General features: G+C 42.4%; 1 protein-coding gene and 1 pseudogene across 1 annotated transcript; one reads left to right on the top strand and one right to left on the bottom strand.

The window, feature by feature from the left end:
- The first annotated feature begins 136,715 nt into the window (after positions 1 to 136,715).
- On the top strand, positions 136,716 to 245,775 carry xpnpep2 (X-prolyl aminopeptidase (aminopeptidase P) 2, membrane-bound). Its single transcript, XM_063060746.1, has 21 exons — positions 136,716 to 136,818; positions 166,587 to 166,672; positions 168,484 to 168,594; positions 169,842 to 169,905; positions 173,591 to 173,698; positions 173,787 to 173,864; positions 178,888 to 179,034; positions 190,575 to 190,676; positions 193,495 to 193,576; positions 197,527 to 197,722; positions 199,421 to 199,510; positions 203,572 to 203,681; positions 204,765 to 204,842; positions 211,501 to 211,572; positions 214,483 to 214,543; positions 224,066 to 224,135; positions 227,226 to 227,330; positions 229,842 to 229,904; positions 235,640 to 235,716; positions 242,665 to 242,763; positions 244,771 to 245,775. The coding sequence occupies exons 1-21, from the start codon at positions 136,770 to 136,772 to the stop codon at positions 244,954 to 244,956; spliced, it is 2,034 nt and encodes a 677-aa protein (XP_062916816.1). The 5' UTR covers positions 136,716 to 136,769; the 3' UTR covers positions 244,957 to 245,775.
- On the bottom strand, positions 199,520 to 202,672 carry LOC134352578 (large ribosomal subunit protein eL13-like; annotated as a pseudogene).
- Positions 245,776 to 288,358: the final 42,583 nt, after the last annotated feature.

Genomic DNA, 288,358 nt, shown 5'->3' with positions numbered 1-288,358 from the left:
GTTTTCTTAGCAAATAGATTCTAGCAAACCTAGTATCCAGCAACGGTGGTTTGCTATTGCCTTCGGTTGGGCGAACTAAAGAAATCGCCATTTCTCTTCCCAGATGTTCATCCGCCTGTACTATAGCCTTTGACATTTGAGGTCCTATCTCATCCACCTTCTCCATCATAAGTTCAGTTACTGAACCAGTCGAATCTGCCGTTGGCCTTCGCTCGTATCCTGAGCAGGAACCCTGGCAGGTGCTACCGTTCCAGGTCAGAGTGGCCCTGGGAGCAATGAATGACTAAGGGGTAATTCCACTTTCCCCAAAGCTCTGAAAGTCCCCAGTCAGAGTCTCATCACTGGTTGCAGTTTAGAGTCATACCCAGGACTACCCATGTGCATAGATGAATGGAAGATCTGAAAAGACAATGAGAGTGTTAAGAGAATAAAATAGGGCTGGTCAGGGGTGTAAAAATGGCTGCTGGATAGTTGGGGGCATTGGGTGGGCCAAAGGAACTGTTTTCATGCTGTTGCATCTCTCTGTTACTCTATGATCAACAGCTGATTTACCAGGTCAGATACATCTCTCTGTTACTCTATGATCAACAGCTGATTTACCAGGTCAGATATGAATGTTGCATCTCTCTGTTACTCTATGATCAACAGCTGATTTACCAGGTCAGATATGAATGCTAAGTGAAAATGAGAGAATATTGGAGGTAGGAGCTGAACATTAGCAGACATCCGGCACCAATGTACTGCCCTCAGGGAGAAACAGGCATTGGGTCAATAGGAAATGACGTTGATGTTACTTTCTGCCATGAATGGGCCAGTTGCAGAGCTTGAAGAGACAGTCTAATGAACAAATGACCACAAATGTTTGGTTCATCAGAAAGCCAAACAGTAGCCTTGGATTTAATCTCAATGAGTAGAAAAGTCTAGCTCCAACCTGGCACAAGACTTTAGAAACAACTCTGAATCCATTCTTTCCAACATAAAACAAATTTGACTAACTTTGAAATGCATGCAACAGTGGAAACTGGAAGCACCACTGAATCTCAGCTTCGTGTAATCTGATTAAAGTGACTTTCAGGATATAATGGCAATCCAACCATCAGCTCCAACAGATAAATTTTATTAACAAGGCTTTAGTTGAACTGCTAACTCGCTGTCCCCCTACAGAGTGACTGCGTACAATTCCCACTACTGTTACTCCACCTGTGCCCGAATTCTCCACTGACAACCAGTCAGTCGAGACTCAGGCAACACAATCTACAGCCGGTTCATTAAGGCAGAGTGACAGGTGATACCCCTCCCTGTCAGCTGTATGTTTTTTTTCCTGTAGAAAGTCATCTGGCTAGCCATGCTTGAGGCAAGACTGGCAATGGATGCCATTCTACATGATTCCCACACCTACCACCACTACTGGTCCTAGATCTTCATCTCAATATCTCATCTGACTGAGAACCTGCCTGTGGGGTAAGCTGCTGGTCTTTACTTTTCCTTGCTGCACATCATTCTACACAATCCCCCTCCTCCTTTTCAGCCTGTAACATCCTCAGAACAGAACAATAAGGTTATTCTGAAGGGTGCCTTCAGACCTCTCTTAAGTACTCAAAGCATTTACTCAACAGCACCCGAGGAATCTGCACACACATCTACATCACGATTTTCATGCTGCTGCAGATCAGATATGTGTTGATGGAACAGCATCCTTTGTGTTTAATTAATATTTCCTTGCTGTTGTGGTGGTATGGAATCTAGGGCACCCACATTCTCTGGGAATCCAGACGGAATTGAATGAGGGTTCCACTCTTTCAGCAATTGTTGTCAATTCAACAGCACAAAGCTTTGCTTACACCGGAACCAGATCTGGCAGTGTTTCCCACTTGCAGAAATGGAACTATGGAACTCACTTGTTTGACTGGCAAAAGCATGCAGCAAGCAATTCATCTGTAAAGTTGGTGCCTGTCTTTTCAAATGGACAATCAGACAGATCTACTTCCCAACTCTTGCCCTAAACTATTATTTGCCAAATGAACAGGGCATCCATGTTGACATAAATGAAAATACATACTAAGATTGTTAAAACAGGCATTTATGAACAGTTGGTTACAGCCCAGCTGCGGAACTGTGTCTGCATTTTATTACAGCGTAGAGAGAGAGAGAGCGAGAGAGAGAGAGAGAGAGAGAGATAGAGATAGAGAGAGGGAGAGGGAGAGGGAGAGGGAGAGGGAGAGAGAGAGAGAGAGAGAGAGAGAGAGAGAATGTGTGTGTGTAAAAAGCAAATGTGTTTTCAGTTGTGGTGTATGGAGGTTTGTAGGTGTGTATATGGGTACAGCTGTGTTCATGGATATTTAAGGGAGCACAATTCTTGAAGGACTATATGGTGGTAGTAAGATCAGCCATATTAAGGATTTGGATAATAATGTGGTAAACTGAATCAGCAAGTTTGCAGATGACACCAAGATTAGAGATGTAGTTGACAGCAAGGAAGGCTATCAAATCTTGCAGCAGGATCTGAACAAGCTGGAAAAATAGGCTGAAAAATGGCAGGTGGAATTTAATGTGTCACGCAGGTGAGAAACTGTTAGAAAGTCCAGCAGTCTAATGAACAAGGAGGCAATTAAAAGAGAGAGAGAATACGGCGCGAGCTGGGAAATCACCATGGTAACGGCTCAGAGCGGTTGAACTAACGGACGCTGGAAGTTTGGATGGATTATAAAAAGCGGATCCTTTGGTCTGATAACGGCAGAGGAGACATGACACGAGAGAACTGCGGAAGCTACCCGAGAAACTACTGGTGGAGTTTAAGACCACCACGAGGGTGGAGGCGACGGACTGATTAATTTCAACCCGTGATTACCAGAGCGGGTAAGAGCTTGCCTGTGGGGGTCTGCTTGTGGTGAACCCGTGCCGTGGGTTAGTAGACCATTCCCTAGAAGGGGCTCTGTCCATCTGTGTCTGTGTGGGGGTCACACCAAGTGACTCTGACGACTTCGGAAGCAAGAACAACTAAAGCTGCCAACTCAAACATCAACTCAATTAACCCCCTCTCCCTCCCTCAATTCAACTCGATGCAACACAAAGTGAACTGAACTGCTTAAACTTACCTGATACTGTAAGACTAATATCTACTTCCTGGACTATTATTTTTTTTTGTATCCACACACACATTTACGGATATATATATATATACACACACATTTGTATATGTATATAATAGTTTATAACTTGTATTGTATTATTCAGTTTAATGATATTAATTCGTAGTAGTAATAAATATAGTCTTAACTTATAGTAAACCAGACTCCAGGTGTGTTCCATTTCTGCTGGTCCTTTTCAACCCGTCACGGGGTTCGTGACAAATGCAGGTGTGAGTTTTTGCACTTTGAGAGGACAAACCAGATTAGAAGTGAGCAGTAAGACACTGATGAGTGTGGTAGAATAGAGAGATCTGAGAATACAGATTGATAATTCCTTGAAAGTGACATCATAGGTAGATAGGGTCGTAAAAAGGGCTTTTGGCACATTGACCTTCTTAAATCAAAGTGTTGAATACTGGTGTTGGGATGTTCAGTTGAATTCATATAAGCTGTTGGTGAGACCTAATTTGGTGTACTGTGTGCAGATCTGATCACTTACCTACAGGAAAAATATCAATAAGATTGAAAGAGTACAGAGAAAATTTGCAAGTGTAATGGCTTCTTTGCAATGTTTCACTGCTAAGGCTACTGTCATGGCTTCCCTGTAATGTTCACTGCTGAGCTAGCGGTTTCTCTGTAGCAGCAGTGTTTCGCTTATGGCTAGAGATAACAGGACTGTAGTATGCATGTTAGCCAATCGGAGATTGTTGCTTTGTCTTGTGTATCTGGAAGGATGTTTCTTCGCGGTCTTTTGTCGAGGAGAGATGAAGAGGGAAGATGCGTGTGGAGAGAGCTGGTAGACCAACAGACGGAGTGGACTGGGATCCGAGGGTCCGAAGTTCGGCGACGCTCGGAGGAGATCGATGGTGGAAGAATGACTACTGACTGAGCTCCAACGTGAATTTTTGACTTGAATTGGGCTCTTTTTTAATTTTCATTACAAATCCTATATTCAGATTAAGATTCATAAAGTTTAATCATTTAATTGCATATGGTGTACCGTCTGATATTTTGCGTTGTGGGTTTGTAAGTGGGGGTACGTTACACAGCATCCACACAGTGTGATTACCTAGTTTGGCGGGGCCAAAGGCTTTCTCCCCTAGACAAACACGAGCTGGGCAAGCCGGAGGGTTACACAAGGATTTTGCTTGGACTTGAGGACCTGAGATATAGGGATAGGTTGAATAAGTTAGGACTTTATTCACTGGACTGTAAGAGAATGAGGGAAGATTATTTAGAGGTATACAAAATTATGAAAGGGTACAGATAGGGTAAATGTAAGCAGCACTGAATTTGGGTAGGACTAGAACTAGAGGTTATAGTTTAAGGGTGAAAGATGAAATAGTTTAGAGGAATCTGAGGAGGAAGTGGTGGATGTGGGTTTGATTAAGAGAATATATTGGATAAGAATATGGAGGGGAGGTGTTTGGAGGGTTATGTTCCAGGTGCGGAACAATAGGACTAGACAGAACAACAATTCATCAGGGATTGGATGGACGAAAGGGCCTGTTTCTCTGCTATAGTGCTCTATGTGTCATGGCCTGGTCCATGAAGTCCGCTTTCTGGTTCACGGTCCAGTCCATCATTCCTTATTCCAGGTTTTCTGGTTTTCCCTTGTTCTGTTGGGTGCTCTAATTGAGGCACCTGATTCTCATTTTGGGCTGGCTACATAAATATCTCCTGGGTTCAGCTTCATTTGCTGGACTGTTGCTTTCCTTTCCCCTTCCTTCTAAAGCCTTGCCTGTGTCCTCGCCTGTATCGCTGGCAAATTCTACTACCGGAGCAAGACTGGAGCCTTGTTGTGTCTAGATAAGGAACTGTCTTTCATTGTTTGGAACTGTTTCTTTGTGTCCTTGCCTTTGCTAGGTAGGTCTGGCCGTTTGCTGCTACCTTGAGTTTGGAACTATCTCTGAGTCCATGCATTTGCTAGGTAGGTCCAGCCGTTTGCTACTACCTTGAGTTGGGAACAGTCTCTGTGTCCACGTCCTTGCTAGGTAGGTCTGGCCGTTTGCTGCTACCTTGAGTTGGGAACTGTCTCTGTGTCCACGCCTTCACAAGGTAGGTCTGGCTGTTTGCTGCTACATTGTGTTGGAAACCATCTCTTTGTGCCCTCACCTTTGCTGGGTAGGTCCGGCTGTTTGCCACTACCTTGAGTGGAGAGCTGTCTCTCAGTGTTCTGTGTATGAGTCCCGGCCCTATGTCCTGTTCCCGAGGAGGGGTCCTGGCTCTATGTTCCATGACTCTGTGTCCCTATTCTGCCAAGACCAAGACTAGGCTTCGGGTTCTCGTCCTGTCCATGTGCCTTGAACTGTGCAGGAGTTCTACACCCAGTCCTGTAGCCGTGTCTTGTCCTCGCCTAGATCTGGGGTCTGAGCGAGAGTCAAGAGCCAGGTTCTGGGTCCCTGTCCAGTCTCTGGCTTGAAGTCCTAGCCCAGGCTCCTAGTTCCTGGTTCCACTTTCCTAGTCAAGTCCTAGCCCAGGCCTTGTATCCTAGTCTCATCCACGGCTTGTGTCAATGTCCAGCGTCATTTCTTCCCCCCTTCCTTTGCTTTCTTGACAAACCTAGTCCTGTTCCTTGTACTTCAGTGTCTGTGTCTTGCATTTGGGTCCATCATCAGTGCCCCCTTTATGACACTATCTCTCTGAGTGAGAGGAAAAAAGAGATTGGATAGGCTTGAGTTTATTTTCACTGGAAAGTAGGAAGCTAAAAGGTAACCTTATAAAGATTCATAACATTTGATGGGCACAGATGGGTTAGTGTTGGGTCCTCTACTCTTCATGTTATACTGTATGTCAATAATTTGGCTGATGGAATTAATGGCTTTATGGCCAAGTTTGCAGGTGATAGGAATATAAGTGGAAGGGCAGATAGTGTTGAGGAAACAGGGGAAGCCTGCTGAAAGAGACTAAGAAAATGGACAAAAAAGTGGCAGATGGAATATAGTGTAAGGAAGAGTATGGTCATGCATTTTGGTAGAAAGAATAAAGGCATGGACTATTTTCTAAATGGTGAGAAAATTTAGAAATCAGAATTGCAAAGGGACTCTTGTGCAAGATTTCCTAAAGTTCAACTTGCAAATTAAGTTGGTGGGAAGAAAGGCAAATGCAGTGTTAGCATTAATTTCAAGAGGACGAGAATATAAAAACAAGCATGTAATGCTAAGGCTTTATAAGGCATTAGTCAGCCTGCACTTGGAACATTGTGAGCTGTTTTGAGCCCCTTATCTAAGTCAGAATTTTCTGGCATTGGAAAGGTCCAGAGGAGGTTCACAACAGTAATCCCATGAATGAAACTGTTAACATATGAGGAGTGTTTGAAGGCACAGGGATTTAGAAGAATGAGGGGGTATCTCATTAAAAGCTATTGAATATTGAAAAGCCTACTGTAGATAGAGTGGATGTGAAGAGGATGTTTCCTGTATTGGGGGAAATCTAAGACCAGAGAGCACAGCCTCAGTATAGGCGCATGTCCCTTTAAAACAGAGGTGAGGAGGAATTTCTTCAGCCAGATGATAGTGAATCTGTAGAATTCATCGACACAGACAGCTGTGGAGGCCAAGTTATTGGATAGATTTAAAGCAGAGGTTGATATTTTCTTGATTAGTAAGGGCATCAAAGGTTATGTGGTAAAGGCAGAAGAATGGAGTTGAGAGGGATAATAAATCAGCCATGATGGAATGGCAGAGAAGACTTGATGGACCAAATTACCTTAATCTGCTCTTATGACTTATGATCTATGATGGACTCTTGGCCTAACCATCTACCTCGTTAAGACCTTGCAACATGCTGTCTACCTGCACAGCACTTTCTCTGTAATAGTAACATTCTATTCTGCATTCTGTTATTGTTATCCTTTGTTGTATATCAATCCACTGATATAATGAGTTGATCTGTATGAACAGTATGTGTGACAAGTTTTATACTCTATCCTTAGTACATGCAACAATAACACACCCTAGACAGAGTCAGAAGCAAAAGAAGTTGCTGGGCATGGTGACTTTCAAAGCTACCACTAATAATGCTGTGCGGTCTAACAGTGATACACTGATTTTTAGGTGGATGGCAGGGTCAGATGAGGGGAAGCTGGGTGGCCTTATTTGTAATGAGGATTGGACCTCAAGCTGCAGTGTCACCTGTTTGCAGCCACTCAGGTGTCATAGTTGGTGTGCTCCACTGGAGGCCATATGGAACGGTGTCTAAGCTGGATTCGGTGCTGCCCCCAGTGTTCATTCAGCAGAAGACATGCTGCATTGTATTCAACTGCAGACTGCTGCAACATTCATGGACTCAGGGTCTTGGACTATATTCTTCGTGTGACTGTATTTTACTGATATCTTATACAATAAGTGCTTGCTATTTTATGTGCCCCGTGCTGTGTGTGACTATTGGTACTGTGTTTTGCACCTTGGCCCTGGGGTAACGCTATTTCGTTTGGCTGTATTCATGGGCGTTCATGTATGACCAAGTGACAATTAAATACGGAATGACCATTGGGTTCAACATGCATTAGGGTAATTTCTAGGAGGCTGCAGATAGCTGGCATGCTATCCTCATCCCAGGAAGTGACTGCCATTTTGAGAGGGCAAGAGAGGTGAGCCTCTGCCAGTGTATTTGCTTACCCGGGTTCTGCCTCCAGGAATCCCAGCCTTTCTGTAATACATCACTGCATTACATACAGTTCTCTTGAAGAAGAGGAACATTCCCACTAACACATGGGGAATTTTAGGCCAAATCTACTTTGTGGATAAGGATTCCTCAGGATGTTATTGAGAACCTAAAGACCATGAATCAGGAACACAGAGAAACCCTGTGTAAGCAGGGGGTGGAGTACTGTATCTCACACCCCATCAGTCACCTCCTGCTCCATCATGGAAGAATCAATAGTTCCTATGTTGGCCTCATCAACCACTTCGCACCCAACAGAACTGAAATGGAAGCAAGTTCTCCATGATTCCGAGGGACTGCAAAAGAAGAAGATCATAAGTGAAACTGAACAATTTCTCAAAACCAAAAAATACCTGTGCCATTGACATCAAGTCTGAAGAAAGGCTGAACTCTCGGAAAGGTCCTTATTTGCATTCAGTTATCAGCTCATTGATGCCTTTATCGTTCATCTGTCTCCTTTAATGGCTGGACTGACTCCAGTGGGTGACACATTCCAGAGAAACCTGGAAATCAGTATATTGGAGCAGGGTCATTATTATATCTTTTTTTTGTTGAATATAACCAACCACCCATTCTTATCAATAAGAATTCCCCTGATAGTATCAGTACAGCAATTCCCCTGATAGTATCAGTACAGCATAACCCAGGCACTTAATCTTTGTGAATGTCATTGTTGAATCATGGCAGACCAAACATATTCTGCAATTTTTTTTAATTGCACAAGACAATAATGTCACCCATAATATGATTGCACTGTGAGATTGAGTTCTTTTGTAACAAGGTGAAAAAGACTCTCTGAATGCCTGTTTTGGAAACACCTTGCAAACATCTTCAGGAGACTTGATAAGAAATAGATGACAATGGCTCCATCCACATGACTGACAAAAACCCTAAACAGTATTGAATTGGTTGGTGCCGATTAGGCAGAATGCCAGCTTTTGTTGTTGGCTGGCTTTCGGTCTTGTCTGTGGTTTTTAGCATTAATCACAACACTGGCAGTTTACCAATTAGGAAGGTGTGAGATATGGCTGGAATGCCTTTTGCCTGAAGGGAAAGGGTGCAAGATTCAGTGCTGGCTCCTGGATATCCATACTCTGATCTGCTGGCAAGTTTACCTTGTGCAGGATGCCAGAGCTGCAGAAGGATATTTGCTTCTTTACAGAGAAATGTTAAACACATAGGCAAAAGTTGCAAACCTTGAAAAGTGGTGGGAGATCACATTGATGTCCATGAAAGTGTATAAGCAAAGACATAGGAAGAAAGTTAATGTGACCACCAGGATTGTTAAAGTTACCTTTCCTTTCATAACTCCAACTTTTCTCTATCCTGCGCAAAATGTTTGCATCAAATCACCCAAAATACTTCCTTTTGCATGTCACCTGTGCTTCTCCCTAAATAACACATCACAATTCACTGAACCTCCTTCTACTTGACAATTAACTCCTGCTACTGCCCCATAGCTGTGACTTTGCTGAGAGTATTCTTATCTTTGAGTAAAAGGTTTATGGGTTTAGGTTAAAAGCAGTCCATATAATGTTGTAGGAATACTGCACTGTGAATGTTGTCATTTTTCAGATGAGATGCATCTGCTCTCATGTAGCTACAAAAGATACCATAATCCTATTTGGAAGAAACGTATTTCAGTTGTCTTCCTTTCCCCAGACAATCTTTGTCACCAAAGCAGAATACCTGTTTACGCAAACATGAGAAAATCTGCAGACGCTGGAAATCCAAAGCAATACGCACAAAATGCTGGAGGACCTCAGCAGGCCAGGCAGCATCTATGAAAAAGAGTAAACAGTCGACTTTTTGGGCTGAGACCCTTTTACTCTTTCCCGTAGAAGCCACCCGACCTACTGAGTTCCTCCAGCGTTTTATGTACATATATCTGTTTACAAGCTGGTGGCTTTACTTCTATTACAGCACTGACTGGATTTTAAAAGTACTTTCACAAACAAGGGAAAATCTGCAGATGCTGGAACTCCAAGCAACACACACAAAATGCTGGAGGAACTTAGCGGGCCAGGCAGCATCTATGGAAAAAAGTACAGTCGAAGGTTCAGGCCAAGATCCTTCTGTTGCTGTAAAGTACGTTGGGCCATTTTGAAAGCAACATGACATGGGTCAAAGGAATGCATTTTATTCCTTTAATCTTATTCATATTTTGTCTTACAATTAAGTACACTAAAACCAAAAACTTCAACTACCATCAGAATATTTCAACAGAAGATAAGTTCAAGCTCCAGCACAGCTGAAGAGGACAGGAATGAGAATTTAAAAGAAAATTGCTCTTTGAAATGTGCAAATTGTTTAATATATTGACTCCTTGCTCTTTTGAAATTAAATCATTACTCAGCATTAGGAACTCCTGTGGCTTCATAATCCTGCAACATCTACCTGCCAGATATTTTACAAACTAACATATTGCAACTCTAAAATCTTAAGAAAATGTATACAGTTGCACCTGATCCATTAAGGCAGAATTGTTTTCCTGATGTTTCTATTCACATACCCTATTAACACTATTGCTTGAGGCATTTCTTTAAGATTGATTCCAGCACGGAATTCAAAATAAACCACGTTTTCAGACAGCAGCCTATCACTCATTCCCTGCAGCAATACAAATCTAGGTCAGGTATCATTGATCATTAAAGTTAAATATAGACTAACAGTTGCTTGAAGCACATACCAGATCATTAGTACAATCCCAGACTTCCGAAAAGTGAGTGCAGTCATCAGGACCAGGAGATTGTATAATACGCTCCCTAGCAACTGCTGTTTAACATAGCACCACCCGAGGCAGGTGGACATTTCCTTGATCTCCAGTGGTGTTGTTTTTGAGCCAGTCATACTGTTCAGATTGGCATTCATTGCAATTCTGAAGCAGATGTAACATAGATTATCACACTTTGATCTTGGAGAATGCCACTGGTTTTAAAATGGATGGCAAAAGAAATGGGAGAAGATCCTCATGGGGCAATGGGTGTGTGGTATTAGGGGGGAATGTGGAGGTGGTGGCTTGGTGGGGGTCGGGAGGACTTGGACAGAGAACTTCAACCTTTCTAGGGGTTCCCAAGGACTACTGTCACATGAGTGCAATTTATGAATGCCTGCTCCTTGGAGCTTGCAATATGACCAATATCTTTGCCCCTTATGCCTGTTCCTGTGCACTGAAGAAACAGTACATGAAGTCTCTTCACCTTGGCAGTGAGGAGGAATTTCTAGATCTCTACCATTTTATTCACCTTGTATCCAGGGATATCAACCTTTTTGTAATCCACCTTTTAGTTATATTGTCACTGATATCTAGCATCTGCTTGATATTTTTTATATACAGTACTGTGCAAAAGTCTTAGGCACATGTATGTATCGCTAGGGTGCTTTAGACTTTTGCATTATATTGTAGTAATTTTATGTATTGCATTGTACTGCTGCCGCGAAAACCAAATTTCATGACTGACACATGTGACCAATGATAAACCATAGGTCTCTATTGCAGACTGAGTGGGAAGGGGGCAGGGAGCGGGAAATCATGGCTGGTAAAAAGGGGAAGGGAGAGGGGAGGGAGTGGGAAACACTTGAGAGCCATTCTGTAATGATCAATAAGCCAAATGTTTGGAATCAAATGACCTTGCCTGGTGTCTCAGTGCTGGGTGTGTCTGCAGCCAAGCCACAGCCCGCCCCTGACACTCCTCTGCCACCTGTCCCTCACCCCTTCCTCGACACTCCACCCTCACCATTCCCAAAATCCTTTGCTCCCACCAGATTTACAAACTCGCTCTCTGTTCCACAATGACAAATACAGTACCGTGTAACAGTCTTAGGTACCCTAGCTATATATATGTGCCTAAATTCTTGCACAGCACAGTACATTTAATATTTTATATCCTTAATATTCGGCCATCATTGAGAGTCTTGTGACCACCTCTATCACAGTTAGAACGTTCTTATGTTCACGTTTATTTAAGTTTGTTTATTGACATCTACACATGTGACTGTTCTGCTAATTGTTGATTGCTCATAGCTGTTTGCACTATTGTATTGTTGGTTCCTATTGCATTGTCTGTTATGGTGTTGTCCTGTGTTTTATGCTTGGCATCAAACCACAATCAATTCCGGTATGTCTTACATACTGGCAATAAAGTGATTCTGATTCTGACTTGGATATTATTAACACTTGGTTTGTCCAAGAACTACAAGAAAGGATGCAGTTCTTGGATATATTAATTTTGACAGAGATGATCTCCAACAATGGTGAGATGGTCTGCAGAGAGGAGGTGCAAGAGCTCGAGGTCTGTTGCAAGGCAAATAACTTCTTCCTCAAATGTCAACAAGACAAAGGAGATGGTTATAAACCTCAGCAGAACTCACATCACTCACAGCCCTCTTTCCATCAGTGGCACAGCGATGGAGAGCCTGCGGGTTCAGACTTCTGGGAGTGCACATCTTGCAGATCCTTGGTCCCAGAAACACATCCTACACAATCAGGAAAGCTCAGCAGCCCCTCTACATTCTGAGGAGAGGAGGCTGAGGAGAGCTGTCTATGCACACCTATACTCCTGTCCTTTTACAGCTGTGTAATAGACAGCAGCCTAACAAGCTGCATCACTGCATAGTTCAGAAACTGCACTGGGGCGGACAGGAAGCCTTTACAACAGGTGGTCAAAACTGCTCAATGCATGTGTCACTGGCTCCAACCTACCCACTATCAAGGACATACACAGAAAGCTGCTGGGAAAGGACCCCTACCCACCCTATTCATCGACTGTTTGTCCACCACCAGCAGAGAAGGGGCTATGTACTATCCATGCCAGGACCAGCAAAGTCAAAGACAATTACTTTCCCCAAGGAGTAAGGCTGATCAACATCACCACCCACTAACCCACCTTTCTGCTCTTCCCACCACCACTACTTTATCATTTCCCATCAGAGTACCTAATGTAGAGACACTCTGGTGCCTAGCATCACTTAATGGACATACAGTACAATTAATCTATGTATACAAGCTATCTTTATATATTTATGTTTATTATGTTTTTTATTATTGTGTTCTTTATCTAATTGGGTTTTTACTTGTGTCGCATAAGAGTGATTCAGTTATTTCATTCTCCTCTACACATGTCGACAGGAAATGACATTAAGCAATCTTGATGTTTCCTCCCCTCCTCCCACCTTTGAAATCTACTCTTCATCCCGTTTTCTACAGCCTTGATGAGGGGTCTTGATCCAAAATGTTGACTGTACTCTTTTCCATTGATGCTGCCTAGCCTGCTGAGTTCCTCCAGCAGTTTATGTGTGTTGCTTGATATTTCCAGAGATTTCTTTTCTTGTAGTTTTGGCTTCTCATTGGTCTCAGTAAAACATTGACCAATTAAAATCAAAGTCAAATCCAAAATCTTTAATTTTAGATTTTGGCTGATTTATAGTCTGGCATTGAGAGCATTGCTGCAAGTTAGTTGGCAAGAAAATATAGTTTGTGTACAAGGTCTCCAAGATCAAAACCTAGAATTTATTAAATGAATACCTTATAATAATTGACTAAATTGGAGTTTGAGCTCATTTTCAGTAATCACTTCCAACTGCGTTAAACACGTTATCATACAATGTGGGACAGTATTAAGATCCCAGAAATTGTTTAAAAATTGAGCTGTAAAGTTTTGTTTGATAATCAGGAACCAGTAAATATTTCCACTCTGATTATCAGAAGATGCTACATATCTCTATAACATAATGTTATACATGAAGTGAGTATTTATCTGGAACCCAGTAATGAGCTAAATTGAAGAATATCTGCAACGACTCAGTCTTAAGCCAAAATCAGCAGATGTTTTTTGCAACAAGAAGTGCAAAGGCTTCTTGCCAAGAATAGCAGCTGTTTGGAATTCATACTGTAAAAAGAGTATACGCATTTATGATCTAAGGGATTGTGTTAGATTATATCTTGTCTGACCTTGATCAGCTCCTAACTAAGCTGCTCCCTGAGGTGCATTTGGTAATAATTTATCTAATAGAATTAAAGGTGGAAGTGTGCAGGACTGAGTCATGATCCACACCAGTGCAGGCATAACAGACCCTTATCACTTAAATTGGCAGCAACACAATTTTCAACTCCCCTCCAGATGCACAAAATAAATACTGGTGTTTTCAAATTTCTTTCTTTATGCAGATCTTTCAATCAAAACTATTTTTTGTTGATAAAAATATCACAGGCAAAGTTTTCTTCAACAAGCTAACTGCCATAATTGTTACTTGAATTTAACATCTTGAATATAAATACTTAAATACAATAAGCAAATCAATTTTAATTTTAGAAAATATAATTCATATAAAATACTTTAAAATCTGTAAGAAGTCATCTCAGTCAGATGGAATTAGATTAGTTTTAACATAAAGGTCTTTTTTATTTGATTTAATCATATCCTCTATTTCTAATCATTAAGCTGAGAGGCCTCAGATAGGTCAGGTTTATTTGAAAAAATTAAACTGGGTAACTGACACATCTGGAATTTGACTATAGGACAAATTAAGTTGGCCTTTTATATTCCTTAATAGGATTTGTACACAAAACGAGTCCCTAATGGCTCTTGACAAACTGGCCTTGTTGAACTATTGAGATCTGTGTGGTGAAAGTACTCCCACACTGTGTGGAGTTCTAAAATTTTGACCTGGTGGCAGTGAAAAGATGGGAGTGAATTTCAGATCACTTGGTGATATTTGATGTTCTCACATGTCAGCTAGTTTGTTTCTTCCGGAAACTCAAAAGGCAGCAGGGAATCTGAAGTGAGTGACTTGCTGCAGGATATCTAACCTCAGACCTTCTCTGGCAGTTGGGTGGTCTAGTTATACTTCTGGTATTGTCATGGTCCAGTCCATGAAGTTCACGTTCCAGTTCATGGTCCAGTCCGTGGATTCCGGACTCCAGGTCTTCCAGCTGTCCCTTGTTTCAGTTGGGCTTAATCACAGGCACCCAATGCTCGTTTTGAGGCTGGGAATATAAGTGGCCCTGGGTTCAAGTGTGGTTGCTGGTTTGTCTTGTCAGAATCCTGACCTTGCCTCTGTGGGGTAAGTCAGGCCATCTTTGCTGTTACCCTGCAGTTGGATCTGTCCCTTCCCGGAAACTGTACATATTGAAAAGGAGGAGGTCCTTGCTGTCTGGAGGAAAATTAAAGTGGATAAATCCCCAGGACCTGACAGGGTGTTCCCTCGGACCTTGAAGGAGCCTAGTGTTGAAGTTGCAGGGGCCCTGGCTGAAATATTTAAAATGTCACTGTCTACAAGTGAGGGGCTGGAGGATTGGAGAGTGGCTCATGTTGTTCTGTTGTTTAAAAAAGGATTGAAAAGTAATCTGGGAAATTATAGGCCAGTAAGTTTAATGTCGGTAGTAGGTAAGTTATTGGAGGGAGTACTAAAAGACAGAATCTACAAGCATTTGGATAGACTGGGACTTATTAGGGAGAGTCAACATGGCTTTGTGCGTGGTAGGTCATGTTTGACCAATCTATTGGAGTTTTTCAAGGAGGTTACCAGGAAAGTGGATGAAGGGAAGGCAGTGGATATTGGAGGTTAGTTAGGAAAATTCAGTCGCTAGGTATACATGGAGAGCTGGTAAATTGGATTAGACATTGGCTCGATGGAAGAAGCCAGAGAGTGGTGGTAGAGAATTGCTTCTCTGAGTGGAGGCCTGTGACTAGTGGTGTGCCACAGGGATCAGTGCTGGGTCCATTGTTATTTGTCATCTATATCAATGATCTGGATGATAATGTGGTAAAGTGGATCAGCAAGTTTGCTGATGATACAAAGATTGGAGGTGTAGTAGACAGTGAGGAAGGTTTTCAGAGCCTGCAGAGGGACTTGGACCAGCTGGAAAAATGGGCTAAAAAATGGCAGCTGGAGTTTAATACTGACAAGTGTGAGGTATTGCATGTTGGAAGGACAAACCAAGGTAGAACATACAGGGTTAATGGTAAGGCACTGAGGAGTGCAGTGGAACAGAGGGATCTGGGAATACAGATACAAAATTCCCTAAAAGTGGCGTCACAGGTAGATAGGGTCGTAAAGCGAGCTTTTGGTACATTGGCCTTTATTAAACAAAGTATTGAGTATAAGAGCTGGAATGTTATGATGAGGTTGTATAAGGCATTGGTGAGGCTGAATCTGGAGTATTGTGTTCAGTTTTGGTCACCAAATTACAGGAGATATATTAATAAGGTTGAAAGAGTGCAGAGAAGGTTTAAAGGATGTTGCCGGGACTTGAGAAGAATAGGTTGGGACTTTATTCCCTGGAGCATAGAAGAATGAGGGGAGATTTGATAGAGGTATATAAAATTATGATGGGTATAGATAGAGTGAATGCAAGCAGGCTTTTTCCACTGAGGCAAGGGGAGAAAAAAAACCAGAGGACATGGGTTTAGGGTGAGGGGGGAAAAGTTTAAAGGCAACATTGGGGGGGGGGGCTTCTTCACACAGTGGTGGGAGTATGGAATGAGCTGCCAGACGAGGTGGTAAATGTGGGTTCTTTTTTAACATTTAAGAATAAATTGGACAGATACATGGATGGGAGGTGTATGGAGGGATATGGTCTGTGTGCAGGTTAATGGGACTAGGCAGAAAATGGTTTGGCACAGCCAAGAAGGGCCAAAAGGCCTGTTTCTGTGCTGTAGTTTCTATCTATGGTTTCCTATCCTTGCCTCTGTTGGGTAAGCCAGGCTGTCTTTGCCATTACCCTGAGGCTGGATTGTTCCTGTCAAAACCCCCTGTCTGAATCCCTTCTCTGCCCCTTCCTCCTGAAGCCTTGCCCTGCAGCCCTAGCTGCAACCTTGCCTATTCTTGCCGTCAAGTTCTACTGCTGAAGCAAGACCAGAGCCTTGCTGTGTCTAGACAGGAACTGTCTTTTGTTGTTTGCAACTGTCTCCGTGTCCACGCCTTCGCTAGGTAGGTCTGGTCGTTTGCCGCTACCTTGTGTCGGGAAATACCTCGTCGTGCTCAGCATTCTGCGTATGAGTCCTCGCCCTATGTCCTGTTCCCAAGGAGGGGTCCTGGTTCTGTGTTTCGTGTACGAGTCCTGGCCCTAAGTCCTGTTCCCTAGGAGGCTCTGTTTTCCTGTCCTCCCCAAGACCAAGGCTCTGTGGTCTGCATTCCTGTCGTCCCAAGTCCAAGGCTCAGCTGTTCCTGAGTACCAACCCAAAGCTTTGTGAACTCGTCCTGTGCTGGAGTTCCCTGGTCCTGTCCTGTAGCCTCACCTAGTCCTGTCTCCTAAGACCACGTCTTGTCTTCACCTAATTCCGAAGTCTGAGCCCGAGTCAAACCCAGGTTCTGGGTCCTTGTCCAGTCTCTGGCTCGGAGTCCAAGCTCAAGCCTCATCAATAGACAATAGGTGCAGGAGTAGGCCATTCAGCCCTTTGAGTCAGCACCACCATTCACTGTGATCATGGCTGGTCATCCACAATTAGTACCCTTTTCCTGCCTTCTCCCCATATCCCTATCATTAAGAGCTCAATTTAACTCTTTCTTGAAAGAATCCAGAGAATTGGCCTCCACTGCCTTCTGAGGCAGAGCATTCCACAGAACCACAACCCTCTGTGGAATAAGTTTTTCCTCAACTCCGTTCTAAAAGGTCTACCCTTTATTCTTAAACTGTGGCCTCTGGTTCTGGAATCCCCCAACATCGGGAACATGTTTCCTGCCTCTAGCCTGTCCAATCCCTTAATAATCTTGTGTTTCAATCAGATCCCCTCTCATCCTTCTAAATTCCAGTGTATACAACCCCAGTCGCTCTAATCTTTCAACATATGACAGTCTCGCCATCCTGGGAATTAACTTCGTGAACCTACGCACTCCCTCAATAGCAAGAATGTCCTTCATGGGTCTGAGTCATTGTCCAGTCTCCAGCTCAACGTCCAAGCCCAGGCTCCTAGTTCCCAGTCCCACTTGCCTAGCCATGTCCTAGCCCAAGTCTGTGTTCTTGTCCCAGCTCTCTAGTCAAGTCCTGTTCCTAGTACTTCAGTGTCTGTGTCTTGCATTTGGGTCCACCTCATCAATGCCCACCTTGTGACAGGTATAAGATAACCCCAGGGTATTTATGATGGGAATTTGGTGATAATATGGTTGAATATCAAGTGGAGGTGGTTAATTTTTTTCTTATTGCAGGTGGTCATATAACTATCTGTTGGGTGGTTACTTTGTTCTTTTCAGCTGAATACTTTATGCTGATCAGTTGTGGCTTCTGCTGCTTCATCATCTGAGGAGGTACCTATGGAACTGAGCATTTCGCATTCCTCAACAAGAATTTCAAACTTCTGAATTAGAAAAAGCAACTGGAGATGATTGTGACTTGGATACTTCCTAAAAGAATTCCCATGACATTGTCTGAATGGTGGTCGATTAGGAAAAGGGGAGGTGCAACGAGACCTGGGTGTCATTGTACACCAGTCATTGAAAGTGGGCATGCAGGTACAGAAGGCGGTGAAAAAGACGAATGGTATGCTGGCATTCATAGCAAGAGGATTCGAATACAGGAGCAGGGAGGTACTACTGCAGTTGTACAAGGCCTTGGTGAGACAAACCTGGAGTATTGTGTGCAGTTTTGGTCCCCTAATCTGAGGAAAGACATTCTTGCCATAGAGGGGGTACAAAGAAGGTTTACCAGATTGATTCCTGGGATGGCAGGACTTTCATATGATGAAAGACTGGATTGACTAGGCTTATACTCTCTGGAATTTAGAAAATTCGGGGGGGATTTGATTGAAACACATAAAATTCTAAAGGGATTGGACAGGCTAGATGCAGGAAGATTGTTCCTGATGTTGGAGAAGTCCAGAACGAGGGATCAGTTTGAGGATGAAGGGGAAGCCTTTTAGGACTGAGATGAGGAAAAACTTCTTCACACAGAGTGGTGAATCTGTGGAATTCTCTGCCACAGGAAACAGTTGAGGCCAGTTCATTCTCTATATTTAAGAGGGAGTTAGATATGGCCCTTGTGGCTAAAAGGATCAGGGGGTATGGAGAGAAGGCAGGCATAGGGTTCTGAGTTGGATGATCAGCCATGATGGTACTGAATGGCGGTGCAGGCTCAAAGGGCCGAATGGCCTACTCCTGCACCTATTTTCTATGTTTCTGTCCAGAATGGCTGGCTTCCACTAACTACAACTAGTATGGAGGTAGGAACCCCAGCTGTAAGCCACTTACTCCATAATTCCCAGTTGTCTGATAGAAGCTTTGATATCAATTTATCATAAATAAAGATTATCAAAGAGATATGCCTGAAGTGTCACTTTTGTGAACCCTTTGCCCTTCATTGTGCTTTGATTTTGTACAAAAAAGCAGTTAGTTTGCGATTGGGAAGTTCACTTTTTGCGTGATTCACTGCACAGGAAGTATGTGTAATGGTAATCTCATGCCTGTCTTGTGAATACTCTATGCCTTTTAGAACTATAAAACATCAAAAGCTCATATATCAAACATTGAACCTTGAAACAATCCAAACTTGTGTCATGTAAGCTTGATGTATTCATAAAATTGCTCCGTATTCAGATCACTCAGTATTAATAAAACGCAGATCAGCTGAAATAATTGCTGACCAAAAATGAGTTTTTGATGTATCAAACTTCCTAGCATGGTTGTCTTATTAAATATATGAACTTACTATGTGCAAGAGGAAGAAGAAGAGATGTAGTTTTTGAAATTCAGGGGCATTGCCCCTGACGTTTTGGAGCTCACCATTCAGTGACCCTGTGGTGTGCATTTAACTGTGTTACTAAATGTCTATGCTATTGTAAGCCCACATTAGCAATACAACAAGGATAGATAGATTTATTATAGAGAGATACCAGGAACAAGAATGTTTCAACATACCTCAAAGTCCAAATTCTTAAGGATCAGTACGGGTTGAAAATCTTGTGAAACCCCTTGGGTTCTTTGGCTGGGGAAGACACTCTCCAGTCCCGCCATACTCATGAGATTGAGATGGCTCTCCCATCCTAAACCCTGGTTTGTGTAGATACTGTGTAATTTGCTACCCTGTTACAAATTAGTGCAACGAAGTAACAGATAGTACACTGCATACGATTAATGGAATTACATTTATGAATCTTAACTAAAGGTTTAGTAAAGAAAAAGAAAAGTGCCCATTTTAATTAGTCAAATGTACTCAAGTTGGAGCTCATCTTGAACTTCTGTCACTCATGTACTGGGCCCTTGGTCTGCGTGAAAGCACACACCGCCTTCTGAACATCGATTGCAATCTGTCTTGAACAAGTGGGTCTCCCACTGGGTCATATCTTACGACTGGTTCTCTCCAGCGTCTTTTCTCCATCTCCTGCCAAACCAAAGCCCCAAGACCAACCTAATTGGATAGCACACATTCCTCATCATCCCTTATCTTCAACAGTAACCCAAACAGATTGAAAGCAGAACAAACAGCTCTTACAGAACTGCTAAATGAAATACCTATAGCATAACAGAAAAGGTGTGAACCAGGGCATTACATTTGTAAAATTCACTACTTTTTATCATCTTGCAGTATTAATATAAGGATCAACATTTACCAATCTACAGCTTACTGTTCATGTGATGTGAATTTGGGCTAGCTTTTAGGCCCAAACAAAATAGTAAATATTCTTGAGCTGAGTTTCAGAAGTATATGCACTTTTCCAGTGATGGATGCAAGATTTACAAACTATGGAAAACAGTGGAAGCATGTAGACAGAAACACAGGAAGAAAGTTAATGCAACTAACAGGATTGTAAGCGTTACCTTTCCTTATATAATTTTTACTTTTATCTATCCTGTATAAAATGTTTGTACCCAATCACCCAAGATATTTTCCTTCCCATATCACCTCTGCCTTTCCTCCAATTAACACATCACAATTCAATGAACTCCTACTGGCACAATGAACTCCCGGTACTGTCCTCATAGCTGTGATAGCATTGTTATCTATGAGTTAGAAGTTTGTGGGTTTAGGTCAAAGGCAGTCTATATTATGTTGTTGAAATAATGCACTGTGAAAATTGCCGTTTTTCAGATGAGATGCATCATCTGTCAGGTAAATATAAAAGATACCATAATCCAGCTTTGAAGAAGAGTATTTCAGTTGTCTCCCTTTCCCCAGACAATGCTTGACACCAAAACAAAACCTGTCTACAAGCTGATGGTTTCCTTTCTTCTATTACATCCCTGACTAGATTTCAAAAGTACTTTGAAAAAATCTCTCCTCATTTTCACAGTTTATCCTTATTCTACCTGCTGCCTATGTCCCTGGGACAGAATGTGAGAAATGGCATAGACAATTTGAATTTGTGCCCTGCAGAGCCTGGAAGAATCCATGGTGATATTAACTGCCCGGGGATGCTGCAGATCAATTGTTGGCTGAAGATGTTCACAAATGTTTTGGCCATCAGAAAATAGTGGGAAGGGATGCCATTGTAGGAGGGAAGGGAGGAAGAATCTTAGAGCAAGGAGTCTGCAACTTTTCTTGTGGCATACAGATGAATGCCTCTGTTTTCCCTGAATCACAAAATAAAATCTAAATCTACTGCAAATTCTCTGGAACAGCTCCAGAACAGCATCTGCCAAACAATAACTTTTCTGCGCAAGGTTAAGCGAGCATTGCTTTGGGATTTTACTGGCTTAATAGGACTCTGACGCAAAATATATTGTTGATAAATTCATCATTGTTTCAAAACTCTCCAATGTCCTTTGATTTTATCAAAACTATTTCGGTAATTTCCAGAATTGTGCTGACTAACTTGTATCAGTTTGGGATTCGTATTGTCTTTCAATTCGCAACAATTCCCCATCCAGGAAAGTTAACAATTGTAAACTTCAGAATGCTATTAATCTTAATTAAGTCATTGTAGACATTCAGTTTATTTGAATTCCAGCAATATTCCAAAATAATTTGACTCATACCATCTTTTTCTAAACTCAGCAAGTTTTTGACCTTTGAAATAGAACATAAACCATACCTTAAAGTGAATGTTAATTTAAATTTTAATGATCAGCTTTTTAAACATTTTTTCTACAATCTTAAGATCATTTAGTGTTAATCTGAAATAATAAACCGGCCAAGGATATCCTGAACTGTGCAATGTGTTAAAACAGGGGTTTGGAAATTTGAGCTTCCACTCTTGTGGGAAATAATGCTAAAGCATTAGTACAGGACAAGAAAGGCCACCTGAACTTTTGTTTAATATACTCAGAAATGCATGAGGGCATACATGCAATGTTGGCATCAGAGGCGTGACGACATTTTGCGGGATGCTCCCAGCACATCCTCGCTGTTTTAGTGGTTGATGCAGACACCACATTTCACCATATCTTTTGACTTTTCAGTGTATATGTGAGAAATAAAGCTAATCTTTATCTTTAAATCAGGGAATATCCAAGGAAAGAAATAGAGTCAACGTTTCGAGCCAAGGACTGGAAAAGAAGGGTGAAGAAGCCAGAACAAGAAGGTGGTGGGAGGGGATGAAGTACAAGCTGGAAGGTGATTGGTGAAGCCAGGTAGTGAGGGAGGAAAGTGGGGGTGGGGGAGGGATAAAGTAAGGAGGTGATGGGGAAAAGGTAAAGGGCTAAAGAAGAAGGAATCTGATAGGAGAAGAGCATTGGAGAAAGGGAAGGAGGAGGAGCACCAGAAGGAGGTGATAAAAGAGGTGAGGAGGGGAGCCAGAATGGGGAATGGAAAAGCTAAAAGGGGAGGAGAGAGAAATTACCCAGTTAGAGAGATCGATGTTCATGCCTCAGCTTGGAGGCTCCCAGACGGAATATGAGGTGTTGCTCTTCCAAACAGAGAATGGTTTCATTGGAATGGTAGAAGAGGCCATGGACCAACATGTCAGAATGGAAATGGCCACTGGGAAATTCTGCTTAGTACAGCATGGCTTTGTGAGAGGCAGGTCATGACTCACGAACCTGATTGAATTCTTTGAGGATGTGACAAAGTACATTGAGGATAGAGTACTGGATGTGGTGTATGTGGATTTTAGTAAGGAGTTTGATAAAGTTCCCTATGGGAGGCTCATCCCATTTGCAGCAGACATGGAATTCTTGGAAACACAGCTTCATGGATTCAGAATTGGCTTGCCCACAGAAGGCAGAGGGTGGTAGGAGATGGAGCATATTCTGCATGGCATGGTATTCTACAGGGATCTGTTCTGGGACTCTTGCTCAATGTAATTTTCATAAATAACCTGGATGCAGAAGTGAAAAAGTGGGTCAGTAAGCTTGAAGATTGCATGAAGTTGGTGGAGTTGTGGATAATGTGGAGTGTTGTAATAGGTTGCAAAAGATTATTGACAGGATGTGGATCTGGGTTGAGAAATTCCAGATGTGGTTCAACCCAGAAAAATGTGAAGTCATTCATTTTGGAAGGTCAACATAATAGTAGAATACAGGATTAATGGCAGGATTCTTCACAATGTGGAGGAAGGGAGGGATCTTAGGGTCCATGATCGCAGATCCCTCAATTTCGTTGCTAAAGTTGATAGGGTTGTTAGGAAGGTGTGTTGGCCTTCATTAATTGGTGGACTGATTTCAAGAGCCATGAGGGTTTTTATAAAACCTTGGTGAGACACACTGGGAATATTGTGTTCAGTTCTGGTCACTTCATTGTAGGAAAGATGTAGAAGCTTTAGAGGGTGCAAAGGATATTTACCAGGATGCTGCCTAGACTAGAGGGGATGCCTTATGAAGATAGGTTGATCAAGTCAGGGCTTTTCTCTTTGGAGTGAAGGAGGATGTAAGGTGACTTGATAGAAGTGTACAGTACAAGATGACAAGAGGCATGGATCAGGATGAAATAAGTCAATAAACTAATTGCTAAATTACAATTTCATTCAGTTACTGCTGCGGAATAAAATTATTAATAATTTAAATGAATTTACATGAATCAAAATTCAGATGAAAATTATTGATGATAGACTCTCAACCGGGTATGACACCCGCAACAGGGAGTCGGGACCCACCCTGAGGGCCACAAATGGCAGCACGATTCGGACCTATGGCACCCGCACAGTGCAGCTGCAGTTCGGCGCCAACTGGTTCACATGGAACTTCAAACTGGTCGCCATGACCCAACAACTCCTGGGGGCGGACTTCTTGCGAGCTCACAGCCTGCTGGTCGACTTGCAAGGGAAAAAACTGGTCCATGCCAAGACTTTCCAGACGTTCTCCCTGGGTGAAGCCAAGTTGCCGGCCCAACACCTGGACTCCATCATGCTGTCTGATAATGAATTCACCAGAATCCTGACGGACTTTCCATCGGTTCTGGCACCGCAGTTCACGGCAGCCATGCCCAGACACGGAGTACAGCACCACATCCCGACCCAAGCACCACCCCTCCACGCCCGCGCATGAAGGCTCCCTCTGGACAAGCTCCGCGTGGCGAAGGAGGAGTTCAAGAGGATGGAGGAATTGGGGATTGTGCGGCGGTCCGACAGCCCATGGGCCTCCCCCTTGCACATGGTGCCCAAAGCAGCCGGGGTCTGGAAACCATGCGGCGACTACTGCAAACTGAACGAGGCTACAACTCCAGACCGCTACCCCATGCCGCACATACAGGACTTAGCAGCAAACCTGCACGGGGCAAGCATCTTTTCCAAAGTAGACCTCGTCCGGGGGTACCATCAAATCCCGGTACACCCTGAAGACATCCCCAAAACAGCACTCATCACCCTGTTCGGCCTGTTCAAATTCCTCCGAATGCCGTTTGGCCTGAAGAATGCCGCACAGACGTTCCAGCGACTAATGGATGCGGTGGGACGTGACCTGGACTTTGTGTTCATCTATTTGGACGACATCCTCATAGCCAGCAGTAGTCGTCAGGAGCATCTGTTCCACCTCCAGACCAGCTATCCGGGCCCTGTCCCAGCGGGTGGACTATGCAGCACTGGTGGAGGCACAGCCGGCAGATGATGGAGCAACACCTCTGCCCGCCAAGGTAGATGCGATCCGCCACTTCGCCCGGCCCAACACAGTCAAAGGCCTGCAGGAGTTTGTTGGTATGGTGAACTTCTACCACCGCTTCCTCCCCTCAGCAGCCCGTATCATGCGCCCTTTGTTCATCCTGATGTCGGGTAAAGGCAAGGAGATTACTTGGGACGAAGAGGCTGCAGCCGCTTTCGATAAAGCCAAGGAAGCCTTGGCAGATGCCGCAATGCTGGTGCACCCCAGAACGGACGTTCCAACCGCCCTCACAATGGACGCATCCAACACAGCAGTCGGTAGGGTGCTGGAACAACTCATCGAGGGGCATTGGCCACCCCTGGTGTTCTTCAGCAGGCACCTACGGCCACCTGAACCCAAGTACTGTGCCTTCGACCGGGAGCTGTTGGCACTATATCTGGCAATCCGGCATTTCAGGAACTTCTTAGAAGGCAGGCTGTTCACCGCGTTCACAGACCACAAACCGTTGACCTTCGCATTCACATAGGTGTCCAATCCCCAGCAGCAACATTTGTCCTACATCTCCGAGTTCATGACAGATATCCAGCAAGTCTCGGGAAAGGACAACGTCGTGGCGGACGCACTCTCCATACCAGCTATCCAAGCCCTGTCCCAGGGGGTAGAGTATGCAGCACTGGCGGAGGTGCAGCAGGCAGACGACGAGATGCCCAGATGCAGGACCGCAGCCTCGGGTTTGCAGCTGCAAGACTTCCTCATAGGCCCAGGTAAGAGGACCCTCCTGTGTGACGTGGCTACCGGCCAACCTCGCCCCATTGTCCCGGCAGCCTGGCAGCGGTGAGTTTTTGACTCCATACACGGCTTGGTGCACCCAACTATCAGGACAACTGTCCGGATGGTCTCCAGCAAGTTGGTGTGGTATGGACTTTGCAAATAGGTCAGTGCACTCAGTGCCAAACAGCCAAGGTGCAGCGGCACACCAAAGCCCCGCCGCAGCAGTTTGAACCCACCCGCCGGAGGTTCGACTACATTCATGTGAATATCGTGGGGCCCCTGCCAGTGTCGCGAGGAGTTTCCTAACTATGGTAGACCGGTTCACAAGATGGCCAGAGGCGGTCCAGCTCACCGACACCACCGCCGATTCCTGCGCCTGAGTGCTGATTGCAAGCTGGGTAGCACGCTTCAGAATACCGGCCCACATTACCTCTGACAGAGGCACCCAGTTCACCTCCAGCCCGTGGTCGGCTATGGCCAGCCTGTTGGGAACACAGCTACACCACACAACTGCCTACCACCCACAGTCGAACGGACTAGTGGAACGCTTTCACCGTCACTTGAAGTCAGCTCTCATGGCCCATCTGAAAGGGCCTAACTAGGTGGACAAGCTTCCCTGGGTCCTGCTTGGAATCCGCACAGCACCCAAAGAGGATCTGCACACTTCGTTGGCTGAGCTGGTGGTACGGCACACCCCTGGTCATCCCAGGAGAGTTCATACCAGCCCCAAGGGGGCAAGAGGAAGAACCCACAGCAGTCCTGGACAGAGTACGTGAAAGGCTCGGCAACCTGGCCCCCGTACCGACTTCACAGCACGGACAGATCCCAACCTGCGTACCCAAAGCTACAGAACTGTAAGTTTGTATTTGTACGAAGGGGCGCACACCGGGTACCGCTACAGCGGCCATACGAGGGGCCGTTCAAGGTGATCAGGAACAACAGGTCCACCTACATTCTGGATATTGTGGGGGGGGGGGCGGGAAAAGGAGGTTTTCACGGTGGACCGACTCAAACCAGCCCATGTGGACTTGGCGCAGCCGGTCGAGGTTCAGGCACCACGGCGCAGAGGTAGACCGCCTAAACAGAGACTGTTCCAGACTGTGGACATTAGGGGTGTATCGCCGGTTCTGGTGGGGGGGGGGGGGTTATGTGTTGACCCACATTCTACGCAGGTGAACCGGCTCACAAAATGGCGCGCACATCGGCAGAGAGGCAGCCCCAAAATGGCGCTGGGCCTTCTTCACCAGCAAGGGGAGAAAGCCCGTGCGCGGTAAGAGACTTTTGTAATGCACCTCTGACGTCATTTCCGCCTGGAGAGGGCGGGAACGGAACTGCGTTAAATCTAGTGCCGTGAAGTTTGAATAAACTAGTCTCCAGTGCAATTTACAGACTGCATGTCGTTATTTCTAGCTCTGTGTGTAGCACATCGCTACAATATATACTTCATTGTCAATGTAACTTTCTAATACTATTCATTTGACCCTCAAATTGTTATGAAATATTTGAGAAAACAATTGGTAATGAGACAGTTACATATCTGAATAGGCATTTTCCAAGATCAGAAATGACTTGATTCTAGTCCATTTCTGTAGGTTTTGAGCCTACTAATGAGGCTAATCAATTTTGAGGTATTTGTCAAGGTATGTGAGTGGGTATTTTGGGAAGGGGAGCATTCCCTCTGCAATTTAAAATGACTTTATGGGCAGATTGATGCATAGGCTCAAGGTTCTCAAAAACCATCATGGAAGTTCCTTGTTCTTTGTGCAGTCACAGCACTGAGATTCTCGGGCATTGATGGGGATATTGCACCTCTTCAAGGAGACTTTCAGAACATTTTAATTTTTTTTATTTTAGCAATACTTTATGGAATAGGCCCTTCTGACTCTTCAAGCCACACCACCCCAGAAACCCTCAACAAACTCAATTAACCCCAATCTATTCATGGAACAATTTACAATGATCAATTAACCTACCCGGTATGTCTTTGGGCTGTGGAAGGAAACTGGAGAACCTGAGGAAACCCACGCATTCCACAGGCAGGAGGCACAGAGACATCTTACAGAGTAGCGCCAGGATTGAACTCCAAACTCCAGAACACCCTGCGCTGTAATAGCCTCGTGATAACCACTACATTACCGTAGCACCCTTGAAGAAGAGCAGTATTGTATTTGTAGCTTGGTACGAGGTCTGGAGAGAATATGCTCCCCTATTTGGGCCAGATTAATGAATTACTCAGTGCTGTTGATGTTAATGGATGGGAGAGGTTTCTGCTGGTGGTACGTTCAATCAAGACAATGAACTGAGTGAGTTCTATGGCAATAACAGTGGGATAATCTCCGCAGTACTTTGCAGTGCCTGCAGAAGGTAGTCTTAATCTAAGAACTACAGTATACGAGTTGGCAGGGATCGTTGCATGATAGAGTGTGAGTTCTGAACTGTGTTTGATGTCTTGATCCAATGGTTGCGTAGGCAGTGGAGGGAAATGAATTTCATCATCACTGCCTGTCTTTACTGAGTGGAGGTCACAGAGACATGATGTGGTTCATATTTTCAAAGTTCTTGTCATGGACCTTCATGCCAAAAGGGAGTATTGTACAGCACAGATTGGAAGACCTTTTTTCTGACCTTGATTGTAAACAGCATCCTCCCTTTTGCTTCAATGAGCAAATTAATAATGACATTGGCCAATGATAATGCAGGGAGGAAAGATTGTGTGGTTATTTCCAGACAGAGACAGGAGTAAGAGATAGGTACAAGGAACACAGAGGTATTCACAGACACTTAGCATTGATATGAAGATCATAGTGTCATAAGGTGGGTGTTGATGGCGGACCCAGATACAAGACACAAACAATGAAGTACTGGGAACTGGACTGGACTAGAGTTAGGGACGGGACTGGACACAGACTAGGAGCTGGGACAGGAACACAGACTTGGGCTAGGAAAGTGGGATTCAGGACAAGGAACTGGGAACTAGGATCCTGGGCTTGGACTGCAAGCCAGAGACTGGACAAGGACCCAGAACCTGGGTCTTGACTCGGGCTCGGACCCCTGAACTAGGCGAGGACATGACGTGGCTACAGGACTGGATGCAGGCTCAGGTTCTTTGAGGCCAGGAGCGAGGACGGAGCCAGGACTTCTTAGAGCACAGGGCCGGGACCGTCCCTTGGATGTAGGGTGGGGATGCTTTTGCAGGACCGGGTCTGTTCCTTGGATGCCGGACCAGGATGACTGCCGAGGTAAACCGCTGAGGAAACTGTCAGGGATTCAGACGGAGGGGGGAAGGGAACCGTCCAGCCTCAGGGTAACAGCAAAGACGGCCTGACTTACCCCACGGAGGCTAGGACAGGAAATGACAGATCCCACTGTAGGGCAATGGCAAAGATGGCCTGGCTTACCCAACAGAGGCGAAGACGGGAAGGGACAGATCCAACCTTAGGGTAACGACAAGGACGGCCTGACTTACCCCACGGAGACTAGGACAGGAAGAGAGCTCAATCCGGGGTGGTTCTGAGTCTCGTGGTGGCCAGCAACCTTTGCTGGCCATGGAAACGGCCAAATCCATATCCAGCTGGGAGTGGCAGACGGCCACTCAGCTGGCCCTGGAAACTGCCAAATCCATACTCCAATGACTACTCCGACTAGAGACAACAAGGCTTCATGAAATGGTGGTCCTCCAACCAGGCCTAGAGATCACGAATGGCTGCTCTAGCCTTCCACCAGCAGGTTGCTCCAAGGGGATACTGACAAGACAAACCAGCAACCACACTTGACTCCAGGGTCATTTATATTCCCAGCCCCAAGACGAGAATCAGGTGCCTATGATTAAGCCCAACTGAAGCAAGGGACAGCCAGAAGACCCAGAGTGTACGGACTGGATCGTGAACCAGAATGCGGGCTTCACGGACCGGACCATGACAGTACCACCCCCACCCACCCCCCTCTATGGGAGTTCCGGGGCGACAGAACAGGCTCTCCAGGACTAAGGATGACCCAGGTGGGTGGGGTGGGGGGGGGTGTTATTCAATCAGGAGGGAACCCAGGATGACGGGAGTTAGATGATAGTGTCTGTGTTGCTGGGTCCATGTATGGCTGGTTTGTTCTGTCATAAAGTGGGTATTGAAGGTGGACCCATATGCAAGACACAGACACTGAAGTACTGGGAAATGGACTGGACTAGAGTTAGGGATGGGTCTGGACACAGACTAGGGGCTGGGATAGGAACACAGACTTGGGCTAGGACTTCGGCTAAGAAAGCGTGAGCAGGACAAGGAACTGGGAACTAGGAGCCTGGGCTTGGACTCCAAGCCAGAGACTGGATAAGGACCTAGAACCTGGGTCTTGACTTGGGCTCGGACCCCAGAACTAGGCGAGGACATGACGTGGCTACAGGACTGGATGCAGGCTCGTGTTCCTCAAGGCTCCAAGGGCTGGGATGCTTACTAGGATGTGGGGCCGGGATGACTGCTGAGGAAACTGTCAGGGATTCAGATGGAGAGGGGAAGGGAACAGTCCAGCCTCAGAGTAACAGCAAAGACGGCCTGGCTTACCCAACAGAGGCAAGGACAGGAAGGGACAGATCCAACCATAGGGTAACAGCAAGGATGGCCTGACTTACCTCACAGAGGCGAGGACGGGATAGGACAGATCCAACCATAGTGTAATAGCAAAGGCAGCCTCACTAACCCCACAGAGGCTAGGACAGGAAGGGAGCTCAATCCAGGGTGGCTCCCAGTCTCGGGGCAGCCAGCAACCTTTGCTGGCCATGGAAACAGCCAAATCCATATCTAGCTCAGAGTGGCAGAAGGCTACTCAGCTGGCCCCAGAAACGACCAAATCCATACCACAATGACTGCTCCAATGAGCAACAACAGGGCTCCATGAAGCAGTGGTCCTCCAACCAGACCTAGGGATCACAAATGGCTGCTCTAGCCTTCCACCAGCAGGTTGCTCCAAGGGGATACTGACAAGACAACCCAGCAACCACATTCGACCCCAGGGCCACTTATACTCCCAGCCCCAAGATGAGAATCAGGTGCCTCTGATTAAGCCCAACTGACGCAAGGGACAGTCTGAAGACCCGGAGTCCAGAGTCCATGGACTAGACCGTGAACCGGAATGCAGACTTTATGGACCAGACCATGACACGTAGATCATAAAGACATCCAGAATAGCTGATAAAAATACATTGAGTTCTCTCAGGTGGTCAACAAACCTTCATGACCACGGTAGAATTACTACTCCAGTCACAGAGGCATTGTGCGATATATTGGCTGTGAAACGCTGGTGGAGAAGTTGCTTTGTCCTGGATGATGTTGAACTTCCAGAGGAACGTTGCACATTCACTCATCTGAGAATTGGAAAATATTCCATTCTGCTATCAGTGCTGCCAGAGACAGAATCATCTGCAACACGTGGGGATGAGTTAGTAGGTTTACCTCTCAGTGTTCTGCTCACCATCTGCTACAAAACTCAGCCTGGCAGCTACATCCCTCTGGACTTGGCTATCTCAGTAAATTTTGGCACTATCCAGCCATTGTTTGTGATGGATGTTGAATTTCCCAACACAGTAAATTCTGTGACATTATTACTTTCGGCATGTCTTCCAAAAGTCACTTAACATGACAGGGCAGGCATTCATCAGTCATGGTAGGTCATAATCAGGGGCAAATTTATATGTCCATATTTAACCTGATGTTATGAGTCTTCATGCAAGCTGCGGTCAATTCTGTGTGCTCCAGGGACAATATCCTGTTTGCCATTACACTGCCATCTCTGATTGGCTATCCTATCAGTGGGACAGGACATACTCACAGATTGTCACAGAGACTGTAAGGTATGCTTCTTTGCTAAAGAAGTTATTGATTGACTATCACATGGACAGTTGTCCAATTTAGACACCTAGTCCCCAGATTTTTGTGAAAGATTGAGATCAACTTTGCTGTTCAGAAGGACCATAGGTGTTATTTTGAATGCACATAGATTACAGAATAAGGTAGATGATGTTGCAGTGCAATTAGAAATTGGCAAGTATGACATTTTGGGCATCACTGAGTCGTGGCTGAAAAAAGATCATAATTGCAAGCTTAATATCCAAGAATACACCCTGTATCAAAAGGACAGGCAAGTAAGCAGAGGGGGTGGGGTGTCTTTGTTATCAGGAAAGATGTTATCCCACTAGAGTAAGAGAGCCTCCATAGTGGATAAATCTTTTGGATGAAAGGGATGATTTAAAATTTATCATGATGTAGATGTCTATATAGTAGTTGTATTATATAGTATACTGTATATGTACTGCTTATATACAAGTTCCTTAAGGTTGTTATAACTGAGGGTGGTAATGGGAACAAGCTCCTACCACCTGTTAAATGCTCCCAATGGTGTACACTTCAAATAGCCTCTGACAACCGGGTCCAGCTCCTGGCCATCACATGTGGCTTAGCTACTAAGCCCCGCAGAACCATTTCTACTGACAGGAGAAGGGGCAAAGATGGATTACTAGCACCTTAAAACCAGTCGCTTCAAATAGATGGAGCTCATCAGCCATAGTTGGCAGCTCATCTAGGAGAAGAAAAACTCTGATCTCAAACTGCCACAGCCTTGCAGCCATACCCAGTCATGGGAAAGGCTTTGGGAGTAAACCCCAAGAGAAAAATGCAAGGCTGGAGTCCCTAAGGCAGAACTACATTGAGTTCAATGCTGCCTGGCGACTCCTGTGGTGCTGCTGGTACCAAACTGTATCAGTCTCTGTCATTCCTTTGGTTTCATCAGATACATGGAGTGGAGAAGCTTGCTACATGGGTAACAACTTGCTCTCCATATTATACTGCCCAGATTTACCTATCTAGACAACTAGGAAGCAATATCCATGGTTAAGTCGGACTGACGGAGGCCCTCACCTCATCATTATGTTGGAGTTTATTACTAAGCAGGGAGAAATGTTGTGTTTTTAATATTTCAGTAATATTTGAATAATATTATAAATATATTGTTTGATTAAGCATTTGTGTTTTTTTCATAATGCATTATGGGTTATATGTAAAAGTACACAAATGGCATATGTCAGCATGCCACCATGTTATACGTGCATGCCTCACTTAACGTAAAATTGAACATACGTGAGTTATCTCCTGGCTCCCTTGTTCTCCTTTCAATTAGTTTTTATGTTCTAGAGTCACAAAACCTAACATAAATAACATGCAGGGTAGACAAAGGAGACTAAGTGGATGTTGTATACTTGAATTTTCAGAAGGCCTTTGAGAAGGAGCTGCATCTAAGACTGCTAAACAAGATAAATGCCCATGATATTACAGGAAATATACCATCATGGATAGAAGATTAACTGACAAAAAGTGTAAATAAAGCAGGCCTTTTCTGGTTGGCTACTGGTGACTCATAGTGCTCCGACGTGGTCAGTGTTGGGAATGCTTCTTTTCACATACATGTCAATGATTTGAATGATGAAATTGATGGCCTTATGGTCAAATTTGCAGATGATATAAAGATAAGTGGAGGGGCAGGTAGTGTTGAGGAAGCAGGGAGTCTGCAGAAGAACTTTGACAGATTGGGAGAATGGGCAAAGAAGTGGCAGATGGAATAGGAAAGTGTATGATCATGCACTTTGGTAGAAGGAAAAAAGGCACGGACTATTTGCTAAGTAGGGAGAAAATTCAAAGTTCAGAGTTGCAAAGATACTTGGGAATCCTCATGCAGGATTCCTTAAAGGTTAACTTGCAGGCTGGGTTGATAGTGAGGAAGGTAAATCAACGTTAGCTTCAAAAGGACTAGAATATAAAAGCAAAGGTGTAATGCTGGTCATTTATCAGGTATTGGTCAGATTGCACTGGAAGTATACTGAGCAGCTCTGGGCCCCTTATCTAAAAGATGTGCTGGCATTGGAAAGGGTCCAGAGGAGACTCACAACAAAGTTTCCAGGAATGAAAGGCTGACGTATGAAGTATGTTTGATGGCTGGAGTTTAGAAGAATGAAGAGGTAGCTCATTGAAACCTATTGAATATTGAAAGCCTAGAGAGTGGATGTGGTAAGTATTCCTGTAGTGGGGGAGTCTGGGACCAGACGGCACAGCCTCAGAATAGAGGAGTGTCCATTTAGAACAGAGATGAGGATATTATCACAGATGACTGTCGAGACCAAGTTATAGGGTATATTTTAATACAGAGGGTTTTGATTATTCAGGGCATCAAAGGTTACAAGGAGTTGGCTGGAGAATCGGGTTGACGTGGATAATGGATCAGCCAATGCAAAATGGTGGCGTAGACTCAATGGGCTGCATGGCCTAAATGTGCTCCTTTGCTACTTTCAAATTTGATGCATACTTCGATGTCAGTTTGTCTGTTCTGTTTTCTCTTCAGAAAATTGGATACTGATGGCACACCTCCTTTCTTGAAGCTCAGTAGTAAACCAAATGTGTTTGTATAGCATGACAATCCAATGGTTTGCTGCCATCATTACTAAGACTACTCACTGGTTCATCACAGTCCATATGTTGCAAATCTCATTATTGAACCTAAAGAAGACTGTCTACTAGCATTAAATGCTCTCTCTACCTTTGATTTCACTTTTTGTTCTGATGTTACCTATAGGCAATAAGCACAGAAAATATCGGGAACTTTGAACAAGTCAGACAGCATCTGTGGAAAAGAAAAAGAGTTAGTTTTCCAAGTCAAAGAATTTCAGTCACTATGATTTTGGGTGCAATTAAAAACCAAGTTGCACTTCACAGTGGTTTTTACAAGAGCAATAGTTCATAAATAGTCAAAGTTTTTATCAGATCAGTATTTCATAAAGGATCCTGTTGTGTATATAATATTTCAGTGATATTTGAGAAATCTTCTAAATATGTTATCTGATTATGCATTCCTTGTTATTTATATAATTCATTATGGTTATATGAAAAAATATGTGAGTTGCATACACCATGACACTACCATGTGATACACACGTGCCTCACTTAAAGTAAAGAATGAAGTCAGACTTGCATTTCCAACTCTCTTGTTTTTCTTCTAATTAGCTTAAAGTTTGGGTTACTAAAGATAATAGATACCATTTGTTATGGTTTCGATGGTATACCCTGTGGAAGAGTAGAACGTTGCTGAGGTTTCACCAACTTGAATTTCTTCAATTAGTTGCCCAATAACCAATGCCAAAAGTTGCTGCAAGTATCATGGTATAATGATAAAATATTGACAGTTTCCTCACCATTACAACTGTCAAATTTGAGCCCATTGCACAACTTGATATTAGCACTGACTTGAGTTCAACTCATCAGGTAATAATGTAGCAAACAATTCCATCTAGATTGTCAGCAAGAACTTCAACTTTGTTTGGTATGGCAGTGCTAAAATTCATCTCTGGCACATTCTTAAAACAGGTAGCAATAGGTCAACTCCCTGTCATACGTACCATTCAAGCTGCCTATCCATATACATTAAAGAGAAAGATTTCTGACAATGGGTCCAGATTTAGCATTGCCTTCTCTGTATCAATAACTCCTTCTACAAGAAGTTGAAGAGAATAGATTGATAATCAGCTTGTTTTAAGATCTGATTTTCAACTACTTTTCTATCTTTAATAACAAATCTAAGAATTAGTCTGTGAAAACTTTGTAATAAAACCAGCATGAATTGTAGCCATCAACTTGAAGGTTATAAACAGTGAATGGAAAAAGCATAGAATTTCAGTGGAAATAAAGTCGGCAATGGAATAAACCATTTATATAAATTAATGTGTGCATTGATGGATGCCACAGCCTGCTTGTTTTAGTTGCTGTCAACACAATGGTTATTAGATATTTTGCCAAATATCTGACAACAATAACACTCATACAATAAAATACTTTAGTTCCAAACAGCAAAGTAGCAGATGGAATTAAGTTTCCTGCATGCCAAACCTCTGTTTAAACCTTGAACAATCACTCGGTGGGCTGTGAGGTGTTGAGGAAATGATGTTGTCTCCTTGGAAGTTTCTGTGTTTACTGGGGTTTATCTTTCCAGGATCTTCAAACTATCAGGTGGAACAGTATAAATGGATGGAGATTAAATTCCTAACCCATTGTTGTTCAGTTTGTGAGAAGAGGATGTGAAGAAAAACATACCTTCATTAGGAATTGTGCTGGATTTATTATCAGTGGGTGAAATGCATAGTAAAGACACAATTATTGATGATAGACTCTCAACGGGGTATGACACCCGCAACAGGGAGTCGGGACCCACCCTGAGGGCCACAAATGGCAGCATGATTCGGACCTATGGCACCCGCACAGTGCAGCTGCAGTTCGGCGCCAGCTGGTTCACATGGAACTTCAAACTGGTCGCCATGACCCAACAACTCCTGGGGGCAGACTTCTTGCGAGCTCACAGCCATACTCCGGTGTTGACCAAGAAGCGGCGTCCCAACTGTTTGTCCCAGGTGTATAGGAGGCTGTCCTGGTGGCCAGCCACCATAGCCATTAGCGGCGGCTGGCCCTGGCATTTCCCAGGAACTTGCAGGGTGGGCGACAACAGCGGACATCTGTGCCCCACCGCTGGTGGTAGAAACACCACTGTTCATTGGCCTCCTCACTCCTGCCTCTGGGTTGTGTGCGCTCCATTGCCGGGCCTGGTCAGGCCTGCTGTTGGGCACTTGGCTTAGTAATCTGTCCGACTGATGCCCCATTCTCCCTCTTGGCTTTCCACAGCATGTCTGCCCGGTCCGCCACCTTCTGGGGGTCACTGAAATCTGCATCGGCCAGCAGCAGGTGTATGTCCTCAGGCAGTTGCTCTAGGAACGCCTGCTCAAACATGAGGCAGGGCTTGTGTCCTTCAGCCAGGGTCAGCATCTCGTTCATTAATGCTGACGGCAGCCTGTCTCCCAAACCATCCAGGTGCAACAAGCAGGCACCTCGCTCACACCATGAGAGGCCAAAGGACCTTATGAGCAGCACTTTGAATGCTGCATATTTGCCTTCTTCCGGGTGTGACTGTATGAAATCCTCAACTTGGGCAGTTGTTTCCTGGTCAAGGGAGATCACCACGTAATAGTAATGCGTGGAATCAGAAGATATCTGCTGAATCTGGAACTGGGCTTCTGCTTGGTCAAACCACACGCGTAGTCACAGCGTCCAGAAAGTTGGCAGTTTTAGCGAAACTGCGTGAACAGATGACGAGTCGATCATCTTTGGTCCAAATCCCATTTGGACCGTCGGGGTCACCAATGTAGCGATGTGCTAAACACAGAGCTAGAAATAACGACATGCAGTCTGTAAGTTGCACTCGAGACTAGTTTATTCAAACTTCACGACACTGGCTTTTACACAGTTCCGTTCCTGCCCTCTTTGGGTGGAAATGACGCCAGAGGTGAATTACAAAAGTCTCTTCCCCTGCGCAGGCTTTCTCCCCTTGCTAGTGAAGAAGAAGACTCAGCACCATTTTGGGGCTGGCCTCTCTGCCGATGCACACGCCATCTCGTGAGCCGGTTCGCCTGCGTAGAAAGTGGATAACCACAATATTAATTTAAGCAAAATAATTTTAAACCTTTCGATGATTAAGAAATAGTATCCTATTCACTCCTGCAATATCTAATCAAGCTCAATTCTGATGTTTTATATTCTGTTGGCTTCAGATTCTACAACTTTATTTTGAAAATATAGTGCTAATATTTTATTAAGGTTAATATTTAATATTTAAGGTTAGTTCCAGAGAATATTGTTCTTTATGCACAGTTCCTCTTGTCCTTATATTTTAGCAGTTTGCCTTGGTTTCAGTGAGATAGCATTAATCATAAATAAAAGCCCACGTTTCTCATGATATATTCTGAAATTTTATACCTTGAGATTGTAGAAGGAAGAAAATGCTGACTGAATATCTGTTGTGGTTTAGTCAATGGCAAATTATGAAACTATCTGGTGTTCAACATTGCTAATCTGATCTGTTTATTGTTGAAGAGAGAAGTTTTAATCTCATTATCAAATCTGATCACCCATTATGACCACAAGACTCTTCCTCAAAGCCTGGTAAGTTTAGCAGTGGGGATTGCATCTTTCTTTATTTAGGTACTCAGCATCAGTACCAAACTGTCTTAAGTCTAATGCAGTAAGATTGTTGCCTTTAAAATGTTTTCTCTGATTTACAATTTTGGTAACTGAAGGAAAATTTATATTTAGCCCATGACGAAGAGAAAGGATGTAGAGGTGTTTCCTCTTGTCAGAGATTCTTGAATTAGGGGTCAATGTTTGAGGCTAAGGGGTCACACAGTTAAAGCACAGGTGAAGCAAAATTCATTCTCTCAGTTAGTCGTGAGTGTTTGGAACTCTATCCCTCAATTTATTATCAGGAAAAAAAGTACTTGATAAGAATAAAAGTGAGAGATTACTGTGGGAATGTGGAGTTGGTAGTCACAATCAAATCAGTTGTAATCTTATTAAATGGTGGAGCAAGTTAAATGCCTGATTCTGTTAAGATAATCTGGTAGAAATTGTGTATTTAGATTTTCAGAAGGCTTTTGATAAAATCCTACATAGAGTATGTGGAATTGAACGATTGGCATGCAATAAGAATTGGTCGACAAACAAAAAGTTTAAAAATTGAGGTAAATGAGTCTTCCTCAGGTTGGTAGACTGTGATGTGGATAAGTACAGGGGATGACAAGACACAGAAGATGTCACGGTCATCCACTGCAACCAAGGAAGACCTCAGTGTGTGACACTTGTTTGTACCACTGAAGCCAGACTTCTGAGGTGAGAAAGTGGAACTGACCCAGTGCAACGGCTTTTCTGCTTTGAAAACTCTCCTGCACAGTTTCCTGTCATCATCAGGCCCGAGGAACAACTATCATATTGTTACGTACCCCGTAACTGGGTTGCCAAACCAGCAGAAATGGATCACTCAGTTGGAGTCTGGATTACTAGAACTAAGGAAGGTTTATTAAAGAAACAAGCAACACAGTACTCTAATCAAAAGGATAATGAATGCAGCAGTTCAGCAATGATACACATACATATACACAGAATTCAGATAACAGGATCAATCAAGCTCTATCATTGTCTAGGGGTAAATGACCAGTTTCAAAGTGACGCAAAGTTCAGTTCAATTTAGTTCATTTCAGTTCGCAGTAATCGCTGCCGTGGGAGATGAACAGTGTGGGGGAAGGAGAGAGAGAGAGCAAAAACAAATGAATATTCAAGGCTTCCACACAGACCTTCGCAGTCAGCTTTCAGGCGAGTCCTTTGTGATGTCATCTGAGGTCACCGACCGTGACCCCTCCGTTTCCAGATATGATCGTTTCCCTGCGGTGAACCTGGCACCCAGGCAAGGGTGGACACACACCAGGTTCCTGCCGATCGTGCTTTTCCACCCTGTGCGTCTATGGCCTGGTACTTCCCACCGACTTGTGAGAGACGCACCGCTTCCAGGGTCTTGTTACCTCGGGGGTCATGTGTGTGTCTTAGCGAACCTGTCCCTTTTTATCCCCCTGCTGGGGTATCGCCTGTCCATCACTTCAAACAGTTCAGGGTTCAAAGGGGGAGCCGATCTTGACAGCTCTCCTTCCTTCATTAACATCTCCAAATGCTGCTCCATTGTTTTCCTTATCTCTCTCTCTCTCCTGAAGACAAGTGGCAGACCAACTGCTGATTCCACTGGTGCCAGCCCAGGCCAGCTACATCTTAATCTATGTGTATTCTTGTCACACTTCCCCCCCTTTAAGGATTTTTACCGGGGGGTAAAAATTACAAACATGAATACATTATTTGATACACACACAAATATACATCTTTATCAGCTATTTGGCTAATACAGCGAGTTTGAAGTTGTCAACACCTGACAGACAGTCAGCCATCACATTTTCTGTTCCTTTTATATGTGTTATTAATAACCCCTTAGACCAGGCTCCAACTTAGCAAACTTCATAGTGGCCAAAAACACTGATGAATTGCGATCAATGTAACCTCTCATTGGGTTTCGTCCCGGACCACAATAACAAGGGTCGTCCCATTCCAACTTAGTTTTCTCTCGCAAGGGCTTAGTAGGAGGGGGAGGGGTGGTAACCGCAGAGTTATTGCAAAACTTCCTACAGTACCCCACCATCTCCAAGAGCCTTCTGAGGGCCCTCTTGTCTGTCGGGGTTGGGATGTCAGAGATGGCCTGCACTTTAGCTTGCATCGCTGCCAGCTGCCCCTGTGTCACCACAATTCCCAGGTAAGTGACCTTCGTGTGGCCGAACTCATTTTTTTCAAGGTTCCCTATCAAGCTGGCTTCAGACAGCCGTATTACATTGCCAATACACACCTCTGTGTTGGTCAGCCCTTTTGTCACTGAATTACTCATTCTATAAGGGTGTTGCTCACTAAGCTGACCTAGTGTAGCAAACACCACCCAACGTCCCAGTTCTTTGCATCGCCTCGGGACAATCAAACACATGTGTGCGAGTCATTTAATTACTTCTCCTAAAGAGTTGCTTTGTTCGGGGAATAAGGGAGAGACCTTATCAGCAGAGCTGGCCAAAACAATAGCCTTCTCCCATCTGGTCGATACCATACTCATCTTTTCAAAATGGTTTTTTTCTCTTATCGGGGGGACCCTAGCTTCATTGATTTCTGCGCTAACACCAACTAGGTTTGTTAGCACATCAGAAACCTGTGACCGTCTCAGTTCACGTCGGCCATAATCAATAACATCCTGCCTCCTGGGCAGCCGGTAAACCTCTTTCATGATTCCACCAACTGTTTCCTCCAGCACCGCAAAATGTCCACTGAGGGGTACCTTGTGGGCCAGGTTAAAAACCTCATCCCCATAACTCTTTTGCACCACCCCCCATTCCTCATCTGCGGGTACGGTACTTGGTTTCCCTTTCTTCCTTAGCACTTCCTCCTCCACCAAAACCATCAGCCCCTCGTCTCACTCCTACGCCTGCACAAATTCTTTCCTGGCTAATGCTAAGTCTGTCTCAGCTCCCTCACTACCTCTTGTTTCACTACACTCCTTTTCACTTTCTACCCCCTTCTCCAACAAGGCCGGCAGAAACGTCTCTGCTAAATTTACTACCGCAGTCCCGTGATGAACCTGTGAGTCCATGGGCGGGGCCTCAATGCTGGCAGGCTGACCTGTCAATCTCACTGCTTCGAACACGATTCCCCCTGCGAGGTCATTACCAAGCAAGACTTCCATGCCTTTCATCGGTAATTCGGACCTCACCCCGATCGTGACTAGTCCAGAGACCAGGTTGCTTTGTAAGTGTACCTGGTGCAAAGGGACTGTCTCTGTCCCTTCTCCAATACCTTTGACCTTGACCTCCCCAGTCTGGGTCTCTGAGCTAAACTCTAATACACTCTTCAGTATTAGTGACTGACACGCTCCCGTGTCTCTCCAGGTCCGCACTGGAACTGGTTTTAACCCCTCCTTCACTGACACCAATCTGGCCGAGATAAACCTCTTGCGCCCTTCCTGAACTTTGGCAGACCTGTCCTGTCCTAGCGGTTCGTTTATTACCAGCTCGATACAGCCAGTCAAAATCGCCGTTTTTCCTTTTCCCATCTCCTTCTTTGGGGTAAAGCACCTGGACGCAAAGTGTCCGACTTTCCCGCAATTATAACAGACGACCCCAGGAGACTTCCTACCAGACTGCTCCCGGTCTACCTTAACCTTCTCACTAGTCCCCGGCTTACTTTCTATCTTTTCTGGCGGACTCTCCCCGCCGTCCTGACTACCCTTCTGGTAGCCTTTACTCGGGGCAAACTTCATTTTATGCGTCAACGCGTACTCATCCACTAACTTAGCAGTTGTGGCTAACTTGGCGGCCTCTTTCTCATCTAGGTAGGGTCTCATACCCTCAGGGACACAACCTTTAAACTGCTCAATCAGGATCAGCTGTAGCAGTCTGTCATAATCCCCCTCTACCCCCTTCGAGGCGCACCAACGTTCACAATATGTCTGCATCTCATGGGCAAACTCTAAATACGTGCGGTCCCACTGCTTCCTCGCATTCCGGAACCTCTGCCGGTATGCCTCCGGGACCAACTCATAAATCCTGAGGATGGCCTCTTTCACCACCTCATACCTCTGGGCATCTTCCGCGGACAAAGCTGAGTAAGCTTCTTGGGCTTTCCCTTTCAGTACACTCTGAAGCAAAACAGCCCACTTATCCCTCAGCCAGTCCTGACTTATAGCCACTTTTTCGAAATGGAGAAAGTACCGATCCACATCGGTATCGTCAAATGGGGGAACCAGCCTATCCTCCTGGGTCGCCCGGAACCCTCCGCCTTGGTTCGGCACAAGCCCCTGCTCTGCCCTTATCTTTAACTTCTCCAGCTCGAATTCCCTTTCCCTCTGTTTCTCCTCTCGCTCCAGCTGTCTCTCTCTCTCTCTCTCTCTCTCCTGCCTTTCTAACTCTCTCTCCTGCCTTTCTAACTGTTTCTCTTTCTCCCGCCTTTCTAACTCTCTCTCTTTCTCCTGCCTTTCTAACTGCTTCTCTTCATGTTCTAACTGCCATACCCGGAACTCGTGCTCGAGTCTCAGTTTTTCAAGCTGTATCTGTACCGCGTCTCCAGCAGGTTTTTCAATAGACACCACCTCCAGCTCGCCTTGGGGAAACACACCTTTAGATACATAGTGCTCTACGAAGCCCTGTGTATCTCCTATCTCCTCATTGTCGACTTCCCCTTAGCAAGATTCAACCGTTTGGCCACAGCTACCAATTCCGATTTCCTGGCATCCTCTAATGCCTCCAAGGTCAGCGCCTTTATAATTTCCTCAGCCTCCATTTCTGCTGTTTGTCTTTTCTTTCTTTCGGGAATTTTGACCCAATCAATTTACTCCGTCCCAAATTTAGCGTTCAAAATCCCAGACAAGCCCCCACTTATGTTACGTACCCTGTAACTGGGTTGCCAAACCAGCAGAAATGGATCACTCAGTTGGATTCTGGATTACTAGAACTAAGAAAGTTTTATTAAAGAAACAAGCAACACAGTACTCTAATCAAAGGTATAATGAATGCAACAGTTCAGCAATGATAAACATACATGTACACAGAATTCAGAACAGGATCAATCAAGCTCTATCGTTGTCTAGGGGTAAATGACCAGTTTCAAAGTGACGCAAAGTTCAGTTCAATTTAGTTCATTTCAGTTCGCAGTAATCGCTGCCGTGGGAGATGGACAGTGTGGGGGAAGGAGAGAGAGAGCAAAAACGAATGAATATTCAAGGCTTCCACACAGACCTTCGCAGTCAGCTTTCGGGTGAGTCCTTTGTAATGTCATCTGAGGTCACCGACCGTGACCCCTCCGTTTCCAGATACGATCGTTTCCCTGCGGTGAACCTGGCACCCCAGGCAAGGGTGGACACACACCAGGTTCCTGCCGATCGTGCCTTTCCACCCTGTGCGTCTATGGCCCGATACTTCCCACCGACTTGTGAGAGATGCACCGCTTCCAAGGTCTTGTTACCTCGGGTGTCGTGTGTGTCCTGCCTTAGCGAACCTGTCCCTTTTTATCCCCCTGCTGGGGTATTGCCTGTCCATCACTTCAAACAGTTCAGGGTTCAAAGGGGGAGCCGATCTTGACAGCTCTCCTTCCTTCATTAACATCTCCAAATGCTGCTCCACTGTTTTCCTTATCTCTCTCTCTCTCCTGAAGACAAGTGGCAGACCAACTGCTGATTCCACTGGTGCCAGCCCAGGCCAGCTACATCTTAATCTATGTGTATTCTTGTCACAATATAAATAAGGATAGTAAGTCCAAAGAAAATTCACCAGATGATCTCTGGAATATTATGTTTGCTTTTTGAGGAAAAATTAAGTAAACTAGTCCTCAATTCACTGCTATTTAGAAAAGTAAGTGATGTTTTTTCATAGAAACTTACAACATTTTTCCAGGGCTCAAAAGGATCAATTTTCGGAGAACATTTCCTCTGGCTCTATCCTCCCCAAGGATAAGGGATAGACCATTAAGGACTATAATGCAAAGGGAGAGGTGAATCTTTGGCTCTCTCCTCACCTGGCTCTCAGGAGGTTTTGAAGGTTCCATTATTGCATTCATTCAAAATAGAGTTCAATACATTTCTTGAAAGAAGGGATACAGGGATAATGCTTTTATATGGGTCTGAGGCAGAAGATCAGTGATGATCTAGATGAATGGGGGAACAAGCTTGAAGAGCCAGATGGTCCACTTTGCTCAAAATCTTACAACTCTTACATGTGCAAACTGCGAGACTTCAATTCCTATGAAATCTGGCCTGGACATATTCAATACAATGTGATACTTATAACTAAATCTTTGGTCAGACTACCATTGGAGTACTATGAGTAGTTTTGGGCCCTTTATCTAAGAAAAGCTGTGCTGGCATTTGAGAGGAACCAGAGGAGGTGCCCACAGATTATTCTGGGAATGAAAGGGTTAACATAGAAGCATTTGATAGCGCTGGGCCTGTAATCATTGGAGTTCAGAAGAATGAGGGAGGGGGGGTCTCATTGTAACCTACTGAATATTGTAAGACCTGGATAGAATAGATGTGAATCGGATGGCATCTATAGTCGAGGAGCCTAGGACCAGAGGGCACAGCCTCAGAATGGAGGGACGTACATTTAGAACAGAGACGAGAAGGAAATTATTTAGCCAGAGGGTGGTGAATTTGTGGAATTCGTTGCCATGCACTGTTGTGGAGTCCATGTCACTGGGTATATTTAAAGTGGAGGTTGATAGTTTCTTTGTAAGTCAGGGCATCAAAGGTCAGGGTAGAAGGCAATAGAATGGGATTGAAAGAAATAGTAAATCATCCATGATGGAATAGTGGAGCAGGTCAATGGGCCAAGTGGCCTAACTCTGCTTCTATGTCTTATCATCTTATGGTCATTTGCAAGAACACTGAAGCAAAGAATGTTGGTGTGTTATTCATCAACATCATTGACTACATTTGTCAACTGGGGAATTTCAAAGCTTAGACTTTTTAATATTTGTTCTTACTTGACCAGCAAAGCTATATAGCAGGACATCATTGCACAAATTTCTTTTTCCTCCAATTGAGATGAGCAATTCTGTTTCACGATTCAGCATCTGCCCTTAATATTTCACTGTCTTCAACTGAGGTCATAGCCCAAAGCTGGAAGACAGGCAACGAGTGTCCCTTTCTCACTGAAGGTCCATGTCATTGCAGAAAGAAGGGCATTCATCTCTTTTATACACAATTTGGACTCAGCTTTCCACTTACCAGAGTTTGCTATAGATACAAAGCCATTGTAAATACTGATTATATCTGAGCTTGAGCTTTCAACTCATAAGCACATTCTACTTTGTAAAATGTCCTTGCCAAAAACATTCATTTGAGTTTGTCAATTTATAAAGTCAGCTTAGCAGTAAGTGTTGTTATCACTACTCAAGCAACATGACTGGTTGGCAAAGTGCATTTTATATTTGCACCTAATAGAATTAAATTTGTTAATCATAACTTATCAAATTAAGCAAATTAAATGTTATCACTCATCAAGTAACAAATAGATATTAAAAACACGAAACAATGAACTTGAATACTTATTAATAGAACGTTGTCGATGATGACGGGTATGTTCCTTTGGTATGTACAGTCTGGAAAATGCACAACAGCAGCTTGCCAAGAACACATTGACAACACCTAATCCCTTACCTCAACCTCAAAAACAGCAATGAGGATAACATCAACAATCATAAAAAAAATCACTGTCATGTTTCCCTCCAAGGCGCGCACATTGTGAAATTACTGAATATTGCCTTATCCAGGTCAACGCACGAAATTCCCTGCCTAACATCAAAAGGGGAATTTCACAAACAAAAAGACTTAGTAAAATCAAAGAAAAGGGCTCTATCATCATCTGAGAACAACTAAATTTGAGGAACAAACATGCATTTTTCCTTTATATTGTGAGGAATCTGATTGTTCAAAACCTATTTTAAAGGTCCTTTCGGATATGTCTGAAGTTTATATTTGTGAAGTCCATTTGACTAAACCTCAGTATTCCTAATTCAATTAATTTTGCATTTGAATGATATTCCAGAGTTCCAGCTGATGACATTACTCAGGGGAAAGCTTAAGATGGCACCATCTGTTCCTCTGCTATCTGATTCTGCCTGCACTTAGTCATGATGGATATAAGAAGCAAGACATGCTACAATCAAACTAATGTACTTCAATGCATAAAATCCTTGTTCACAACATCATTAATGGCTACAATGATGAGAGTTAGCCACTTTGCTGAGTGCGTTGCTATTAGCAACCATTGCAGCAACACCCTTGATTAAGTGGGATAGATCAGTGATATGGAAGAGAAACAAAGCGGATCCAGGCATTCATCCTAGAGTCAGTGTAATTAAAAATTTAAGTATATTTATTAAGCTCTGATATTTACAACAATTTAATAAATTGCTTACTCATTGTCAACCTCATTATTTGGAGAACACTTTCTCATTGCATGTAGAGTCAAGAATAAGCTCCTTGTTACCTTGAGATTTTTCCCACATTTAATGAGGAGTGATTTATAATCTAAGCTCACATACTGATTTTTTTTTCTCCAGATCTCTAATTACCTGCGGTCCACTGAAGTACGTCAATCACATAATTATGACTAAAACTTGATCCAGGATCAGATGCTGGTTGCAGAAATTTCTAGCATAGCCAGTGTGAAGAACGGTTTCTAAATTTTGCTTCTGAAAATTATTTTTCTAATTTACTTTTCCCTATTTCTACTCTTTCATAGCAAGTTCCACTTAGCAGTTTACTTCTATAGCTTTGAATCTTTTAACAAATAATCACTTAAATCTTTTTAAATCACTTTTATCCTCTAGGGAGTATAACATTTTTTGCAAACTGATTGCAGACTTTGAAATCCAGTTAATATTCTGGTGAATATATGAGCTACTGCCTCCAATATATATTTTTAGGTGTCCAGAACAGAATACCATCCAGCTGTGGGCTAGCCAAGATTTTGGACACCTGTACCTAGCTAACAAACAGCTAGTACATGCTGTTTGTCTTTTTAATTGCTGTATCTGTAAGTTAACTCTGAGTTGTTGGCAAGGATATCCAAGCACCTTTGACTAACACCTTACAATCACTCGTTGTTGAAAAATTACTCTGTGTTCTCATTTTATGTCATCCCACTGAAATCAAGCTAACCTAAATTGAGCACCTTAATGGCATTTCACGTTTCCCTTTTCAAATACACTGAAATAAACTCTAACAATGGGCCTTGGCCCAAAAAATCAACTGTTTATTCCTTTCCACAGATACTGTCTGACCTGCTGAGTTTCTCCAACATTTTATGTGTGTTACTCTGGTGTCCAAGCATCTGCATAATTTCTTCCATTACTGAAATAAATTGCACTATGTTTGCTATTCAATAAATGATACTAATTCCTCTGTTTTTTTTTACAATCTGACTGATTACTCTTTATTAAATTTAACTTGGTCCATATTCAAGCTAATGATGCTTGCAAACATAATTGCCTTCTTATCAGGAAAGTAAAAATCAAAATCAATGTTAAGCAAAAATAATGCCATTAGCTGGAATGCTGGATCTAGAATACAGTTCAATGCAAAGTTAATTAAATCAATGTGCTCTTCCTATGTTTTTGCCTAGGTTTGTTCTGGCTTCTACTTCATAGTTCATAGCAGATACAAGCATGATGGTGGTGATGTTGAGGTAGAAATGGTGTTTATTATATTGTCTAATTCCTTTTACCTCATTGTTAATTCTATTCATAAAGGCTCCGCAACTGGCAAATCTAATAACATTGAAGTAATTTTACCTTCAATCTTTAATGCTATACTCCATCTTTCCCACACCTACACCCCATTAGATTATCCTTCCTGTAGACTACCTAGCCTGATAGATTCACCTCCCAGTCTTTGTCTGAGTAATGACTGCCATGTAAATTTTGGCCCAATAGCTCATTTAGTTTGTTCCTCATACTCCATGTATATGTCTAAGACATGGGGGAAGATTTAAGCTATTTGGGCCATTGAATCTGCTCCGCCATTTGATCATGGCTGATTTAATTTTCCTCTTAACCCCATTCTCTTACCTTCTCACTTTAACCTCTGATGCCCTTACTAATCAAGAACCTATCAACCACCGCTGTAAATGTACCCAATGCCCTGTTGTCCTAGCGTGATCATTGACTGAAAGAAGTGAGTGCAATTTTGAAGCGCTGGTCTCATTTTTATTGCCCAGCAAACTGAACCAGGTTGACAAATTGGTGCTTTAACTCACCTCACTAAATCAATCATGATTGTCCGACTGTTGTCAAAAGCCAAGTCAGAATAGGATGAGATGCTTGTAAATATTTGTGCAGAATTGGGATGGTTGTGGGGAGCCTGGTAGAGAGCAACAGCCCAAATGAGCAATCAATATTCTTTCTTTCTGAAACTTAAAAGAACATAATTGTTTAAAATATATTATTCTCTACTTTAGTTCTATTTTAAATTTCTGTATGACATATAAAAGAACCATTCATCCCTTTGAGACTATGCCAGTAATCAGAGCGTTTATATTCTTGAGTCCCATTTCCCCACTTATTGTCCTATGATCTATTCCTTATCACATTGTCACTGGCATTTTATGATCCCCAGTCCTCCTACCACCCATCTACAATAGGGGAAATTTATTGAGGCCAATTAACCTAATAACGACATATCTCTGTGATGTAGAATAAAATCAGAGCACTTGATGTAAACTTGCATTGTTAATGAGAGGACACCGACAACTCCAGAGGTCATAGTTGAATCCAGGTCACAGGAGCCTTGAGAGGATTAGTCAATATGTAACTTAATCTAATTTTTGATTTAATTTAGATGTAACTCACTAATTTAATAGGAACTTGGGGGCAACTTCCTTACACAAGTAACTCAGAATGAGGTTTAATAACATTGGCATATTTCATGAAATTTGTTGTTCTGTGGTAGTAGTATATTGCAATACATAATTTAAAAAACTATAAATTACAATAAGAAATATGCATTAAAAGGATTAAATTAACTAAGTAGTGTAAAAAGAGCAAAAAAAAGAAAAAATAATGAGATAGTGTTCATGGGTTCATTGTCCATTCAGAAATCTGCTAGTGGAGGGGAAGAAGCTGTTCCTAAAACATTGAGTGTGTGTCTTCAGACTCCTGTACCTTTTCTTCAATGGTAACAATGAGAAGAGGACATCTTCTGGGTGATGGGAGTCCTTAATGACAGATACTTTCTTCTGAAGATGTCCTCAATTCTGGGGAGGCTAAAGCCCCTGACTGAGTTTGCAACTTACTGCAGCATTTTCTGATCCTGTGCAGTGGCCCCTCCATACCAGCCGGTGATGCAACCAATTAGAATGCTCTCCATGGTACATCTGTAGAAATTGAGTGTCTGGTGACATAACAAGTCTCCACAAACTCCCAATGAAATATAGCCGTAGTCATACTTTCTTTGTAATTGCATCACTATTTTGGGTCCAGAATAGATCTTTAGAGATACTGACACCCAGGAACTTGAAACTGCTGACAATTTCCACTGCTGATCCCTCGATGAGCACTGGTGATGTGTATATGGAATGAGCTGCCCGAGGAAGTGGCTGAGGCAGGTAAAATAACAACTTATAAATAGTATTTGGATTAGTACATGAAATGGAAAGCTTTTTCAGTTTATGGGACAGCCACTGTCAAATGGGACTAACTTGGGTGGCACGCCTTAGTCAGTATGGACCAAACAGGCTGAGGAGCCAGATTCTGTGTTGTGTAACTTCACAAACCCTATATGCAGCGTGACCATACCACTTAGGGAGTTTACCATAAGCCTTTCTGTTTATATTAGTCTCCAACTGGCAATTCTCCATTTGGACCTTTTAACTTTGTTTCTGTTCAACCATATTTTAAATAAGCTTTCATAAAATTGTCAGGAGAAAAACTTATCTGGATTTCTCAAGGTCTGTCCTGTTCTTTTATGGTGCACAGTTATTTTTCAATTAAAATAGGCAGCAATGGTTGATAAGAATGCTTGAAAAATGTTAATTAGAACGGCGACAAGCTCCTTGGCCTTTTGCTTCGGCTTCCATTTCTGGAAGCATAATCCAAAAACAATTAATTAAAAGAAAGGCTCTGTGGCTGTAGAATGTATAATCAACAGGATGCACTGAGACAACTCTTCGAGTATGTTTTGGCAGCATCTGTATCCCCTGTGTCCAGAAGAATGTTGTAGATAATAGTTGGCAGGTTTAAAGACAAGGTGCAGCTAAAAGTAGCTAAGACTGGAAATTCCAGCTGAAATTCTAGCTTTCATGTTTTGGATCTGCACATGGTGATAAATAGTCAGCGTTCCTCAAACTATTCCTCTCACTCTTCCCAAGATGTTAGTGTTATGTAGTAGAACACACATGCTCTCAAACTTTTTCTTCAGCAGCACCAACTCTTCTTGTTTGAAACTGTCCACTTTACAGTTCCATTACATCCTTGGCCTCTGCTGCATACGTTTTCTTCTTTTCAGATATCAGGAATTGCAAACGTCAGTAACCTTCACTTTCCTTTAGCCTTACCTGTCTTCATCAGAGCTCTCACCATCACCCAGCCACAACTGTCCCCAAATCAAGTTGAAGTTTAATTGTCATCTAATCTAACACGTGAACACATCCAAATGAAACAATGTTCCTCTGGAGCCAAGGTGCAAAACACAGAAGTAATAGTCACACACAGCACACAGCATGTTACTATGATAGCAAAAAAAACATACAGTTGCAAAACAAATATTTAAAAAATGACAATATAGCCAAGTCCCTGAGTATCATGGCCTGTAGATTTATGGTGCATAGGATGATTGTCCTGGGGCCATGTTTCTTCAGAATAAGCCCGTAGCAGTTCCTCATCATGCGTTAGTGCAGCCACAGACAAATGCAATCCAGCTTGTCTTCCACCGAGTGAAAACTGGAGGGCAGCACTGATGGGAGGGACCAGCGTCCAACCCAGTGCTGAATCCAGCGGCCCACTGCCATCTCCAGTGCTGAATCCAGCGGCCCAGTGCCATCTCCAGTGCTGAATCCAGTGGCCCACTGCCATCTCCAGTGCTGAATCCAGCGGCCCACTGCCATCTCCAGCATTTCTTTCCTCGAAGTCCACAACAGGAAACTCTGAGGGATGAACAAGGCCTGGACTTGCCACAACAGAGGCCACCTAGCTCCTCCGGTGTCAGTCTCACCAATGAACCTTTGAATTGGGCTCTCAGTATTCTACATTACCAATGTCCAACAGGTTCTTGCAATCACAACAAAAACAAAAACAAACAGTCTGTCAGATTGTGCACTGCCTGGCACCTCCTTCCCTGGGTGGCTGAAACAGGACGTAACCCGATGTGCAACCCGGTGATAGCTCCATTGCTATCGGAAAGGTTTAGAAGTATATGGGCCAGCCGCTTGGTGTTCTTAATAATCTCCCTATACATTATTTCAATGAATTCAGAGATTGGCATAATGAGAAGATCATCTATTGCCTTTATCTCTTCAACTTCATCCTCACATAATTGGCTAGGAGTCTCCCATTTGCAATGGACCCTTTTTCACATCAGCAGAATTTTAGTCTATCAGGACCCTTCTGTGACCTACTGTCCTCAGCAGAGATTTTTCATTGCAAAACTTAATTGCAAAGTCCAATGGAACATTTAAGAAATCAGGCAGGCCAAAAGAAGGCATGAAAAGTTGCTCTAGTAGACAAAGTGAAGGAGAATCCTAAGGGATTGTACAGATATGTTAAGAGCAAAAGGATTGCAAGGGACAAATTTGGTCCCCTGGAAGACCAGAATGGTAATCCATGTGTGGAGCCAAAACAGATGGGGCGGGGGTGGGATCTGAAATACATTCTTTGCATCTATATTTACTCAGGAGACGGATACAGAATCTTTAGAAGTGAGGCAAAGTGACAGCAACTTCATGGACCCTGTACAGATTACAGAGGAGGAGATGTTTGCTATGCTGAGGCACATCAGGCTGGATAAATCCCCAGGCCTGACAAAGTGTTCCCTCGGACCCCACAGGAGGCAAGTGTAGAAATTGCCAGGGCCCCAGCAGAGATACTTAAAGCATCCTTAGCAACAGGAGAGGGACCAGAGGATTGGAGGATAACCAAAAAAGGCTCTAAACAGAAACCAGGAAATTATAGACCAGTGAATCTGACATCAGTTGTGGGAGTTATTGGAAGGTATTCTTGTGGACTGGATGTATAAGCATTTGGACAGATGTGGACTGATTGTCAGCATGGATTTGTGCATGGTAGGTCACGTCTAACCAATGATACAGAGTTTTTCAAGGAATTTACCAGGAAAGTGGATGAAGGCAAGGCAGCGGATGTTGACTTCATGAACTCTGGTAAGGCATTTGACACAATCCCGCATGGGAGGCTGGCCAAGAAAGTGCATTAAGGATGAGGTAGTAAATTAGACATCGTCTTTGTGGGAGAAGCCAGAGAGTGGGAGCAGATGGTTGCCTCTCTCTGACTGAAGGACTGTGACTAGTGGTGTGCCACAGGGATCGGTGCTGGGTCCTTTGTTGTTTGCCATCTATATCAATGACCTAGATGATAATGTAGTTAAATGGATCAGTAGATCTGCGGATGACATCAAGAATGGTGGTGTAGTGGACAGTGAGGAAGGTTATAATGGTTATCAGAGGGATCCGCATCAGCTGGAGAAATGGGCTGAAAAATGACAGATTTAATTTAATGTAGACAAGTGCGAGGTGTTGCACTTCGGCAGGACCAACCAGGGTAGGTCTTGCATAGTTAATGGTAGGGCACTGAGGAGTGTGGTAGAACAAAGGTATCTTAGAAAACAGATACATAATTCATTGAAAGTGATGCCACAGGTTGGTGGGGTCATAAATAAAGCTTTTGGCATGTTGACCTTCATAAATCAATGTAGTGAGTGCAGGAGATGGGATGTTAAGTTGAAGTTGTATAAGACGTGCTGAGGCCTAATTTGGAGTATTGTGTGCTGTTTTGGTCACCTACCTACAGGAAAGAAGTAACACACATAAAAGTTGCTGGTGAACGCAGCAGGGTCTCGGCCTGAAACGTCGACTGCACCTCTTCCTATAGATGCTGCCTGGCCTGCTGCGTTCACCAGCAACTTTGATGTGTGTTGCTTGAATTTCCAGCATCTGCAGAATTCCTGTTGTTTGAGGAAAGAAGTAAACAAGGTTGAAAGAGCGCACAGAAAATTTACAAGGATGTTGCTGGGTCTGGAGGTCCTGAGTTATAAGGAAAGATTGAATAGGTTAGGACTGTATTCTATAGAATGTAGAAAATTGAGAGGGGTATAGATAGGGTAAAGGCAAGTAGGCTTTTACCACTGAGGTTGGGTGGAACTACAGCCAAAGTTCATGGGTTAAGGGTGAAAGGCGAGAAGTTTAAGGGGAGTATGAGGGGAAATATCGTCACTCAGAGGGTTATGAGAGTGTGGAATGAGCTGCCAGTAAAAGTGGTGCATGTGAGCTCGATATCAACTTTTAAGAGAAATTTGGATAGTACCTGGATATTAGTGAAATGGAGGGCTATGGTCCAGGTGCAGGCCAGTGGGAGTAAGCAGTTGAAATGGTTTCAGTATGGACTAGATGGGTTGATGGGCCTGTTTCTTTGCAGTAGTTCTCTATGACTCTAATTGACATTAAAACTTTCAACTCTAGTTGCCAACACTAAGCTACTATAATTTGTTTCACTAGGACCAGTCCCAAGTTGTCATTAAACCTGCCGACAAGGGTAGCTTTGCTTGGTGAACTGACCTCAAACATAATACATGGGCACTCTACTTTCCTCTCCCTGTTCCTCCCTCCAGACTATGAAATAACCATAGAATATCACCTCCCAAGCTCTCACTGACGAAAGATCATGGACAACAGATGGTAACTCCCTCTGTGTGTTATTCCTGACCTGCTGAAAAGTATTAGCATTTATTTCTAATCTCCAGATTCTCCTGTATTTATCACCAGTTTCATCTTACTGTAGTTTCAGAATTCATAGACCCATCATCTTGGAAAGGCAGTAAAGTTTGCTGATCCTTCCTTGAATGGATTCAAAACCTGTCAGTATCCACCACCTCCCTCCCATAGCCTGTCTGAACTTGCTCTGGAATTGAACAAAATTTCCTTTAATGGCTCTCCAGATATAAACTGTTGCTATGGAAACTGTATGGATCCAACTCAAGCCTGCTTCTTTGTGAATATAAGGAATATTCTTTTTCTCATGTCCTGCTAGTTCCTGACCCAATAAATCATTGACTGTATCATTAGTGCTTTCTGTTATAACCCTGAATTAGGAACTAGAATTAACCTTCACATATTCCATCTCCAACTCTTCCCTTGCTCTCCTCAACAACTTTATAACTATTTCAGAATATCGACCAAGACTGAATCTCAGTCCTTTAGTTCCCGCAATTACCCTGACAATATTTCCTCCTGTCTCATTTTTAGCAAAGACTCTATTTAATTCCCTCCCACTCTCCTCCTCTTCTATTCTCCACTCTGGCATATTACTTCCCACCTGCCTATCACCTGGGTCCACTCTTCCTTCCCTTTCTCCTTTGGTCTACTCTCCTCTCCCATCAGATTCCTTCCTCTCCAGCTCATGACCTTACCCACCCACCTGGCTTCACCTATCACCTTCTAGTTGGTCTCCTTCCCCTCTCCCCACCTTTTTATTCTGGAGTTTTCCACCTTCCTTTTCAGTCCTGATGGAGGATCTCAGCCCGAAATATTGACTGTTTATTCATTTCCATAAATGCTGCCTGACATGCTGAGTTCCTCCAGAATTTTGTGTATGTTGCTTTAGATTTCCAGCATCTGCAGACTTTCTTTGTGTTTGTTCCATTCTCTCATGTTTTCCATCTTGTTTGGATTTGTTCTGACAATGCCATGATCTGTACCAGTGCCTCCACAGTATCATACCCTTTCTTCACAAGATTTCCCTTTACCAAGGCTGCCAGAGCCTTGATCATTTGGGCGCCATTCACTGTAACTCTGCTATCACACTTCCAACACAATCCAATTCCCATTGCCCTCAACGTTTACCTTGCCAGCTCTCATGTTCTGTGAGTGATTCCTTCAGACTGTTTCCTTTACAACAGCTCATTCCTATTCATGGTCCCCTTTCTCTCCCATGCAAGAAAAGGAGGCACTTCACTTGCATCCTTACCTCCTTAAGCACTCTCTGGCTGAAACAATAATTAACTTGCACGCTTCAGTTTAGATAAAAACGAAAACACTAAAGACAATAAGGTTTCTGCGAAAGTGAGTAAACAAAACACAACCTGGAGTTGGGCCATATTTATTGTATCTGATCTTTTCCTGGTGCTAAGCCAGCAACTAATGATGTAAGTGATTGCATCGCACACATTTCCTTCTGAACTACAACCAATAGGAAGTGTTCTTGCAGCACTTAGCTGTAGAGATATCCAACCAATAGGGTACCTCAAGATAACACAGCAGCCACCATGACCTATCAGAACACAGAACAGTGCAGCACGGCAATAGGTCCTTCAGCCCACATTGTTTCATCAAACTCGTTTCTTTTTATATTTTTTTTCTGTCAATTTCTAATCACCAGCAACTGGTTACATGATTAGATGCCATTTCACTATCCATCTTGCTGCTGGTTCACCAGACATGGTCTGACAGGCCACCTCTCTTTCAGTTCTGCTCAGTCATTGTCCACTTCAGTGAAAGCCTGATGTATCCCTTTCTGGTCCATTTGAGCTCCAATCTTCTTGGCCTGCTTTAGCGCCACACTGGCATTTCACTTTCAGGTCCACCTGCTTTATCTGGATGCGTTTGAAGAGAAACATATTTAGGTGCTCAGGTTTTTCAAATCTGCAGGAAGACCTTTGACCTTGGTACTGAATTGCTCACAGCTTGGAGTCAAGGAGTTACTGATTCTCTGCTTCCTGGCCACTGGAGTATTCAAAAATGCCACAGGGCAAATATGTCACATTTCTTAATTTTCTGTTTGTTGCAGTGTCAGTAAGGTTCCTTACTCAAAGATTTCAACTTTTTTTGATTTCACTGAGGAGAGTGTAGAACTTCAGAACTTGATGTACAGCTGTTTGCCAGTGTTGTTTGTTTCCTCTGTGTACAAGCAGCCATCATCTCCAATCAATAACCAAGACACATCAACAGGAAAGCACTCAATTTCCTAAATGTCATTGAACTTGAGAAGACTTTCACAGTGGTGAATGAACAGTTGTTGGCAGGACCAACAACTCTTTCATCCCGTGTGAGTCCACACTGCTGCACACTTTCAACAGTATGAACTGCCCTGCAAATCCTCTGGAAGTTGAGAACTTTGGCTGTTGTTCAAAGATAATGGTCAATATTCATTAATGAGAGTAATGCAGCTGAGTGCAATCAGAAAGATGTGTAATGGATAGGGAGATGCATCAGAGATTATTATCTTGAAATATTCATAGTCAAAATTCATTGAATGATCAAAAAATCACTTGTGGTACTTGTGTTGAAAAAGAGTGATTCCTTTTCAGTCATAATGCCAATTGGCTATTTTATTCAAACCACATAATCCTTACTTCAACCTTAACATCTGGGTCAGAGATGGTTGGCAGACTCAACTCACAAGAATCTGGTCCCTGTTGAATACACTCTTCCCTTCAGAGTCAGAAATCTGCTTAGTCTAAGCTGTTTCTGCCAGCTATGAAGACATTTGTGAGTGTGCGGTCATATTTTGTTCCAGTAGTTCACCCCAGGTTGACTTATGAAAAAATATGTGAGCAGGCTAGGCTTATCCTCAATGGCTTCTAGAAAACTGCAGTTGTCTCCACCAGCACTGTCAGACTGTCAGACAGGAGGACCCTGCTCCTGGGTGGTTGGCCTTATTCCCATTCCCAGGAGCTGAAATACATTATGTCTCCCATTTGTTGACTTGTCTTGAAAATCCCAAAATGATTATGTTCCATTGCTGCACCCGTTGTCGCACCAGTATTCCATTGCTATTTAGTCTCTTCTACCTTTCATTCTTTCCTTTACTCCCACTCCATGCTTTCTCTTCACTGTAAAATAGTTTAATTTCCAAGTTTCTCCAATTCTGATGAAAGGTAATAATTTGAAACACTAAAACTATTACCTCTCCACAGACACCACTTGACCTGCTGAGTATATGCAGCATTTCCTATTTTTCTGAGATTAGAGAATATCCATATTATGCCAGCAATGCTTCCTGATCCAACTCTTCCTTTAACCCAATATTTTGTTTGATTTCTACTTCCTTTCTCCACTTTTCCAGTTCTGCCTCTTTCTGTCTCTGAGGCCTACAAACTCATGTTAAATTAGATCAAATTTTATTTTCCACCCAGGTTACCTGCATTTTAAAAAATCACTCACATGCCTTTCCAACCATTGTTATTCTCAAATCACATCAAGTTTAATTATCATTCAAACCATACCTGAGTGCAGTTGACACAAACACGAGGAATTCTGTAGATGCTGGAAATTCAAGCAACACACATCAAAGTTGCTGGTGAACGCCGCAGGCCAGGCAGCATTTCTAGGAAGAGATCTCTTACTATCTCTTCCTTCAGTTAGTCCTGACGAAGGGTCTTGGCCCGAAACGTCGACTGTACCTCTTCCTAGAGATGCTGCTTGGCCTGCTGTGTTCACCAGTAACTTTGATGATGGATGTAGTTGAACAATGCAGAGTTCCTCTGGGGCCAAGGTAAATAACATACATTCAAAATAGCAAGAGAGAGAGAGAAAGAAAGAAAACACACACACACACACACACACACACACACACACACACACACATTATCTCGCAAGAAAATATATGTATAGTCCAAGTCCCTGAGCGTCATGCAAATTAATGGTACAGCTCCTGGCAATCCAGTCCGTTATTCCACAAGTTAAACACTGGGAGGCAGCACCGATTGGAGAATCCAGCCCCCAACTGAGCACAGGCACCATGCTACACTACCTCCAGCATCTTCTAACCTGGACTGCAACCACAGGCAAGCCCACGGCTTGAGACCTAGTCCTCGCTATAAGCAAGGCCACACTGCTGCTTTGTCGCCTGACTTTCCACCAAACAAGGGAAAACAAGCCTGCAGCATCTTACATTATCAATATCCAATGAGGTCTTGCAATTGCTAAAGAAACATTCAAGACAGTCACTCACAGTTACACTGCACGCTGCTTTCGCACACCATCGGCAATGCCTTAGAGTAGAAGACAGTAACATGGTCTGCACCTAGGTCAGCTCCTCAGAACCATCTCTGGCCCACCCGCTGGCTTCACCTTCTCTGACCGGACCACTGATTTCCCCTTCTCCAACCCAACTACGGGCTTCTTCAACACCCCAGCCAGCTGCTCCAAACAACGAACAGATCGCCGATGTGGTAGATCTGCTGTATCTGCAGTCCTTGGAGTCCAGTAGTCTTACAATCATAACAAACATACTTTAAATCCCTTCATTTGTTCAGTAACTGTCTCTGCTTGAGGCATAGGCTTAAGCCCTGGGCCCTGTTTAGCCTGCCCTTTATTATTTGTTTCATGAAATTTGTTTGTTTACTTTTATCACTCATGTCAGGGAAGTGTATGAAGTGATCACGTTTAATACAATCATGGATGCACCAGCAAGTTCTGTTGCATTAATGTAGATCAGTTGGTTTTTAACATATCACTGCAAACAAATACAAATTGAACAAAATTGTCCTGTTAGGATAATATTCCAACCTTTATTTTGAATCTGGCCTTCAGATAGATGAAGAGGAATTGGATATATGGAAGTAGGTACACTTCAGGAATATGAACAGCTGGTTTAGAAACTGAAGGACACATGAAGATCTGACCAGAGTTTAAAGAAAAGCAGAGAACAAAAGAGGGTAGAAAGTAAAGAGATAAATAATGCAGAGGGAAAATAACTGGATCTACATTCAAATGAGAAATGGAATGACAAGAACATACATTTTGAGTATTATGAGCAGTTTTGGGCCCCTTATCGTAAAAGGATGTGCTGAAACTGGAGAGGGTTCAAAGGAAGCTCATTAAAATGATTTCAGAATGGAACAGCTTGTCATATGAAGAGCGTTTAATGGCTCTGGGCCAGGCCTGTATTCACTGGGATTCAGAAGACAGGGGTGACCACATTGAAACCTATCGAATGGTGAAAGGGCTTGATAGAGTGGATGTGGAGAGGATGCTTCCTACGGTGGGAGAGTCTAAGACCAGAGGACAGAGCTCAGAATAGAGGTGCTTCCTTTTAGAATGGAGATAAAGAGGAATTTCTTCAGCCAGAGAGTGGTGAATCTGTGGAATTCTTTGCCACAAGCAGTTGTGGAGGCCATTTCTTTATGTATGTAAATACAAAATACTCTGCAGATGCTGAGGTCAAAGAAACACTGGAGGACAGCAGATCGGGCAGCATCCGTGGAAACGATCAGTCAACGTTTCGGGCCGGAACCCTTCGTCAGGACTGAAGAGGGAAGGGGCAGAGGCCCTATAAAGAAGGTGGGGGGAGGGTTGGAAGGAGAGGGCTGGTAGGTTCCAGGTGGAAAAGCCAGTTGGGGGAAAGATAAAGGGGTGGGGGAGGGGAGGCAGGGAGGTGATAGGCAGGAAGGGTGAAGAAGGAATAGGGGAAAACACAATGGGTAGTAGAAAGAGGCGGAACCATGAGGGAAGTGATAGGTAGCTGGGGAGAGGGCAGAGTGACAAAAGGGATAGAGGAAGGGAGGTGGAGGGAATTACTGGAAGTTGGAGAATTCTATGTTCATACCAAGGGGCTGGAGGCTACCTAGACAGTATATGAGGTGTTGCTCCTCCAACCTGAGTTTAGCCTCATCATGGCAGTAGAGGAGGCCATGTATGGACATATCTGAATGGGAATGGGAAACAAAGTTGAAGTGAGTGGCTACTGGGAGATCCTGTCTGTTGTGGCGGACGGAGCAGAGGTGCTCGACGAAGCGGTCCCCCAATCTGCGTCAGGTTTCACCGATGTAGAGGAGGCCACACCGAGAGCAGCGGATGCAATAGATGACCCCCAACAGATTCACAAGTGAAGTGTTTCCTCACCTGGAAGGACTGTTTAGGGCCCTGAATGGTGGCAAGAGAGGAGGTGTAGGGACAGGTGTAGCACTTAGGCTTACAGGGATAAGTGCCGGGTGGGAGGTCCGTGGGGAGGGACGTGTGGATCAGGGAGTCGCAGAGGGACCGATCCCTGCGGAAAGCAGAGAGGGGTGGAGAGGGAAAGATGTGCTTAGTGGTGGAGTCCTGTTAAAGGTGGCGGAATTTGCGGAGGATAATGTGCTGGATCCGGAGGGTGGTGGGGTGGTAGGTGAGGACAAGGGGAACTCTGAACCTGTTGTGGTGGCGGGAGGATGGAGTGAGGGCCGAAGTGTGGGAAGTGGAGGAGATGCGAGTGAGGGCATCATTGATGATGGCAGAAGGGAAACCACAATCCTTAAAGAAAGAGGACATTTGAGATGTCCTGGAACGGAAAGCCTCATCCTGGGAGCAGATGCAGCAGAGACGGAGGAACTGGGAATAGGGAATGGCATTTTTGCATGTGGCGGGGTGGGATGAGGTATAGTTGAGGTAGTTATGAGAGTCAATGGGCTTGCAGAGGATGTCAGAGGACAGTCTGTCTCCAGAGATGGAGACCGAGAGATCGAGAAAGGGGAGAGAAGTGGGAACCTACCAGCCTTCTCCTTCCCACCCTCCCCCACCTTCTTTATAGGGCCTCTGCCCCTTCCCTCTACAGTCCTGACGAAGGGTTCTGGCCCGAAACGTCGACTCATCATTCCCACGGATGCTGCCCGATCTGCTGATTTCCTCTTTATGTATGTTTAAGGCAGAGGTTGATAGGTTCTGGATTGATCGGGGCATGAAGGGATATGGGGAGAAGGCAGGAGATTGGGGCTGAAAGGAAAATTGGATGGGCCAAGGTGAAATTGCAGAGCAGACTCAATGGGCCAAATGGTCTAATTCTGCTCCTATCTCTTATGGTCTTATGGTAATAGAAATAAATACATAAACTACAGGGAGATAAACAAATTGAGAACTTTTTTGAAAGTTAATAATAAGTGGTGTCTGGAAACAAGTGGAAATATATAGTGCAGGAATATTATAATGTTCTAAACAAAACAATTAAACAATTAAAATCAGCAGCATTATGACTTTTCCTAATATAATTCCTAATCATTAGTATCAAACACTAAAGCAGTAAGCAAAAATAAACATGAGTGTGCACTAATGAGAACAAGTTCAACTCCACAATGCAAATAAAATCTACAAAATGTATGATCTACAAATTCTTGAAGGGTTAAATAATTTTTCTCCTGAAGGTTGCTATTGCAGTTCAGCTAACAGTGTGTGAAAGATGAACTTCTAGTCAAGTTCAGCATGCAACTCCATTCAAATATTGCACAATTAAATTGCTTACAGAGATTGGGCTCAGAGTTACATAAACACTGCCCAAAACCAAGATAATGCTTGGAGCTGTCAGTTAGCGCAAATAGAAAATTGAATAACACTTGCAAAGGCTGTAAAAGTGTGTTGTAATGAAGAGCATTGATATGATGGCTTCTTTTAAAGCACAAATAGACTGCAGTTACATTATTCACAGATTGCATGCAGATGGAAACTGTCTAATTAAGTCCAACATGAAAATTGCTGAATTCCATTAATCATTATTGTGATGGTATTGAGGGTGGGTCCTTTAGTGCCACATTGGAGTGACAAACTTTAAAAATACCATGAAAACTGCTTCCATCAGTAATTGCTGCCTAGCTATCCCCTCCAAAGAATTTGACGTAATGTTACAGCAAACAGCAGATTGACAGGTGTTGTTAAGTTTATGCTACACAGATAAATGTTTATGTTAATAAATTCTGAAGCTATTTATTTGCACCATTATTCAATCAGCTTCTCAGCTCTGATGATAAATATGGAAAATTTTAAGATGATAAATTTTGAAGTTCCTCAAGAATGACTTGCTGCTTTTCTTTTGTATTAAAAATATTATTCCAAATTAACAGAAACCATTTCTATAAAAGAAATGGTTAAATTTAGAGTTGAGTTAGGCCATGGAAGGAAAGGGAAGAAAATTATCAACATTTAGTTCCTGGCCTGTGGTAATTCACTAGAATAACATATTTGATGATCAACCACCAAAACTGTTAATAATTTCAGTAATTTATTTAAAATCCCCACTATCACTCAAAGCAGATGAGTTCACATGTTTGCAAAAGAAAACTCCTAGTCAAAATGGTTCAAAAAGCAATTATGTAATGGGACTACGGTAATGGTAGATAACTTCAGTAGGAGCATGCAACAAGGAATATGAAGCATGAGTAGGAAAGTAATGCAATTTTATACAATCAGTAGGAACACACCAAAGTATAAATTAGAGCTTTCAAAAACCTAATTCACTGAGAGTTAAACTTATTAAAGTGATTAAAAAGTACAATGAAACTTTGTTTTCTTCCAACCGGTATACGTAAAGATGTGAATATGAACAACACACACATAAATGCTGGAGGAACTCAGCATGCCAGGCAGTATCTATGGAAAAAGTATAGTCAATGTTTTGGACCGAGACCCTTCGGCAGGACTGGAGAAGAATAGATGAGGAGTAGATTTAAAAGGTAGGGTGAGGGGAGAGAGGGGTTGTGAAAATGACATAGATCTGTTGGAAATAGACAAACATTAATCTCAAAGAAAGCTGTCCCCAAATAGTCTGTGTTTCTCTGTGGGATAGACTTCCACACTAATAGTTTTTACAAAGCATTTCACAAACCCAGAATTCCTAACATTGAGGAATAACAATAACATGGGAATATGCTATCTCCAGTTATAATGCCACCATGACATTATAGAAAAGATCTTCTAAGAGAGGATAGAAGTGAACATAAGGGTAAAGTATTCATTGTGATATGGATACTGAGAACAAATACAAGAACATTTGAGGTGAATTTTGTCTTTTCCCTTCGGCAGACTTCTTCCTTATTTGGATTCAGCTCTAGTGTAAATGGCCAAAATGCGAAGGATAAACTGTGGCCTCTTAGAACTTTACTTTATTTACAGCTGTGTTTTCCTTTATTAATAATGTAGGTGGCATGATTTGTAAATTTGTGAATGACATCAAAATTGGTGGTATAATGGACAATGAAGAAGGATGCTTAAGAAAACAATAGGATCTAGATCAACCAGTAAAGTGGGCAAATGCATGGCTCATGGAATTCAACTCAGACATGTGCAAAGTGGTGCATTTTAGAAAGATAAACCGGGGAAGGAGTTACACAGTCAATGGGAAGGAGTTGGGGAGTGAAGTAGGGAGGAGACCTTGGTAGTGGGTATACGGAACAGGCTGTCAGAGGAAGAGGTAAAGACAGGTTACAACGTCTATGGTTAGGAAAGATTTAGTGAGATATGGGCCAAATGAAGGTGCTCAAGAAGTAGCTCAAGAAGGCAGCTTGTTCAGCATGGATGGGTTGGGCTGAAGGGCCTGTTTCATGACTCTAATTGTTGCTATTTCCAATTCAGCTATCTCCCAGCAATAGATCCAGTCCAGGCTTGAAGATCGTAATGAATATAATTAGGTTAAGTTCTAGTGGAGTTTACCATTCGTAAAAAATGAATAGAAAATTCACAGGCTGAAAGTTCACAGAATGAGTATTTGAACTTCGAATATCACTCTGATAAAGCTTTTATGATTGAAACTACTTAAATGGCCAAATGGAATGTGTTGACCTACCTTAGCATGTCAGCAATCTTATTTATAAGTTTCAATGGTAGGCCTTGGGGAGTTCTATAGCACTCTGATGATGTTAACTTTTTTGATGAATAGAAATGTCTTTATTCCCTCATGTAATATTGCAGCTGTCATCAAAGACATATACAATGGAATAATTCACTAAATTTCTGAGGAATGCATTCTTTTGAAGGAATTTAAGTCAATGATGCGTTTTTAAAAATAATTCTGTCTTTTGACAGCTGCCAATTCCTTTCTAAATTATTCATTTAATACTCAGTTAAATCATAGAAAACAAATTCCTGGGGACAAGCAGAATTTGCAGGAAGTGATACCACATCCTCCATAGCTTCCAGGAAGTTGTGTAACAGATTATAGAGACGGCTAGTTCCAGGTGTCATAAACTGACTTTAGTCCTTGGGACACAGACTTTTCCGATTTTTATTTGCACGTGCTACATTGGAAGCTGTTGAATTCCTCAAAGGAAATCCTTAAGAAAATGCTTCAGTACATGGCGCAATGTTTCCAAAAGAATCACCAATCAAGAATGTCATCCTGCTATGTGCTATGCTGCAGATGTTGTCACTGTCGGCACACTCTGATGCCCAGATGTTTCTTAAATTTACATCTCAAAGCACCTCAAAGCATCTCTTCTGCCCTTTACTTTTCTTTTAAATTATGTTACTTATTCACCAAATTAAAGTGTCAAAGATGGTACTTAGTGCTGAGGCTAATACATCCAGACACAAGATCTTGCAAATTACCTTGCCCTACCAAGATATGACACAGTACATTATTTAATTAGGTGATTTTATAAAAGTTTTATGTTACATAAGTTTTCTTTCTTCTCTTGGAGAGATTTTAACCGAAGTACATTAACGATATCCAAAAATTAGCAACAAGCAGAGAGACGTAAGAGCTTGCATGCTCTTTCTTCAACTTTGCCTTTTGGAAAGTAGTCAACATTTCAGATTGAGATGCTGTCTCAGGACCTAAATTGCTGACAATTCCTCTTGCCGCACAGATTTTGCTAAGCCTGCTCAACAGCAATTTGTTTCTTCACTCCAGATTCCAGGATCTGCAGTATTTTATATCTCCACAGCCAAATTCGTGTTGCTATGTCCCCCAGCAAGCCAAGGAATTGGCGACAAGTTCCAGTGCCACTTCTTTCCTGGTGGAGTAAGATGAATGCTGGAATACTCTTGAGTCTGCTTTCCCTCCCTTTAGCACCAGCCAAGTGCATTTGCAATCTGAGTGTGTGTAGTTATGTCATCTTCTTCATACAATAACCAGCTCTCCATGCATACATAATTAAGTGATCTTAAATCTCTGCATGTGGAACACAAGAAAGACTAAGATATACAGTCAGATTATTGGAAAAATGAACGAAAGGGTCACGAGATATTCCTCTTATTGATGTATTCTGGAATGTCGCTGAGTGAAGGCTGAACTCTCTCTTTAAAGCTTGTGCAGGTATTTCCAATGGACCTCAGCTGACATTTTACCTGGACTTAGTAATTGCACAAATCAGATTCCAATAAGCACACCCAGAAACTTGTGCAAAATGCTCTTCACAGCCATGTCAATTTCGTATTGATGGCAACACTATTTTGAAGAAATTCCTGAAACTCTGCCTGTTTCAAACAATAACATGTCTAAACTATTTTCAGAAACTACATAACAGGCCAGAATTTCTGCTTTGCCTGAAATCAACTAAGTCAGGCCAAAAACTAAGGAAGCTTTAAGGCAGAATTATATCAACTTGTGTCACAATGATCTATTGAAATAATTTAAATAGCATTACATAGGATCCTGGCCCACCAGAACTGGCCATGACCCCAGATTGAATTTGACTGTTTTGTAGGGCTTCATCGAAGCTCTTAAATTTTTACCATTTTATTAAGCATTAATGGAACCAGCAAATAGCACTAACTAACTAAAAACCTGACTAACTAGCTAATAACTATATTTCTACATAGTTTTTAAAAAAATTATTTTCATATGTTTAAAATTGGGTTACTTACATCTGGTGAACTGGATACTCAATTTAAAATTGTTTATTTTGTTTCAATCAAACCAATAATCACAAGGTTATTACTCTTAAATGTGTCAAGGAGTAATTGAAACGTATCAGCTAAAAATGATTTGAGATGAGTAACTAGACTATTAAGTTGAAATTCACAATGGATATGTCTTTGATTTATTATTGTTTCATTGATGCTAAATGTCTTAACCTACAGTATTAATTTAGTTTTATGTTTATTTATTTAGTGTGCAACACAGAGTAGACCTTGCCGGCCTTTTGAGCCATGCTGCCCCAGCAATCCTTGACATAGCCAATTAACCCTAACCTAATCAGGGGACAATTTCACGATGACCAGCTTACCTACCCAGTTCATCCTTGGACTGTGACAAAAACCAGAACATCCAGGGAAAACCCACACATTCAGCAGGGAGGACGCACAGACACCTTACTGACAGTGCCAGAATTGAACTCTGAACTCCAGAACGCCACGAGTTGTAATAGCATGGCACGAACCACTCTGCTCTGCCAGTGGCGTAGCAGCATCCTCACCGGTCTTCAAGGCGAGTGGTGCCAGGTTCGAATCTGGCCAGCTCCTTGCATATTTTCCATCCATGCTGGGTTGAGCATCAAGCTAACAACTCAGCGTCATTAAAAAAATAGACAACTCCTAAAGAAAAGGCAGGGCTGCTGCCTGATGTGCCACAAGGCGTGGAGTGGAACAACAATGGCAATGCTCCCGTGGCTAATATCCTAAGCTCAGTCTTGTGATCAGCAGCCCTTGTTCTGTGCAAGCCAGGATGTACTGCGTTTGGTTTATGATCTTTGCTAGGCCAATGAATAAATTAAAAACATAACAATTGACCTCAGTGCACTTGAAGCACAGAAGAAATTAAAATCACCAGATGTTCCTCCTCTTCATCACTCTGCTGTTTTAATGTGCTCCTGGTGTCGGCCAAGGACAGGAATTTTACTCGGTCTATAGCTGAACAATGTTGTTTTTCCCTCCTGACCAAGGCCAAGGTCACACATTAAATATACCAAAATTAAGATACATAGAGGACCAAGTCCGGCACAAATCCATAGCTCAAGGAAAAGATGGGAATACTGAAATCAATAAAGTTTTAATGAAATTCTAATCATCAGAATTGAAAATAAAAACAGAGTTAGATATTTGAACCGTGAAGAATAATTTTTGTCTGGGAAGTTGCTGCTAGTAATTGAGTACATTTATTGCCAGGCCATCATTTCAATTCATAGTGTATCAGCTTACTACATGAAATCACTCAGCTGAAAGAGTCATATTTACTTTTTAAACTTACAGTGAGTCATTTAATATTTCAAATTGCAGTGACTTGTTACACTGGTAGTGTGAAAGAGCAATGAGTGGCCAGCTTTTATAAACCCTTTATGTTAACAGTGCACTAGGTTCAAATAGGCTTCACTTCCACTAAAATAACAGTTAGCCATATCAGGCTTATTCAATTCCAAAAGTTGACAAAACATTTAAAGTGATGTAAAGTGCAACCTACTCTCTGAAAGGTATCAGCAACAAAGAATATGTGCCTAAATTTAAAACCGTGCACAATAAAGAATATACTCAAGGGACAAAATGTGCCATATGGTGATGAAAGAGGAAGGAAGACAAGCACAGGAAAAAAGTCTTTCAACCCTCTACATTTACTTTGATGTTTTATTGGAACTGAATCTTAGTTCTTTTCCCAAAATCTTTTCAATGGTGTACAATTGGAATAAATGTAATGTTGTTAGAAAGTATTATGAACATTGTTATGACACTAATTCTCATCAGAGGTTTAAGAATATTGAAGAGATTTTTGAAATTTTCACGTAATTTCTGTAAATGCTAATTCTGTTCAAATGTGTTCATGATATGTAATAATCAGTTCAAGCCAATGGTCAACACTATATAAAGAGCAGATTCAATTCAGAATAAAGATAAGTGAATACATTCTGTGCGGCACCTTTCACTTGGAAATGTTGGATTACATAGCAGAAGAGAGGTTTTTAAAAGAAGTGAGTGGGAGCGATCAGGACATTGTGTGTGCCACTTGGAGACTTTGACTTGGCAAGGGCCAATAAAAAGAAGTTACATTTAAATGGAGTGGCCATTGTGGGGGTGGGCCAGTGTTAGAGTGAGAAGTTCAGGCTTTGGCATACATCAGCTTCAGCAAGGGAAGGCAAAGGCTTTAAGTAGCTCTTTTTCATTTAATATTTTCTTCCTTCCTTTCTTTCTTATTTCAAGGTAGAGCATTAGGGATGCCACGAAGGATAGAGAAATACTCCTCCTTCGGGAAGTGGGAAGGTAATGAGACCTCCAGTGTCCCTGACAACTGCACCTGCAAGAAGTGGAAGGTATTACAGAAAAGGTGCTAGCATGGACAGAAGATTGACTGACTGGCAAGAGGCAAAGAGTTGGAACAATGGGGGCCTTTTCTGGTGAGCTGCCAGTGCCTAGTGATGTTTCATGCAGGTTACTGTTGGGACCATTTCTTTTCACATTATATGTCAATGATTTGGATGACAGAATTGATGGCTTTGTAGCCAAGTTTGCAGATGATAAGATAGGTGGAGGGGCAGGTAGCATTGAGAAAGCAATGAGTCTGCAGAGGAACTTAGAGGGATACAGAGAATGGGCAAAGAAGTGGTAGATAGAATATAATGTAAGTCATACACTTTGGTAGTTGGAATAACAGCATGAACCTTTATTCCAGCTACCAAAAATCAAAAATCAGAGGCCCAAATGGACTTGAGATTTCTTGCGCTGAATTCTCTAAAGTTAACTGATAAGTTGAGTTGATGGTAAACGAGGCAATGCAATGTTAGCAGTCATTTTGAGGGGACTAGAATATAAAAGCAAGGATGTATTGCTGAGGATTATAAGGCATTGGTCAGACTGCATTTGGAGTAATATGAGCAGTGTTAGGCATCTTATGTAAGAAAAGATGTGCTGGCACTGGAGAGGGTCCAGAGAAGGTTCACACGAATGATCCCAGGAATGAAGGGGTTAACATATGATAAATGTTTGATGGCTCTGCGCATGTGCTCACTGAAGTTTTGAAGAATGAGGGAGGTTGTCATTGAAACTATCGAATATTAAAAGTCCTAGATCAGTGGATGTGGAGAGGATGTTTCCTATAGTGGGGGAGTTTAAGAATAGAGGGCACTTTCTCAAAAAAGAGGGATATCCATTTAGAACAGAGATGTGGAGGCATTCCTTTAACCATTCCTTCCTACCGACGGTGATAAGCCAAGTCATTGAGTATATTTAATTTGGAGATTAATAAGTTCTTGATTAGTCAGGGCTTCAAAGATTACAGGAGAATGCAAGAGAATAGGGTTGACAAGGATAATAAATCAGCCACGATGGAATGGCAGAACAGGCATGATGTTCCTAAGTCTTATGGTCTTATGTTCTTATACAGCTGCAGCTTCTTTCAGACCGTGTTAAGGAATTGGAACAGGAGCTGGATAAACTCCAGATCAGTCAGGAGGTTGGGGATTGCTCAACAGGTGATACAGAGAGGAAGTTACACCTAGGGTGCAGGACACATGTAACTGTGTGATGGTCAAGAGGGGGAAAGGGGATAGGCAACCAGTGCGGACTACCCCTGCGAATGTTCCCCTCAATAACAGGTATATCACTTTGGATACCACTGGGGGGTGGGGGGTGGGGGGTGGCAGAAAACCTCGCAGAAGAAAACAGAAAACCACTGTGGTCAGCGGTATCACTTTGGATACTGCTGAGGTGTACTATCCACAAAAAGTGGAATTTCCCAGTGGCCAAACATTTCAATTCCTATCCCCATTCCCATTTTGACATGTTGGTCCATGGCCTCCTCTTCTGCCACAGTGAGGCCTGTGACGAGAATACACATAAAATTAAGATGTTTGCTGGCCTAGGCTAGCATCAGTGGCATCAGCAGTTGGTCTGCCACCTGCCCTCAGGGGAAGGAGAGATAAGGAACAATGGAGCAGCGTCTGGAGATGTGTAATGAAGGGACGTGGGAGAGAGAGCAGTCTGGAGCGGCTCCCCCTTTGTACCCTGAACTGTTTGAAGTGATGGACAGGCGATGCCCCAGCAGGGGGATAAAAAGGGACCGGTTCGCTAAGGCAAGACACACGCCACCCGAGGTAACGAGTCCCTGGAAGCGGTGCGCCTCTCACGAGTGGGTGAGAAGTACCAGACAACGACCAGGGTGGAAAGGTACGACCAGCGGGAACCCGGTGTGTGTCCGTCCTTGCCTGGGTGCCGGGTTCACTGCAGAGGATCGACCGCATCTGGAGGAGGGGTCACAGTCGGTGACCTCAGGTGACATCACCAAGGACCCGCCCAAAAGTTGCTTGTGAGCAATCTCGCCGGTCTGTGAGTGAAGCCGTTCTGAATGATCAGTTGTTCCTGTTCTATCTCTCTCTTCCCCCCACGTTGTCCATCGCCATGGCAACGATTACTGCGAACTGAACTTTGAGTCACTTTGAAATTTGGTCATTTACCCCTAGACAACGATAGAGCTTGATTGATGCTGTTATCTTAATTCTGTGCACATGTGTGTTTATCATCGCTGAACTGTTGCATTTATTATCCTTTCGATTACTGTGTTGCTTGTTTCTTTAATAAAACTTTCTTAGTTCTAGTACTCCAGACTCCAACTGAGTGATCCATTTCTGCTGGTTTGGCAACCCAGTTATGGGGTACGTAACAGGCCTCTCTCAGGTTGGTTGAGCAGCACTTCATATTCTGTTTGAGTAGCCTCCAGCCTGAAGGCATAAACGTCGATTTTTCCAACTTCTGGTAATTTTTCCCATTGCCCTTTGCTCTTCCTCACCCTGGCCTCTTACCTCTTTTCCTCACCTGCCTATCACCTCTGCCTGGTGCTCCTTCTCTTTTCCTTTTTCCTCACGGTCCACTTTCTTCTCCTGTCAGATTCATTCTTCTCCAGTCCTTTGCCCTTTCCACTTATCACCTCCTTGCTGCTTACTTCACCCAACTGGCTTCACCTATCTCCTTCCAGCTTGACCTCCTCCCCTCCCCCCACCTTCTTTTGCTGGATTCTTCCCTCTTCCTTTCCAGTCTTGATGAAGGCTCTTGGCCTGAAATGCTGTATCTTTATTTGGTTCCATTGATGCTGCCTAACCTGCTGAGTTTTGTCAGCATTTTGTGTGTGTTCCTTTGGCATTGAGCCTGGCTCTGTGGCTCAGAAGGGAAGAGGATGAGAAGAGGTAAGCTGAAGTGAATTGCACCTTAAGCTCCCTAACCAAATCAGGTTCATGACACAACACCCAATCTAGAACAGCTGATCTCCTAGTGGGCTCAACCACAAGCTGCTCTAAAAAGCCATTTTGTAGGCATTCCACAAATTCAAATAGATTAGGACTTTATTTCCTAGAGTGTAGTAGGTTTTTCTCACTGAGGTTGTGTGAGACTAGAGCTGGAGGTCATGGGTAAGGTTGAAGGGTGAAATATTTCAGGGGAACATGAGGCGGAACATCTTTACTCAGAGGGTGGTAAGAGTGTGGAATGAGCTGGCAGAGGAAGTGGTAAATACAGATTCAGTTTCAACATTTAAGAGAAATTTGGATAGGTGCATGGATGGAAGGTTTATGGAGAGGTATGCAGGTCAATGGGACTAGGTAGATTAACAGTTGGTACAGTCTAGATGGCCTGAAGGGCCTGTTTCTTTGACAATATGACTCTATGACTCTATGAAGCCTTGAAGCTTTTAAGAAAATAAATGATGTTAAAAGTTCAAGCAAAACCGCAAATAGAAAGGTTGTGAGTGGTGGTAAAGATCTTCTGAGGTGTATATATTTCAATGCTCGGAGTATTGCAGGGAAGGTGGACAAGTTGAGGGCATGGATTGAAACGTGGAATTATGACGTTATAGCAATTAGTGAAACTTGGCTACAGGAGGGGCAGGTCTGGCAGCTTAATATTCCAGGGTTCTGATGTTTCAGATGTGATAGAGGCGGAGGAATGAAAGGTGGGGGGGGGGGGGCGGGGGATAGCATTGCTTGTCAGGGAAAATGTTACAGCAGTGCTCAGGCAGGACAGATTAGAAGTCTTGTCTACTGAGTCCTTATGGGTGGAGCTGAGAAACAGGAAAGGTATGGCCACATTAGTGGGGTTGTATTATAGACCACCCAATAGTCAGCGAGAATTGGAGGAGCAAATCTGCAGAGAGATAGCAGGCAACTGCAGGAAACATAAAGTTGTGGTGGTAGGGGATTTTAATTTTCCATATATTGATTGGGACTCCCATACTGTTAGGGGTCTAGATGGTTTAGAGTTTGTAAAATGGGTTCAGGAAAGATTTCTAAGTCAATATATAGAGGTACCAACTCGAGGGGATGCAATATTGGATCTCCTGTTAGGAAACGAGTTAGGAAACGTGTGTGTAGGGGAGCACTTTGGTTCCAGTGATCATTAGTTTCAACTTGATCATGGTCAAGGATAGATCTGGTCCTAGGGTTGAGGTTCTGAACTGGAAGAAGGCCAAATTTGAAGAAATGAGAAAGGATCTAAAAAGCGTGGATTGGGACAGGTTGTTCTCTGGCAAGGATGTGATCGGTAAGTGGGAAGCCTTCAAAGGAGAAATTTTGAGAGTGCAGAGCTTGTATGTTCCTGTCAGGATTAAAGGCAAAGTGAATAGGAATAAGGAACCTTGGTTCTCAAGGGATATTGTAACTCTGATAAAGAAGAAGAGAGAGTTGTATGACATGGATAGGAAACAAGGAGTAAATAAGGTGCTTGAGGAGTATAAAAAGTGCAAGAAAATACTTAAGAAAGAAATCAGGAGGGCTAAAAGAAGACATGAGGTTGCCTTGGCAGTCAAAGTGAAGGATAATCCAAAGAGCTTTTACAGGTATATTAAGAGTAAAAGGATTGTAAGGAATAAAATTGGTCCTCTTGAAGATCAGAGTGGTTGGCTATGTGCGGAAACAAAAGAAATGGGGGAGATCTTAAATGGGTTTTTTGCACCTGTATTTACTAAGGAAACTGGCATGAAGTCTATGGAATTAAGGGAAACAAGTAGTGAGATCATGGAAACTGTACAGATTGAAAAGGAAGAGGTGCTTGCTATCTTGAGGCAAATTAAAGTGGATAAATCCCCAGGACCTGACAGGGTATTCCCTCGGACCCTGAAGGAAACTAGTGTTGAAATTGCAGGGGCCCTGGCAAATATATTTAAAATGTCGGTGTCTACAGGTGAGGTGCCAGAGGATTGGAGATTAGCTCATGTTGTTCCATTGTTTAAAAAAGGATCAAAAAGTAATCCGGGAAATTATAGGCCGGTAAGTTTGACGTCGGTAGTGGGTAAGTTATTGGAGGTGTTACGTACCCCGTAACTGGGTTGCCAAACCAGCAGAAATGGATCACTCAGTTGGAGTCTGGAGTACTAGGACTAAGAAAGTTTTATTAAAGAAACAAGCAACACAGTAATCGAAAGGATAATAAATGCAACAGTTCAGTGATGATAAACACACATGTGCACAGAATTAAGATAGCAGCATCAATCAAGCTCTATCATTGTCTAGGGGTAAATGACCAAATTTCAAAATGACTCAAAGTTCAGTTCGCAGTAATCGTTGCCATGGCGATGGACAACGTGGGGGAAGAGACAGAGAGAACAGGAACAACTGATCATTCAGAACACTGCTTCACTCACAGACCAGCGAGATGGCTCACAAACAGCTTTTGGGCGGGTCCTTGGTGATGTCACCTGAGGTCACCGACTGTGACCCCTCCTCCAGATGCAGTCGATCCTCTGCAGTGAACCCGGCACCCAGGCAAGGGCGGACACACACCGGGTTCCCGCTGATCATACCTTTCCACCCTTGTCGTTGTCTGGTACTTCTCACCCACTCGTGAGAGGCGCACCGCTTCCAGGGTCTCGTTACCTCGGGTGGCGTGTGTGTCCTGTCTTAGCGGACCTGTCCCTTTTTATCCCCCTGCTGGGGCATCGCCTGTCCATCACTTCAAACAGTTCAGGGTTCAAAGGGGGGGAGCCGCTCCAGACAGCTCTCTCTCCCACATCCCTTCATTACACATCTCCAGACGCTGCTCCATTGTTCCTTATCTCTCCTTCCCCTGAGGGCAGGTGGCAGACCAACTGCTGATGCCACTGATGCCACCCAGGCCAGCAAACATCTTAATTTTATGTGTATTCTCGTAACACTTCCCCCCTTTTAAGGATTTTTACCGGGAGGTAAAAATTACAAACATGACTACATTATTGGATACACACACAAATATGCATCTTTATCAGTTATTTGGCTAATACAGAGAATTTGAAGCTGTCAACACCTTGACAGACAGTCATCACATTTTCTGTTCCTTTTACACGTGTTATTAATAATCCCTTAGACCAGGCTCCAACTCAGCAAACTTCATAGTGGCCAAAAACACTGATGAATTGCGACCAATGTAACCTCTCATTTGGTTTTGTCCCGGACCACAATAACAAGGGTCGTCCCATTCCGACTCAATTTTCTCTCGCAAGGGCTTAGTAGGAGGGGGACGGGTATTGACCGCAGAGTTATTGCAAAACTTCCTGCAGTACCCCACCATCTCCAAGAGCCTTCTGAGGGCCCTCTTGTCTGTCGGGGTTGGGAGGTCAGCGATAGCCTGCACTGTAGCTTGCATCACTGCCAGCTGCCCCTGTGTCACCACAATTCCCAGGTAAGTGACCCTCGCGTGGCCGAATTCATTTTTTTCAAGGTTCACTATCAAACTGGCTTCAGACAGCCGTATTAAATTGCCAATACACACCTCTGTGTTGGTCAGCCCTTTAGTCACTGAATTACTCAAAAAATATGGGTGTTGTTTACTTGGCCGCCCTATTGTAACCACAATCACCCAACGTCCCAGTTCTTTGCATTTCCTCAGGACAATCAAACACATAGGTGCGAGTCGTTTAATTACTCCTTCTAAAGATTCGCTTTGTTCGGGGATTAAGGGAGAGACCTTATCAGTAGACCTGGCCAAAACAATAGCCTTCTCCCATCTGACCGATCCCATCCTAATCTTTTCAAAATGGTTCTTTTCTCTTATCAGGGGGCCCCTAGCTTCATTGATTTCCACGCTAACACCGACTAGGTTTGTTAGCATATCAAAAGCCGGTGACCGTCTCAGTTCGCGTCGGTCATGATCAATAACATTTTTCCCCCTGGGCAGCCGGTAAATCTCTTTCATGATTCCACCAACTGTTTCCTCCAGCACCGCAAAATGTCCACCGGGGGGTACCTCGTGGGCCATGTTAAAAACCTCATCCCCATAACTCTTTTGCACCACCCCCCATTCCTCATCTGCGGGTACTGTACTTGATTTCCCTTTCTTCCTTAGCACTTCCTCATCCGCACAATAGCTTGTCAAGGCTGTGTCAGAGAGAGCTGTCTCTGCAAAAACCATCAGCCCCTCGTCTCGCTCCTGCGTCTGCACAAATTCTTTCCCGGCTACTGCTACGTCTGTCCCAGCTCCCTCACTACCACTTGTCTCACTACCCTCTTTCTTTCCATTTTCTACCCCCTTCTCGTACAAGGTTGGCAAAAATGTTTCAGCTAAATTCACTATCGCGGGCGGGGCCTCAATGCTGGCAGGCTGACCTGTCAATCTCCCGACTGGGAACACGATTCCTCCGGCGATGTCATTACCGAGCAAGACTTCCACGTCTTTCATCGGTAATTCGGACCTCACCCCGATCGTGACTAGTCCAGAGACCAGGTTGCTCTGTAAGTGTATCTGGTGCAAAGGGACTGACTCTGTCCCTTCCCCAACACCTTTGACCTCTACCTCCCCAGTCTGGGTCTCTGAGCTAAACTCTAATACACTCTTCAGTATTAGTGACTGACACGCTCCCGTGTCTCTCCAGATCCGCACTGGAACTGGTTTTAACCCCTCCTTCACTGACACCAGTCCGGCCGAGATAAACCTCTCGCGCCCTTCCTGGACTTTTTCAGACCTGTCCTTCCCTAGCGGTTCGCTTAACAGCTCGATACAGCCATTCCAAATTTCCGCTTTTCCTTTCCCCGTCTCCTTCCTTGGGGCAAAGCACCTGGACGCAAAGTGTCCGACTTTCCCACAATTATAACAGACGACCCCAGGAGACTTCCTACCAGACTGCTCCCGGTCTACCCTATCCTTTTCACTAGTCCCCGGCTTACTTTCTGACTTTTCCGGCGGACTCTCCCCTCCGTCCTGACTACCCGTCTGGTAGCCTTTACTCGGGGCAAACTTCATTTTATGCGTCAACGCATACTCATCCGCTAACTTAGCAGTTGCGGCTAACGTGGCTGCCTCTTTCTCATCGAGGTAGGGTCTCATACCCTCAGGGACACAACCTTTAAACTGCTCAATCAGAATCAGTTGCAGCAGTCTGTCATAATCCCCCTCTACCCCTTTCGAGGCGCACCAACGCTCACAATATGTTCGCATCTCACGAGCAAACTCCAAATACGTGCGGTCCCACCGCTTCCTCGCATTCCGGAACCTCTGCCGGTATGCCTCCGGGACCAACTCATAAATCCTGAAGATGGCCTCTTTCACCACCTCATACCTCTGGGCATCTTCCGCGGACAAAGCTGAGTAAGCTTCTTGGGCCTTCCCTTTCAGTACACTCTGAAGTAAAACAACCCACTTATCCCTTGGCTAGTCCTGACTTATAGCCACTTTTTCGAAGTGGAGAAAGTACCGATCCACGTCGGTATCGTCAAAAGGGGGAACCAGCCTAACCTCCTGGGTCGCCCGGAACCCTCCACTTTGGTTCGGCACAAGCCCCTGCTCGGCCCTTATCCTTAACTTTTCCAACTCGAATTCCCTTTCCCTCTGTTTCTCCTCTCTCTCCAACTGTCTCTCTCTCTCTTTCCTTTCCATCTCTTTCTCTTTCTCCCGCCTTTCTAACTCTCTCTCCTGCCTTTCTAACTGCTTCTCTTCGTGTTCTAACTGCCGTACCCGGAACTCGTGCTCGAGTCTCAATTTTTCAAGCTGTACCTGTACCGCGTCTCCAGCAGGTTTTTCAATAGACACCTCCCCCAGCTCACCTTGGGGAAACACACCTTTAGATACATAGTGCTCTACAATAGCTCTGTGTATCTCCTCTCTCCTCATTGTCGACTTCACCTTAGCAAGATTCACCCGTTTGGCCACAGCTATCAATTCCGATTTCCTGGCATCCTCTAATGCCTCCAAGGTCGGCGCCTTTATAAATTCCTCAACCTCCATTTCTGCTGTTTGTCTTTTCTTTCTTTCAGGAATTTTAACCCAATCAATTTACTCCGTCCCAAATTTAGCGTTCAAAATCGCGGATGAGAACCCCACTTATGTTACGTACCCCGTAACTGGGTTGCCAAACCAGCAGAAATGGATCACTCAGTTGGAGTCTGGAGTACTAGAACTAAGAAAGTTTTATTAAAGAAACAAGCAACACAGTAATCGAAAGGATAATAAATGCAACAGTTCAGTGATGATAAACACACATGTGCACAGAATTAAGATAACAGCATCAATCAAGCTCTATCATTGTCTAGGGGTAAATGACCAAATTTCAAAATGACTCAAAGTTCAGTTCGCAGTAATCGTTGCCATGGCGATGGACAACGTGGGGGAAGAGACAGAGAGAACAGGAACAACTGATCATTCAGAACAGCTTCACTCACAGACCAGCGAGATGGCTCACAAACAGCTTTTGGGCGGGTCCTTGGTGATGTCACCTGAGGTCACCGACTGTGACCCCTCCTCCAGATGCGGTCGATCCTCTGCAGTGAACCCGGCACCCAGGCAAGGGCGGACACACACCGGGTTCCCGCTGATCGTACCTTTCCACCCTTGTCGTTGTCTGGTACTTCTCACCCACTCGTGAGAGGCGCACCGCTTCCAGGGTCTCGTTACCTCGGGTGGCGTGTGTGTCCTGTCTTAGTGGACCTGTCCCTTTTTATCCCCCTGCTGGGGCATCGCCTGTCCATCACTTCAAACAGATCAGGGTTCAAAGGGGGGGAGCCGCTCCAGACAGCTCTCTCTCCCACATCCCTTCATTACACATCTCCAGACGCTGCTCCATTGTTCCTTATCTCTCCTTCCCCTGAGGGCAGGTGGCAGACCAACTGCTGATGCCACTGATGCTAGCCTAGGCCAGCAAACATCTTAATTTTATGTGTATTCTCGTAACAGAGGGAGTACTAAGAGACAGAATCTACAAGCATTTGGATAGACAGGGACTTATTAGGGAGAGTCAACATGGCTTTGTGCGTGGTAGGTCATGTTTGACCAATCTATTGGAGTTTTTCAAGGAGGTTACCAGGAAAGTAGATGAAGGGAAGGCAGTGGATGTTGTCTACATGGACTTCAGTAAGGCCTTTGACAAGGTCCCACATGGGAGGTTAGTTAGGAAAATTCAGTCGCTAGGTATACATGGAGAGGTGGTAAATTGGATTGGACATTGGCTCAATGGAAGAAGCCAAAGAGTGGTAGTAGAGAATTGCTTCTCAGAATGGAAGCCTGTGACTAGTGGTGTGCCACAGGGATCAGTGCTGGGTCCATTGTTATTTGTCATCTATATCAATGATCTGGACGATAATGTGGTAAATTGGATCAGCAAATTTGCCAATGATACAAAGATTGGAGGTGTAGTGGACAGTGAGGAAGGTTTTCAGAGCCTGCAGAGGGATTTAGACCAGCTGGAAAAATGGGCTGAAAAATGGCAGATGGAGTTTAATACAGACAAGTGTGAGGTATTGCACTTTGGAAGGACAAACCAAGGTAGAACATACAGGGTAAATGGTAAGGCACTGAGGAGTGCAGTAGAACAGAGGGATCTGGGAATACAGATACAAAATTCCCTAAAAGTGGCGTCACAGGTAGATAGGGTCGTAAAGAGAGCTTTTGGTACATTGGCCTTTATTAATCAAAGTATTGAGTATAAGAGCTGGAATGTTATGATGAGGTTGTATAAAGCATAGGTGAGGCCGAATCTGGAGTGTTGTGTTCAGTTTTGGTCACCAAATTACAGGAAGGATATTAATAAGGTTGAAAGAGTGCAGAGAAGGTTTACAAGGATGTTGCCGGGACTTGAGAAACTCAGTTACAGAGAAAGGTTGAATAGGTTAGGACTTTATTCCCTGGAGCATAGAAGAATGAGGGGAGATTTGATAGAGGTATATAAAATTATGATGGGTATAGATAGAGTGAATGCAAGCAGGCTTTTTCCACTGAGGCAAGGGGAGAAAAAAACCAGAGGACATGGGTTAAGGGTGAAGGGGGAAAAGTTTAAAGGGAACATGGGGGGGGGGGCTTCTTCACACAGAGAGTGATGGGAGTATGGAATGAGCTGCCAGATGAAGTGGTAAATGGGGGTTCTTTTTTAACATTTAAGAATAAATTGGACAGATACATGGACGGGAGGTATATGGAGGGATATGGTCTGTGTGCAGGTCAGTGGGACGAGGCAGAAAATAGTTCGGCACAAGAAGGGCCAAAAGGCCTGTTTCTGTGCTGTAGTTTTTCTATGGTTTCTATGGTTTCTAAGAGATTACTTTATTGAAACATATGAGACAATTTGATAGGGTAAATGCTGAGAGAATTTTTCCTCTGAGAAGAGAATCTAGATTGGAGGACGCCTATTTAAGACTGAGATAAGGAGGAATTTCTTCTCTCAAGAGATAATGAATGTTTGAAATACTCTATCTCAAACATTGTGTAGGGTGAAACACTTAGTATATTCAATGCTGAGAGAAATATTTACACTTGAAGTAAATAAAGACTTATGAGGACCAGAGTGGAAGGTGGAGCTGAGCCCAAGATCAGATCAAACGCTGCCTGGAGTATGGTGCACTCCTGCTCATCTCACGTTCTTATATTCTTTTTGGCTTTTTGTTTGGTATCAGCTTTTAAGTTGAAAGAAGTGGAAAATATAAAAATCTACCATTAAAACTTATTCTGAATTGAATTTAAATTTTCAGCATAGTGTTGGTAATTATTCATACTACAAGATAAGTAGCTACAATTACATGCCACACCAGAAAGTGGAGAGGAAAACTGAGCAGAATTTGGGAGCTCTGCATTTCTGAGACCCCGAGAATGAGAAATAATAGAAGACCCTGTGATTCTTGGTCATTTCAATGCAGTAGAACGGCAACAGTAATATGGACTGTCATCATAAATATGAACTATCCTCATTGAGAGAAACAAATATATTCTCACTGACTCTTGAAGTATTTCCACATTCCTGATTATGATTGATAGAGCAGACATAAAAGAAGACGCCTAGATACTGATTTTACCTGGCTAGGGAGACAATGATTATGGAATTCACTATGGTAGCACCCATTGTCCTGTGGTGCAGGTACCACACTGATTCCAATATGCTGACTAATGTGGGCCTGCGTGTTTGTAATGTGAACCATGCCAGCTGCCATGCTTGGAAGAGTGTTTGTGCCTGCATGACCAACCCTGCCAGAACTATGTAAAATAAATGAGGAGTTGAATGATTTCCACTGGCAATTGCTATTACTTGACAAGAATTTCATGTTTATTTAAAATTATTTATGTAGATTAAGTCTACAGGGAGTGGTGTGGTAGGTACTGATGGGTGTTGTCTCAGTTTCAAATCAGTTACTCCCTAGCATGTAGATATTGCCTTGGAGAATAGCAAGTCTGTGAGAGAGAGCAGGACATGCGATAGAAGGAAAGCTACAGGATAAAGAGGAGTGGGAGAAGCACTTTAAGCAGGAAGGTATGGTTATCCAAGATACCAACAGAGCAATGTTTCAACCTGCATTCATTAAAGACATCCACATTGAAATGTGCTAGGTCACTTGGCACTCTATTTTTAGGCACCAGAATCCTTTCAGGTTGCAAAAGGAAATATTAGCAACACCTCAGGATTTGGTGCCTACAGAAGGTCTGCGAATCACAGTATTTCAAGACAAAAGTACATTGTTTTCTGTCTTAAGTCTTGCAGATGGAGGAACTTTATGCCTTCTGAAAGATTGTCATTTTGCAGGATGCCATTGGCAGCACATGCAGGCTGACATACATTATCTGATGGTCAACTGTAAGCAGAAGGCTTTCCTCTCTCTCTCAGCATTCATCTGATGTATGATCAAAGGTACTACATCATACAGCTGACTCCCAGTTTGCTGACAGAACTCATGATGTCTTCATTGTGGAGCTGTCTGCTATGTCTGACTCATTTCAGCAGGTGTGGTAAACCAGACATTGGCCACTAGGTGACACACATCTGCTGACAAGTTTCCTTTTAATTTTTCTACATGTCATATAGGCAGCATTCACAGAAAAAGGGAGAAAAACATAATCTATTCTGAATTGCAGTGGCATTTTGCAAGCACCTCTGTACAGTGGGAATCCATAACTGTGTTGGCTGCATTATTTCCTTGTATAACAAAAATCATAGCTTCAACTGTGGAATAAAGATGCTGGATGATTTCATCTTGTGCTACAATTGATCTGAGATATTGGTCATTATGGCTGGCTGCTACTTTCGTTCTGGGAATGATAGTCCCCAATCTCCATGCAAAGCCTGTGTAAGGTTTTAGCTGGAGATCCCCATAATTATTGACATTACCTGTAGATTTGTCTGGCAAGCTTGGCAATTATCTTGTAGGTATTTCATCACATAGGTGAAATCTTCAATGTGCAGTTGTTGGAGTTTCCCTCTGGGAGTGTTCACGTTTATATAGCCCCCTGTTCACTTGCCTCCGTCCTGATTGGTTATCTCTTCAGCTGACCTTTCAATTTTATTAGTGTGTGTTTCTTTGGCTCTCAGGGTAGATGCTGTCAATTTTGATATGTTTTTAAGAGTTATCAGAAGAGGACCACACTTCTAAAAATTCTCATGTGTGCCTTGTGTTTGCCTGCACCAGAACCTCCATGGTGTCCCAGTTAAAGTGGAGTCCTTCTTGGTCTTCATGTACTGAGATCAGTGACATTGGATCACATCATATCACCTGATCTAGGTACATGAAAACCCAGCAGGACACCACTTTAACTGGAACAGCATGGAGGTTCTGGTGCAGGCAAACATTAGAATTATAAGCGTGAGCACTCCCAGAGAGAAACACCAACAACTGCACAGTGAGGATGCCACCTTGACTGGTGATGAAACGTCTGCAGGCTAATTGCCAACCTCGGTGAACACCATAACCAATTAGCGGCAGTTTTCCAGGAGATTTGTGCTAGGCTTTACATTGTGCGCACACAATAGTTTTCTTTTGTCAGCTTCTCTTGTCAAATGCAGAATGCTTTGGCAAAAACATCTTTAATCCAAACCTTATGCAGAACTCGTTTTGTAATCTTGTCCAACAACAAACTTGCACTTCTACTAAACTTTCCCTAGTATTGTCTTCAATGAATAAAATCTATCATCGTATCACATCAGACCTTACCTCCAATCTAGTAAGTAGATGGCAATCAGTTTTAGTCTATAAGTTGGTGCCTCAGTCTTCACTGTGGAAGACGCTAGCAGTGTGCCGGAGGTCCGTAAGTATCAGGGAGCGGGAGTGAGTGCCGTTGCTATTACAAAGCAAAAAGTGCTAGAAAAGTCACCTGGACCTGATGGACTACAGCCCAGTGTCCTGAGAGAGGTTGCTGAAGAGATAATGAATGCATTGGTCATGATCTTTCAACTGTGGCTGACAAGAGAAGTCAAAGCTAACATATAAGCAAAAGAGAGGGCATGCAACTAAGCAAAAATTAGTGGGAAGATAGAGGATTGGGAAGCTTTTAAAACCCTACAGAGAGCAACTAAAAGAATCATTAGAAGAGTAAAGATGAAATATGAAAGCAAACTAGCAAACAATATCAAGGTGGATAGTGTTGGTCCATCATCGATGCCATTATGATGGTGTCGAGACTAGTGCATGATTTACATTTAAGTGAGGGAGAGTTGCGCAGCGTCAGCCTTACTCTCTCTTCCCAATTCCCATCTGGATCCAGTGGCAAGACAGAGTTGAGACAGCTGGAGATGGGGCTAGGCGCAGTGGATGACCAGGACGTCTTCTGTGTCTTGTCCTGCTCTACACGTTCCACGACGCTTGCCGAGATCGTCCTTGATCGTTGGACCTTCCATAGGTCTCATCCGCTCAATCCGCTGGAGTCTGTCTTCACATGATGGGATAGACAGCTCCCTATCTCACCGAGGGTTTGAGACCCGTCAGCTACCCTCACCTGGTTTAGCCGGCTCGTCGAAGCCGTTGCCCGGGGTGTGGCTGCTGTCGCATGCGAACAGCTACGGGGAGCCACAGGTGAGAGCTGAGTGCCAGTTGGGGACCAAAGCTGGACTAACCGCCTTGAAAAGGACGCGACATGTTCCCCCACCAGAGGTGCTACCCCTCCCTGACACCCCATACACCCCAAGGTGGATGGTAAAAACTTGTTCAGGTATGTATAAAATAAAAGAGTGATAAGAGCAGATATAGGACCACTAGAAAATGAGGCCAGAGAAATAATAATGGGGACCAAGGAAATGGCAGATTAAATAAATGACTATTTTGCATCATTCTTCACTGTGTGCCAGATGTTGAAGGGTGTGAAGGAGGAAAAGTGGGTTCAGTTACTATTATAAGGGAGAAAGTGATCAAAAAGTTGAAAAGACCTTCATGGTTGGGGAGATGTTGGAGTCAATTGTTAAGGATGAGGTTATGGAGTACTTAGTGATACAGGACAAGGTAGGTCAAAGTCGACATAGTTTCCTTAAGGGAAAATCTTGTCCAATGAACCTGTTGGAATTCCTTGAGGAGATTACACATAGGATAGATAAAGGGGATGCAGTAGATCAGGGGTAGACAACCTATGGCTCGCGAGCAAATATTGGGATACTATGCTTATCCGGCCCACAAGCAATTTTTCCTTATTCTGAGTGTTTCACATGACCACACAGATGGACAAGCATGACGTCTTGTTACACTGGCCCCAGGTTCTGTTTTGTTCCAAATCAAACACTGGTATTTACGAATGACGGGAAGGCAGACTACCTTATTAATATATATTAGATACTCTCCGTGCACGCACAGGTTTTCAGATGGGATTGTTCAAATTTGTAAACAGAAACAGCGTCACTGTGTTTTAACAAGAAATCCATGTTAAATATCCATGTTAAATATCAAGTGATACGATACTTGTTGAATAACTCACATTTCGAAATGAAATCAAAGAAAAAAATTCCAATGACAATGAATGCAAAACGCAGGATGGTAGACGCTGAGTGCCAATTAAGCAGTGAAAATGAAGGAAATACCCGTGCCAGCTACGAAGTCTCAAAACATACTGTGGAAAAGATGAAGCCTTTTACAGATGGAGAGTTTGTCAAAGAATGTTTACTGGCAGTGGTGGATATTGTTTGGCCTGAAAAGAAATCTTTATTTGCATCAATCAGCCTGTCAGCAAGAACGATCACACGGTGAGTTGAAGAAATGTCAGCAGATGGTAAAAGTTATTTATGGGATACCTGCAACAAATTGCATTTTTTTTCAATTGCGCTTGATGAGAGTACAGACTTGAGAGACACTGCTCAACTTGCAGTGTTTGTGTGAGGAGTGACCTCAACTTTTCAAATTTTTGACGAGGTTATTCAATTAATTCCTATGAAGAACATGGTTACTGGAGCAGACACTTCTTTGAAGCTTTGCTGAAAATGATGTCAGAAATGAAACTTAAAGTGTTGAAGCTAATTGGCATCACAACTGATGGGGCACCAGCAATGGTGGGACAGAAAAACTAAACTGAGTTCTTTGGTTACTAATTGGTATCCTTGGTTAAGCACAAATGATTTTCTAGCATGTGTTATTCATTAATTTGAGGCAAAACATAACTAGATGTATTTAAATGGATAATTCCCATATTTCAAGTTTTTTATGGCATTTATCTGGCCCACCGTCCGTTCATTAGTACGCGATCCGGCCCACAGAGACAAAAAAAGTTGCCCACCCCTGTAGTAGATGTTATATATTTGTACTTTTTGAAGGCCTTTGACAAGGTGTCATACATGAGGCTGCTTACCGAGTTAATAGCCCATGGTATTACAGGAATGTTACTGGCATGGTTAGAGCATTGGCTGATTGGTAGGAGGCAAAGAATGGGAATAATAAGATCCTTTTCTGGTTGGCTGCCAGTAGCTAGCGGTGTTCTGCAGGGGTCGGTGTTGGGAATGGTTCTTTTTATGGTGTATATCAATGACTTAGATATTGGAATAGACGCTTTGTTGCCAAGTTTGGAGAAGAGGCTGGAGCTTAGTTATGATGGCGCTAAATGATGACTCCTTTCCTTGCATCTTTGGAAACAGCTCTATTTCAATCTTTAATATCTCTATTTTTCCCTTTCAGGGTTCTTTTGAAGACCTTGACCTGGAGTTACGTACTGACTTCAGTTCTTTGCGGGCATAGGACCCGCTCTCAGGGTTTCAAGACTGGCTGTTATTCGACACGCCAAAGATGTGGCCTAAAAGTTTATCTCGCCTTTGGAGGTCTGGGATCTCGTGGCTCTGGAGATGGGCGGATCGAAGGTCAGTGTCCTAGGAGGAAATCGGTGTGTCATCGGAGTTAGAAGATCTCTGGCCGTGTGCCCAGAGAGCCAAGATCTTTGGGCACAGAGTTCAGAAAAAGTGACGCAATGGACTTTTAACATTGTAAACCAGCGAGTTGCTTGTTATGTCTCCCCTTTCTCTGTGAAACAAAGACAACTCTTTCTCCCTTATTAGAAGGAGACAGAGCCTGTGATATGTCAAATACCAGGTGAACGAGTAGTCTTCAGGGTACTGCAAATCTGCATGCTTGAGTGCTCAGTGGTGGGTGACGATGCTCTTTTTTTGCTGGTGGAGGGAGGGGGGATCGTTGCTTTTCTGCTGCTTACGTGCAGGAGGGAGGGGAGCTGGGGGGACTTTGAGGTTCTAAGATTTAACTGTCATTCATTCTTTGGGGGCACTCCTCTGTTTTCGTGGATGGTTGTGAAGAAAAAACAATTCAGGATGTATATTGTATACATTTCTCTGACACTAAATGTACCTTTGAAACCTTTGATACAAAAATTGGTGGAGGGGCAGGAAGTGTTGAGGAAACAGGTAAGCTATAGAAGGACTTACACAATAGATAATAGGTGCCAGAGTAGGCCATTCGGCCTATCGAGCCAGTACCACTATTCACTATGATCATGGCCGATCATCCTGTTCCTGCCTTCTCCCCATATCCCTTGGCTCCGCTATCTTTAAGAGCTCTATCTAACTCTTTCTGAAAGAATCCAGAGAATTGGCCTCCACTGCCTTCTGAGACAGAGCATTCTACAGATCCACAGCCCTCTATGTGAAAAAGTTTTTCCTCAACTCCATTCTAAATGGTCAACCCCTTATTCTTAAACTGTGGCCTCTGGTTCTGGACTCACCCAACATCAGGAACATATTTCCTGCCTCTAGATTGTCCAATCCCTTAATAATCTTATATGTTTCAATCAGATCCCCTCTCATCCTTCTAAATTCCAGTGTAGACAAGCCCAGTGGCTCCAATCTTTCAACATATGACATTCCTGCCATCCCTGGAATTAACCCAATGAACCTATGCTGCACTCCCTCCATAGCAAGAATGTCCTTCCTCAAATTCGGAGACCAAAACTGCACACAATACACCAGGTATGGTCTCACCAGGGCCCTGTACAACTGCAGAAGGACCTCTTTGCTCCTATACACAATTCTCTAGATTAGGAGAATGGGCAAGAAAGTGGCAAATGAAATACAATGTTGGAAAATGCATGATCATTCACTTTGGTAGTAGAAATAATTGTGCAGACTAGTTTCTAAATGGGGAGAAAATCCAAAAATATGAGATGCAAATGGACTTGGGTGTCCTTGTGCAGAACACTCTAAAGATTAACTTGCAGGTAGACATGGTGGTAAGAAAGGCAAATGCAATGTTAGTGCTCATTTCAAGTGGTCTAGAATTCTCACTGGTGAGGCCTCACCTTGAGTATTGTGAGCGGTTTTGGGCCCCTCATCTAAGAAAAGATGTGCTGGCATTGGAGGGGTTCAGAGGAGGTTTACAAGGATGATTCCGGGAATGAAAACGTTATCATACAAGGAGCATTTGATAGCTCCGAATCTGTACTTGCTGGAATTTAGATGGAAGGGGGGATGTCATTGAAACTTTTTTAATGTTGAAAGGCCTAAACAGTAGATGTGGAAGGGATGTTTCCCATGGTGGGGGAATCTAGGACAAGAGGGCACAGCTTCAGGATAGAGGGGCATCCATTTCAAACAGAGATGCTAAGAAATTTCTTTCACTAAAAGATGGTGAATTTGTGGAATTTATTACCATAGACAGCTGTGGAGGCCAGGTTGTTGGGTGTATTTAAGGCTGGGCTTGATAGGTTCTTGATTGGACACAGCATCAAAGGTTACAGGGAGAAGGCTGGGGAGTGGGACTGAGGAGGAGAGTAAAGGACTAGACATGATTGAATGGTGGAGCAGGCTCGATGGGCCAAATAGCCTAATTCTGCTCCTATGTCTTATGGTCTTATAGTTAGCCTAACCTCAGTGGTTGGGAAAGTGTTGGAATCTATTACTTAGGATGAGATTTCGGGGTTCTTGGAGATGAATAATAACATAAGTCAAAGTCAACGTGGTTTCTGTAAAAGGAAATCTTGTTTGACAAATCTGTTAGAGTTCTTCAACGAAGTAACAAGCGGAGAGACAAGAGATGCAGTGGGCAATAAAGTGGCAGATGGAATAGTGTTGGGAAATGTACAATAATATATTTTGGTAAAAGGAACAATAGTGCCTATTTATTATCGAAATGGGGAGAAGGTACAAACATCAGAGGTGCAGGGGTACTTGGGAGTCCTTGTGCAAGAAACCCAGAAGTTTAATTGACAGATTGAGTCTGTGATAAAGAAAGCAAATGCAATGTTGGCATTTATCTCAAGGGGAATAGAATATAAAAGCAAAGGGATAATGCTGAGTCTTTATCAGACACTAGTCAGGCTGCACTTGGAATTTTGTCAACATATCCCAGAAAGGATGAATTGTCATTGGAAAGAGTCCAGAGGAGGTTCACAAGGATGATTCTGGGAATAAAGAAGTTAAAATATGGGGAGCGTTTGGCAGTTTTGTGCCTGAAATCACTGGAATTTAGAAGAATGTAGGGGGATCTTATTAAAACTTATCAAATGTTAAAAGGACTAGATAGGCTGGATGTGGAGAGGATGTTTCCTATCGTGGGGGTATCCAGAACTAGAGGGCACAGCCTTAAAATTGAGGGGTGACCTTTTAGAACAGAGACCAGAAGGAAATTTTTTTAGTTAGAGAGTAGTGAATCTGTAGAATGCTCTGCCACAGACTGCGGTGGAAATCAAGCGCATTGTTATATTTAAGGCAGAAGCTGATAGCTTCCTGATCAGTCAGGGCAACAAATGATAGGGCGAGAAGGCAGGTGTATGGGTTTGAGTGGGATTCGGGATCAGTCATGATGGAACTGGGCTAATTCTGCTCCTGTGCCTTGTGGTTTATAGTCCTATGGCCTGAGAGTATAGAGCTGATATGAGCAAGGATCCTTCGTCGTTTCTACTCCCCCCCTTGTCAGGCCATGGTTCTCGTTTATGTGAAAGGAGTAGGGCTGGTGTAAGATCTATGGGGAAAAGGGAGAGCTGGAGCTGAGTCCTTGTAAGATGAAGAAATTGTAGTTTATGCCAGAGGTTGATGTCAGAATAAAGATTGGTTCATATTCCATTGATTTAGCTGGTCAAACATTATCAGGCTGTTATCAGACTCTGCAATGGACTTTAGTATGATGTAATGGACACCTGACCTTACAATCTACCTTGTTATAATCTTGCAATTTATTGTTTCCCTGTACTACACTTTCTCGGTAGCTTTAATATATAAACCAATACCGATAGAGGGCATTCTGTTGCAATCATGGGTTTCTCTCTTATGGGGGAAAGGTATAACTCTAGCCATTCCACAAGAAAGAATAAAACCTGTTGATGAGTAGCACATATAGAGTCATAGACTCATGAAATACCACAGCAGAGAAACAGGCCCTTCAGCCCTTGTAGTTCATGCCAAACTATTATTCTGTCTAATGCACCCAGACCATAGCCCTCCAACCCCCTCCCATCTACGTATCTATCCCAATGTCTCTTAAATGTTGAAATCGAACCAGCATCCACTACTTCTACTAGCAAGTTGTTCCACACTCTCACCACCTTCTGAGTGAAGAAGTTCCCCCTCATGTTCCTCTTAAACATTTTACCTTTCATCCTTAACCCATGACCTGTAGTTCTAGTCTCTCCCAACCTCTATCTCTACCTGTCAGTAATTTTGTATACCTCTATAAACTGTCCCTTCATTCTTCTAAGCTCTAGGAAATAAAGTACTAACCTATTCAACCTTTCCTTATCATTCAGGTATTCAAACCATGACAACATCTTTGTAAATTTTCTCTACTCCCTTTACCCTTATATCTTTTCTTTTGGTAGGTGTCAAGTCTTGCACACAAAGCTGCAAATTGGGCCTCACCAATGTTCTAAACAACTTCAACATAACATCCCAACTACAGTACTCAATTCTTTGATTTATGAAGACCAATGTGCCAAAAGTTCTCCTTACCATCCAATCAACCTGTGATGCCACTTGCAGAGAATTATGGATGTATATTCCAAGATCTCTCTGTTCTACCATGCTCCATAGTGCCCTATCGTTCATTGTGGAAGTCCTACTCTGGTTTGGCCGCCCACAGTGCAACACTTCATACTTGTCTATATTGTATGGGTCTACCTTTTTTTTCAGCCTATTTTTCCATCTTGTCCAGATCCTTTGAAAAATTTGACAGCCTTCATTGCTGTCCATTGCACCCCTAATCTTGGTGTCATCTGCAAATTTGCTGATCTAATTTACCACATTGTCATCCAGATTGTTGATATAGATGCCAAACAACAATGGACCTAGCACCAATATCTGTGACTCTAGTCACAGGCCTTCAGTCAAAGAAGCAAACATATGCTACCACTCTCTGATTTCAATTGCAAAGCCAATGTCTTTCTTTTTACAATTTATCCAATTTACTACTTCATCCTGCATGTCAAGTGACTGAAGCTTCTTGATCAACCACTCATGCAGGACCTTGTCAAAAGCCTTGAAAAAGTCTATGTAGACAACATCCACAAAATTCCCTTCATGAACTTTCCTGGTAACTTCCTCGAATAACTCTGAGATGGGTTAGACATGACCTACCACACACAAAGCCATGCTGACTATCCCTAATCAGTCCCTGTCTATCCAAGCACTAACAAACCTGGTCCCTTAGCATAACTTACCCTCTACTGATGTCACTCTCACCTGCCTATAATTTCCCAGCTTATTCTTAAAGCCTTTCATAAACAATGGAACAATATTAGCGATCTTCCAATCCTTCGGCACCTCACCCCTGGCTAAGGACTTTTTAATTAACTCTCTTAGGGCCCCTGCTATTTCTGCATTAGCCTCCTATAAGTTCCAAAGGAAATCCCTAGGTCTGGGGATTTATCTACCCTAATTTGCCTCAAGACAGCAAACACATCCTCCTCGGTTATCTGCCTACAGTCCACATGCTCAGTGATGTTTTTGCCTCAGTTCTGCAGATCATGTATCCATCTCCTGAGTAAATATAGATACAATAATCCATTTAATATCTTCCTCATCTTTTTCTGCTCTATCAATAGATGACCACCCTGAGCTTCAAAAGGACAAACCTCGTCCCTTGTTATTCTTTTGCTCTTAATATATCTGCAGAGCTCTTGGGATTCTTCTTCACCTTCTGTGCTAGAGAAGCCTCATGCTTTCTTTTAGCCCTCCTGATTTCCTTCTTAAGTGTTCTCTTGCACTTAATCAAGGCTCAATATCTCTGGAAAACCAAAGTTTCCTAAGCCTGTTAACCTTGCCTTTTAATTTGGCAGGAGCATACCAACTCAACGCTCTCAAAATTTCAGTTTTGAAATCCTCCCACTTCCCTAGCAGATCATTACCAGAAAGCAACCTGACCCAATCCACACTCACCAGATCCTTTCGGATTCCATCAAAATTAATCTTTCTCCAATTGATTATCTCAACAAAAAGACCAGACCTATCCTTCTCTGTAATTATCTTCAAACTAAAAGCTTGAGATCACTAGATTGAAATTGTTCCCTTCACTCACTTCTACCTCCTGCCCTATCTCATTCCCTAATAGGAGACCCAGTATCACACTCTCTCTTGTTAGTACCTCTAGTTATTGATTAAGGAAACTTTCCTGAACACAATTGACAAACTCTATCCCATCTAGCTCTTTTATGGTGTAGAACATAGAACATAGAATAACACAGCACAATTCAGGCCCTTCGGCCCACAATGTTGTGCCAACCCTTAAAACCTGCCTCCCATATAACCCTCCACCTTAAATTCCTCAATATACCTGTCTAGTAGTCTCTTAAATTTCACTAGTGTATCTGTCTCCACCACTGACTCAGGCAGTGCATTCCACACACCAACCACTCTCTGAGTAAAAAACCTTCCTCTAATATCCCCCTTGAACTTCCCACCGCTTACCTTAAAGCCATGTCCTCTTGTATTGAGCAGTGGTGTCTTAGGGAAGATGCACTGGCTGTCTACTCTATCTATTCCTCTTAATATCTTGTATACCTCTATCATGTCTCCTCTCATCCTCCTTCTCTCCAAGAGTAAAGCCCTAGCTCCCTTAATCTCTGATTATAATGCATACTCTCTAAACCAGGCAGCATCCTGGTAAATCTCCTCTGTACCCTTTCCAATGCTTCCACATCCTTCCTATAGTGAGGCAACCAGAACTGGACACAGTACTCCAAGTGTGGCCTAACCAGATTATGGGAGTCTGAATCAATATGTAGAAAGTTAAAATTGCCTACTATCACAAACTTATGTTTCTTGCAACTGTCTGTGATCTCTCTACAAATTTACTCCATTAAATCTCACTGACTATCAAGTTGGTCTATAATATAATACCATTAATGTGGTCAGCCCCTTCTTATTCCTTAGTTCCACACGTATAGCCTCCATAGACGAGCTCTCCAGTCTATCCAGTTTGAACACACCCATGACACTTTCCCTGACTAGTAATGCCAATGGTTTCCTTTTAATTTCTCCCTCTCTATCATGTTTAAATATCAGAACACCCTAACACTGAGCTGACGGTCCTGCTCTTCCTGCAACAAGTCTCGCTATTGGCTGCAATATCGTAAATCCATGTTCTGATCCATGCCTTAAACTCATCCACTTTCCTACAATAGATGCACTCAGGACAATAGCCGCACCATGCTCAAGCTTTTGATTCCTGATTTTGTATGTAGGCTTAATAACACCTTTTCCCACAATCACTCCACTATCCTCTATGGTGCTCTGTTTCCCATCACCCTGCAACTGTAGTTTAACACCCCACCTCCCGTGCGATACTAACACACCTTCCTCCAAGGATATTAGGTCTCCCTCCAGTTCAGGTGCGGACCATCGTGCCTATACAGGTCCTCCCTTCCCTGGAAGAGAGTACAGCGATGCAAAACTCTGAAGCCCTCCCTCCTGCTCCGTCTCCTTAGTCATGTATTAAACTGTATGATCTTCCTCTTTCTGGCCTCACTAGCGAGTGGCACCAGTAGCAATCCTGAGATCACAACCCTGGAGGTCCTGCCCTTTAACTTAGCACATAACCCTCTGAGATCACTTTGCAGGACCTCATCACCCTTCCTACTATGAGTGCTAGTCGCATGACCAACAGTGATCGCATGCTGTGAGTACAAGGGAGGAATGTGTGAGGGTGGAGTGTGTAAGATCAGGCATATCCTTGCTGAGTCATGAATGCTGCCGATGTGGTTCATTGAGCATAGTCCAAAACAAACGGCGTCCTTCGGTGGGATCTTCCTTTGATGTGTAAATCAATTGGATGGTTTTCCACAAATGTATTTGCTCAATTGAATGAAGCCCTTCCTATGACTTAGTCCTTATTCTGACGTTCTTCCACTTGCTCAAAGTACAGTCTTGTTTGTTTCCTGGGTTCCACCTCACCATAATCCTGTAAACTCAATAAGGAAATTTCCACGACCAATGTGCTTTAACTGTTTTAAGCCAGCTCTGTGGTTACGATACTGCCATTAGCCTTGGAGCCCCAGAGGTTAAGCAGAGGTTAAGCTCGGGGCACGACTGTGCAGGCGTGTGGACATCAGCCAATGAGAACAGCGAGAAGAGATTAAAAGGAGACAGCTTTATAGAGAGGGCATTAGAGTAGAGGGAGACAGAGTAAGAAGGCTTTGGCTCAACGAGGCTTCGGCAATAATGGGTCGAGATGAGGTAGGTTATGTGTGTAGAATACAGACAGGAAGTATGTGTGTGAGGCCGGTTTTCTGTGCTCAGTGTCAGATGTGGGAGGTCCTGGAGACTCCCAGCCTCCTGGACGGTCACATCTGCAGCAGGTGTGTCGAGTTGCAACTCCTTAGGGACCACGTTAGGGAACTGGAGATGCAGCTCGATGACCTTCATCTGGTGAGGGAGAGTGAGGAGGTGATAGAGAGGAGTTATAGGCAGGTAGTCACACCAGGGCCTCGGGAGACAGGTAAGTGGGTAACAGTCAGGAGAGGAAAGGGCAGGAGTCAGATATTAGAGAGCACCCCTGTGGCTGAACCGCTTAACAATAAGTACTCCTGCTTGAGTATTGTTGGGAGGGGGGGATGGCCTACCTGGGGGAAGCAACAGTGGCTGTGCCTCTGGCACAGAGTCTGGCCCTGTGGCTCAGAAGGGTAGGGAAAGGAAGAGGATGGCAGCAGTGATAGGGAACTCTATAGTTAGGGGGTCAGACAGGCAATTCTGTTATCGCAGGAAAGAAGCACGGATAGTAGTTTGCCTCCCAGGTGCCAGGGTCAGGGATGTTTCTGATCGCATCCACGACATTCTGAAGTGGGAAAGAGAGTAGCCAGAGGTTGTGGTACATATTGGTACCAATGACATAGGCAGGAAAAGGGAGGAGGTCCTGAATACAGACGACAGGGAGTTAGGAAGGAGGTTGAGATGCAGGACCAAAATTGGGAATACTGCCTATGCCATACGACAGTGAGTAGAAGAATAGAGTGAGGGGGAGGATAAATGTGTGGCTGAGGGATTGGAGCAGGGAGCAGGGATTCAGATTTCTGGGTCATTGGGACCTCTTTTGGGGCAGGAGTGACCTGTAGAAAAAGGATGGGTTGCACTTGAATCCCAGGGGGACCAATATCCTGGTGGTGAGACTACTGGGGAGAGTTTAAACTAAGATTGCTGGCGGCTGGGAACCGAACTGAAGAGACAGAGGAAGAAGTGGTTGGCTCACGAATAGAGAAAGCTTGGAGACAGTGCGAGAGGGAGGATAGGCAGGGGATAGAGAAGGGACGTGCTCAGACCGACGGTTTAAGATGTGTCTATTTTAATGTAAGGAGTATTATGAACAAAGCTTAGAGCGTGGATCAGTACTTGGAGCTATGATGTTGTGGCCATTACAGAGACTTGGATGGCTCAGTGGTAGGAATGGTTATTTCAAGTGCCAGGCTTTAGATGTTTCAGAAAGGACAGGGAGGGAGGTAAAAGGGGTGGGGGTGTGGCATTGTTGATCAGAGATAGTGTCATGGCTGCAGAAAAGGAGGAAGACATGGAGGGATTGTCTATGGAGTCTCTGTGGCTGGAAGTTAGGGACAGGAAGGGGTCAATAACTCTGCTGGGTGTTTTTTGTAGACCACCCAATTGTAACAGAGACATAGAGGAGCAGATAGGGAGGAAGTGGGTTAGTAAGTTTGCAGATAACATGAAGGTTGGTGGAGTTATGGATAGTGTGGAGGGTTGTTGTAGATTGCAGCGGGATACTGACAGGATGCAGAGCTGTGCGGGAAAGTGGCAGATGAAATTTATTCCAGAAAAGTGTAAAGTGATTCATTTTGGCTGCTCAAATATGAAGACAGAGATTAGGGTTAATGGCAGGATTGGTAGCTGTGTGAAAGAACAGAGGATCCACATACATAGATCCATCAAAGTTACAGCGCGAGTTGATAGGGTGGTTAAGAAGGTGTATTGAGCTTCATTGGGATTGAGTTCAAGAGATGCAAGGTGATATTGCAGCTCTATAAAACTCTGGTTAGATCACACTTGGAATATTGTGTTCAGATCTGGTCACTGGGAGGGTATGGAAGCTTTAGAGAGAGTGCAGAGGAGATTTATCAAGATGCTGCCTGGACTTGAGGGGATGTCTTATAAAGATAGGTTGAAGGAGCTAAGACTTTTCTCTTTGGAGTGAAGAAGGATGAGAGATGATTTGACAGAGGTATACACGAAAAGAGGCATAGATTGAACGGATAGCCAGAGGTTTTTTCCCAGGTTGGAAATGACTAATACAAAGGAACATAATTTTGATATGATTGGAGGAAAGTATAGGGGGTATGTCAGAGAAAAGTTCTTTACACAGAGAATGGTGGGTGCGTGGAAAGCCCTGCCAGGGGTGGTGGTAGAGTCAGATACATTAGGAGCATTTACAAAACTCAGAGGATAGAAAACTGGAGAGCTATACAGGAAAGAAGGGTTAGATTGATCGTAGAGCAGGTTAATAAGTCGGCTGAAGGGACTGTACTGTGATGTTCTGTGTTCTAACTATAAGGCCAGGTTACATAACCTTCTTCTATAATTTTGTCTTGCATTCCTTTGAGTTTAAAAGACTGAAGGTTTACCTCATTGCTGTTATTAAAATTGTAGAAGGATTCAAGAGGGTACCTATAGAGAAGCTACCACTTCTTATGTACGAATCCAAAACAAGAGAATTCTATCATAAAATTAAGAAGAATTGGGCCACTTGGGCTGTATCAGATATTTTAGTTAGGTGGACATTTCAAACAACATGAAACATCAGTGAATTAGGCTTGAGATACAGATCAGCCATTCATTATCTGATTATATGGGATAACAGACACAAGCAACCTGCTCATATTCCTAGAAAGCTTGCCTTTATTAAAAAAGATTGACGTCTTTCACTACCATATTGAAAAAACTTCTGAAGTAAATTTCTTTTGCTACTGTAAAGATGCATACACCTAGATCGTAGATTTAAGGCATGGAATGTGACTAGATCTCACCATTTTTGGAAGTCGGTGTGCTACTTACTGAAACAACTCCAGATAAATGGGGGAAAATATGGAAGAGCGAAAAGGAGTAACACTGGAATTCCAGTATAGCACTAACTTCAGGCCCGGTGCACTACAGAAACAATATCACACACAGTATCACTTATTCTGAAGATGTAAACCACCCTCTTCAGAACCAAATTTTTGCCAGGACTCTGGAGGTAGTAGGTCCAATAGAGACAGAGAGTCTGACTAGTGATCAGATAAATTGTCAGGGATTGGGGAATCAGTGAGTAAGATAGAGTATCAACGAATAATACTACCTTAAGACACAGGAGCAGAAGTAGGCCATTCAGCCCATCGAGTTCTCTCTGCCATTCCATCATGGCTGATCCTGGATCCCACTCAAGTCCATACACCTGCCTTCTTGCCATATCGTTTGATGTCCTGACAGATCAGGAAATGATCAACTTCTGCCTTAAATATACGCATGGACTTGGCCTCCACTGCAGTCTGTGGCAGATCATTCCAAAGATTTACTACTCTCTGGCTTAAACAATTCCTCTTTACTTCTGTTCTAAAGGGTTGCTCCTTAATTTTGAGGCTGTGCCCTCTAGTTCTGGATACTCCCACCACAGGAAACATCCTCTCCACATCCACCCTATCTAGTCCTTTCAACATTCCACAGGTTTCAATGAGATCCCCTGCCCCGCATTGTTCTAAATTCCAGTGAGTACAGGCTCAAAGCTGCCAAACGCTCCTCGTATGTTAACCCCTTCATTCCCAGAATCATCCTCGTGAACCTCCCCTGGACCCTCTCCAATGACAGCACATCCTTTCTGAGATATGGTGCCCAAAACTGTTGACAAGACTCCAAGTGTGACCTGACTAGCGTCTTATAAAGCTTCAGCATTATCTCCTTGCTTTTATATTCTATTCCCCTTGAAATAAATGCCAACATTGCATTTGCCTTCTTTACCACAGACTCAACCTGTAAATTAACCTTCTGGGAGTCTTGGACGAGGACTCCTAAGTCCCTCTGCACCTCTGATGTTTGAACTTTCTCCCCATTTAGATAATAGTCTACACTTTTGTTCCTCTTACCAAAATGCATTATCATACATTTCCCAACACTGTATTCCATCTGTCACTTTTTTGCCCATTCTTCCAATTTGTCTAAGTCCTGCTGCAATCACATTGCTTCCTCAGCACTACCAACTCCTCCACCTATCTTCGTATCAGCTGCAAAATTTGCCACAAAGCCATCAATTCCATTACCCAAATCATTGACCAACAATGTGATAAGTAGCGGTCCCAATACTAACCTCTGAGGAACACCACTAGTCACTGGCAGCCAACCAAAAAAGGCCCCCTTTATTCCCACTCACTGCCTCCTGCCTGTCAGCCATTCCTCTATCCATGCCAGTATCCTTCCTGTAATGCCATAAGATTTTATCTTGTTAAGCAGCCTCACGTATGGCACCTTATCAAACGCCTTCTGAAAATCCAAGTAAGTGATATCCACTGCCTCTCCATGTCCACCCTGCTTGTTACTTCATTGAACAATTCCAACAGATTTGTCAGGCAAGATTTCCGTTTACAGAAAATATGCTGACTTTGACTTCTTCTTGATGTAATACTGGTGCTATTGTGGGATTTAAGAACTAGATTATTTACAATTGGTGGAATAGTTCGAATTCAGGTCATAGGGTGGGGTGGAGAAATATTGTGGATATCATCTCTTTCATCAAGGTCATAGGGGGTCATGGATGTCAACCAATTTAGGATTAGAGACCAAATCCTACAGAAGGTCAAGGGTTCAGGCCAGAGGTTATTATCAGTAACCAGTTGAAGGGTCAGTGGGGAGACGGGCAGATAAGAATTAGTATGTGTTGGGAGGGGAGGTTTAAAAGGATAACATGCAATATAGGACTTACTTTTGTGAGAACTCAGTCCAGCACCTCTTTAGGAAGCTCTCTTTGTCCCAGAAATATTCACTGATGGCCACTCCTGATAAAGCTTGGTCTACATTCTCCATATTGATGAGACTTAATGCTATGTCTGGTGCATTGCTCAGATTTCTGGACTGACTTGACTGTTGTTATTATGTTTCATTCTATGTTCAGTCACTTGGCACTGAAATAATCTCTAGATACATGTGAGTGAAAAATAGAAAAATGCATTAAATAGAAAAAGGAAGATGACTATTTGGCTGCTGCGTGAACTTTGGAGAAATCTGCATCACAAATTGCAGATGTTATTTGTTTTTGATATTTTAAAAAGAAACTCCATTTTTAGGAACAATTGCTGGCATGTGAATGGAATGTAAGTAATTAAAGCTTTGATGAGGTTTCAGTGTTTCAAACCTACTGAGAGTTTTGGCAGCGATGAAAGAAGGAATTCGGACACAATGCAGTCAGTTTTGTCTGCTTAACAGAAAAATAATAATTAAACCTGAACCTGTATATAATTGTTCAGGCCTTGAAATTCTACTCAATGTCATTGTGGACTTCTGTTTACCTCATGAGCAATGACTTCTTAGAATTCGTAGTGGGTCCTTCGTGCTTGTGATGTACACATGCAGACAGACCAGTGGGCACGCTGAGTGACATTAAATGATGTGCAATACAACTTTGCACATCATGCAATTCTTTTATTTTCATATGAGGGCAACGAAAAGTCACGGAACTTGCACACTAAAGAGAAACTTCACCGGAATGTTGAAACTTCCTTTAGTGTTAGCTAAAGAGGGTTGATCTTACTTTGACCATTTTCATCAAGTCAGAGTTCTACACACCTTTCAAGTTGGTTTGCCTTTTAGTGCTTTCCCTATTGTTCAATAATTCAATAAGTTTGATTTAATGTCAGAGAAATGTATACAATATGCATCCTGAAATTTTTTTTCTATACAAACATCCATGAAAACAGAGGAGTGCCCCAAAGAATGAATGACAGTTAAATGTTAGAACCCCAAAGCCCCCCCAGCTTCCCCCCGCATAAGCAGCAGCAAAGTAACGACCCCTCACCCCCACCAGCAAAAAAGCATCTGCACCCTCCACTGAGCACTCAAGCGTGCAGCAAAGCATCAATAAAGACACAGACTTACAGTACCCCAAAGACTACTCATTCACTCGGTAATTCGACATGCCACAGGCTCACTCTCTCTCTCCCTAATAAGGGAAAAAGAGTTGTCCCCATTTCACAGCGAGAGGGGAGTCAGAACAAAACAACTTGCCGAGTTACGATGTTAAAAGTCTGTTGCGTCACTTTTTCTGAGCTCTGTGCCCAAAGAACTTGGGTCTCTGGGCACACAGCCAGCAGCCAGCTCATTGCTTACTATCTTCCATCTCCCACAACACACTAGTTTTCTGCAGCGGCACCAACCTCAAATCTTTCCACCTCCAGACCCTGGAAAATCCGGCACCCTAAAAGTGCATCCTTGACTTATCGAAAAACAGCCAGTCATGAGGCCTTGAGAGTGGATCCCATTTCCGCAAAGAATCGAAGTTTGCTGCCATCAATACATGAATGCATTCTCTTACTGTCAATGACCTGCTTCATCCATTGACCAACTTCACAGGCACTATGCAATTAGACCAAGTCGTTCCATGTTTCTCTTCAATTACCTTTTTCTCCAATTAAGTAGTGTTTTTTTTTAACTTTGCATTGGTATCTACTACAGTTATAGTACATACAAAATTCATTTGTAATGCAGAGACTAATTAACCATCTATTTAAATAGATAAAAATTGGACACCATCAGCTTCAGGAACAGTTATTACTCATCAACCATCAGGTTCTTGAACCAGAAGGAATAACTTCAGTCAACTTCACTCACCCCAACATTGAACTGCTCCCACAACCTATGGACTCACTTTCAAGGACTCTTCATCTCATGTTCTTGATATTTATTCCTCATTTAATTATGATTAATTTGTTTGTTTTTTTTTAATTACTCTTTTTGTATTTGCTCAGTTTGTTATCTTTTTCACACTGGATGTTTGTCCATCTTGTTATGTGAGGGTTTTCATTGATTCTTTTGTGTATCTTTATATTTACAGTGAATGCCTGCAAGAAAATAAATGTCAGAGACGTATATGGTGACATATGTACTTCGATAATAAATTCACTTTAAAACTTTGAACATTAAGAATGTGTGATTTTCTTTGCCCATCCTTCCAGTATATAGTTCACCTGAAACCAGCATGCTAAAGAACAAAGCTGCCCAAGTGTTTCTGCACAGAAACTAGAGGGATTTAACTTGCATTTGAAAATAGAATTACCAATGAACAACTATTGTATTTGTAAATATTAGTTCTGTGATCTGAGATTTGCAGGGGTAGCATTTCCAAAGTTGGACTGTTATTTCTGATTCGTATTGATACAGCTACTTAGCACCAATGCTTTTTATTTGCACATTTACTTATCAGCTGTCGATCAGTGATTAACATCAAACATAAAACTAACTCAGTGTCAATACATTAACTGCACTGGAGGAGTAGCATGGTTCTGCCAGACAGCAGAGCAAATGTTATTAAAAGCTATATTCTAGGAATTGAATCCCTTTTCCCGCTTGCACATATTTTAATATTTAATCACATATAAGAGTGGTATTGCACCAGATCATAATCATTTGAAAATCACAAGCATGAAGGACCAATAATTCCATGCACAATTCGCCGTGGCATTGAAATTCTTCCAGTGTCTCAGTGTTTTTGTGGACTTTAATTCATCATTGCCAGCTTCAGTCATGCACTTAATGACATCAAAGCCCACGCCACATATGTTTGCTTCAATGTCAGCAGAAGTTAATGTCTTGAAGGCTACCTAAAATGTTTTTGTTCACTGATTGCAAAAGCTAGGAGCACACGTACAGAGATCAGGAAGACCACAGGGATGGTACTGTGGTCCACACATAGCATCCATCAGCCTCGGTTTCCAAATGTCACCAGCAAGTCTGTGGTGGTCCATTCACTGAGCAGCGCCTCTTTCTGCAGGTCAATCCTGAGTAACACACAGCAAACCAGGCTCCCACATCAGTCCAAAGCTGACAGCCATTTGCAGGATAGGAATTGATCAGGGCAGTCAATTACATGATGGATGGCCAGATACAAAGGAGATCACTGCACACCTACACCCTTCCCTTGTGTTTTCCATTACCTCTGTGGCAGTCTTTTCTGCAGCTGTTAAGTGAATGTCATGAGGAGAGTTCTTAAAGGCCTGACAGCTGGCATGGCAATGACAGGGAAGCTGTTTGCCCTGAAGGGATCTTAAAATTGAAACCATGCAGGTCCTGTGTCAGTGTGTGATTCTCTGCAAACCATCAAAGTAGAGCTTTTGGTGAATCTTTATCTAATTTTGCATCTTTTTCAGGGAATTTACAAACAACGTAGTGATGGGATCAGATCAGCATTTTAGGCGCAACTTTCTGGAAAACCAAAGTGCATCCAAGGTTGCATTGGATTGTGATCCACAGCTTGAATTGCAAGAGGGGGAGACGTGATGAGTGATGCTTTGCCATGTGCCTGCCTGGGGGCTCCTCCTTGTGACTGTAATGCAAGTCAGATCCCTCATTGCCTGCGTCGCTCACTCTGCAGAAAAGGTCCGGCCATCCCATAAAAAGAGAAGTAGAGAAAAATATTTACGTTTCATCATGTCATCGTGTCCTTGAAACACTTTAGAGTGTGACTTGCCTTTAGATTTTAGCCCAGTAGCTGTTAATCCTCCACCAGCTGTGAAGAGAACAAATTTCAGGTTGTATACTGTATATATTACACTGTATACCTTGAAACCATTGAAACGAGCTCTACACTCCAAACCACTGGCCAGTGGATGAGCAGTCACACAAAAGGAGAGAGAATTGCTAGTCCACAGAACTCTGCTAGTCCACAGAACTCGACTAGTCAAGAAATATGATTTGATCCAACAAGCCAGCTCATTCTTCAGCTAGTGTATCTTCTTTATTATCTAGAACCATTCTCTCTTTGTTAACCATCTATTCTTCTGTTAAGTACCTTGTCTGAGTCTGCATCTACAACCTACTGGCTTGATTAATTCCAGTCTACAACTCTTTATGTAAAGAACTGCTGTTCTGGATTTAAATGACTTTGATCTAATTTTCATATAACATGCAATTGCTATTCATCATTTATTTTGGAGAAATAATTCCTCTCTACCTTCTCCATTCTCTTAATCATTTTAATCAGATAATCGCTGAATTTCAGGGAATATTATACAAATTTACCCAGTGCTTTATCCCCAATAAAACCCCTTATTCAAGAAATCATCTTGGTTGGTGGCTTATGTTAGAAAATGGGTTTCATTTGACATCTGCTGGTGTTTTATGGCACAGTGACACAAGTTCAAACCTATCCTCTCTTGCAAGGAAAATATACAATGTGTTCTCTATTGCCTCAGGGTGCCACCATGTGCTTTACAGCTAATGAACTTATTTTGAATGAAAGTTACTGTTGCAATGCTGGATTTTTTTTCCAAAATAATGAAAAATATATACACAGGAAAAAACATTGCAAAAAAAACCTAAACACCAGGAAATCTGCAGATGCTGAAATTTCAAGCAACACACATAAAAGTTGCTGGTGAACGCAGCAGGCCAAGCAGCATCTCTAGGAAGAGGTACTGTTGACGTTTCGGGCCGAGACCCTTCGTCAGGACTAACTGAAAGAAGAGCTTTTAAAAGATTTGAAAGTGGGAAGGGGAGGGGGAGATCCAAAATGATAGGAGAAGACAGGAGGGGGAGGAATGGAGCCAAGAGCTGGACAGTTGATAGGCAAAAGGGATATGAGAGGATCATGGGACAGGAGGCCTAGGGAGAAAGAAAAGGGGGAGGGGGGGAAACCAGAGGATGGGCAAGGGGTATAGTGAGGGGACAGAGGGAGAAAAAGAATGTGTGTAGAAAAATAAATAACGGACAGGGTTCGAGAGGGATCGGGTATCTTCTGCCACCTCCAACGGGGTCCCACCGCTAAGCACATCTTTCCCTCCCCCCCCACCCGCTTTCTGCAGGGTTCGCTCCCTACGCGACTACCTTGTCCATTCGTTCCCCCCATCCCTCCCCACCGATCTCCCTCCTGGCACTTATCCTTGTAAGCAGAACAAGTGCTACACATGCCCTTACACTTCCTCCCTCACTACCATTCAGGGCCCCAGACAGTCCTTCCAGGTGAGGCGACACTTTACCTGTGAGTCGGCTGGGGTGATATACTGCGTCCGGTGCTCCCGATGTGGCCTTCTATATATTGGCGAGACCCGACACAGACTGGGAGACCGCTTTGCTGAACACCTACGCTCTGTCTGCCAGAGAAAGCAGGATCTCCCAGTGGCCACACATTTTAATTCCACATCCTATTCCCATTCTGACATGTCTATCCATGGCCTTCTCTACTGTAAAGATGAAGCCACACTCAGGTTGGAGGAACAACACCTTATATTCCGTCTGGGTAGCCTCCAACCCGATGGCATGAATATTGACTTCTCAAACTTCCGCTAATGCCCCACCTCCCGCTCATACCCCATCCGTTACTTATTTATATACACACATTCTTTTTCTCTCTCTCTTTTTTCTCCCTCTGTCCCCCTCACTATACCCCTTGCCCATCCTCTGGGCTTTTCCCCCCCTCCCCCTTTTCTTTCTCCCTGGGCCTCCTGTCCCATGATCCTCTCATATCCCTTTTGCCAAGCAACTGTCCAGCTCTTGGCTCCATCCCTCCCCCTCCTGTCTTCTCCTATCATTTCAGATCTCCCCCTCCCCCTCCCACTTTCAAATCTCTCACTAGCTCTTCTTTCAGTTAGTCCTGATGAAGGATCTCGGCCCAAAACGTCGACTGTACCTCTTCCTAGAGATGCCGCCTGGCCTGCTGCATTCACCAGCAACTTTTATGTGTGTTGCTTGCAAAAAAACACCTTTCATGATTACTACACTGAGTAAGACCATAAGACCGTAAGACATAGGAGCAGAATTAGGCCATTTGACCCATCGAGTCTGCTCTGCCATTCAACCATGGCTGATCCTTTTTTTTATCTCCCAGTTCCTGGCTTTCTCCCCATAACCTTTGATGACATGTCCAATCAAGAACCTATCAATCTCTGCCTTAAATACATTCCATGACCTGGCCTCCACAGCTGCAAGTGGCAACAAATTTCACAAATGCACCACTCTTTGGCTAAAGAAATTTCTCCGCATCTCTACTTTGAAAGGGTGCCCCTCTATCCTGAGGCTGTGTCCTCTTGTCCTAGACTCTCTGACCATGGGAAACATCCTTTTCACATCTATTTTGTCTAGGCCTTTCAACATTCAAAATGTTTCAATGAAGTCCCCCTTCATCCTTCTGAATTCCAGCAAGTACAGATCCAGAGCCACCAAACGTTCCTCATATGATAACCCTTTTATTTCTGGAATCATCCTTGTAAACCTCCTCTATACTGTCTCCAATGAGAGCAAATCTTTTCTAAGAAGAGGGGCCCAAAACTGTTCACAATACTCAAGGTGAGGCCTCACCAGTGCCTTATAAAGCCTCAGCATCACATCCTTGCTCTTGTATTCTAGACCTCTTGAAATGAATGCTAACATTGCATTTGCCTTCCTCACCACTGACTCAACCTGCAAGTTAACCTTCAGGGTGCCCTGCATGAGGAGTCCCAAGTCCCTCAGCATCTCAGATTCCTGGATTTTCTCTCTGTTTAGAAAATATTCTGCATATTTATTTCTTCTTCCAAAGTGCATGACTATCCATTTTCCAACATTGTATTTCATTTGCTACTTTCTTGCCCATTCTCCTAATCTGTCTAAGCCCTTCTGCATCCTACTTGTTTCCTCAACACTACCTGCCCCTCCACCAATCTTTGTAACATCTGCAAATTTGCAACAAAGCCATCTATTCCATCATCTAAGACAATTATATACAGCATAAAAAGAAGTGATCTCAACACCAACCCAGCAGAACACCACTAGTCACTGGCAGCCAACCAGAAAAGGATCCATTTATTCCCACTCACTGCCTCCTACCAATCAGACAATGCTCTAACCATGTTAGTAACTTTCCTGTAATACCATGGGCTCTTAACTTGGTAAGCAGCTTCACGTGTGGCATCTCATCAAAGGCTTTCTGAAAGTCCAAATATACAACATCCACTACATCTCCTTAATCTATCCTGCTTGGAATCTCCTCAAAGAATTCGAACAGGTTCGTCAGACAGGATTTTCCCCGAGGGAAACTATGCTGACTTTGCACTATCTTGTCCGTGTGTCACCAAAGTACTCCATCATCTTATCCTGAACAATTGACTCTAACATCTTCCCAGCCACTGGGTCGGGCTAACTGGTCTATAATTTGCTTTCTGCTGCCTTCCTCCTTTCTTAAAGAGTGGAGTAACATTTGCAATTTTTCAGACCTCTGGCACCATGCCAGAGTCCAATGATTTTTGAAAGATCATTTCCAATGTCACCACAATCTCTAACACTACCTCTTTCAGAACCCTAGGCTGCAGTTCCTCTGGTCCTGGTGACTTATGTACCTTTATGTCTTTCAGCTTTTTGAGCACTTCTCTCTTGTAGCAGTAACTGCACCCACTTCTTTTTCTTCATGCACTACAACATCAGACATACTGCTAGTGTCTTCCACAGTGAAGACTGATGCAAAATACTCAGTTAGTTCATCATTGTCCCCCATTATTATTTCTCCTGCCTCATTTTCTAGCGGTCCTATATCCACTGTCATTTCTCTTTTAGTTTTAACTTGAAAAAACTTTTATTATCCACTTTAATATTGTTTGCTAGCTTGCTTTCATATTTTGTCTTTTCCCTTCTAATGATTCTTTTAGTTGCTCTCTGTAGTTTTTAAAAACTTCCCAATCCTCTATCTTCCCACAAATTTTTGCTTTGTTGTATGCCCTTTCTCTTGCTTTTACAATAGCTTTGACTTCCCTTGTCAGCCATGGTTGTACTATTTTACCATTTGAGGATTTCTTCATTTTTGGAAAACACATGTCCTGCAGCTTTCTCATTCTTCTCAGAAACACGTGCCATTGCCGCTCTGCTGACATCCCTGCCAGCAGCTCCTTCCAATTTACTTTGGCCAGCTCCTCTCTCATGCCACTGTAATTTCCCTTACACCACTGAAATACTGCTATATCAGACTTTACTTTCTCCGTATCAAATTTCAAGTTGAACACAATCTTATTGTGATCACTGGTTCCTAAGGGTTCTTTTACCTTAAGCTCCTTAATCACCTCCAGTATATAAAATAACACCCAATCCAGTATACCTGATCCCTTAGTAGACTCAATGACAAGCTGCGCTAAAAAAATCTCTTTGGCATTCAACAAACTCACTCTCTTGAGATCCATTACCAACCTGATTTTCCCAATCAACCTGCATGTTAAAATCTCCCATGACTGCCATAACGTTGCCCTTTTGACTTGCCTTTTCTATTTCCTGTTATAACTTGTGGTCCACCTCCCAGCCACTGTTGGGAGGCCTGTATATAACTGCCATCAATGTCCTTTTACCCTTGCAGTTTCTTAACCCAACCCACAAGGATTCAACACCTTCTGATCCTATGTTACAACTTTCTACTGATTTGATGCCATTCTTTACCAGTAGAGCCACACCACCCCCTCTACCTACCTTCCCATCCCTCTGATATAACGTGCAACCTTGGACATTCAGCTCCCAACTTCCAACAGAGTAGTATAAACTTAAAACAAATACAAACAAATAGAGGTGAGTGGCTACCCCTTCCTCATTACAGCTGTCCTGAGGGCAGTGTACATCAGGGTTGATAATTCGTCTGTACAGAAAAGCTCAGACTATGAAGGCCCCTCTCACCACCAGCCGAGGAAGGTCTTGGTATTTGTTGATCAGGTCTGGTGATGACGCAGTCTGCTAAGCACATTTTGAAGAGTATGTCCATCATGCATGTGTGGGACATCCTGTCGAAGGCCTTCTCCTGGCCCAAGCTGAACAGGCAGGCATCCATTCTCTATCCCGCAGATAGGCAACGATATCCCTGGGTAACACACGGCTGTAAGAGATTTTCATGCCAGGTACAGCACAGATTTGGTCTGGATGGACCACCTCATCCAGAGCAGATGTGACCCAGTTGGTAAGGACATTGGACAGGACCTTATAGTCTGATTACAACAGTGAAATGGGTCTCCGATTCCTGATGTCCTCCCCTTCCTCCTGCTGCTCATTGATAAGGGCAATGATCCCCTTTCCCATGGAGTTGCCACCAGAAGCATAGCTTTATACACGTCCAGCAGGTCCGAGCCCATCAAGTTCCACAGAGACAAGTGCAATTCTGCTGGTAAGCCATCACTTCTGTCTTGGTCCGGTCCATGAAGTCCGCCTTCCAGTTCAAGGTCCAGTCCGTTGATCCTTATCCTGGGTTTTACTGTTTTCCCCAGTTCCGTTGGGCACCTTGATTGAGGCGCCTGATTCTCGTTTCGAGCTGGCTACATAAATAGCTTCGGGATTCAGCTTCTTTTGCTGGACCGTTCCCTTCCGAATCCCCGTCAGAAACCTTATCATTCCTCGTCTCAGTCCCCCTCAGTACCCACACCCAGAGGCTCGGTTACAGAATTCTTTCCAGGAGGTTCAGCATTAGAAACCCGCCGGAGTGAGACTGGAGCCTTGTCGTGCCAAGATAAGGAAAATTCTATCGTTGAGTTTGGAACTGTCTCTTTGTGTCCTCGTGATTAGTGTTCCGTGTCTAAGAAGAGTCCCGGCCCTATGTCCTGTACCCAAGGAGGTGGTCCTGGCTCTGTGTTCCGTGTTCCAGTCCAAGTTCCAGGCTTCATGTTCTAGTCCAGTCCCAGTCAAGGCTTCGTGTCCCAGCCCAGTCCAAGTCAAGGCTTCATGGTCCAGTCCAGTCCAGGAGTTCCCTCGTCCAGTCCAGGAGCCTCCTCGTCCTGTGCTGGGATTCCACGTCAAGTCTAAGAGCCTCGTCCAGTCCTAGCCAAGTCCAAGAGCCTTGTCTCGAGTCCTAGCCTAGACCCAGGTTCTGAATCCGAGTCAAGACCCAGGTTCTGAGTCCCAGTCAAAAGCCAGGTTCCAAGTCCCTGTCCAGTCTCTGGTTTGGAGTCCTAATCCAGGCTCCTAGTTCCAAGTTCCTCGTCCAGGTCCTGCATACCTAGTCCAAGTCCTAGCCCAGGCCCTGTGTCCCTGTCTATTCCAGGACCTGTGTCCGTGTCCAATTTTCATTTCTTCCCGACTTCCCTTGTATTCTTGATAATCTTAGTCCAGTTCCTATTACTTCAGTGTCTGTGTCTTGCATTTGGGTCCGCTACTAATGCCCCCTTGTAACAGTTTCTGGGAGTTTTATTTGAGCCGAGGAAAGGGAGGCAGCCAGTCAATTCCTCCAGAGTCCGTAATAGATCCAGGTGTTCCCTTTTACTATCATCCAGCACCTCCATGATAGAGGAATGGAAATTTCAGGAGGCTGTGCTGTCTACAAAATGACATAAAATGACCGGGTGCAGTCTTTGAGGTACTGCAAATCTGTGTCTTTATTGATGCTTTGCTGCATGCTTGAGTGCTCGATGGAAGGTGCAGATGCTATTTTTGCTGGTAGGAGTGGGGGCTTTGGGGTTCTAACATTTAACTGTCGTTCATTTGTTGGGGCACTCTTCTGTTTTCATGGAAGCTTGCATAGAAAAAGAATTTCAGGATTTTGAAATGACATTTCAGAGAATGTCATTTTTCTGACATTAAATGTACCTATTGAAACTATTGAAACCTAAAAAGATCCGCAGATCTTCAGTGTGAACGTCTGAGAGGATGTTACTGAGCCCTCCTCCTCTTTAAGACTATGGATCACAGAGCTGCCCCTGAGAGTCTTTCAGAAGAAGAAACATGAGATGTGTCATCCTGCTTCATTAAGTGGACCCTGAATATGAAAATGATCCTCAAACAACAGGAATTCTGCAGATGCTGGAAATTCAAGCAACACACATCAAAGTTGCTGGTGAACGCAGCAGGCCAGACAGCATCTATAGGAAGAGGCGCAGTCGACGTTTCAGGCCGAGACCCTTCGTCAGGACTAACTGAAGGAAGAGTGAGTCATGTCTCCCTGTCTGCCCTCAGGCCCTCCTGCAGGTCTCAGGAAACTCAGAGGAGGCAGTAGTCAGAAAGGACTGCTGGCATAACGTCAGTGGATCTGACCATGACGGTCTTCCACATACGGAGTAAGTGTGTCTGGGACAGTACTGAGCTGTCCATTGTGGTCCAAGTATGTTGCAGCTGTGGTCCGCCTGCAGGGGTGCTGAAGGCATTGGACAGCTTTGCAGCTTTAATTGTCTGGGAAGTCTGGAACTACTGACCAGTCTTCTGTCGACACTGCCGGGTTCTCCAACTGCATTAGTAATGCAGTTGAAGGCTCCAGCTGGAATGACTGGTAGGGATGTCGCCAGCAGTTGAGCAAGCTGCTAGTGGGCTGCTAGGCACTCATTCAGCATGGGCGAGGCGTACTCATTGATTAATCAAAGTGGATTGCTAAGGTACTTTACATTGTCTTTGATGATAGAGAAGTTAGCTCCGAGCAGCAAATTCCCTAAATCAAATGCACGACTATCATTCCCCATCAACCACATAGACCAGGGGTTTCCAATCTGGGGTCCACAGACTCCTCGATTAATGGTAGGGGTCCATGACATAAAACAGCCAGAAACCCCTGACATGGACAATCCCTGGGACCACCACCATTACCACCTTCGATAGTTGTGGAGCCGTGGCAACCCGTATTCTTATAGAAAAGTTGCAGCTGACTTGACTTTGGGTCAGTTTTATCTCTGTAATTATTTGAATTCAGGGATTGCAATAGAGCCCACTGTCAATCAGTCTGAGCCCTCATACCTACAGCCTTGGTGAATTGCCTCATTGCTTTTGGACAGAGGAACTAGGAATGATCCTCCCCAAGATGTGGTGATAATGGAGAGTAGTCCATGTACCTGTTCTGATCGCTATCTCGGATCATTTGTTTACGCACAGCAGAATCCACGGATTTCTAAAGATATTAGTTAGCAGCACTTTCATCTGTGCGTTAACAATTGTAGAGGTGCCAGAGATGTGAGCAAGTGGATTTAGGCTGACACTTGCTAACCACTGGCATATTTTTGATGAGATGATTAGCAGAGAGCATATATATTTTCTCAGTTGGATGTAAGTGGTCACATATTTTCAAGGGCAATGGAGATATCCCAGGCCTACTGTCCAATATTTAACCAACATGCTGTGTACATTTACTGATGCTTCTGGACACATCTTCAGTGATGTTCCTGGAATCATTGGGTGTTTTGGGTCTTTCAACATCATACAACCTCCTCCAGGTGACCCAGCCGGGGCTGATCAGACCGCAGCTTGTGTCCAGATGGCTAGCTACTTATGACTCCATGGCTCCCCTCTTTTGAGCCACAGCCATCTTGAGGCCCTCTCTGCCGCATCGGTGGCATCAAGCTGCTTCCACAGTGAAGTCATGTTAGCTGCAAGCCATTTGATCCACCTCCCGTTAGACTTCATGTTCGAGGGATTAGTTTGCAACACTTGGAAGTTCCAGGCATTATGGGGTGACTCCAGGCCTGGCCCCTCCTTCGTCTCACCAGGTTGGACATCTGCGCGTTGTGCTGCTCCTGCTCCCGCCAAACACTAATACTAGATTGTGTATTGATATTATAAATAACATGATCCAACATTCAATGAAAAATTAAATGCTGTTTAAAACGAGGGATAACATGCAAGTTACACAAAACCTGTGATTTTTGTTCTGTGTCCTTGCTGCATTTGATGCATTAACAGATAAGTGGGAAGGGCATGAACAATACGGTCTAATGACATGCAGTGAATACCTGGATGAAACTCCCAACTCAGGCAGTTTCATCAGATAATCTTTTTCAGAGGTGCTGGTAAGGAATGCATATTGGCCTTCAAAGTTGCCATTTACCTCAGAGACCAGATTTAGTTTAACGGTTCATTCTAAAGTATGCATACGGTAGGTCACATAGCATCATTCATTCTCACAAACACAGTTTAGATTATATACATTTGGCATTCAGCATAAATGACTTCTGACTCGGTGGGGGGGAGGGGAATAATCTAAGTCCTTTCTATGATGCAAAGGTTGTATAACAATATCAAATCTAAGATACAAAATGTGTAATGCCCTGCTAGTTGAGGATGAGAAAGAAGAGTGAAAACACCTGTGTGGTCAGTTTGTTCTATCTGTGAGTAACTTTTTCAGTTGCTTGTAAATTGTTCTTCCTTTTCCCACTGTAATGACTCTAATGTATTCTCATTATCTCTTGCTTCTGGTTCATTTGCTGGATCCTGTGGTTTAATCCTTGTCAGCAATGCTTACATGAAATTATAGGAATATGACAATAACTACAATTATTTTGATATAAAATAATTAAAAATGAATTTCCTTCAGAAGACCATGAATGGCTATGTTCCTCTTTACTTAATTTGACATTCACTTCCAAGCTGCATATATTGTCTCTATATTCACCCAGCTACTTACGTGGGATGTTTATGACCTCTTATGTGTTTAACTCCTACATTTTATGGATCCCTCCTGGATTATGTGATTTCAATTTACACTTCAGTCCACTGTAATCCGAGTGACTTTTTCAATGAAGAACTCTTTCTGTGCCTTTCTCCCTCAGCAGCAAATGGAATTGGGCACCTTGGCAACTATGGCTTTTTATGGGGATTGTGGGTTACCTTCTCTTGCAGGTTGCACAGTTTTGCAGTGGTTACGATGAAACAATGATACAGGTTTATCTTTGCATTGCGAAAAAGAAAGAAAACACTCTTGACAGCAAGGCAAATTCTTGCTGGCTTTCTTTCTAATTCTAGTAAAAGCTATGAAAATTCAAAATGCCACTAGCCATGTTTATTGCATCACACTGCCATCTAGTGGTTGAAATGTGGAAATAAACAATGTTTATTGACGGCAGTATTTTGTTAAATCCATAATGAAGCAATCTGGATCTTCCACCAATATTTGACAATTTTTCATAAAATCAACCCAGTCATTTTATTGTTATTATTTTTTACCTCCTAATCCATACCAACCTCAGCCAGGAATGCTACAATGGGGCTCCGCATTCACGTACCCAACTGTCAATCAATTACTTGTCATGATAGGTAATTGTCAGTTGGGAAAAGGATGAGGCTCTGAAATCAATGATGGCTGAATAGGTTTGATTACAAATGTTACTTAAGTTACCAAACACAGTGATGAAATACAGTGGATTCTGGTTACTTGGGACACGTTGGAACCAGTACATTTCGGCCTGATTAAGCAGCAGCCTTAATTAGCCGAAGTTTCATGGAAATAGTTAAAAAGACATAAAAATATCAAACTACTATTTAACCAAGTAACGAATTATGTATTTAAATGAAATACAGAACAAATTAGGACACTACCAATACTACAGGTGGTTGTCCATAATATCCAACTATGACAGGAAACCTGTGCAGGAGGGCTTCGCACTGGGGCAGTTACATTCTATTGACCTCTGAAGTTTGGGTCTAGTGGTACAAGTAGTCACCACGACTGGTGTCTTCCTTGGTTGCAGTAGATGACAATAACTTCTTCTGTGCCACATCATACTGAGTCCTGACGAAGGGTTCCAGCCCGAAACGTCGACCGATCTTTTCCACTGATGCTGCCCGGCCTGCTGAGTTCCTCCAGCGTGTTGTGAGTGTTGCATACTCTTTGCTCTCCTTGGAGCATTGCAGGCCATTGGAGCTCGCTGTAGATCTCATCCAACCCAGTCTGCTAGAGCTGACTTCACCTGCTGTAGGCATACTCCTATCTCACTGGGACGTGAGACCCACCAGCTACCTTCACCTGGTTTAGCTCACTTGTCGAAACGGTTCACCGGGATGTGGCCGCTGTCGCATCCAAACAGCTACTTGGAGTCACAGGTGAGAGCTGACTGTCCGGTGGGAACTAAAGGTGACATTCGATATCTTCAAATTCTTCATAGGTCCTAACTTGTTGAGTGAAACCATTTCATTTTTACTCCCTCCAGTTTCTGGCATCTCCAAGCCTAAATGCTTGAAACCGCAATGTGCAAAACAGTTCCGAATTGTCTTTCTGCTTATTTCTCACCAACTATTAGTGACAAAAATCACTGTTTTTTTTGATGTAAACACATGCAACTGACACTATTTAAAAATTGTTCACTCTAAGCATGATATAGTATCTAACGGCCGCACAAGCACATGTGATTGACGCTGGTCAGAATCTGTTCAGCAATCCCGGCTATTTTCTCGATTAGTTTTTGTTCTTTAAGACTTGTCCAAAATAAGTGGCAGCCCCAATTAACTGATGGCTCAATTAACTGGGATCCACTGTACATACAGTGGCATGCAAAAGTTTGGGCACCCCGGTCAAAATTTCTGTTACTGTGAATAGCTAAGCGAGTAAAAATTAACTGATTTCCAAAAGGCATAAAGTTAAAGATGACACATTTCTTTAATATTTTAAGCAAGAAAACTTTCTTATTTCCATCTTTTACAGTTTCAAAATAACAAAAAAGGAAAAGGGCCCGAAGCAAAAGTTTGGGCACCCTGCATGGCAGTACTTAGTAACACCCCCTTTGGCAAGTATCACAGTTTGTAAATGCTTTTTGTAGCTAAGAGTCATTCAATTCTTGTTTTGGGGATTTTCGCCCCTTCTTCCTTCCAAAAGGTTTCTAGTTCTGTGAGATTCTTGGGTTGTCTTGCATGCACTGCTCTTTTGAGGTCTATCCAAAGATTCTCGATGATGTTTAGGGTCAGGGGACTGTGAGGGCCATGGCAAAACCCTCAGCTTGCGCCTCTTGAGGTAGTCCATTGTGGATTTTGAGGTGTGCTTAGGTTCATTGTCCTATTGTAGAAGCCATCCTCTTTTCACCTTCGGCTTTTTTACAGACGGTGTGGTGTTTGCTTCCAGAATTTGCTGGTATTTAATTGAATTCATTCTTCCCTCTACCAGTAAATGTTCCCCCTGCCACTGGCTGTAACACAAGCCAAAAGCATGATTGATCCACCCCCGTGCTTAACAGTTGGAGAGGGGTTTTTTTTCATGAAATTCTGCACCCTTTTTTCTCCAAACATACCTTTGCTCATTGCGGCCAAAGAAGTTCTATTCAAAAGGTTCAAAGGAACATCTAAACAAGCCTGATGCATTTTGGAGTCAAGTCCTGTGGACTGATGAAGTTAAAATAGAACTTTTTGGCATCCTTACCTATAGGGAAATGGGAGAAAATTCTTCAACTAGTTAATACTTCCTCAATGTGTGCTAGACATAGACGGCTACAATTTAAAATAGTCCATAGGGCTCATATGTCTAAGGGTAAATTAACTCGTTTTTACCGACATAAAAATCCTGTGTGTGACAGATGTAACTCTGAAGTGGCCTCTCTGACACATATGTTTTGGTCTTGCCCTCTTTTAGATACATATTGGAAAGATATTTTTGATATTATTTCAGCAGTTTGGCATATTAATTTAAAACCTCACCCTATTACTGCAGTTTTTGGATTACCAGTGACAGATGTTGGTCATTTATCTGTTTCAGCTTGCCATTTGAATGCATTTGTTACCCTAATAGTTAAAAGATCCATCTTACTTAAATGGAAAGATTCTGATCCTCCTACTACTTTTCAATGGTTTTCTCAAACTATATTATGTTTAAACCTGGAAAAAATTAGGTGTGGTATGGTTGATTCCTCAGTTAAATTTGAAGACACCTGGAGACCATTTATTCAACATTTTCATATGATGTAAGTCGCCCCTTTCAGAATCCTTTTTTTAATAATCTTTTGTTTATCTATGGAGGAGCAGAGTTAATGACAAATAATGTTCTTATCCGAAGGCATAGGAATTCTAGTTTTTGTTTTGTTTTTTTTTTCAGTTTAGGGGTTTCTTTATAAAATTCTTTTTTCAAGTTCAATTACTCAGAGATTGGGAGGCTTGAATTATATATTTTACTCGAATTATGTTTGTATATGTTAACCATTATCAATGTTACACCAATCTCTTTGTATCATTAGTATTGTTATATATATTAATCTGAGATTTAATAAAAAGGTTGAAAAACAAAAGAAGTCCTTCATCAGATCAGAAATGGGGACATTTGCAGGTGATTTCTCAACATTTGATTAAATTCACCACTTAGAAAAAGAAGTAGTTTTCATTATATACAGTAATACTGAGATCAACCAAGATGTTAGATGATATGGCAAATAACATTCATGTCATACATTGTGATTATCTCAAAGATAGGGACTATACAACTTTCCATGACATTGCTAAATCCCACCTAATACTGCTCTGGAGGTCACCATTGACCAAAAGCTTCACTGGGCCAACCAAGTTGATACAGTGGCACCTAGAGCAGACCAAAGAGTAGTCATTGCGTTGTAGTGACTTACTTCCTGATTCCGCAAAGCCTTGTCACAACTTCACACTGATTCTGATGAAGGGTCTTGGCCGGAAACATTGACTGTTTACTGTTTTCCGTAGATGCTGCCTGGCCTGCTGAGTTCCTCAACCATTTTGTGTGTGTTGCTCGCACAGCTTTGTCCATTGCCAATTCTTCCCAATCTACAGTAATGAGTTCAACAGATGGAATACAGAGACAGGTTTGGCAGGAATCTGTTGTAGTAGTTGACAAACCCTAAAAAGGACTACAGTGGTGACACATCCTTTGGCCTTGGGGCATCCACCACTGCTTGAACTTTTTCAGCACACTTTTCTCCAGTATAAGTTCTTAGTTCGACATCTGCAGGCTTCAGTTTTGAAGTTTTGTTGTTCAAGCTCATTTTATGGAATGAATGAAACAGTTGAACCAGTATCCAATTCCATTCTAATTAATTTGCCATTCGCTTCTGGTGTTAGCCATATTGCTTGCAAATCTCAAGAGTACCCAATCCTGCATTACTCTCATCATTTTCAGATTTTTCATCAACAGCATGCAGATTAGTGCTCTTTTTGAAACTGCAATTTGACTTTTTTGCTTTTTCTTTTCCCTGCGCAGTCCATTTATTTTTGTCTGCCTGACACACTCTTTGTATTTGATCTACTTTGTTGCATTTTCCACAAGGTTTGCCTTTAAACCTGCATTGATCTGGTGTATGTGAGCCTCTGCCAAAATGGTAACACAATTTATTTGGCCAGGCCGGTTTCTGTTTAGATGTTGCAATTTTGTTCACACTCACTTTCAGTCCTGACTACAACCAATTGCATCTTTGTCTGCTGTTTCCATTGATACAGATATTTCAACTGCTCTTTTAAGTGTAAGTTGTGCTTCTGTTATGAGCCATTTTTGAATGCTTTCTTGTAAGATTCCACAAACTATAAGATCTCTCAGTGCGTCATTAAGTCCATTATTGAATTGACAATGCTCAGGCAACATTTTAATTCAGCCATGTAGACTGAAATGGACTTCTCTTCCTTTTTATTCCGCTTATGAAACCTAAAGCATTCTGCAATCAACAGGGGTTTCTGTTCTAAATGTTTCTGCATTACTTTTACAATATCAGCTAAGCTCATTTCTGATGGTTTGGTTAGAACAGTAAAACTTTGAAGCAAACTGTATGCCTTTACACCAGGGTTCCCATTTTTTATGCTATGGACCAGTACAATTAAGCAAGGTGTCTGTGAACCCCAGGCCTGGAACCCCTGCTTTACACCCAATGCACTCAGCAAAATTGCTATGTGTTTCTCATTGGCTATTTCCTTTGCTTCAAAATACTGTTCGATTAGCTCCATATACATGTCAACACACACAAAATGCTGGAGGAACTCAGCAGCTCAGGCAGCATCTATGTGGTTAGATGCTGCCTGGTCTGCTGAGTTCCTCCAACACTTTGTGTGTGTTGCCTTTGATTTCCAGCATCTGCAGATTTTCTTGTGTTTGTGTCAGAGCTAGTTACCTGTTGTGTACTCAAACACGTCAATTTTTCTGTTGTAGCTAGCCATTTTTGCTTTCATTTATGATTACTTTCACCCTGTACTCTCTGTTTTTGAACCTGTGAATTCTTCCATTTTCTGCTTTTTTTAAGCTCAATTGTGTCCTCCTTTTCAAGGAAAACATGCCACGCTTCATGTTTTTAACTTGACATTCCTCGCCGCGCTTCAGCAGGGATGAAAATATCTTGGGTTCATTTTAAAAATATCTCATCGCCGCTGTTCTGTTTTGTAACTTCAAAGCATTAAAATAATTCAAAGGAAAACAAGAGAGCCAAGAGACGTGAGTCTAACTTTATTCTTTACTTTAAGGGAGGTATACGCATATCACATGGTAGCGTGATGACGTATGCAGTTCACATATTTATACATATAACCCATAATTAATTATTTAATGAATAAGAATGCTTACTCAAACAATGTATTTACAGTACTACCGAAATATTAAATACACAACAAGGACATGACCTGCTATATTGCTGAAGTGACACAAAATGACTCAGAAATTGCTTTACAATGTTTCACTACATGGTAATTCCAATTACAGTCACATAGCATTGACATAAACAGTGCTATATGATTTAATTTCTAGATTATGCATATATGATTATGTTTAATAACTGTTTCAACATAATTAGCAACCCTGGTTTTCATAAATCAACATTTTAAAAGCATTTACTGCATGAAAATTAACAAAAAGACCAGTGAACTTCTCAATATAATGGTATTTTGATGATGTTGAGCTTCTGAAAAACATTTTAAGATAAGTAGTAATAAGGAGCTAGTGACAATCACTTCAAATACAGCGAGCTCTGTAACTGCTTGTCATCTCTTCCATCCTTACTGCATGTTCCGTAACTTCCGCACAGCACGAAACATAATGTGAGAACAAAGGTTGTTGTTCACAGCTGTAGCATGTATTGGCTGTTTCAAGAAACTTACCAATAGGAGAATTATTTGGCCTACTAAGGCTCATCTCTTCAGAACACCCTAAAAAAATCCATTCCACCGCAGTTATTAATTGTTTCTTAAATAAAGCTATAAATGGGCTCAGTAGTTTATCAAATTGTCCCATTACAATATTATGAGCAATATTTATAATTGGGAGATATTAAAGCCAAACACATGGCTGCAGCTGGGCCTGATCAATCCAGTGTACGGGGTTGCCTTCATAGTATTAATGTCACAGTGGGAGGAGGGAGGAGAAGATGGCGGCGCAATGCAGCGTACTTGGCCATTCCGAATGATGTCGTATGTATAACTAGGGGCCGTGCACAATCCTGATTTGATGGAGGCAGACGTGAGAAGCACGGAGGAATATCTGGTGAAATTTCTGAAATGCCCGCTTCGCTGCTGCTGCTACTGTGCGATCGAGAATCTCCGGGAGGAAGGCCCCAAATCCTCTGCTTTGCCTATTGCCTATCGCCGGGGCCGGGGTCAAAGCGCTCGGCAGAGATGGTGTTCGAAGCTCGGTGTCGGAGAGCTGGTCAGAGGCTCGGAGTTTTCGGACGGACTCGGAGTCGGACTGTGGTCAGATGCTTCCAGTATGCTGCATCGGCAAGTTGGCGGCGCTGGAGGTTTACAGTCTGCGTGAGATGATGGGACTTCCGAGAGACTTTAAGACTTTTACGGTGCCATGTTCTGTTCTTATCAAATTACAGTGTGGCTTTGCACTGTTGTAACTATATGTTATAATTTTGTGGTTTTTGTTAGTTTTTAAGTCAGTTTGTCATGTGTTTCTGTGATTTCATTCTGGAAAAAACATTGTATCATTTCTTAATGCATGCATTACTAAATGACAATAAAAGAGGACTGCGTGTCCTCATAATCTAATCTAATCTAATCTAACAGTGATTTTTTTTTTGCTTATTTTTCTTTTGCTGATCTACAGCTTATCAGAAACACAAGAGATTCTGCAGATGCTAGTAATTGAGAGTAACACATACAAAATGCCGGAGGAACTCAGCAGATCAGGCTGCATCAATGGAAAAGAATAAACTGTCAACAATCTGGGCTGAGACCCTTCAGAAGAAACTGGAAAGGAAGGGGGGAAAAGAAGCGAAAATGAGAAGGTGGGGGAAGGATCAGGACTAAAAGATAGAAACTGTTAGGTGAAGCCAGGCAGGGTGGAGGGGGGAAGAGAAGATAGATGGGTGGGTGAGGGGGTGAAGTAAGAAGCTGGAAGGTGATAGGCGTAAAGGCTGAAGAGTTGAACAAGAAGGAATCTGATAGGAGAAGAGAGTGGACCATGCGAGAACAGAAGAAGGAGAGCCACCAGAAAGAGGTGATATGCAGGTAAGGAGAAGAGAAGAACCAAGAGGGGAGCCTGAGTAGGGAATGGAAGAAGAGGGAAGAAATTACCCGAAGTTACAGAAACCAATGTGTATGCCATCAGGTTTGGAGGTTACTCAGATGGAATATGAGGTGTTGCACTTCCAACCTGAGGGTAGCCTCATCATGATGGTAGAGGAGGTCATGTTCAAATGGGAATAGGGATTGGAATTTTTTTAACATAATAAACTTTATTCATAATAAATATATATTTACAAGAATAAGCCATTCAAAGAGCTGAGCTACAGTCTCTTCCCCTCCCCAGTCATCCCACAGGTAGTGGGCTGTGGGAGTGATGCTCCAGTATTAAAATGGTTGGCCACCAGAAAATCCTGCTTGTTATAGATGGAGAGAAGATGCTCAACGATGCAGTCTCCCAATCTATGGTGGATCTCACTAATGTAACGGTGGCCACATTGGGGGCACAGGTACAGTAGATGATCCTAACAGACTTGTAGGCGAAGAGTTGCCTCACCTGGAAGGACTGTTTGGGGCAGTGAATGGATGTGAGGGAAGATGAATGAGCAGGTGTAGCACTTCTTCCACTTGTGGGGATAAGTGTGAGGAGGGAGATCAGTGCGGTGGGATGAATGGGCAAGGGAATCACGGAGAGAGAGATCCCTACAGAAAGCAGAGAATGGGAGTGGGGATGGGGGGGGGGTTAAAGATGTTTTTGATGGTAGGATCTCATTGAAGATGGCGGAAGCTGCAAAGAATGATGTGCTGGATGTGGAGGTTTATGAGATGGTAGCTAAGGACATGAGAAACTATACCTGTTAAAATGGCAGGAAGTTGGGTTGAGGATGGATGTCTGAGAAATGGAGGAGATGTGGGTGAGGCAGCGTCAATGGTGGAGGAAGGGAAACACCGTTCTTTGAAAAATGGGTAACTCTGATATTCTGGAAAGGAAAGTCTCATTCTAGGAATAGATGCAGTGGAGACACAGGAACTAAAAAAAGTGAATTTACAGGTGATAGGGTGGGAAGAAGTATAGTCAAGATGGCTGTAAGAGTCAGGGGGTTTATAAAAGATATCAGTAGATAGTTTGGCTCCAGAGATGGGGACACAGACCAAGGAGGTGTCAGAAATGGACCAAAAGAATTTAAGGGCAGGGTGGAAGTTGGAGGCAAAGTTGATGAAATTGAAGAGTTCAGCATGGCTGCATGAAGTAGCAGCAATGTCGTCATTAACATAGTGCAGAAAGAGTTGGGGACCACTGCCAGTGAAGGCTTGGAACATGGACTGTTCCATGTATCCAGTGAAAAGGCAGGCATATCTGGGGCCCATCTGGGTGCCCATAGCCTCACTTTGGGTTTAGTGAAATTGAGAGGAGCCGAAAGAGAAATATTTGAGTGTAAGGACCATTTGCAAAACATTTTGAAAGGATCTTGGAAAATGAAACAGAATACAATCTTATTAATATTTCAGGGAAAAGAAAACAATCAATCACCAAATCAGATTCTTAATTATTTTCAAAAACGAACAATTAAAAATAATAAAATAAAATAATAAAGGGAAAAAAAGGAACTTTAACATAAAAGCATGATAAACATCCATACTCTAAAACAAAGTACGAGTATTATCAAACCAAGGGCAAAGTTCTTCAAACTTTAAAAGCCCAGATTTATGAACTGGTTATTAACTTATAAACCAAATGAGTACAGACATGAAGAAACAGTAAATTTATTAGATAGCTGAGATCAAATATTGATCCTCAAGGAATTGATCAGCTTTGTCCACGGATTTAAACCATTTACGTGATTTATCAGGCAGAACAACCCTTAGGTGAGCTGGAAATAGCAGAGCTGATTGGAACTTCTTTTGATAGAGCTCTGACATCACCGGTTTAAACACCCCTGTAAAGGGACTGAACTGAGGGCAATAAAATGGTGTCAAGGTATGTGGACACAAGATCAGTTGGCCAGGAGCAGGCAGAAACATTAGGCCTCCTGGAGAGCAAGCTTTGTGGATCTTGGATTGGAGGTAGAAGTGAGCTGTGAGAGATAGGGGAACTATGAGTTTGGTGGTAGTAGATGGGAGATCTCCAGAGTTGATGATGAGACAGGAAATAATGGCTTGATTGTCCTGAGTGGAGTCTTTTTCAAGGAGTAAGTTATCAGAGTTATTTAATTCGAATTTGAGTTCATCAAGACTAGATATTCAACCGGCTATTCTGATTGGCAATCTGTCCAGGCTTGTTGCTTTTACGGCATATTTGAGTGAGATTGCAACATATTTCACATACATCGGTTCCATCACAAAAGCTGCCTCTAGCACAACAAGATCCCACATTTGCTAGGAATTGGACTTGCTTGGCAAAGTTGGTTGCAAGAGGAAAGCTTTTTACATACCATCAATAATCTCTGATGTCCATGTGAACCACAGAACACATTCTTGGTCATTGTTATTCCAAAATACCCCTGGATGTGCTGAATAATCCTCAAAGAAATTTCCCTGAAGGCAAAAGTCTGATTGCATGCTGTCTTCCCAAGGTTTTCAACAAAGAAACATTTGATTGGAATTTCTGTAAATCTTTGAAACTATCCTGCCTTAAATTTGGATAATTACCATGGGACTATAGAATCCCAGGAAATTAATAACCCTCATTGCAGATTTCTGAATTTCATTTTCTTGTAATTTTGCCCAATATCCTGGATCTCACAGGCTCCTTCTCCTATACGTGGATTCACATCATACAATTTCCTGGGACTCCTCTCTCATAAGGTAAGTTGTTTCCTTCTGTTCGTGTCCACTAAGCTTGGCCTGAATCCCATCTTTTGGAGATTAATGTGGTGATGGCTGACAGATATATTAAATGGGTGGCAAAGTCTGAGCTGATCAGCTTTTTAAAAGATTGTTAAAAATCCAGCTCTGATGTTTACTGCATACAGAGTCATTTTTATCATTAATGAATGACTTTTAACTTTTGGTAATATCACCACAGACAAACCCCTTTTCATTTGTTCTTATGTAATTATCATGTACTCAGTATCGATTCTGTTCATTCCATTTCGTTATCACCTCTATCCTCAATTTATTGTTAAGGATGTAGTATTTTATTGTATTTATTTAGAAATACAGCCCAGAACAGGTCCTTTCAGCCCAGCAACCCATCTATTTCACACTAGGCTAATCGCAGAACAATTTACAATGAGCAATTAATCTACTAATGGGTACGTCTTTGGACAGAGGGAGGAAACCGCAGGACCCGGAGCTCACAGGGAGAACATACAAATTCCATCGCAGTAGCAAGGCACTTAATAATCATTGTGGGTCAGGATTTATGGAAGAGAAATCATGTTTAACAAATCTATTGGAGTTTTTGAGTTTATAATCAGCAGTTCAGATAAAGGAAAACCAGTGGAATTGGTGTGGATGGATTTTCAGAATGCCTGTTACACAGTGCCATTCAAGAGATAATTGAGCAGAATTAGTACTCATTGGATTAGGTATTAAACATTAACGGATTTGAAGATTCATTGTTGGACAAAAAACAGTGACAGAATAAATGGATTATTTTTGGTCAAAGGTGTTATGGAATGGTTCTGGTGCCTCAGCTAAATCCATCATTTGTTTTGGGGAACTAGATGTTATTTACCCAAATTTACTGAAGATGTGAAGATGTGTGGCAAATTCATGTAGAAATATAGAAATACTTCTATTCCTGGAATTCTATAATCTTATGATAATTATCCAAATTAAGGCAGGGTAGTTTAATTAGTTTTAATAGAAATATCTGAGGCCACCCACTTTCAGAGAACAAATAAAAGTTGAGTAATTTTTAAAAAAGCAGATATGAAAGATGTTGGGTTCAGAGAGATATGGTTACCCTCATATTTAAACCTCTAAATGTTAACATAAAGATGTAACAACTAATTAGAAAGGCAAACACAATGTTATAAACACAAGAAAGAAGGGAGGAGAGGGAAAAAAACAGAAGGAGAAATCTGTGTTCAATGAGGCTACCCAGACAGAATATGAAATGTTGCTCCTCAACCCTGAGAGTGACCTCATTATGGCACAAGAGGAGGCCTTGGACCAACATCTTTTATGAACCTACTGATTCCCACCGCTATCTTGACCATGCCTTTTCCCACACTATATTCTGAAAAAATGCTATTCCCTTTTTGCAGTGCCTTCCTCCCTCTGTATCCGTTCCCAGAATGAGGCGTTCCTTTCCAGGACATCAAAGATGCCCTCTGTCTTCAAAGAATGGGTCTTCCTTTCTCCACCATAGATGCTACTCTCATCCGCAACTCCTCCATTTCACAGACATCTGCGCTCGCCACATCTTCCTGTCACCTTTACAGTGAGAGAGTTCCTCCTGTCCCACCCTACCACCCACTAGCCTCCACAATGATGTCTTAAAGCTGAGATGATTTATCTCCTACAACTATAAGTAGTTTTCTTTGTGGGAGCCAGTGAAGATTTTTTCACATCGATTTCAATTTTGCTGGGATTCCTTGAGATAACATTCAAACAGATGCTGCGTTGAAACCAAGGGCAGCGACTCACCCTTGTGGACCAAGGTTGTGGAGAAAAATGGAGCTGAGTGGTCAACCCAAAATGGATGTTGGTGAAGGCTACTGGTAAGCAAGTTGAACTTCTTCTGTCGCATTGCCAGTGATTGCTGATATTGATTGATTCTCTTTCCTACAAACATGCTAGACTTGACTACACATTCTCTGATTGGGATATGCTGCATTCAGTTTGGCTCAGCTTGGGACTGGAGATCCCAGAGGTTTGCTTAATTTGACAGTTAGCATTATTGAAATTCTGACTCTCATTAAATGCAGCAAACTTATGAACAGAAATATTATCTGCATTTTATATTTATATTTAATGTTACATAAATTTGACAACCAAAGGTGATTGCAAACAGTGAAGTGAATCACAACACTGAAGCAGCAGAGAAGTGACGTCTATCTGCAGAATGCCCATAAGAAAATAAATCTCAGGGTAGTATATGGTAACATACAAGTACTTTGATAGTACACTTACTTTGACGTTTTGAACTTTGGCTAAACCAGTGCAGATCTTGTTCCTCCCTCTCTATGGGTTTGAAGTATGAGCTGGTTCAGTGTTGGAGTCAGATGGGTGTCCACCTTTTCATTGATAGGTTTCCAACTTCATTCTGACAGCTATCAATCAGGTCTGCGGCTGGTTCAAATGGGCAGCAGTGCCAACCTACCAAATTCCTGAGCATTTCCTGAGGGCTGAAACTAGCATCAAAGTCTACGTATTTGGCTTTAAATGGGCATTTTTTTATAATATATACAAAATATTTTACGTTACTCTGAGTCTTTTGTTCTTTAGTTTCTTCATACTGGACCAATAGAATTTGCAAAAAACCACTGAAGTAATCATGATACATTATGAAGATAGCCATTAGCAATATCATGTAGCAGCATTTCTGCTAGTTTGGATATCATTTTAATAACGGGAAACTTACAACATCGCAGACATAATCAACAGCATCATTAGCCAAGCAGTCAGCAATGGCTCAAAGGCTTCCTAACCTGGAAGCAAACACTTCTGATTAAACTTATTAAAATGTAATAAAATTGCACACTGAACCTCATTTGGATGCATCAGCGAGGGAGATGAGGCTGAGTACAGGGCTACGGTAGGAAACTTTGTCACATGGTGTGAGCAGAATTATCTGCAGCTTAATGTGAAAAAGACTAAGGAGCTGGTGGTAGACCTGAGGAAAGCCAAGGTACCAGTGACCCCTGCTTCCATCCAGGGGGTCAGTGTGGACATGGTGGAGGATTACAAATACCTGGGGATACGAATTGACAATAAACTGGACTGGTCAAAGAACACTGAGGTTGTCTACAAGAAGGGACAGAGCCGTCTCTATTTCCTGAGGAGACTGAGGTCCTTTAACATCTGCCGGACGATGCTGAGGATGTTCTACGAGTCTGTGGTGGCCAGTGCTATCATGTTTGCTGTTGTGTGCTGGGGCAGCAGGCTGAGGGTAGCAGACACCAACAGAATCAACTAACTTATTCGGAAGGCCAGTGTTGTTGTGGGGATGGAACTGGACTCTCTGACGGTGGTGTCTGAAAAGAGGATGCTGTCTAAGCTGCATGCCATCTTGGTCAATGTCTCCCATCCACTACATAATGTACTGGCTGGGCACAGGAGTACATTCAGCCAGAGACTCATTCCACCGAGATGCAGCACAGAGCGTCATAGGAAGTCATTCCTGCCTGTGGCCATCAAACTTTACAACTCCTCCTTTGGAGGGTCAGACACCCTGAGCCAATAGGCTGGTCCTGGACTTATTTTATAATTTACTGGCATAATTTACATATTACTATTTAAGTATTTATGGTTCTATTACTATTTATTATTTATGGTGCAACTGTAACGAAAGCCAATTTCCCCCACGATCAATAAAGTATGTCTATGACTCTTTCAGAGATCAAATGGGTTTGGAGGCCCCCCACTCTCTTTCTTTGCCAGTCAGTTGCCCAGTTATCCATTTGAATGGCCAAGTTTATCAGGTCATCCAGGTTATCCTGCTCAACATCCACTGCAGTCTCATGCTGGACCCTGTGCTTGGCCGACGCTGGAAGCAGTGATGAGAGATCTCGTATTCCACCCCATCTCAATCGCAAGAGTGCGGAACTTTACTGCATAGTCTCTCACTGTCCATCTACCTTGGTGCTGGTTCACGATGTTCCTACAGAATGGCTACAAGGTGAAGGAAGTCAATTGGGCTCTTAAAAGGGCAGATAGAAAAACCAAGAAACCTAACAATGAGGAGGAACCCATCATGACCACCTGTCTTCCCTGTATTTCCACAGTTTTTGGAAGGATCATCAGGATCCTGAAGAAATATCAGATTAAAACCATCCATAAACCTGCAAGGAAGCACAAATAACAGCTTATGCGGTTCAAAGATGACCTGGGAGTCAGGACAGCTGACGTATACAGGATTCCCTGTGAATACAGAACAGTGTATATTGGTCAGACAGGACACACGGTGGAAACCCACATCAAGGAGCACAGGAGGTGTATCCATTTGAGTTACGAGGAGAAAAGCGGAACATTGCATTCACAATGGCCACAGGATTGACTTCGACGGGACAAAACTATTGTGCCGTGCCAATGGTTTTGGGACTGCCTGGTGAAGGAAGCCATTGAAATAAAACTAAAGGAAAAGAATTTTAACAAAGACAAAGGTCTCACTCTAAGTAAGAACTCGAATTCGATTGTGAACAAGGTGGCACAGCAGAAACCTGATTGGATGAGGACCAACCAATCAAGATGGGGTATAAATGCACCAGACTAGACATGCCCAGGCATCATCCCTGATGAAGATGGCAGATTCTGTCATCGAAACATTGGTTAAAATCAATACCTGTACCCAGCTTGAAGCCCGAGAAGAGCATTCAGCATATACACCAGGAAAACACCAGGTTCTTTTTCTCCTCATTAGGGAGTTGGAGGTGGAGTGGGACAGTAACTGTAAGTTCCTTGACATTATCATATCAGAGGATCTAACCTGGGACCAGATGTAAGTCCCATCACAGAGAAGGCACAACAACCCCTCTACCCTCTTAGAAGATTGGATAGATTGGGCAAGTCAGCTAAGACTTTGGCAAACATCTATAGGAATACTGTGGAGAGTATCCTAACTAGTTGCATCATGGACTGATATAGAAGCATCTATGCCCGGGGATAGAAAAGTGTACAGAAAGTGGTGGCCACAGCCCAGTTCAGCATTAAACCTACCAGCCCCTGGGTCTCGCCAGGGTTTTTTTGATAAAACAACCCTTTAGCATTTGAGTTACAAATTCCCTTCAGATTGACGTATGGTGGCATACTGTACATCATCTCACTCCTTTCAGGCTGGGCTCTCTTTTTGGGCAATGGCACTATGGGAGAAGGATTGGCCCATCTGCTTTGATGTAGACTTCTCTACTGGAACAATGAGGAGTGTGTTCAATCACCCTACCGGTGGTCAGGAGGCAGCCAACAGGCTCCTCTATCTATGTCAGGGCATCCAGTCTGTGATGGATTACTCTATAGAATTCTGTGGTTTGGCTGCAGAGAATGGTTGGAACATGGAGGTGCTCACTGCCATATTTCATCAGGGTCTTAATAACAACCATAAGGATGTTTTAGTGGCCATAAACCCAGTAGAAGATCTGGAGAGTCTCATAGACCTGGCAATCCGGATTGATAACCAAATATCCGAGAGGAGTTGAGAAAGACGTGATGAATTTCCCCAAAGAAATTTCCTTCATGCCCATTCAAATGCTTCTTTGATCCCATATTCAAGGACTCTACCCACTCTTCTTGCTAAGGAGCTAATATAAATAGGCTGAACCAGAATCTCTCCATCTGAGCAGGTGAGATAAAGAAGGGAGAAGTGCTATGTTCATTACAGAGAGACAGGCCATTATCGGTCTTTGTGCACTGAATTATCGGGAAAACTCCCAAGTCTGTCCAGGACAGGCAGGACTATGATGATCTCTAATTTTTCTTCAGGCCCTGCTACTTCTGAACTGGTGCTACATTCTCTCTTTTTTGGAAGGAACATCATCAGGCCTTCGGAGCCTTCATGACTCCAGTGCTGTGGGGAATTTCCTAGATCATGGGCTGGCCGAACAACTTAAAATGCGCTTTCCTGTCTAGACCAGGCATGCTTCTCCATGGCTGTGGATGGCAGACCATTGGTCTTGGGGCAAATTTGTTTTCTTACTTCCTTACTACGTGTTACGCCACTGGCGTTTAGGGAAGCGATGACGGTCCTCCATCTCCAGCAGTGTTCAGAGCTTCCTTCATCATGTCAGTAGCTTCTTTTTGGTTTTCACTACAGTCAGTTGTGCAAGCCCTGGGTGGAGACTCAGGAATACCATTGCACTCAGATGTAGAAGGATTCATCATTGCTGTTTCCATGACAATTTTGTTTTACCAGTTAGAGTTGTTAGCACTGAGCAGAAGACCCAGACCTGGAGGACCAGTGGACTATTTTTAGTCTGGCCTCTACCCTTTGACCTGTTTGGCAAGGGTGACCCTAACATGAGCCAAAGAATGAAGCCCTGACTTCAGCCAGCATAGATGTCTGGATCATTAAAGCACGCAAGCCTCCAAGCCATGACATGGTTGTTGTCCTCTTGGAGGCTTCTTACCTCTCCTCTCAACTAGCATGTTGAATATGTCCAGTATTATTTTTATCCACTCCCCTGAGAGTCTACTCTTTCCTGGTCATCCTTGGCTGACCTTTCACAACCCTCTGATCAATTGATCCACTGGCACCATGCAGGGTCGGACAATTTCATGCTGGTAAGATCTTCCGAGTCACGTCCGAGTTCTCCTGGATCCTCTCCAGAGTCTTCTGAGCCAGATCCTATTTCACATGAATTGTCTCGAATTGTCCTGATTATTCTAACTTGCTGGAGGCACTGGTGTCTGGAATTATTTGACCATCCTCCTACTTTTTACGTGTCCCATCTTAAATCCGTGCTTTCTAGCCCCTTGGCTCCTGTCCCCAGGCCTCCTCTGCATCCCTGTGTAATTGATGGACAATTGGCGACTTCCATGTGGTGTGTGGAAAGAAGCAATATTTGATGGACTGGAAAGGATGTGGTATAGAAGAGAGGTGCTGGGTTCCTCCTCGGGACATTTTGGACCCTGAATTGATAACAGACTTTAACAATCACTATTCTGATTGTCCTAGGCTGTCAGGAGCCTGCAATAGGAGGGGTCCTGTCATGAACCCTTAGGATCAGAGGGAGACCTCTGCCAAGGCCCAAGACCTTGGTACTCCACTTCACCTGAATATTATTAATTTACTTAATTGTGGCTTGTTTTACCTATTAATTGCTCCCCAAAGTATTTTTCTGCTGTTTATTGGTAACTGCAGGTTTCATGCAACCTTGCACTATTTAAGTTATGCACATTGAGTACTTATCACTCAGTCACTAGCCTTTTCATAGTGACATTCATTCTGAGTGACCTGTGTACCTTCATTGTCTCTTCTGTGAATAAACTCTCGTCAGAGTCTTATACTTCAGTCTGCAGTTACTCTGCACCTGCATTCATCATTACAATCTTTGTTTACGTATAGTTTTTTCATAAACTCTATTGTATTTATTTTCCTGTAAAAGCCTGCAAGAAAATGAATCTCAAGTTAGTATATGGTAACATATACATACTTCGATAATAAACTTATTTTGACTTTGACTCTTAGCCTTGAGAACCATTTTTCTAGGCGTACAATATAATTTATCTGGACAGTGTCACTGGAAGCATAGACAATTCTATTAACGCACATCAAAGTTGCTGGTGAACGCAGCAGGCCAGGCAGCATCTCTAGGAAGAGGTACAGTCGACGTTTCAGGCCGAGACCCTTCATCAGGACTTTGATGTGCGTTGCTTGAACTTCCAGCATCTGCAGAATTCCTGTTGTTTGCGTTTTGACAATTCTATTCACTTCTTTTGGTCATCAGAAGAATTTAAATCCAATAGAGTCGGGAGGTGAGAGGGAGGTGAGAGGGAGAGGATAGCAAAGATGAATCACGTTTGTCCTAATCTATTGATGAGTTTGTTCGTCAATCGTTGACTAAGCCCATGCTTAGTTTGAGTGCCAACCTGGGAACTCCCTCTAGAAGGCTGACTTCACTTTATAGATAAAGATCTGCTCAGTTTGTATATCTCCAACGAAATGCTTTATGAACAGGATAAGCCTGGCCCTGGATGTGCCATAATAAAGCAATAAAGAATGAATCATTTGTAATTATTCGAAGGCATTCACAATCTGTTACAATTCAAGCTATCTTTAACTTATTAATAAACTCAAAAGTTCCATTAAATTGAAATGCACAAATACTGGAAACAATTAAAAAGTTGCCAAATTTAAAGTAACTAATTTGAGTAAAATATATAAATAACACTGTATTTACACGTCCCCCTCATAGTTGTTCTTCCTTATTTAAATCAATCGTTCATTTGTCCTACATTAGATCTAACTTCTCAGTAGCTGTTGGGACTGATTGGCTTTTTTAAAAGAGAGCTCTCTTAAAGGTGAGAAACTTGTACATCAGTCCTATTTGAGTCACTTAAACTACATTGCTGACTGAGGAATGTCAGTCCCTCAGCAGAAACTGCCCAACGTTAATGGTCAGTTTTGTGTGAGCTTGTTATAGTCTCAATGCAAGTGAGGGTCAAGGTTTTTTTCTGCAGCTGATGTGCAATGCAGAGTTCAGACAATGACTTCTTGCTTCAGGACCATACAAAGTTAATACTGAAGACTTGAGTTATAGGTGTGTTGTGGAGCTCTGTAGAATCTGTAGGCAATGATATTGCCCTGAATATAATATTAACTGTTCCTATCTGTGTCTTCTCTCTGTACAGTTGGTCTTTAAACACCCTCCACGACTTAGATGTGCATTTGCCAAAAATCAGCTGTCCCCACTTAACTCTTTCCAGTTCCTGCCTAATGCTCTCACAATTTGCCCTGCTCCAATTTAATACTCTCCCACAAGGCCCATACCTATCCTCATCTATAACTATTTTAAAACTGAAGGAACTGCAGTCACTGCTCACCAACTGAAAGGTCAGCTGTCTGGCCATCCACATGAGATGACCAGAAGAGAAGATTCAAGGGCAGGCTCAAAGCCTCCTTAGAAAAAAGAAATTGCAATGCACCCATTATCCATGAAGGGATATGGGGAGAAGGCAGGAGGTTGGGACTGAGAGGAAAATCAGATCAGCCATGATGAAATGGTGGAGCAGACTCGATGGACTAATTCTGCTCCAATACCTTATAATCTTACTTCTCTGGCCTTCCCAAGGTAGAGAATGAGGATTTGGGATGATGTTGAGAACCTCAGATTCCTGCACTGAGAGCACACAGATGCCTGTATAAGTAACAGAAGCAGTGCACCAGATCACAAACTACAGATGACCTACACAATAGGCACCTCCTGCCTCTTTCTGTGGTTCCCACATTGTTCCATCAGCCACCGCAGAAACAGCGTGTGCTTACATAAGAGCTAGCACTTTGCATCTTTAACTTAGAGCAATGTTTCAGTGTGCTTCTCATTCTAACAGCATGTGAAATCTACTGCTCCACTTACATATGACACAGTTGCATACCTTGGAACCATCCTCAGCCTTTGGGCTTGCTCAAGATGCAAAGCAGAGCAAGGTCATATAAGCCAGCTTTCCTACCTATCGGCATTATATTATTCCGCTGTAAATGTTGGTCAGCACAGAAACAGCAAATGAGCATGTTGAATTTGTGATTAGGCAAGCACATTGTTAAGGTTTAATTATCCCAAATAAACAATGATCTTTGAGACTGAGGGTAATAAATGAATTGTTCAAATATGGTATAAAAAGATGGCTTTGGCAGTCAGTGCCATTTTCACCAATCCCCGAACTACAGCTCATTCTAAAAGAATTCCAGTAGGTTCAGCGGGTTGTACAGAATATTCAGCCCATTGAACAACGCGTTGTAATTAGCGTTTTTCCAACTTACACTCTCATACAAAGGAGTATTTCAGCTCCTTAAGTTTATGTTCCTAGCAAATCCTTCGAAGCATTCACTTATTTTTCAATAATCTACACTCTCTCACATATTGACATACTAACATCCCTGATTTTCTCAACTGGTTGTAAGAACCAATTAATCTAACAAGCTCATTCCTCATATCCTCTACAACTTTCTGCAAATGCAGTGTTCCCAATTACTTTCATTCATCTGAGCTGTATTTTCCTTCACAAGCAGCCATGCAAGGAAACAATAATCATTTCACAAAGTGGAATATTTCCCCTACTTATTCATACCCCCTTTAAGAATGCTTCCAGATATTTGGAAGGACAACTTAAGGGCCTTTCAATTTCTATGTCCTTCCTTAAAGTGAAAGCAGCCAATAGCTAGTTCTAAGTGTAGGACTGTACACTCCAGTCTAAGGCCTCAATGTCTGACTCCACATAGACTGGAATATTAGCAAGCATGACTGAGAGGAATGGGAGATGAAAAGTGAAAAAGTCTACAGGAGATTTTGTTGAACCTACAGTTCCTGTCATCAAAACATTTTATGAATCGTTATTTTTTTCTGTAACCATATGAAGTTACTTTTACACGTCTTAAAAGTGTGGTATGCTTCTTAGTTATGGCTTGTCCAGTGAATTGCAGAGAGCAGGATATCAGTAATCAGATCCTTGATTACATGTTGCTATCTAAATATAGTTTAAAAATAGTCGCACAAATTCTGTTCAAGTAGTTGTTCAAATGTTTGATAATCATGTTTCTATCCTCACTGTCGCTTGATCACATCCTTGGATTAGCACACACAATGTGCAGTTACCACAATGAAACTATTCCTGAAAGGCCAGTGTGTTGAAAACTGTCTAGTCCTGAGATAATGTTCAAGTTCATGATTATTGTTGCTATTGGCATAAATACACAGGGTATAAATGCCATGGAAATCGGCCTTTTGCAGCAGCAGACTACATTACGTTCTTAAGTTTACATAAACGCAGCTATTCATATCAGATAAATTGTAAATTGTTCATTTAAGTAAAAGTGACACATTCAAATCAAAATATATTTCAGTATTACAGTGACAAGTTATTAAATAATTCCCCAAATTTAATTTTGAATTATCCTAATAACCAATGAGTCAATTGTCCCTCTTCTGTGTCATAAGAAAATATGAATGTGAAATTAGGGCAAAATTATAAATCCAATGCAGCATTTAAAAGACTGATTATCCTGGACAACCTGTTGAAGTAACTGGAGTTCAGAATGCAAGTTTAGGATTTTTCTATGTACTGTATTGCTTCCTAATATGTACAGTATTTCCTGTTTACTTATTTCAGGCTGAACCTTTAACAAAAGCTTTTTAATTTCCTGAAGACCATTCAGACAACATTACTTTGAATGAGTATTCCACTGGTAGCTTGTCATAATTTTAATGTATGTTTCTCAGAAATTTTATTTATATCCCTTTCTGAGGAGCTTCAGATAAGTTGCAGTGCATAATCAGGAGTCTTCCAGGAAATGTATCCACTGCATCAGAAGTAATAGGTTTTCTGCTCTGTCCCAGTAGAGATATAGCTGGCAATTGTGCTTGAGTTTCTGTGCCAATCTGTGCAGTCACTTCAGGCAAGCAACAGATGTGCCTCACAATTGATCTCTACTGAAGTACTATACTTGCACAGTAGGTACAAACATTCAAATGTAAATTTCCCTTTCACAATGCAATGTGTGAACTATTCTCTCTGCTAATGAAATTATTGCCAATGTGTTTCCTCATTCCCTCAAAAAAAAACAGAAATATTCAGCAGTTTAGGCAACTTCTTTAGAGAGAGAAGCTCGGTAAGCATTTCATGTCAATTTCTTTACTAAATAAGTAGGAGATGAAACCAGCTTTAAGATGTCGAGGAAGGCAAGTAAATCAAAGAGAATAGAAGACAGGGTATGTGATAAAATGGAAACCAGGAGAGATTGAATGCCATCAGTGGTGGTGTCAGTGGAAAGAGTGGTAATTGCTGGTGAGTGTTGGAGGAGGTGTATTGGAAGAGGAAAGGGTAACGAAAAGAATGCTGGATATATGATGCACAAGATTAGAATGGCTCATTATAAAACACTGTTGAATTCAGTATCTGGGAGGCTGTAATAGGACATATTGGAAATGAAATGCTATTCTTCATGCTAATATGCTTACATTAGATAGTGCAAGAGGGAGTTGGGGTAGGACAGTTGCAATCCCCACTCACTCCTCCATCTCTCCCCTCTCTCCCCCTCTCTCCCCACACTCTTCCCCTCTCCCTCCCCATTTTCCCTCTACCCTCTCCCTCTCTCCCACTCTCTCTCTCTCCCTCCCTTCTCTCCCTCATCCCCCCATCTCTACACCTTCTCTGCCTCTCTCTCTCTCCACCCTCTTCGTTCACCCCTCTATCTCCCCCTCCCTCTCCCTTCTCTCACCCCTCACTCCCTCCCCCTCTCTATCCCCCCTCTTTCCCACCTCTCCCTCTTTCTCTCAACCCACCCTCATTTGCCCCTCTCTCCCACTCCCACATTCTCCTGAATCCCTCTCATTCTCTCTCCCCCTCTCCCTCTCCCCTTTCTCTCCCCTCTCTCTCTCTGCCCCTTTCTCTCTCTGCCCCCTCCCTCTTTCCCTCTCCATCCCTCTCTTCCCGCTCTCCCTCTCTCCCCCTCCTCTCACTCACTTTCCCCCACTCTCACTCCACCCTTTCATTCCCCTCTCTCTATGTCCACTCTCTCTCCCCCATTTCTCTCCCCTCTCCACCCCTCTCTCCCCCACTCTCCCCTCTCTGTCCAGCCCCTCTCTATCTCCCCCTCCCTCTCTCTCTCACTCTTCTCACTCTCTCCCCTCCCCCTCTATCCCTCCCTGCCTCTTTCTCCCCCATCTCTGCCACACTCCCACCTCTCACCCCTCTCTCTCTCCCCCTCTTGCTCTCTCTCCCACTCTCTCACTTCCCTCTCACTCTCTCCCCCTCACTCTTCCTCCCTCCCTCCCTATCTTCCCCCTCTCTCTCCCCATTTCTCTCTGCCCCTTCGCTCTCCCCTCTCTCCACCACCCTCTCTCTCCTGCCCTCATTCCCTTCCCCTACTCTCCCTCCCCTTTCTTTACCCTCTCTCTCTCTACTCCCTCTCCCACTACTGCCCCTTTCCCCCTCTCACCCTCCCCTCCCCCTTCTCTCTCTCCACTCTTCTCTCTCCCCTATCTCCCTCTCTATTTCCCCTCTCTCCCACTCTCCCCCTCTCTCCCACTCTCCCCTCTCTCCCACTCTCCCCTCTGCCTCTCCCTCCCCTCTCCCCCTCCCCTCCCCCTCCCCCTCTCCCCTCTCCCTCTCCCCTCTCCCCCTCCCCTCCCCCTCTCCCCTCTCCCTCTCCCCTCTCCCTCCCCTCTCCCCTCTCCCTCTCCCCTCCCCTCTCCCTCCTCTCTCCCCATCTCTCTATGCCCTCACACCCCTTATGAACCCCTCTCTCTCCATCTCCCCCTCCCAGTCTCTCTGTTCCTCCCTTCTCACTCTCTCTCCCATCTTCCTCCCTCTCCCCTCCCCTCCCTCTTTCCTATCTTTCACCATCTCTGTCTGCCCCTCACACTCTCTCTCCCTTCTCTCTCCCCACCTCTCTCCCTCGCCCTCTCCCTCTCCCTGCCTCCTCTCACCCCTCTCTCTACCCACTCATTGCCCCCTCACTCATTCCCCCCTCTCTCTCTCTCTACCCTCCTCTCTCCCCTACACCTCTCCCCTCTCTCACCCCCTCTCCCCCTCTCTCTATCACCCCGCTTCCTCCCTCCCTCTCTCTACCTTTCAACCTCTCACTCTCCCCCTCTCTCTCCAATCTCTCTCCCCTCTCTCTCTACCCCACGTCCCCTTTTTTCTCATATGATCCCCTTCTCCCTCCCTCTCACCCTCTTCTCTCCCCCTCCCTCTCCCCCTCTCTATCCACCTCTGTCTCTCCTGCCTCTCTCTCTCCCCCCCATCGACCTCTCTCTCTCTTGCCTCTCTCTTCCCCCCTCTATCCACCTCTGTCTCTCTCTCTCTCTCCCCCTCTCTATCCACCTCTGTCTCTCTCTCTCTCTCCCCCTCTCTATCCTCTGTCTCTCTTGCCTCTCTCTCTTTCTCTCTCTCCCCCCCTCTATCAACCTCTGTCTCTCTTGCCTATCTCTCTCTCTCTCCCCCTCTCTATCCACCTCTGTCTCTCTCTCCCCCCCTCTCTATCCACCCCTGTCTCTCCTGCCTCTCTCCCCCTCTCTATCCACCTCTGTCTCTCTCTCCCCCTCTCTATCCACCCCTGTCTCTCCTGCCTCTCTCTCTCTCTCCTCCCACTGTTTCTCACCCCCTCACTCCCCCTCTCTCTCTGTCTCCCTCTCTGTCCCCTTCTTGCTCTCTATCCCTCCCTCTCTCCCACTCTCTCCCCCTCTCTCCCCTCTTTCTCCTCCTTCCCCACCTCTCTCTCCCTCCCCCTCCTCTTCCCCTATCTTCCTCTCTCCCTCCCTGCCCCCCCCTCTGTCACCCCTCCCACATGCTCTCCCCCTCCCCCTCTCTCTTCCACCCCTCTCTTTCCCCCACATATCTCCCTTCTCTCTCTGCTCCACACTCTCCCTCTCGCCCTACCCCCTCCTCTCTCCCTCCTGCCCTCCCCCGTTCTCTCCCACCCCTCCCTCCCCTCTCTCCATCCCCCCTCTTTCCCCCTCTCTCTTACCCATCTTTCCCCATTCTCTCTCTCAACTCTCTCCCCGTCTATCTCTAACCTCCCTTGCTCCACTCTCTTTCCCTTCTCTCACACTCCTCTCACCCTCCTCTCTCCCTCTCTCTCTGCTCCTCTCTCTTCTCTCCCCCACTCTCTCTACCTAACTCTCCCTCCCTCCTCCTCCCTCTCTTCTCTCCCTACCACCCTCCTCCTGTCAGCTTCTCCCCTCTCCCTCGCCCCAGCTCTCTCCTCTTCTCCCTCTCTCTCCCCCTCGCTATCTCTCCCCTCTCTCTCTCTCCCCTCTTGTCTCTCTCCCCCCTTTCTCTCTCCACCTTCTGCCTCTCTCCGCCCCCCTCCACCTCCCCCATCATTTCCCTCTCCCTCACTTTCTGGATTCAGATTACTCATTAATTCAGATGTCAATTGTTTTGGAAAGTTTAAAAACGCAAGTGATTAAATTTACTTTTTTAATCATCTTCTGTCATTTTTTTCTCTGTGAAACCAATATTTATTTTCCTCATTTATTTCTGTTCCTGCAACTTGATGTTCATGGCTTTTACCCAACAACAGCGTTTCTGGCTACTCTGTTTCCCTTTTCATGCCTTAAATTTTTTGCACTTTGAGGATCCTGGCATATGAAAAAAAAATCAATGGAAGTATACATTTTATAAATAGGAGTGTTGTCATTAGGGCAAAGCAGAACGACTGTGATGTTTTTAACTCTCTTCAATCTACTTTTCGTTCAATGTTGTAATCAGAACAGAATTTCCCACACTTAGGGTCTTATTACATTGCAAAAAAAATGTCATCACATGTATTCATTTATGATGTGCCAGTAGAATATCCATGTGACCTTCGTACAGCTTTTTAAGTTTGTCTAATCACATGTTTGATCAGTTGACTGCATTGTTTCCACTGAGTAAACAGACGGGCTTCATCTGAAGTATGAAAGTTTTCTGCATTGCAGTCTGGACGTTGCTTCTGCAAATAGAAGGTGAATACATTAACTTTCTTAAAAGCCAAATTGCAATATTATTTCTATTTTGCTATGATAATGTTTCTAGACATAAATTTCTTTGACTTTGCTTAATTCCTTGTTCAAGAGAAGTGGCAGAGAAAACATCTTTCTTACCTAAATTTAGTGTAACACCTGTGTAGCACCTGTCTTATGGTGAGTCGTCGCACTCTTTGAGAAAATCAAATTACACTGGGCGCTAGTTAGGCCATTAGAAGATTCTAGGTATCAGAAGCAGTCAGTGAATAGAAACCACACATTTCAGGAAATAGGGTTTGTTCAGGAAATAAGAAAAACAATATGTACAAAATATTTACATGAGCAAGAACAATTCAAAATTCCTGCATTCTGTTTAGGTTCCAAATCTTAGATATCAAACCACAAGTTCCTTTTTAATTAGAATCAGTGAGATTCTTTTGTTACTCTAATCTCCGTAACTAATAAGATCTAGTGTTATTCCCTATTTAAAAGTTTACAGACTAAACTTTCCTTTTTACTTATCACTAGTTAGTTAGAAAATCAAATATAATTACTATTCTTAAGTATTATAGTTAACTTCAGTTTCAGTTCCAGGCAGTATATCTACAAGATGAAATTCAAATTCAAAAATTATATACAACGTTTGTATACACAGTTTAACTCCTTTCATGACAATTCTCCAACGGTACAACTTTTAAACAAAATAAATCTCATTCAGTAACTTAAAGTCTTGCTAAAATAATCAGTTCTTGCAGATCATCAAATTTGGATTCTTCGAATGAACATAAACGTATACATCAAACTGTATTAAATCCTCTGCATCGTTACACATTTTGTTCCCGTGCTGGTTCATTGACTCTTGTGCGGCTCGCCATCTTCTTTCTTGGTTCATTGGAATGAAATAGTTGATCATCCACAGAAAGTCAATTCACAAATTTGTACAAAAACTTGGCCAAATCCCTTGGTGTGATTTTACAGAACTAATTCCCGACTACACGGTAGGGATTTTGGACATTCGTCTCTGCCGATATTGTCTCGGTATAGCTGCAGCATATTATAGCCGTAGCTTCAATAAATCTTTTATAGCTATTTGTCTCTCCTCCAGGGGTTTCATGCTGAGGGTTTCAAGTTAGTAGGGTAAAGATACTCATTACTAATTCCACTCTTAACAGTTCATGTCTTCAGCTTCTAATCGTTGCTTCGTTTCTTTCCTTGTCCGTGCTGCATCAGTCACGCCTTTTCTCGCTTAGCGTTTTTTTAATCAAATTTGCTTTTTTTAAAAATCAGTAACCCTCATTTTCATCTCTCTGCAAGTGGAGCTTTCTAACTTTACATCTTTGGGTTTAATTAACCTGGGTTACACCTTCCCCCTTTGAATTTATGCAAATCCCTTTGTACTGAAATGGGTTTGGGGTGTTCTTCTTATGTGAAATCTGGAAGGAACTCTACAATAGCAGATCTCAAAGCTTGGAAAAGGGACTGAATTACTGTCACTAAAGGATTTCCTAGCTCAGGTTATGTTAGAGTTCTAGGTTTTTCTCTGTGTCTAGGAGACCTTCTGAGTTCAGGCTCTTCTTTGTGAGAATTTTCATTTGTAGTGTCTTTTCTGGTCAACACTTCATCACGTGTCTCTTTTTCTTGTCAAACTTCAAACTCATTTGGGGTTGAGAAATTTCCAGACTTCTGCCATCAGGTGGGATACACTGATTCTGTATTTCCTGATTTGTTGTTTCTTCCACCGGGTTTTTTTCAGGCCTGACAGGTAAGTTACTTTCTACAGTGGATTCCTCTACATCAGATAAGTAACTTGCATTTCTTTGAGATTCCAGCACTGGGTCTGCAACCGGTGTGGCTGTAAATGTTTGGTTTGGGCTTGGGTTGGAGCCCACAGTCCTTCGGTGTAATCGTTCACAAGCTTCTCAACTCTTAGAACGTTCATCTACAATGTCAAGTCTTGGTCTGATGTAATAAACCTCATCTTCGTCCTCTTCAGAGTCAATTGGATTTTCTTCCTCTTCAGCTGACTGTTCATTCTTTGTACTGCCAGTTGTGTACTTCCAAACAGCGACGGAGAAAGTCGTTCATTGTCTTCAGAAGGATGAAACCCACAAGGGAGCGATAGATCCCTATGTAATGTTTGTATGGGTCCAGACGGATTCTCATGACCTTGTAGACAGACAGATCACCAGCTTGACTCACCACTACATAGATTATTTCTTCCCATTTATCGGCAAGTTTGTTCTTACCTCGTAGGCGCACATTCCTTATTAGAACTTGGTCTCCTTTTCTCAGCTCTGAAGCTGTCACATATTAGGAAAAGGGGAGGTGCAACGAGACCTGGGTGTCATTATACACCAGTCATTGAAAGTGGGCATGCAGGTACAGCAGGCGGTGAAAAAGGCGAATGGTATGCTGGCATTTATAGCGAGAGGATTCGAGTACAGGAGCAGGGAGGTACTAATGCAGTTGTACAAGGCCTTGGTGAGACCACACCTGGAGTATTGTGTGCAGTTTTGGTCTCCTAATCTGAGGAAAGACATCTTTGCCATAGAGGGAGTACAAAGAAGGTTCACCAGATTGATTCCTGGGATGGCAGGACTTTCATATGAAGAAAGACTGGATGAACTGGGCTTGTACTCGTTGGAATTTAGAAGATTGAGGGGGGGTCTGATTGAAAGGTATAAGATCCTAAAGGGATTGGACAGGCTTGATGCAGGAAGATTGTTCCCGATGTTGAGGAAGTCCAGAACGAGGGGTCACAGTTTGAGGATAAAGGGGAAGCCTTTTAGGACCGAGATTAGGAAAAACTTCTTCACACAGAGAGTGGTGAATCTGTGGAATTCTCTGCCACAGGAAACAGTTGAGGCCAGTTCATTGGCTATATTTAAGAGGGAGTTAGATATGGCTCTTGTGACTACGGGGGTCAGGGGGTATGGAGAGAAGGCTGGGGCGGGGTTCTGAGTTGGATGATCAGCCATGATCATAATAAATGGCGGTGCAGGCTCGAAGGGCCAAATGGCCTACTCCTGCACCTATTTTCCATGTTTCTATGTTTCTATATTTATCATATCTGGTCTGGTTTCTGTCTGCCATTTTCTGTGAGTTCCCGTAGCTATCCTGAAGCCTTCCTCAAGATGAGATTTCAAATTTTGTCCATACTGAGACTGTGATTTACCATATTAGTCTTTCAAGGGCAGTCCGAAAGCTAAGTCAACTGGAAGTCTGGATTGTTGTCCGAACATCAATTCATACGGACTCAAGCCAACCGTCTCATTCTTAGTACAATTATAAGCATGGACTAGGGGTTTTACAAATTCTCGTGGTGACTTTTATCTTTCGACATGATTTTCTTTGGGATGATATGGTGTAGTTCTGAATTTTTGAATTCCAGCTATCTCACAGAATTATTTAATCAAATAGGATTCAAAATCAGGCCATCTATCGCTGTGCAGGCACGCGGGATAACCATAATGTAAGATGAAATGCTCCCATAGGCACTTCGCAACCATCTTGGCTTTCTGGTTAGGTGTAGGAATAGCCAAAGCATATTTAGTGAAATGATCAGTTATTATGAACACATCTTTCGTGTTACTTTGATCCGGTTCTAATATAAGAAAGTCCATGCAGACCAGCTGCAAGGGTTGAGTAGTCACAATATTCACTAACAGAGCAGTTTTCTCAGGTAAGGTCTTTCTCTTACACATCTTGTGTACCATATCAGCAGCCATCCTGGGCCAAAAGAATTGGCTTCTGACTAAATCCAGGCTACGATCAATAACCATGTGACCAAAGTCACCATGAAGACTCTTAAGCACATCAGAATGAAACTTCCAGAACCATGCTTGTCTTCCTCGGTGCGTAGAAATGTGAACAGTTTGGTAAACGATGACGGGCTTTGTTTTTTCAGTTCCAGTTGCAGCTCTAACATTGGGGAGTGGTCCCAACATCCCCTGCAAAACTGCTTTAAGAGATGCTTGTTAGCCTCAGTTTTGGCAACTCTGCCTCGCTTTACAGTCAGAGTCAACACTACCTGTAGCTGCTGTAGGTAAGCAGATAGTTTTTCACCCATGTTCTGTACCATCTTCATGAATTTGGTGAATAATTTATCACCGTCTTCCATGGTGGCAAAAGCTGAGTCTAGGAGATGTATGTAATTAGCGGGTGAAGCTCCAGGGCTTATTGACTAATGATGTCAGAAGCTGGTTGAAGAATACTTTCATATATTTTCCGTGTTCTATGAAGATCAGACATGCTTCGGTCTTGCAAGAGCAGTTCAACACTAGCACGTCAAGTCTCATAATCTGCCTCATTAGACAATAAACAATAGGTGCAGAAGGCCACTCAGCCCTTCAAGCCAGCACCGTCATTCACTGTGATCATGGCTGATCATCCACAATCAGTATCCTTTTCCTGCCTTCTCCCCATATCCCTTGACTCTGCTATCTTTAAAAGCTCTATCCAGCTCTTTCTTGAAAGAATCCAGAGAATTGGCCTCCACTGCCTTCTGAGGCAGAGCATTCCACAAATCCACAACCCTCTGTGTGGAAAAGTTCTTCCTCAACTCTGTTCTAAATGGTCTACCCCTTAGTCTTAAACTGTGGCCTCTGGTTCTGGACTCCCCCAACATCAGGAACATGTTTCCTGCCTCTAGCGTGTCCAATCCCTTAATAATCTTATATGTTTCAATCAGATCCCCTCTCATACTTCTAAACTCCGGTGTATACAAGCCCAGTCGCTCCAATCTTTCAACCTATGACAGTCCCGCCATCCTGGAAATTAACCTCGTGAACCTACGCTGCACTCCCTCAATAGTTAGAATGTCCTTCCTCAAATTTGGAGACCAAAACTGTACACAATATTCCAGGTGTGGTCTCACCAGGGCCCTGTACAACTGCAGAAGGATGTCTTTGCTCCTATACTCAACTCCCCTTGTTATGAAGGCCAACATGCTATTAGCTTTCTTCACTGCCTGCTGTACTTGCATGCTTACTTTCAGTAACTGATGACCAAGGTTACCTAGATCTCGTTGTGCTTCCCCTTTTCCTAACTTGACTCCATTTAGATAACAATCTGCCTTCCTGTTCTTGCCACCAAAGTGGATAACTTCACATTTATCCACATTAAGCTGCATCTGCCATGCATCTGCCCACTCACCCAGCCTGTCCAATTCACCCTGCATTCTCATAACATCCTCCTCACATTTCACACTGCCACCCAGCTTTGTGTCATTGGCAAATTTGCTAATGTTACTTTTAATTCCCTCATCTAAATCATTAATGTATAATGTAAATAGCTGCGGTCCCAGCACCGAGCCTTGCGGTACCCCACTAGTCACCTCCTGCCATTCTGAAAGGGACCCGTTAATCCCTACTCTTCGTTTTCTGTCTGCCAACCAATTTTCTATCCATGTCAGTACCCTACCCCCAATACCATTTGCTCTAATTTTTCCCACTAACCTCCTATGTGGGAGCTTATCAAAGGCTTTCTGAAAGTCCAGGTACACTACATCCACTGGCTTTCCCATGTCCATTTTCATAGTTACATTCTCAAAAAATTCCAGAAGATTAGTCAAGCATGATTTCCTCTTCATAAATCCATGCTGACTCGGACCTATCCTGCTACTGCTATCCAAATATGTCACTATTTCATCTTTTATAATTGATTCCAGCATCTTCCCCACCACTGATGTCAGACTAACTGGTCTATAATTTTCTGTTTTCTCTCTCCCTCCTTTCTTAAAAAGCGGGATAACATTAGCTACCCTCCAGTCCTCAGGAACTGATGCTGAATCTATAAAACATTGGAAAATGATTACCAATACGCTCATGATTTCTAGAGCCACCTCCTTAAGTACCCTGGGATGCAGACCATCAGACCCTGGGGATTTATCAGCCTTCAGTCCCATCAGTTTACCCAACACCATTTTCTGCCGAATTTCCTTCAGTTCTTCTGTTACCCTATGTCCTCTGGCCACTATTACATCTGGGAGATTGTTTGTGTGAAGACAGATCCAAAGTACCTGTTCAGCTCATCTGCCATTTCCTTGTTCCCCTTAATAATTTCACCCGTTTCTGTCTTCAAGGGCCCAATTTTGGTCTTAACTAATTTTTTCCTCTTCACATACCTAAGGAAGCTTTTACTATCCTCCTTTATATTCTTGGCTAGCTTACCTTCGTACCTCATCTTTCCCCCCCCATTGTCTTTTTAGTTATCTACTGTTGCTCCTTAAAAGTCTCCCAATCCTCCGGCTTCCTGCTCATCCTTGCTATGTTATACTTCCTCTCTTTTATTTTTATACTGTCCTTGACTTCCCTTGTCATCCATGGTCGCCCCTTACTCCCCTTAAAATCTTTCTTTCTCTTTGGAATGAACTGATCCTGCACCTTCTGTATTATTCCCAGAAATACCTGCCAATATTGTTCCACGGTCATCCCTGCTAGGGTATCTTTCCAGTCAACTTTGGCCAGCTCCTCCCTCATGGGTCCATAGTCCCCTTTGTTCAATTGTAATACTGACACTTCCGATCTTCCCTTCTCCCTCTCAAATTGTAGATTGAAACTTATCATATTATGGTCACTACCTCCTAATGGCTCCTTTACCTCGAGTTCCCTTTTCAAAACTGGCTCATTACACAACATTAAATCCAGAATTGCCTTCTCCCTGGTAGTCCCTAATACAAGCTGCTCTAAGAATCCATCTCTGAGGCATTCCACAAACTCCCTTTCTTGGGGTCCAGTACCAACCTGATTTTCCCAGTCTACCTGCATGTTGAAATCCCCCATAACAACCGTAGAATTACCTTTGCGACATGCCAATTTTAGGTGGACCAGAAAAAGTTTGGAGCCTTACTGGTGGATTACCATGAGCCATCAAGTCATTACTGTGCACAATGTGCTCCAGTATGACTCTTTGAATATCTGGGGGATTTAGATTACTGGGAAAGAGGAATAGCTTCACTGCAACATGTTATCTTGTATTTCAGGGATTGAGTTATTCTGCATAGCAGCTAGAGCTGTTTCTGGCTGGTTAGTATCAGAGGAGTCTGCTCTGAATTGAAGAGTTCTGGTCTTATTATGTACATCTTCAGCAGTTTCAACAGCGACTCTTTCCATACTTTCAATAGCAAGGGTTTCACTGATCTGGGTTAACATCTCTCTCAAGACTTCATTATATTTCCTACTGCACTTCACTAAGGTTTTCAACTCACCTAGCTAAGCTTGAGTGGTGTCCTTTCCAAATTTCTGAGTGTAAATACAGGCTAAGGTAACTGCATGGTAGGAAACTCTTTGGTCAGCACTTGCCTGTTGAGTGGCAATCTTGCACTGTAGAGTCTAAATGGTACTCTACTATGAGGGACCTGAGAAATTCTGCACCAAGGTCACTTAGATGAATAACTCTGGCAACTGAACCATATACTTTTAGAAAGTCAAGTATTTCCTTATTTCCTTCAGTTAGTCCTGACGAAGGGTCTCGGCCTGAAACGTCGACTGCGCCTCTTCCTATAGATGCTGCCTGGCCTGCTGCGTTCACCAGCAACTTTGATGTATGTTGCTTGAATTTCCAGCATCTGCAGAATTCCTGTTATTTCCTTATTTTGTTCTGTTCTTGTTATGCATTGACTAAAACAGCTTCTGGAATTTTGACACCCTTTTTTTCCTTTATGACTTCCGTTTTCTGAAGTGAACAAGTGAGTTTGAACAACATACATCAAAGTTGCTGGTGAACGCAGCAGGCCAAGCAGCATCTATAGGAAGAGGCGCAGTCGACGTTTCAGGCCGAGACCCTTCGTCAGGAAGAAGAAGTCCTGACGAAGGGTCTCGGCCTGAAACGTCGACTGCGCCTCTTCCTATAGATGCTGCTTGGCCTGCTGCGTTCACCAGCAACTTTGATGTATGTTGCTTGAATTTCCAGCATCTGCAGAATTCCTGTTGTTTAAGTGAGTTTGAACAGTAAGATTCCTTTAGTGCTTTGTATACTAATCGGTGTGTTGCTGGTTATCTAATACACTGCCTCCTGGCTGGCTCACCAAGTCTTATGGAACACCTGGAAAAGCGAGATCTAAGAGCAAGTGTTATGAGGTGTGATTGAAAGTAGAAGGAGTCAGTTTTAAAAAACCTAGCACATTTATTTTTCCTACATTTACACACGTAGTCCAGCAGTCGTGGAGCATACGGATCCCTTCTTTGCAGAAGTTGGCATCTTGGACCTCCAGCAGTGGTCCACAGCAGGGGTGATTGATAAGTTCATGGCCTAAAATAGAAGGAGATGAGGAGAAACTTCAAACTTTCTGCATTTTCACTCAAAGAGTTGAACTGCACATTCATATAACACGAGCTGTATAACTCATCTCCTTCTACCTTAGGCCACGAACCTATCAATCATCCCTGCTGTGGACCACTTCTACAAAGAAGGGATCGTTATGCTCCACGACCGCTGGACTAAGTCTGTACATGTAGGAGGGGACTATGTTGAAAAATAAATGTGCTAGGTTTTCTAAAATTGACTCCTTCTACCTTAGGCCACTAACTTATCAATCACCCCTCGTATTGTGTGACTGGTCGTCGCCCTCTTTTGAGAAAATCAAATTACACTAGGTGCTAGTAGGCCATCAGAAGATTCTAGGTATCGAAAGCAGGCAGTGATTAGAAACTAGACACCTCTGGAAATAAGGTTTGTTTATAATAAAAGAAACAATATGTACAAAATATTTACATGAGCAAGAACAATTCAAAATTCCTGCATTCTGTTTAGGTTCCGAATCTTAGATTCAAACCACAATTTCCTTTTTATTTAGAATGTGAGGTTCCTTTATTAATCAGATCTCTGTCACTAATTAGATCTAGTGTTATTCCCTATTTAAAAGTTTACAGACTAAACTTTCCTTTTTACTTATCACTAGTTAGTTAGAAAAACAAATATAATTACTATTCTTAAGTATTATAGTTAACTTCCATTTCAGTTCCAGGCAGTATATCTACAAGTTTAAATTCAAATTCAATAATTATATATACACAGTTTAACTCCTTTCAGGACAATTCTCCAACATTACAACTTTTAAACAAAATAAATCTCATTCAGTAACTTAGTCTTGCAAAAATAATCAGTTCTTGTAGCTGATCAAATTTGGATTCTTTGAATGAAAATTAACTTATACATCCAACCGTATTAAATCCTCTGCGTCATTACACATTTCGTTCCCGCGCTGGTTTGTCGATTCTTGGGTGGCTCGCCATCTTCTTAGTTTATTGGAATGAAATAGTTTATCATCTACGGCAAGTCAGCTCACAAGCTTGTACACAAACCTGGTGTGATTTTACAGAACTAATTCTCGACTACACGGTAGGAATCTTGGACATTCATCTCTGCTGATATTGTCTTGGTATAGCTGCAGTGTGTTATAACCATAGCTTCAATAAATCTTTTATCGCTATTGTCTCTCCTCCGGTGATTTCACCCTGAGGGTTTCAAGTTAGTAGGGTAAAGATACTCACTACTAATCCCACTCTTAACAGTTTATGTCTTCAGCTTCTAATCGTTGCTTCATTTCTCTCTTTGTCCGTGCTGTGTCAGCCGTGCCTCTTCTCGCTTAGCGTTTTTTTTAATTCTCTCTTTTTTAACCGGTAACCCTCATTTTCATCCCTCTGCTAGTGAAGCTTTCTAACATTACATCTTTGGGTTTAATTAACCTGAGTTACATTTGGCCTCATGAACTACAGTACAGGTTTCCCCCGCCATCTGAAGGTAGAGCGTTCCTATGAAACGGTTCGTAAGCCGAAATGTCGTAAAGTGAAGAAGCAATTACCATTTATTTATATGGGAAAAGTTCGTGAGCATTCGCAGACCCAAAAATAACCTACCAAATCATGCCAAATAACACATAAAACCTAAAATAACAGTAACATATAGTAAAAGCAGGAATGATATGATAAATACACAGCCTATATAAAGTAGAAATACTTTTCCACAATCATTACTGCACTGTTCTCCGTAGCGAAAATCTCGCGCAAGCGCCGTCGGGAGAAAATCTCACGTAAGTGCCGTTAGCAAAAACACGGTGCAAGCGCTCTCCAGTAACCTTTAATGAAGCTGCCAAATCATACCAAATAACACGTAAAAATACACAGCCTATATAAAGTAGAAATAATGTATGTACAGTGTAGTATCACTTACCGGAACTGGTTCAGCTCCGAGCACACTGATGATGGTATGTTAGGCTGAGTCGTCGCTGGTTGGGTGGTGCAGTGGCCCCACCCTCCAGGCCGCCAAGAGATACCGAACCACGAAGCATGCAAGGGTACAGCGGTAGCCAGGAGGCATCCAGCACATCTTTAAGAAAAAAGCCAAAATAAACATGCTAATTAATTACGTGTCGGGCAGCACCTAATTAATTAGCATGTTTATTTCGGCTTTTTTCTTAAAGATGTGCTGTGTGCCTCCCGGCTACCGCTGTATTCTCCGCGAATCATGGGGTGGTGGGACACTGGGGTGTCATCTTGTCGCCTGTTTCCATTAGAGCAGATAGGTCATCTCCTCCTATGACTGCCTACCTCGATGTCGAAGGTCAAGGTTCGTCGTCTGCTGTGGCTGATGTGGAAGGCTTGCTTGACTGCTGAGCCTCGCGCATTTTTCTATCATACAGTTCTTTGTAAGGACTCTAACCATCCTGCAAATATCTCCTAAACCTACATACCCTTTCAAAATTAAAGTCGTACTTTATCATTGCAGCGAAAGTCTCACGCAGTTGCTTCATGTTCAGTTCCTGGACAACTTCACTTTTGGTCCATTCACTACTGTTCTCAGTTTCAATTGTTATCCTTTTCTCTTCCAATTGCATCAGCTCTTCATCTATCAGTTCTTGGTCATGGGATGCCTAAACCTCTTCAAGATCATGTTCGTCAGCTTCCACAAGCCAAACTCACTTAGTCCTTACTTAGTTCACCACGATCAAAGTGCTTAATTATGTCTAGTTTTACGCTGTGTAACACCCTTACGAGCTCTTTTAGGCTTTTCCCATACCTTAGAACTCATCTTGCAAACGGCTGCTCACAGGCACATAGAAACATAGAAACATAGAAAACAGGTGCAGGAGTAGGCCATTCGGCCCTTCGAGCCTGCACCGCCATTTATTATGATCATGGCTGATCATCCAACTCAGAACCCAGCCTTCCCTCCATACCCCCTGACCCCTGTAGCCACAAGGGCCATATCTAACTTCCTTTTAAACATAGCTAATGAACTGGCCTCAACAGTTTGCTGTGGCAGAGAATTCCACAGATTCACCACTCTCTGTGTGAAGAAGTTTTTCCTAACCTCGGTCCTAAAAGGCTTCCCCTCTATCCTCAAACTGTGACCCCTCGTTCTAGACCTCCCCAACATCGGGAACAATCTTCCCGCATCTAGCCTGTCCAATCCCTTTAGGATCTTATACGTTTCAATCAGATCCCCCCTCAATCTTCTAAATTCCAACGAGTACAAGCCCAGTTCATCCAGTCTTTCTTCATATGAAAGACCTGCCATCCCAGGAATCAATCTGGTGAACCTTCTTTGTACTCCCTCTATGGCAAAGATGTCTTTCCTCAGATTAGGGGACCAAAACTGCACACAATACTCCAGGTGTGGTCTCACCAAGGCCTTGTACAACTGCAGTAGTACGTCCCTGCTCCTGTACTCGAATCCTCTCGCTATAAATGCCAGCATACCGTTCGCCTTTTTCACCGCCTGCTGTACCTGCATGCCCACTTTCAATGACTGGTGTATAATGACACCCAGGTCTCGTTGCACCTCCCCTTTTCCTAATCGGCCACCATTCAGATAATAATCTGTTTTCCTATTTTTGCCACCAAAGTGGATAACTTCACATTTATCCACATTAAATTGCATCTGCCATGAGTTTGCCCACTCACCCAACCTATCCAAGTCACCCTGCATCCTCTTAGCATCCTCCTCACTGCTAACACTGCCACCCAGCTTCGTGTCATCCGCAAACTTGGAGATGCTGCATTTAATTCCCTCATCCAAGTCATTAATATATATTGTAAACAACTGGGGTCCCAGCACTGAGCCTTGTGGTACCCCACTAGTCACCGCCTGCCATTCTGAAAAGGTCCCGTTTATTCCCACTCTTTGCTTCCTGTCTGCTAACCAATTCTCCACCCACACCAATACCTTACCCCCAATACCGTGTGCTTTAAGTTTGCACACTAATCTCCTATGTGGGACCTTGTCAAAAGCCTTTTGAAAATCCAAATATACCACATCCACTGGTTCTCCCCTATCCACTCTACTAGTTACATCCTCAAAAAATTCTATGAGATTCGTCAGACATGATTTTCCTTTCACAAATCCATGCTGACTTTGTCCGATCATTTCACCGCTTTCCAAATGTGCTGTTATCACATCCTTGATAACTGACTCCAGCAGTTTCCCCACCACCGACGTTAGGCTAACCGGCCTATAATTCCCCGGTTTCTCTCTCCCTCCTTTTTTAAAAAGTGGGGTTACATTAGCCACCCTCCAATCCTCAGGAACTAGTCCAGAATCTAACGAGTTTTGAAAAATTATCACTAATGCATCCACTATTTCTTGGGCCACTTCCTTAAGCACTCTGGGATGCAGACCATCTGGCCCTGGGGATTTATCTGCCTTCAATCCCTTCAATTTACCTAACACCACTTCCCTACTAACATGTATTTCGCTCAGTTCCTCCATCTCACTGGACCCTCTGTCCCTTACTATTTCTGGAAGATTATTTATGTCCTCCTTAGTGAAGACAGAACCAAAGTAATTATTCAATTGGTCTGCCATGTCCTTGCTCCCCATAATCAATTCACCTGTTTCTGTTTGCAGGGGACCTACATTTGTCTTTATCAGTCTTTTCCTTTTTACATATCTATAAAAGCTTTTACAGTCCGTTTTTATGTTCTCTGCCAGTTTTCTCTCATAATCTTTTTTCCCCTTCCTAATTAAGCCCTTTGTCCTCCTCTGCTGAACTCTGAATTTCTCCCAGTCCTCAGGTGAGCCACTTTCTCTGGCTAATTTGTATGCTACTTCTTTGGAATTGATACTATCCCTAATTTCTCTTGTCAGCCACGGGTGCACTACCTTCCTTGATTTATTCTTTTGCCAAACTGGGATGAACAATTGTTGTAGTTCATCCATGCAACCTTTAAATGCCTGCCATTGCATATCCACCGTCAATCCTTGAAGTGTCATTTGCCAGTCTATCTTAGCTAATTCATGTCTCATACCTTCAAAGTTACCCCTCTTTAAGTTCAGAACCTTTGTTTCTGAATTAACTACGTCACTCTCCATGTTAATGAAGAATTCCACCATATTATGGTCACTCTTCCCCAAGGGGCCTCTCACGACAAGATCGCTAATTAACCCTTCCTCATTGCTCAAAACCCAGTCCAGAATAGCCTGCTCTCTAGTCGGTTCCTCGACATGTTGGTTCAAAAAACCATCCCGCATACATTCCAAGAAATCCTCTTCCTCAGCACCTTTACCAATTTGGTTCACCCAGTCTACATGTAGATTGAAGTCACCCATTATAACTGCTGTTCCTTTATTGCACACATTTCTAATTTCCTGTTTAATACCATCTCCAACCTCACTACTACTGTTAGGTGGCCTGTACACAACTCCCACCAGCGTCTTCTGCCCCTTAGTGTTACGCAGCTCTACCCATATCGATTCCACATCTTCCCGGCTTATGTCCTTCCTTTCTATTGCGTTAATCTCTTTTTTAACCAGCAACGCCACCCCACCTCCCCTTCCTTCGTGTCTATCCCTCCTGAATATTGAATATCCCTGAACGTTGAGCTCCCATCCCTGGTCACCCTGGAGCCATGTCTCTGTGATCCCAACTATATCATAATCATTAATAACAATCTGCACTTTCAATTCATCCATCTTATTACGAATGCTCCTTGCATTGACACATAAAGCCTTCAGGCGCTCTTTTACAACTCTCTTAGCCCTTTTTAATGCTTGCCCTGGATTTGTCGGCCTGCCACTTTTACTTTTCCCCTTTGTACTTTTTGCTTCTACGCTCACTTTACACCCCTCTGTCTCTCTGCACTGGTTCCCATCCCTCTGTTGTGAACTAACCTCCTCACACCTAGCCGCTTTAATTTGATTCCCACCCCCCAACCATTCTAGTTTAAAGTCACCTCAGTAGCCCCCGCTAATCTCCCTGCCAGGATATTGGTCCCCCTAGGATTTAAGTGTAACCCGTCCTTTTTGTACAGGTCACACCTGCGCCAAAAGAGGTCCCAATGATCCAAAAACTTGAATCCCTGCCCCCTGCTCCAATCCCTCAGCCACGCATTTATCCTCCACCTCATCGCATTCCTACTCTCACTGTCGCGTGGCACAGGCAGTAATCCCGAGATTACTACCTTTGCGGTCCTTTTTCTCAACTCCCTTCCTAGCTCCCGATATTCTTCTTTCAGGACCTCATCCCTTTTCCTACCTATGTCATTGGTACCTATATGTACCAGGACCTCTGGCTCTTCACCCTCCCACTTCAGGATATCTTGGACACGATCAGAAATATCCCGGACCCTGGCACCAGGGAGGCAAACTACCATCCGAGTCTCTGGACTGCGTCCACAGAATCGCCTATCTGACCCCCTTACTATCGAGTCCCCTATCACAACTGCCCTCCTCTTCCTTGCCCTATCCTTCTGAGCTACAGGGCCAGACTCTGTGCCGGAGGCAGGGCCACTGTCGCTTCCCCCGGGTAAGCTGTCCCCCCCAACAGTACTCAAACAGGAGAACCTGTTGTTAAGGGGCACAGCCGCCGGGGTACTCCCCATCACCTTCCTTTTCCCCTTCCCCCTCCTAACCGTGACCCACTTGTCTGCCTCCCGTGGCCCCGGCGTGACCACCTGCCTTCCACTCCTCTCTATCACCTCCTCGCTCTCCCTGACCAGACGAAGGTCATCGAGCTGCAGCTCCAGTTCCGTAACGCGGTCCCTTAGGAGCTGCATCTCGATGCACTTGGCGCAGATGTAGACGTCCGGGAGGCTTGGAGACTCCAGGGCCTCCCACATCCGACACCGAGAACAGCAAACTGCCCTCACAGTCGTATCACATGTTTAAGCAATGCCGGCGAGAATGCCGTTCCGAATCCAGAAGAGAGCGGTTGCTCGGGGCGCGTGCTGCCTTTTATCGTGCGCTGATTTTCCCGGCACACTGCTTTTTTGTTTTTAACAGTGAAAACACCTTCTGAAAGTGAAAACAGGGTACTAATGTAGGTGTTTCGTAACAGTGAGGTTTCGTAAAGCGAATGTTCGAAAAGCGGGGGACACCTGCACTACCTGTAAACATTGAACTAAGGAAAAGCTTTACAATTCTTTGAGTTGCTGCAAAAATTCCTAACAGCTGACTGTGCCACATTGCAATTAGAATATCAATTAATTAAGCTGCTGCTTGCTGAGACTACTTTCAATAATCAACAGATTGGAATATCTTTCAGGGTTAATCATTATACTGCATATGAATTGATTGGCTTGAACATTTTTGCATAGTACTGGAGCACTTTCAGTTTTCTATTACTTGCTTAATATTGCTTTAGCATCCAAAGTCTGTGTCTGTTTTCCCAGTAATCCTCTGAATCATGCCATTCAGATTTGTAACCCTGCCTTTATACTATAACAGTTTTTGTCAAATTCATAAATGTCCAATTGCAACAAGTGTAACCTATTCTTGCTTGCCATTCTCAACCTGACTGCCGCCATTGACATGCTTGACTTCACCATCCTCTGCCAAAACTCCTCCTCCATTATCCAGCTGGGTCATACCACACATGTCTACTTCTATTCTCACCAATCTATTGTACCAGCCAATTATTAGTAATGGTGCTTCAGCATTAGCTCAGCTGTCCCCAACAAAATGAGCACTGAGCCCCTCCTATTTTATAACCACATGTCAGAAGAGCAGAGAGGTGAAGAGAACTGCAGTGTTGATAGAAGATTCCTTAGTCAGAGGAACAGAGTTGAGGCTCTGTGGCTGCAATAGAGACATCTGGATGGTATGTGCCCCCCGGTGCTAGGATAAAGAATGTCTTAGATCAGGCAACATTCTCAAGGGCGAGAGTGAGCAGCCAGAAGCCTTGATACATATTGGCACCAATGACATCGGTAGACAAATTGAGGAGGTCCTGAAGAGAGATTTTAGGGAGCTAGGTAGAAAGTTGGGAAACAGGTCCTCTGGGGTAGTAATCTCTGGATTGCTGCCTGTACCACATGGCAGTGAGGGTAAGAATAGGATGATTTGGCAGGTGAATGCATGACCAAGGAACTGGTGCAGGGTGCAGGAGTTCAGATTTATGGATCATTGGCATCTCTTCTGGAGAAGGTATGACCTGTACAAAAGGGAAGGGTTACACCTGCAAGAGTTGCTGGCAGATTGGGTAGAGTTGTTCATGTGCATTTAAACTAATTTGGCAGGGGAATGGCAAGCGAAGTGATAGTGCTGAAGATGAGGTAGTCGGTTTACAAACAGGGGCAAGACTTCCTAGCAAGGAAAGGCCGATGATAGGGCAAAGTTGCAGTCAACAGGATGAGTTGCAATGTAAAAGGTGGACACAATTGAAAAGGATGAGTACAGTACTAAAGGTGTTGAATTGAATTGAATTGACTTTATTACTTACATCCTTCACATACATAAGGAGTAAAAATCTTTACGTTACACCTCCATCTAAATGTGCAATGTGCAACTTATAGTAATTTGAAATAAAAAGTACGTACAACAGGACAGTCAATATAACATAGAAATACAATTGTATCAGCGTGATTTAATCAGTCTGATGGCCTGGTGGAAGGAGCTGTCCCAGAGCCTGTTGGTCCTGGCTTTTAAACTGCAGTACCGCTTCCCAGATGGTAGCAGCTGGAACAGTTTCTGGTTGGGGGGACTTGGGTCCCCAATGATCCTTTGGGCCCTTTTTACACTCCTGCCTTTGTAAATATCCTGAATAGCAGGAAGTTCACATCTACACATGCGCTGGGCTGTCTGCACCATACTCTGCAGAGTCCTGCGATTGAGGGAAGTACAGTTCCCATACTAGGTAGTGATGCAGCCAGTCAGGATGCTCTCAATTGTGCCCCTGTAGAAAGGTCTTAGGACTTGAGGGCCCATACCAAACTTCTTCAACCATCTGATGTGAAAGAGGCGCTGTTGGGCCTTTTTCACCACACAGCTGGTATATATAGACCACGTGAGGTCCTCAGTGATGTGTATGCCGTGGAATTTAAAGCTGTTCACCCTCTCAACCCCAGATCCACTGATGTCAATAGGGGTTAGCCTATCTCCATTCCTCCTGTAGACCACAAACAGCTCCTTTGTTTTTGCAGCATTGAGGGATAGGTTGTTTCCTTGACACCACTGTGTCAGGGTGATGATTTCTTCTCTGTAGGCTGCCTCGTTATTATTTGAGATTAGACCAATCAGTGTAGTATTGTCAGCAAATTTGAATGCGCACAGTATATGGAATAAGGTCGATGAGCTTGTAGCACAGTTACAGATTGGCATGTATGATATTGTAGGCATCACTGAATCATGGTTGAAAGAAGATTATAACTGGAAGCTTAATATCCAATGATACACATGGTATTGAAAGAACAGGCAGGAAGACAGAGCAGGTGGCATTGGACTGTTGGTAAAAAAATGAAATCAAATCATTAGAAAGAGGTGATATAGGGTCAGAAGGTGGATTGTGGATAAAGCTAAGGAACTACAAGGGTAAAAAGACCCTGACGGGAGTTATATACAGACCCCCAAACAGCAGTAAGGTGATGGTCGACAAATTACAACGGGAAATAGAAAACGCATGCTAAAAGGGCAACATTACAATAGTCATGGGCAATTTCAATATGCAGATAGATTGGGAAAATCAAGTTGGTGCTGGATTCCAAGAGGGAGAATTTCTCGAATGTCTACGAAATGGCTTTTTAGAGCAGCTCCTTGTTGAGCCCATGAGGGGATCACCTATTCTGGATTGGGTGTTGTGCAATGAACCAGAGCTTAACGTAAAAGAACCCTTAGGGGAAAGTGATCATAATATGGTTGAATTCACCATGAAATTTGAGAAGCAGAAACTAAAGTCAGATGTATCACTAAAGACAGAGTAAAGAGAATTACAGAGGCATGAGAGAAGAGTTGGCCAGAAAAGTACACTGGGATAATGGCAGAGCAACAAAGGCTGGAATTTCTGGAAGCAATTTGGAAGGCACAGGGTATATACATCCCAAAGTGGAAGAAGTATTCTAAAGGCAAAGTGACACAACCATGACAGTCAAGGGAAGTCAAAGCCAACATAAAAGCCAAACAGAGGGAATATAAATGCAAGGATGTAATGTTGAGCAAAGTATAAAAGCAAGCCTGTCCTGTTGGAACTTTATAAAGCACTGGTGAGGCCTCACTTGCAGTAATGAGAGCAGTTTTGGAGCTCTTATCTTAGAAAGGATGTGCTGGAACTGGAGAAGGTTCAAAGGAGGTTCACAAAAATTATTCCTGGATTGAGTGGCTTGTTATATGAAGAACGTTTGATGGCTCTGGGCCTGTATTCACTAGACTTCAGAAGAATGAGGGGAGACCTCATTGAAACCTATCGAATGGCGAAAGTCCTCGATAGAGTGGATGTGGAGAAGATGGTGGGAGAGTCTAAGACCAGAGGACACAGCCTCAGGATAGAGGGGCATACTTTTAGAATGGAGATGAGGAGGAATTTCTTTTGCCAGAGAGTGGTAAATCATTTGAATTCTTTGCCACAGGCAGTTGTGCAGGTGAAGTCTTTAAGTATATTTAAAGCAGAGGTTGATAGATTCTTGATTGGAAAGGGCATGAAGGGATACAGGGAGAAGGCAGGAGATTGGGGCTGAGAGGAAAATTGGATCATCCATGATGAAATGACAGAGCAAACTTGATGGGCCAAATGGCCTCATTCTGCTCCTATATCATATAGATATATAGACATACTTTATTGATCCCCAGGGGAATTGGGTTTCGTTACAGTTGCACCAACCAAGAATAGAGTATAATATAGCAATATAAACCATAAATAATTAAATAATAATATGTAAATTATGCCAGATGGAAATAAGTCCAGGACCAGCCTATTGGCTCAGGGTGTCTGACCCTCCAAGGGAGGAGTTGTGAAGTTTGATGGCCACAGGCAGGAATGACTTCCTGTGACGCTCTGTGTTGCATCTCGGTGGAATGAGTCTCTGGCTGAATGTACTCCTGTGCCCAACCAGTACATTATGTAGTGGATGGGAGACATTGTCCAAGATGGCATGCAACTTGGACAGCATCCTCTTTTCAGATACCACCGTCAGAGAGTCCAGTTCCATCCCCACAACATCACTGGCATTACGAATGAGTTTGTTGATTCTGTTGGCGTCTGCTACCCTCAGCCAGCTGCCCCAGCACACAACAGCAGACATGATAGCACTGGCCACACAGATTATGGTCTTATGGGAAGTTAAATGATTGGGAAGTTTTCAAACACCAACAGAAGGCAACTAAAAAAGTTATTAAGAAGGAAAAGATGGAATACAGAAGCAAACTAGCCAATAATATTAAAGGGGAACCCAAAAGTTTCTTCAATTACGTAAGGTATAAAAGAGAGGCGAGAGTGGATATCAGACTGTGGGAAAATGATACTGGAGAGGTAGTAATTGGGGACAAGGAATTGATAGATGAACTGAATAAGTATTTTGCATCAACCTCACTGTGGAAGACACTAGCAGCATGATGGAAGTTCCAGGAGTCAGGGGTCATGAAGTGTGTGAAGTTACCATTACTAGGGAGAAGGTTCTTGGGGAAACTGAAAGGTCTGAAAGTAGATAAGTCACCTGGACCAGATGGTATACACCCCAGGGTTCTGAAAGAGGTGACTGAAAAGATTGTGGAGACTTCAGTAATCAGCTTTCAAGGATCACTAGATTCTGGAATGGTTCAAGAGGACTGTAAAATTGCAAATGTCACTCCACTCCAAGACGGAAAAGAGGCAGAAGAAATAAAATTATAGGCCATTTAATCTGACCTCAGTAGTTGGGAAGAGGTTGGAGTCGATTGTTAAAAATGTGATTTTGGGGCAGTTGGAGGCACATGATAAAATAGGCAACATAGTTTTCTCAAGGGAAAATCTCATCTGAAGAAATAACAAGCAAGATAGACAAAGGAGAATTGGCTGATGTTGTGCACTTGGATTTTCAGAAGGCCTTTAATAAGGTGCCACACATGAAGCTATTTAACAAGCTACAAGCCCGTGATATTACAGGAAAGACTCTAGCATGGATAAAGCAGTGGCTGATTGGTAGGAGGCAAGGAGTGGGAATAAAGTGAGCCTTTTTTGGTTGGTTGCTGGTGACAAATGGTGCTCCATAGGGTTCTGTGTTGGGACCGATTCTTTTTGAACTATATGTCAATGATTTGGATGATGGAATTGATGGCCATGTTGCAAAGTTTGCACAAGATATGAAGATAGCTTGAGGAGCAGGTATTTTTGAGGAAGTAGAGAGGCTACAGATGGACTTAGACCAATTAAGAGTATTAGAAAGTAAGTGGCAGACAGTATACAGCGTCAAGAAGTGTATGGTCATGCACTTTTTGGAAGAAATGAAAGGGTTAACTATTTTCTAAATGGAGAGAAATACAAAATCTGAAGTGCAAAGGGAGTTGTATGTTAGATTAACTAAAGGTTAATTTGCAGATGGATGTAATATTAAGTCTTTGTAAAGCACTGGTGAGGCCTCACTTTGAGCAGTTTAAGGCCCCTTATCCTGGAAAGGATGTGCTAAAAATGGAGAGGGTTCAAAGGAGGTTCACAAAAATGATATTCTAGTTTGCCAGGTGAAGAAAGTTTGATGGCTCCTGGCCTGTATTCGCAAAAATTCAGAAGAATGAAGAGTGACCTCATTGAAACATATGACGTATGAAAGGCTTTCATGAAGAGGATGTTTCCTATGATGGGAGAGTCTTAAACCAGAGGACACAGCCATTAACCCTGCATTCTGCCTTCATGTTTGACCTTCCGAAGTAAATCTCTTCACACTTTTCATATTGAACTCCATCTGCCACTTTTCTGCCCAGCTCTGTATCCTTATCAACATCATATTGTAACCTATGACAACCTTCTACACTATCTACAACACCACCAACCTTTGTATTATCTGCAAGCTTACTAACCTACCCTCTCATTCCCTCATCCAAGTCATTTATAAAAATCACAATGTCCCAGAACAGATCTCTGTGGAATATCCTCCACCTATTGCCACACTCTGCTTTCTGTGGGCAAACTAATTCTACATCCAAGTTGCCAAGTTTCCCTGGATCCCATGCCTCATGGCTCTCTGTATGAGCCTACCATGAGAACCTTGTCAAATAGTTTACTAAAACCCATATATACCTCATCTATTGCTCTGCCTTCAGTGATATGTTTTGTCATTTCCCCAAAGAATTGTTAGGTTCATGAGGCATGAGACAAAGCCATGCTGAATATCTGTAATCAGACTATGGTTCTCCAAATGTTTATAAATCCAGTTTCTAAGAATCCTCTCTAATAGTTTGCCCACCACTGACATAAATCTCACTGGATTTTTATTCCCAGGGTTACACCTATTGCTGTTCTTGAACAAAGGAATAACATTTTCCACCCTCCAATCCTCTTTCTCTAGCCCTGTGGTCAGTGAGGACACAAAGATCAGCACCAAAGGCACATCAATCTTTTCCTTCACTTCTCATAGTAACCTAGCGTTTATCCCATCCAGCCCCAGGAATGTATCTATCCTAATGCTCTTCAAAACTTCCAGTACATCCCCTTTCTTAATGTCGACATGTTCCAGCATGTCAGCCAGTTTTATACTGACCTCACATTTGTCTATTTCACTTTCTCCAGTGAATATTAAAGCAAAGCATTTATTAATGACCCCCCCCCACCTTCAATCCAAGGCACATGTTTCCTCTTTTATCCCTCAGCATTCATACCGTCACTCTAGTTATCCTCCTGTTCTTCACGTACATGTAGAATGCCTTGGGGTTTTCTTAAATCCTACTCACCAAGGCCTTCTCATATGCCCTTCTAGTTTTACTAAGTGAGTGATTAAGCTCCTTCCTAGCATCTGTGTAACTCTCAAGAGCCCCGTTTGATCCTTGCTTCCCAAACCTTAAGTGTTATTCTTTCTTCCTCTTGACTAAATGTTCCACATCTTTTGTCAACTATGATTCCTTTACCCAACCATCTTTTACCCGCCTCAATGGAAAAAACCTAGCCAGGACTCCTCAATGAGACCAACCTATCCAGAAATTTATACATTGAGATATTTCAATACATAAATTTCCACAACTGCGACACCCAAGCCCATCACTCCAGCTATTTCAGCTGGTTCCCAATAGACATTATTTAGGTATGATTGAGCACTTGCTACTTAATGAATGTTGGATATTTGAATAGATGGAAACATTTTGAGGAATCAGAAGGTGTGTCATTCATCTCAAATAAAGTTATTCTTGTCATGGCTGTAGATGAGCCATACACTTGAATGGCTGTATCTGCTTCCCATCCTGGGTAGACAGTGGACATCTTTGTGAATTCCTGTGCTGATGGAATCTCAGTGTTGTTGGGTTTGTCCTAAATTGCTTGAGATACTAAGGCAGGTAAACCACACTGTTAAAAATCCAGAGAGATTCTGTCCTTTAACAGCTGAGACGTTAAATCCAAAGGAAGAAAGTTTCTTTCTAGAAGATGTGCTGGTTAAACTGCAGCCTGAATATTGCACGAAATCCTGGTCACTACTGTTTTGCACAAGACATGTAGAGAGGATGTAGAAGTGATTTGCAGAGTTAATGCTGAGATTGGAAAATTGTAGCTGTAAGGAAGGATTGGTTAAACTTGTAGAGTTTTCTTTGGAACAGAGGAAGTTAAGAGCAGACTTAATCAAGGTATATAGAATTATGATGAGTAAATAGGAAAGGCCTATTTCCCTTGGTAGGGAAATGAAATCAGGAAAAAATGAATTAAGAGTAAAATGAATCAGGAAAAATGAATTAAGGAAAAAGGATTAATGTGGAGATGAGAAACCCTTAGAATATTTAATTAATATTTGAATGGGTACTTGAAGAGCAGTGACACAGAGAAAATGTTGGAAGATGGGATGTGTTTAAGAGTTTTTTTCTTACTGACACAAATGTGATGGGTTGATTTGTCTTCTTTTGGCATTGTAACTTCTGTGATTCTATGATGTTGATGATTCAATGATTATTTCTCTGCTGTTGGTCAAGGTGGTATGTGCTTTCGAAATCCAGAATATTGATAATCACCTTGGTGATAAATGTAATGGGATTGGGAGAACTTTAAGAGGAAATTTGGTGATTTACTGTAGTACATCCTTTATATGTACTGCTAGTGGCTCAAACTCCGGATAAACTAGGTTTTGAGTGTATTTAGCAACTTGAACATTCCTTTTGTTTAATACTTTACATGGTAAGGATTGGAACCGGGTTTTATCCAAATTCTTCATCTTTTACGCAACTGTTGAAGATGTACAACCCCATTGTACATTTAGATAGATGAATCAAACAATCAGAGGTAGCAGTGTACATTTCTCTGGTAATTCCATCACATTTGCGATTAGGCATTGGACTCTTGTATTTTCCATGGTCTTTTCTTGGTGAATACTGCAGGACTTTTAATTTTCCATTATTGATTCAATTATCTGTAGTGTAGTTACTTGCCTTGTCTACTGATCTCTATCCCAAAAAAGAGCGAGGGCAGCAGGCATCTGTGCACACCATTCCAATCAGGATCCCTTCATTTCACACATCATTTGGATTTGGAAATATATAACATTGTTTTAATATTAATAGATATTTAACATAGAATTCCTTCCTGTCAGTCTCATAGTGTTCTTTCATTTGAAGGACAATCATGGTTGAAAAAGTTGGCTCATCTTCTCAGGGCCTTTAGGGATGGACATGTTGGAGATACACACATCCCAATGAACACATAAATAGAAACAGGAGACAGAAGATCAAAGCATTTCATCCATCATGTAATGTTTAGTTGGGACTTCTCACAAACTCTATTCAATTTTCTAACCTTCATCATTGTGGAAGATTAAGCATTTGGCACCAGAGTTTATGAAACTAACCTTAAGCGATAGTGAGGAAGAACATTCAAATCCTGGAAGGTAGGAAAACATTGTAAACCTGAATATCTGAAAGAAGTATAAAAGAAATGTAAAGACTTGCCTGGTTTATTACTGTTTTATGGAATATATTGATGTGTGAAGTAAAAGAATTAAAATCTGCTCTCTGATCCTACACATTGGCCTGAACTTGACACCATGAATTTCAATACCCTTGAACAATTTTATGTTCTTAATATGTAAAATGCTGCATAATGCTTTACTAAAACTCTGCCAAGCCATTAAATAAAACAATCAAAAGACAATAAAATACATTATTGGATTTGATTAAACTGGTAAATGATTCAAAGATCATCATCACTTGATATCCTGTCTGATAATATATGACCAATGAAATATTCTGATCTTTGATCTTAAGCAGGGCAATGTACTGATTAGATGTTAACTCTATAATGATAGCAGTTTGTACAACTAGGAAGAGAAATTCAAGTATAAAACTATACTTGCTGTACCTAAGAATAATGATGTTGTTTGCAATCTCTACTGATTTAAATTTTAGCTAATTTTTTCTTCCTTCTGTTGGTATGTTTTACATAAATAAACTTTCCTTAAGGGCTGCTGTAAACTCAGACTGTCTTCTGAACAAACTATAAATTGACTATAGTTTAGAAATCTATCTAGAAAAAGATTTTTTTTTCGGAAAGTGCCTTGCAGTTGAAGGTCCGTCAGTAAATTCATTCAGGATCAGAATCAGAATCAGGTTTATTATCACCGGCATGTGACGTGAAATTTGTTAACTTAGCAGCAGCAGTTCAATGCAAGACAAATCTAGCTGAGAGAGAGAAAAAAATAATAAATAAAATAAAACATAATAAATAAACAAGTAAATCAATTATGTATATTGAATAGATTTTTTTAAATGTGCAAAAACAGAAATACTGTATACCAAAAAAAAGTGAGGTAGTGTCCAAAGCATCAATGTCCATTTAGGAATCGGATGGCAGAGGGGAAGAAGGTGTTCTTGAATCACTGAGTGTGTGCCTTCAGGCTTCTGTATCTCCTACCTGATGGTAACAGTGAGAAAAGGGTATGCCTGGGTGCTGGAGGTCCTTAATAATGGACGCTGCCTTTCTGAGACATAGCTCCCTAAAGCTGTCCTGGGTACTTTTTACACCGGTGCCCAGAGTGGAGCTGACTAGATTTACAACCTTCTGCAGCTTCTTTCAGTCCTGTGCAGTAGCCCCTCCATACCAGACAGTGATGTAGCCTGTCAGAACGCTCTCCATGATACAACTATAGAAGTTTTTGAGTGCTTTTGTTGACAAGCCAAGTCTCTTTAAACTCCTAATAAAATATAGCCACTGTCTTGCCTTCTTTATGACTACATCAATATGTTGGGACTAGGTTAGATCCTCAGAGATCTTGACGTCCAGGAACTTGAAGCTGCTCACTCTCCCCACTTCTGATCCCTCTATAAGAATTGGCATGTGTTCCTTCATCTTACCCTTCCTGAAGTCCACAATCAGCTCCTTGGTCTTACTGACATTGATTGCCAAGTTGTTGCTGCAGCACCACTACACTAGTTGACATATCTCACTCCTGTGCGCCCTCTCGTCACCTCCTGAGATTCTACCGACAATGGTTGTATCATCAGCAAATTTGTAGATGGTATTTGAGCTATGCCTAGCCACACAGTCATGTGTATACAGCGAGTAGAGCAGTGGGCTAAGCACACACCCCTGAGGTGCGTCAGTGTTGATCATCAGTGAGGAGGAGATATTATCACCCATCTGCACAGATTGTCGTCTTCCGGTTAGAAAGTCAAGGATCCAAATGCAGAGGAAGTTACAGAGGGCCAGGTTCTGCAACTTCTCAATCAGGATTGTGGGGATGATGGTAATAAACGCTGAGCTATAGTCCATGAACAGCATCCTGACATAGTTATTTGTGTTGTCTAGGTGGTCTAAAGCCGTGTGGAGAATCATTGAGATTACATCTGCCGTTGACCTATTGTGGCCATAGGCAAATTGCAATGGGTCCATGTCCTTGCTGAGGCAGGAGTTCAGTCTAATCATGACCAACCTCCCAAAGCATTTCATCACTGTCGATGTGAGGGCTACCGGGCGATAATCATTAAGGCAGCCCACATTATTCTTCTTTGGCACTGGTATAATTGTTGCTTTTTTGAAGCAAGTGAGAACTTCTGCCCGTAGCAGTGAGAGGTTATCTATGGAGTATATAGACAATTTATCATGGCCTACAAACATCACACTAGCCGCGTTGTATTACAACAATGTGAAGAACTTGCAACATATCAAATGGAAAAGTCAGGCTGGAACCACCAATATCAGTGTCAACATAGCAATACACAGGGAAATTCAGTCAACAGTATTTGATGTACTCGTTTTTTATACAACTTTCACAGGCAACATTATGGTGATCTGCAACATTGTTTTATTACCAAAATAAAACACAATTTGTGTATATTCTTCAGGTGGAAAGGAATACGTTTTTAAAATGTCCAGTTAGTGGTAGATCATCACAGGATCTTTCTAATGATTAATTTATCAGTGTCTGATAAATGAAAGACAAATTTATCAGGTAAGTGAGCCGCTAGACTTTGCTTTCTTATGGTCAATTCTAAGTCGAGCAGCTCTACCACTACTACTACTACGTCGACTCAGGCCTAGGGGGCCGGCGTCGGGCACGATTACGGACTCTCCACTTCTCCCTCTCCCTCATCAGTGTGTTCAGTTCATCTACATTAGCCACGCCGCTGTTTTCTAGGAGCGTGTTGACCATAGTCTTGGGAGGGCGCTCAGGGTTCATCCTCCCATGCTTGGACTCCCATATGATGACTAGGCAGGCAGGTAGCTCGGGGTGGCGTAGACAGTGCCCCGCTAGTTGCAGTCTTCTCGCCTCAATTTTAGTGTTGAGCATCGGTAGGTTGTTATAGAGCTCGACGTTCGTCATGTGCTGTTGTCAACTCAGGTCAAGAGCCATCCGGAGCATTCGTGTATAGTAACCATCCAGAGACTTCCGCATCGTCTTGGTGAGTGTCCACGTTTCGCATCCGTATGTGAGAATGGACTCTATGACTGGTATGAAAATCCTCTTTTTAAGCCCTCTGGTCAGGTTCGACTTCCAGATTTCCTTCATGTCGTTCATAGCCCTCCAGGCCAGTGCCTTCTGTATCTTTATGTCCTTCTCCGAACTCATCATTCTTGACCCGAGGTACTTGTAGTCAAAGAAAGTCTAGCAGCTCACTTACCAGGTAAAGTTGTGTTTTATTTCTCAGATGCTGGAGGATGGGGAGGTCTAAAAGCACCAGCTGAGAAACTCTACAATAATACGGGAGATAAATGGATGCCACAGTGAGGTGGCCATGAATGAGATGACTCTGCCTGCTCCAGTCTGGCAGCGCTGTACACCCAGGGTGTCTTTCTTTGTAGTGGTTACCCTGTACTGCTGCAATTGACAATCAGACAAACTCAGCCATTCCTTACATTAACTGACCAAAGAGAGGACCAGCAGGTGAGGCAGCACGAGGACCAGGGTGAATAACCACGTGACCTGGAGCAAGGGGATGAAGACAAGGGTGAGAAGTCACTAAGTGGTGATTTTCAACAGCAGGAGCCATATGGTAGGCTTCCCCAAGGAGAACACCTCCCATTTATAATGACAGGCAGCATACAACTCAGGGAATGTTTACATTAGCTCTGTAACACAAGCTCATCTTAAATGCCGAGCAACTGAACTGTCTTTATCAAGCTCCAATGCAGGACCTTGTCAAGTGCCTTGCTAAGTCCACGTTGACAACATCAACACTTGGCCTGGTAATTCCCTCAAAAAACTTGGATGGAGATTTAAGCGTCAGGCCAGATTGAAAAGGTCAGGGTATTGAGGCCCAAGGTGATGTACGGGCCAGTTCAGATTGCTGCTTGATGCAGCAGAACCTGATGTTCGGACAAAGAGTTAAGTGCCGGGCCACATTGAAAAGGTCAGGATGTAGGGGTCCTGAGGCAAAGTGGGGGTCAGTTCAGATTGCTGCTCCACAGCGTTTACTCGACTCTGCAATGAACTATGGGACTCTCTCATGGACTTCAGTTCAGAAATGCTATCTGCTTGCAGTTACTGTCTGCATGATGTTTTTTTTCACCACATTAGATGTTCAACCGTCTTCGTTTTTATGGGTTAATTTATTCTTTTTTTTATGGGCATGAAGTAGTTTTTATTCTCTGCACATTAGATAGTCTTTTATATACACACACACACACACACACACACACACGTATATACATATCGAGTTTCTTTCTTGGTGCCTTTGTTTCATGGCTGCCTTTTAGGAGGCGAATCTCAAGGTTGTATAATGTATACATACTTTGATAATAAATGTACTTTGAACTTTTGAACTTTGCACTATAAGATTGGTTACACATGACCTATCATGCTGACTGTCTTTAATCAGTCCATGTCAATACAAGTACTTACATATCTGGTCCCTTAGAATACCTTCCAATTTCTTTCCCGCTAGTGATGTCAGACTCACTGGCCTATAATTTCCCAGTTTATTTTTAAAGCCTTTCTTAAACAGCAGAACAACACTGGCTATCCTCGTATCCTCTGGTACCTCTCCTGTTGTTAAGGATGATTTAACTATCTCTGCTAGGGCCCCAGCAATTTCTGCATTTGTCTCCCATAGGGTCCAACATAACACCTAGTCAGGCCTTGGGGATTTATCCACCCTGATTTGCCTCAAGTCAACAAACACCTTCTCCTCTGTAATCTGTATGGGGTCCATGAAGTTGATGCCACTTTGTCTCACCTTTATAGACTCGGTCTGTCTCCTGAGTAAATATAGATGCAAAAAATTATTTAAGATCTCCCCCACCTCTTTCGGCTGCACACATGGATTACCACTCTGATCTTCCAAGGGATCATTTTTGTTCTTTACAATCCTTTTGCTCTAACATATCTGTAGAATCCCTTAGGATTTTCCTTCACCTGATCTACAAGAGCAACCTCATGCCTTCTTTTATTCCTCTTGATTTATTTCATAAGTGTTCTCTTGCATTTTTGTTATACTTCATAAGCACCTCATTTGTTCCTAATATGTGCCTCCTTTTTTTCTTAAACAGGGCCTCACTACCTTGTGAAAACCAAGGTGCCTTACACTTTACCTCTGAAATCTGACAGGCACATACAAACTTGGTATTCTCAAAATTTTGCTTTTGAAGGCCTCCCACTTACCAAGCACACCTTTGCCAGAAAACAACCTGTCCCAATCCACTCTTGCTAGATCCTTTCTCATACCATCAAAATCAGCCTTTCTCCAGTTTAGAATCTCAATCTGTGAATCTACCTTTTTTCCATATTTAGTTTAAAAATAATGGTATTGTGATTACTAGATTCAAAGTGTTCCCCTGCACAAACCTATGTCAGCTGCCCTGTCTCATTCTCTAGTAGCAGATCACACACTTGCTTATTGGGACTTCTACACACTGATTAAGGAAACTGATCTGAACACATTTGACAACCTCTATCCCACCTAATCCTTGAATCCACTGAGGTCGACCAGTTCATAATATTAATCTATATGCGGGTCATTTCTTCTAGGTTTACTTCTGCTGGCAAGCGGTCATCCACTCCATTCAGATAAAAGTAATGCAGGTCTGGTGAGAAATTGTACTGCAAACCCACCAGTAAGTAGCCAAGATACTTAACTCTTTGAAAAAAGAGACACATTAGAAACTGGTTATGTATGTGACCTAAGGGATAAAGTTGTAAACTGAGAAAATTCCTGAGATATTTGAGTTATCATATTTCCTATAGAACATGGAAGAGCGTAACACAGGAACAATCCCTTCAGCCCAAGATGCCTGCATGACCATGCCGCCAAATTAAATGAAACCTATTTGACTGCTTGTGATTCATTTACCTCCAGTCCCTGCACGATCATGTGCATTCCTGTATGTCTAGTATCATTGGGAATGATGGCTACTATCTTCAGTCAAATGTAGATTTGCTGTATTTCAAGGATGGATAAATATCCTGGAGTTTTATTGCATTACCCTGGAGAGGAGGCCCATGGCAAGTAACAACCTGAGAAGTGCATTCTGTGCTTTCTCATTTCACCTTTTCTGATATTATATGAACACTAATGAAACAGTTTAATTATTGGTCAACATCATTTTAAAACTGAATCTAAAGCTCTTAAATTAGGGTTTTGCACTTTACCCAAAGCTACAGAAAGAAATCTTCTTGCAAAATTCTGAGAAAACTCTCTTTCTTTTCCTTTTTCTCGAGAAAGTAAGTGAAGTTGATTTTAGGAGAACCAGTCATGCAGGAGAAAGCTACTTCATATCCTGTTTGGAAAGCAAATCTGTGCCATTTAAGAAATGCCTGTCTGAAGTATTGGGGGTGGAGTGTGTGAGGGAATAGACTGCAAGCAATGAAAGGGTGAGATGTGGAATGTGAATGTAGCAAGCCAAATATTTTCCATAAAATTCAGTCTGAATCCTTAGACTACACTAAAATTCTTAAGATGCTTCAATGTTATACTTAGTACTAATGCCCACACATAAAGATTGCAGCATTTAGGTCAGAGTGAGATCAATTACATAATCTTTAGCACTAACACCAGTAACAGCAAAGTAAGCAAATGATACTATGAAAAACGCAAACACAAGGAAATCTGCAGATGCTGGAAATTCAAGCAACACACACAAAAAATGCTGGTGAACGCAGCAGGCCAGGCAGCATCTTGAGGAAGAGGTACAGTCGACATTTCGGGCTGAGACCCTTCGTCAGGACTAACTGAAAGAAGAGCTAGTGAGAGATTTGAAAGTTGGAGGGGGAGGGGGAGATCCAAAATGATAGGAGAAGACAGGAGGGGGAGGGATGGAGCCGAGAGCTGGACAGTTGATTGGTAAAAGGGATATAAGAGGATCATGGGACAGGAGGCCTGGGGAGAAAGAAAAGGGGGAGGGGGGGGAAAGCCCAGAGGATGGGCAAGAGATATAGTGAGAGGGACAGAGGGAGAAAAAGGAAAGAGAGAAAAAGAATGTGTGTATATAAATAAATAACACATGGGGTACGAGGGGGAGGTGGGGCATTAGCGGAAGTTTGAGAAGTCAATATTCTCTCACTAGCTCTTCTTTCAGTTAGTCCTGATGAAGGGTCTCAGCCCAAAACGTCGACTGTACCTCTTCCTAGAGATGCTGCCTGGCCTGCTGCGTTCACCAGCAACTTTTATGTGTGTTGTCTAAGATCATTGTCTTGTGCAAATTGTATCACATGAGATGCCTGACATACCCACTGCAGGTCAAGTAGTAGAGGGACTGCAATATTAACAGAGCAGTTTTTCTTTCAATAAATGAAAAATACTACAGACTGATAAACTTGACCATCATTGTTTATTTGATAGAGAGAATACTAATTTTGTTACATATTGTTAAATTTTAAAAAATTATCATCTTAACTATCAGGTCATTATGCATTTTTCTGTATTTAGTACCTGCCTCCCACAGTGGTCAATACAACAAATCGTTTAAATGCTCTCCGCAATTTGATGGATGCACAAAACATCAGTGTGTATGTGATTCCTGCGACTGACCCTCATTTGGTGAGTTTGCAAACCATTCTTTGAAATATTTATTTGTCAGTTTAACTTAAAATGATGTGACTGGCTCATGATATGCACATCCTGCCTTTGTAATAAACTTTGGACACATAGTCTGAAGGTCATATACTGGCATCACTTTTTGGATTGATCATTAATATCTATCTGTCTTAAAGAATTTGAAGGAATGAAATACACTATTCAGCTACCAAGTTCTTTGAAATGCAAAACATATTTTATATTTTCCTACACTGATATGGCCTGACATTGGAGTGCCACTGATGACAACATATGATAATAACTCATGGAATTTAGAGGCCAGTGACCTGTTGCGCTGTTTGTAACTAGAGGATTGTGCTATTTGTGCCTTGCTGTAATAGCAGGATGCTTGACTGATACCGAGAGAGAAGGTGGCATTATGTCTGATACCAGGACACCACTGATTAGAGTTCTTCTCAGAATCTGGTTTAATATCACCAGCATATGTCATGAAATTTGTCAACTTTGTGGCAGCAGTATAAAGCAATACATAATAATAGAGAAAAGATGTGAATTACAGTTTGAATATATACATACCGAATAGTTAAAGAAGTAGTGCAAAAATAGGAATAATAAAGTAGTGTTCATGGGTTCAATGTCCATTCAGAAACTGGATGGCAGAAGGGAAAAAAACTGTTCCTGTATCACTGAGTGTGTGTCTTCAGACTTCCGTACCTCCATCCTGAGGGTAGCAATGAGAAGAGGCCATGTACTGGGTGATGGGGGTCCTTATTGACGGGCACTGCCTTTTTGAGGCACTGCTCCTTGAAGATGCTCTGTCACACACTATCTTTAATCTAGTCATACTTTTAATCATTAATATATTGTATAAAAAGATTACTGGCTGGACATGTTTTTAACTGAAGGGAGTCATGTTTCAGTTCCATCAATGTTGAATTATCTAAGTTAGGGAATTTATTACAACACTATCCACTGCACATATTCTAGTTTAAGTCATTGGAATCTTATGAAGCATAAACGAAGGAGTAGTAAAAAAGCACAAAAACAGTTTTTTTTTTAAATAAAGCAAATCATTTCTCAATAATTTGAGGAAAATGTTGTGCTCCTACAGATACTCAGCAGGTAATTGGTTACTGGCCCAAATAATCCCTATAATTTTGGCATAAACCAGGGTTAAAGTTGCAATAATGACAAACAATCTGAACTATCCCTCAGGATATTTAGGAAAAAGATTTGTATATTTTTTTCAGAATGAGTATATCGGCCCTCGGTATGCAAGAAGAGCTTGGATGACGGGATTCACTGGAAGTGCAGGTAATACTGATAACAGACTGGGTATTCTGTCTGATCATGCATTTAAGGAGTGATTGTTTTATTCAAATCTCCATATGGAAGTGCTATCTTCTTCCAAGAATACACCAAATGCATGCAAGAACTTAAAGACTGAAGGAAAAAAACATAAATTCTGTAAAATCAAATTATTATAGTATCATGGTATAACGCTGCAGTGTGGGCTTCAGAGAAACTAGTGGGTCATATGCTGAAAATAGCAAGAAGTACTGTTGTACGCACGAAAATGTTTGGGAAGTTGAAAAATACCAAAACGTGAACCTCAAGCAAAACATGTATTTCAGGTCTGTTATAGGATGGCGTTCTTAGCTAAGGCAGGAGTAAACTTGCAGGTAACTTCCAAAATATTGATCTGTCTTTCATGATTATGAAATTACATAAGGTTCTTCTTCACAAACCACCTTAGGTAAAATTGACTAGTTTGTGGAGCTCAGGGTTTTCTGATGAGCCTGCTGGATACCGGAATAGAGTAAAAACAGTTATCTTATCTCCAAGCAGAAGAAGCCTGAAGAAAATGTGCAGCAGCCACAGGAACTTGACTGAATTCTGCTACACATCTAATTAATAAAATGCGGAATAAGCAGGTTTATAGATAGCATACTAACCAATGGATTAGAGCATTCAAAATGTATTCAGCAAACTTTCATAACCTCAGCATCAAGCTGGAAGCAAGAAGAATCAGAATCAGGTTGATTATCACCGGCATGCATTGTGAAATTTGTTAAGTTTGTTCAGAAAGATGATTTTGTTCTGAAATATTTCATTTTAATTAGTCATGACCAAGGAACTTTTCAAAGATATTACCATTTGATTAGTTACATTTCTTAAGTTACTAGAATAATAAACAAAATATGCATACAGTCTTAATCAAAGTACCCTTTTCACCACTCACACCAAATGCAGATATAAACGTTGAAAGTACAAAGTAGTCATCATTTTAAATTATTCCAATACAAGACACAGTTATAGATTAACTGGAAAGAAATAGTTAAAATAACAGAGTGGAAAATATAATTGGCAAATAACAGATATTCATTTCATTGTAGCCTCTCTCCTTCAAGCTTCTCTGCATTCGGCCTGAATGAAACTCAGTACTTAACTAGAATAGAAATCCTTATTATTATTAAGTATATGCATTGAACTTTTACCTCTTATACCCAACCTTAGATTTACTTTCTAGATACTTGAAGCAATCATTTGATCTGTTGCATTTCTTTTACTTCTGGTACAGCTGATTTTCTCTCTATTTCATATTCTTTCTATAATGTGAGATAGCTGCTTCCCTCCTTGCTGGTTTAATGAACACCATCAGTCAATTAAACAGTTTAAAATGCATTGGCATTATATTTCACTGTTACAGATTAGACAGAACATCAACATTGTTCCTTTGCCTGCAGATCTACCATACTATCCACGTGTGCTTTAATTGCACTGAGGGTTGTTACTGAAGGGCAAAGAACAGGTCATAGGTCTCCTAGTCCTGGATTCCACCACCAGTGACATTATCTCCCTTTATCTCCTATTACATCTTGAAAATATCTTACAATCATTTAATTTAAAATATTGCTGCCAAATGATGGCTAAGATTTTTCCATTTCCCTCTGCTGATACACCTATCTGGAAAAAGGAAAAAAATGTTACCAGATAGCAGAAATTCTATGATCATCATTAGTATCTACATGCTGTAGACAGAAATAAACAAATGTCATTTTGATAGATAATTAAAGGACAAGCAAAAGATTCTGGGACAGTATAATTTTTATTCTTAATATGCAGCAGCCCTTGGGAGTTGATATTGAATTTATGAATTTTAATTTTGTTTCCCCTCCCTCCAGAGATGTAGCTTCAACTTTCAATCTCAATTTGTTTTCTTTTCTCTCTCACTTCTATCTTTCATTCAGACTACAAGTTATTAAAATGCTGGTGAACGCAGCAGGCCAGGCGGCATCTATAAGAAGAGGTACAGTTGACGTTTCAGGCCGAGACCTCGACTGTACCTCTTCCTATAGATGCTGCCTGGCCTGCTGTGTTCACCAGTATTTTTTATGTGTGTTGCTTGAAATTCCAGCATCTGCAGATTTCCTTGTGCTTGCATGTGTACAAGTTATTAAAGCTTTGTTACATTAACAACCATGATCTATGAACACATATATTCTTTGTGTTCCCTGAGCCATACCACATCACCTCCTCCCCCACCTCTCTCTATAATTTACAATGCATTTGTTTTTCCACTTTTCCAGTTCTGAACGAGGATCCTTGAATTGAAACACTGAGTCTGTTTCTCTGCTGCCTGATCTGCTGATGATTTAAGCATTTTATGATTTTGTTTTGGACTTCTATCTTCTACAGTTCTCCACCCCAATAAAGAGAATGTCTAACTTCTTTCAATGATAGTTGCTTTTTAAAGACATGCTAATCACAAAATGTCAGCCCTCTGTTAAATCCCTTCTATTAAGGTAGTTTCAGCCAAAGTTTTAAGCTCTAATAAACCTCACCAATTATAATCATCTATTTTCATGTTGTCCTACCTTCAGATGCACTTTCTACCATGTGATTAACTACCATGTCTTCTATATTACATGGGTTCAAACTATATTTCTTGTTTTTAACTTTTACTTCATTAATTATAGAAGCTATAGCTTAAAATATGGTTCTTCATCACTTTAATGTTGGCTGTAAATGTTGATGTTAGTAGAATTCCTTTTGACAGGATAAAACTTATATTTTGCAGTTTGTGTAATTAATGGCTTCTATATATTTTAGTGCCCTGACAAACGGAGCTGTTTGGAATTTTACTGTGTATTCCCTAGGTGTGCCAGGGATTTATTGTCCCATTATGCACTTTCACATTGACATATCTCAATATTAAAGCAATAACTTGGATCAGTTATCAAGTGCAATCTTACAACTGTAAACTCTTAAACTTTCAAACTGTTCGATTTTTCATTAGTTGAATGGACAAATAAAGCGTATTAAAATATGCTGGCTGCTCCATTATCACAATCCCATCTCTGAGTTAGTAAGTTATAATTCAGATCCCGCTCTTCAGATGACAGAACATAACTGATGTCAGCATTGAGTGCAGCACCGCAGAGATGCCATCTTTGAAGAGAAGTTAAATCCAAGCCTAATCGCCTCACAGTATGGATAAAGAGAGTTTATGGCATTATTCAATGAATGGAACAAGTTTTCCTGGCCAATATTTGTCCCTCTGATAGAACCACTTTCAAAGGACAAGATTATCTAGGCATTTTCACAGTACTAATTGCCCGAAATATTCTGGAATTAATGGCAATGGCTGCAATTCCACTATATTTCATTGGGCATGTTGGGCTAAACACAGTCATGAAACACGCTATATAAGTTCGAGTTCTCATTCTTTGCAGGTACAAATTGACTGAAAATCACTGAGCAAAATTTCATTCTTGGCCACAAGCTTATCCCTTGCCTCTAAAGTTCAATTACACTGAATCCAATTTTGGAAATAGAACATAACATGCAGCTACTTTTATATATGCGCAATTAACATATGTGTCTGAAGAAAAATGCTCCACCTTTTATTTGTAAAATGCCACAACGTACTGCAGGGTTCCAGTCAAACAGAAGCAGATTGCTTACTCAGGCATTTGCCTGTCTGATTGATTCATAGGCACAGCAGTTGTTAGTAAGACAAAAGCTGTACTCTGGACAGATGGACGTTATTGGGTTCAAGCTGAACGTCAGATGGACTGCAACTGGGAGCTCAACCGAGGGGAAAGTAAGTCCCATCATCAATAAGTGGCTTATATATGCAATTTTTGAATGGCCTGGTATTAAGTTAATAACATAAATATTGCTTTTCTCAGCTTCAATTTTAAATTGGATTCTGCAACAAACATCAAAAGGAGATATAGTCGCTGCTGATCCGTTTGTGTTTTCAGTTGGTAAGAAAACTGTTCTTCAGAAGTTTTACATTCTCAGTACTCTGTTTATTTCTATGCTAATGTTTACCAATCACAAGGCGGTCCAGATGTGGAAGCTATGGATGCATTTTTTGATAATCTGAATCTGCCCACACTGTCAACAGATTCAGTTAATACACTTGATGCTGATATAAGCCTAGATGAGATCAAGAAGGTCATCTCTTCCCTCCCCAATACTAAGGCAGCGGGTCCTGATGGTTTTAGCATGGAATTCTTCAAAGTATTTGGTTCAAAATTGTCACTTCTTCTCTTACGAATGTTTAATCACTCTAGGATAGCTTCCAGATTGCCACCCACTTTATGTAAAGCCAGTGTTTCTCTGATTCCAAAACCAGGCCGTGATCCCAAGGTGGTTTCATCATATCACCCCATTTCACTGCTGCCCATTGAAACCAAAATTCTTGGGAAAGTCTTGGCCAATAGGTTAAAAGAATGCATTTGTTCTATTATTCATCCAGATCAAACTGGCTTTATGCCAGGTAGACATATGCATTTTAATTTGTGTCATCTTTTCAATATTTTATATACAAAGCATGCAGAAGAGGCTGTAGTCATTTCATTAGATGCGCAACGTGGGTTTGACCAAGTGAAATGGCCACATATGATGTTTGCACTTAAGAAATTTGGATTTGGACCATCTTTCATTAAATGGATTGAGATAATTTATTCAACCCATCTGCTTCTATTATCACTAATGAGAATATTTCCTCCCCTTTTGCAATTCATTGTGGGACTCATCAAGGCTGCCCCCTTCTCCGTTTTTGTTTGCAGTTATCATTGAGCCACTGGCTGTTAGCATCCGACAGGACCCTTTGATATCTCCCATTGATATGCATGGACATTAACATCACCTTTTGTTATACAATGATGATGTCCTTTTATGTATCTCCAGCCCACAAACATCAATACCCGCCCTTCTGACTCTAATTAATAAGTTTGGTAGTTTCTCAGGTTTCTCTATTAATTGGGATAAGAGTGAACTAATGCCAGTCACTGCAGTGGTTAATACAGCGTATTTACGGTCCATTCCCTTTAAAATAACATGATAATTTTTCCTATCTTGGTGTGAATATTACAAAAAACCCAGATGACCTTTTGCAAGTGAATTGGTGGAACAGAGTTGAGCAGGTTAAATGCCATATTGACTTTTGGAAAACCCTTCCAATTTTTTTGGTGGGGAGGGTTAACACAATCAAGATGATTGTACTGCCACAATTTCTTCATCTTTTCCAGTCAATTCCATGTTTTATTCCTCTGTCATATTTTAAGCAATTGGATTCAATTATTATACCCTTCATTTTGAATTATAAAGCCATCAGAATTACTAAAAAGCACTTGTCAAAGCCCAAGGAAGCAGGTGGTTTTGCCCTACCGGACATTAAAATGTATTACTGGGCTGCCCACCTAACCATTCTTGCATGGTGGAAAGAAGGCCCACCCTCTACCTCAGACTCGTGCCCAGCATGGTTACTCATAGAGCGAGTGCTTTGTAAGAAGATTTTCTTACCAGCTCTCCTTAATAGCCCCACTGCAGTTAATAAGTCACATTTTAGTAACAGCTTCGTGGTTAACAGCACTATAGGAATTTGGAAGCAGATTCAACTACACATTAAGGCCCCAAAAACTTATATTAACACTCTGATTTGTGACAATCATTCCTTTTTGCCTGGCCTGAATGATACTGTTTTTCCTACCTGGAAACAGAGAGGCATCTGTCATGTAGGTGACCTATATATTAAAGGAAACTTTGCCTCATTTGCGCAGTTACAAGCAGTTTACAATATCCCTGCAACTAGTTTTTTTAGATATTTACATATTCGAGATTATGTTAGGAAATACATGCCTAACTTCGAAGTTTTAGACAAACATGAGTCCCTGGAGGCAACAAATAAATTTGATCCTGTTACTCGTAAAAAAAAATTGTTAAATCAAGACTCAATTAAGTATTTAATTCTAACTTATTTTCCCAAGGAACTCCAACTTTCACGTACAGCCTTCCTCATTCTGAATGTTGAACTGAACCCAAAGTGGAACCATAGAATAATTATCTCGGCTTACTTTTGCTAATTTCATTCAATTGCTTGAAACACTTTCAAATATCACCTATTTCCAGCTGTTGAATTGCTCTCTGTCAATAAATTGGGGATGATCTTCCCTCAAGATTTGAAACATGTGTTTCTGAGTTTCAGTTTATGTTTTCTGCTAATGACTGAAATGCCATTATCTTGTTGAAATCCCTGATGGGGCAAGGCTGCAACGTGAGGAGTTTTCTCAGCAAAAAGAGAAACAAGATTATGAAGGAACTGCACATCCCATTTCAAAGACATTTATTTCACTCTCCTCTGCTTAAATTTTAATGTATTAGTACCACTGAAACTGAAATTTCTCATATTACTTTATTCTATTTCCTTTCAAAACAGGAGAACTGTCCATTATGTCTATGCCAGCTCTCAGAACAATCCCATCAGTGCCATTCTCCCACTTAACTCACTACAAAATATTCTCTCTCACATTCCCGTCTACTCGCCTCACTTACAGTGGCCAAGCAAGCTGCCAGCACATCTCTGGGATGTGAGGAGAAACCAGCGCATCCAGGAACACCAAAACAGACACAGGGAGAACATATATAGTCCACATAGACAGCATTTGAGGATGCTGTTGAACCTAGCACAACTAGTGCCGCACTACTGTACTGGCCACTCTACCACCATGTTGCTCAGAAACAGACTATTTGCTGAGTCCAACCTATATCCACACCTTCCTTTTCATACTTCCCATTCCTTCCAAGGTGAGTTCTCCCCACTTCAGAATCCAGCACTACCGCCAACCATGAACAGCATCTCCATTTCCTCACGTTGTCTCTGAGCAGCCTCTACTCATATTCATCATTACTAACTCAGCAAAAAACAGAATTCCCACCGGCATTTTCCTATGCCCCCTTATTACCATTCTTCCATTCATTTCCTTAGCTGTACCACTGATGGCATGGGCAGTGTGGGAAACAAAATTAGAATGGTAGTTGGACAAGAAGCTCATCAGAAGGAGCAGGAAAAGAGTGAGTGAAGATGAGAAAGTTTGAGGGAAACCACAGACACACTCTCTAGGTCAGGCTGTCCCTCTAAACTTAGTTGCCAGAGAATAATGGCACTTGTAAGAGAGGCTATTGTTGTGCAGTCTGAGCGAGCTGCAGAAGTCAGTGACTACAACTGGCTCCACAATCTCTAAGGCCTTGGCATAAAGATTTTGCAAAGCATCACTTAATGATGTGGAAGAAGGTCTAGTGGTCAGATGATTAAAGTAGAACTTTTTGACCTCAACATTAAGCGGTATGTGTGGCGTAAATCTATTACTGTGCATCAGCCAGGTAACACCATCCCTACTGTAAAGTATGGTGGTGGTAGCATCGTGGGATGGGGATGCTTTTCAGCAGCAGGGACTAGAAATCTGGTCAGGATTGATGGGAAGATGAATGCTGCTAAACACAGAGAGATCCCGGATAAAAATCTGCTATCCAATGTCACAAAGCCTAAATGTTGGAGGAAGTCATCTTTCAGCAGGGCATGACCCCAGGGCACACTGTCAGAGCAACCATGGCTTCAGATGAAGAACACTTATGCCCTAGAGTGGCTCAGTCATAGTCCTGACTTTAACCTGATCAAACATCTCTAGCAAGGCTTCAAGATTGCTCCCCATTGGCACTCCCCAACTAACGTGGCACAGCTTGAGCAACAATGCAAGGAGGAATGGGAAAATCTTGCAAGCGTGCATAGTTAATAGAGACTTATTCAAAAATACTACTAGCGGTAATAGCAGCAAGAGGGGGTTCAACTAAATACAAGCAAAATGGGATGTGTACATTTGAATTGCTGATATCTCAGGTTTTGAAATTTTAGTTTTTCATGCTTTACGATTTTCCCTGGGGTTTTTTTTTGGGCTCTACTGTGAAAAAAAACTTGTGATTCACAAATAAAAATTCTCAGGTAAATTGATCAAGTTCCTGGTTGTAATACTCATTTATATGAAGACCCTTCGAGTAAAGTCACTACATAGAACTTGCAGATCAAAATGAACAAATAAAAGCAAAAATAAGAACATTCTATTGATACAGAATGCTGATAATATTGGAATGTAGGTACAGATCTGACCAAGAAGAGGCACAAGAGGGGCAAGAGGTGACTAGCCAGAAATCATTGATATGCAGAAAAGTGACTGAGGGAAGGCCTGATAACAAAAAATCAAAATACTCTTCTTCAAAAAGTATGGTTATCATTTTGGAAATCTTTTGTGAATGAAGAAAGGGTAAAAACTGTTTACTTGTTCTCTGCAGTGAACTAGAGTGTTGACATTTACTAGCTCATCTCATACTTGGGGGAGTGATAAACCGTTCAATATATCATAGTACCACCATCATCTTTGAGACTGTTTCAGCAAACACCATCATCTTGAGAAGAAAGGGAAGGAAACTGAAGGAGGAAGTGACAAATGGGTTTCATATTGGGAAATACTCAAATAGATGATCTTATGAGTAAAAGAGTAAGTGAGATGGATCATTTGATATTGTCAATGCAGATATTCATAAAATGGAGTTGGGGACATTAATATACTAATATTGATGACGATTTAACGTGAATCAGAGTTTTGAATCTTTAAGAATTGTAATTTGATTGCAAAATTTCATGGTTAATAAATTAAGTTCAAGGACTGTCTTCACGTGAGATGTGCATTGACAGACATTCCACCTTGATGATTCAGGCAATATTAACAGTCTCACAACACAAACCAAAGAGTTCTCCTGATGTTCTGACCAAATGCTACAAAATAAGGTATACTTACCTAGGTACTACAGAATACATCTCCACATACATAGAACTTTGTGATATATTAAAGTGTTATTACCGGTAACCTTTTTGATATTTTTCTACCATCAAGATGCAGCTACAGTTGTATTGTCAGAGCCATTAATACATTCTAATTTTTTAAACAGTGCAATGGATGACTTACCGTGAGTCTTTGCTTCAAGGACAACGACAATTTGTTTCCAAAGAATCCAATTTAGTGGATATGGTCTGGGGTGAAGAGCGTCCACCAAAATCAACAGAGGATCTCTTCGAAGTACCTGCAAAGTTTGTTGGTAATTTTTTTTAATCGAAAAGATTTTTTAAAATTTTATACAAGAAAATTATACTTATTTTTTGACTTACTTTAAAGACAAGGTTAATTATAGCTCTAACTTGAAGAAACTTTAATGTGAAAAGTATCCTTAGGTATCATAAAGTGATTCTAAAGCAAACAACCGGATGGCAGCTTGATGATTGGCAAAAACTATGAAGGCCAAAGTGCCACCTTCTCTGCTGCATTGCACAACGGCTATCTAACTTCAAAATTATTTCACAATTTCTATCTGCATTGCACAGCGGCTATCTAATTTCAAAATTATTTCACAACTTCTATCTGCATTGCACAGTGGCTGTCTAATTTCAAAATTATTTCACAGTTTCTTGACAAGCTAAGGGATGAAGACTAATTTATTTGTTATTTATTTTATTTATAAATTTATTTATGAATAAATATATTTATTTATTTATTACTGCTGAATGGATCCTGACCCAGATGGAATGGTAGGCATCCTTGACTGCTGTGTAGCAGTGGTCAAGTATATTCGGGCCTCTAGTGGGGCAGGAGACATGTTGGTATAACTTTAGCAGCGCCTTTCTGAGGTTGGCCTGGTTAAAGTCCCCGGCTGTGATGAGCAAAGCCTCTGGATACCTGGTCTCAAGTTCACTGATGTTGGCATACAGTATGTTCAGAGCACACTCCACGTCCGCCTTGTGGGGAATGTGAACCACTGTCAGTATGACCGAGGGTTAGCTTGGGCTTCCAACTTGGCTCAATATTGCCTCTTGGCACCCTTAAGAAATTTGGCCTGTCCCCTAAAACTCTCACTAATTTTTATAGATGCACTGTAGAAAGCATTCTTCTAGGGTGCATCACAACCTGGTATGGAAGTTGTCCTGTCCAAGACCAAAAGAAGCTGCAGAAGATCGTGAACACGGCGCAGCACATCACACAAACCAATCTTCTGTCCCTGGACTCACTCCGCACGCTGTCGGAGCAGTGCTGCCAGGATAATCAAGGACACGACCCACCCAGCCAACACACTTTTCGTCCCTCTTCCCTCTGGGAGAAGGCTCAGGAGCTTGACGACTCATACGGCCAGATTTGGGAACAGCTTCTTTCCAACTGTGATAAGACTGCTGAATGGATCCTGACCCAGATCCGGGCAGTACCCTCCAAATATCCGGACCTGCCTCTCGGTTTTTTTGCACTACCTTACTTTCCATTTTTCTATTTTCTATTTGTGATACACAATTTAAAATTTTAATATTTACTAATTTTTACTATTTTTAATATTTCTAATATTTAATATTTGTAATCCAGGGAGCGGGAGGCGCAGAATCAAATATCGCTGTGATGGTTGTATGTTCTAGTATCAATTGTTTGGCGACAATAAAGTATAAACTATAAATTTGCCCAACCATGGGGCAGCGTAGAAGACTCAGCCAGTTTCAGGTAACATTGAAATGGGTGTAGTACTGAAAGACTATTGACCTTCATGTAACTGAACTCTGGCAAGAGGAAATACCAAAAGGGGGAGTGGAGAGAAAAGTGAAAATGATACTAAAGGTTGAGTTGATTAGAGATTTGATTTCAACAACAGCCTCTAATTTCCCTAAAAGTAGTAAACTCATGAGTTAACTTACTTGTTTGGTTTAAGATTCGCATCTACTACCTGATACTGACACACCATACTGACTTGGTCATGTGGGATATTTGCAATAAAGGGTGCCAATGCATCAAAGGGAGCAACTGAGGGATCAACACTACAGATATAATAACACAGAGATTATTGGATGATGAGAACCTTTTGTTAGTTTCTCCTAAATATTGCCTACTTCAGTTAGAAATCAAAACCACAATGCAAAATAAAGCCATAAAATAGCACTTCCTTCTCACAGAACCAAATATATGATGATCCTCTTGTTAGGACATAGTCAATGACTCAGTACCTTAGCAGAAGTATCCAAATTATTCATGGTTTATACAGTGGATTCAGAATAGTTTCTGTGACTCCCATTAGCAGGAAACCGTTCAAAATTCATGGTCTCTACTCCAGAGTTAAGTTATTCAAAACCTCAGTCACCAGTTTATAGAAAGTACATTATTACACTTTCGTACACCAAGTGGTAGAGGGCATCAATTTAGCTCTGAATCTTTCACTCAAGTGTGTGAATAGATGGGCCTTAGGCTAAACAACAGTTAGGTGTATATTCTCTGCAGCCTGCCCATATCACACAGCACCATCCCCTGACAATCAAGAGAACCGAGAAGACACTGGAAGACATAGGCATCACTACCTATCTTGCAGATCTCTACATACCTACATATCTCTACGTTCACAGCAGACTCTGGAAAAAGGACAGTGCCCTCTGGGCTCTGTCACAATGAGAGATTTCTACAGAAAACATTGCAAGGACATTCTTCAAAGCCCCCTTGAAAACAGCAATATCTCCACTCTTGAAATGGACAAGCATATCTGAAAAGGCATGAAACACCCTGAATATCTAAGATGAGACAAAATACAAACCATAACTAAAAAGCTGCAGAAGGGCACAACATCCCACCTTTGGCAGAGTATGTTCATCTTGCCTTGAAACCATCATTCACTTCAGAACCAGAGCAGAGGTGAGTCTTCCTCAGTCCCGAGGGACTCCATAAACAGAAGAAAATTATGTAACTAGCAAAAAGTAAACCTAAACTCTAACTGAGATTGTGTGACCAATGAGTGAGTAGGCAATTCAATAACAACAGAATAGGTGAAAATGGATCATGTGGACAGTGAATCAGGCAGGCAATGGATGTGGAGGAAAGTGTCAAAATGATTAGTGAATTGGTGGGTGCATGAACTGTCAGTCCATGTCCTCCTCTACTGCCTCAACGAGGCCACTCTCAGGAGAAACACCTCATGTTCCATTGGGGTAACTTCCAACCTAATGGCATGAATATCGATTTCTTCAACATTCAGTAATTTTCCCCTGCTTATTCCTTCATTATCCATTTCCCACTCTGGCCTCTTACCTCTCCTTTTGTCCTCACCTGCCTATCACCTCTCACTGGTGCCCCTCCTCCTTCCTTTTCTCCCATGGTCCACTGTCCTCTCCTACCGGATTCCTCCTTCGCCAGCCCTTTACCTTTTCCACCTATCACCTCTCAGATTCTAACTTCATCTCCTCTCCCCCACTCAGCTGCCTTCATCTAGTTTGTACTTCCTCCCCTCCTCCCATCTTCTTATTCTGGTTTCTTTCCCATTCCTTTCCAATCCTGATAATGGGTCTCAGCCTGAACTGTTGACACTTTTCTTCCTTTCCATTGATGCTGCCTGAGCCGATGGGTTAATCCAGCATTTTGTGGGTGTCACTCTGGATTTCCAGCATCTGCCAAATCTCTTGTGTTCATCATTTCCATTTTAATTCGTAGATAAGAGTCAGACAATCAGAAGATCCCTATTCAAATAATACAGCACCAGGAGAACTTTCCAGAATCATACAAATGTAACCACTAGGAGTCATAGTAAACAGTTATATAAGTAATATAAGTAATTATATAAAATACAAGCAGACAATTAATTGTTAGACTGCAAATAAAATAACAAGCAGCTGGATCCAACAGAGGGAACATATGCTTCGAGGCAGAGAATGTGGGTGAGGTTCTAAGTGAGTACTTTGCAGCAGTATTTATCAAGGAGAAAGATGCGAAGGATTGGGGGATCACTGTGGAGCATTCTAACGTGCTAGGGCATTTCAAGATAAAGTAGGAAGTAGTGCTGGGTCTCTCAAAGAACATTAAGGTGGGTAGTTCCTCATGCCCGGATGGCATACATCCCAGACTACTGAGAAAGGCAAGAGATGAAATTGCTGGGGCTTTGAGCAATAATTCTGCTCCTATGTCTTATGGTTCTCAACAGTGCAGAGAGATCCTGGGGTCCAAGTCCACAGCTCTCTGAAAGTAGCTCTGCAGGTTGATGAGGTGGTAAAGAAGGCATATAGCATGCTTGTCTTGATCTGTTAAAGAAATAAGTTCAAGAGACAGGAAGTTATGCTGCAGCTTTATAAGATTCTAGTTAGGCCACATCTGGTGTATTGCATTCAGTTCTGGTCACCAGATGTTGTCTTCAGGAAGGATGTCAAGGCTTTAGAGAAGGTGCAGAAGAGATTTACTGGGATGCTGGCCAGATTAGAGGGTATTTGCTATAATGAGAGTGTGGACACACTTGGACTATTTTCTCTGGAGCTTTGGAGGGTGAAGGGAGATCGGGGAGAGGTTTATAATATAGCGAGAGGCAGGGATACAGTAGACAGCTGATAGCTTTTTTCATGGGGTTTCAGATATCGGACACCAGAGGGCATGAAATTAAAATGAGAGGGGGTAAATCCAAAGGAGATTTGTGGGTCAAGAGTTTTTGCACGGAGAGTAGTGGGTCCCTGGACTGTGCTGCCAGGGATGGTGGTGGAGGCAAATACAGTAGAGGTGTTCAAGAGATTCTTAGGTAGGCACGTGAATGCGCAGGAAATGAACAGACATGGATGTTGTTCAGGCCAAGGAATTGGATTAGTTGGGCATTTGATAACTAATATCATTAGTTCTGCACAACCTTATATGCCCAAGGCCTGGTCCTGTGCTGTTCTGTTCTACGTTCTGTGTACTTGCTGAATCCATAGCCTATTTCACTCTGGACCATCCATTATTCTGTACACCAAGGGATAATGGTTACTTGCATGTGTACAGGGACATGAGACAATGTAGACTCTTACTTAGGTGTCACTGATGCTAAGTTCTATCATTTGTTGCCCCAAGTGCTGAAGAAGTCCTTAATTAGAATGATAAAGCCTACACTGCTATTTATAAAAGGGTTTAACATAACTTGTTTCTTTTTTTGCAAAGAGTCCAAGGCAGCAAAGCTTATCCTGTTAGGATATTTCTGTGTATTTTTTCATTTTCATGATTGCTCTTACACCCCTGTTCTTATTTATGTCCTCAGGCACCCACAGCCCATTCCTCACACTCAAATCATTGCTATTTTCCCAAATATTATCATTTCTCTAATAAACCCACACTGAATCCCATCCTTACAACCCCACTTACTCAAAATGTGTCCTCAGTCAATGTTCTGTTCCTACATTGTAGGTCAAACCAATCATCCCCCAACATTCTCAAATCATTTGCATTAAATCTTCTTTCAATCAATATTCTTTGTTAAGATAAGATACTATAGACAAAAAAACTGTTATTTGTATTTACCAACAAAATTATATTAGTACAGCCTGGAAGCCTCACATCAAACTGGTGTGGGCTCTGTTGAAATGATAGAATTTCGAGACCTAGACCCAATGATTATTGGTCTGGCCAGCAATGGTCTCATGTTATGATTGAGTTAAAGGAATGCCATAATATATTCTATGATGCATCTTCTAACTGAAATTAAAACATATTTATTGATCAAGTTAGAAGTTTATTTTTCAAATTAGCATCCCATTTTTGCCTGCTCTATAAGAATGCACTCCACAGTTGCTTGGTGAGTGGAATTGTTCCAAATATCCAACCAGTCATTATCACTTTTAACACATTATTTTTATAAGGTATTATTATTAATTCAATAAGGTATACTTAACCAATTGCTTGATCTTTAACTGTTTGAAATCTTTTTAAACCATCAGCCTCCCTGCAGTGCAACTGTGATTTTAGAAAACTTGTAACATTTTCAATCCATTGTAGTTTTACGGATTTTTGTTTTCTGATACCTTCTCTGCGCTAAATGAATGTGGTTAAATCAAGCAACAACACCAGCATTTAGAATAATTTCCTATTGAGAAACAAGGGAAAAATAGGCCCTATGATTGAATGCATTCTGTTAGATAATTCATTTCTAGTGGAATTTTGAAAGAGGCAAATTGAAATAAGAAGTATATACAGTGTTGATGAATTGACTTACTTTAATTGTCCTGTATAGCAACATTAGCAGTGTGTCATTCTTCAACTTAATCACATGATCAATACACATAGAAACCAGGTATTCCATCCCTAAGTTTTGGGAAAAGTTTTCACCTAGAAGAAGTCCAGGTACAACCTCGTGAGAGTGAAAAGACAGTTCGATGTGAAGTTAGAGACACAGTCGGATGCATAACAGCTGTGGCAGGCTTTACATGCCATTACTTCCTAAAAGACAAAATCTAACAGCATAAATGGCAAACAACAGGAATTCTGCAGATGCTGGAAATTCAAGCAACATACATCAAAGTTGCTGGTGAATGCAGCAGGCCAAGCAGCATCTATAGGAAGAGGCGCAGTCGACGTTTCAGGCCGAGACCCTTCGTCAGGACTAACTGAAGGAAGAGTGAGTAAGGGATTTGAAAGCTGGAGGGGGAGGGGGAGATGCAAAATGATAGGAGAAGACAGGAGGGGGAGGGATAGAGCCAAGAGCTGGACAGGTGATAGGCAAAAGGGGATACGAGAGGATCATGGGACAGGAGGCCTAGGGAGAAAGACGGGGGGGGGTGACCCAGAGGATGGGCAAGAGGTATATTCAGAGGGACAGAGGGAGAAAAAGGAGAGTGAGAGAAAGAATGTGTGCATAAAAATGAGTAACAGCTGGGGTACGAGGGGGAGGTGGGGCCTAGCGGAAGTTAGAGAAGTCAATGTTCATGCCATCAGGTTGGAGGCTACCCAGACGGAATATAAGGTGTTGTTCCTCCAACCTGAGTGTGGCTTCATCTTTACAGTAGAGGAGGCCATGGATAGACATGTCAGAATGGGAATGGGATGTGGAATTAAAATGTGTGGCCACTGGGAGATCCTGCTTTCTCTGGCGGACAGAGCGTAGATGTTCAGCAAAGCGGTCTCCCAGTCTGCGTCGGGTCTCACCAATATATAAAAGGCCACATCGGGAGCACCGGACGCAGTATATCACCCCAGTCGACTCACAGGTGAAGTGATGCCTCACCTGGAAGGACTGTTTGGGGCCCTGAATGGTGGTAAGGGAGGAAGTGTAAGGGCATGTGTAGCACTTGTTCTGCTTACACGGATAAGTGCCAGGAGGGAGATCAGTGGGGAGGGATGGGGGGGACGAATGGACAAGGGAGTTGTGTAGGGAGCGATCCCTGCGGAATGCAGAGAGAGGGGGGGAGGGAAAGATGTGCTTAGTGGTGGGATCCCGTTGGAGGTGGCGGAAGTTACGGAGAATAATATGTTGGACCCGGAGGCTGGTGGGGTGGTAGGTGAGGACCAGGGGAACCCTATTCCTAGTGGGGTGGTGGGAGGATGGAGTGAGAGCAGATGTACGTGAAATGGAGGAGATGCGTTTAAGAGCAGAGTTGATAGTGGAGGAAGGGAAGCCCCTTTCTTTAAAAAATGAAGACATCTCCCTCGTCCTAGAATGAAAAGCCTCATCCTGAGAGCAGATGCAGCGGAGACGGAGGAATTGCGAGAAGGGGATGGCGTTTTTGCAAGAGACAGGGTGAGAAGAGGAATAGTCCAGATAGCTGTGAGAGTCAGTAGGCTTATAGTAGATATCAGTGGATAAGCTGTCTCCAGAGACAGAGACAGAAAGATCTAGAAAGGGGAGGGAGGTGTCGGAAATAGACCAGGTAAACTTGAGGGCAGGGTGAAAGTTGGAGGCAAAGTTAATAAAGTCAACGAGTTCTGCATGCGTGCAGGAAGCAGCGCCAATGCAGTCGTCGATATAGCGAAGGAAAAGTGGGGGACAGATACCAGAATAGGCACGGAACATAGATTGTTCCACAAACCCAACAAAAAGGCAGGCATAGCTAGGACCCATATGGGTGCCCATAGCTACACCTTTAGTTTGGAGGAAATGGGAGGAGCAAAAGGAGAAATTATTAAGAGTAAGGACTAATTCCGCTAGACGGAGCAGAGTGGTGGTAGAGGGGAACTGATTAGGTCTGGAATCCAAAAAGAAGCGTAGAGCTTTGAGACCTTCCTGATGGGGGATGGAAGTATATAAGGACTGGACATCCATGGTGAAAATAAAGCGGTGGGGGCCAGGGAACTTAAAATCATCGAAAAGTTTAAGAGCATGAGAAGTGTCACGAACATAGGTCGGAAGGGATTGAACAAGGGGTGATAAAACAGTGTCGAGGTATGCAGAAACGAGTTCGGTGGGGCAGGAGCAAGCTGAGACAATAGGTCGGCCAGGACAGGCAGGTTTGTGGATCTTGGGTAGGAGGTAGAAACAGGAAGTGCGGGGTGTGGGAACTATAAGGTTGGTAGCAGTGGATGGGAGATCCCCTGACGGATAAAGTCGTTGATAGTGTGGGAGACAATGGCCTGGTGCTCCTTGGTGGGGTCACGATCGAGGGGTAAATAAGAGGAGGTATCCGCGAGTTGTCGCTGTGCCTCGGCAAGGTAGAGGTCAGTACGCCAGACTACAACAGCACCCCCTTTATCAGCGGGTTTAATAATAAGGTTAGGATTAGTGCGGAGGGAGTGGAGAGCAGAGCGTTCCGAAGGAGTGAGGTTGGAATGGGGACAAGGTGCGGTGAAGTCGAGACGGTTGATGTCCCGTCGGCAGTTGGCAATAAAGAGATCCAGAGCAGGCAGAAGACCAGAGCGGGGTGTCCATGAAGAAGAGGAGGGTTGAAGACGGGAGAAGGGGTCATCGGTGGGGGTGGAAGAGTCCTTGCCGAAGAAGTAGGCTCGGAGACGGAGACGGCGGAAGAAAAGTTCCGCATCGTGGCGAACACGGAACTCGCTGAGGTGTGGGTGAAGGGGGACAAAGGTGAGGCCCTTACTGAGGACAGAGCGCTCTGCCTCCGACAGTTGAAGGTCGGAGGGGATGGTAAAGACCCGGCACGGATGAGAGCTGGGATCAGAGGAGGGAGGGGGAGGCTGGGGGTGTCAATGGAGAGGGGAGGGTTGGGGTGAGAGGAAGATGGAGCCTCTGAGGGCCCAGGAGTTGACGGTGGGATCTGAGGAAGACGGGGTTGCAGAGTGGTGGTGGGGGAAGGGGAGACGGGAGTCACAACAGCAGCAGATAAAGACCCGGCCTGGAGTTCAAGGCTGGAGTTGCAGTTGGTGGTTGCGTAATCATTTCGAATGTGTCCATGGTCGTTGCTGAAGTGCTACACATGCCCTTACACTTCCTCCCTTACCACCATTCAGGGCCCCAAACAGTCCTTCCAGGTGAGGCATCACTTCACCTGTGAGTCGACTGGGGTGATATACTGCGTCCGGTGCTCCCGATGTGGCCTTTTATATATTGGTGAGACCCGACGCAGACTGGGAGACCGCTTTGCTGAACATCTACGCTCTGTCCACCAGAGAAAGCAGGATCTCCCAGTGGCCACACATTTTAATTCCACATCCCATTCCCATTCTGACATGTCTATCCACGGCCTCCTCTACTGTAAAGATGAAGCCACACTCAGGTTGGAGGAACAACACCTTATATTCCGTCTGGGTAGCCTCCAACCTGATGGCATGAACATTGACTTCTCTAACTTCCGCTAGGCCCCACCTCCCCCTCGTACCCCAGCTGTTACTCATTTTTATGCACACATTCTTTCTCTCACTCTCCTTTTTCTCCCTCTGTCCCTCTAAATATACCTCTTGCCCATCCTCTGGGTCACCCCCCCCCCCGTCTTTCTCCCTAGGCCTCCTGTCCCATGATCCTCTCGTATCCCTTTTGCCTATCACCTGTCCAGCTCTTGGCTCTATCCCTCCCCCTCCTGTCTTCTCCTATCATTTTGCGTCTCCCCCTCCCCCTCCAGCTTTCAAATCCCTTACTCACTCTTCCTTCAGTTAGTCCTGACGAAGGGTCTCGGCCTGAAACGTCGACTGCGCCTCTTCCTATAGATGCTGCTTGGCCTGCTGCGTTCACCAGCAACTTTGATGTATGTAGCATAAATGGCAATGACGCTTCACTCACTGATTAGCTCAATGCATTTTGTGTATACTTTAAAAGAGGGAACAATACCATCGCTGTGATTTCTGTTTTGGAGGTGGATGTCAGAACATCCTTCAGGAGAGTGAACCCTTGCAAGGATTCAGGCCCCAGTGGTGTACCTGGCAGGGTATCGAAAATCTGTGATGACCTGCTGGCTGAAGTACTCAAAGATACTTTCAGCCTCTCACTGCTGCAGTCAAAGGTCTCCACCTGCTTCAAAAGGGCATCAATCATGCCAGTGCCCAAGAAGAGCAGGGTGAGCTTCCTCAGCGACGATCGCTTGGTTGCACACAGATTTACTGTGATGAAGTGCTTTGAGTGGTTGCTCGTGGTCCGACTGAACTCCGTCTTAAGCATGGACCTGCTGCATTTTGCCTGCTGTCAAAGTAGATCTACGTCTCATTGGCTCTCCACTCGGTCTTGGAACACCAGGGCAACAACATATATATATAAAGCTGCTGGTTACTGATATAGTCATGAAGAAGGCAAGCTGAATGCTCTGTTTCATTAGGAGTATGAGGAGATTCAGTATGTCACCAAACTACTGCAAATTTCGATAGATGAGTGGTGGAGACCATTCCAACTGGTTCCATCACAGTCTAGTGTGGAGCCTTCAATGCGCAAGTTCGCGAGAGACTTCAGAGTACTGTAGACCCAACCACTTCTATCACGAGCACAACCCTTTCTGCTCTCAAGGGGAATTTAAGGGATGGTGCCTTAAGAGGGCTGCATTCATCATTAAAGGCTCTTACCATCTGGGGTATGCCCACTTTGTGTTACCACCGGAGAGGTGGTTCAAGGGCCTGAAGACCCACACTCAACACTTCAGAAAAAGGTTTCTCTCTGCCATCAGATTTCTGATTTCTGAACACAACCTCATTATTCTTCTCTTGTATTATGTACACTCGACGGGCCAGGTGGCCTACTCCTGCTCCTGTTTCTTATGTATTTATTTTGCAACTTATTTTAATTTTAATATCTTGCACTGTGCTGCTGCCACAAAACAACAAGTGTTACTATTTATGTCAGTGCTAATAAACCTGGATCATTACACAGTACCCGAGTAGTATTGTGCAGAAGTAACAAGTGAAGGTAAAATGAGGACTGCTGTTATGAAAAATATCTTCACAGCATGGTAGCGTAGTGGTTAGCACAGCACTTTAGAGTGCCGGTGACCAGGGTTCAATTCCTGCCCCTGCCAGTAAGGAGTTTGTATGTTCTCCCTATTTCCGCCCACAGTTCAGAGACGTACTAGCTGGCAGGTAACTTGGTGGTTGTAAGTTGTCTCATGATTAGGCTAGGATTAAATTGGGGAATTGCTGGATGGTGTGACTCGAAGGGCCGGAAGGGCATACGCCACACTATTGGTCAATAAAGAAAGGAAGGAAGGACCATCAGTGATCTTTGATTTACAGTCATGGATGGCAACCCTGTTGTTTCCTTAAATGAATTTTTCTGATTGCTTCTGATCTTCCCTAATACTGTATGTGATTAGCTTCTGGTCCTATGAAACCATTCCTACATAAATAATCTGAAATGAAATTGAAATCCTGCTGAAGAGCAACTCTTTCTTTTTAATAACTGATCATCAGGAATCCAGATGCATTCCTCGTTCAGGTAGTTGAGTTTATAATCATTTGTACTTTGCATTGCAGGAAGAACATGGCAAGAAAAGGTGAAAGAAATCCGTACGCAGATGCAAAATAATGCTTACAAGCCAACAGCACTGTTAATCTCTGCACTGGATGAAACTGCATGTGAGAGCTATTCCTTTAGATCACTTCAGGAAGATTAATGAAATTATGAAATTGAGATTGCACATAAAGAGCTTTCGGTAAACGTACAGATATGATTTGAAAGGGTTTGAAATTATACATCATTGACGTTCACTAAGCTTTTCTCTGATAGGACTTGATGCTTATTCTGGATGACTGAATTTATTTCCACTACTTAGATAGGTACATGCTTTCATACTATTTTTCTGATATCACTGAAACAGATTTTACTTTGAATTTTAACTTGCTTCACACTAAAATTTAAAATAAAATGGAAATTCTGAATAGAGTGAACTATTTTTGAATCTGTAATCAACAATCTAAAATTGAATTCTAAGATTTTGACTGCTTTCATGAAGAAAATTTGAGAAAATTACCTTTCACATTTTTTGCACAGTAACTCCTGGGTAATTGTTTAAATTATTAAACTTACAATTACTAAACTTATTAAACTTACTCATTTCAACTGTACGATATATGTGTAACTAAAAACTACAGTTGTAAATAAGGATAAATAGTGCTGTGCTGCTTTGACCATGAGCTCTATATCATGTAATTGCTGCCTAAACCGATCCAGGTTGTTACTGTCCCATTCCATTTGTTTTCATTGTTCCTGTCTGTGAGTAAACACAAACATCATTTGCAAAATGCTATCCCTGCTGGAAAGCATGTGGTAGGCCAGATTTGAACACTGGATCGGCTTTGGCAAATAAATAAGATTGTGGGGCTCATTTAAATGCCTCTTGGAAAGTAGTCAGTACACGGCAGAAATTTCTGTCCAGTGATTGCACAAACAGCCAACAAGAATTTGGCACTGAACTCTGACGTTCAGGAAGTGGCTGTCACAGGGGGTCCCATTTATGAAAACAGAGGCCCAAACTGGCCCACTTAAGACTCTCTTCCTTCCCCCGACCTCACAAAATAATCCATTTTACCCAAAGAAACTCTTCCAACCATTTATCCTTTGCACGTCAAATTGAGTAAAATTCCAGGGACTGAAGACTGATTAAGCTTAATATGACATTACATTAACCTTAATATGAAATAGAAACATAGAAACATAGAAAATAGGTGCAGGAGTAGGCCATTCGGCCCTTCGAGCCTGCACCGCCATTTATTATGATCATGGCTGATCATCCAACTCAGAACCCCGCCCCAGCCTTCCCTCCATACCCCCTGACCCCTGTAGCCACAAGGGCCATATCTAACTCCCTCTTAAACATAGCCAATGAACTGGCCTCAACAGTTTGCTGTGGCAGAGAATTCCACAGATTCACCACTCTCTGTGTGAAGAAGTTTTTCCTAATCTCGGTCCTAAAAGGCTTCCCCTTTATCCTCAAACTGTGACCCCTCGTTCTGGACTTCCCCAACATCGGGAACAATCTTCCTGCATCTAGCCTGTCCAATCCCTTTAGGATCTTATACGTTTCAATCAGATCCCCCCTCAATCTTCTAAATTTCAACGAGTACAAGCCCAGTTCATCCAGTCTTTATTCATATGAAAGTCCCGCCATCCCAGGAATCAATCTGGTGAACCTTCTTTGTACTCCCTCTATGGCAAAGATGTCTTTCCTCAGATTAGGGGACCAAAACTGCACACAATACTCCAGGTGTGGTCTCACCAAGGCCTCGTACAACTGCAGTAGTACCTCCCTGCTCCTGTACTCGAATCCTCTCGCTATAAATGCCAGCATACCATTCGCCTTTCACCGCAATGACAGTTTAACTTTTGGAATATTAATACAGAAGGCCAATTTACCTTGTTACTTGTAGATATATATGATAGGCATCAAATGTCTGATGTGATATAGTTATTGCTCTATATGCTTTGCCTAATGATAATTTATTGATTGTTATATTTACAATGTTTGCAGTCAGGTTTGACTGTAATTGTTGACCTGGATGCAATATACAGACAGACTAATTAATTCTCATGAAACACACATATCAAAAGTGAATTCACTTACACATATATTTTTCCAGGGCTAATATCCATAATTAACAGGGGATACTGGGGGTTTCATGGAATTTCTATCCTTCTGTAAATTAAGGGGGAAACTGCAAACGTTGTGAGCTCATCTGTATAGACTACAGCTGTTAAAACCTGCTATCCATCTTAACCAATATATATGTGCTTTGCTTAACGATAAGCCAGCCGGTGGTGTAGTGGTATCTGCACCAGACTTTGAAGAGAGTATTTCCCGGTTCAGATCCGGCCGGGTCCTAGCACGCTTTCCATCCGCGCTGGGTTGAGCATCGAGCAACTCGGCCTCATAATAACAGACAAATGCTAAAGGAACAGCAAGGTTGCCACTCAGTGTGCCACAAGGCACAGAGAGGAACAACTTGATCAAGGATAATCTATTGATTGTTATGCTTGCACAGAGTGGGAGCACAGTAACAGAACAACAGCCTGAGAAATCCTAACCTTGGACACTGTCTCTGTCCAGTTTCCATTCTTCTCTTTGTGGTTGCGTGGGTTTCCTCACACACTCCAAAGACATACTAATTGGCTTTTGTAAAGTGCCCCTTAATGTAGGTCAATAGTAGAAATACTCAAAGTTGTGTGTGAAAAAAATTGTTGTAGGCATAATAAGCGAAATAAGAATAGGGGAATGGAACTGACAGGATTGCTTCCGGGGCATCCTTGGACTGGATGGGCCAATTGGCCTCCCGTGCCATTATGAACGTATGGTAAAATAAAATATTCTCTGTGGACGAGGATAAGAATGAAAAAAAACTGCAACTGTTCAAACAGTATTTCACATTGTAATAGACCTTCCTTAATGTCTTCATCTAGGGATGTTCAACCTGCGAGGGAACGAAATTCCATACAATCCCTTTTTCGAAACTTACACCTTGTTGACTGCAGATTGGATCAGGTAACATTCACACTGTGATACAGCTAAGTTCAACGAGTTAAAAGTTCCATAATGATCATAACCAATGCAATGAAACTCCGTGACAGTCAAAGGAATTTAAACAAGAATATAAAGAAGGCCAAATTAAGCACAGTTATCATGTATGTGCGCGCGCGCACACCACACACACACACACACACACACACACACACACACACACACACACACTCCCTTAATGTTAATGATCATCGGACAGACTCTGTATGCATTTGCCTTGCCCCTGTGTATGTCACAGTAACACCATAAATGAAGTGCATTCAAGAGGCATATAACATCCAAGTTTTGCAGACACATGCATAAGTGTCAAGGCAAGATGATAAGATAAATATGACAGTGAATCGCCTCTCGTGCTTAGTCATTTCTTTCTCATGAGCCGGCCCTTCATCCTAGAAATCAACTAAGTGAACTTAATCTTAATTGCCTCTAAAACCGTCATTAAGAAGTAATTAAGTCAAAAAAGGCAACTAAAACAGTCATTAAACATAGAAACATAGAAACATAGAAAATAGGTGCAGGAGTAGGCCATTCGGCCCTTCGAGCCTGCACCGCCATTTATTATGATCATGGCTGATCATCCAACTCAGAACCCAGCCTTCCCTCCATACCCCCTGACCCCTGTAGCCACAAGGGCCATATCTAACTTCCTTTTAAACATAGCTAATGAACTGGCCTCAACAGTTTGCTGTGGCAGAGAATTCCACAGATTCACCACTCTCTGTGTGAAGAAGTTTTTCCTAACCTCGGTCCTAAAAGGCTTCCCCTCTATCCTCAAACTGTGACCCCTCGTTCTAGACCTCCCCAACATCGGGAACAATCTTCCTGCATCTAGCCTGTCCAATCCCTTTAGGATCTTATACGTTTCAATCAGATCCCCCCTCAATCTTCTAAATTCCAACGAGTACAAGCCCAGTTCATCCAGTCTTTCTTCATATGAAAGACCTGCCATCCCAGGAATCAATCTGGTGAACCTTCTTTGTACTCCCTCTATGGCAAAGATGTCTTTCCTCAGATTAGGGGACCAAAACTGCACACAATACTCCAGGTGTGGTCTCACCAAGGCCTTGTACAACTGCAGTAGTACCTCCCTGCTCCTGTACTCGAATCCTCTCGCTATAAATGCCAGCATACCGTTCGCCTTTTTCACCGCCTGCTGTACCTGCATGCCCACTTTCAATGACTGGTGTATAATGACACCCAGGTCTCGTTGCACCTCCCCTTTTCCTAATCGGCCACCATTCAGATAATAATTAAGAAGGTAAAAATGGAATAAGAGAGTAAGCGAGGCAATAATATTAAAGAAGATACTAAAAGCTTCTTCAGATACATAATATGTAAAAGAGAAGCAAGAATAGATAACAGACCGCTGGAAAATGATGCTGGAGAGGTGGTAATGGTGGACAACAAAATGGCAGATGAACTGAATCAGTATTTTGCATCAGTTTTCTCTGAGGAATACACTAGCAGTATGGGGACAGTTCCAGGTGTGTGGAGGAATGAAGTGTGTAAAGTTACCGTTACTAGAGAGAGGGTTCTTGAGAAACTGAAAGGTCTGAAAGTAGATAGGTTACCTGGACCAGATAGTGTACACTGAGCGTTTATCTAATAATTTTCAGTAGTGAAGTTTGCCTATTCTACAGAAACCAGAAATTATTAAATTTGAAGTATTCAAAGTACATTTATTATCAAAGAATGTATAAATTATACAACCTTGAGATTTGTTTGCTTACAGGCAGTCGCAAAGCAAGGAACCCAAGAGAGCCCAATTTTTAAAAAAATTTAACCCTCAATGCGCCCAGAGAAAGAGAAAAACGAACCATGAAAACAATAGAAGCGAGCAAAAATGACAACACTCCAAACCAAACTGAGTTCTTAGATCAAATTCCCAGAGCAGCCTGGAGTAGGCCGAAAGCCTTGGTATTCAGTTCATCATATTAGTGAGGCAAATCGCTGCAAATGGCGAATTTTCGAGATGTGACCTGCTGGTGCACTGCAAAATCGACATACTTAGAGTCAAGCTGTGCTGGTTGGAGTGGATGACTCGGAGGGGAGAAGATGAGACAAGATTTCCAAAGGCCGTCCACCTGGTCCAGGTGCGAGCGTGGATCGCTCTCAGTGCCAAGCCGATTTAGAGAGGTCGAGAACAGCTTCTTTGGCAGCAAAATCCAGGTCCAATGTGCATCACTGGGCAGCATGTTCTAGACCCGGAGTGATTCGCTGTAGTGAGAGGTACTAATGCAAGGTACAATCCAATGTTTGGATAATCTAAACATCGGCCCATATAGCCTGGAAAGGCAGGGTGTCAAGAGTTGGGCAAGGTTGGATTGCTCTGGGCATCAAGCTAATTTGGAGAGATTGAGAATGGCTTCTTCGGCAGTGAAATCCAGGCTCAGAGCAATTCACTGAGGTGGGGCCCAGGTCCTAGTGTGAGGTGCGATCCACTGTTCAGACATTTTAAATGCTGGCCCAGATAGTCTGGGGGCTCCTCTGTCCGTGATGCTGAGTCTGTAAGACTACCCCAGCTGCTGTGCTTCGTGTAGTCAAACTTCGCAGCGATTAGCCCCTCTAATATGATGCTTTGAATACCAAGGCTTTCGGCCTACTCCAGGCTGCTCTGGGAATTTGATCTAAGAACTCAATTTGGTTTGGAGCGTTGTCGTTGTTGTTCGCTTCTATTGTTTGCATGGTTTGTTTTTCTCTTTCTCTGTGCGCATTGGGAGTTGGACCAAATTTTTTTTTAAATTGGGTTCTTTTGGGTTCCTTGCTTTGCGACTGCCTGTAAGCAAACAAATCTCAAGGTTGTAAAATTTATACATTCTTTGATAATAACTGTACTTTGAATACTTTGAATTTAATAATTTCTGGTCTCTGTTGTATAGGCAAACCTCAATACTGAAAAATATTAGATATACACTCAGTAGCCACTTTATTAGATACAGGAATGTAACCTGGTGTAATCTTCTGCTGCTGTAGCCCATCCACATCAAGGTTTGACAAGTTGCGCATTCAAAGACTCTCTTCTGCACACCACTGTTGGAATGCGTGGTTACTTGAATTACTGTCATCTTACCATCGGCTTGAATCAGTCTGGCCATTCTCCTCCATACTCTATCACTAACAGGGCATTTCGTCCACAGAACCACTGCTCACTGGATTTTTTTTTGTTTTTCATATCATTCTCCGTAAACTTTAGAGACTATTGTGCATGGAAATCCCAAGAGATCAACAGTTTCTGAGTTACTCAATCCACCCCATCTGACACCAACTATTATTCCATAGTCAAAGTCACTTAGATCACATTTGTTCCCAATTCTAATGTTTGGTTTGAACAACAACTGAACCTCTTGACCATGTCTGCATGCAATGAGATGCTGCCACATGACCGGCAGATTAGATATTTGCATTAATGAGCAAGTGTCCAGGTGTAACTAATAAAGCGGCCACTGAGTGTATACAGTATCAGATACATCAGAGGTATAGGCAGCCGTTAGTCTTGTGAGACCATGGATTTGCACCTTGGAAGGTTTCCAAGGCACAGGCCTGGGCAAGGTTGTATGGAAGACCTTCAGTTGCCCACGCTACAAGTCTCCCCTCTCCACACCACCCATATTGTCTAAGGGAAGGACAGTAGGACCCATACAGCTTGGCACCGGTGTCATCGCCAAGCAATATGTGGTTAAGTGCCTTGCTCAAGGACACAACACGCTACCTCAGCCAAGGCTCAAACTAGCGACCTTCAGATCACTAGACAAACGCCTTAACCACTTGGCCACATGCCATCAGAGGTATGCTGAGGCATAAAAAGGATAATTATTGGTAAACAAGAAGCAAAGATTAGAAATTTACAGAGTACATAAATTCAGACAGGTTATAACCAATGATTGTGTATTTTTGGTATATACTTTAATGACCAGACTGTTTGTGAATGAATCACGACTGCCTGCACATATCAAAAAAGACCTGAATACACATTGTACAACAGCTGAGTGTGTTCAACTGAGGCCCTATAAAGATATTCAACAAAATGTGAAAAAATATGCTGAAGGGAACGTTATCATCTGGATCGGTGAAGAGTACACAACCTATGGTGTTTATAAGGTCATTCCAAAGGTAATTTCAGAGTTTTGAAATTTAGTCTGTAATATTTGCCATATTGAAATCACTGATCACGCTCCTTTCCACGAAATTCTTCATCAACACTGCCTTTCTCTTCCTGTAATATTCTGAGGATCCAGCTGTGTTCAGGCGGTAGAAGCAACCTTTGGCTCAATTTTTAAAGAAAATAAACAGTTGTGAAAAAGATAACTGTAAGTAGAAAGTGGATATAAGGTGGGGTTGGGAGTAAGTAATGTTGTAGAATTGAATATTGACTCTGGAAGCTGCAAGTTCGCAGATGAGGTGTTATTCCTCAGATTTACATGAGAACATAAGAAATAGGAGCAGGAGTAGACCATCTGGCCCGTCAAGCCAGCTCCCCCATTCAATAAGATCATGGCTGATCTGGCCATGGACTCATCTCCACTTACCTGCCTTTTCCCCATAACCCTTAATTCCCCTACTATGCAAAAATCTATCCAACCTTATCTCAAATATATTTACTGAGGTAGCCTCCACTGCTTCATTGGGCAGAGAATTCCACAGATTCACCATTCTCTGGGAAAACCAGTTCCTCCTCATCACCATCCTAAATCTACTCCCCCAGATCTTGAGGCTATGTCTCCTAGTTCTAGTTTCACCTATCAGTGGAAACAACTTTCTTGCCTCCATCTTATCTACCCCTTTCATAATTTTATATGTTTCTATAAGATCTCCTCTCATTCTTCTGAATTCCAGTGAGTACAGTCCCAGGCAACTCAATTTCTCCTCATATTCTAACCCCTTCATCTCTGGAATCAACCTGGTGAACCTCATCCGCACCGCCTCTAAAGCCAGTATATCCTTCCTCAGGTAAGGAGACCAGAACTGCATGCAGTACTCCAGATGCGGTCTCCTTGCAACACTGTAGGAGCCTGCAGATAGGTCACACTGAGAGCGAGTAAAGTAGCAGGCAGAGTGGATAGCTCTCTCTCACTTAAGCACGTTCTACTTTGCTAAAATAAAAATTTAAGGGAAGTGTGATCTGACTACAGTGTTTCCCAGTATACTCAAGTTTGATGAAGGCCAGACAAAAAAAATTGGCAAAATAAATTCATTTCACTGTTGTTTTACTTTATCTATTTTAATAAGTTTATCATTTTCTGAGCTATGAATGGCTGATTGGAATCTACACTAGATCTATTTCTTTACTTTATTCAGATACCATGCAGAATAGGCCCTTCAAGCTCTTTGAACAATACCATCTAGCAATCCCCCGATTTAACCTTAGCCTAATCATGGGACAATTTACAATGACTATTCAGCCTGTGAAGCTGTAGGTCTTTGGACTGCGGGAGGAAACCGGAGCACCCGGAGGAAATCCACACAGTCACACAGAGACCATAGAAACTGCTTACAGGCAGTGGTGGGAATTGAACCTGGGTCACTGGTACTGTAAAGCGTTGTGCTAACCACTACACTACTGCACCGCCCCATTTTTATTATTATTGTTATTATTTCAACTAATTTCACCTTACTGCTGTTCTAAATTTTCTTTCTTATTTACCTCAGTGATTTCTCTCAGCTAAATATATACACACCCTCTTTCCTCACTCACTCCAATTCCGGAAGAAGTTTCAAGGAGATTAATTGCTAGCTTAAAAATTCAGAATTCTATCTATCAGAAGTAGGCCTCAAAATTAGTTACTGATAACATTTTTCCATATTTTGCAGTCAAAATTACTTATGGACAGATACTCCCCAGTTCAAATTACCAAGGCTGTTAAGGATGAAACAGAGCAGAAGGGAATGAAAGCAGCACATGTGAGTACAAAAAGGACTAAAGCCACCGATAAGGTGCTTGAGCTGGGATCTGAAATCAAAGATGTAATTCTGATTCTGTGCACATATCAGTAATCATAAAAGAAAGACTTTAAGAGGATGTATTTAATACATTCAATTTTTTTCTGAAGAATGGCAATTTATTTCCCAAGAGCTTTACATGTAAAAGTTCTTTTTTTAAAAATTCTATTTCTTTTTCTCAATATCGTGCTCTGCTGCCTCCTTTGCTCGCTTGGCACGGATTCCAAACAGACGGGCATTTGCTTAAGCCATACGAAGACTTGCGAAGGCCTTGAAATTCTTCTCATCCTCTGAGATTACCCTAGCTTTTTCCTTCTTGTACACATTCTTGATTGGCATGACGGGACCAGTTAGCTGAGTTGCCACTTCAATTTCTTCAGCTGTGGAATCTCCCTTCTTGGGTGCAGATGCCTTTCCTGGGAAGATGATCAACTTAGAACGATATTCTTTTAGACGCTGAACATTACACTGAATAGATTCCGTTGACTTGTTGTGACGCCTATAATCAACCGTAATACCAGTAGTACGTGCCACTCTCCTGTTGATGCCTGCTGCCTTTAGTTCTTCCAAGCTGAAGCCTCATCCAGTACGTACTTTAGTGTGATACCTTACAATGGGACATCTAGCAACTGGTCGAAGGGGGCCAACAACTGGTCATGGAGCAATGCGACATGCTTTAGCTTGCCGTGCCTTCCAACTGCGTATTTTTCTGGCTGGCTGGTTGAACCAAGAATGGACCCTCTTCTGCCAATTCTTGTGGAAATGAGGGTTCAGGATCAACCCATTCTGACTCGGGGTCTTTGTTACTTATTAAACGGTGAAAGCACCGTCTGCAGAAAAATGGCCGCAGGAAAAGAGCAATACACCGATAAAATTAATTAGTGCAAATCAATTTTTCTTTTTCTGGAAGAGTCTGAACCAGTTGTGTAATAAAAATCTGGAGGTGGTAAAGAAAACAAATAAATCACCTTACAAGAGCTAAAAGTGGTATGAATTTATTTTATATCAAAGTGAATATGCTTATAGTCCCTCTGACAATGCAGCACTCACTCAAAAATATACTGAATTTTCAGCCAGTATCAAGGAATCAGACCAGAATCAGTCAGGTTTATCATCACTGGCATCTGTCATAAAATTTGTTAAATTAGCAGCAGCAGTTTAATTGTAATACATAATAGAGAAAAAAAACAAATAAGTATGTCAATTTTACAGTATATGTACATTGAATAGATTAAAAATCATGCAAAATCGGAAGTAATACATATTTTAAAAGTAAGGTAGCATTTATGGGTTCAATGTCCATTTAGGAATTGGATGGCAGAGGGGAAGAAGCTGTTCCTGAATCGCTGAGTGTGTGCCTTCAGGCTTCTCTACCTCCTACCCAATGGTAGCAATGAGAAAAAGGCATGCCCTGGGTGCTGGGCGTCCTTAATAATGGACGCTTTCTGAGACTCCCCTCCTTGAAGATGTCCTGGGTACTTTGTACGCTAGTACCCAAGATGGAGCCAACTAAATTTATGACCCTCTGCAGCTTCTTTCAGTCCTGTGCAGAATCTGCGCCCCCCCCACCATACCAGACAGTAATGAATCCTGTCAGAATGCTCTCCACGGTACATCTATAGAAGTTTTTGAGTGTTTTTGTTGACATACCAAATCTCTTTAAACTCCTAATAAAGTATAGTTTCTGTCTTGCCTTCTTTATAGCTGCATTGATATGTTGGGACCAGGTTAGGTCCTCAGAGATCTTGACACCCAGGAACTTGAAGCTGCTCACTCTCTCCACTTCTGATCTCTCTATGAGGATTGGTATATGTTCCTTCATCTTACTCTTCCTGAAGTCCACAATCAGGTCTTTCGTCTTACTGACGTTGAGTGCCAGGTTGTTGCTGCAACGCCAATCCACTTGTTGGCATATCTCGCTCCTGTTTGCCCCCTCATCTATATCTCTACCAACAATGGTTGTATCATCAGCAAATTTATAGATGGTATTTGAGCTATGCCTAGCCACACAGTCATAGGTATAGAAAGAGTAGAGCAGTGGGCTAAGCACACACACCTGATGTGCACCAGTGTTGATTATCAGCAAGGAGGAGATATTATCACCAATCGTCACAGATTGTGGTCTTCTAGTTAGGAAGTCAGGGATCCAATTGCAGAGGGAGGTACAGAAGCCCAGGTTCTGCAGATTCTCAATCAGGATTGTGGGAATGATAGTATGAAATGCTGAGCTGTAGTCGATTAAAAGCATTCTGACATAGGTGTTTGTATTATCCAGGTGGTCTAAGGCCGTGTGAAGAGTCATTGAGATTGCATCTGCCGTTGACCTATTGTGGCAATAGGCAAATTGCAATGGCTCCAGGTCCTTGCTGAGGCAGGAGTTCAATCTAGTCATGACCAACCTCTCAAAGCATTTCATCACTGTAGATGTGAGTGCTACTGGGCGATAGTCATTAAGACAGCTCACATTATTGTTCTTAGGGACCGGTATCATTGTTGCCTTTTTGAAGCAAGTGAGAATTTCTGCCCTTAGCAGTGAGAGGTTGAAAATATCCTTGAATACTCTTGCCAGTTGGTTGGCACAAGTTTTCTGAGCCTTACCAGGTACTCCATTGGGACCTTCTGCCTTGTGAGGGTTCACTCTCTTTAAAGATAGTCTAACATCAGCCTCTGAGATAGAGATCACAGGGTCACCGGGTGCAGCAGGGTCTTCACAGCTGCGGTTATTTTCTTCCTTTCAAAGTGGGCATAGAAGGCGTTGAGTTCTTCTGGTAGTGAAGCATCGCTGCCATTCACACTATAGGGTTTCGCTTTGTAGGAAGTAATGTCTTGCAAACTCTGCCAGTTGCTGTACATCCGACGTCACCTCCAAACTCATTCAAAATTGTCTCTCTATCCTTGAAACAGCCCTCCACAAGTCATACTTGGTTTTCTGGTACAGAGTTGGGTCACCAGCCTTGAATGCCACAGACCCAGCCATCAGCAGACAATGTACCTCCTGGTTCATCCACGGCTTTTGGTTTGGGAATGTACAGCAAGTCTTTGTAGGCGCACACTCAGGGAATAAAAGTACAGCCTGGTGATCAGACTTCGCGAAGTGAGGGTGTGGAATAGCACAGCAGGCATTCTTGATGGAGGCGTAGCAATGGTCTAGTGTGTTGTTTCCTCTGGTATTGCAAGTGATATGTTGATGGTAGTTGTTTAGTGATTTTTTCCAGATTGGCCTGATTAAAATCTCCCAAAATGATGATAAAGGCATTAGGGTGCGCTGTTTTGTGCATGTTGATCCCATTGCTCAGATTATCTAAAGCCTGATGTGGAATGTATACTGCTACCAAAATGCTCACGGAAATCTCCCGTGGTAGGTAAAATGGATGGTACCTAATTGCGAGATATTCCAGATCTGGTGAGCTCTAAAGGCTTATGGAGCTCTAACATTTGTACCTTAAGGTTGTTCACCCTGCCGTTGAACTATGATTAAACAACAAATCAAATAACTAAATGTAAAATGGAAACCTTGATTGGATAATGAATGGAAAGGTGTCTATATCTCGAACATATGACCTTGACAAGTGCACCTTCCAGCAGAGACTGAGGAAGTATTCACATCAGGAAAAATCCTTGCCAAACCATTTCATACTTTTTCAACAAGTCCACCCAGAAAAAATGAAGGTGGGGTGTTGGCGGGGTTGTAGAGGGTGGCTAGCGATGTTGAAGTTATTTTTAGCACTATTTGCAATGATTTTATAAATTAATTCATGTAAAAATTCAAGTATGCTTGCTTTAAAGTCTTGTAAACTGCTAACAGTTTGCTAAATGTCCAGAGTAATTTCCATACAGGAGTGGAAGCCATTAAAGGGCTTGTAAAGTTTACATGAAATAAGGAATTGTGACTCAGACAAAGGGTTTGTGACAGTATTGGTACTGGTAGTAAGGGCAAAGAGGTATTCACTTAGGGACAGACATGGTTGGATGGATCATCGTAGTCTGAAATATTTGCCTTCACAACTGCTGTTTTTCCTTAGGTGCGTGATGCAGTTGCTGTCATATGTTACATGCTATGGCTGGAAAAAAACGTTCCAAAAGGAACAGAGACTGAACTCTCAGGTGCACACTACGTAGACAAGTTGCGCAGGTACAATTCCTACGGAAAGTTTGTATGTTCTGTAAATGCAATGATGTGTGCACTGGTTCCGTGTTCCAATATTAATGCATTCTGTTAGATCACATTCTACTCACATGCAATATCACAGAAGCAATATTCTCAAAACTAAAGGTTTTGTATCAAATCTATTTACTTCCACTCCTCAAATAAAGTAAATTATGCCTCAGCCTTAAATAAAGTGTTGTCATAAAATTCGCGAATATAAGCTCTGTGAAAGCTGAATCCAGTCACAGAGAATTACTGTATTTGGTTGATGTATTTTACAGTAAACTTATGGACACAGATTTAAAATTTGAATAAAAGAAGTAATGTTCACTCTTAGATCACTTTACATGATCTAAAAATGATTTCTATTTATTTTAAACTGAACATACAATGAAAAAAAAATTAGTGGGAAGTTATTGGATTGAAAAACTTTTAAAACTCAACAGAAGGCAACGAAGAAAGCCATAAATGGGGAAAAGATGAAACATAACGATAAGCTTGCCAACAATATCAAAGAGGATACCAAAAGTTTTTCCAGATATATGAAGAGTAAAAGAGAGGCAAGAGTAGGTATTGGACTGCTGGAAATGATGCTGGAGGGATAGTAAGGGAGGACAAGGAAATGGCAGACGAACTGAATAAGTATTTTGCATCAGTCTTCACCTACATAGAGTGGATGTGGAGAGGATGCTTCCTATGATGGGGGAGTCTAGGACCATAGAGAACAGCCTCAGAATAGAGGAATGTCCATTTAGAACGGAGGTGAGGAGGAATTTCTTTAGCCAGAGGGTGGTGAATCTGTGGAATTCATAGCCACGGGCTGCTGTGGAGACCTGGTCATTGGGTGTATTTAAGGTGGAGGTTGATAGATTCTTGATTACTTAGAGTGTGAAAGGTTATGGGGAAAAGGCAGGAGAATGGGGTTGAGAGGGAAATGGATCAGCCATGATGAAATGATGGAGCAGACTCGATGGGCCAAATGGCCTAATTCTGCTCCTATATCTTATGATCTTATGGTCTAATAATCAGTAATAAAACTGAGGATTCATTTCTCCTGTGCTTTTACAGTAAGCAGAATTACTCAAAAGGACCCAGCTTCGAGACGATCTCAGCCAGCGGGTTGAATGCAGCTCTTGCCCACTACAGGTTAGTGAACAAGAATGTGGGCAGACAAGATAAAGAATAACTGTTTCCAATATGACACCTTGGTCTAAATTAATCAGCTCAGTAGAGCAGCAACTGGAGTTATTCACTAGCATTGCATTTCTACACTAAAGACTATCCTGGTGGCTGTGGACACCAGTTCTGAAGGAAAGTGCCATTTTCAGTAATATGAACTAAGGTGTGTGTGTGCGCTGTGAGACTGTGATTCATGAGCTGTTCCCGGTCTCCTGATGGAATGCAACAGGGAGGCCCAGTCTTACTTTTATTCCCCTGTATTATTCTGGGGAATCACTGTACCAGTTGGATTTGACACAGCTTCTGACACCCAATGAACTTGATGAAAACTCAAGGCACAGGGGAAGGCAAGTTACCTTTCCATATATTCCACCTCATTTTAATGTTTTTAATGATTTCCTGTGTTTTCACATGGTTTGACTAACCTTTTTTAATCCGTTACATTTTAATATGTTTTAATTATTGTAATTCACTATCATTTAACTATCTCTGATAGGTTTTAAATGAGGCTTAAACCCCATCCTTTCTTCCCTTAAAACAGTTTTCAAACCATCATGGTTGGTTGTTGAGAGCCAGGGTAGTATGTCATCCCAATTTATGTCAAAATGATTTTTCAGGCACTGAAAATTAATTTTGCAGTCTCAGTCCATCTTCCCACAATCAAATCTTTCTTGAATTCTTTTTCTTTTGCTTTCTATGTATGATTGCTTTAGAATTTTTTAAAAATCCCATTACAACCACCTGGATCAGACTTGGTGCTGCTCATTACCAAATCTTCAACTGAATTAGTTATGGATATGCCCAGTTGTTTGCTGAGTTCATACGGGTTCCAGGTATTGTTTAGAGGGTACATGTCATTTAGATGATGCATTAACCACAAATTCCAATGGAAACCATCCTAAAAAGTCCATGAGCAGATGCCAGCCTAATTAATGGATCTGCTAAAGAAAAAATCAGCCTAATTTATAGGGTCAAATTAGATTATGTGGTTTTCCTCCTTTTATCCTATTTCTGAAAACACTTTGCACTATTTTATTGGAATCATTGAATAATTCATTTTTGAAGGGCAATTTAGTTTCAATTATGTTTGTAGTAATTAATCACAGTTCCCCATTCCTTCCTCATAGGTATATTTTCCCCTTTAACATTCTCTCTCCAAAGGTACTCAGATATGCGCCGCTTCCACCCTTTCAGACGGTTATTTTTCAGATCACAACCCAATCTGTAAAAGTGACCTGTACTAGGCTGACTGGGACTGCAGACCAAATTCACTGGTGCGCCATGCTGATATTTCACACTTACTTTCTCTTTCAGAAAGTTGGTCTCTCTGGCCAACACCTGCCTAGGCCTGATGGCAAGGCCCTCACTGCTGTGAAATTCTACAAAGGCTGCTTGTTACAGGACACCACAAAACTCCTGTAGATGGCGCCAGATTCAAAGTGATTTTTTTGAGTGAGACACGCTCTGCTCTCCAGCCCTGTAAATCTTTGTGAGGAGCTTTTCCGGAGGTCAGAGTGGACCTATCCCCACAGTGTTGAACACATATCAGACTATAATTGTTGTCCTACCACTTGTCAACAAATATCTAAATTTGGTTTAGGATGCAAGTTAGAATGCTATTTCCTTGCCAAAACCATCTGACTTTGACTTGTCGCATACTTTCATATTTCCTCCCTACCATGATGTTTCTAATCATGGCTAATTTTTCCCGAGTTCTTTATTTTTCCTCCCCTGCTTTCTAAAATGGGCTTGAACTTTTGGATCAAGATTTGCTCAACATTTAGCATTACTCAAAGGGGGATCTCTAATTTTATTTGATTAAATCTTTGGTCTTATTTATCAGAATGGTGTATGTTTTGTATTCCAATTGAGCCCTGATACAGTAGTTACTTCTGGATCCAAAAATGGATGCAGTTAGAGTTATAACTGTGAAAAGAAATTATTGTGATTTGATTGACCACTTACAATGGCAGACTTTAAGACTGATGATGGTTTTGATAGCTGTTACTGCTTATTATTCCTGCCTCTTCCTGCTGCCAGTTGGATATTGGCTATTTGAGTGATAACATATAAATGAATATTTTAACTTTATCATTATCAATCTTCCCAACACTGGCCAAGAAATTAGATCATAAGCATTACTTCTTTCTGTGCTCTGTACTAAAATATCTCTTTTCTTGGAAAGAAAGGTGCTGGAAATCATATCCATGTCATTTTTCCTCACTCTAGGTGCATCACAGCATGAGTTATCTTGTGTGTCTGATGTGGTTTCCATCTAATTCATGCATCAAATGGCATCCTTTATCCAAGAAAATGTAACTAGTTTATGTTGTCCCAGGACTGCCCATCATTGACAATTCTCAGGACAACCACGTACCAACCCTCACCCCTTGTCCACTCAAACCTCTGATGATCTGAAGCTCCAATTCCCTCCTCCTGTCGATCCAATCCCTAAACTCCTCCCCTTTGAACACTGCCCCTCCATGAGGTAGAGATTTCCTCCATACTGACACTACCCAATCACATGTCACTGGAGCCACTAATGCCAGCACACAGCCTTTGGCTCAAGTCCTGGCAAAATCTCCAGTTGTCAGGACTTCCTGAGCCTATCCAACTTCTATCCTGGATGGATTGGGCCTCGATCCCAGATATCATCCATCCCATTATAATTTTGGTATATGGCAGAACATAGTGGTTGCAATGAGGAAAGAGCTTGGAACAGGAATTCACCATTTTTATTCCATGTGCCAAGCACACGATACAGTGATGGGTGTACATAAACCCTGCTCCAGTGTATCACAACTTATAAATGACCATCTGCGCTTTATAACTTAGAACTAATATTGGGAGCAAGAAACATCTTACTTGTTGCAAACTACTCTTTGAGAGCTTGTTAACGATTTCTGATACAATAGTTAATTAGATACACATATTACAAAAGACATCATTGCTAACTCACACATAAATCTAGAATTGCATTCAGCTGTTATAACACAGCTGAATCACTACAAGTGTCCCTTATTTGTGCTTTGACATGAGCAGAAAAGAGCAGTTTGTAGCAGTTTAGCTTGAAGTAGGTTGATCAAATGTTCCAACTTTGGAAAGGAGAAAGTAGAAATGCTTAGAAAATTGTGTCCAAGCACGAAGTTTGTGACAGCACTGTGCCTGTTTCGTCAATGATTGCCCAGGTATGCATGCCAACAGTCAGTGTTATGGGGTGGAGTCCAAGTAAAAATATTTGGGATACTTAACAAGATGAAGGATGCACATTAAACTCTGCTTTCAGAATATGATTTCATAGATTCAATAAAATTGAACTTCTGAAACAGATGTATATGTTTATGCACTATGTTTTGAAATATTTGGTGCCCACAAGAGAAGATTAATTTCAAATCCTTTTTTTTCTTTCACCACTGCTCCTCCAAATCCAGCTATTTGCTGTGAAAGATTAGCATAATACTCACAAGTAAAGGAAATTTGACCAATGCAATTGCACATTTGAAATTGCACCTTAACACATAGGAATGAGTAGCACTGAGGTCAGAGTAACTGAATAACAATAGCGGGACGAACATGACAACCGAAAAGTTGATTTATGCTAAATAAAATGTCCTCAAGACACTGACCATAAAGGACCACAGCAGCGATGAATATGTTGAAGTTAAAAGGAAGCTTATTTTTTAAGTTCCTCTAATATACTCTCATTTTAGCATGCACCAAGTATCATTCTATTTGGGTTTTGCAAGTTTTTCACCATGTTAGCAACAAAAGTAAATGTTATTATAAACCAGCTCCTCCATTTGTCATAACAGACTGAATCTGGAGGTCAGTATCTCACCTTGTAGGCAGTTGGTTTAATCAATTTCAAGCAAATATAATCTCATACCCAATCCTCATGAATATTTTTAGATAGCCTTTTTAACCAAAGTGGTTAAAATGTTTAAAATTCAGAATGCATACTTTTGAGAAGGGCTGCTGATTCCCTTTTTAATTAGAAATAAGAGAATGCTTGTTTCTGATAATGAATAGCGTTTTAATGCAATCATATCCTGAGAAATTGGATGTTTCTCAGCATACCTTCCTGCAATTTCATTAATGGGCAATTAATTAAATGGAGTAAATGGTACCATTCACATTTTCTTGCTAGAAGAGGAATTTTGCCCCTTGTTAACAAGGGTCTGTGATTTATTGTTGGCCAGATATGCATGCAAACCAGCGTTTTTACTACCTCTGGGACATTTTATACAACATTTCAAAACTCAGGCAGCAAAATATACACAGGCATTAAGTGTAGACATTAACACAATCTGTGAAAGATGCCACTCCTCAGTAGCTCACCGGGAATAGTTACAGATCATATTTCAGCTAAACATATCTCATAGCCGTTGAAATCCAAACGTGGCAAATTAATTCATATACAATGAGGAAGCAGCATAATTTAAGAAATGAAATTAAAGTTAGAAAATTTGTTATTGTGAACTCAAAATATTTACAGACTATTGTTGGACGTAGAATCATATGAGGAAAATTTTGGAACCTTGTGCTGAGGACCATATTAATAAAACTGTTTGATCAGTTGTGGCATTGTTCAGGCAGAATCAATTGGATGCAACTCAGTCTGTGTTCACAGGGGCAATGTCTGAACAGTGCTGTGAGAGATGTTTAAACTCAATCTTCTCTTTCTTTAAGAAGCAACATTGCAGAGGCTAAGTGGCAGCCCACCAATAGAGATCAGGATATTTCTGGCAAATTCATTTTTAAAGTAGAAGAATCTGTCAATCAGTTTGCAAATCTTTTGCTGAGGTGCATCTATATTCAACAGTCTTCTTCTGTAAGGCCAAAAGATTATTATATTCATGGAAGAGCAAATTCTGATTGCAAATTCAAATTCAACTTTTTACAACAAAGTGTGCACCTGATCTAAGACAGTGTTTTTGTTTCTGAAAAATTTCCCTTACCCTTCATAATCAGAATAGACTTACACATTCATAGAGTTATCCTACTTAAAAACAGGCTCTTAATCCCACATTTTTATGCCAACTATTAAGCACCCATCTACATGCATCCTATTTACCAGTACTAGGTCTTTAGCCTTTTATGCCTTGGCAATTCAAATGCTTGTCCAGATACTTTGTAAATATTGTGACAGCACCTTTCTGGTTACCTTTCTAGCTAGGAAAAAAAGTACAATAATTGGCCATAGATGCCAAGTTGATAGGGAATAATATGAACTAGGAACTGCTTGAGAAAGAAATATCTCTGGCAGCTATCTTGCCAGATCCCATTCAAGTAAGCTCCTGGGAAATCCGTGATATTCGACAATACCTCCGTTGAAGTCAGTCCCATTGCTGTCTTGTCATACTGTTTGCAGTTTTACTGAGTGCACTGTTTCTGTGTATCAAGAGAAATTTCACTTCCATACGCTATTTCAATCTTAGTTTTAACATGCTGAGGACAAAGTTAGGTGGTTATTCAGCTTTGTGGTAGGCATACAAAGGAGAAACACTGACTTTTCAAATAAGTGGTGATCAAAATAGAAACAAACACATAGTGAAAGACAAAGGACAGCTGAATGTTCCTTCGTGGTTTGTTTAAGTTTCTCGGATGCTATTCAAATAGTCTCACGTAAGCAAATACCTACAATAGGTTATATTGAAATTCAGTTTGAAAGACCAGTTATTTGGAGAAAGAGAATACTGTGATGGAATTAAGAAATTTTATTTCCAGGTATCTGATTCAGTTCATCCCTATTTTTTAGCATCACTGGCAATGGATTTAATTTTCATTTATAATTGCCCTTGACAGGGTGGAGGTAAGCTGCCCTTTTGAACCATGGGCCTTGAGATGAAAATACTCACATGTTACTGCTGTACAGAATATTGCAGGATTCAAATCCAGTGACAAAGAAGGAACAATGGCAGATTCCCAGGTCAGAGTGAAGTGTGACTTGGAGTGATGGTGGTTTTCCTTAATGCCTGCTGCCCTTATCCTTACAGATGATCACGGCTACAGGATTGGAATAAGATAAGCTTTTCACAAATCGCTGCAGTGTGTATACTGTACGTACTGCAACCCTTAGCATCCCAGTAGTGGAAGGAGCAAATCGTTAACATAATGGATGAGATTTCAATAAAGCTGGCTGCCATATAGTAAGGTTCATGAGCGTTAGAGCTCACTCTCCAGGCAGATGAAAGCTATTCCATCGTAGCTCTTTTGATTCTCTAGGGGATTTGAGAAGACAAATGAATACCCAGTCTGTGATGCGTTCTTGTTAATGCAGTACTTCTATGGCTAACTTTGTTCTGTTTCAAGATGATGATGGATCTGAGATGTCTTAGCAGAGTGATTCAGTGATGGCAATGCCATTGATTGTCAAGAGAGAGGGATAGAAGCTCTTTCATTGAATTCGAATAAGACTGTTGTTCAATGTCTCAATTTCAGCATTTTGAGGATGCAGAGGGAATAAAATATCTTTTCTTAGAAATTCAAGATGTGTTGAAGTAATTCTTCCTACTAACTTTTAACAGACTGTAGTTAAACACAGTCAGTTCATTCAATCCTGAGGCTGTTTATTCTGGTTGAGAGGTATCCATGTCTCTGACTTTTGATTCACTTTTTGGTTTAGTCCCAATGAAGAAACCAAAAGGAAGCTGACACCAGATGAGATGTACTTGGTTGACTCTGGAGGACAATACCTGTAAGTACAGAATCAAAATGCATAAATGTATAGTGTGAAGTACCAGTCTATGCTAAGCTAATATATTTATGATAGAAATAATTCGCGTGGTGAACATTTACCCAGCAGAGTAGATTCAGCAATAGAAGGTCATCTTAAAGACAGAGGGATGATCGTAACTTAGAACTACTCTACAGAGTAATCAGGGGCTGTGGGCAGAAAGGTTTGTGGTCAATGCTCCCTGCAGACATTTGCATATCGACTGCCAAACCCTATTACATGTAAATTATGACTCAACCATCTTCCCCTTAACTTCACAGCACTGGAAATCCCTTCCTGCTTTAGTCATTAATTACAACTTACTCTTGTCTTCCATTTTCACATCAACAAACTGGGCATTTACCAATATTTTAATAAAACACAATGAAATGAATATAACTAATGGTTACTATAGTTTAATTATAGTAACTATAGTTTAAATGGTTCAGCATGAACCACATGGGCCAAAGGGTCTGTTTCTGTGCTCCACTTTTCTATGACTCTATGACTCTAATGAGCTAATCTGAGTCCTGTTCTATTACTCAATACTTTGGAACTTTATATTCAGAAATAATTTCGAAATAATGAAAAAGATACCCAAAGACACTAAAATCACAAAGAGAGGCAAATGTGGTTTTTGCTATATTAACCCTCTATTGGTTAAAGATGTTTTTATTTCAAGTGATTGGCAATTTTCTTTAGATTCCGTCATAGGTTAATTTAATTTATCTGTCTAAGGGGTGCCATGGTAGTGTAGCGGCTAGCATGGCGCTATTACAGTTGACAGCATAGGAGTTCAGAGTTCAGTTCCTCTGTAAGCAAGTTTGTATGCTTCTTTGCTATGTGAGTGTGGGTTTCCTCTGGGTACTCAGGTTTCCAAAGGCACACCGGTTAGCAGGTTCACTGGTCATTATAAATTGTCCCATTATTAGGTAGGGTGCTTGAAGGGCCTGTTCCATGCTGTATCTCTTAATAAAGATAAATAAATTTCTTTTAAGTCAATTAAACAAGGTTCACTCAATGGTTTAACACATTGTTTTTTTTTCATCACAACCAAAATAAATGGCGGCCTCTACAGCGTAGGATTACAAATATTTGTGAAAGGGGGAAAATAAAGCTACTTGTGGAAGATAGGTGTTTAATCCTGGATAAGAACTGCAGAGTGTTGTACTCTGCAATATTGTCCTTGAATTCTGCATTGAAAACGGGAAGACGGAAATGTAGATCATGCAGGATATCTTTCAGTGCAACAAGATTCAAAGTGGGCGAATAAGTAAGAAAATGGGAGTTGAAACATGTTTTTGCCTGCACTCCCCACTACACCCCACACCCTCTTCACAGTCATACCAGGCAGCTCCCAGAATGTGCAATGCCATTGTATCTCATCATATTTACAGGGTCTTCAACATTACCACTAACTCACCTAATTGGTCATCGGTCAACTGTGATAACTCTTCTGTTAACCACTGTAGCTGCATTCTCTAATGTCCAGGCCAATATGCTTGCCATTTGGTAAAAACAAAAGAACAACAGACAATTGCTTTCAATCATATAGACAAGAGGAGGTAATTTTTCACTTTGAAGAGGATTGCAGTTTATTCACAGTAAACATTGGCCCTAACACTGCATAATGTAGTAATTTCATCAAAATAATCTCATTTGATGAATCATAGACACATCTTCAGTCTCCTCTGCATTAGGTAATCATATTTCACTTTACCTTTCGTTAGTCAAACCTAATCCAACGAAAGCATTTGGAATTGTATTACAAGATGCTCCAAAATATGAAATCTTTAATTTCATGTTATAACTTACTATCTACCTTTCAGACCAACGTTTAACAATCAGAACAGCTAGTGTGAAATATTTTAATGTTATACTGGGAAGAGTTGTACTTTGGTTGTATTGCTTTAGATATAGGAACAGTCCCATATCCTCAATCTATTTTGTGTGTATTACTTTAGAGACAGGAAGATTGCTCATATCCTCAATCTATTAATCCCACAGTATGAAATTCTCACACCCTCAAACAAACCTAGTGTTTCCTCATTCACTTCACTCCCTTTGCAGGGTCTATTTTGATACAAACAACCACTATATTTGCTGATGAAACATCATGAAATGATTGTACTGTATATCAAAGTTATTGCGTGTAAAATGTTTTAGGATCATTCCAGAGATGGGAAATTGGCTGATAGAGCTGCCAGTGCAATTGTCAATTCCTGACTAAATTGTGCTCATTTTGAAATGTTTCCTTTGTACCTGATTTCCATTCAACCACACTAACATTGCATGTAGCAGGTACATCATTTGCTATGAAACAGGACAATATTTTAAAACCTGCTTTAAAGTATATTTCTGATCAATATAAAAGCGATTATGTGAAGTCTACAAAAATAATGCAGCTGGAAGTGTGTTTATCAGAAAGAAATAAGTTATAGCCATTACAAGTAACTATATAAGATTGTTTAAAATAACTTAAAAACATAGTACTATTAACTGGTTAGATCGGTGTACTGTACTGGTAAATTTGATAATATCAATATGTCCCAATAAATGTCCTTGCACTTAAAGGATCAGCTTAACTTTTAAAGCCCCCTTAAAGATCTGCACATGAACAAAATTATCAAATATGTTCTAACTAATCCTAAATCTTGGACAGGGGAAATTCTTAGCACGATGCTAGTAAAATTATCACAAAAGGTGAAGGAAAAGTCTATTGTGTTGAATACAATCTGTGTTTAAAATTCGTGGAGAAATGCCCAGTTGAATTTGCTAAAAAACCTAGTTGGAAGAAATCATTTTTTGGAAGCAATAGAGATGGTCAAACCCATTGTGTGTTTGATGTATGAATGTTTTTTTATTCATTTTTGCTTTGTATTAAAAACTCAGAGATGGGACAACTGATATTACCCGTACAATTCACTGGGGAAAGCCAACTAATTTCCAGAAGGTAGGTAAATTTGGAAGTCTGCCTGTGTAATCATCTGATTGTGCTCGTTTCCATGGATATGATCACTAGCTCTGGTTTCAGTATGCCAGAGTCTGGAATGAAAATAAATAATTTTTCCATTGAGCTTGTCAGTGAGCCAGCATCAAACTTCAAACTGTATAGGGTTATACATTTCCAATTAAGGTGGCAATGTATTACCAGAACTGCTTTTAATAACACTCCCCCAAAACAAACAAACAAACAAACACACACACACACACACACACCCACCCCTAGTAAGATCCAAGCAAAGTTTTGCCGCCAGGATTGAAACCTCAAAGAGAGTTGAGATTACAAGACATTCCCTTCCCTGCAGTTTACAAGCTTCTGTTGTCTTTTCCCCATTTTAATATCAGGATCTTTAATCTGAAACATTATTATGTTTCTCCTTAAGTAAAGGGACTATGGAAGATAATATTATTTTTATTATTTCCCATCTTTCAAAATGCACATGTTACAGCCTTATGGGGGCGGGGGAGGGGTTTGTACACCAACTACTTGAACCATTACACTTGTTCTCCTAAAGCCTTGCTGAGTAGAAAGCTTCGAGATTTAGACCCAACAAAAAAGAAGTAACAATGACCTTTTCAGGTCAGGGTGGTATGCAGATTAGAGTGAGCCAGGACATAATGTTCCCCTCCCTACCTGCTGCTTCCTACAAGTTTGTTAAGAATTTGCAGTGACAAGGACAGTGCATTTTGCGCATGGCACACACTACAGCCATAGACAATAAGTAGTGGAGAAAATAAATATTTAGGGTGATGGATAGGTTCCAAATCCAGAGGGAAGTTTGTCCTGGAAGTTATTCATCTTCTTGAGTAAAATTGCTGTGATCATCCAGGCAAATGGACAGTATTCCATCACTTTGTAGATTGAATCCAACTCAAAGATCCAGGAGGAGGGTCACATGCCACATGGTACCCAGCCCCTGGCCTGCTCGTGGTACCATATTATTTATGAGATTGGTCCAGTTGAGTCGCTTGTCAATGTGAAACCTCCCAAGATGGCAATGGTCAGAAACATGATGATAGTAATTCATTTGGTTATCAAAGTTATTAGATTATCATTTGTGATGGTTATTGCCTGGCACTTTCTGCAGAAGGAATAACTTTGCACGAGCTTAATTCCAGGTGTTCCTGCTGTTTTTTCTCCCCTTTATGTAAGAGCTAAGCCATTAAAAAGTAATCCTAGCTTATTCACCATTACTATTCACAGACTGATGTCACCCCTTGGTGCCATAAACTTGGGGAGCTGACTGGCATGGCCATGGACAAAAATATTTTAATATTTGTAAGAAAACAAGCCAATTTCAAGGTAGCATATTAAATGGTAACTTTATATACATTCTCTTCTCCAACAACACTGGAGATGTAGTCCAGAATTAAGCCTTAAATGCATTCTGGAAGAAACCTGCATAGGTAAGTGCTATCTACATGTGCAGGAGTAACTGAGCCATCAGTACTAGACAGATCTCCAACCATAGTAGTATATTTACTTCATGGTGTTTTGCATTTCCAAAATTTTGTTCCATTAATGGATGAGCTCCTTCCGTCTGGTGCTCAATGCCTGCAATTCTAACAAAAGAACACATTCTTTCCTTTTATGCAGATTTTGCATCTAGAATACACACTAAGAATCTGAAGAATCTGTACCAACATTCTTTTATTCTGGAGTCCAGTCAACTCCAGAAATGATCAGATCAGATTGCAGTACTTTATTGTTCTATATACCAGGGTACAATGAAATTCTTTGCTCATAAAATCTCAAATGTAAGACATATAAATCACAATGATTGTGGGGTACCTAATGTTCAACATCCAAACTGAAGGATATTTTTAAATGGGTTGCTCATAGTATGTTTTTTTTTTCATTTTAAAAACCATAAGAGCACATGATATAGGAGCAGAATTAGGCCTTTTGGCCCATCAAGTCCATTCCACCATTCCATCGTGGCTGATTTATTATCCCTCTCAACCCCATTCGCCTGCCTTCTCCAACCTCTAATCAAGAACCTATCAACCTCCACTTTAAATATACTCAAGGACTTAGCCTCCACAGCCATCTGTGATAATGAATTTAAAAACACAAACACGAGGAAATCTGCAGATGCTGGAAATTCAAGCAACACACATCAAAGTTGCTGGTGAACGCAGCAGGCCAGGCAGCATCTCTAAGAAGAGGCACAGTCGACGTTTCGGGCCGAGACCCTTCGTCAGGACACATAATGAATACAATGTAATAATGAATTACATTGATTCAATACCCCCCGGCTAAAGAAATTCCTCTTCATCTCAGTTCGAAATGGACAACTGAGGCTGTGCCCTCTGGTCCAAGACTCACCCGTTACAGGAGACATCCTCCCCACATCCGCTCTATCTAGGCCTTTCAGTATTTGATAGGTTTCAATGAGATTTGTTCTCATTCTTCTGAACTCCAGCGAGTACAGGCCCAGAGCCATCAAATGCTCCTCATATGTTAACACTGTTCTGAACCTCCTCTGGACCCTCTCCAAAGCCAGCACATCTTTTCTTAGATAAGGGGCCCAACTGCTCACAATACTCTGAGTGTAGTTTGACCAATGTCTTATAAAGCCTCTACATTACATCCTTGCTTTTATATTCTAGTCCTCTTGAAATAAATGCTAACATAGCATTTCCATTCCTTATCATGAAATCAGCCTGCAAGTTAACCTTTAAGGATTTCTGCACAAAGTCTCCAAGTCCCTTTGCACCTCTGATTTTTTTAATTTTCCCCCATTTACGAAATAGTCTACAACTTTATTCATTCAACCAAAGTGCATGACCAAACACTTCCCTACATGATATTCCGTCAGCCACTTCTTTGCCCAGAACTCCCAATCTGTCCAGTCTTTCTGCAGACTCCCTGCCTCCTCAACAGTACCTGCCCCTCCAACCATCATCCGCAAACTTGGCAATAAAGCCTTAAAATCAGTCATTCAAATTATTAACATGAACATAAAAAGAAACGATCCCAACACCGACTCCTGCAGAACATCACTAGTCACTGAGTGCCAACCAGAAAAGGCCCCCCTTATTCCCACTCCTTGTCTCCTGCCAGTCAGCCAATCTTCTATCCATGCTAGCATCTTTCCTGTAATAGCATGGGCTCTTATCTTGTTATGCAGACTCATGTTTGGCACCTTGTCAAAGACCGTCTGAAAATACAAGTAAGCAACTTCCACTGACTCTCCTTTTGTCTATCCTGCCTGTTATTTCCTCAAAGAATCCCAACAGGTTTGTCAGGTAAGATCTTCCCTTAAGGAAACTATGCTGACTTTGGCTTATTTTATCATGTGCCTCTAAGTACCCCAAAACCTCATCCTTAATAATGGATTCCAACATCTTCTCAATCACTAAAATCAGGCTAACAGGTCTATAATTTCCTCTCCTTTGCCTCTCTGCTTGACTGGTGCGGAGTGACCTTTGCAATTTTCCAGTCCTCCAAAACCATTCCAGAATCTAGTGATTCTTGAAAGATTATTACTAATGCCTCCACAATCTCCTCAACTTCTTGAGGAACCTGGGATGTGGTCTACCTGGTTCAGATGACTTATCTACCTACAGGTTGTTCACATAGTCCAAGCACTTTCTCCTTAGTAATAGTCATGACACTCACTACTGCCCCCAACACTCTTAAAAATCTGGCATACTGCTGGTGTTCAAAAGTTCAAAGTAAAATTTATTATCAGTTTACATACATGTCACCACATACAACCCTCAGATTATTTTTCCTGTGGGCAAACTTAGCAAATCTATAGCATGGTGACTGTAAACAGGACCATTGAAGAACAAGCTGTGCAAATGCAAATATAAAAACTAACAATAAATAACAAGAGTATGAAATAACAAGGTAGAAAGTCCTTCAAGTGAGACCATCGGTTGTGGGAACAACAGAAATAGAATGAGTGTAGTTATCCTCTTTTGTTTAAATGCCTGATGGCTGAGTGGTAGGAACTGTTCTTGAACCTGGTGGTGTGAGTCCCAGGCATTTGTACCTTCTATCAGACGGCAGCAGCGAGAAAAGCGCCTGGCCTGGGTGGTGAGGATCTTTGATAATGGATGCTGCTTTCCACGGCGACAGTTCATGTAGGTATGCTCAGTGGTGACGAGAGCTTTACCCACAATGGACTGAGCCGAATCCACTACCTTTTGTAGCATTTTCTGCTGAAAGGTATTGGAGTTCCCATGCCAGGCCATAATGCGACCAGTCAATGCACTTCCCACCAGATATCCATACAAATTTGTCAAGGGTTTTGAAGACATTCCCGATCTCCACAGTCTCCTAAGGAGGTAAAGGCACTGTCGTGTTTTCTTTGCAATTACATTTATATGATGTGTCCAGGACAGGTCCTCTGAGATAGTGACACCCTGAACTTAGAATTACTGACCATCTCCACCTCAGATCCTCCAATGAGTACTGGTTCATTGACCTCTGATTTCCCTGTCCCGAAGTCTACAATCAGTTCCTTGGTCCTGCTGACATTGTGTGAGAGTTTGTTGTTATGACACCACTCAGCCAAATTTTCATTCTCCTTCCTGTATGCTGATTCATCACCATCTTTGATATGACCCACAATAGTGGTGTCATCAGCAAACTTGTATATGGTGTTGGAGCTGTACTTAGCCACACGGTCATAGCTGTTAAGTGAATAGAGCAGGGGGCTAAGAACATATCCCTGTGGTGCACCTGTGCTGATGGAGATTATGGAGGAGATGATTTTGCCAATCTGAACTGACTGGGATTTGCAAGTGAGGAAATCCAGAAGATTACACAAGAGGATATTGAGGCCCAGGTTTTGGAGTTTACTAATTAGTCTTGAGGGGATGATGGTATTAAATGCTGAGCTGTAAGCAGTGTCTTCCACAGTGAACACTGACACAAGATTATCCACCATTTCTTTGCCCCCATTACTACCTCTCTAAAGTCATTTTCCAGTTATCCGATATCCACTCTCACCTCTCTTTTACTCTCTATATATCTGAAAAAAAATTGTATCCGTTTTTAAATTATTGGCTAGCTTACCTTCATATTTTATACTTTCTGTCCTTATGGCTTTTTTAGTTGCCTTCTGTTGATTTTTAAAACTTTCCAATCTAACTTCCCAATAAGTTTTGTTATATTATATGCCCTCTCTTTTGCTTTTATGCCGTCTTTGACTTCCCTTGTCAACCATGGTTGTGTTATCCTTCCTTAAGAATATTTCTTCTTCTTCAGTATCCTGCACCTTATGGGGCAGGAACTAGAATACATCTTCATCTTTGGGATGTATTTACCCTGTGCCTCCCAAATTGCCCCCAGAGACTCCAGCCTTTACTGCTCTGCCATCACTCCTGCTAGTGTCTCCTTCCAAACAAATTTAGCCAGCTCGTCTCTCATGCCTATTTAATTCCCCTCACTGTAATACTGATACATCTGATTTTATTTTCTTCTTCTCAAGACACGGGGGGCATTCTATCAAATTATGATCATTGCTTCCTAAGGGGTCCTTTACCTTAAGCTCACTAATCAAATTTAATTCATTACATAACACCCAATCCAGAATTGCCTCTCCCCGGTGGGCTCAACCACAGACTGCTCTAAAATGTCATCTCATAGGCATTCTACAAATTCTGTCTCTTGAGAACCAACTTGAATTTCTCAATCTACCTGCACATTGAAATCCCCCATGACTTGTAACATTGACCTTTTTACTTGCCTTTTGTAGCTCCCATTGTAAATTGTATCCCACATCCTGGCCAGTGTTCGGAGACATGTATATAATTCCCATCAGGGTTTTTTCTAACACATGCAGTTTCTTAACACAAGGATTCTACGTCTTCCGATTCTATGCCATCTCTTTTGAAGGATTTGTTTTCATTTTTTACTAACAAAGCCTCACCACCCGCTCTGCCTACTTGTCTGTCCTTTTGATACAATATGTATCCTTGGATTTTAAGCTCCCAACTATGATCTTAATTCAACCACAACTCAGTGACGCCCACAATGTCATACCTTCCAATCTCTAACTGTGCTACCAAGATCATCTATCTTATTCTGTATACCCTGTGTATTCAAATATAAGACCATACAACCATAAAACATAGCAACAAAATTAGGCCATTTGACCCATTGAGTCTGCTCTGCCTATCAATCATGACTGATCCTTTTTTCCCCTCCTCAACCCCGTTCCCCAGCCTTCTCCTTTAACCTTTGATGCCGTGTCCAATCAAGAACCTATCAATCTCTGCCTTAAATACACTCAATGACCAGGCCTCCACAGCTGCCTGTGGTTACAGATTCCACAAATTAACCACCCTCTGGCTAAAGAAATTTCTCCACAGTTCTGTTTTCAATGGATGTCCCTCTATACTGAGGCTGTGCCCTCTTGTCCTAGGCTCCTCCACCATGGGAAACATCCTTTCCATATCTACTCTATCTAGGTCTTTCAACGTTTGAAAGGTTTCATTAAGATTTCCCCCTCATCCTTCTAAATTCCGGTGGGTACTGAACCAGAGCTATCAAACATTCCTCGTATGAAAACCCTTTCATTCCTGAAAGCATCCTTGTGAACCTCATCTGAACACTCTCCAATGTCTGCACATCTTTTCTTAGATGAGGAGCCCAAAACTATTCAAAATACTTAAGGTGAGGCCTCACCAGTGCCTTATAGAGCCTCAGCATCACATCCTTGCTCTTGTATTCAAAACCTCTTGAAATGAATGCTACCATTGCATTTGCCTTCCTCACCACTGACTCAACCTGCAAGTTAACCTCTAGGGTGTTCTGCACAAAGATTCCCATGTCCCTTTCAATCTCAGATTTTTTGATTTTCTTCCTGTTTAGAAAGTAGTCTGTACATTTATTTCTATTACCAAAGTGCATGACCATGCATTTTCCAACATTGTATTTCATTTACCACTTCCTTGCCCATTCTTCTAATCTGTCCAAGTCCTTCCGCAGCCTACCTGATTCCTCAACACTACCTGCCCCTCCAGTAATCTTCATATCATCTGCAAACTTGGCAACAAAGCCATCTAATCTATCATCTAAATCATTGATATACAGTGTATACCTCTCATTCTCCGTCTCTCCAAGGAAAAAAGGTCGAGTTCATTCAACCTATTCTCATAAGGCATGCTCCCCAAACTAGGCAACATCCTTGTAAGTTTCCTCTGCACCCTTTCTATGTTTTCCACATCCATCCTTTAGTGAGGCGACCAGAACTGAGCACAGTACTCCAAGTAGGGTCTGACCAGGGTCCTATATAGCTGCAATGTTACCCCTCGGCTCTTAAACTCAATTCCACAATTGATGAAGGCCAATGAACCATATGCCTTCTTAACCACAGAGTCAACCTGCGTAGCAGCTTTGAGTGTCCTATGGACTCGGACCCCAAGATCCCTCTGATCCTCCACACTGCCAAGTGTCTTACCATTAATGCTATATTCTGCCATCATATTGGACCTACTAAAATGAACCACCTCACACTTATCTGGGTTGAACTCCGTCTGCCGCATCTCAGCCCAGTTTTGCATCCTATCAATGTCCCATTGTATCCTCTGGCAGCCCCCCACACTATCCACAACACCCCCAACCTTTGTGTAATCAGCAAATTTACTAACCCATCCCTCCATTTCCTCATTCAGGCCATTTTTAAAAATCACAAAGAGTAGAGGTCCCAGAACAGAGGCACACCACTGGTCACTAGCCTCCATGCAGAATATGACCTGTCTACAACCACTCTTTCCCTTCTGTGGGCAAGCATGTTCTCAATCCACAAAGCAATATGCCCTTGGATCCCATGCCTCCTTACTTACTGAATAAGCCTTGCATGTGGTACCTTATCAAATGCCTTGCTGAAATCCATGTACACTACATCTACTGCTCTATCTTCATCAATGTGTCTAGTCACATCCTCAAAAAATTCATTCAGGCTCGTAAGGTACAACCTGCCTTTGAGAAAGCCATGCCGACTATTCCTAATCAAATTATGCCTCTCCAGTGTTCATAAATTCTGCCTCTCAGGATCTTCTCCATCAACTTACCAACCACTGAAGTAAGACTCAGTGGTCTATAATTTCCTGGGCTAGCCCTACTCCCTTTCTTGAATAAGGGAACAACATCTGCAACCCTCCAATCCTCCGGAACTTCTCCCGTTCTCATTGATGATGCAAAGATCATCGCCAGAGGCTCAGCAATCTCCTCCCTCACTTCCCGCAGTAGCCTGGGGTGCATCCCGTCTGGTCCCAGTGACTTATCCAACTTGATGCTTTCCAAAAGCTCCAGCACATCCTCTTCCTTAAAATCTACATGCTCAAGCTTTTCAGTCTGCTGCAAGTCATCCCTACAATTGCCAAGATCCTTTTCTGTAGTGAATACTGAAGCAAAGTATTCATTCAGTACCTCTACTATCTCCTCCAGTTCCATACACACTTTTCCACTGTCACACTTGATTGGTCCTATTCTCTCACGTCTTATCCTCTTGACTCTTCTCATACTTGCAGAATGCCTTGGGGTTTTCCTTAATCCTATCCGCCAAGGCCTTCTCATAGCCCCTTCTGGCTCTCTTAATTTCATTCTTAAACTCCTTCCTGCTAGCCTTATAATCTTCTGGATCTCTATCATTACCTAACTTTTTGAACCTTTCACCTTAAGCTCCCTAACCACCTTCAGTTCATTACATAACACCTAATCCAGTACAGCTGATCCCCTAGTTGGCTCAATGACAAGCTGCACTAAAAAGCCATCTTGTAGGCATTCAATGAACTCACTCTCTTGAGATCCATTACCAATCTAATTTTCCCAATCAACCTGTATGTTGAAATCTTCCATGACTATCATAACATTGCCCTTTTAACACACCTTTTCTATTTCCCATTGTAATTTGTGATCCACATCCCGGCTACTGTTGGGAGGCCTGTATATAACTGCCATCCTTTTACCCTTGTAGTTTCTTAATTCACCCCACAAGGATTCAACATCTTCTTATTGTATGTCACATCTTTCTACTGATTTAGTACCATTCTTTACCTGCAGAGCCATGGCATCCCCTTTGCTTACTTTCCTGTCCCTCCAATACAATGTGTAATCCTGATCACCTTCAGTACTGTAATTATCACCGTTTTCAATCTTAAAGACCTGTGTAACTCTTGGTCTTTGGTCTTCTATTCAAAGGAATCATTTTGTTGTTATCTTCTCCTATATAATTTTTACTATCACTTGCTAAAACTTTAATTAAACTATGATCATGTTTAAAGATCTTTATTAAAAAAAATACATTTTTATTCAAAGATTCCCATTAGAGGTGCCTTATATTTTTTTTCCTGAATTGGGTTCCGAAATGTTGCCAGAACATTTAGAACCGGTGAATTTAATTAAAATGAAGAATTCTTCAAGGAAACAAATATTAAGAGTTCACTTTGATTTATGGATTTTGAACAGTATTGTTCTTTAATGAATTGTACACTTTTAAATATTTATCAGGAAGCTTACACTCGGGTATTGATGGGACAGATTGACCTGGCTCGATCTATCTTCCCTGCAAGAACAACTGGTAAGGCAGCAATGGAGTGAACAAGCCCGGCTTATAATTGCATTCTTCCAATAGGAAGGCTCGTCTGCTGAAGATCAAAAAAAAAATCTGTGTGCACTGCCACACATATGGTATAGGAAGTACAGTGGATTCTGGTTAATTGGGGCACAATGTAACCAGAACATTTTAGATCAATTATATGGCTGTCCCAATTAGCCGAAATAGTTAAGGAGGTACAAAAAAGGACAGACAAAGTAACAAACTATGTATTTAAATGAAGTACGAAACAAATTAAAACACTACCAATAGCACCACAGTATGAAAAAGCTGTGTAATAGTTCTTAATAGTTATTGATGGAGAAATTCATCCAATGTATGCAACGAACAGAATCAGCCAGACACCTAGTGCAGATAATGGACTACCTTCATACAATTCTACCGATGTCTGCGTCCTCCAAATCTTAATGTTCATTGAAACGTTCAAGATAATTGTTGATACCTTCAAATGCTTCATGATTGTTGAAATAGAGAATCACTTCATTTTCACTCCCGGCCATTTCTGGCAACTCCACTCCTGAAAGCTTGAAACCACAGTGAGCAAAGCATTTCAGAACTGCCTTACAGCTTATTTTCCCCCAACTATCAGTGTCAAAAATCACTGCTTTTTGAACACAAACACACGCAAATGATGCTACTTAAAAACTATTTGCTTTAAGCACACTGTGGTGTCTAATGGCAACACAAGTGTGCGTGACTGACACTAGTTGAAACTTGTTCGGCAATAGTCTCCTGCCCCAATTAAGCGGCATTCTATTCCAAATAAACGAAGGGAATCCTGGCAATTTTCTTGAGTAGGTCAAAGAGTTGTCCCAATAAGTGGCTGCCCTGATTAACCAATGACCCAATCAACCAGAATCCACTGTACTCACTAGGTCATCAGAATCAGATATAATTTGTTTGCTTGGGTTGATTTCAAACAATGAGCAGTCTACAGGATGTTACCATTCCCTGTCCCACTATTTTACTGTGGAAATCACTTTATCAGGAGATGTTTCTGAAGTTTTGGTCTGAGATCTTTTTAAGTAGAATGTGTGTGTGGCCTATTTAATAATATGTTGTTTAAATTGACAACATCTGCTGCATAACTAGTTTATGATAAAAATAAAAACAACAGGAATTCTGCAGATGCTGGAAATTCAAGCAACATACATCAAAGTTGCTGGTGAACGCAGCAGGCCAGGCAGCATCTATAGGAAGAGGCGCAGTCGACGTTTCAGGCCGAGACCCTTCGTCAGGACTAACTGAAGGAAGAGATGATAAAAATATACTTTTTTGCTATGTCCAGCTATAAGTGCCACCTGAACTACAAGCTATCAGTCCATTTAACAGGAAAATGTGGTCACATTATTTACCTACAAAAGTGTTAATGTATGTTGGTACAGGCTATCGTAGACATTTGTAAGTTCTCTCAGCCCCATCAAAAAGCATGTTTTTAGCATTTTATGCGAGCTGTTTGGGGGCTTTTTCAGTTGAGGTATATCGTGCATCTGTCATTCTGTCATTCTTATTTCACTGTGGTTTTTCACACCACCCACACATATAATATTGTGTTTAAAATCATCCCCAATTTGATTTTATAAACAGGCCACTCAGTTAGGAAAAATCTTGCTTCACTTTTCTGATTTGATCAGTAGATCACTTTGAGTAAGCTGTTGTGATTTATCATATTGCAGTGAGGTTATGTTAGAACTAAATACAACATTAGTCAGGCCATAGAGTAACTTGACTATATATAAGCAGAGTAAATGAAAAATAACATTGCACTGGAGAGAATTCTGGATAGAGAAGGTTTATGAGCAAGTTTTCTGAACTGGTAAACTATCTGTGAGGAAAGATTACATAAGCTAACTTTGTTTTCTTTGGAACAAACAAGGCAATAACTACATTATGACACACACAAGAAGTTTTGCAGATGCTGGAAATAACAAAATGTTGGAGGAACTCAGCAGGTCGGGCAGTATCAGTGGAAATGAGTAGACTGTCAACAATCTGGCTGTGACCCTTCTTCAGGACTGGAAAGGAAGGGGGAAATAAGAATAAAAAGGTGGGGGGGGAGGGAATAAGGCTAGCTGGAAAGTGATAGGTGAAGCTAGATGGCTGGAAAAGATAAAGAGCTAGAGAAGGAGGAATCAGATACGAGAGGAGAGTGGACCATAGGAGAATGGGAAGGAAGAGTGGATAGGGTAAGTGACAGGCTGGTGAGAAGAAGTAAAATGTCAGAGAGGGGAATCGAGGAGGTGGAGGGGGGAGAGATTCATGCCACCAGGTTGCAGGTTACCTAGGCGGAGTATAAAGTGTTGCCCCTTATAAGGTCTTCACCCTTCCTTTCCAGTCCTGAAGAAGGGTCTTGGCCTGCAATGTCGACTGTGTATGCATTTCCACAGATCCTGCCTGGCCTGCTGAGTTCCTGCAGCATTTTGTGAGTGTAAGTGACATTATGAGCAGCTCAGAGAAATATGAAGTGCATTTTTTCAAAGTGTTATGAAGTCATGCAAGCCCTCAACAACAAGCAGTATAATTGCTGTTAACACTAATCCTAGATTAGCCCTATTTTATTCACCCTTCATACCTATTGACTTCTCCAGGTTCTACCTGTTACTTCCACAGTAGCCAACTAACCAACCAACTTACTTGTCTTTGGGATATGGAGGAAAGTTGAGCATCCTGAGAAAACCCACAAAGAGAGAATATGCAGACTCCACAGGGAAAGCACTAGAGTTCAGAATTGAACCTGGGTCATCTTAGCTCATAGTCAGCAGCTCTACCACCTACACCACCCTGTCAACCAAAGGGGTTGCTTCTTTTAACATGGGAGCTTATCGTCCTCCAGTATCTAAATATTATATCCCACCACAATAAGAAATACCAGTCTTATCACAGAAACCAGCCTGCCTGAGAACAAATGTAGAAAAAGGAATGCTTTATCTAATGTTTTAAGAGTTTCATGGAAGTTTTGTATTCATGGAGAATGAGCTGTGCTTGGCAGTAGGTGTTACTGACTAGATCTGTAAAATTCTGCCTCTGATACTTTAATAACGTGTTCCCTTTTAGGGGATTCACTTGACGTATGGGCTCGACATGCACTGTGGGAAGCAGGTCTGAACTACAAGCATGGAACTGGACACGGAATTGGCAGCTTCCTCGGTGTTCATGAATGTAAGCATGTTTGAGCTAATATCAATGCACTTCTACAACATAGAACACTACAGCACAGCACAGGCCCTTCAGTTCACAGTGCTGTGCCAGCCTTTTAATCTACTCATAGATCAATCTCATCTTTCTTTTCTACATAACCCTTCATCATTAATAGTCATAGTCATAGTCATAGCCATTGTCATACTTTATTGATCCCGAGGGAAACTGGTTTTCGGAAATGTGCCTATCTATGAGTTAATTAAATGCCCCTAATATATCTGCCTGAACCACCAACAGTGGCAGAGTGTTCCACGCATTCACCACTCTGTGGAAGAAAAATTATCTTTGATATCCCCTCCTATACTTTCCTGCTGTCACTGTAAAATTATGCCCCCTGGTGTTAGCCATTTCGGCCCTGGTATGAAGCCTCTGGCTAGCTACTCGATCTATGCCTTTTATCATCTTGTACATCTCTATCAAGTTGCCTCTCATCCTCCTTCACTGGCAAGAGAAAAGCCCTATCTTGCTCAAACTATCCTCATAAGACATGTTCTCAAATGCAGGAAGTATCCTGGTAGAGTATCCACTTCTGCTTTGTAAGCAAGAGACTGTTTCTTTGGGTAGGGCTAAGTTAGTGAATACTGCAATAGCAAACTGATGATTTCTCCTTCTGCATTTGAAAGTACTAAAAATACTATAGTTTCAATTCAGAGGTATTTTTATGAGAATTTTCAACATTATTTAGAAAATTGATGGGAAATTCTTCTCTGCGGGGAGTTCATAAAACCACACTAATAAATTAATATGTTAACAACTGGATGGAAATTCAATACTGGCTAAAAGGAAAATTCAGTTGTGAATTAAGTTATCAGGAAATGCCATTACATCTAACAATATTTGGATATGTTTTCTGCTAACTAACCTTTGACGAATTACCTACATCTAGAGGAGCAGATATTCCACATTTCTGATGAGAAAATTGTTTCTTTAAAACCAAAAAGGTGCTATATTCCTGACCCTACTGCTTCAGCAGAACTGCTTGCATCTTAAAATATCAGAGTGAATTTTCAGACAAATGCATTTAAACCTTATGTGCTGCCATTACACAGCATGACCTTAAATCTTTTATATACTATTGCCAAGTGATTTATTTTAGTGCTACATGATTCAAAATTGATTTTACTTGAAATAAATCACATTAGGAAAATTGTACCAGACACTTCCAGTGACAATGCACGTTAGCATCTGCCATCATTAGATCTGTGCATAATGAAATTGATAGTATTTTATCGCATGTTTCGGTCTCCTATGATGTAAGCTGGAGCTCCTACACTACTGCAACACTGCAACGCTGCAACTCCCATTGCAACTGAATCCTTGACTTTCTCATTGGGAGACCACACAAATAACATCTCCTCCTCACTGACAATCAACACAGGCACATCTCAAGGATGTGTACTTAGGCCATTGCTCTCATCTCTCTGCACTCATGGCTGTGTGGCTCAAACGCCATCTATAAATTTGCTGGTGGCATAACTGTTAGCAGAATCTCAGATTATGAAAAAGAGGCATACAGGAGTGAGGCAGATCAGCTGCTTTGCCTTGCACTCAACGTCAGTAAGACGCAGGAATTGATTGTCTTCAGGAAAGGGAAATCGAGAGAACACACACCAGTCCTCATTGAGGGATCAGTCATGGAAATGGTGAGCAGCTTCAAGTTCCTGGATGCTAATGTTTCTGAAGATCTATCCGGGGCCCAAGATATTGATGCAATTATGGAGAAGCCACAGTGGCTATTTTTCACCAGGAGTTTGAGGAGATTTGGTATGCCACCAAAGATTAGCAAGCTTCTGCACATACACTGTGGAGAACATTCTGACTGGTTGCATTACTGTCTGGTATGGAGTCACCAATGCACAGGATCAGAAAAAGTTGCAGAGGTTTTGTAAACTCAGCCAGCTCCATCATAAGTACTAGCCTACCAAACATAGGGGGCATCTTAATTGGTGATGCCTCAAGAAGGTGGCATCCGTCATGTGGGATCCTGACCATCTAGGAGAAGCCATCTTCTCATTATTACCATCAACGTGGAGGTACAGGAGCCTGAAGACACACACTCAATCTCTTAGGAATAGCTTCTTCCCCTTCGATAGATGTATGAATGAATCATGAACCCATGAACACTACCTCACATTTTGCTCTATTTTTGCACTTTTTTATATTTCTTGTTGTAATTTATAGTAATTTATAAGTATTGCACTGCACTTCTGCTACAAGATAACAAACTTCATGATATGTCAGTGATAATAAACCTGATTCTAATTCACTGTTAAAAATGCAACCACAATCCAGGCATGTATATATCTGATAAGGAGTTTACATCCTCATATGCGCAAGAATGAATCAGTGTTTTTTGTATGTGCATGAAATCATTAGGTACACTGAATCTTGCGCATTAAGCAACTGCTAGAACTATGATAAGGTAATTTTTAACATTAATCTTGAGTATGTTTATGTTCTCTATATACACAGGGCCAGTTGGCATCGGGAGTGGTCAAACATGGAAACTTGAGGAGGGAATGTTTACATCTATTGGTAGGCTTTGCTTCTTAGCAACAGAATACTTTCAGACAGATCTATAAAAGAAAACATAGAACCTATATATTTAATATTGGTTTGTGGAATTCTATTTGTAAACTATAGTGAACTGGGGGAAAATAAACAATGAGGTTTCAAGAGAGGAGACTAAATATTTAACATTTTGGTGTTAAGAAACATTTAAATTGAACCATAAAAGAGGGGATTTGGATTTTATAAGACTACACGACATAGGAGCTGAATTAGGCCATTTGGCCCATCGAGTCTGCTCCACCATTCCATTATAGCTGATTTATTATCCCTCTCAACTACATTCTCCTGGCTTTTCCCTATAAACTTTGACACCCTGACTAATCAAGCAACTACCAGACTTTGCTTTAAATATACCTAATGACTTGGCCTCCTCAGATGACTGTGGCAATGAATTCCACAGATTTACTAACAAAATTTCTCCACCTTTCTTTTCTAAATGGATGTTCCTCTGTGTGCTCTAGTCCTAGACTCACCCACTGAAGGAAGCATTCTCTCTATGTCCACTCTCTTCAAATATTTCAATATTCGATAGATGTCAATCTATCCCTCATTCTTCTAAACTACAGTGATTGCAGGCCCAGAGTCATCAAATGCTTCTCATACGTTACCCCTTTCATTCCCAGAATCATTCTCATGAACCTCCACCTCCAATGGCAGCACGCCCTTTCTTTGATAAGGAGACCAAACCTGTAAAACAAAGTAAAGAACCTTATCAGATCCTTCAGCTAAATCTGACAACCTAATTCAGAAAAGCAACAGACTACATATTTTCTCTCAGCTCTGTTGAGTGACTAATTTTGGCAGAATACCAGCAGGACTCCCTGCTGTTCACTGAATGGGCCTATTTTAATATCCTCCTGAATAAACACAGCTTTATTTTATATCTCATCTGAAATGTAACACCTTTGGCTATATAGTGGCATTAGCTTTACAGCAAGGTGAATGTTCCAGTTTAGAGTGCAACTAACAGTGCCAAGCTGAGATCAGTGTGAAGGGACAATTTATGCACCAGTATTTAAAGTAACTAGTGGTATTCTGGATAAGAAGTAAAAACCCAACGGAGAACTTAGATTAAGCAGGTCAAGAGGGCCACGGAATTAATGGAATCCAGCAAGGAGAAGGAGGAAGAAGGAAGCCTAGAGGTAAATATGTGAAACATCTGAGGGGTGAGGAATATGATCAAACATAAAACTTGCAAGTTCAATCTCCTTTATTGGGAACTGTGCCACTTTATTTTCTTCCATAAGAGAACAAAGCAAGAAATACTGATGTAACCTTATCTTTGTATGTGGATGCAGTTCAGTTCTTGGTCTGTCGTATGCTGGGAGCACAGTGAGAGGCATACCTAAAGCAGTGCAGTTTCACTCTACTGGGACATCAGAGCTCGCAAAATGTCAAACACTTTCATATCCAAAAATGCCTCTTAGCCCTTGTCAGGCTATGATCAGTTAACATTAAGAAATGGCAAGAATGTCTAGATCAACTTTCTCTGGTCAAAGGTCATTTTGATCAGTTCAACATTCACAATGGTAGATATTGCCACAACACTTCAATAGCTTGTGGCATTAAAATTTATTTCCTGAGCTGCTTACCATTTGTTGCAGTGTTTGAGATAAATTGCAATCTGAAAAAAATCAGAACTAGTATTTCCTTGATGGCGGAGGTATCGGAGATCACGCGATCTAAAGCTGAGCAAGATTCAGTTTAACTCTTTTCTATGGAAAACCAGCAGCAGTATCAAACTCTTTCGTAAGTAGCTCCAAGGCTTGTGTTTTTTTTTTATTTCAACAATCATATGGCAAGGTATTAGAGCACCTAGCACATCCGTATCAATAAAATATAGAGCTTAAATAAAAGTTAGTGTTTGCAGCAACTTTCACTGCACCCTTCTAGGTTTTTAATTAATCAGGGCAACAAAGGTTACAGGAGAAGGCAAGAGAGTGGGTTGAGAGTGATAGTAAATCAGCCATGGTTGAACAACAGAGCAGACTCGCTGGATTAAATGTCCTAATTCTGCACCTATGTCTTATGGTCTTGTGACTGGGATTCATTTCCAGGATTTTCCTGCTGCAGACAGATATGACCATATCAATAATATAAATGTCTAAACATTTTATAAAGTGAGGCAACACACATCAAAGTTGCTAGTGAATGCAGCAGGCCAGGCAGCATCTCTAGGAAGAGGTACAGTGGACGTTTCAGGCCAAGACCCTTCGTCAGGACTAACTGAAGGAAGAGTTAGTAAGAGATTTTAGTAAGAGTTAGTAAGAGTAAGAGATGAAAATCTCTTACTAACTCTTCCTTCAGTTAGTCCCATGTGGCAGATATGCAGCAACAGTTGATAATGATGCACTGGGCCTAAGAGTGTGGGAAGGAGCCCCCTCTGTTAAGTATTGAGTTACATTTTTTTGAATGCTTTTCTTAATATGGCTTGATGCTGGTGGTTTGGAAACAGATATTAATTTTGCAGCGTGGCTAGGCTCCTGATACTAGGGGTAAGCAAACTCCTGCAACACAAACATTTCTACCTTCACTGCATTCAACTAGCGGCCACCTGGCACCGTGACCCATAAAACAGACGGAGCATTCAGAGCTCAGTGTGTCAGGGGTGGATGATAGATCCTCTTCAATTCCCTTTGTTGTATTTGACCCACACCCCTCAGACTCCTCACTGCCATCCCAACACTCAGAACCACTACCATTCTCGTCTCAGGTACTCCACGTCTACCTCTGTTGCCTTAACATGTTCTAAAGCTTCTTTCTTTATCTTCATAAGCATTCCATTTGGATCAAGAATGGTGTCTCCACTAGGGTTTTCTGGGCTTTGAGTTGATTAATGAGGTCTAGGCAGGACCTGTAGATGAGGGAGGAGGTGCCAGAGAGAATAAGCAAGTTGGTAATTTGTTAGGAGATGTGGCCCTTAAGCTGAACTTCTGTTCATGCTGTGGTATGGACTTGAGGTTCTATGTTCCACCCCAAATGCCTCTATTTCATTTTGAGCAAATGTGGGTTAGGATATTGATGCACCATCAATAAGTCCAAAAGACTGGAAGTAGAGTAAATACTGAAAGGCTTTTATTAGCAGTAAAATGTGACCTCCAGCATGCTGAGTGTCTGCCCCTGGACTGAGAGGGGGAGCAATGGCCCAATCGCCTTTATTCAGGGTCTGTGGGAGGAGCCACAGGGGCAGTCAGCAGAGGGGTGTGTCCAGACAGGTAACCCAGTTACAACATATATCTATGGTTTACCACATTCACCCCTCCCTTTTTTAAAAAGAGTCCCACGGGGTGAAGTGACTGACAGTATTTAAAACAAGTATATTTACAGGTCAAGTCTATCAGGTGGTCGAGTCTGTCGCTGTGATCTACGTAGCACCGGTGGTGATTGCATCAGCAACGGTGGTTGTGCTGGCTCCGGCCTGACTTCAGGTGTCAGCACGTTAGGTGTCGGTAATCCCTCGTGCATGTGCGTCGCGCCCGGTATGGTAGCGTTGTGTGGGGTCTGTGTAGGGCTTGGAGTGCGCGGTGTCTCGTGGGTACATACATCGGTGGGAACGGGGTCAATAGTCGCCACGGAGTGTTCAGGGAAGGGGCCCGGTGCTCCTGTGGGTGCCAAGTCGCGGATGGAGACCGTGTTCTCCCGCCCATCTGGTAAAACCACGTAGGCATACTGGGGGTTCGCATGAAGTAAGTGAACCCTCTCGACTATCGGGGAGTATTTATTGCTCCTTGCATGTTTCCGGAGCAGCACTGGCCCCAGGAACATCAGCCAAGTTGGTAGGGTGATCCCAGTGGTCGACTTTCTGGGAAAAGAAAAGAGCCGCTCATGAGGGGTGGCATTGGTGGACGTGCATAACAGGGAGCAGATGGAGTGGAGTGCCTCGGGACGGACCTCCTGCCAGCGGGAGACCTGAGGGCTACGAGTGTGGCTTTCCACTCCATGGCATTCATCTTCTCCACCTGTCCATACCCCCGGGGATTATGGCCCGTGGTCCTACTAATTGCAATTCCCCTAGCCAGCAGGTATTGGCGCAGCTCATCACTCATAAACGAGGACCCTCTGTCACTGTGGATATAGCATGGGTATCTGAACAGAGTGAAGAGCTTGCGCAGGGCTTTTACAACTGACGTGGTAGTGGTGTCGGGGCAGGGGATGGCGAAGGGGAACCGCGAGTACTTGTCGATAATGTTAAGAAAGTACACATTGCGGTCAGTGGAGGGAAGGGGGCCCTTAAAGTCAACACTCAGTCGCTCAAAGGGGCGGGTGGTCTTGATGAGTTGTGCCTTTTCGGGTCGGTAGAAGTGCAGTTTGCACTCTGCTCAGACTTGGCAGTCCCTGGTCATTGTTCTGATCTCCTCAAGGGAGTAAGGCAGGTTCCGGGCTTTCACGAAGTCGTAAAGCCAGGTGACCCCCGGGTGGCAAAGATCCACATGTAGGGCGTATAGCCGGTCGATCTGCACGCTGGCACATGTTCCCTGGGAACTCAGTTACAACATATATATATGGTTTACCACAGATATCTAAGAACTTAGTGGGGATATTGATTTTTTTTCAAGGAGAGTTTGCAAACATTCTTAAATCTTTTAACCCATCCATGTGGTAACCTCTTTCCAGTAACAGAGCTTGGAATAAAGTGGGTGTTTCAGGAGTATGGTCTTGAACATGTAAATGATCTGATCTACCCAATGGAACTAATTGAGTGCAATTAGGGCATCAATGCTAGGGACTTTAATCTGGGAGAGGATTAGGCCTTAAGTGGACTTTGAAGATTTTGTGGATATAGCATTGGTATAAGCTGGAGATGCATATTTTAGATAGTCCAAATCTTAGGACACACAAGGGCATGAATTATTGCAATCCATTTGACAATGAGCTTTGTGAAGAGTTTGAGACCTTGTTCTTCCAGGAGTTTATTCCTCATTCAAGCAAAATCATCAGCTAACAAACTGAAGATGATCATGAAGTTCATCATTGACATCTGCTTTCACTTAGAATTCTCTTGAGGTGTAAGAAACATGGTGCTGCAGAATGTGGACCCTTGATGTGCAGATGTTGAGTGTGAGGCCCACCTTCCCATATGTCTCAGTGAATAAGTTGACATTCAAGTCCAAGTTCAACTTTAGTGTCGTTCAACTATACACTCATATACAGCTGAATAAAACATTGTTCCTCTGGGACCAAGGTGCAAAACACAGTACAGATAGTCACACCAGCGTAAATATTGTAGTCATAAAATAACATTAACTCAAGTCCCTGAGTGACATGGCCTGAAGGTTGACATGTTGATATAAAGTGTGAGGTGCATGTTTATGTAAGACAGTATAATGTTGCTGGCACAAGGAGTTGTATAAATATGTGGTTGTAAGTTGAGTTGATTCTCCAGGTACACACAAAGTACTGACAAAGTGAGTGATACTTAATAATATTAATCTGCCAGAATCAAGCTCACTGCACAACAATGTCATCACTGACTCTCCACTTTCCTGGTTCAGTTGCATACAATGCAACTTAATTTTCCAAATGTGAACCCTTGAGCTAAATGTTTGTTGGTCTACTATTCGCTGTGAGTGTAACACTATTTAAACTCCAGGCATTTATGCAAAGAACAATGACTTCAGACCTAAATTGGCCTCTCTGTATTACTCCTCAGAGCCGATCCTTTGTGTCATATGTTGTACTGGTCATTTTTCCTCTTCCAGAGCCTGGTTATTATGAAGATAATGAATTTGGAATTCGGATTGAAGATATTGTCATGGTGGTAAAGGCAGACACCAAGGTAACATTTGATTCCCTTACACCTCAAGCGTTCCAGTCAGACAGTCCTGTTCAGCTAACAGGAAATATCCTTACAAGTGGATTGCTCTTGCACCACATAAAAGCTTTTTTTCCATCTTCAGCAGCATTTAGCGTTTAGAATGCACTAAACTAAGAACACCATGGAAATATTTTCCCATAGCTGTGTAAAAGTATGGCATTGAATTGAAAGCAAATTACAGCCATTAAGATGGAAGTTTTTCTTTTGAAATAAAATTAATATTTCATAAAGTAAATGGAATGCTGAAATAAAAGCAGAATATTGTGGAAGTCTCTGCATGAGCACTTAAGGAAAGAAGATTTCTTCAGCTGAAAGTTGGGATTAAAGAAAAAGATGAATAAACTCTTCTGGGGCTTCTAGCCGGGTACAGATATTGAGTTTAATCAATGTTTCAATAACAAACTCTGCTATCTTTAAAATGACGGTGTCTACGGGTGAGGTGCCGGAGGATTGGAGAATAGCTCATGTTGTTCCGTTGTTTAAAAAAGGATCGAAAAGTAATCTGGGAAATTATAGGCTGGTAAGTTTGACGTCGGTAGTGGGTAAGTTATTGGACGGAGTACTAAGAGACAGAATCTACAAGCATTTGGATGGACAGGGACTTATTAGGGAGAGTCAACATGGCTTTGTGCATGGTAGGTCATGTTTGACCAATCTATTGGAGTTTTTCGAGGAGGTTACCAGGAAAGTGGATAAAGGGAAGGCAGTGGATGTTGTCTACATGGACTTCAGTAAGGCCTTTGACAAGGTCCCGCATGGGAGGTTAGTTAGGAAAATTCAGTCGCTAGGTAAACATGGAGAGGTAGTAAATTGGATTAGACATTGGCTCAATGGAAGAAGCCAAATAGTGGTAGTAGAGGATTGCTTCTCAGAGTGGAGGCCTGTGACTAGTGGTGTGCCACAGGGATCAGTGCTGGGTCCATTGTTATTTGTCATCTATATCAATGATCTGGATGATAATGTGGTAAATTGGATCAGCAAATTTGCTGATGATACAAAGATTGGAGGTGTAGTAGACAGTGAGGAAGGTTTTCAGAGCCTGCAGAGGGACTTGGACCAGCTGGAAAAATGGGCTGAAAAATGGCAAATGGAGTTTAATACAGGTAAGTGTGAGGTATTGCACTTTGGAAGGACAAACCAAGGTAGAACATACAGGGTAAATGGTAAAGCACTGAAGAGTGCAGTAGAACAGAGGGATCTGGGAATACAAATATAAAATTCCCTAAAAGTGGCGTCACAGGTAGATAGGGTCATAAAGAGAGCTTTTGGTACATTGGCCTTTATTAATCAAAGTATTGAGTATAAGAGCTGGAATGTTATAGTGAGGTTGTATAAGGCATTGGTGAGACCGAATCTGGAGTATTGTGTTCAGTTTTGGTCACCAAATTACAGGAAGGATATTAATAAAATTGAAAGAGTGCAGAGAAGGTTTACAAGGATGTTGCCGGGACTTGAGAATCTCAGTTACAGAGAAAGGTTGAATAGGTTAGGACTTTATTCCCTGGAGCGTAGAAGAATGAGGGGAGATTTGATAGAGGTATATAAAATTATGATGGGTATAGATAGAGTGAGTGAATGCAAGCAGGCTTTTTCCACTGAGGCAAGGGGAGAAAAAAACCAGAGGACATGGGTTAAGGGTGAAGGGGGAAAAGTTTAAAGGGAACACTGGGGGGGCTTCTTCACACAGAGAGTGGTGGGAGTGTGGAATGAACTGCCAGACGAAGTGGTAAATGCGGGTTCTTTTTTAACATTTAAGAATAAATTGGACAGATACATGGATGGGAGGTGTATGGAGGGATATGCTCCATGTGTTGGTCAGTGGAACTAGGCAGAAAATGGTTCGGCACAGCCAAGAAGGGCCAAAAGGCCTGTTTCGGTGCTGTAGTTTTTCTATGGTTTTGATGGTTTCTATCTTCATCAGGAATGATTCCTGGGCATGTCTAGTCTGGTGGTACTTATACCCCATTCATCTGTCCTTTCTTTTTGGTTAGTCCTCATCCAATCAGTTTTTCTCTATGCCATCTTGCTTACAATCGAATTCCAGTTTTTACTTAGAGCAACATCTTCATCTTGGTTAAAATTCTTTTCCTCTAGTTTTATTTGAATGGCTTCCTTCAGCAGGTGAGCCCAAAAGCCACTGGTGCGGCACGGTAATTTTGTGCCATCGAAGTCAATCATATGGCCATTGTGAATGCGATGTTCTGCTACCGCCAAAGAGGAGGGTCTTGCTTCATCCTTGATGAAGATGGCAGAGTTCGTCATTAAAACGTCGGTTAAAATGAATACCTGCACTTCGCTGGAAGCCCGAGAAGAGTTTATTCATCAGATATGTCGGGAAAACACTAGATCCTTTTTCAAAGATAAAGATCTTTTAAATATTAGCTTTATTTGTCACATGTACTTCAAAACATACACGGAAATACATTGTTTTGCATCAACAGCCATCACAGTACGGGGATTGTGGTGGGCAACCCACAAATATCGCCAAGCTTCTGGTGCCAACAGAGCATGCCCACAAATCATTAACCCTAGCAGTACATCTCTGGAATGTGGGGGGAAACCAGAGTAGCTGGAGGAATCCCATGTGGTCACAGGGAAAATGCAGACAGCGGCGAGAACCGAACCCAATCAGTGAACACTGGTGCTGCAAAGTAATTAAGCTAACCACTACACTTACATGCCATCTTCTGTCCTAGCAGCTCTGGATGCTCAGTCAATGAATATTTTCAAAGCTGAGTTGAATAGGTTTTGGAATCCAGGAGAATAAGGAGATGTGGGGATCAGGCAGGAAAGTGGAGATAAGGCAGCAAGCCAACCATGATCTTGTATAATGCTGCAGCAGGCCAGAGTGGTTCTGTGTGATTTACAGCTGCTCCCTTTTCCTTTGTTCAGGTGTAATCCAAGCCTATAAGTGAATGTTTATTTTACTTAATGGAATGCGATGAGGTGGAGGATAAATGCGTGGCTGAGGGATTGGAGCAGGGGGCAGGGATTCAAGTTTTTGGATCATTGGGACCTCTTTTGGCGCAGGCGTGACCTGTACAAAAAGGACGGGTTACACTTGAATCCTAGGGGGACCAATATCCTGGCAGGGAGATTAGCGGGGGCTACTGAGGTGACTTTAAACTAGAATGGTTGGGGGGTGGGAATCAAATTAAAGAGGCTAGGCGTGAGGAGGTTAGTTCACAACAGAGGGATGGGAACCAGTGCAGAGAGACAGAGGGGTGTAAAGTGAGCGTAGAAGCAAAAAGTACAAAGGAGAAAAGTAAAAGTGGCAGGCCGACAAATCCAGGGCAAGCATTAAAAAGGGCCACTTTTCAACATAATTGTACAAGGGCTAAGAGAGTTGTAAAAGAGCGCCTGAAGGCTTTATGTGTCAATGCAAGGAGCATTCGTAATAAGGTGGATGAATTGAAAGTGCAGATTGTTATTAATGATTATGATATAGTTGGGATCACAGAGACATGGCTCCAGGGTGACCAGGGATGGGAGCTCAACGTTCAGGGATATTCAATATTCAGGAGGGATAGACATGAAGGAAGGGGAGGTGGGGTGGCGTTGCTGGTTAAAGAAGAGATTAACGCAATAGAAAGGAAGGACATAAGCCGGGAAGATGTGGAATCGATGTGGGTAGAGCTGCGTAACACTAAGGGGCAGAAGACGCTGGTGGGAGTTGTGTACAGGCCACCTAACAGTAGTAGTGAGGTCGGAGATGGTATTAAACAGGAAATTAGAAATGTGTGCAATAAAGGAACAGCAGTTATAATGGGTGACTTCAATCTACATGTAGACTGGGTGAACCAAATTGGTAAAGGTGCTGAGGAAGAGGATTTCTTGGAATGTATGTGGGATGGTTTTTTGAACCAACATGTCGAGGAACCAACTAGAGAGCAGGCCATTCTAGACTGGGTTTTGAGCAATGAGGAAGGGTTAATTAGCAATCTTGTCATGAGAGGCCTCTTGGGTAAGAGTGACCATAATATGGTGGAATTCTTCATTAAGATGGAGAGTGACATAGTTAATTCAGAAACAAGGGTTCTGAACTTAAAGAGGGGTAACTTTGAAGGTATGAGACGTGAATTAGCTAAGATAGACTGGCAAATGACACTTAAAGGATTGACGGTGGATATGCAATGGCAAGCATTTAAAGGTTGCATGGATGAACTACAACAATTGTTCATCCCAGTTTGGCAAAAGAATAAATCAGGGAAGGTAGTGCACCCGTGGCTGACAAGAGAAATTAGGGATAGTATCAATACCAAAGAAGAAGCATACAAATTAGCCAGAGAAAGTGGCTCACCTGAGGACTGGGAGAAATTCAGAGTTCAGCAGAGGAGGACAAAGGGCTTAATTAGGAAGGGGAAAAAAGATTATGAGAGAAAACTGGCAGGGAACATAAAAACGGACTGTAAAAGCTTTTATAGATATGTAAAAAGGAAAAGACTGGTAAAGACAAATGTAGGTCCCCTGCAGCCAGAAACAGGTGAATTGATTATGGGGAGCAAGGACATGGCAGACCAATTGAATAATTACTTTGGTTCTGTCTTCACTAAGGAGGACATAAATAATCTTCCAGAAATAGTAAGGGACATAGGGTCCAGTGAGATGGAGGAACTGAGCGAAATACATGTTAGTAGGGAAGTGGTGTTAGGTAAATTGAAGGGATTGAAGGCAGATAAATCCCCAGGGCCAGATGGTCTGCATCCTAGAGTGCTTAAGGAAGTAGCCCAAGAAATAGTGGATGCATTAGTGATAATTTTTCAAAACTCGTTAGATTCTGGACTAGTTCCTGAGGATTGGAGGGTGGCTAATGTAACCCCACTTTTTAAAAAAGGAGGGAGAGAGAAACCGGGGAATTATAGACCGGTTAGCCTAACGTCGGTGGTGCGGAAACTGCTGGAGTCAGTTATCAAGGATGTGATAACAGCACATTTGGAAAGCGGTGAAATGATCGGACAAAGTCAGCATGGATTTGTGAAAGGAAAATCATGTCTGACGAATCTCATAGAATTTTTTGAGGATGTAACTAGTAGAGTGGATAGGGGAGAACCAGTGGATGTGGTATATTTGGATTTTCAAAAGGCTTTTGACAAGGTCCCACACAGGAGATTAGTGTGCAAACTTAAAGCACACGGTATTGGGGGTAAGGTATTGGTGTGGGTGGAGAATTGGTTAGAAGACAGGAAGCAAAGAGTGGGAATAAACGGGACCTTTTCAGAATGGCAGGCGGTGACTAGTGGGGTACCGCAAGGCTCAGTGCTGGGACCCCAGTTGTTTACAATATATATTAATGACTTGGATGAGGGAATTAAATGCAGCATCTCCAAGTTTGCGGATGACACGAAGCTGGGTGGCAGTGTTAGCAGTGAGGAGGATGCTAAGAGGATGCAGGGTGACTTGGATAGGTTGGGTGAGTGGGCAAACTCATGGCAGATGCAATTTAATGTGGATAAATGTGAAGTTATCCACTTTGGTGGCAAAAATAGGAAACCAGATTATTATCTGAATGGTGGCCGATTAGGAAATGGGGAGGTGCAACGAGACCTGGGTGTCATTATACACCAGTCATTGAAAGTGGGCATGCAGGTACAGCAGGCGGTGAAAAAGGCGAATGGTATGCTGGCATTTATAGCGAGAGGATTCGAGTACAGGAGCAGGGAGGTACTACTGCAGTTGTACAAGGCCTTGGTGAGACCACACCTGGAGTAGTGTGTGCAGTTTTGGTCCCCTAATCTGAGGAAAGACATCTTTGCCATAGAGGGAGTACAAAGAAGGTTCACCAGATTGATTCCTGGGATGGCAGGACTTTCATATGAAGAAAGACTGGATGAACTGGGCTTGTACTCGTTGGAATTTAGAAGATTGAGGGGGGATCTGATTGAAACGTATAAGATCCTAAAGGGATTGGACAGGCTAGATGCAGGAAGATTGTTCCCGATGTTGAGGAAGTCCAGAACGAGGGGTCACAGTTTGAGGATAGAGGGGAAGACTTTTAGGACCGAGATTAGGAAAAACTTCTTCACACAGAGAGTGGTGAATCTGTGGAATTCTCTGCCACAGGAAACAGTTGAGGCCAGTTCATTGGCTATGTTTAAGAGGGAGTTAGATATGGCCCTTGTGGCTACAGGGGTCAGGGGGTATGGAGGGAAGGCTGGGGCGGGGTTCTGAGTTGGATGATCAGCCATGATCATAATAAATGGCGGTGCAGGCTCGAAGGGCCGAATGGCCTACTCCTGCACCTATTTTCTATGTTTCTATGTTTACTGAAAAACACCTCACATACCACCCAACACCCAGGACATGCCCTCTTCTCATTGTTGCCATCAGGAAGGAGGTACAGAAACCTGAAGGCACACAGTCAGTGATTCAGGAACAGCTTCTTCCCCTCTGCCATCCGATTTCTAAATAGGCATTGAAGGCATGAACACCACCTCACTATTTTGTTAAATATTTGTTTTTGCACAACTTATTTTAATTTAACTATTAAATATATATATATATTCCGTAACTGAGGTTAATTTATATATTTATCATGCAGTGCATTGTACTGCTGCTGCAAAATTAACAAATTTCACAACGGCTGCTGTTGATATAAAAACTGACTGATTCGCCAAACCTACATTTGATAAAAGACAGGCAAGATCATTTTCCATTTTAACTTACTTTGTTAAACAGTTAAATGCCTTTCATCACATGGCATCATAAATTGTATCTGAATGCCAAAAACTCTGCAAAATGGAATTTTGATTCTAATCAGAGGATTTTATTGAAAAAAATGCTCCAAGTATTAAAATGAGTTGATGCTGAAATGCAGTTTCATAAAAATACTTAGACTGCCACCGCATATGATTCATATGTCATTCGAAATGCAGATGAAGTAAGAATTGTTTTAAACACTCTTTTGTACAGTACATGTTTGGAGGAGAGCCTTACCTGACCTTTGAGCACGTGTCATTTGTTCCTTATGAAAGAAAACTGATTGACCTGTCTATCATGAATGAAAATCAGGTGGGTGCTTAGTTGTTTATCTGTAGATAAAAACTATTGCTGTTGAAACCTGCCTCGGCCCTAAGCAAGTATCCCTTCCCATACCTCTCCATTTGTCTATCTTTCATTCTATTTTAAGACTTCCCTTAAAAACTAGGACTTTGATCAAGCTTTTAGGTACAGGCCTTAATGCCTAATGCCATCTGGTAAGATTCCTGTGGAACAGTTTGGGTTGAAGTTACAGGTGATAAAAATTGAAGTTTTGTACTTGTGCCACTAAACATATTTTTAATTAGATTATCATGCAAGTCTCTTAAATATTTGGAAATTGCTGAGAAAATAAATCTTTTGTTAGCATAATTATTTGCTTTTCTCATTACATATAACACTACTACCAAGATTATCCAGTGAGGGTATTCTCACTTACTGTTCATTCATTTATTTCAGACAGGTTGATATAGTCCTGTGCTCTTCTAAACTTCTACGTTCAAGCTATTTGAATAGATAGTTGTTCCCTAGTCACAGCCACTACGAACTGGAGTTAACCATGAGAAGTGACCATTGTCCAAAAACAACATCTAGCAACATCCATTATCGGGCCTGATCCCACTTGGCAGAATTTGTCTCCTTCCTTACTTTGATATTTGCCATTCAAGTCCAATAAGGATCCTGTTAATAAACCACCATTAGAAACAAAACTTCCCCCGGCCACTTTGAATTAGATTAATCAGTAAAATAAGGCATTAGACATCCTATCACTTCACACAAGAGCCAATTTTTGATGTGTGTGTACTTTCCATATAAGTACTATGCTCCAACTCCGAGAAAATACTGTAAGTTTTCAAAATGTGAAGGAAAGCTAGCAGAAGAGACTTCTGCTTTGTGACTGGGAAGTGGACATTGCAAAACAATAGAACATGCAGAAATGAACACATCCATTGACTGATATACTTGAACCTGCTGAGCAAGTTAACTGGAGAAAAATTTGCACCCCTATTTCTTGTAAGCGATATATTATCAGCTTTCCTGCCCAGGCCCTGCAGGTGGAATCAAAACGGTCAATATTTTATAAATTGCATGTTCATCAGATTGAGATTTTTAAATTTGGGAAATCTTGGGTCTCTAGGGTAGCTTCTGACCAGTTACATGCTAAGAGTGACATATTTAGCTGGAATTAAGTTCCCTCTCGAGGCCACTAATGTGATAGAGATAGCCTCCACTCCATCAGCATGGCACCTTCCAATTCTCCACAGCAGACTTCCTGCAGATCACTTGTGAAAATGTATTTTTCAATTAGATGAAGTTTATAACCATCACAGGAAAATAATAAATGATATAAAATGGGTTATAATGAAAAGTTTAAATAGCTCAAAGTTATTTTGTCTTGTGCTGTGGCATATCTTGAGTACTCAGAATTAACATTCATAACAGGACTGCAAAAACGCTCTTGAATGGGAACTGAGTACCCAAGTTTTAGAGGCTTCTTTTGGAAGAAGTGCTTACTCGTGTCACACTATGATGTGAATCAAAAAGAAAATGTTTACAAATGGGAACCAGAGAAATATTTTCTCATTAAAGTAAAATTCATTACAAGTCCTTTTAACTGAGATAACGAATTTTCTTGAGACCCAATTTTTGGCAGGGGCCATTTGGTTCAATGCACAGTAGAATATACAGCTGTAAGTGATCTCAAAACCCAACAGTTTTAAGGCACACAGGAAGTTCGTGCAAAGCACAAAATGCTTCAAATCAACTTATCTTTCTTAACAGGATGTCAAAAACCAGGATTTATGGGTAGAGTGCTATATTTATCTCTACCTTCAATGGAATATGCAGATATGAACATATTATTGACTGATACACCATTTAGTGAAGTAATTGGGGACAAATTTCCACCCCTTCTAGTCGTAGTCTATGGTACAGCATATTGTTGCAACTACCACTAAAAGTGAATTTAAAGATGATAGTATTCCTCGTATTATGTCCAGTACTTAAAGATTTTATTCTAATATTCTTTTTTTTTTGCAGATTGAATGGCTTAACAAGTACTACGACAAGATTTGGAAGACAGTTTCTCCTGAACTAAAAGCACAAAACTTAATAGAAGAATATAACTGGCTTCAGAAACACACACAGCCATTTTCACACAGTGCTGTTGTGACATCATCATTGCCTCTTCTAGTTGGAGTCCTGTTGGGGAACCAGATGTTGTAGGAAAATCTTCAATAGCAATGCTCAGAATTCATAGATCAAATTGATTTTGCAGACCTCTGGGTCTTACGTTAATAAAAAAAAGCACATAAATTATTTTCGTTGCAGTGTCTTGGAATCTTCGAAGTTCAGGTGTTGTTTTCACTTTAAGGCAATGTTTGGACTTTGTACTAATATTCAAATTCTTCAGAAATGTAAAACAATAATAGTTCATCCTGCTTCAGAAAATGCTGTGCTTATACCTTACTTCATAGGAAATGTCATTAATTTTTAATGTAAAATTCCCACTAAAAGAATACTGCCCTTTTTGAGCTCCCTCACAACTAGACCTGCTCTGCTGATGCAATTAAACAGATTCTTGAAACAGTTCCACTCATTTAGAACCAGACTTTCAATTTGATCTGGATGCTTTTTTATATATGGAAAACAAAATACAAACTGCTTCACTCAGGGCATAGCGGTTCTCACCCCACGTTCTTTTGCTGGTGAATGAGAACAATCCCTGAAAGGAAATAAAGTTGGCAGAAATGTGGCTTAAATGGATCAATTTTTAAAAAATTGAACCATGTGAACACTTGTCTTAGCTTTCTTAACTCAGATGTCTCTGCTGCTGAGTGAAAGAACAAAGTTGCTTCGCTGTTCTTTCTGTGAATTATGAATTTTAAGTCACTGTTGGAGCTCCAAGTGAGAGAACACCCAGATCGCAAATGAAAAAGGATAGTGATTTACAAAAAAAAACTGTAGTGTCTTTGCAAACACGAGGAAATCTGCAGATGCTGGAATTTCAAGCAGCACATATAAAAGTTGCTGGTGAACGCAGCAGGCCAGGCAGCATCTCTCAGAAGAGGTACAGTCCACGTTTCGGGCTGAGACCCTTCATTAGTCCTGGCAAAGAATCTCGGTCCAAAACATCGACTGTACCGCTTCCTAGAGATGCTGCCTGGCCTGCTGCGTTCACCAGCAACTTTTATGTGTGTTGCTCTAATGTCTTTGACTCAGATTCATGCAGAAATACTTTGAAGAGAACTTTTAGCCTGTCTATTTTAGCCATGACACTGATATTTCTAACATTTTTAAGGAATTCTGATCCACAAAGAACTGTGAATGTAAAACAAGAGAATGCTGTATCTCAAATAATCTTCTTGACTCCATAAATCATGTTCAACTATGCCCACATATTCATTACTACTAAAGTAAGTTTGCGAAACTACTGAATGTTATTGTTTTTCCTCCAGTTGTCACTGTTAACCATACTACACCGTGGCAGATGCCATTCTCACCCAGCAACCCTCTCCAGCAGCTTCAAGCAACACACACACAATCACACTTCTGCGTGGTGAGCTTTGAGGGACTAATAGTGTTCACAAAGAATATTTTAAGGCAGTCTTAGTCCAAGGTGTTAGTCATAGTCATTAAAGGAATTGGAAACCTACACTCTGATAGGAAAAATCGCTGCACAGTGGAAAGTTTTTGTCATTGTCTTGATAGAAGACTGATAATTTTTCTAGGCAAAGATTCAGTTCAATTCATATTTATATGTTTGTGATACAAATCCGGATCCTATATATTTTTAAGTTACTACTTCCTCTGGCTGATTTGCCCAAAAAAAGTAAACACCAGCGGTTACTGTTCAAGCAATAGTACACTTTCCAATCAAAAACTCATAACAAGGGAAAGCTATTTGGCCAGTCTCATCAGTGTGGGTGCCAATCTTTAAAATGGAACAATCTGACCTAATTATTTTGCCCTGAGTCTTTTATGGCCTTTTGACTTCCAAGAACTCTACCTCATTTAGTTCTCATGAACGATATGAGTAATTTACCTACATTTGCCTTCCCTGTTACATTTTCCTAACTAGTTTACTCCAATAATCTCTAACTGGGTTGCTTTATACCTGTTTATATTTGTTGTATTCCTTCTCCAATGGTTCACCTACTAAGTCCAGTATTGATCTATCCATTTCACTAGTCATTTGGGTCTATTTATTCTCAATAACTCCTTTCCATTCATTAGTTTACAGGCAATTGCCTTGACTAAGTGTACAGCTTTTATTTGAACTTATTGTTCAGCATGCCGCAATTTTTCCCTGCAATATTTCCACTGACCTTATTAGGCACAACACAATAACAAAGAAATTGTCTTTTCTTTTCAAAACAAGTTTGAAAGTCTGTATTTTACAAGAGTGCAATATTTTCAGTATGCATCCACTTCAAATGCTGTGACCCCAATTTTATTGTTGACTAATTAACAAATAATGCCATGTGAACTTTGCCCAAAAGAATACAAGCATGTATCATTCTTTAAAATAGTATCTACTTTTCAGAATTGAGCCTTTGCAAATGGCCCATCCAAACTGATTTTAAACCAATATTATCTGAACAGGAAAAAATCTATGGATTCTCTCGACCTTCTAGACCTCAATAACTGAATCACACCTTTACTGTTTTAACAATTTCCTATCTGAATCACAATGAGCCAGAAATTTTATTATATCATTTATCCTTTGATAGCAAAAACCCTGACATCAAAAGAGTTCTGATGTTCAAGGCTTAATTGGACTCTTATTGTCTGCAATTCTTGACAATGCCCCACCTGGTTTGCCCCAAGCTACTTGGGTAATTAGACCAAATACCCGCCATGATAGTCCCAGATTCTAACTGAGTTTCTGTTCCTTAAAGATGCTGTTTCTTTTATTTGGTCTTCATTCCAGATACTGCATTCATGCTTCAGAACTAAAGCAAAACATGAAACTGTAGTTCGTTGCACTCAAAATCTTTACATGTTGCATATTGACAATGTACCCTTTTTGGTGGCTGATATCTGTTTCTAAGCCAGAAAGAGCAGGAAGGACTCAGCAGGAAAGGCCACATTTTCGGGAAGAGTAACAACATTGCTGATTCAGGTTGATGACCCTTTGTCATTAAAGAGTCAACTGTGTATAGCTAGCATTTTCTGTTTTCTTGTATTTCAGTTTTCTAGCTTCTGCAGTTTTCTTTTAAATGTTCATCTGTTTCTAAACCTTCTTTTTCAATTTGAAATGATAAATGTCCACAGCTCCCAATTTTACCACTACGGCTAAATAAATTGCTAGATTATTTGGAAATTTAACTGAGTAATCTTGCCCCTATCTATCTGTTCATCTATCTCCCAAGTGTCCACTGAACTGCACTAGCACTCTGTCCAGTAAAAGCTTGATCTTAGAATTCTAATTTTTTCATTGACGCCAGGGCCTTTTTCTCCCCTTTCTCTGCAAACCTCTTAAATCTTACAGTCCTCCAAAGATACCAGTCCTCAACCAATTATGGCCTTTCCACTCTATGCTTCCCCTTCTTCTCACTAGTCCTTCGGCCAGCATTTTGGTTATCAATTGTTACTTATTTAATTACTGTCCATTACACCACTGCCAGAAATGAACATCTTCCATCGCTGTCTGCATAGAAGGATTTTTCATTGCTGTCTCCATAACTTTTTTTGAGCAGTCAGAGTTGCTAATCCTGAGTTGCGCCCCTGAACCTGGAGGATCGGTGGCAACTCTTAGTCTGGCTTCTACCCTTTGACCTGTTTGGCATGGGTGACACTACCAAGAGCCAAAGCACAAGGCCCCAACTCCAGCCAACACAGTTCTCCAGGTCATTGAGGCACACAAGCCTCCAAACCCAACAAGTTTGCGATCTTCTTGAACAATTATACCTCAATATTTTTTTCATATTAACTGTCAAGTGCCTTGGGTGTTTTACCACGTTAGACATTATATATAGGCAAGCTGTTGTTAAAAGGTAAGAAGCATATTTCATTGAAATAATGATTTCAACTAACTTTGATCTTTACATTTTAATTTCTATAAAAACAAAAGAGCTACAATATCCATCAGTTTGAAGGTTTGGACATTTTATAATGCCAGTTCTCTTTCCATGCAGTTCACCTCACTGAAAATTCACGTCTGCATTATGGTAATTGTACGAGGGGTGATTGATAAGTTCATGGCCTAAGGTAGAAGGAGTCAATATTAGAAAACCTAGCACATTTATTTTTCAACATAGTCCCCTCCTACATTTACACACTTAGTGCAGCAGTCGTGATGCATACAGATCTTGGACCTCCAGAAAGTGTCCACAGCAGGGGTGATTGGTAAGTTCATGGCCTAAGATAGAAGGAGATGAGTTATACAGCTCTCGTTACATGCACATGCAGGTCAACTCTTAACGTGATCATACAGAAAGTTTGAAGTTAATAACTCATCAGGGGTGATTGATACGTTCGCGGCCTAAGGTAGAAGGAGATGAGTTATTAACTTCAAATTTTCTGCATCGGCCACAAATTTATCAATCACTCCTGGTATGTTATCAGCCACTGTCGGAATCATTATGTTTCATCAATAAATTCTCCACTGCATTAACTTCACTCAGGAATGACAAAAATGTATCTTTTTTCTATTCCCAACAAAGCAAACACACTTTAAGTGTTTACTATAGCTGTGAATGTTCTACTTGGCTAACCCTTGGCACTGGATTCCAACGACATTCTCTTTGACAATATTTTTGTTTAACTTCAACAATTCTGACAGAATTTTAAGTTCAATGTAGCAGCCATTTTGCGGAGAAAGTTGGTCCATAAGCTTAATCATGCAACAGTCCATTTTTCAGCAGTTAGCGGAAATGCAACTACCACGGATTGAAATGCAGTAATAACCAATTCTGAATCACTCCAGAAATCTGACAGGTCACCTAACAGGATGTGTTGTAGGCAAGCATCTGAGTGATTTGCATATTGGACATAAATTGAGTAATGTCATCATCCTTGCCACAAGACTTTTAGAGCTTTGCCAGGGAAATGGCCACATTGTCCAGGAAACAACAATCATTAGATGCTTCCAGAGCACCTAGATCTCCATAATACAATGCCAGAATGGAGCCCCACTCATTTAAGTCTCCTAGTACAATGTTCCCATCCTCCAAAACTTATATCGCCCTCCCCATTAACATGCCTCAAATACCACACCCTTCAAACAAAATGATGCTCCCACCAACTCTCTCAATGTTTAAATATCACCTTCTCACTGTCGCTTCACTCATTTCAGTTGAAGGTTCCATTGTCCACTCCAAGCCTCAGACCCAATTATTAAAACACCTTACTCTCCAATCTCCACTCTGAGCCTTAGACCCAATCATTAAAACACCACACTCTCCAATCTCCACTCCAAGCTTCATGCCCAATCTCTGAAACACCTCACTCTCCAATCTCCACTCCGTCTCATACTCAATCACTGAAACACTTCTCTCCAATCTCCACTCCAAGTCTCATACCCAATCACTGAAACACTTCTCTCCAATCTCCTCTCTGAGCCTCACCCACTGAAACAGCTTACTCTCCAATCTCCACTCCAAACCTCATACCCAATCACTGAAACACCACACTCTCCAATCTCCTCTCCAAGCCTCATACCTAATCACTGTAACTTCTCACTTTCTGATCTCCACCCCGAGCCTCATACCCACTGAATCACCTTACTCTCCAATCTCCAGTCCAAGCCTCATACTCAATAACTGAAACACCTCACTCTCCAATCTCCACCCCAAGCCTCATACCCAATCATTATACTTTATACTTTATTGTCGCCAAACAATTGATACTAGAACGTACAATCATCACAGTGATATTTGATTCTGCGCTTCATGCTCCCTGGAGTACCAATCGATAGTAAATATTAAAAATTTAAATTATAAATCATAAATAGAAAATAGAAAAGGGAAAGTAAGGTAGTGCAAAAAAACCGAAAGGCAGGTCCGGATATTTGGAGGGTACAGCCCAGATCCGGGTCAGGATCCGTTCAGCAGTCTTATTACAGTTGGAAAGAACCTGTTCCCAAATCTGGCCGTATGAGTCATCAAGCTCCTGAGCCTTCTCCTGGAGGGAAGAGGGATGAAAAGTGTGCTGGCTGGGTGGGTTGTGTCCTTGATTATCCTGGCAGCACTGCTCCAACAGCATGCGGCGTAAAGTGAGTCCAAGGACGGAAGATTGGTTTGTGTGATGTGCTGCGCTGTGTTCACAGTCTTCTGCAGCTTCTTTCGGTCTTGGACAGGACAACTTCCATACCAGGTTGTGATGCACCCTAGAAGAATGCTTTCTACGGTACGTCTATAAAAATTAGTGAGAGTTTTAGGGGACAAGCCAAATTTCTTTAGCTTTCTCAGGAAGTAAAGGTGCTGGTGGGCCTTCTTGGCAGTGGACTCTGCTTGGTTGGACCGAGTCAGGTCACTTATGATATTGACCCCGAGGAACCTAAAGCTTTTGACCTGTTCCACTTGCACACCACTGATGTAAATTGGGTCGTGCAGTCCGCTACTCCTTCTGAAGTCAACAACCAATTCCTTCGTCTTGCTGGCGTTGAGGGATAGGTTATTGTCTTCGCACCATGCCACCAGGTTCTTAATTTCCTCTCTGTACTCAAATTCATCATTACCCGAGATACAGCCTACAATTGTGGTGTCATCAGCAAACTTATATATTGAGTTTGATGGAAACTCGGCTACACAATCATGGGTGTACAGTGAGTACAGCAGGGGTTGAGTACACAGCCTTGTGGGGCACCGGTACTCAGAGTGATTGTAGAGGAGAGCTTGTCCCCTATTTTTACAGCTTGGGTCCTGTCTGTGAGGAAGCTGAAGATCCAGCTGCAGATCTGTGTGCTAAGGTCCAGGTTCCGGAACTTAGGAATCAGTTTATTTGGAATGATTGTATTAATGGCAGAGTTGTAGTCAATGAAAAGGAGCCTTACATATGCGTCTTTATTCTCCAGGTGTTCTAAAGAGGAATGTAGGGCCAGAGAGGTGGCATCTGCCGTTGACCTGTTGCTCCAGTCAAGGTTGACCGGTAGGCTGTGGTTGATGTGTACCATAACCGATCGCTCGAAGCACTTCATAGCAATTGATGTCAGAGCCACAGATCGATAGTCACTCAGGCATGCCACCTTGCTCTTCTTCGGCACCGGGATTGTCGTTGCCTTCTTAAAATATGAGGGGATCTTAGACTGAAGCATGCAGCAGTTGAAGATGTCAGCAAACACTCCAGCTAGCTCGCTTGCACAGGCCCGGAGAAGCCATCCCGGGATGCCATCTGGGCCCGTCGCCTTCCTTGGATTTATCTTCAGGAAGGCCCTTCTAATGTCCTCCTCGGTGACAATGAATCTCGATGCCATCAGGTCCAGTTCATCCGGAGGGAGTGGGACGCTCCTCTTCTGTTCAAATCTTGCGTAGAATACGTTAAGTTCGTCAGGAAGAGAAGCACCACAGTTATTGATATTCCCAGCCTTTTCTTTGCACCCAGTGATCTCATTTAGACCCTGTCTTAGTCTACCGGCATCCCTCTGGTTAACCTGGGCTTCCAAATTGGCTCGATATTGCCCCTTGGCACCCTTAATGGCTTTCCAGAGTTCATGCCTGGAGTCCGTGTAGCGACTGGTATCCCCTGACCTAAAAGCCACAGCTGTAGCCTTTAAAAGGGTCTTGACCTCATAATTCATCCAAGGTTTCCAGTTAGGGAATACCCGGATCGTCTTGCGAGACACACAGTCCTCTATGCATTTGCAAATAAAGTCCGTGACAGCTGAGGCATACTCATCGAGGTTAGCTGCCGAGTCCTTGAATACTAACCAGTCCACCGATTCAAAGCAGTCACGGAGGACCTCATGTGTTTCCTCCGTCCAATGTGACACCACTTTAGACACCGTGACCTCCCGCTTCAGTTTCTGTTTGTAAGCCAGGAGGAGTACAGCGTGATGGTCTGATTTTCTGAAGTGAGGTTGTGGGACAGAATGGTAGGCATCCTTGACTGCTGTGTAGCAGTGGTCAAGTATATTTGGGCCTCTAGTGGGGCAGGAGACATGTTGGTATAACTTTAGCAGCGCCTTTCTGAGGTTGGCCTGGTTAAAGTCCCCGGCTGTAATGAGCAAAGCCTCCGGATACCTGGTCTCAAGTTCACTGATGTTGGCATACAATATGTTCAGAGCACACTCCACGTCCGCCTGGGCAGGAATGTGGAGTATGTCAGTATGTCCGAGGTGAATTCCCGTGGCACATAGTAGGGACGACACTTCACTGACAGGTGTTCCAGGTCTGGGCTGCAGGGGCTTGTCAGTGCCACTGTGTCCGAGCACCACCCAGTGTTGATCAGTAGACAGACACCACCTCCCCTCGTCTTGCCCAAAGACGCAGTGCGGTCCATCTGATGGATCAAAAATCTCTCCAGTCGGATGGCACAGTCGGGGGTGGCAGGCAAGAGCCAGGTCTCAGTGGAACAGAATACACAGCAGTTCTGCATCTCCCTGAAGTAGGTGAGTCTCCCTTTAAGATCATCCACCTTGTTCTCTATGGCTTGCACATTAGCTTGTAGGATGGTGGGCATAGGGACCCTGAAGCCCCTCAGCTTCAATCTGACCAGCAGCCCAGCTCTTTTCCCACGCTACCTCAGTAAATAGTGCATCTTTCCAGGTTTCCATTGGTGCAGTGTGTCATTGTCAGCTCTTTGAGGTTAGTGGACGCGTCCCGCAGGGATCGATCAGCTGGTCGCGTTGTCGGGCACTCCGAGTAGGGCAGAGTGACGGGGGAGGCTCTGCTGCCACTTCCAGCTGCCAGGGGCCCAGGCTGTCGATTGGGTCGGGCCCTGAAACCGACACTTAATCCCGGAGGGCCGGGCTCCTGGCTGAAACAAGTCCGTGAGCTGAGTCACGGTTGCGGAGGCCTCCCTCCAGCCGAGCCTCTGGCTCGGTTTCCGGGGTTGGCGGCGGAGGCCTCACTTCCGGCAGCTGTGAATGTCCACCAACGGGGCTTTACGGTGATCGCTCCGGAGAAGCGTTTGGGGCACCTTGAGGTCTCCACCGTCACTTCTGTGTGGTCATCTGCTCCGGAGAGGTGCTGGTTGGAATGGGCCACGTCTCCAAGCACTCCGGCATGGTAGCAGGCCACGGATCTCTGGGAACATGGTGGGCCTCCGACCAGGCCTCACTGGTCAGGACCAGGTGCAGTCCGGAGCTGATGAAGCAATTCTGGCGCGATGATCTCCCGCTGGGTCAGTTGTTTCGCCAGGGTGTTGTTGATCTTGCTAGATGTAGCAGGTTGGAGGTTTAAAAGGATTTCTCAGGTATAGGATAGTGTAGAGTGCAGTTTGCTCGGGAGAGCACGCGCAGAGTTGCCAGATACCGGCACCATCTTGAAAATGCCACACTCTCCAATCTCCACTCCAAACATCATATCCAATCACTAAAACACCTCACTCTCCAATCTTCACTCCGAGCCCCATACCCACTGAAACACCTTACTCTCCAATCTCCTCTCCAAGCCTCATACTCAATCACTGAAACACCACACTCTCCAGTCTCCACCCCGAGCCTCATACCCAATCACCAAAACACCACACTCTCCAATCTCCACTCCGAGCATCATACCCAATGACTGAAATACCTGACTCTTCAATCTCCACCCCGAGCCCCATACTCAAACACTGAAACACCACACTCTCCAATTTCCACTCCGAGCCTCATACCCAATCACTGAAACACCTCACTCTCCAACTTCCACTCCGAGCCTCATACCCAATGACTGAATCATCTCACTCTCCAACTTCCACTCCGAGCCTCATACCCAATCACTGAAACACCTCACTCTCCAGTCTCCACCCCGAGCCTCATACCCAATCACCAAAACACCACACTCTCCAATTTCCACTCCGAGCCTCATACCCACTGAAACACCTTATTCTCCAATCTCCTCTCCAAGCCTCATACCCAATCACTGAAACACCTCACTCTCCAACTTCCACTCCGAGCATCATACCCACTGAAACACCGTACTCTCCAGTCTCCTCTCCAAGCCTCATACCCAATCACTGAAACACCTCACTCTCCAGTCTCCTCTCCAAGCCTCATACCCAATCACTGAAACACCTCACTCTCCAGTCTCCACTCCGAGCATCATACCCAATCACTGAAACACCTCACTCTCCAACTTCCACTCCGAGCCTCATACCCAATCACTGAAACACCTTACTCTCCAACTTCCACTCCGAGCCTCATACCCAATCACTGAAACACCACACTCTCCAACTTCCACTCCGAGCCTCATACCCAATGACTGAAACACCACACTCTCCAACTTCCACTCCGAGCCTCATACCCAATCACTGAAACACCACACTCTCCAACTTCCACTCCGAGCCTCATACCCAATCACTGAAACACCACACTCTCCAACTTCCACTCCGAGCCTCATACCCAATGACTGAAACATCTCACACTGCTGTCTCTGCCCTGAGCCTCACCAATTCGGTCTTACTGCCTCAAATACCACATCCTTCAAGCAAAATGATGCTCCTGCCACACTCGATCATTGAAATACTTTTACCTAGTTTCCATCATCACTAAAGCCCAATTCGCCTCCGTCACCACCCGTCTTGTGGTATTCGACACAGCCATCCAATAGCCCTAATTAAACCTACAATGGCTCGCTGCTGCCACAACACTCTCTTGCAAATAGACTAGGTCATGAGAAACATAATTCACTTCAGGAAAATGCACAATCCCCTTCAGTAGTTTCTAATTTAGTGATACTCTACTTGTTCTCTAACAATTTCTTGGTACAGATCTCAGTGTTATGCCATAGAAGCGACACATGTCCAGGTGAATCATTTTAGTTTAGATAAAAATATTGGTGCAGCAACGTAACTGGATTTATTTCTGTTTGTTAGATTTTGCAGATCTTTTGTAATGGGGTTGTGGCACCAAACACTGTGCAGCTGTGACCCATATCTATGCATGACAACAGCAACAAAAGCATGCTTTCTACTGGTTAAAAATCTTCACTGACAACAGGAGAATGATGCGGCTTGGTGTGAGGTTTAGTGCAGCGCTCATGCTTTTGCTAAGAGCTGTACCTCTTGTACCTCAGGTAGTTTGTGATTTTTATCTACCTGCCATATTTCCTGGCACAAAAGCTGAGAAATACTTTCAATGTGGAAACTCAAAGTGCTTATATGAAAGTACACCATGCAGAAATATTAATTGTCTTTTAAAAAAACACACTGCCCTTTCTGGCTGCACCAGTGAAATTTTAATGTACAAAGTAATATTATCTTGCTGCTTTTGTAAATGAATCCACCACCCAGAATTGTACAGTACCTTGCAGAATAAGACAAGAATGCCCAACTAAAACTTTGTTCTATGATGCTAGTTGATTCTAATTGGGCATTACTTATAATTGGTCTCTTGCTTTCTATTTCATTTATATATATTAACAATTTAGACCCAATTGGTGGGGGTGGGAAGGGAACAGATAAGGAACTTTACAGGCAATACGATTATTGGTCAAATGGGTGCCAATTCGTAGTAAACATTAGACTGCAACAGGATTCAGATTGTCTGATTAGTAGTAACCTAATCCAGAGAAGTATAAGGCAATGCATTTGAAAAGTGCTTGGACGTTGGTCTAACTTTCCCTTGACAAATGCAAACTAACTATCCATGATAAATCCAAACTTTTCTAAATTAATGTTTATGCAATCCTTTAGAATGGATTCCAATGAATTGCCAAACACTGAAAACAAAATAATTGGTCAAAGCCTTCTGAGATTAGTCTTTGATTTTCTTTTACATAATCAGAGAACTAAAAAACTGTCATCGGGTCCCTTGCAATTTTCTTCCTTGCTGTCCATGATTGAGGGCTATTTGAAATTTAGATGGCCTCAATACCTGCTTGTGCAACTAGATCCTTGCAGACTCCAGTCATTTTAGATTCTCAACGTCTCCTCCACAATCTCCATCAGCACAGATGCACCACAATGCTATGTGCTTAGCCTCTTGCTTTTCTCACCTTACACTTATGACTCTGAGGCTAAGCGCAGCTCCAATGCCATATTTAAGTTTGTTGATGACACCACTGTCATTGGCCAAGTCAAAGGTGGTGATGAATCAGTATATAGGAAGGAGACTGAAAAATCTGGGTGAATGGTGCCACAACAACAACCTCTCACTCAATGTCAGCAAGTCTAAGGAGCTGATTATTGACTTCAGGAAGATGAAACTGAAGGTCCACAAGCCAGTCCTCTTTAGGGGATCAAAGGTGGAAAAGGCCAGCAACTTTAAATTCCTTGGTGATTTTAAAACGCAAATACGAGGAAATCTGCAGATGCTGGACTCCTGTCCCATGATCCTCTCATATCCCTTTTGCCAATCAACTGTCCAGCTCTTAGATCCATCCCTCCTCCTCCTGTCTTCTCCTGTCATTTCAGATCTCCCCCTCCCCCTCCCACTTTCAAATCTCTTACTAGCTCTTCTTTCAGTTAGTCCTGACGAAGGGTCTTGGCCCGAAACGTCAACTGTACCTCTTCCTAGAGATGCTACCTGGCCTGCTGCGTTCACCAGCAACATTTATGTGTGTTGCTTAAATTCCTGATGTTATTTTTCAGTCTTCTGTCCTGGGTCCAGCACATGAGTGTCATTACAAAGAAAACATGGCAGTGCCTTTCTTAAAAGTTTCTAAAGATTCAACATGTCATCTAAAACTTTGGCAAAATTCTATAGATGCATGGTGGAGAATATATTGACTGGTTGCATCTCTGCCTGGTATGGAAATACCTATGCTCTTGAACAGAAAAGCTGAGAAAAAGTAGAGGATATGACCCAGCCCATCACCGGTAAAACCCTCCCCGCCATTGAGTAGATGTATACAGACCACTGATGCAGGAAAGCAGCGTCCATTATCAAGGACTCCCACCATGTATGCCATGCTCTCTTCTCACTGCTGTCATGAGGACCCACACCACCAGGTTCAGGAACAGTTATTATCCCTCAACCATCAGGCTCTTTAACCAGATGGGATAACTTCACTTGCCCCATCACTGAACTGTTCCCACAACCTATGGACTTACTTTCAAGGGCTTTTCATCTCATGTTCTTGATAATTATTGCTTATTTATTTATTATTATTATTTCTTTTTTTTTCTTTTGCCCATAATAAAATGAATCTCAGGGTTGTATATGGTGACATTGGAAGGTAGCGTAATTTGGAGAAATGTACATACTTCACAACCACCAACAATGAGTTGGGGTTTCACTTTAAAGGTTGGTCTGAAATGATGACATAATTACATCAAGATTCTTAGCTCATTTTTGGATGTAGGTGTTGGAGTTCAATAAAATGTGTTACATGTTACTTTAAACATAAAATACCTCACTTCTTTTTATTGTGAAACCTACGTTGGTGACGCCGATGCTCTAGGACAATTCTAGAGTTATTGAACATATCGGCCAACGCAGTCACTTTGAATCTACTGGAGTTTTGGAAGCAAAATGCTGTTGCTTAATTTGTACAGGCTGAGGCTCAGTTCTCTCTGTGAGAAAACTCTGTCAATGACAACAAATTCTACTCAGCGATTCCAGGGCTGTGAGAGTGGTGAATCTGCTTGAACATGATAAATAACGATCACCTTTTACAAAACTTTGGACTATTGGAGTCTAAGCATGCCAAACAGTTGCTGTCTTTATCCAGTCTCTGCAATTCTAGGTCTTCAGAGCTAATGGACCACATGCTGTCTCTCCTGGGAAATCACCATCCTTGTTTTATTTTTAAAGAACTCTCCATGCCTGATTAAGTTCACATAGCCCTCGCTAATGCTCCTGTGAGGGACTATAGGGAGCTTGCTAAAAGGCCTTATAGTCTACATTCAGCTAGGCAGTGGTACATCTTTCCTCCTCTCTCTACCTCAATAAGCTCGGTCAGCAAGGCCCCCAACATAAGGATGCCTGCTGCTGTTAAAAAGATGATGCTGGGCCTGTGCTTTTGCCATGTTCATTTTGGTAGGAACACTAGGAAGTGCCGACCACCTTGCAGCTTTGACAGTGCCAGTGCAGTGGGACATCAGCGGTCTGTGAGTTCAATTAGTTCCAGCTGCCAGAGTCACCTACTGTTCATTACGGACACCCTTTCAGGGACATGCTTTCTGTGTGACATGGTTGCTCAAGTGAATGTACTGCCAGTATCACCTATTTATGAAAAGGCAGAGATAGACAAAACCCTGCTGGAGGCCGCCAATGGCAGCAAGATTCAGACTTACGGGATATAACAGGTGATGGTCTGCTTCAGTGAGCAATGTTACACATGGGACTCTGTCCTGGCTAAGTTGGCTTGACCCCTTCTCGGTGCACATTTCCTGTGTGCCGAAGGACTGTTGGTCGATCTTACGAATTGCCAGCTTGTGGGTGTCAAGGACTTTGGTTCGTTATCCTGCTCCGTGTGACATCTCTGTGAAGCACCTGCAACATCGCATATGACATTATTCAACTGCTGGGTGAATTCTCAGACCTCACCAAGCCCACGTTCTCCACTACAGTCACAAAACATGGGGTCGAGCTCCACATTCCCACAACTGGCCCACCAGGCCATGCCCACATCTGTAGATTGGACCCAGAAAAGCTGGGAACTGCGAAGGTTGAGTTTGCCAACATGGAAAGATTTGGAATTGTACACCGGTCAAATAGCCCCTGGACTTCATCCCTCCATATGGTCCCCAAGTCTGATGGTGGTTGCTGCCCATGTTGGTGAATACTGATGCCTTAACAAAGGTTCCAGTCCTGACTGTTACCCAATTCCACACATTCAAAACTTTGATACAAAGTTAATTTTTTCCAAAGCCGATCCAGTTAGGGGCTACCATCAGCTGCCTGTGTGCTTGGAGGACATTCCCAAAACGGCTGTGATAACCACGTTTGGTCTTTTTGAGTTTCTGCGCACGCCGTTTGTGCTGAAAAATGCAGCACAGACTTTCCAATGACTGATGGACTCTGTATTAAAAGAATTAGATTTTCTTTTTGTTTGCCTGGATGACATACTTGTTGGCAGCGCGTCCAAATCCGAACACGTATCTCATCTCTGCACACTTCGAGCACTTAAGCCGACACAGATTGATTATTAAACCTGCTAAATGCCAGTTTGGGCTGTCAACCATCGATTTTCTTGGCTGTCACATCTCTGCGAAGGTGCGAAACCTCTCCCATCAAAGGTAGCTGCTGTTATGGATTTCCCACTGCTTCACACTACAAAAAAAACTACGGGAGTCTTTAGGTATGGTGAATTTCTATCACCGCTTCATTCTGTTACCTGGTGAACTTATGCTCCCCCTGTATAGTGCACTTAAAGGCAACACCCCTAATCAAGTGTTTGATTGGTCAGTAGACATGAACATGGCATTTGATGATACCAAAAGAGCTCTTTCTAGTATGACTCTCCTGGCACACCTGCTCCTCAATGTACCTGTAGCCATTACAACTGACGCTTCAGACTATGCTGCGGGTGCAGTGCATGAACAGTTGGTCGGAGGCATTTGTTAGCCGCTCACCTTCTTCATCCGGCAGCCTCGTCCTCCTAAAAGGAAGTACAGCAAGTTTAACGGTGAGCTTCTCAGTCTCAATCTGGCCGTCAGCCATTTTCTTTTTCTTCTAGATGGTCGCCATTTCACAGGATTCGTTAACCACAAACCCCTCGTGCATGCAATGGCCAAAACTCAGATCCTTGATCTGCACGGCAGCAACACCATCTGGTTTACATATCTGAGTTCACAACTGATATACAACATATCAAGAAGCAAAATAATGCTGTGGTTGATTGCCTTTCATGGCCAGCCATTGAGGTCATACACAGAGATAGACTATACCGGCATGACAGCCAATCAAGTTACCGATTTCCGGGCTTACCAGAAGTCCAGGCCTGCTGAACAGCAACCACAAGTCTGCGGTTATCTGTCATTAATTTCAGGGAAGCTGGGGTTTCTCTCCTGTGCAATGTCTCAACCGGTCATCCTCGTTCCATCATGCCCACAAACTGGAGATGGACTGTTTTTGACTCAATACGTGGCCTCTCACATCCGGGATGGAAGGCCTAAGAGAAACTGGTTGCACTGAAGCCTCAGAAAGGACGTACATGATTGGACTTCAGCCTGTGTGGAGTGCCAGCGGGCAAAAATTAACCATCATGTTCAGGCTCCATTGGCACCTTTTGAGTCCCTAAGCGATGTTTTGACCATGTTAATGTCGATGGGAACCTTGTTGGTCCTCTTCTCCCTCCCGCAGTTTCATGCACCTTCTTACCATGGTGGACCACATCACCAGGTGGCAGAGGTCATGGCTCAGGTGTGGCTCAGGCATTCATCTGCACCTGGGTTACTCAGTTAGGCACCCCATCTGGTACTTCCTCTGACCACAGTCCCAATGCATTTCAGATCTCTGGGCTGCGATAGCCCAGAACCTTACATCACACCACAGCATACCACCTGCAGTCCAATGGCCGAGGTGAGCGGTTTCATCACCCCATAAAGGCTGCTCTGAGAGCTTCCCTGACAGATGAGTTTTGGCATGATCATCTCCCGTGGGCCCTGCTCGGGCTCAGAACAGATCCGAAGGAAGATCTGCAGTCATCCATGGCTGAGTTGGTATACGGGCAGCCATTATGAGTGCTAGGTGATTTCATTCCTGATGCCATGACCACTTGGGTCAGCCTCTCAACAGCGTTCCACCCTCCTCAGTAAATTCAATTCCTTTTCACCTATCCTTCCTCCCATCATGGCTTACAGCACCCTTGGGTCCCTTCTGACCCACATTCCACCTTATCTGTTTTCATCCACCATGATACACACCAACATCTCCTCACAATGGCCCATTCTGCATTTTGGAACAGGTAGAAAAGACATTTGTCATAGATAAGAGAGGTAAATTTGAACATATTTCGGTAGATCACCTTAAGCCAGCCCACGAAGATTTGGAGTACTCTGCTGCCATGTCCCTGGCATCATAACATGAGGCACCTACTGTTCCTCCACCTATGAAACACATGACCCAAGCCGGGCGGCTCGTCCGAGCTCCAGACAGGCTCACAGTGCCGGCGTTACTGAATTCCAGGGGAGTTGGGGGGCCTGTGTAGGTTAATGTAATTGAGGGAAATGTACATTATTCACGACCACCAACACTGAGCTCGGGTTTACTTTTAAGAGGCTGGTCTGATGTGATGACATTATTATGTAAAGAGTTTTAGCACGTGTTTGGTGCAGGTTTTGGAGTTGAATAAAATGTGTTATGGGTTTCATTAAACATGAAACACCTCAGTTCTTTTTATTTGCAAAAACTTACAACATATATGTATTTTGAACTTTGAACAATTTTTATTTAAATAGCAATTCAAAGAAATGAACTGTTTTCATTAACATTCAAAGCAAAAGTGTTCTGAGCAGCAAATTTAAAATGTAAGTTCCAATTAGAAACAAGGTTTCAAAACTTTATTTTCATTATATTCTGTTACTAATAGAGTACAGCAGTAGTTAGAATTGTAACCTGGCCCAGATTGTTGGAATTAGCATGAATGAAAAGCATCATCAAATCTGAAACAAGAGCTTCTGCAGGTGCTGGAAATCTTGAATAACAGACGCATAAACAAAATCAGGCTTCTTTCTGGCTACAAAACAAAACTTTCTGGCAATCAGGCCACGCCGATTTGGAGAGAGGCAGAGTCAAAGTTTCAGCTCGGAGACCTTTTGTCAGAAGTGAAAAGGAAACAAAGGAAGCTTGTGAGGCTGAGTGAGGAGGGGTGTGGAGAAAGTGGGATGTCTCTGATGGGATGAGAACAGGACAACCATGAAAATAAGTTTATTTGGTCAACAAGTGACTGGGAGCAGCAAAGAAGTGAGAACACAAACAAAAGGAGAGAAACGAAAGAATGTAGGAGTTGCTAAATGCAGAGTAGGAGGTCATGCCTGGCAGAACTGGTCCTCCACGCCCACCGAGAGCAAATAAACAGACAGACAAATCAAGTTTCTTGAAGTTGGAGAATCCAATGTTGAATCTAGAAGGCAGCATCATGCCCCAGTCAAAAACAAGATACTGTATCTCAAACTTGGTTTAGGCCTCATGGTGACAGTACAGGAGGCCACAGAAAGAGAGGTCATAGTGGAAGTGAGATGAGGAATCAAAGCGGCAGTCAACATGAAGCCTCGGTGGACTGTACACAGGTGTTCGGCAAAGTGATCACCCAATCTGTGCGTGGTTTCTCCACTGTGGACACTGAATACTGTACATTAGATTGCAGAAACTGCTGTACAGTCACTGCTTCATCAGGGAAGATTGTTCGGATCACCGGATGGTTGGAAAGAAAGAGGTGAAAGACAAGTGCTCAGTCACATGCAGTTACAAAGGAAGATCCATAAGAAGAGGGGTGGTTGGTGGCAAATGCTGAGTGCACCAGGGGTGTTGGAGGGAAAGGTCCCAGTGAAATGTTAAAAGGGGAGGAGAGTGGAGATAAGTCTAGTGGTGTAGTCTTTTAGAAGATGGTGGAATTTGTAGGGAAATTTAAACATTGAGCAAACATCGGCGGGCGGAGCTTAGAATAATGGCACCTAACGGCAACTCCTTTGCTTCCACTTTCAAAAACAGCTCATCTTTACTGTCCCGCTTTTTTCCTTTTCAGGATTCTTTGAAGACCCTGTCCTGGAGTTCCACGCTGACTTCGGTTCTTTGTGTTAATGGAACCAGTGCTCGGGGCCACATGACTGGCTGCTTCTCGACATGCCAAGGACGCAGTCTGGAAGACTGGCGCGCCTTCAGGGTGCCAGATTTTCGTGGCTCTGGAGGCAGGCGGATTCAAGGCAGGTGTTGCCGCCTGGTGTGTCGTGGGAGTACATGGAAGATCGAAAGCAGCGAGCTGGCTGCTGGCTGTGTGCCCAGGAACCCGAGTTCTTTGGGCACAGAGCTCAGAAAAAGCGACACAGCAGACTCTTAACACTATAAATCGGTGAGTTGTTTTGTTATGTCTCCCCTCTCACTGTGAAACAGGGACACCTCTTTTTCCCTTATTAGGGAGAGAGAGAGAGAGAGAGAGAGAGCTTGTGGCATGTTGAATTACTGGGTGAATGAGTAAGTCTTTGGGGTGTTTGTTGCACACTTGAGTGCTTGTGGAGGGTGCAGATGCTTTTATGCTGGTGGGGGAGGGGGGTCATTGCTTTGCTGCTGCTTATGCTTTGGGGGGAGCTGGGGGGCTTCAGGGTTCTAACACTTAACTGTCATTCATCCTTTGGGGCACTTCTCTGCTTTCGTGGATGTTTGCAAAGAAAAAGAATTTCAGGATGTATATTGTATACATTTCTTCGACATTAAATGTACCTATTGATTGAAGACATTTCTAAAAGTTGATTTGTACTGGCTCCTGAAATTTCTCTATTTTGCACTGTGCCAGATATTACTGCAATATATCAAATAAGCCAAGAAAACAAGGCTAAAATCCAAATGTTGAGATTGCTATAATTCATAACAAAAGCAAAATTTAAAAATGAACTGTAACATATTTTAGCCTGTGTTTTCATAAATAGGTTTTTATCAGGTATAATCCTTAACTATTAAGACAAAACCTAAAAGCTGGATAATTGGTGCCGGTTTTTTGTATGCAAATTGAACATAAAAGGTGTTTTACACAGGTTAGTGATCACAGGTGATCTTCTCCGCATGAAATCACACTTATCAGCTTCTAATGTGTAATCATTAACACAGATCTTCTCCCACATCCCTTTAAACTGGGTTAAATCATACATGCAGTAAAATAACATTTATACAGTGTTAACAAACTAACATTCAATCTACCTGATGTTTTCTCATCCGTTGTCAATGATGCAGCTCTGATCGTGCAGGAACATCGCCAGTTATTGGTAACAGCTCTTTTTGAGATGCATCCTTCTTCTCTCATTCAATCGAGTATAAGGTAAGGAAATGCCTGGTTCCTCCACCTATTCTTCAGGTGAATTGATAACTGGGATGTTTCCTGTCACAGGGTCTTTATAATCCTTCAGATGAATGACAAACAGGATCGCTCCAGTACAGTCAATGACATAACCCAATAACTAAATTCCTGAAGTGACAAAATCATCTACTTTGATAAGCTCTAGCAACATATTGTTTCTTGCCCTTTGCCTGCTTTAAATACATTTACTTCTATTATATCTGTCATCAGGACAGAAAAAGGTTTTGTCCAGTGATATAATCAGCTAGTGGAATAAGAAGTGTGCAACTTTTTCAATTTCACCTCACGATCTTCAGCTGATCTTCTACAGTTTGAAGTACTCTTTCTACCAAACTGTTAGAAGCCAACTGATCTAGAGGTGTGTGCACATGTTTGATCCCATTCCTTCTGAGGAATTTGGAAAATTCAGATCATGTAGATTCTTCCATTGTCTACCACAAATAACTCTGAAAGAGCATTCTCAATTTTGAAATTATCACTTGGGCTATAGACATGTCTGTGGGAACTACTTCAGTTCACAATAGAAAAGTTTTCCGCTATAACTGTGATCTTTTTGTCATAAATCATCTGAAAGATCCTCCTGTATCCTTGATATGTCTTGGCAGTTTAGTGCTTAGGGGAGCAACTGGTGAATTCATATGATATGTTTCACATCATTAATACAGTTCAGTGTTGAGTACTGGTATGTCCTCGCTCTTGATTTAACTGAAACCATCAGTTTGTACCTTTAGCAAATACAGATGAAAAAAAGTGAACTTCTGTGAACTTGCTTGTAGTGAATAAGGAATTGCAAATTCTACATATTCAATTTATGACTTAATTGAGTGATAGGATCAAATGTTGTCATCGTGATGGTCACAATTCCAATTGATAAAGCCACGAAAGGCTAAATTAATGAAATTCAATTCAATCCCAGCGAATCATACTGCTTCTCACTCTAGAAAAAGAACACAAAATCTGACGAATGGTAAGCAGCACCCTGACCTGAAAACAACCCTGGGTATATCTTAGTCATTTTGTGATGGTATTGGGTTTGCTGAGCACAATGTTCTAAACTCAGACAAAGACCTTAAGCCTTATCAGATATAAATAGCCACAAGTACTCTCACTAAACGGAGGTTATACTGAAACTAACCAATCTTTAAAGACCAGTTTACTTTCCTGTATATCCTCCACAGGGAGATTAGCTGCCAATACCCATTATTCGAGGGGTGGGTCCCCTCTCCCCACGAAGAAGAAACTACTTCCAGTTAACATAGAAACATAGAAAATAGGTGCAGGAGTAGGCCATTCGGCCCTTGGAGCCTGCACCGCCATTTATTATGATCATAGCTGATCATCCAACTCAGAACCCTGCACCAGCCTTCCCTCCATACCCCCTGATCCCCGTAGCCACAAGGGCCATATCTAATTCCCTCTTAAATATAGCCAATGAACTGGCCTCAACTGTTTCCTGTGGTAGAGAATTCCACAGATTCACCACTCTCTGCGTGAAGAAGTTTTTCCTAGTCTCGGTCCTAAAAGGCTTCCCCTTTATCCTCAAACTGTGACTCCTCATTCTGGACTTCCCCAACATCGGGACCAATCTTCCTGCATCTAGCCTGTCCAATCCCTTTAGGATTTTATATGTTTCAATCAGATCCCCCCTCAATCTTCTAAATTCCAACGAGTACAATCCCAGTTCATCCAGTCTTTCTTCATATGAAAGTCCTGCCATCCCAGGAATCAATCTGGTGAACCTTCTTTGTACTCCCTCTATGGCAAGGATGTCTTTCCTCAGATTAGGGGACCAAAACTGCACACAATACTCCAGGTGTGGTCTCACCAAGGCCTTGTACAACTGCAGTAGTACCTCCCTGCTCCTGTACTCGAATCCTCTCGCTATAAATGCCAGCATACCATTTGCCTTTTTCACCGCCTGCTGTACCTGCATGCCCACTTTCAATGACTGGTGTATAATGATACCCAGGTCTCGTTGCACCTCCCCTTTTCCTAATCGGCCACCATTCAGATAATAATCTGTTTTCCTATTTTTGCCACCAAAGTGGATAACTTCACATTTATCCACATTAAATTGCATTTGCCATGAATTTGCCCACTCACCCAACCTATCCAAGTCACCCTGCATCCTCTTAGCATCCTCCTCACTGCTAACACTGCCACCCAGCTTCGTGTCATCTACAAACTTGGAGTGCTGCATTTAATTCCCTCATCCAAGTCATTAATATATATTGTAAACAACTGGGGTCCCAGCACTGAGCCTTGCGGTACCCCACTAGTCACTGCCTGCCATTCTGAAAAGGTCCCGTTTATTCCCACTCTTTGCTTCCTGTCTGCTAACCAATTCTCTATCCACATCAATACCTTACCCCCAATACCGTGTGCTTTAAGTTTGCACACTAATCTCCTGTGTGGGACCTTGTCAAAAGCCTTTTGAAAATCCAAATATACCACATCCACTGGTTCTCCCCTATCCACTCTACTAGTTACATCCTCAAAAAATTCTAAGAGATTCGTCAGACATGATTTTCCTTTCACAAATCCATGCTGACTTTGTCCGATCATTTCACCGCTTTCCAAATGTGCTGTTATCACATCCTTGATAACTGACTCCAGCAGTTTCCCCACCACCGACGTTAGGCTAACCGGTCTATAATTCCCCGGTTTCTCTCTCCCTCCTTTTTTAAAAAGTGGGGTTACATTAGCCACCCTCCAATCCTCAGGAACTAGTCCAGAATCTAACGAGTTTTGAAAAATTATCACTAATGCATCCACTATTTCTTGGGCCACTTCCTTAAGCACTCTGGGATGCAGACCATCTGGCCCTGGGGATTTATCTGCCTTTAATCCCTTCAATTTACCTAACACCACTTCCCTACTAACATGTATTTCGCTCAGTTCCTCCATCTCACTGGACCCTCTGTCCCTTACTATTTCTGGAAGATTATTTATGTCCTCCTTAGTGAAGACAGAACCAAAGTAATTATTCAATTGGTCTGCCATGTCCTTGCTCCCCATAATCAATTCACCGGTTTCTGTCTGCAGGGGACCTACATTTGTCTTTACCAGTCTTTTCCTTTTTACATATCTATAAAAGCTTTTACAATCAGTTTTTATGTTCCCTGCCAGTTTTCTCTCATAATCTTTTTTCCCCTTTCTAATTAAGCCCTTCGCCCTCCTCTGCTGAACTCTGAATTTCTCCCAGTCCTCAGGTGAGCCACTTTTTCTGGCTAATTTGAATGCTTCTTCTTTGGAATTGATACTATCCCTAATTTCTCTTGTCAGCCACGGGTGCACTACCTTCCTTGATTTATTCTTTTGCCAAACTGGGATGAACAATTGTTGTAGTTCATCCATGCAATCCTTAAATACTTGCCATTGCATATCCACCGTCAATCCTTTAAGTGTCATTTGCCAGTCTATCTTAACTATTTCACGTCTCATACCTTCAAAGTTACCCCTCTTTAAGTTCAGAACCTTTGTTTCTGAATTAACTATGTCACTCTCCATCTTAATGAAGAATTCCACCATATTATGATCACTCTTACCCAAGGGGCCTCTCACGACAAGATTGCTAATTAACCCTTCCTCATTGCTCAAAACCCAGTCTAGAATAGCCTGCTCTCTAGTTGGTTCCTCGACATGTTGGTTCAAAAAACCATCCCGCATACATTCCAAGAAATCCTCTTCCTCAGTACCTCACAAAGTAGTTTATAACACAGTTCATTTATTTTCAGTTATGCACATTTAAATCCAAACGACACTCTTAAAATACATCTAAAACTCAGAGGATTTCCATCTTAAACATTTCCAAATTACAAACCATTTCTAAACCACAAAGGACTAATCACAAGGCACAAAGCATTTCTGAAACACAAACGACAAAAGATTTCCAAAATACTGGTACAATTCCTATACACTAAAAAGACATACCATGATGTAGATGAAGAAGTTGTCCATCACAGAAAGCGAAGCTGAAGGAATGGATTCTAGTTCGCCTCATTGTTCCTTACCCTATTCCTAATGAGCCTGTACTGTTCTCTCCATTTATACCTTTTTTCTCCCACAGGAGACTACACACATATGATATTTCCTCAGATATGTTTTTAGCACAAAAGGTCTGGAAGGATTTTTGGAGACACAGACCTCAGCTTAATGTTTGCGATTCACAATTAATGCTATAAATGTTATAAAGCTAAATTCTGAGCATATAAACCTTCAAGATATAAACATCAGTTATTGATATGCTAAATGATATTATCCAGCTGTTCTGGAAGTTTCCTTGAACTAAGCAACTTAAGAGTCAGCCTGTTGTTTGAAACAATCCAAATTAAACAACCCATTGTCTTATCCTGCACCTCTCAAGCAATAAAGCAGGTGCAGTGACTAGCATCTGCTTTTCAAAGACAGAGCATCTTCTACGTACAGAGCTTGTTTGCAAGACGTGTTTTAACCTCAATCTGATTACTGCTTTCCATTTGCATTTTAAGAACTGAAGGCTGACTTTAATTTACAACCAAAAAATAAACAAACTGTTATTTGGAAGTTTACTTACAACTGTTTTTCAACTTTCAAGTGGCAGGTGCTGTATGTATAGAAAGCAAAGTTAGCAAACATGAGACCTTCTGTCACAGGGCAGTAAATATCCATCACAATTTATCACAATAACTTCCTTCATAGATTGTACTGTCTAAAAGAAATGAAATACGACAAAGTATCATGATTAAGAGATCTACAAACCATGTAAAATCTAATTGAGACAACCATATTTAGATCCTTCCTCCACGTGAGTGTATTGAGAAAATTAGGATTAAAACTCCTGTTTTCTCCTGACTTCCTGCATTAACAGAAAATGAATTAAGTGTGAAACCACCTTGGTTTCCTTGGCTGCGTAAATCTGGGGAAGACGATCTCCGGCCCCATCAAACTCCTGAGATTGAGCCGTGCTTGATCCCTCCCCAAACCCCGGTTATGTGGATGCTGTGTCATTTGCTACCCTGTTATAAATTAACGCCATGAAATAACACACAGTACACTGCACATGATTAAAGGAATTATATTCATGAATCCTAACTGAAGGGTTAGTAAAGAATAATGAAAAGAAAAGTGCCTATTCTAATTAAACAGTCAAACGTGCACAAGTTGGAGCTCATCTTGAACTTCTCAGTCACCCATGCGCTGGGCCCCCAGTCAACGTGAAAACACACACCACCTTCCAAACATCATTCACAATCTATCTTGAACAAACTGGTCTCCCACCGGATTGTGTGCTAGGACCGGTTCTCCCCAGTATCTTCTCACTTCATTTCCTCTTGAACAAAAGCCCCAATCCCAACCTTATCATCCCTCACCGAGAAAACCTCCTGGTAATTGGATGCCACACATTCCACATCATCCCTCATCTTCAACAATAACCCAGACAGGCTGAAAGCAGAACAGCAGCTCGTACGAGCTGCTAAAGGAAATACCTACAGCATAACAGCAAAGATGTGAACCAGGGCACTACAAGTGGATTAATAGGATGAATTTACCAGCCATAAAATTGACACAAATGTCTAAATTCTAGAGATAAAGGCTAATTCTCTCCAATCTCTCCTCATGGAATGTTTCCTTAATTCACTTTTCAGTTCCTTCCCATTACAATCCATTTTATTCTGGGCAGGGCGCCGATACTCATGTAGTCTCTGGAATGGAACTTCGAAAACAGAAGTTTGGCATTATCACAAGAGAATCTGCAGATGCTGCGGATCTGGACCAACACATACGAGATGCCAGAGGAAATCAACAATTCAAGCAGCAGCAGTGGAGGGAAATGGACAGTCAATACTTTGGGCTGAGACCCTTCATCAGGACTGCAAAGGAAGGGGGCAGAAGCCAGAATAAGAAGGTGGAGGAGGGTAAGGAATAGGGAGGGACAAAGGAGAAATTATCCACGAGGGTGGAGGCTACCTAGACAGAATATGAGGTGCTGTTCCTCCAGCCCGAGTTTGGCCTCATCGTGGCAGTATAGGTGCTGTGGCCAAACATTCAGAATTGGAATAGGAAGTTGAATAGAAGTGGATAATCACCAATCCTGCCTTTTGCAGCGATCAGAGCAAAGGTGCTCAACAAAGTGGTCCCCTCAATCTGCAATGGCTCTCACCGATGCAGAGGAAGCCACACCAGGAATACCAGATAAAATAGGTGACTCCAAAAGACTCACAGGAGAATCGTTGCCTCACCTGGAAGGACTGTTTGGGGTTCCAAATGGTGGTGAGGCAGTCGGTGTAGGGACAGGCGTAGCACTTGTCACACTCGCAAGAATGAGTGCCAGGAGGGAGATCAGTGGGGACAGACATGTGGATAAGGAACTTACACAGAAAATGATCCCTATGGAAAGTGGAGGTGGTGAGGAGCTATAGATGTGCTCAGTGGTGAGATCCCTTTGGAGGTGGCAGAAGTTTGACACCGCTTTTGGTATACACTAAACGAAGAGCAAAGTTACAGCAATACATCTGTGCCTTCACTCTGTAACCTGGTAAAATGGAGAACACGTTCCAGGATTTAATTAGTTTATTACTTTTTCATTTGAGTTTATTTATTTCTTCTTCATTTTTCTTATTTTTATAAACAAATGCTCAATTTTTATTAAGTTCAAATAATTTTAAAATGTATTTCGGTGTTTCTGAATGTTGTCAACATTGATCAGGCAGGAGATGGGATTTATGCCAGGAAGCTCCAGCAGCATTGGGGCTGGAGCCATCATTACCCAGGAGGATGTGAGAAAGGTGAGTGGGAACTACCGAGATCAGTTCCAGAGCAGGTGGCTCACTCCTGACCACAAAAACAGGCAGTTAGTATGTGACAGAAGTTCCTGCCTCCAGTTTGGTGATTTCATCTAGCAATACAATAAGGACGACGCAAGCTCTTACCCTGCTGCCATGGGTGACGTGTTGGTACAGCCAGTAGAGCCGCTGCCTCCCACAGCACCACAGGCTGACCTCGAGTGATGGCTGCATGGAGTTTGAACATTCTCCCTGTGACTGCATGGGTTGCATCCGGGTTTCTCCAGTTTCCTTTCACATCCCAAAGACATGCAGATTGATTGGTTAAAGCTGTGCATCGCACTTGGTGTTTCAGTGAATGGTAGGATCTGGGGGAAATTGATATAAATGTGAAGGCAATTTAAAAAATAAGGTTAACATAGGATTAATATAAATGGGTAGTTGATGATCCCCATGGATCCAAATGGCTGAAGGGCCTATTTTGTGCTGTATCATTCTACGACTTGCTTATCTATTACTTGTACAAACTAATTTCCATATCTGGGGTCTTGGACAACCGACATTAATATGAAGCATCAGTGCAAGCTTATTCAGGAACTCGGTAGTGGGCTATTCTATTGATGGTGAATTGTGTTAGATCAACCATACTGAAGTCATGCATTGCATTTCCGCATCCTATGCTTCAATTGGCTGGAAGTTTACAGTAAATGTTTAAGCCATACAGAGGGATAGCAAACTAGCCAGGGCCAAGTACTAGAATCAGTAACTCAGCATCACACTTGGGCCACTGACATATTTTTAACTCCCTTCACCCTTAAGGAACAGCAGTACCTGAATATTGCATTGACACGAGTCAAAAGAGTCAACATGGGAGAGGCACTGAAGGACAACCAGTGCCTGTGAAGGTTGATCCCAGTACTTTCAGGAGAGGAGAGGCGGTTGAACAAAGTAGCATTTCTTGTAAGTCAGGTTAACAAATTGAATATTTAATAGTTACTCCAGGAGAGCTCGAAGTACTTTACATCAGTGAAGCAACATTAAAGTGCAACCAAAATTTTAATATTAAAAAAGGACTCGACCTTGACAATAATTCAACATTAAATAAAGGGGAGAAGTCCAAAACATCCTGTTGACATCAGGTCCAAGGTGGTGTTCTTTAACTCCACAGGTAAATAACCCAACGTAGTGTGCTGGCGTCGCAAAGAGGAGACTGCATAGGGTTATTTTGCTAAAAGTCTCATCATTAATGCAGCCTCAGCTTGGCTGACTCACACTCCTGTTCAGGCATTAATTTAATTACTGCCAGCAAGCAGCAGGCATTCGGTAACTTCCCCCACGCTCCAGCACTGGGAATAGGCAGAATCATAACACTTCAAACAGACTCTTGATTAAAATTAATGCGCTGCTAAGAGGAAGAGAAGGTGGCAAGTTGCAGCATCTAACACTTACAATTCACAACAACATCTTATTTTTGGAGGCGACACAATTTAGGTGAGGCGGAATCAACAAAGCTCAAATACCATAAGAAATTTTACCGACAAAATACTGCAGACTTCGGAAATCCATTATAATGACAAAACGTGCTGGAAGTCCTCAGCGCATCAGGGAACATCTGTGGAAAGAGGAACAGAATAAACCTTGCTCATGGTTCTAATAAAAAATAATCAACTAGAAATATTATCTTGTTTCCAGCATTTTCCATTACAACATGATGAGAATTTTTTAGTTGCAAGATTAAGCTGTAATATTTTTACAAATCAGTCAGCTAATCAATGAAATATACACAATTTGCTAGTATTCTCAAAGACCTGTTCCCAATACCAAAAGACATTCCTTTTAGGTTCATCTCTTACTGTATCACCGCAGCACATGCTGGGTATTATGCAAATTTGCAACAGGAAGGGAGGGCCTCCATATTCCCGGGTGTGCTTTCTCTACTTATTCTCACAGTCTCAAAAAAATTATAATCAAATTTTCTTGATTACAATTTATCTCAAACCTTCACAATCTCAGACCCGTCTCTATTTCCTGAGGAGACTGAGGTCCTTTAACATCTGCCGGACAATGCTGAGGATGTTCTACGAGTCTGTGGTGGCCAGTGCTATCATGTTTGCTGTTGTGTGCTGGGGCAGCAGGCTGAGGGTAGCAGACACCAACAGAATCAACAAACTCATTCGTAAGGCCAGTGATGTTGTGGGGATGGAACTGGACTCTCTGATGGTGGTGTCTGAAAAGAGGATGCTGTCCAAGTTGCATGCCATCTTGGACAAGGTCTCCCATCCACTACTTAATGTACTGGTTGGATACAGGAGTACATTCAGCCAGAGACTCATTCCACCGAGATGCAACACAGAGCGTCATAGGAAGTCATTCCTGCCTGTGGCCATCAAACTTTACAACTCCTCCCTTGGAGGGTCAGACACCCTGAGCCAATAGGCTGGTCCTGGACTTATTTCCTGGCATAATTTACATATTACTATTTAATTATTTATGGTTTATTACTATTTAATTATTTATGGTGCAACTGTAACGAAAACCAATTTCCCCCGGGATCAATAAAGTATGACTATGACTATGACTATCTCTAATTTCCTCTTATTCTAGGATCAGGAGCATCTTTGATTTACATCGCCCTGCTGTTGTTAGTTCTGTTTTCAACTGCCTAAAACTAGGCCTTGTAACACTCTCCCTAATCCTTCCTCCTCTCTGCCGCTGCAATACAGTCAAAATGCTGGAGGAACTCAGCAGGCCAGGCAGCAACTGTGGAAAAAAGTACAGTCGACATTTCCGGCTGAGACCATTCAGCAGGATTTCCAGCATCTGCGGATTCTCTCTCGCTTCCTTTCTACCTCTCCTCATTTAAAGTCCTGCTCAAACACTACCTTTTTTAACCAAGTCCGGAAGATCTTCTCCATGTCTTGGTTTGCAGTTCAGTATTGTGCCTGCTTTCATATGCTGTCTCTAACATACTGAAACATCCCTGGCTGGTAGCAGTTGCTGTTACGTGAATGACGTAGCCACTTTCGTACACTTGCTCGGAAGTCGATGGTTTCACGGCCTGCTAAAAGTTTCATTGTGTACCTGAACATTCGGAAACTTCATACTCAATAAATCACATTACAGATGAATTCTGCAGAATTCTAGGCATTTGTTGTGCAATAGGACGTGATGCCAAATCAGTTCCTTAACTCAGGAGTTGTTCTGTGCATTTTCAGGGATATGAGAATCATTGAAATAAAAATTCCATCTCATATTTCTTTATGTCAAACACAAAGGAATCTTCACAAACTCCCACAGCTCTCGATCACCCTGTGACTTCAGTCTTTGAGGTTGACATGAGAGCATCTTTCAGGAGGGTGAACCCACAGAAAGCATCTCGTCCAGGTGGGGTTCCTGGCCAAGTGCTAAAGACCTGCGCTGATCACTGGCTGGAGTGTTCACTGAGATCTTTCATCTCTCGCTTCGGCATTCTGAGCTACCCACCTGCTTCAAGCAGGCCTTAGTCATACCGGTGCCTAAGAACAACAGGGTAACCATCCTCAGTGACTATGGTCCAGAGCCACTTACATCCACTGTGATTAAGTGCTTTGAGAGGTTGCTGATGAAGCAAATCAACTCCTGCCTGAGAAGCAAATTTAATCCTCCCGGAGTGAAAGGTCCACAGCAGATGCCATCTCATTGACTCTTCACTCAACCCTGGAACATCTGGACAGCAAGGATGCATACATCAGGATGCTCTTTATTGACTATTTTGTGTTCATCCATCGTCGTCAATGAGGACCTCGACACCATCATGATGGTGTCGAGACTAGCGCGTGATTTGGATTTAAGTGAGGGAGAGCTGCGCAGTGTCAGCCTCACTCTCTCTTCCCAATTCCCATCTGGATCCAGTGGCAAGACAGAGTTGAGATGGCTGGAGATGGGACTAGGCGCAGTGGATGACCAGGACGTCTTCTGTGTCTTGTCCTGCTCTACACATTCCACGACGCTTGCAGAGACCGCCATCTTGACTGTTGGATCTTCCATTGGTCTCATCCGCTCAATCTGCCGGAGTCTGTCATCACATGCAGGGATAGACAACTCCCTATCACACCGAGGGTTTGAGACCCATCGGCTACCCTCACCTGGTTTAGCCGGCTTGTCGAAGCCGTTGCCCGGGGTGTGGCCGCTGTCGCGTGCAAACAGCTACAGGAAGCCACAGGTGAGAGCTGATTGTCGGGTGGGGACCAAAGGTGGACTAACCGCCTTGAAAAGGATGCGGCATGTTACCCCACCAGAGGTGCTACCCCTCTCTGACACCCCATACACCCTTGTGTTGGCACGTGACCAAGTAGTTAAGGCATTCGTCTAATTATTTGAAGGTCACTAGTTTGAGCCTTGGCTGAGGAAGCGTGTTTGTGTCCTTGAGCAAGGCACTTAACCACACATTGCTCTGTGACGACACCGGTGCCAAGCTGTATGGGTCCTAATGCCCTTCCTTTGGACAACATTGGTGGCATGGAGAGGGGAGACTTGCAGCATGGGCAACTGCTGATCTTCCATACAACCTTGCCCAAGCCTGCGCCATGGAAATTTTCCAAGGCACAAATCCATGGTCTCATGAGACTAATGAATGCGTTATTGACTATAACTTGGCAATCAATACCATTATCCCCTCAAAATTAATCCACAAGTTTCAGGACCTTGGCCTCAATAACTCCTTGTGCAATTGGATCCTCAATTTCCTCACTTGCAAACCCCAGTCAGTTTAGATTAGTAACAACATCTCCTTCACAATCTCCATGAGCAGAGGTGCACCAGAAGGCTGTGTGCTTGGCCCCCTGTTCTTACTCGCTTTACACTTACTGTATGACTGTGTGTGGCCAATGCCATATTCAAGTTTGCTGATGATAGGCTGAATCAAAGGTGATGATGAATCAGTGCGTAGAAGGAAGATAGAAAATCTTGCCAAGTGGTGCCACAACAACAAACTCTCACTCAAGGTTATCTAGACCAATGAGCTGATTATTGAACTCAGGAGGAGGAAACCGGATGTCCCTGAGCCAGTCCACATCGGGGGATCAGAGGTGGAGAGGGTCATCAATGTCTAATTCCTCAGTGTTATCATCTCCGAGGTTCTGCCCTGGGTCCAGCACACAAGTGCAATTACGAAGAAAGCACGGCCTTAGAAGTTTGCGAAGATTCGGCATGACATCTAATATTTTGACAAACTTCTATAGATCTGTGGTGGAGAGTATATCAACTGGCTGCATCAAAGCCTGGTATGGAAACACCAAAGCCCTTGAATGGAAAACCCTACAAAAGGCAGTGGATACAGCCCAGTCCATCATGAGTAAGGCCTTCCCCACCATTAAGCACGTGTACACAGAGCACGGTCGCAGGAAAGCAGCATCCATCTTCAGGAACCCCACCACCCAGGCCTTGCTCTTTTCTTGCTGTTACCATCAGGAAGAAGGCACAGGATCCTCAGGGCTCACACCAGCAGGAGTAGTAATTACTCCTCAGCCATCAGGCTCTTGAACCAGTGGGGATAACTTCACTCAGCGTCACTTGCTACATCATCGAACGGTTCCCACAACCTATGGACTCACTTTCAAGCACTCTTCATTTCATGTTCTCAATATTCAATGCCTGTTTATTTATTGCTACTATTACCATTTTTCTCTTTTGAATTTACGCACTTTTGCACATTGGTTGTTTTTCCACCCTGTAGGGTGTGGTGTTTCATTGATTCTGTTATGGTTCTTGGATTTACTGAGTATGCCTGCAAGAAAACAAATCTCAGGGATGTATATGCTAACATATGTGTACTTGATCTTAAATTTATTTTGTATTTCAAACTTTGAAACCTTACTGATGAATCTCAGCAAAGGGGAAATTCAAAATGGGGTCTTATAAAACAACTGAATTTGGAATGAGCGCTGATTCAAAGTTCAAAGTAAAATTTATTATCAGAGCACATACATGTCACCACATACAACCCTGAGATTCTTTTTCTGCAGGCATACTTAGCAAATCTATAAAATAGTAACTGTAAACTGTGAACAACAGGGACAGTTAACTGTAAAAAAAAACTATGCAAATACAGATATAGATAAACAGCAAAAAATGAAGAGCATAAACGAACAGTATAACAGAGCCCTTAAATGAGTGTAAGGGCTTTGTTGAGGGCTAGTAAGTGTTCTTGAACCTGGTGGAGCGAGCACTGAGGCACCTGTACCTTCTACCTGACGGCAGCAGCAAGAAAAGAGCATGGCCTGGGTGGTGAGGATCTTCGATGACTGATGCTTTTTCTCTACCGTAACATTTCATGTAGATGTGCTCAATAGTTGGGAGGGCTTTACCCGCGATGTACTGGGCCAAATCCACTAGCTTTTGCAGGATTTTCTGCTCAGAGACATCGGTGTTCCCGTACCAGGCCGTAATGCAGCCACTCAGCACACTTTCCACCACACATCTATAGAAGTTGGCCAAGGTTTTTGATGACATGTCAAACCTCCACAGACTCCTGAGGGAGTAGAGGTGCTGCAAATGGCGTCATGGGTGTACTAAAATGTATTGGCTCACTCGTTCTCCCCTTTCTCCTGCAATATACAGACACTTTAAATCACTGCTCCTTGATTTACTCTATCATCCCTTTTACACAATTCAGTTCAGTGGTGGCCTAAATCATAAATATTCACATCCTCAATTCACACCAAGAAAAAATCCCCTGAAGTCTATAAATAGAGGGGCTTGCCTTCAAATTCAGTTAAATAACTTAGATAAAAATAAAAAGAAATTATTCGGAGCCACTACTGTTTTAAATTAAATCCAACCCCACTGAATTTTAATAGGAAGTGTACAGCAGCTGTTCCCCATGTTAAAAATAAGATCAACGTCATTTCTCACATACTCTATAGCACTACAGAAGGAAATGAAAAATGACTTTGGTGCTAAGTAGATTTTTACAAAAACATGTCTGTACTTTCACAGTTCTCATAATTTATGTATCAGAACCCTGTCCACACTACTTAACCAAATGTAAAACAACGCTCCCAAAAGATTTCTTTTCTCTTCAAGTTGAATGGAACATCTGTGTTGCCCTGGCAGGGTATCGTGTGACATATTCAGTTGTTAGAGGGTGGGGCTAAGTGCTCTTGTGCTCAGTCTCAATATAACACCAAACTCTATTGGTCTTTGCTGTACCTTTGGGTTCATCAGATGCATGGAGAGGAGGAGCTTGCTAGACAGGCAACAACTTGCTCTCCATATCGTACTTCCCAGGCTTGCATATCTAGGTAGCTAGAACACAACATCCATGGTTGACCTCAACTGACAGAGGCTTCACTCAATGTAATACCAGTGCAGTGAATGTTTCGAATATAAATGGGTGTGTAAATTTTGATGTCGTTCTCCTTTAAAATCTACTAATAGCTATATTTGAAGCTATATTTCCTGTTAACTTCTGGTTAAGGTGGTGGTACTGAACACGTGCAACAGCTCACTAGTAGTTAAATAGGCCAGAAATTCGACTAAAATCATTTTACTGAGGTAAATTGTGTTAACCTATTGCTGCAAACAGTGAGGGGGCGAGCAACGGTGAAGCGAGTTCGGGGAATGAGCCGAGATGATGTGTTGCAGAATTGATGCAGATGGAGTGAGCCATTCGGAGAGAAGTCTGGGCAGTGGAATACGGATACCCGGACAACTGGCCCAGTCGTGAGGTTGGATCACTCTTGGGCACCAGGAGGAGAAGGCCAGCAGTGGAGTTCCGATGCCCATACAACTGGCCCAAGTGCAAGGTTGGATTGCTCTGGGCACCGAGTTGATTTGAAGACCTTGAAAGCTGCTTCAGGCTGGGCAGCAAAATCTGGGCCCAAAGCGAGTCACTGGGCAGCGTGATCTAGGCCCCAAGCCTTTCGCAGTAGCCGGGTCCTAGAGTGAGGTACAATCTGCTGTTTAGACAATTTAAACTCTTTCCCAGATCGAAGGCAAGAGCTGATTTCACTCTCTTTCTCTGTGATGTTCACTCCTCTCTCCAGGGTGCTGGAACCTTTCACTGTTCCATTGTTTGGTCAATTTAGATGCCAACCCAGATAGACTAAAAAGACAGGGTGTCAGGATCCAAGGCGAGAGCTAATTTCGCTTGCTCTCTGTGATAGTCACTCCTCTGTCCAAGGCACTGAGGCTTTGAAGACTGCCTCAGCTGCTGTACTCCATGTTCGCTAATAATGGTGAACTGACCAGCGAGGCTTTCGGCCTACTCCGATCTGCTCCAGGGTTTGGTTCAAGGACTCGATTTTGGTTCAGAATGTGGTTGCTCAATTCAATTGTTTGCATGATTTGTGCTTACTTTTTCCCTTTTTCTTGCACATCAAGTGTTAGTTATTTAATTTTATTTTCTGCTTTAATTGGGTTTTCTTGCTTTGTGGCTACCTGTAAGGAAAAAAAACTCAAGGTTGTATAATTAATACATTCTTTTAAAATAAATGTGCTTTGGACTTCAATATCCTCCTTCTTCAAAAACAGGGGCTTCCCTTCCTCCACCATCAACAATGCCCTCAACCGCATCTCTTCCATTTCACACACGTCTGCTCTTGCCCCGTCCTCCTGCCACCCCACTAGGGATAGGGTTCCTCTTGTCCTCACCTACCACCCCACTAGGGATAGGGTTCCTCTTGTCCTCACCTACCACCCCACCAGCCTCCATGTCCAGCACATAATTCTCTGTAATTTCTGCCACCACCAAGCACACCTTTCCTTCCCCCAACTTTCTGCTTTCCACAGGAATTGCTCCCTACACAACTCCCTTGTCCATTCATCCCTCCCTGCTGATCTCCCTCCTGGCACTTATCTTTGCAAATGGAACAAGTACAACACCTGCCCCTATAACTCCTCCCTCACTATCATTCAGGGCCCCAAACAGTCCTTCCAGGTGAGGCAACACGTCACCTGTGAGCTTGTTGGGGTCATCTACTGTGTCCAGTGCTCCCAGTGTGGCCTCCTGTACATTGGTGAGACCCAGCATAGATTGGGAGACTACTTCACTGAGCACCTATGCTCTGTCTGCCAAAAAAAGCAGGATCTCCCAGTGGCCACCCATTTCAATTCCACTTTCCATTCCCACTCCAACTTGACAGTCCATGGCCTCCTCTACTGTTGCGATAAGGTCGGAGGAGCAACATCTGGGTAGCCTCCAACCTGATGGCATGAACATTGATTTCTCGAACTTCCGATAATGCTTCCCCCCCTTCACCATTCCCCATTCCCATTTCTCTCTCTCACCTTATCTGCTTACTTGCCTATCATCTTCCTCTGGTGCTCCTTGCCCCCCTTTTCTTTCTTCCATGGCCTTCCATCTTCTCCTATCGCATTCCCCTTCTCTTTCACCAAATCAACTTCTCAGCTCTTTACTTCACCACTTCCCCACCCCCTCGTTTCACCTGTCACCTTGTGTTTTTCCTCCCCTCCCCCCACTTTCTTACCCTGACTGCTCATCTGATAAAAAGTCTCTGCCTGAAACATCGACTGTACTCCTTTTCATAGATGCTGCCAGGCCTGCTGAGTTCCTCCAGCATTTTGCGAGCGTTGCTTGGATTTCTAGGATTCTGCAGATTTTCTCTTGTTTCCTTGAACTTAAGCTGAGCTAAACCATTCTGTGATGAATGTGTGACTGCTAAATTTTTATGAAGCTCGAAGATTATTTCCAACTTGGCTCGCCACATTTGACAAGGCTTTGGGGATGATGTATAAGAGGTCTGTTGGAACTTTGGAGCAACATACAATCACCTGGAGGAACTCACTGGGTCGAGCAGCGTCTGTGGGGGAAAAGGAAATGTAAATATTTTGGGCTTCTCATTCAGGATTTTGATCCAAATGTTCATAATTCCTTGCCACACTGAGTTTCAGATGTACGCATCGAAATATATGATGAAATACGGCATTTGTGTCAATGACCACACAGTCCAAGGATGTGCTGGGGGCAGCCTGGAAGTGTTACCATGCTTCCAGCACCAACGTGGCATTCCCATAGCTTAATAGCCCTAACCTGTACAACTTGGGAATGTGAGAGGAAACTGGAGCACCTGGAGGAAACCCACACACTCACAGGAAGAACATACTAAGTCCTTACAGACAGCGGTAGGAATCGGACCCTGATTGCTGATTGCTGCTTCTGTAAAGCATTACATTACCATGTTACCCCCTATGTTACTGTACTGTGGTGACTAGGGTAAGTGAGGGGAAAAAAAAAACAGAATGTACCAAAAAGAAATCACTTAGTCAATTATTTATGGAGGGAACTTTGTGTCAGATTGAAGACCTCAATTCAAAACTGGGAAGAAAGAGAACACAAATACACACGTGCCAGGGGTAAAGAAAGGGGGATGAGAGGAATAAAATAAAAGGGAAGAGCAAGAAAGTAAACAATATAGATCAACAGCAAGTAAATGCAGGGAAGAAGTGAATGGTAATGACACAAGTAAAGAGAATAAAAGATGGGTGGAGAGAAGAGTCAATGGGAAGACCAGAATCAATGGCCAAGTTTTTGGTGAGTCAAGCCGCTCTTGGTTGGAGCAGCGTCTCTGCTTGCAGTCATCCGCTGCAAACTGTCCTGCAGCAGATCTGCCAGACCAAGCACAGGGCCTAAACTGCAAGCTTCCGTTTGTCATGTGGTTGCCAGTAAGCCGAATAGAACTTAAGAATTTCACCTTTGTTTGATAGTCTTAAATTCTGCCAATTCGGATAGCTCAAAGTTCAAAGTAAATGTATTATTGAAGTACACATACATCACCATGTACAACCCTGAGATCTGTTTTCTTGCTGGCAAAATCAGTAAATCCGTAATAGAATAATAACCATAATAGAATCAGTGAAAGACCGCGCCAACTGGACATTCAACCAGCGTGCAGAAGACAACAAAATGTACACATACAAAAAGAGAGAAATAATAGTACTAAATAAATAAATAAACAATAAATATTGAGAACACAAGATGAAGTGTCCTTGAAAGTAAGTTCAAATGTTGTGGGAACAGTTCGTAGCGGAGCAAGTGAAGTTGAGAGAAGTTATCCTCACTGCTCCTGATGGCTGAGGGTTAATAATTGTTCCTGAACCAGGTGGTGATAGTCTGAGGCTCCTGAACCTTCTTCCTGATGGCAGCAGTGAGAAGAGAGCATGATCTGGTTGGTGGGTGTCCCTGCAGATGGATGGCACTTTCCTGTGACAGGACTCCATGTAGATGTGTTCAGTGTTAATACCCAGCATTTCTGAGCAGAACTGTACATTTCTGAGACTCAAGCCAGTGCCAACAGACATTGTCTGCAAATGTGAAAGCTCTGGCTGTGATGTGAAATCAGTGTTGTGTCTGGAAGGCTGCAAGGTGCCTGATCTAAAGCTAAGGTGGTCCTCCTGGGGAGCAAATTGAAAATTATTGGGAAGTTTTAAAACCCAAGACAAATGTATTAGGGTTAGGAGTGGAGCAGAAAATCAAAACCTGAAAAACACAGCCTGAATGGAGAAGTTTCGCTAATCTCCATTTGGTGTCCCAGCTCCTGGGAAATGCCAAAGTAAAGAGATTTCAGAATACTAAACTGAAAAATGTACACAATTCCCTGTTTTACTTGGAAGGATACTTGGTTCTCCTTTTAAGGAAGAAGCAGATTTGTTTGGAAGCCTGGCCACTGGGAAAGTATGAAAACAGAAAATGCTGAAAATATTTAACAGGTCACGGAGGATCTGTGGGGAGCAGCCCGTCAATGTTTCAGGTCATTGACCTTCCATCATCAGATCTGATATATTAATTCTGCTTCTTTCTCCACTGACAATGCCTGGACTCTGCGTATCCCCAGTATTTTCCATTAACATTATTGAAGACCTTGCTGGTGCTTTCTCTGTACTTCTCTATTATAAATCGTCAGCTTGCTCATCCGTATGAATGTGATAAGGAGGTTCCCATGCCCAAGTACGTTACACAAACATACACACAATTAATGTAGTCAACTACTATCTTTTGAAAAGCTATTGTATGACTGGACATGTAGTTAGATTTTGGACAGAAAGACTTTGGTACTATCTCCCCATGCAAGTCTAAAATAAATATTTCCCAGCCCTCCAGCTTGCTCCTGGCTCTGGAGTAGTTCTGTCCCAGAGGAGGAAATTAACTGTCACTCTAATTGATTATCTCAACTTCAAACTTAAGAACTCTGTACTACTCACTGAGTGGTACTTTATTAAGTGACACTTTGTGTAGCTGATGGTTACCATCCTTCCTGTAAATGATGTGGTTATGTTCAGAGAGTACACTTGTAACAAAAGGAAGACAGCTTAATTTTCACTGAGCTTTTGGTACAGGAAGTCCCACCTTGTTCTTGTATTCTGAAGATTTTTGTGGTAACTGCTCAAGATTTTCCATCTGCCTCATCAGAGAGTGTCATCTTCATATCAGTGCTTCCTATGACTTTTCCTTCCTCCTCAGTAGGGGATTTCCCACCACAGTAGTTGACAGGATCCTTGACTCTCACACTTCTGGACAACAACATCTGTTGGACACATTGCCTGCATCTTCAGATCAATCCTGCCATAAAGTTTTAGCATTGCAAAAGAACATTTCTACCCAAGACACACTGATTCATTTTTCCTCACACTAAATTATCATCTGGATCCCACAGAACCTATCCACATACCAGTAAGAGATGTAAACCTTGCCCTTTTACATCCTTGTTCTCCACTGCCCAGAGCAGCTGACACTCTCCAGGTGAAACAGTAGACGACTATAGTGGGCAGTCAAAATGCAGGTTTTGTGAACCCCTCTGTTCAAAATTCAAAGTAAATTTATTATCAAAGTACATTAGTGTTAGCATATGCCATCTTGTAATTCATTTTCTTGCAAGCTACAGGAAATACAATAGGATTTTATGGAAAAACATCATAAACTAGCGAGTTGTTTGTTATGTCTCCCCGCTCACTGGGGGAAAAAACTGAGACACCTCCCTCTCCCTTATTAGGGGGAGAGAGAGAACCTGTGGTACGTCGAATGCTGGGTGAAACACAAAGTCTTTGGGGTAACTGCAAGTCTGTGTCTTTGCTGTTGCTTTGCTCACGCTTGAGTGCTTGGTGGTGGGTGCTGATGCTTTTTTTTGCCGCTGGGGGGAGGGGGGATTGTCTCTTGCTGCCGCTTACACATGGAAGGGAGGAGAGCTGGGGGGGATGTTAGGGTTCTTACATTTAACTGTTGTTCATTCTTTGGGGCACTCCTCTGTTTTCGTGGATGTTTGCGAAGAAAAAGCATTTCAGGATGTATATTGTATACATTTCTCTGACTTTAAGTTAGACATTGGAACCTTTGAAAAACCATACAAAGACAGAGACTGACAAACGCTAATGTAGAAAAGACAAACTGTGAAAATAGAAATAATACTAGTTTACAATTCAGCCTACAGGCATGCCCCAGATTTTCAGTAAGTACCCTGTAAGTTTTTATTCTCCATTCTGACCTCCTCGTCCTCAATTCCATGGAGTTCCAATGAAGTCCAGGGTAAAATTAGCAAAACTTTCCATCATTCATCTGGCTCCAGAAACATTACAACCTTGTAGATTCAATATTGAGTTCAACAATTTTAGAAAACAGTTTTGGTTCTTTGCTTAAATCTTTTCTCAACCTTGCTTTTGTCTCGTCACGATGCTATTCTCTTTCTTCTTAAAATATGATCACTTTATGATTTATCTCTTCTGCCTCCATCTTAATTTTCACCCTTCCTCCTTCTCCTTAGTTTAACATTTTTTTTATCTCCAACTTTTCGCAATCTGATGGTAGGTCCTCAATCTGAAATGTTCACTCAATTTTTTCATTCCACATACGTTCAACATTTTGAACATTTTCTGTCTTTCTTTTTCTCGATACAAGTTAGGACATAAGAGCTGATGGATCTTTGAGTTTACTCTGCCACTCACCAGAATCATATATGATCATCTACCTCAATGTAAGTTTTCTGCACTATTCCTACATCATGTTTCCCTGAATATAATCAAATCTTAGATGACTGATTTTCCTGGTTTTGTTTTTGTACCAGTATCTTAAGTAAATTCAGAGCCAGGACCAAGTGGGGAAGGTGACAGTAGATCTTAGAGAACAAAATGGAAGGTCTCGGGGTGGATGCAGGATGAAGAAGATAAACAACAAAAGGGATGAGTGTGGAAGGAAAGAAGTGTAAGTAACGGTGCATGGGAAGAACAATAAGTTGCAATGAGTTTCAAAGTAAACATGGAATAAGGTAAGTCTGGTCTGCAGGCTGAGATTCTAAACTGCAGAAAGACCAATGGTTATAGTACCAGAAAGATCTGGCGAGTATGGATTGAGACAGGCTGTTTTCTGGCAAAGGTGTGCTTGCTAAGTGGATTGCCATCAGTTTTGAGAGTACTAAGCTTATATGTGCCTTTCAGGATAAAAGGTAAAGGTAACAGGTTTTCCAGAGATATTAAGGTCCTGGTTAAGAAAAACGAAGGAGGGGCACAGCAGATAGAGGCAGATAGGAACAAATGAAGTACAAGAAATGCAAGAGAACACTTAAGAAAGAAATCAGGAAGGCTAAAAGAATGCATGAGTTTGCCATAGCAGACAAGGTGAAGGAATTCTATGGATATGTTAAGAGCAAATGGATTGCAAGGGAAAAAAAATTGATCCCCAGGAAGATCAGAATGGTAATGTAGGTTTTCACAAATAAAATGAAGTGAAGCATTTTATATCTAATGAAACCCGTAACACATTTTATTGAATACCAAAACCTAATCACAAAAGAGTTCTAAAAATCCTTACCTAACAATGTCATCACATCAGACCAGCCTCTTAAGTTGTAACCCCAACTCACCGGCGGCGGTTATGAATTATATACATTACATTATCCTGCTGTAACATCGGACAAAGATTTTGCTTCCTGGATACTTTTGGGTGTATCTGATGGATTTTGGGCTACTGATCATGAAATCATCATGAAATTTCTCTATCATGCACAATTTTTTCAAACCACCAATATTTGTTATTTCAATTCATAATTCAAGTCAGAATAACTGATGCCAAGACTAAGGAAGGCATTTTTGTTGGTCCATTTATCAAACAGGTCATCAATGGCAACAATTCAAAGAACTGCTAGTGGTCCTGGAGAAAATTGCATGGAAGGCATTCAAGAATATTGTTGAAAATTTTCTTGGCAACTACAGAGCAAACTACGTACATGCAGCTGGTTGACAACATGCTTCAAACCTACAAAACCATGAAGTGCAACACGTCACTAAAGATTCATTTTCTGCATTCCCATTTAGACCTCTTCCCTGCAAATCTTGGTACTGTCAGTGATGAGCATTGCAGTCATGGAGAAAGAGTATCAGGGCAACTAGAATCCACCGGCTGAACGTCGTTGGACTCTTAAGTGAGAAGCTTCAGACATTGAGTAAAAATGAAAATCATCAACAAAACATTTTTACCTTAGTTGAACTATTACAAAGCATCAACACCATTATGCAATTAAATATATTATTGTCAATAAAAGTTACTTTGTTGTTTCTCCAAATTCCTACATGATACAAGTAGTCTGAAATTATATTTGTGTCCAGCTTCAAGCGGTCCATCATAACCAAAAACATTCTGAAGCAACACCTTCAAAAAATTTGTTTTCCAGTGTAAACTATGTGTGGAGCCAAAAGAGATGGAGAGGAACTTAAATAGATTTTTTACATCTGTATTTACTCGGGAGATAGACACAGAGTCTTTTAGAAGTGAGGCTAAGCAGCAACAAGGTCATGGGTCTGATACAGTTTACATAGGAGGAGGTGTTTGCTGTCTTTAGGCAAATCAGGGTGGACAAATCCCCAGAGCTTGATGGGGTGTTTCACTGGACCCTGTGGAAGGCATGTGCGGAAACTAAAGGGGCCCTAGCAGAGATATTTAAATTATCCTTAAGAGACAGGTGCGGTACCGGAGGATTGGAGGATAGCTCAGATTGTTCCGTTATTCAAGAAAGGCTCTAAAAAAAACCAGGAAATTATAAGCTGATGAGCCTGACACCAGTAGTGGTAAAGTTATTGGAAGGTATCCTAAGAGACTAGATATATGAGTATTTGATTAGACATGGACTGATTAGGGACAGACAGCACGGCTTTATACATGATAGGTCATGTCTAACCAATCTTACAGAGTTTTTTAGGAAGTTACCAGGAGAGTTGATGAAGGCAAAGCAGTGCATGCTGTCTACATGGACTTTTGCAAGGCATCTGTCAAGTTCTACATGGGAGGTTGGTCAAGAAGGTTCAGTGAAGCATTCAAGATGAGGTATGAATTGGATTAGATATTGCCTTTGTGGAAGAATCCAGAGAGTCGTAGTTGATAGTTGCCTCTCTTACTGGAGGCCTGTGACTAATGGAGTGCTGCAGGATCAGTACTGGGTCTGTTGTTGGTCACCTATATAAATGACCTGGATGATAATGTGGTTAACTGGATCCGCAAATATGCAGATGACACCAAGACTAGGAGTGTGGTGGACGGCAAGGAAGACTATCAGAGCTTGCTGCAGGATCTGGACCAGCTGGAAAAATGGGCTGACAAATTGCAGACGGAATTTAATGTAGACATTCGATGTGTTGCACTACAGTAGGACCAACCAGAGTAGGTTTTACACAGTGAACAGTAGGGCACTGAGGAGCATGGTAGAACAAAGGGATCTGGGAATACAGATCCACAATTTATTGAAAGTAACGGCACAGGTAGATAGGATCGTAAAGAAAGCTTTTGGCACATTAGGCATCATAGATCAAAGTACTGAGTACAGGAAATGTGATGTTATGTTGAAGTTG

The sequence above is a fragment of the Mobula hypostoma genome, chromosome 10, assembly GCF_963921235.1.
Source record: "Mobula hypostoma chromosome 10, sMobHyp1.1, whole genome shotgun sequence".
Lineage (NCBI taxonomy): Eukaryota > Metazoa > Chordata > Chondrichthyes > Myliobatiformes > Myliobatidae > Mobula > Mobula hypostoma.
Note: the sequence above shows the minus strand (reverse complement) of the source record. Positions and strands in the feature narration are given on the sequence as shown.

Excerpts from the sequence above, each read along its gene's own strand:
- xpnpep2 (XM_063060746.1), top strand. The coding sequence starts at position 136,770 with ATGAAAGTTTTCTGCATTGCAGTCTGGACGTTGCTTCTGCAAATAGAA. Across the intron at positions 136,819-166,586 it reads GTTGCTTCTGCAAATAGAAG|GTTTACTTCTGCTGGCAAGC; the intron begins GTGAATACATTA and ends CATTTCTTCTAG. Across the intron at positions 211,573-214,482 it reads GACTCTGGAGGACAATACCT|AGATGGGACAACTGATATTA; the intron begins GTAAGTACAGAA and ends TTAAAAACTCAG.